General features: G+C 42.8%; 4 protein-coding genes and 1 long non-coding RNA gene across 8 annotated transcripts; 4 read left to right on the forward strand and 1 right to left on the reverse strand.

Annotated features, from left to right (window-relative positions):
* The first annotated feature begins 8,727 nt into the window (after positions 1-8,727).
* LOC118217604 lies at positions 8,728-38,968 on the forward strand. 2 transcript variants are annotated; one of them, XM_035399510.1, is made up of 11 exons: positions 8,728-9,097; positions 10,498-11,092; positions 13,988-14,063; positions 21,095-21,174; positions 22,891-24,067; positions 27,037-27,183; positions 27,661-27,812; positions 29,294-29,462; positions 31,430-31,493; positions 31,943-32,042; positions 37,899-38,968. In XM_035399510.1, exons 2-11 carry the CDS (start codon positions 10,544-10,546, stop codon positions 37,935-37,937), a joined length of 2,553 nt encoding a protein of 850 aa, XP_035255401.1. In that variant the 5' UTR covers positions 8,728-9,097; positions 10,498-10,543; the 3' UTR covers positions 37,938-38,968. The 2 variants fall into 2 exon arrangements, with proteins under 2 accessions (XP_035255401.1, XP_035255400.1); XM_035399509.1 differs by having other exon boundaries at positions 8,731-10,158.
* A 5,442-nt stretch (positions 38,969-44,410) lies between these two features.
* On the forward strand, positions 44,411-139,268 carry LOC118217673 (disintegrin and metalloproteinase domain-containing protein 12-like). 2 transcript variants are annotated; one of them, XM_035399622.1, is made up of 23 exons: positions 44,411-44,833; positions 60,744-60,865; positions 64,350-64,423; positions 91,613-91,691; positions 97,666-97,742; positions 101,116-101,302; positions 103,713-103,778; positions 104,936-105,007; positions 105,717-105,886; positions 107,430-107,514; positions 110,673-110,821; positions 119,965-120,142; positions 122,576-122,665; positions 123,104-123,299; positions 124,139-124,247; positions 124,643-124,841; positions 126,279-126,356; positions 128,406-128,514; positions 128,810-128,948; positions 129,411-129,519; positions 132,898-133,122; positions 136,193-136,365; positions 136,917-139,268. In XM_035399622.1, the coding sequence occupies exons 1-23, from the start codon at positions 44,734-44,736 to the stop codon at positions 136,975-136,977; spliced, it is 2,847 nt and encodes a 948-aa protein (XP_035255513.1). In that variant the 5' UTR covers positions 44,411-44,733; the 3' UTR covers positions 136,978-139,268. The 2 variants fall into 2 exon arrangements, with proteins under 2 accessions (XP_035255513.1, XP_035255514.1); XM_035399623.1 differs by having other exon boundaries at positions 128,813-128,948.
* Positions 139,269-147,725: 8,457 nt separating this feature from the next.
* On the reverse strand, positions 147,726-149,589 carry LOC118218291 (general transcription factor II-I repeat domain-containing protein 2-like). The gene has a single exon (XM_035400866.1). It carries the CDS (start codon positions 149,581-149,583, stop codon positions 147,769-147,771), a length of 1,815 nt encoding a protein of 604 aa, XP_035256757.1. The 5' UTR covers positions 149,584-149,589; the 3' UTR covers positions 147,726-147,768.
* A 5,873-nt stretch (positions 149,590-155,462) lies between these two features.
* On the forward strand, positions 155,463-185,816 carry abcc2 (ATP-binding cassette, sub-family C (CFTR/MRP), member 2). The gene is made up of 32 exons (XM_035401151.1): positions 155,463-155,902; positions 157,654-157,827; positions 158,346-158,492; positions 158,802-158,942; positions 159,545-159,667; positions 160,151-160,206; positions 160,552-160,777; positions 162,270-162,457; positions 163,470-163,647; positions 166,427-166,681; positions 167,405-167,470; positions 168,313-168,450; positions 169,289-169,435; positions 169,731-169,815; positions 170,086-170,152; positions 170,507-170,633; positions 171,437-171,613; positions 171,787-171,954; positions 172,352-172,535; positions 173,661-173,808; positions 173,961-174,057; positions 176,733-176,952; positions 177,902-178,056; positions 178,551-178,706; positions 179,071-179,270; positions 180,235-180,361; positions 180,647-180,748; positions 181,279-181,422; positions 182,727-182,885; positions 183,213-183,379; positions 184,296-184,490; positions 185,196-185,816. The coding sequence occupies exons 1-32, from the start codon at positions 155,861-155,863 to the stop codon at positions 185,323-185,325; spliced, it is 4,689 nt and encodes a 1,562-aa protein (XP_035257042.1). The 5' UTR covers positions 155,463-155,860; the 3' UTR covers positions 185,326-185,816.
* A 2,318-nt stretch (positions 185,817-188,134) lies between these two features.
* On the forward strand, positions 188,135-197,505 carry LOC118218475. 2 transcript variants are annotated; one of them, XR_004763419.1, is made up of 4 exons: positions 188,138-188,165; positions 190,102-190,104; positions 196,957-197,142; positions 197,371-197,505. It is a non-coding gene; the product is annotated as an uncharacterized LOC118218475 (long non-coding RNA). The 2 variants fall into 2 exon arrangements; XR_004763418.1 differs by lacking the exon at positions 190,102-190,104 and having other exon boundaries at positions 188,135-188,165.
* The last annotated feature ends 90,853 nt before the right edge of the window (positions 197,506-288,358 follow it).

A 288,358-nucleotide genomic window follows, 5' to 3' on the forward strand; every position in this document is an offset into this window, starting at 1 on the left:
AAGCCCCATGTTTCATAATCTGAGGATGTGGCAGGTCTCACGTTATCATTGGAAGTGTGTTTCCTTTATTAACATTAGTATCTGCTGAAAAAAACCGCTTATGAAAATTATAGAGCGTTTTCATTTACTGTTAGAATTATTCCACACCTCTGATACAATCATGCGGACTAGGTGGTATATTTAACATCAGACTGTGTGTACCTTGGTTTTAGTTGAATCTGACTCATACCTCATACATGAATAAGTTATGAATGTAATTGAAATGGATGACTTCTGGCATGTCAGAGCTGTTTGAAGTAAAATTTCACAGCGTGAGACTCAATGGGCCTCATTCACAAAACTTTTCTTGAAGTATTCTTACTTTTGTTCTGAAAAATATTCCTACAAAAAACCAGTATGGGATTCACAGACACAGACCTTTGTTTTTGTGCATATCCCAGGTGTATGAAATGATGAATGCTGGCTGTTTTTATGCACAATCCTGTTCATGTGATTAGCATACGGAAACAGCCATAAACCTGTAGATAAGAAAAAAATTATGTATGCTAAAATGTTTGTGGAAATGTTCTTACATAAAGTTTACAATGTAATCGTATGCATGTTTTATGAATGAGGCCCAATATATTCTGAAAAAATTAGCAAAATCCAAAAACTTACGTTTATAGTGACTCTCCACTGCTCTAATACGCTGACAATGTTTCTAAAGAATGGCCATTCTGATCTTGTGCCAGAAAAAAGTTACCACCCAGACGTTAAAAAACAGATGCAATTATCTTTGCCGCAAGGGGAACCAGCCACCAGCCAAGATAAATCACCTGCAGCAGGTCATATGCATAAATTTCCATTATGCATATAATTTTTTTTCCAGATTTTATTCTTTTATTCCTTTATTCCTCCCATATTTTTGCAGTCCACCATCAGAATGCCCTAAAATGCATAGGCATCATCCTAAACACACAAATATTAGGGATGCCACATTTTTCTCATTTTACCAGCGCAAACCTTTGATGCGGTACCTTCGTGAACATGGAAAAACGCTTTGTGTCTCGTTAGCTTCTATAAAAGTCCTGCAAATCCTGAGTAAATATGGCTGTTAGGCTTTTGACTACAGGCCTGCCATTTGATGTGGGGAGTGCTGGCATGTGAAAGGCACATGGAAGTGTTCTGTTCTGCTGTTTGGGGGACGTAGTCGGGGGACAGGGTCTCACGGGCGGCCCCTAACATTAACTAAAGCCCGGGCCTGATCGCAGAGTCAGCGGGTGAGTGACAGAGAAATGACGGACTTCCTGACTTCAGCCGCGGTTCTGGCTGCCTCCGCCACTCGCAAGTACGACCACGCTTACAGAGAAACACATTTGACCGTCTGCTTTTCTCACTGCTTTACCCTTTAGGCATTTACCAGAGACTCAGATTGCATTCTTTAAAGAAAATGCAATCCACATATACAGCTGGATATTTAATGAAGTAACTCAGGTTAACCCCTTCTGTAACACCCCCTTTTTTAACACAAGCCTGAAAATGACATACCCAAAATAAAATGTTTACTATTCTTAAACCCTTCTACTGGCACAATTCTGGACTCTTCTGAAAGGTAACCCTCAGGAGTTTGTTTTCCAAGAGTCAGAATTACTGTAGATACTACTGAAGCAAAATAACATAAAAAGCTCAAGCACAACGAAGGTTTTTTTTTCTCACCTAAAACATTTGGATACGCCTGCAAACACCTAGAAACACAATGGAGAACAGGTTTGCTGAAATTAGCTCCCTTTTCCCAACCTGTCACCATCCCCTTCCTGTCCACTGGACCCTTGCCATGATAAGGATACCAACTTAATCATTTGTGTCATCTGTGTATTTCCAAAACACAGCCAAGCCTGTTTGCCTCATACATATTAAAAAACAAATAACCATTGTCGCTAAAACATTGGCATCGTAAAATAGTTTATAGAGATAGAACCATGAGTTTTATTACTTTCAAACGGTATATATGTGTGACCAGATTTATTGAAAATTTCACCTTAAAAAACGGAATGAATGCAAATAAACGAATACAGGCCGGTGCAACTAAAGGTGTTAAGCACCTCACTCAAGGGTGCAGTGTCTGACCTGAGGACTAAATGAGCAACTGTGGAGTAGCAAGCCCTGCTCCCCAACCGCTATGCTACACTGCCACACATTATGTAGGCACTCAAAGGGCTTTCTCCCCAGAAAGTCATTGATTATGCTCTCTCAGATTTGCTGCTCTGCGTTGCTCAGTTTGAAAGGCAGAGCGGAGGTGTTGTTTACCTGCGTGAGCCGGGATCAAAACCACGTGGGCCAGCGGCGGCTACATTCTGCGGCATCCAGCTCCACAATTGCGCCACATGAAAAATTTAAGCTATGAAAATTGCCCTGGATAAGCAGCGTAGTGTTGCTCTAAAGGAGAAATTACACACGGCATTTGCAGCTAATCTGAGTTAGCCCGCGCATCACGAGTCATTTAGAAACGCTGCAGTATGTGTTTTCTGTGTGCTCGAGTGCTGAAGAGTAGAGAGACAGCTGTTCCTGTCTGCAGCAGGTGCGCCATCACCTCCCCCCCCCCCCCAGACATACAGATATAACTTGCAATGTTTTAGTATACCTTTGTTCATGGGTTCACGGACTTAGGACCCTACCAGTGTTTGCTACTTTAAGTCACAGCCACAACTGCAACCTAAATTTTAATATGCAGTAAATTGTTCTTACTTCATTAAATTTATGTCTTTTGTGGGATGATTATGAGATCATAATGTCATGGTACAACATTTCATGAATATGCATCCCAGGACTTCTAATCAGTCAGATTGAATTCTTTCATTTAACTATTTCTTGAAAGATTCCATTAAATTCTTTTAGAAATTTATATTTCTTAAATTACAGAGTGTCAAGGGAAATCAGTGGGAACCCTACCTGCTAGATTGGAGACATCTGGTCATGTGTGGAAAATGCAGAATTCTATGCGAAACCAAACGAAATGGTGTGGGGCAGTTCACAGATGTCTGCCTCTTATCAGACACTCAAAGTCAAACAGACTGTTCACTTACAGTAAATTACAGGGAGCCAGCAATTGCAATGAAGAGACAGTGATCAGTTTCACAACATCCGATTGGATCAGCACTATGTGAACCCTAGGCTCTCCATAATACAATGTAATCATGTTTTGTATTGTTGGAAAACTGATGTCATGGGGAACAAGTTGGCTGACTAAACATCTTGATATCTATGGGTCAGCGCCCAGCCAGATATTAAGTTTAACCCGGTGTGATATGCTTACAGAGGTAATGTAAGCAGGATCATTGATCTATACTGTCTTGCCATGATAGTGTCTTTATTTGAGGACTTGGTGTTTTGCCTTGACTTTGTATACTGTATATGGGGAATCATGCAGTGGTTTGGGGAGACTACTCAACACAGTGTCCTGTGCGTAAAAGCCATTTACGCACATAGCCATTTCGCCACTTACATTTTGCACCATTGTATACTGTCATTATTACTATTACACACTGAAAAATAAACTATGTTCATTTTAACCTGAAAATCCTCTTGGACTCTTACTGCTGCACACATGCCAGTTTAAAGGTCCTAGCATACACATAGAACTTAGGATATCTACACCCCATAGTCACTCACCTATACACTAGTGTCGTAGCAGGATATACAGTCGTATTTATGTAGGCTACACAAGCCAAAGACATATCCGCATCAAGCTAGATAGTGATTTGTATAAAGCTACACTACTGGCGGACAGCAGTCTCCTTCATCTAAGGATAACTGTTAGCACAGAGGAAAGGTTAAAACACTATTTTGGTGTCAGATAACTGAGATAACATAAAATGAATCTCATTCCAGTAGCACCGAGTAAGACAACACACATTCCTTCACCACTCAGATACTCCAGCTGTTCAGTTTACAGAGGGGTTTCTTATAGTTGGTGACCTTGATGCACCGTTTGATGTATCTGAGGGGCTTCTTACAATGGTAATGGGGCAAACGTCTATTGTGTTCATGAGGAGGGAAAACATGGAAGAACTTCAACGACCTTAATTGACCAAATGATTGGCTGTAACAATAAAAAAACAGCATTCACAGGTGGTCCCAGGAGGAGGATGAGAACTCCTGCTCTTGTTCATACCTCTTTGCCACTTCCCTTGCAACCCACACCTCCACAATTTGTGCCCATTTTGGGTCTGGCCAATGACTGTCATGGAATGACCTTTGTATGAACAACCGTTCAGCTTCCCATTTGGTTATTTCATACTTTTGCTAAATAGAGTAAGGAACATTAGTAATGAGTTGATCCAGGTTGACGCATGATTAAGAGGTCTCGGCTGAGGACTGGACCCACACAATCCTCTGATATATTGACTTATTTACTCATACGATTTCAGGATTCTGTACAGTCGTGCTGGAATAGTGCAGTGTTACATATGTATAGACATGCCCCACCCAGGTGACATACAGTACCTGCCACTCCAATGCAGACTTATTGATGAGGATCTAAACAGCCAGAGAGGAAGACAGGGATATCCAGATGGGAAAGGTCACATGGAACAGTCAGGCAATGGGTGACAGGTTGCTTTGTTGAGAGCCACACATCTGAGAATAGTGAACTGAGAGGGAGAAGAGTAGCACAGGATGGTTACAGTGTGTGACATTTAAAATCTCAGACAGACACACACATACACACACACATTAAACATACACATAAAGACACACCCACACACATGCAGATAGACACACACACACACACATCAAACATACACATAAACACACGCACACACTTTTACACCTGTGCAGACAGACACACACACACACACACACATTAAACATACACATAAAGACACACCCACACACATGCAGACAGACACACACACACATAAACACACAAACACACACATAAACGCACGTACACACACACATGCATGCAGACACACACATACACACACACACACACACAGAAAAAAAAAGAAAATCCATGCCAAAAAAGAGAAAAACTAAGTCAGTTACCTTGTTAACTGATCTTTGTTGGCTTGTTCTAATTTGCTGCATCACTGCCTGTAACTGCTTTGTCCTCAGACACATTTTGGAGGCCTTTCCCTACATTTCCCAGGCTGTTCTTAGTAATAAAATATATCCGGCCATAATTCATACAAAGGTCAACTGCTGCACAGCATTTTTGGAGGGTTATTCAAAATTGCTGTTGTTTATGACACACTAAGAAGCATTCGCTCGTGAAAGCAGTCAAGTGCTGTACATAAGAGTCAAGTGTGATATATCTCTGAAGACTCTTGCGAATGGGACACAAATAAATAAGAGCTGTTCATTCGCTGATGGAGGAGGAGGGGCCACACCCGATTCCACTCATCCATCGCGGCGGGATATACGACACCGCTATCCATTTCAGTAATTCCCTTTCAGTTTATGCTCTCAATGTTGAGAACATTAGTCCTGCTACAGACATCTCAACTAACAGAATAAAAAGAAAAAGGTTGTGTAAGGTTATGGCAATGTTGTGTTGTGATCCTGGTAAATGTCCTTATAATACAGTTCAACAAAATCAGGATAATCTAGACCCTTTTACAACATAGTTGGAAACCTGTTTGGGGTGTCGAGCGGGGGATAATGTAAAGATATTGCTAAGACGTTAGTCACCGCAACCTTATTGTGGAATTGTAACCTCATATTTCAGAACCAATTTATTATTCCCCTTATTTCTTTCCATGTTTTTTTAAAAAGGAAAGTTTTCTAGAAGTTTCCAAGTGCTACATTGTTAATATGAAAACACAGCGGCAGACTGACGAATCAAGGATTTGGGCAGCTTTGTGCTCCTCAAAAATAAAACGCATTTAAAAATAGAATACATTGTATTAAATATGAACAGAAAGGCGACGCTCAGCAGTATCTTTTGTTGCTACGGCCGCGGAGGAAAGGGAAGAAAAAGACGTTCACTTCTGGGAACATTACGGACTCTCAGCAGCAGTTGCTTTTAAGTGTCGGCGCGCCGCACTAAAAGCTTTTCGGTGTCCCTCCAACGGCAACTAACTGCCGCAATTTCCTTCAGAAGTGTTTACCATGCAGATGGAAGTGTTTCTGGCAGGGAAAAAAATGTGAACAAACAGACTAAGACAGAAAAATACAGTTTCAAATTAATGTATTACCGAGGCAGGTTGCATTCTGTTTGCAACTCACCCTGTTCAAGCTTTCCAAGATTCTAGAACTTATTCAGGTTTCCTCATATACAGTATATGGAAATATAGCATCAGTAAAATGTCTTTTTCTTTTTTTCTTTCTTTCTTTCTTTCTTTCCCAAGGCCCCCTCTCATCTGAGCAGTTACATTTTTACTTGTCCTCTGAGATGCAGCATTTTCAAGTTTTATTTTGATCACACAATACAAGGCAAGCTACCTGTGTAACATTTGTTTATTGTATGAAATGCTCAGAATGACAGAATCTTTTGAGAAAGAACTGATTGTGTCCTCCCAAGACTATACACAAACCATAGCCTGCTTTACATAGAATAGGGTAAACCTACTGTTATAAAACATCCATATCACCCATGTGAAAAACTGGCCACTTAAACTTAATAACTAGTTGCACCACCTTTAGCAGTAACAACTGCAACCAACTTCTTCCTATAATTTGATATCAGTCTTTCACATCGCTTTGGAGGAATTTTAGCTGCCTGTTCTTTCCGTAACTGCTTTAATTCAGACAAATTGGTAGGTTTTCGAGCATGAACTTCTCATTTCAGGTCCTGCCACAGTATCTCAATTGGGTTTAAGTCAGGAATTTGACTAAGCCACACCAAAACCTTTTTGTTTAATTTTGTTTCTTTTCAGCCATTCAGACGTGCACTTGATTTTGTGTTTTTGATAATTGTCTTGCTGCATAAATAAATTATGCTTCAACTTCAGCTCACAGACAGATGACCAGATATTTTCCTTAAGAGCGGAATTCATGGTTCCTTCAATAATGGTAAGGCATCAAGGTCCCAAGGCAGCAAAGCATCCCCACACCAGCACAACCACACAACCACCACCACCATGTTTTATAATTAGCATGTTCTTATTATGAAATGCTATATTTGCTTTACACCAGACTTAATGGGACCTGTGCCATCCAAAAAGTTCCACTGTTGACTCATCTGTCCATAGACCATTATTCCAAAAGGCATGGGGATCATTCAAATGTTTTTTTTTTTTGCTAATGTGAGATGGGCATTCATGTTTAACGGTCTCCACACAGCAACTCTCCCATGAATCCCTGAGGTTAGAGAAGCCTGCAGTTCTTTAGGTGTTCTTTTGGGAACATTTGTGACTCCCTGGGTGAGTCTACGCCCTTGAGGAATTTTGGGACACCGGCCACTCCTGGAAAGTTTACCACTGTTACAACTGTTCCTGGTTTGGAGATAATGGCTCTCATAGTGGTTTGGTAGAGTGCCAGAGCCGTGGGTTTGTGACCCATTCCGGACTGATACATTTTTTCTCATCTCTTCTGGAATTTCCTTTGATCGTGGCAGAGTGTGCTTGTAGAAACTTTGTGGTGACTACTTCACTCTGAAACAAAAGGTTCAATTATGAGTGAGGTTTAGATTAAACAGGGCTGTAATCAAGCTGAATCTAATTATCAATTAAATTAGTTTAATTGGTTGACTGAGTAACTAAGGGGACAATTACTTTTTTACAGTGGTGATTTTGGTGCTTGATTACTTTTTTCATTAAATTAATAAAATAATCATTTTAAAGATGTGCTTTTTGTTTGCCATTTGTCTAACATTACATTTTGTTTAAAGATTTTAAACAATGCAGTGTGCAAACGGGGGGCAAACACTGAACTGCACGGCACTGTATGTATTGATCAACTTATTTACAGGCTATGCCTACTACTGCTTCATTCACAGATGCTCTTACCCAGAGCGACTCACAATGCATTGCACTGATTGGTTGTTGGTCCACTCTGTTCCTGCTCTGGGACAATTTTTGACGCAATTTGTCTTATATTAGCCCATCTCCGTATTGTATATCCTCCAGTATCTCATTTTTTTTTTCTAGCCTCCAGTCTGCACAGGCCTATAGTATATGTTGCATTTTGAGCGGCTAGCCGCAGTGCTGTTTAAGTCGTTTCCCCAAACTGTTAATTCAGTTGCAAAATGTCCGCTAAAATATAGGCTACCAAGAAACAGCATCGCCTGCAGGCTGTTTTAGGCAGGCTATCAGCTATTTAGCATGTTCTGTGTGGGAATTCCAGCAGACGCTCGGTGATATGAATCAGAAAAGCCACTTATTTAAAGCACATTGCGACGCAGGCTAGCCTACTTAGCTGTCATTCTGAGCGATATTACATAATGCAGTGGCCAGTGCAAAGGGCAAACAGAAACCATAAGAGAAGGTTTAGGGTGACTAGGGTGCAACATAATAATAATAATAATAATAATAATAATAATCACAAGGATCAATTACTCATTCATTAGTAATTAATAATAACAATTTCTCACTTGTTCTGACTATTGTAGTGACCAGCCCATAACGGGTTTTATGTAATATAGCTATATCGGGCACATTCTCAGTGAGGATTACATTTGACCTTTGGAAAATATGCGGCATTGTTATGTTAAACCTAAACATGCTTTAATGCCCGTTAGCCTGTACTGTAACGCTAATGTATAAAGACTTGTTTTTCTTTTAAAAGGTAACCTAAGGGCAGGTGGACCCTGCAGCATAGCTTACTAAACAGATAATAATTAACTCATTAAACACGAATACCTGGGTGGATTTAACGGATAAAGGGTCTGAAATTTTGGAAAAGACTGCTTTCTTCACCCGGAGTGAAATTCAGCCAGTTCAGATACAATACAAAGACATTATTATAGTGCAAATTTTATTATTGAGTGTAGTTTATTCGACATACTGAAAGGACGCGGAAAAGTTTTCAGCGCGATCTTGCGACAAGGAGACTCCGTTTTCACGGTGTTTCGCGTCCAAACGAGGCTTTAACTTGTTGCGTAGTCTCTGGATATCATGTATGTCCCGTCATCTCCACCGTAATCAAGTTAGCATGCATGGGAGCTGACGTTTGCAAGGCAAGTTCTTTCTGCGGGAGTGAAACCAGTGTTTGAGGACAGAACGAGATGATCAATATTAAAACACAGCCTTTACGGGGCAAAATACTTCTATAACTGTTGGTCTGCAGGTGTATCATACAAAATTGCTACTCTGCACAGAAACGTAGCTCGGTAGTCTACCGTTACGCGATTACGCAATATTCATGTACACGATTTAATCGTTTTGCTGTTGTGCCTATTGCGCCTGTCCTCTGTAAGTATTGTTCTAACGGTTTGTCTATTATTAAGTAACTTAAAAAAATTTTTTTACAATGAATTATGGCACAAATGTAAGACCATACCTCCGTGAGGCCAAGTGTTCAGAAGTGAATTATGGTTTTCACACTTTTGGCAATTTGGCCGTTTTCTGGGTGATTGTATGCTGTTAAACAGTGTTTCATTTGACCTCATGCCTCAACTGTGTTCTGTATGGTGAGAGTTTTATGTGTCGGTGCAGATGGGACAAGCTGCAGTACATGTCTGCACTGGGATCAGAAAAGATCAGGCTCCTTCTGCGTACAGTAAATATTTGCGCGCATTCTCTGTGTATTCAGTATCACGTGTTCTATTTGGCACCGTGCATATTGGCATTGCAGGACGAGCGGGCCGACGCATTTTGTATCATTACTCATTTAATGAGTGCACAAGTCAGTTGGAACATCTGAATGTCACAAGAGTTTTGTGAACCCTGGAAAACACCCCCTGGGCTCGAGCCTGCTTTCCTTGCCTCCCCCTCCCTCGTTCCTGCCCACAGCGCCTGGGGGGGTTTGTGTCTGTTCCTGGCCGCACTGTAAACTCTTTGTTGATCCTAAGAGCCTGCCACAGTTAGCCACACTTATGCTTGACTGGAGAAGGTCCCACTTCAGGAATTCCTCTGCATTATGTCTCCTACAAGTGAGCAGCGGCTGGATTCAAAACAAAACCTTTAGGGAAACAAAACAAAACCTTTTAGGACCTTTGCAGGATTGTTTGCGGGATTGTTCTATATACCCATGTCATCCTTCTCCGCTCGCTGTTTTGTTTGGAAACGGGAAATTCAGGTAAACAATTTGTTTAATATTTTCTTGAAAAAAGACTGTGATATACTTTATATACAACTTATGGTGTATTTGAATACTTGGGTGTATCTGAATCGAGTCAGCTTTGCTGCAGTGATACACACATAGTGTTTTTGTTAAAGTTTCTTTGTAGAAAACTTCTAAATTTTACATTTTAGTTCTCTTTTGTAAGGTCTGTCTGAGTCATCGAGTGCCGCTGTTCTTCTGCCGTTTCCGACGTAGGAGCAGGGCGCTATGAAGCTGCTGCCTTTGCCAAAGTTTAGAAGCAGGCAGCCAGAGCATTTTTTTGTGTTCTTTTGCTGTTTCCCCCGGCAACCATAGGCCGCCTCCCAGATCGGCTCATTAATAACTTGTGAGGGGCCCCGTGATGGAGGCCCTGAAACCGGAGACCCAGAAACCCGAGCCGCGCGGAGGAGCCGGCTACGAGGCAGCCAGGCGGCTAGGCGCAGCGTCCGCGGCGACGGGACCGGGGCACGAGCGCCGCGCGGATCTCCTGACGTCCCGCGGATCACTGGGCTACGGCGGCGGGGACTGGACAGAGGTGGGGGGGCAGCAGAATCGGGAAAAGGCGCAAAGCGGCTTGTGGCGGGTCCCCATCCAGGACGGTGAGGTGCCGGGTGTCGAGGGGAGGACGTCGTCCGGGCCCGCCGCGCCGGACGAGGACATTATCGCTGACTCAGCACCGGCGCTCGTAGAGGCCCCCGCTCCTGACCCCCCGTCTGGGGGTGCCCCGGGGTGCGGCGAGGGTCCACTGGGGAGCTGGGGCACCGCCCGTCTCAGGTGTACCCCCGGGAGGGAACAGGCGCGACTCTGCGAACTGGGCGCCGTTAAAAACGGCTGGCTGCCCCTTCACAAGAGGGCACTGCTGTTTGGCGTCCCCCTGCATGTGCGCAGCACCGAAGACCCTCCCCACCAGGTAAGGCACCTGCTAACTGCTATAGAAAGGTTCCTTTTAACCAGGTAAGACACCTGCTAACCGCTATAGAAAGGTTCATTTTAACCAGGTAAGACACCTGCTAACTGCTATAGAAAGGTTCCTTTTAACTAGGTAAGACTCCTGCTAACTGCTATATAAAGGTTCCTTTTAACCAGGTAAGACACCTGCTAACTGCTATAGAAAGGTTCCTTTTAACCAGGTAAGACACCTGCTAACCGCTATAGAAAGGTTCATTTTAACCAGGTAAGACACCTGCTAACTGCTATAGAAAGGTCCCTTTTAACCAGGTAAGACACCTGCTAACTGCTATAGAAAGGTCCCCCTGAGCCAGGTAAGGCACCTGCTATCGGCTATCCTGTATAAATGATACTGCTTAAAAGTGGCTGTTAAAAAGCCGATGGGATCATACTGTGAGGGAATAAAGCCCTGTTAAAACGTATTTTTGGCCACACCCAGAATGTATTAATCAGCCGTGTAACTGTTGTTTAATTGGTGGGTGTGGTTATGATATTTAACAAAGTTGGAGAATTTTTAAATGCTTAATTTTTCCCCCCTGAAAAGCAAATTTCATGCTATGGCAGGGTATATAATTTGAAGAAAACAGCTCTAGGTGTACTCAAGTGCATACAGTTGTAAGACAAAGAGGTTAAGTCCATGCTGTATATATATTTTAAATGCAATGATATATTCAGCATTCTAATGCCTTGGGGCGATGGAAGTGTGTGTATGTGCATGTGTGTGCGTGTGCGTGTGCATGAGTGTGTGTGTGTGTATGAGTCCATGTCTGTATGCGTGTGTGCATGTGTGTGTGTGTGTGCGTGTGCATGAGTGTGTGTGTGTGTATGAGTCCATGTCTGTATGCGTGTGTGCATGTGTGTGTGTGTGTGTGTGTGTGTGTGTGTGTGTGTGCGTGTCTGTGTGTGTGCGTGTCTGTGTGTGTGTGTGTGTGCGTGTGTGTGTGCGTGTCTGTGTGTGTGTGTGTGTGTGTGTGTGTGCACAATTAAAAGTTGTGCTGGTCTGGCTAAATGTTCTCTGGCTGGGAGAAGCCAGTTTCCTGGAGTTTTCTCACGGCAGGACGTAATTTCAAGCACAGGGTTTAAATGTCGGAATTCCTAAGGGATTACGTTTCATGTGACTACATTTCTGCTATCCCAGTCAACACAATTAGTGCATGCTTGAGTATGCTTACGTAACTGAAGGATTTATCAACGTGGTATGTGACAGATGACAGATAGGCAAGCATTTTTAATCTTCAGCTTTCAGTGTTAATAAAACTATAACTGAAATGTTACTTTTTATGCTGTAGATTATGGTTCTGTACACTAGCACAAGGCATTCTCACTTTCTCTGAGTTTACTTGTAACTGTAATCATGACTGTGAAGGTATTGCCTGTTACATTGTCACATTATGTTGTTGATATACAGTATATACACAGAGACAGAACATTATAGAGTACTATAAGTACTCTAAGGTAGAGTGGCATTGTCCCATTTGGGAATAGAAGCTTGACCCTCCGTTGCCAGCCCTGTTCTCAGATCACTACACAGTGCGGTTGGCCAGTGTATCTCAGTCAGTAGCCGGCACAAAGAGCCCTATAAAATAAAGGCCTGATTTACTCCTGTCTGCACACTGAAGTCTCTCAGGCTGGCTGAAATCCCATAAGGAATGTCTCAGAGAGCTCCAGCTGCCGGCTACAGCCAGAACCACATCGGCACACTGTGTCTTTCTCCATGGTGGGTCACAATGGCCCCATGCCACCTGGGGGCCCAAGGGGGGTGAGATTCAGAATTGTACATCCATAATCGTACATCTAACTATATTGTTCTTAAGATTTTTTTTTTCCAGTCCAGTGCTAAGAATTATATAGAATATGCACACATGCACACACGCACACACACACACACACACACACACACAGAGACCACACACACAGTGCAGTGACCACTTTAATAGGTACACCTGCTCCTCCAAACAGGGAATCATGAATCATGTAGCTGCAAATCAATATATAAAGCATGCAGACACGTACAGTGGGCACGTGATCACCTAAACTGGATGACTGAGGATTGGAAAACCTTTTTCTTAGTTGGACAAATCTCACTTTTTGCTGCGATATGTGGATGGTAGGGTCAAAATTTGGTGTACATAGCATGATTCTGTGTATCGATCAGTTCTGCCTTGTGTCAACAGTGCAGGCTGGTGGTGGTGGTCTAATGGTGTGAGGAATGTTTTCTTGCCACGCATTAGGCCCCAAAATACCAACTGAGCATCATTTGAATGCCACAGCATTGTTGCTGACCATGTGCATCCCTTTATGGCCACAGTCTACCCTTTTTCAAATGGATACTTCCAGCAGAGTAATGCACCATGACACAAAGCACACATCATCTCAAGCTGGTTCCATGACAGTGACTTCACAGCATGAATGTGTAGCCAAAAAATTTTCTGGAACTGCATGATGCTATCAAGTCAACATGGACCATTAGTTGAATCCATGTCACAAAGAATTAATGCTGTTCTGGAGGAAAAAGGGAACTGCAACAGGGGGTTCTCCCTGCACAGTTAAATGTTCAGTGTTAAATTAACGCTTATGGAGTACATATCATCCCTATTGGACTCATATGTATTCTGTAAAGAGTTGGATTAACACTGGACAATCTACTGTGTGGTACTAGATGGGTTAGGCTTAGGGTTAGATGTATTTAATAAAGTGTACATATATACACTGTGTTTTGTTTATATTCTAATCTATACAATATATGAAACAACTGTTGCTTTTTTTTTTTTGTTGCTTAGCAACATTTATGTTCATGGAATCCTGAAGGAATTATGTTTGTTGGTTTTTCTAAGCTTTCATGTCACTTGTTCTCCAGGAAAAAATGAAGGCTTACATTGCTGCTACCACCCCCAGAGGGTACACAAAGAAGTTGACTGGAAATGGTCACATAGGTAAGTAATCATTACCCTTCAGTCTGTCTGCTCAATATGTCTAACCACAGTTTTTTAAAGCATAATAAGAATAATTTCTGCCATGTGGCAGTTTGGCCATCTTTCGTTATTTTTCTTTAATCATACCGGATATGGTAGTGAACAATCTAACATCAAAAGTGAAGTGCTTTTGAGGAAAAAACATAATCACTGATAGGACAGCCAATCAGCATCAAGGCCATACAGCTTCTTAGTGATCATCTGATGTGTTTTTTACGTAGCTTTTACAATCACATGGGAGCTGCAAGGCCTTGCTGCTGATTGGTTATCTTAACATCCAATAGAAGCATTTCATGTGGCCTCTGATTTTTGTTTGTTCACAGTGATGTGCAGTATTAGTCTCAGAGCTTCTTAAACACAGTGTTGTGCAGTTATGTTGTCTCAGTGCTTCATAAACACAGTGTTAAACACAGTGTTGTGCAGTTATGTTGTCTCAGTGCCTCTTAAACAGTGTTGTGCAGTAGTGTTGTCTCAGTGCTTCATAAACACAGTGTTAAACACAGTGTTGTGCAGTAATGTTGTCTCAGTGCTTCATAAACACAGTGTTGTGCAGTAGTGTTGTCTCAGTGCTTCATAAACACAGTGTTAAACACAGTGTTGTGCAGTAATGTTGTCTCAGTGCTTCATAAACACAGTGTTGTGCAGCAATGTTGTCTCAGTGCCTCTTAAACAGTGTTGTGCAGTAGTGTTGTCTCAGTGCTTCATAAACACAGTGTTAAACACAGTGTTGTGCAGTAATGTTGTCTCAGTGCTTCATAAACACAGTGTTGTGCAGTAGTGTTGTCTCAGTGCTTCATAAACACAGTGTTAAACACAGTGTTGTGCAGTAATGTTGTCTCAGTGCTTCATAAACACAGTGTTGTGCAGCAATGTTGTCTCAGTGCCTCTTAAACAGTGTTGTGCAGTAGTGTTGTCTCAGTGCTTCATAAACACAGTGTTAAACACAGTGTTGTGCAGTAATGTTGTCTCAGTGCTTCATAAACACAGTGTTGTGCAGTAGTGTTGTCTCAGTGCTTCATAAACACAGTGTTAAACACAGTGTTGTGCAGTTATGTTGTCTCAGTGCTTCGTAAACACAGTGTTGTGCAGTAGTGTTGTCTCAGTGCTTCATGAGCGCAGTGTTAAACATGGTGTTGTGCAGCAATGTTGTCTCAGTGCTTCATAAACACAGTGTTGTGCAGTAGTGTTGTCTCAGTGCCTCTTAAACAGTGTTGTGCAGTAATGTTGTCTCAGTGCTTCATAAACACAGTGTTGTGCAGTAGTGTTGTCTCAGTGCTTCATGAACACAGTGTTAAACACAGTGTTGTGCAGTTATGTTCTCTCAGTGCCTCTTAAACAGTGTTGTGCAGTAATGTTGTCTCAGTGCTTCATAAACACAGTGTTGTGCAGTAGTGTTGTCTCAGTGCTTCATAAACACAGTGTTAAACACAGTGTTGTGCAGTTATGTTGTCTCAGTGCTTCGTAAACACAGTGTTGTGCAGTAGTGTTGTCTCAGTGCTTCATGAGCGCAGTGTTAAACATGGTGTTGTGCAGCAATGTTGTCTCAGTGCTTCATAAACACAGTGTTGTGCAGTAGTGTTGTCTCAGTGCCTCTTAAACAGTGTTGTGCAGTAATGTTGTCTCAGTGCTTCATAAACACAGTGTTGTGCAGTAGTGTTGTCTCAGTGCTTCATGAACACAGTGTTAAACACAGTGTTGTGCAGTTATGTTGTCTTAGTGCCTCTTAAACAGTGTCGTGCAATAGTGTTGCTCAGTGCTTCATAAACACAGTGTTAAACACAGTGTTGTGCAGTTATGTTGTCTCAGTGCTTCGTAAACACAGTGTTGTGCAGTAGTGTTGCCTCAGTGCTTCATGAGCACAGTGTTAAACATGGTGTTGTGCAGCAATGTTGTCTCAGTGCTTCGTAAACACAGTGTTGTGCAGTAGTGTTGTCTCAGTGCTTCATGAACACAGTGTTGTGTAGTAATGTTGTCTCAGTGCTTCGTAAACACAGTGTTGTGCAGTAGTGTTGTCTCAGTGCTTCATGAGCACAGTGTTAAACATGGTGTTGTGCAGCAATGTTGTCTCAGTGCTTCGTAAACACAGTGTTGTGCAGTAGTGTTGTCTCAGTGCTTCATGAACACAGTGTTGTGCAGTAATGTTGTCTCAGTGCTTCATAAACACAGTGTTGTGCAGTAGTGTTGTCTCAGTGCTTCATGAACACAGTGTTAAACATGGTGTTGTGCAGTAATGTTGTCTCAGTGCCTCTTAAACAGTGTCGTGCAATAGTGTTGCTCAGTGCTTCATAAACACAGTGTTAAACACAGTGTTGTGCAGTTATGTTGTCTCAGTGCTTCGTAAACACAGTGTTGTGCAGTAGTGTTGCCTCAGTGCTTCATGAGCACAGTGTTAAACATGGTGTTGTGCAGCAATGTTGTCTCAGTGCTTCGTAAACACAGTGTTGTGCAGTAGTGTTGTCTCAGTGCTTCATGAACACAGTGTTGTGCAGTAATGTTGTCTCAGTGCTTCGTAAACACAGTGTTGTGCAGTAGTGTTGTCTCAGTGCTTCATGAGCACAGTGTTAAACATGGTGTTGTGCAGCAATGTTGTCTCAGTGCTTCGTAAACACAGTGTTGTGCAGTAGTGTTGTCTCAGTGCTTCATGAACACAGTGTTGTGCAGTAATGTTGTCTCAGTGCTTCATAAACACAGTGTTGTGCAGTAGTGTTGTCTCAGTGCTTCATGAACACAGTGTTAAACATGGTGTTGTGCAGTAATGTTGTCTCAGTGCCTCTTAAACAGTGTCGTGCAGTAGTGTTGCTCAGTGCTGTATGTGCACAGTGTCGTGCAGTAGTGTTGCTCAGTGCTGTATGTGCACAGTGTCGTGCAGAAGTGTTGCTCAGTGCTGTATGTGCACAGTGTCGTGCAGAAGTGTTGCTCAGTGCTGTATGTGCACAGTGTCGTGCAGAAGTGTTGCTCAGTGCTGTATGTGCACAGTGTCGTGCAGAAGTGTTGCTCAGTGCTGTATGTGCACATGGGCGGTTTGCACTTCTGGCCTTCATCAGCTGTGCGGCTCATCTGTTCTCTCACGGGCTCGGAAAAAAGCCCTGGGCATCACGTCCAAGTCAGGCGCCTATCCCTGGCAGAATCGCCTCATTCAAAGATCACGATGAACTGAGAACAAAAAACAACGCGAATTTCCAAACGGACCATTTTCCCCGGGGCCCGAAAAGCAGTGCGCTGCCCGAGGAAAGGGCCACGTTGTGGCACGAGTTTGGCCCCACCTTGGGACAACTCACTTGGGGATTGTACTGCTCTTCCACGATAAAGGAATGATGGAAGTACAGCTGGAATGTGTCCCCCAATTACTGCTGCTGTGGTTTTGTTTGGTGTGACCAGAATGTTCTGGAAGAGCTCTGCATAGAAAACAGAGAGGAGCTCAGTGAGTGCCTGACTTGGACATGAATGTTTTCTTGTATTATTAGCCTTCATGGCAAAAATGTGTTTTCATCAGACTGCCAAATCATTGTTTGTAGTTTCATGCCGCTAATCCCACTATTTCATCCCGCTTCTGTTTTTTATCAGAACAGAAGTAAATTAGTGTAAAAAAAGCAGATATAGAAATGTCCTGTGTTCCAAAGACACAGCATTCTGTGGGCTAGCAAGACCATTCTAATGCTTTGGTCTGCCATTAGAATAAGCCTTGTTTTACTGAGATGTACCCTGCTTACTCATTGTGCAACATGTGTGTGTATAAGCTACGATGGCTGAGCTTAGTTGTGTTAGCGTGCGTGGGTGGGTGGGTAGGTGGGCAGGGGGGTTGTTCATGCCTTGTTGAAGGCCCTGTCTCTGACTCCATGGTCTCCTACTGTCAAAGGCCCAATCAGTAATTTTGGTCGCTGATAAAATACTAATGGCTTACAACAAGCAAAAAGACAAAGATAATGTCCTATATTATAGCATAACGATAAAGATGCTCATTAAAAGCACTTAAAAAGGAAAAATAAGTCTTTAAAATAAGTGTTGGTCCGATACTAGTTCCTTGCTCATCTTTTATCTTCCACATTTGACTCATCTTCTTTGTATTTTACGTATTAGCATTTTGTAGTCCTTGCGTAGCTCATCACCATGAAAATAAACTTATCAGTCACACATGAAGCAAGATATCAAAAGGAATAGTTTTGCCAACCATGCCTAACTACCTCAGATATACTTGACATTGCCACAGTGGCATTATGCGAACTACAACAATAACAAAGGCTCAGAAGTCTAAGCAAAGTTGTTGTCCAGGTTATCAAAACATCTGTGCAAGATGTTAAAAACTACGAGTACCATTATCCATCGTGATACTTAGTTGCCATCCTTGTAACGTTTGTTGATTAGCAACCGAAATTACTGAGTGGAGCTTTAACTGCATAACATCTCATAATAGTTAGGAAACTGGGCTTGCACCTCCAAACTGTCACAAAGAATCTACAAAAGAACATTGGGCAAAAAAAAATGAAATAGCCCTGAAGCACCGAAAAGCACTCAGACAGTGGCAAAAAACAAAACTTTTCCCCGCTGGGGAAAAATCTTCGGAGGGACCCGACTATTGACAGGGCCCATCCTCCGCTGGCTGGCCTGGTGTGATAGTTAAGACAGAATTAATGGTAACAGAAATGTAGTGACGGATCTACCAGCGCAAACAATAAAACGGGTTGGGCTGGTTACAGTGAGAGGTGGATAGACTACCCAGGTTGGGCATTGCTGTTGTACCCTTGAGCAATGTACTTAACCTGAATTGCTTAAGTAAATAGATGGATGAATGGGCAGTTTGTAGAAGGAATTTACGTTGTGTTCATCACTGTGGATGAGAGCCCCTGCTAAATGTCTAATGTGTAATTTGAGCTCTGGGTGTCAATCACAGAGGGTAACCTGCCGCTCTGTGGCAAGGAAGGGTTTAAAAAAACAAAACTGCACTGCTCTCATTGGACGCTACAGCTGTTCGCCGAAATCCCCTGACAAATCAAAGCACGAGAAATGATGAATGTTTAATTTTCCAGGAGAAATCATGTCTGATTCAATCCCCCCTCCTCTTAACAAGTTAGCGTTTGGACTTAATGGGAGAATGTCTGGGGGATGAAGCTGACTTCGTTCTCATGCAGTGCATGCAGGCCATTACTGTTTAGATGTCTTTCTGGCATGTTAAGTGGTTTCATGCAATTTTCACACGACTGTAATTCTCCTCCATAGTTACCACCTAATGGAAAATGTTTATGTTAATGTTTGTTTAAATTAGGGATGGCTATTTAATTTGAAAAACTGAAAGAACCAGTGGCAATATATTTATGAAGTCCAGTATATTAATTTATTTTTTAAAAAGGCTTTTGGCCTGGGTGTCTTGTGTAGAAGTATAATATTTGATGACAGACATACAGTGAAAGTTAGTTTGTTTCTAAAAATAGGAAGTAGGAGGTGATGTTTGGGAAGCAGACATTTTATCATGAAGCTGGTTATTACTGTCTATTAATTGTCGTCTGTCTTCTCGCTGGCATGGAAAGGCGGTTGGCATAGGCCGTTGAGACGTTGTCAATCCAATTACTGTCTGCTGCCACAAGCACACTCGGCCCACGAATTGCAGTTAACAAATAATTACACAAATGTTATTAATTAGGAAGCAAATTCGCAAAAACTGTGACATGGGAGCTGTCTGTTTAAACAGTCGGCATCTGTATTTTCAAATTATTTTCCAATTACAACATTAGTGAAATATGTAACACAATGTGGTTTGTTCTTAATGCTGAATCACAGATTTAATTGATAGTTGCTCTTTTATGTTTACCTTTATTTTGTGTAGAGGGTATATGTAAAAGAGATTCTGTAATATACATCATAACATTATCTGCTTTTTTGGGGAGTACATAGGCCTATTGGGAGATGTGACCAGTACATTGTGGGATATCAGCCTCATCCATGTCAGGTTGTAGGAGAGTTACATAAGCTAATGAAGAAGAAGTAATTTTATCTGCTATTCCCCTGGTGTTTTCAGTTAGCAGCCAGTCATTCAGACAAGCGGAGGAAACTGCTGTGACATTGATTCATTTTATAATTTTGTTTGAAAAGTTAATTTTGAAGAAGTTAAATTAAACTTATTGTTCCCTGAAGGGCACAAACAAATGAAGGAAAAATCTAATATCTAAACTTCAAATTTGAAGCTAAAGCTACAGAGATGCTAATTAGCAACTGAAGCCACGGTTATCACACACAGGCCTCTCAGATTAATTTTAACCTTCATGTACTGGACATAAACCACTTATAGGTTAATACACCACAATTCGTTTATCCCAGTGGTGTTGGAGATTGTAAATAAACTGATGTGTATTGACTTTTTTTGCGGTAAATCATCAACGGTTTCTAAAGACGCAATGCCCAAAATGGATAAATAATTTACAAGGCGGAGCAGATGTGAGAACGCGGAAGATAAACACTTGGTAGCTCATTTTACAGTGACCCGCCTCTCCACAGACGGGTTGGTTTGCTCCTCAAAGCCCGACATTACAGAAATTACTGATGCAAGTAAAGTTACAGGCCTACTATTTTAGGATGTTATTTCCCATTGAAGTATAGTAATACATTCTATTCCGGCTTGTTGTATAACTGTTTAAATACTGTTAAAGTGTTGGCAACAACAGCAAAAAGTATTAGGAACTATAACAACAAACATGCACACACATACGCACACGTAAACAAACTTCTCCAGGTTTGGGTCCAAACAAAAAACAACACTTTTCCATACTGTCACAATGAATGATATGTAGTTTAAAATCTGGATCTAGGAAATGTTTTTTTATCCTCTCAAGGCTACACTTCATTCATTGCTCATTTCTTATTAATTACCAATACAAAGGGTAATTATTATTTATTTATCTTTAGAAATGAGAGTAATTAAGAGGACGAGCTATCTAGAGAATAGATGTCGTTTAAGTGATAAATGTGTCTTTCTTTAATCTATTTTGATGCTGTATTCACAGATGGAAATCGGGTAGAAAAATGTGCTCAATCCCTGGGCATCAGGCCATTGGAGAGTCCCAGCCATCCAAACACAAACCAGGTAAAATAATATCAGTAAGCATTTTGTATTAATTGATTCTGTTACTAAGCTATTTTTCCCCCCCATATCCAATCTTCTTATCTAGTACAGGCATATTAATGCATGGACTGTTAATTATTTGAATATGTGAAAATGATGTAGTCAGGTACCTTTGTGTTTTATGGAGTTATGAAACATGTACAACGTTATTAGCAGGGTCATCGTGTTAAATTTGATGCAACGTCACTGAATATCAGACTTAACATTAATTTCATGTTGCATCACTAATATGGATTTAGCTTCCGTTCTGGTCAGGACTCATTTTTGCAGTGAGAAGCTGAGAAGCAGAACACACTGCCTCGGTTTGTGTCTGGGGAACGAAGGTGTATGTCTGTCTAAGATGTTTGGCCGTCCTGCTTGGGTGACCTGGAAAGCAACGCTATCTCCAAAAAAATAAATAAATAAAATGGATTTGTCAAAAGTGCAGTTGACGTTGCTGACATCATTCAGGTCATTAGTCAGACTGTGGTCGACTGTTGTCCCTAAACAAGGCCCACATGTCCGCTGTTGTGTTTTCAGTGGAAACAATCATCCAGTGAGCCAATGGGGGACTATTGCCCCTGTCCTCCAAACGGGGGAGCGTGAGTTGTACACGGGAATTGGGGAAGGGCTAAACGTCAACTTCGCAAAACCAGTCCGTTTGAGTGTCTGCGAAAATCGGGTTTTCTACCTCTTTTCCTTTTCCCGGCTGTGCTATCTGAGGTCAGTGTGTTTTCTTTCTCACGTCTCATGAGATCTCCAGGGAGTCTAATCTAGCCCAGTCCAGCCTAGCGGTAGTAGGTATGTGGTCAGGGCAGTCTTTAAAGAATGTGCTTACTGGTCAACATTAGCTATGCTGTGACGGAACAGGGCTAAGAAAACAAGAAGGCTCTGTACTTGTATGCTTAATCTAAACGTAGTCTGCTGATTATGCTTATGGTAAGTCTGCTGTTACTTTCTACTCTACAAACAGTCAGTGTTAAATCAACCCTATCAGTGTTTGAGTCCAGTCAGAGTGTTATTTTACCCTACTGGAGTTGAATTTACTACATCATAGTTGCTTTAACTCTGAATACATAGACACATTTAGATTATATTAACAAGGAGTATAGAATTGTCAAATGTATCCTGTTGTTTCAGATTAGTCTTTCACACACAGATGTGGGGTTCACTCTTTGTAACTGATGGATTTTAACTCAGTCGACCTTTGATACTTGGATCATTTTTGTAGACATTTACAGGCATTTAGCAGATTATCCAGAGCGACTTACACAACTCTACATCGCGTCCACATATACAGCAGGATGTATACTGAAGCAATGCTGGTTAAGTACCTTGCTCAAGGGTACTGCATAACTGTCCTAGCTGGGAATCGAACCGGTGACCTTTATCTCCTGAGCCATTATATTACGCTGCCGCCCAATCACATTTTCCGTGTGTATCTCTCTTGGTTCTCTCTATCCCTGGCATCCCGTGTTGAGCCTCTGTTTTAACAGTTCACTGTGGCTTGAGTGTTGTCTAACAAGCTTAACATCACTGCAGGAACTCAGAGCCAGTGTCACGGCAGTAACAGTAAAGACCGTCCATTTTGAGACGCTCTTCTTTGAATGGGTTGTTGCGAGGCCCAGGAAATCAGCAGGACAGGCTCTCACGGCGGTTAAAGAATTAAAGGCGTCCCTCTGTCTCCCCTTCCCCCAGACACCGAGGTGCTGGAACGCGTCGGACCGGGACGGGGAGAGGAACATGTACGAGGAGAAGAGGACGCGTTGGCCCCCGCGCTCCGGTTTCGTCCAATCGAACGGCTCGCACGCGGACGGGGGTGTAGCCCACCCCCGGGGTTCCCCGCTGCACAGGACCGCGAGCGCCCCGTGCCCCGAGGACTCCGACCCCAAAAATCCGCCCAAAACGAACTCGAGCTTCTCCTCCATCACCATCACCGCCCGGAGGGTCCCTCAGCCTGCCAGCGTGCCCTGCCGGGACGGCCCGGATCCAGGCCGCCTGACCCAGGCCTGGGGCTCTGTAACCAAGGCTCGGGGTCCCCTGGCCCAGGCCTGGGGCTCTATAAGCCAGACCCAGGGTCCCCTAGCCCAGACCTGGAGCTCTGTAAGCCAGGCCCGGGTCCAGGCCGATGGCACCGTGACCCAGGCTCCTGAGGCACACCCCACCCCGGCCGGGAGCTCCACCCCCACTCCCGCCCCCACCCCACTGCGTGCTGTTGCCAGCGGTGACCACGAGCCGGTTGTGCTCCGGAAGAAGCCGGTGATCCTGAAAGTGACGGAATGCCAGCAGGCCTACCGCGAGGGGGAGGGGCCCGCTGCGACCAGGCCCCCGGAGTTCCGGCACAGCTACAGCGAGGGCGACCTTAAGCGGGACGCCACCTCCGGGTCCCGGGGCCGACCGCGGGACCCCAGTCGGGACGTCCCGGCCGGCAGAACCAGCAGCTCCGTCCTGTACCTGGATAAGTCCCTGTCCCTTTCCCTGGAGGAGCCGGAGGACAGGAGACAGGTGCACAGGTCCACCCTGTCCCTCTACCTGAGCAGGACCGCCCCCCCGGCCCCCGAGGAGGGGTCGACCGGGCCCCGGCGGGCCCCGAGCTGCTCCGGACTGTTTGGGCGCCCGGACCCCGCCCCTCCGGCTGAGCTCAGCGCCCCCGCCCTGAAGCGATGGAACCTGTGGCCTCCTGGGAAATCGGAGCCCGGAACAGCAAGCGACGGGCCCCCCGAATCGAACACCCGCACCGGGTCCTCGCCGCCGCTCGGAGATGCGCGGCAGACACGGGCGGGGACCGCGGGGAACGGCGGGAAGCCGGGGGACGAGGTCCGTCCCCGCCCGGGAGATTTCGAGATGCGGCTTCCCGTTTTCAGTCAGCCACGCGGTCAGTGATCACACTGTTCTCTCCTAAAGAACCCCTGCAGATGCAGTTAAGAGCTCCTTCCAGTGCCCTTTATACAAACCAGACAGGACAGGATGTCCCTGAGAGAGAGAGAGAGGGGGGGGGAGAGAGAGAGAGAGAGAGAGAGAGAGAGAGAGGGAGAGAGAGAGTGCGGGGGAGAGAGAGAGAGGGAGAGAGAGGGGGGGAGAGGGAGGCAGAGAGAGAGGGAGGGGGGGGAGATAGCAAGAGAGGGAGAGAGAGAGAGAGAGATGGAGGGAGCCAGCAAGAGAAGGAGAGAGAGAGGGGGGGAGGGCAAGAGAAAGAGGGGGGAGGGTGAGAGGTGGACAGAGAGAGAGAGATGGCAAGAGAAAGTCAGCGACAGAGAGAGAGAGACACTTCAACATTGCAGTGAATGAACTAAGGGAGAAAGCACACAGGGCCTTCTACGCCATAAAACTACAAATTTGTGTAGAAATTCCAATTAGAATTTGGCTTTAAATCTTTGGAGCTGTAATCGAACCAATTACTCTTTATGGCAGTGAAGTGTGGGGTCCACTCATCAGTCAAGAATTTGGTAAATGGGACAAACATCCAATTGAAGCCCTGCATGCAGAATTCTGTAAACATATCCTGAAATTACATAGAAACACAACAAACAATGCATGCAGGGCAGAATTAGGCCAATACCCATTACTTATCAAAATACAAAAAAGGTCAATCAAATTTTGGAAGCACCTAAAACAAAGTGACCCCCACTCACATCAATACAAAGCCCTGCAATACCAAGAGTTGAGCAAAGCAAACAATCCCCTCACTCAGCTGGTCCTGAGCCTTAGTTCCCCACATACACTAACACACACTAACACCTCATCTGCTCAGGATCAGAACAAAACTACAAACATAATTAGAATAAACCAAATTGAAACACAGCTGAAACAGAATTATATAACCTACTGGGAAACTACAACAAAACCGCAAAGTAAAATGAAATGTTATTTGGCCCTAAAAAGACAGTATACTGTAGCGAAATACTTGACCACAGTTACTGACAAAAAACTGAGAACCACCTTGACGAGGTACAGACTCAGCGAGCACCACTTAGCCATAGAAACTGGCAGGCACAGAAAATCATGGTTGCCAGAAGAAAAAAGATTGTGCCAACAATGCAAAGGCAACCAAATTGAAACTGAAAAACACTTCCTAATGGAATGCACAAAATTTGACCAAATTCACCAAAAATTCTACCAAAAAATAATCCAGAAATGTCCCCAATTCAATGATATACCCAATGACGATAGATTACCCTACCTATTAGGAGAAGAAAAAGGTTGCTGCATACTAGCAGTACAATTTGTGTTCTCTTGCCATACCCTGAGGGACAATGTGTGACCACCTCATGCACACATTTACACACAGCATACACACGTACAAGCAGACACATAATATTCAGTCATACACACAACACACAGATAGTCAGACACACACGCACACCTAACATCACTTACTGATATTTTTGTATATATTTTTTATATAACAAATTCACATTCTCAGATTCATTGTATATAGTTGTATGTTGTAACCACTGCTTTGGCAACACAAGTGCCTATATTTGTCATGCCAATAAAGCACTTTGAAATTGAAATTGAAATTGAGAGAGAGACAGCCAACGAGAAAGAGGGAGAAAGAGAGCAAGAGAGAGAGTCAGTGAGAGAGTGAGAGTTAGTCAGCAAGAGAGGGAGGGAGGGAGAGAGAGGGAGATAACGAGAGAGCCAGCAAGAGAGAGCGAGAAAGAGAGCAAGAGAGAGAGAGCCAGTGAGAAAGCGAGAGCGATAGAGAGGGAAAGTGATGTACCTAGCAAATATACCATGCCTTTCTCACATAGTATAAACCCTCATTTTTAATGCTTTTTCCATGATGTTTTCCTCATGCATTGGTAATGGGATAATGTTGTAATCCCCCTCTATGTACTGAAATGCACATTCCTGATATATTCTATAGTACTGCAGGGTTGAATGGCACTGAATGCACCTCTGAGATCCTGTTTCATTTTCACCTCTTTCACTTTCTCACACATCTTCTGCACGTACAGTCACCACTAAGCCAGAGTCAAAAAACCTATTTACTTTAGAGGCTGGGTGAAGTATGAAATCAGGTTGGGGTTAACTCATACATACAGCATACAGCAGCATGTTTATGGGGTGGGGGAATATCACTAAATGAACAGTATTTCTGTGCAATAGTTGCTGGAAAGCTGCAGGTTGCTTTTGGAAGATAGGAACAAATATTAGAGATTCAAATGAATTCTAACTGCCAAATTATTGGCGAAAAACTTTTTGTTTGTCACAGGCTACCTTTTCATACTGTTGGCTAGCGATTGCAGTGAACTGTGGGGTAGGGTAGGGGGCAGCGTGGCCTTGGTTTTGAAGTGAGTGTTTTCAAGTCAAGGCTTATGGCAGAAGGTTAGGGACAAAGTCGCTTCTCTTGCAGTATTACCAGGCTCACACTAGTAAACTTTCACACACGGCAATAAAGTGCATTTGACTTGAATGGGAGCTGAGATTGTATTGAATCATATGAGGTGATATCTAGCAGCACAGGTAAACAGTGGCAGGTCATTGACCAATCCGTTAGAGCAGTCTTTTCTGGACCTTGAAACCTAGTTGCTGTACGCTGTGCCTTTTTCACAATACGGATAGCCTCAGCTGTGCTGGAATTTCCCAGCAGGCTTTGCGTATTGACCTTACGCGTGCGGTTTTTGAAGGATGTTGTGACATCTCCCCGCAGTGAATACCCTCATTTGTTCTTAAGCAACACGGAATGAACCCCTCTTCTCTCGCTTGTTATCGGCAGGATTTATTTTTTTTCTCGAGTTTTTTACTTTAGTGTTTGTTTCTCTCCAAAGAGCCGGAGAATCGGGGGTGGGGGGGGGGGGGGTCTGATAAGCGCTAATCGGCTCTTTTCTTCCTCTCCAGAGCGCGTAGCGCACAAAGGCCTCAGCGTGGTCTTCGCCCGCAGCCCCGATCCGGTTACAGCCGATTTGAAGCAGCAGAGGAGAGGCACGCCGAGAAGCTCCGCCCCGCCGGCTTCAAAGGCCCCCCCTGACTCCGGCACGGCACAGGGTACGAGCGGCTCGCTGTACGAGCTCGCTTTTTATCCGTCTGACGCTTGTTATTAACAGGTTGGATCACGGGAGCTCAAAGCTGATCTTTAATATTACATGTGCCAGTACTGAGTCCTGTACTGAGCTGCCAGGTATGTTTTACAGCTTAATGGTACAGTATGTTTCTATTCTATATTATGCCTTTGCAGTGAAGAAATGATATGCAGTTCAGACTGAATGTACTTGGACACAGCTAGTTCGTATGTGTGTGTAGGTGGACGTGAGGGCAGTTTGTTAATATGGAAAAGGCAGACTGTACCTCTTGTAATAACCTGAGGAGAGATCATTCCCCTAACTTCAGGTATAACATGCTTTTACTCTGCTATCAAACTGAGAAAGACATCTTGAGCACCAGGTGGCACTCTTGCCTGTAAGGATTTACTGTATCCTGTAAACCAGTGCAGTCATCTGAGCCTCCTGGCTTCTCTTCCTGCAGGGGAGGATTCTGGGAAGAGCCTGCACATTGAGGGCGTGGTCCAGAGGGGTCCTCGGAGGGCGGTTTATGAAAATGGACCCCCCAGGCCTTCCAGCTGGACGGGATCCTTCCCAACATCACAGATCAGCACATCAAATTCCCTCACTCTCAGAGTACGTGCGGATTTACCCCCGACTAAATATATTTATATTTAGTTGAATATAATCGTAAATATAATAGAATATAATTGAATTTAATATTAATCCAGTTCTGATGACTTGTTATAGTGCACTTTCCTTCCCTATAGAGGAAAGAGATTACAGGTCATTGATTCACACAAAGAGCATGTGAATGACTGGTCTCCATTGTCGAGGTTCCCTCTGTCCTGATCAGGAACACTTCCACAGTGAGCATGGGGTTCTCCATGTTTAATGCACACTTCCACAATGAGCAGGGTTCTCCAGGTTTAATGCACACTTCCACAGTGAGCGGGGTTCTCCATGTTTAATGCACACTTCCACAATGAGCAGGGTTCTCCGTGTTTAATGCACACTTCCACAGTGAGCAGGGTTCTCCATGTTTAATGCACACTTCCACAGTGGGCAGGGTTCTTCGTGTTTAATGCACACTTCCACAGTGAGCAGGGTTCTCCATGTTTAATGCACACTTCCACAGTGAGCAGGGTTCTTCGTGTTTAATGCACACTTCCACAGTGAGCAGGGTTCTCCATGTTTAATGCACACTTCCACAGTGAGCAGGGTTCTTCTCCATGTTTAATGCACACTTCCACAGTGAGCAGGGTTCTCCATGTTTAATGCACACTTCCACAGTGAGCGGGGTTCTCCATGTTTAATGCACACTTCCACAGTTAATAGGGTTCTCCATGTTTAATGCACACTTCCACAGTGAGCAGGGTTCTCCAGGTTTAATGCACACTTCCACAGTGAGCAGGGTTCTCCAGGTTTAATGCACACTTCCACAGTTAGCAGGGTTCTCCATGTTTAATGCACACTTCCACAGTGAGCAGGGTTCTCCAGGTTTAATGCACACTTCCACAGTGAGCAGGATTCTCCATGTTTAATGCACACTTCCACAGTGAGCGGGGTTCTCCATGTTTAATGCACACTTCCACAGTTAGCAGGGTTCTCCATGTTTAATGCACACTTCCACAGTGAGCGGGGTTCTCCAGGTTTAATGCACACTTCCACAGTGAGCGGGGTTCTCCATGTTTAATGCACACTTCCACAGTTAGCAGGGTTCTCCATGTTTAATGCACACTTCCACAGTTAGCAGGGTTCTCCATGTTTAATGCACACTTCCACAGTGAGCAGGGTTCTCCATGTTTAATGCACACTTCCACAGTTAGCAGGGTTCTCCATGTTTACTGCACACTTCCACAGTGAGCAGGGTTCCCCATGTTTAATGCACACTTCCACAGTTAGCAGGGTTCTCCATGTTTAATGCACACTTCCACAGTGAGCAGGGTTCCCCATGTTTAATGCACACTTCCACAGTTAGCAGGGTTCTCCAGGTTTAATGCACACTTCCACAGTTAGCAGGGCTCTCCAGGTTTAATGCACACTTCCACAGTGAGCAGGATTCTCCATGTTTAATGCACACTTCCACAGTTAGCAGGGTTCTTTCTTTTTTGCAGGAAGCTCTGGAGCTCTACCGCCCGGACTTCATCAGTCGCTCTCAGGGACGGGTGAAGGAGCTGGAGGAACGGGCGCAGAGACGGAGGGCAGGTCAGGGCTCGGACACGGCCCTGGAGACAGGGCGGGGCCGCCGGAGGAGGAACTGCACCACTCCTCACCCCCTCAGTGGTGAGTGTCTGCGCACCTGCTGACGGCTTGGGTCACCTGTACAGTCCTCAGGGACGGTTGAACCCTCAGCTGCCTCTAAATGTGTTTGTGGAAATACTGCATATACACTGTTCATGGGGAAACCATTTCCCTTTTCCTGTAGTAAGTACCCTGTGCTCTGCAGTGTGTGAAATGGATGGTAGATTCATTCAAGGGAGAGCATGGCTTTAGCCTGGGTACAAGAAGCAGAGATTAATCTACAGTGGTTTTAGCCTGGGTAGGAGGAGCAGAGTTTAATCTGCAGTGGTTTAGCCTGGATATAATGAGCAGAGTTTAATCTGCAGTGGTGTTAGCCTGGATATAAGGAGCAGAGTTTTATCTGCAGTGGTTTTAGCCTGGGTATGAGGAGCAGATTTTAATGTGCAGTGGTTTTAGCCTGGGTACAAGGAGCAGAGTTTAATCTGCAGTGGTTTTAGCCTGGGTACGAGGAGCAGAGTTTAATATGCAGTGGTTTTAGCCTGGGTATGAGGAGCACAGTTTAATCTGCAGTGAATTTAGCCACAGATCATAAACCACATTTGGTCCAAAATTATGAAGGGAAATGGGCAAAAATCCAACATATAGCATCAGCTTCAACTGATTGTTGTTGTATTGTTGGCATATAGTGTACAACAGTCAGAGTGTAGCACAGTGGGTAAGGAACTAGATATGTAACCAAAAGGTCGTAGGTTCGATTCCCGGGTAAGGACACTGCCGTTGTACCCTTGAGCAAGGTACTTAACCTGCATTGCTTCAGTATATATCCAGCTGTATAAATGGATGCTATGTAAAAACAAGTTGTGTAAGTCGCTCTGGATAAGAGCGTCTGCTAAATGCCTGTAATGTAATGTAAAAGGCATGAGCAATTTCTCTTTTTCATATACATTTAATGATGTATTTAATTCCTTGTTTTTCTTATTCTCTGTGTAATTATTTATATTATGATTATTTATCATGGTTAAAGTTCTCTTAACACAATCCTATAGATGTTTGTTTTTTAATTTTTATTTTTTATTTTTAGAGCTTAGTGGTATGTTGTTCTTGCCATGATTCGATTTAAATGAGCTTTGTGCTCTCTTGTGGTCAAACTGCAGTACTGCAGTGGGCACAGTTGACTTGAACATGGCCTATTTTCAAGGAGAAAAAGACATGATTGCATTTAATGTTTTTATGCATGTATCTAAACTGTCTCAGTTGTTTAGTAATCATTTTAGAAGAGAAGATGTCATAATGTTATTTAATCGCGTACATTTCATACATTCTGGAAGCTGTCATTTGCGAAGAGCGCATAAATTATTGGTAAAGAACAAGCAAAGCTGTTTTATCTCACTTGCGTACTCATTGGTTTTTGTAGCAACTGAAATGAATGAAATCATTCTTTAGTCAATTTCCCAGAAGACCTGTGGCCTTACCCTTTCATCCAAACATTGAGTTATTTTCCACATGCCCGTGTTTGATATTTCACCTCAGTGGATTATACAGTAATCCATAATGTGTTTAAGTTTGCAAATTGCTAATTAAGTACCTCTACGCACGGTGGATATGTTTTCCGTCAGGAGATCGTAGCGTATTCCATTTGTTAATTTGATATTGGAGCTCGATGCAATAAAAAACATTCACGGGAGTGTAATGTAATAGCGTAATAATGCATAATCAATTGGCCAAACTTAATTTATGGCAGATGTTTGTATTAGTATTGACTCTGAGGGCTTTGCACAATAACGGTTGGGCCTTGCTTTCCAATCATGAAAGTTAACCAACTGTCTGCTGGTCTCTTTGTCTTTTTTATGAAAGTGTTGAGTGTGTACATACAGAGAGACTGAAGGTTTTAATTCTCCTACAATGGGATGATTAGGATCAGTCTGCGCTTTCTGACTCCAGGGAAACGGGGATAATAATAATAAGGTGTTGCGGCTGTGGCTCTCAGTTCTGATTGTGTGTGCTTGCAGATAACCTCTTCAGACCGAGGGAGAGGAGCATTTCCCGGAAAGACATGCAGCTCCGGTCCAAGCGGTGAGTCGGACCGCGCCCTCGAGCGCTCGGTCGCGGTCCCGGTCCTCCTGCCCTCAGAACCCGGTTCATCGGCGCGATCGAACGGTCTCAGCGGAGGGACGCTCCGACCCGTCAGTCCCCAGCACAACATTCGCCGCGCTGGCCTCGAGTTATTTTTGACCCCTTTCTTCCCCCATTTTTTCTATTTTCATTATTCCTTTGTCGTCTATCAAGACATATCCGATTAGACGCCATTTTCTTTGTTTCCATTGTTGGTTCAGTGAATGGCGCGATAAGTGCATCTTAATGAATTGATCCGGTAGCAAATAAACTCCGTCTGAGAGAGAAAATGGAGGAGACGGGCCCGTCGATGTGTTCCTCCTCCCTCCCCCCCCCCCCCCCCGACGGTTCGGCCCAGATCTCTGCACGGTGTCCGAATTCCCCCCTCTCTCTCTCCTCTCCGTCGACAGGATTTACGACAAGCTGCCTGAAGTCACGAGGAAGAAGGAGGAAGAGAAGAGGAGGGTCCTGTTTCAGACCAACCGACTGCGGGCGGAGATTTTTAAAAAGGTGAGGCCGCTCCCGCGCGCTCGGACGCGTCCGAACGTCGGCTCCCGACCACGTGTTCCGAGAGGTTCCGGGGCTTCTTTAGGTTACGGACTCGATTAACCGAGACCACTGAAGAGTACTCGGTCGTCCCTTGCGTCCCTCCGTCACCCGGTGGTCCGTCCTTCATAAAGATGGCGTCTGTGAGGTTTTGGTTCCGTGGGCTGTGGCAGTCCCCTGCTGTTGAATGTTAGAGCGCATTTGTTTATTAGCTCTCTGTGCGCCAGAGTGCACTCCAAGTGCTCTCTGCTCGTTCGGAAGTTCAGACGTTCGGAACGTTGCTGTTTGGAAATTCTGAGCACTGTGCACTGGAAGCTCTGGCTGAGCAGACGGTTTATCCGAGCGTCTGATCATTCCGATCTAAAAAATGGCTGAAGAGGTTATTGTTGTTTGTAAATTAATGAATTTCAATGAGGCTCTAACCAAAAAGCACTGAAAATCAGAGCAGGCTCTTCAAGTGAATTTACGAACAAACCCTTTGCAAACAGCCAATGGATCAAAACACTTCAACCACCAACTGTGAAATTGACAAAGCTGTTCATTTGAAACCAGCTCGGCAGAATATCTACATGAATCTATGATTTGAATAATGGTTATGGGTTGTCCTCAGTTAACTTGTATTTAGTACTTTATTGATGTTTCTCTGAACATTCGCTGGTCTGGCACTGGTGCTCACGTGACTCAGGTGGATGCATTTATGTTCTCTGTCATGGTAGTTTGCTGCAGAGAAGCACGTCTGCTAAAGGAATATAATGCAATAATTTCAGTAAATAGAACACATGTGCCATAGGTTCTGAAGGTCAGGACTGTGTTCTGCTGTGGATTCTAGAACAGGACTGTGAGGTATGATGTGGATTCTAGAACAGGACTGTGAGGTCTGGTGTGTATTCTAGAACATGACTGAGTTCCGCTGTGGATTCTAGAACATGACTGTGTGTTCTTCTGTGTATTCTAGAACATGGCTGTGAGGTATGATGTGGATTCTAGAACAGTACTGTGAGGTTTGGTGTGTATTCTATAACATGACTGTGAGTTCTGCTGTCTGTTTTAGAACATGACTGTAAGTTCTCACAATGATTCCAAGACAGGACTGTGAGTTGTGCTGTGTATTGTAGAACAGGACTGTGAGTTCTCATGTGGATTCTAGAGCAGGATGTTGAATTCCAGAATAGTCTCTAGAACATGACATAAAATTCAATCAACATAATCACCCTAAACGGTGAATTCCCAATCATAACTGAAATTCATATGATGCTATGTGTATGAAGGGGAAAAATTTTTATAAAATGCTTTCATGTGAGATTCCTTGAAGTAAAGTTAAGAAGTAAATATGTCATTATAATCTGCAGCCAGGTGAGCAGAGAGCAGGTACTGTAACTGCAACATCCCTGTCCTATAGGCTCAGTTAACTCCAGAAAGGTCATAGCTATAGTAGTTGCGTTCAAAGCGATATCAAAGTCTTACTGCAGCACAGCCAATGTTTGTGTGTGGGTGCAAATTGCCAAAGGGCATTCCTGGCTTAATTTTAATATTTTTTATTTACAGATAAAAGAACTGTTAGCAAATATTGTAAAGTTCAAGTGGAAGAAAAAAAAAACATGCTCAAATGGTGTGAATTGTCTATTTATGAGGTGTAAATTGCACTGTGCCTTTGCTAATAACTAAGACAAGTCAGGTATTGTGACATTCTGATATTGGACAGAATTCATCCCCATCTGTAGATGCTTTCACATAGAACACACATTTTGAGTTGCACAGTGCCATGCACAATGTCGATCTATTATTATTATTATTATTTGGAAAGTACATCCCATCCACTAGCTTGATCACATAAATAGGTGCCAAATGAATGTGTGTGGGAGGATACTGGTGTTCACTTTTTGGCCAGCAGAGGGTGCAGTTTTACTTCTATGTCTCTAGCTGTCATTCACAGTGGCAAACTTTATATGGTCTGGCACAAAGCAAACCTCTCTAACTTCCTGGCAGCTGTGTCATCCACCCATCTGAATAATCTCCATGCATTTGTTATCTGTACAGTTCACCGCACCTACACATTATCAGCTCTATCTACACCTTTAAAGACAAATCTTGTGTCTGGGCCCATTGTGGCTCATTCATTATGCAGTAACGTTCTTGAATAGGATCGTACAATGTGCATACATGCATTTTATTCTCAAACAGTGTCGGGTTTCACCAGCATGAACTTGAATTTACTGAAAACCGAATGTGTATGATGTTATTTACTGTTATGTAGAAAGTTCTATAAGTCACTCTGGATTTAGAGCCTCTACTACATGCCTGTGATGTAATGTAATGTAAAATAATGTCATTTTACGAACGCGCCGGTACCTTGTGGTAGAAAAACGGCGTGCCATTTGGCACTTTGACGCTGCATTGCAGACGTGGAACAGAACGCAGAAGCGGAGCGTGAAGCAACGCCAGGACTAGAACGATTAATAGCACCGGCTTCCAGCCGTGGATGCTTCTGTGGTAATGTGCAGAAGCTTTATGTGAGGCACAGAAAGCAATTAAAATATGTTTATAATTAACATCGTTAATTGTTACTAATTGAGACTCCCCTCGATGGTCATGAAATAAACAAAACCATCTATAATGCTGCTATGAATTTATCATGAAACGTGATTTTTTTCCCCCCAGATTACAGGGGTGAGAAGCTCCACAGGAATAGAAAGGGGAAAAAAAGAATACTTTTTGCCCAATGTTGCTGAACTTTTTGCAGTGTGATGTCACCTCACTACTTTTTTGAGGGGTGCGAATACAGTTTTGTTTTTAAACACCACCCCTCCTTACAAGTACATTACAATTTATCCGTTTTCAACATGTCTAAAGAGGAATATTCTTTTTTAGGATAGTCGTGCATGGATTAGTCTTTGGAAACAGTGGAGTTTGTGATTTAAGTGCAAAGGAATGGTAGTTGTGTTGGACTTGAAATAACCAGAAAATTTCCTCTTTTCCTTCCTGGGTCTTAATCAATGGTGAGCTTATCGCTTTGGATTTTGTTGAGGCAGCCGAACCAAATTTGGTGGTGCGCGGGAGTAGCCAATTTTAATTTCAGTCCATGTGCTCACGCTCCTGAATTATGAGGCACACTGAAATGCACGCACAGGTCCTTGCTTTATCCAGCATTGGTGAATCACACGTAATCAGTGTAAGAGCATTTCTGATGAATGTACATAGAAATTAGTTCATGATCATTTTGCTAATATAGGCTTTATATTCATTGTAGATTGTGTAGTTTAGATTTTGTTTACATTTTGCTGTGCACATTGCATTTCAAGACATCCATCCATCCATCCATATACCTGCTTATCCTGGGCAGGGTCACGGAGGGTGCTGGAGCCTATCCCAGCGTGCATTGGCAGGATGCAGGATTACACTCTGGAAAGAAAGGCCCGGGCCTGATTCAAACCCAGGACCTTCTTGCTGTGAGGCGACAGTGCTACCCAGTGTGCCCTCTTTCCAAGACAGATAACAAAAAAAAACACCCACACGCTTTGGTGTAAAGAAAGATGCAGCCGTTCAGAAGTGGGGACAATGAAACCCCTTGATGTCCAGGCAGTTCATTTGATACATTGCGAATGTCTGCTATCTCTAAAGGTAACCTTTTGGCGGTGTGGATCGTGATTCTCTTTTATCTTTTAGAAGTTTTCTCTCTGAGCTTCTACGCTCTGCAGAACTGTTTCTGCAGGTTTGTGTCCTAAGTGCAGCTAGGCTGGTGGGCCCTGCTCCTGTTATTTCACAGGAAACAGGAAGAGGATCGCCTGACCGGTGGGGTTAAAGGTCAGAGGATCTGAGGGGTCAGTGAGGGAAAAGGCACCCATTGCACACATCAAAAACATTGGTTTACCATCCAAATCAATAGCAGACACACAAAGGCTAGAACAATATACAACGCTGTCCTATGACAGTTTGTAATGGCACCTCGTTTCTATCCATCCATTATGGATATTAAGAACACCCCTGCATCTTATTTCTGCCCTGTTTACCGCATAAAATTTTATAAAGCTCCGTCATCATCATCATCATGAAGTATATTCCCAACAATATCAAGTATTTGTTGAAAAGATGCCATTGGCATTTTAATGGCCATGCTTTGACTTTTGCATCACCTTGACCGCGTTATATTCTCTAGCGGGTGTTTGGTCGGTGCTACACGCCGTCTTTCACAGGAAATGCCAGCGTGGCTGGGGGAAAAGGCCGATCTTCGGCGCATCACAGAATAACGGCGTCCGTTCCCGTCGGCCTGAAGGTCACGCGTTTTTGAGCGCGTCTAATGGTTTTTCTTTTTTTTTTTTTGCTGTGAAGAGAGCCGAAAGAAAGAGCGTAGAGGCTGGCGTGGAGACGCTTTGAGCTTCGATCCCTCCGCTCTGGGGAAATGACGAAACTGCTGTGTGGTGACCTCGGGGGTGACAGAGAGGTTTGCATCCAGCGTTGTTGCATTGTCCGCCCGGTTTTGCCTCCAGTTCTTGTCTAACGGGCAGTGCCTTGGACGGCCGTGGGAGAGAGAGAGAGAGGCCCTTAACTCACAAAGACTTGGCACTGTGGCAGGCCCCGTGCATGCTGTCTCCTGAGAAAGCCTTGAGAGAGAGAGAGAGAGAGTAGGGTCCTCTGCTGTCCTCGATGTCCAAGGCACTTAAGGACAAGAGAGGGAGAGAGAGAGATGTCCCGTCTCAGGGAATTTACCAATGGGAACACTGGAGCCTGTCTCGGTTGACCAGAACTTCCCCAAGTTCCTGGGGGCACCTGGATGTTCTCGAGGTGTCATGGACATCACCAGATTCTTTAAACCCACCCTACTTCGGCCACGCCCTTTGTGGTAAAATACAAGGACGGCACATCTAGCTCGGCCACCAACAGAACTGTTTGGTCTTGGTTCAGAATCTTTTTGCACTTGATGCCATTGGTGTGTGTGCCCTGGAAGGGTAAAACTCATTTAGCATTTCAGTCAGTCTTCAGTCTTTTGTGTGTTCAGTTTTTTTGCTGTTACTTTAGCCTGTTGTTCATTTTCAAACACCTTGAGAGTAGAATCTTGGCTAAGTGCTCCTCACCCTCTAATGGAGAGGAAAAAACTGGAATTTTGGAATTATCGCAGTTTCTATTGATAATAGAAACTGCAGGCTAGCCACAGGCTGTAATTCACAAACTATTATGTGTGAATAATAGCACACTATAATGGGTGTGGCTGTAGTTCATTGCCGGTGTCGATTCTAGAATGCCGTCATTGAGTCTAGAATACCACTGTTGATTCTAGAATGCCATCACTGATGGGGAGAGAAGGATGCGAGGAGGCATTCTAGATTGATGCGGCCATGCAGACCCCACTGTTTTGAAAGCTGAACCCAGCCTGGACTGTCATCTTCACCGGGCATTTCAACCCTTCTGCAGAATGGCAGTTTCCTGGCAGAGCTGTCCATACGAGACAATGAGAGCAGACCATGTGGGGAAGGGGCTGGGGGGGGTGGGGGATGGGGGGGGTGAGTGACAGCTAGCAGTAGGGCTGATTGAAAGGTTATCATTATTATTGTTCTGAGAGAGATGAAGGAAATGCTAGGTATGTACACAGCAACGGCAACATTTCAGGAAGGAACCTCTTATGAATCTTTTGCACTTGTGTGCACTGTGGATAAGCACGTCTGAAGAATGTGAATGCGCGTGTAACTGCCATAAACCCAGAACTGTTTAGCACCATGCTACTTATAAAATGGCCTTTCTGTATCCATCCTCTTATCATGTAGTGTCTCCGTAAATTTGAATCAGATTTAAAATCGTATTCATCTGTACCACTTTTTTGTCTTGCAGAAACTTCTGGATCAGATTCTTCAGAGGAACGGTGACTGAGAGATAGCAGCACGAGCTCCGCGTGGCGCGTGGAGGGGAACCGAGGAGACGGAACTCACAGCTGTGCTCTTTCAGTCGTCACGGACTCCGGGGTATTCATGCAAACGGAATACGCGATCGCAGACGAACAATTCACGGTTTCCTTTTGAGAGTTCAGCTGGTGCATCAATTATTCAACGCAGCATGGACAGCGTGATACACAGCTCTAGTGTAAAGCGTTTTTATTATCGGGCTTAAATTAATTAGGAAATATATCTCAACGTTCCTTATAGATTAATTTGATATTTATGAAAGACAATGGTGTTGGCCAAAAGGAAGGGTATTGTTGAAGAGGCTTTATACATCCGAGATATTACTTCAGTGGAACATTTGAGGTCGCTCCGTGTTTCTGTTTGAATGAGACGGCTGTAGTTCGAGGATGGTTGTGAGCACAGCAGGGCTCACATCTCGGTCTTTACCTTGGACTTCCCGCTCCGACAGAGTGTGGGTAGATTTGCCTCGCGTGCGTGTCCTCACCAGCGTGTTTGATTGTCTGCACCCTCCAGCAAGGTGCACCAGAGCCAAAACCAGGTCAATTTGGTTCCAGCCCCGTGGCGAACTGTGATGCTCTCTACAAGGATCAAACATAGTCTTGCTTGAAAGTCGGTCATCTCCAAGTTTCACGCACTTTTAAAACTAAAACAAAACTTGATACTTGATTGATGCAGTATTTCAGACCTATAGATCTTGAGAAGCTTTTTGGTTCAGTTTAAATACTTTTGGTATGAAGCACCAAGCAATATATTTTACTGGTAGTGTTTTATATGTAAAATAAATTGCTGTAGTTGCTTCTGTAGTACGTTTAAGACTACCCTGTGATTTTTATGCTCTCCACTCTTATTTATGAACATCACTGCCTATGAAATAAACAAATTCCAAACAGATTATTTTTGGTAAAGCTCTTAACAATTAAGCAGCATTTTGCATAGGCCTACTCTTGGTGTACTGTGAAATTTCACATTTCAAATTTGACATTAAATGCAAAACTGGTATTTTTTTGTTTTTTATTTTTCCTCTCAAGTCTGGAACCAGTCAACTTTAGAAACATACTTTACTAATTAATTTAATATAAAAAATGATAACCATAGAAGCCTGGTTCCATCCACTCTTATTTACCCCAAGGATTCTGGGAAGGAATTCCAGGCTAATGGAGCTCAGGAGATTGCAGCAGTCTGTGAAAGGGACCTTTGTCAGCGCTGACCTTCCTGCTCAACAGTGGGATATAAGCTCTCTGAGGTTGGGGTTTGGATACGATTCTCATTCGGAAGGAACATCACCGGTTAGCACACCTGACGCTATGACCCGGCAACAGGAAGTGTTTTTTATTCTCATTGAAACGAGAGCACAGCGCCCTTTCACGTGCTCTTTCTGAAACGAGAGGTTAAGGCTTCCAATTTTAAAGGCTTTGAGGTCGATCTTACAAAGATATATATGAATTATACATTTGTGCACACTACACATACAGTATGTGCCAAGGTGAATTATAGTGTTTATCGTCAATGAGTAATTTTTTTATGTTGACACACGCAAGTATACTCGGTCACATGTAATGAAAAAGCAATCGGCAGAACAATTACAAAAGCCGTAAAATAAATATTGAGACTTTGAAGACAAGTGCATTAAAACGGAATTGCAATAAACGTGAATGTTCCGGTTATTACCAAGCTTAGGATGGCTTATAGAGGGGAGGTGCGAGAATCATATGGGTTATTAAAAGATAAAGATCTAAGTAAATTGAAAGCATGGCAGGACCCGTTAATATAACTCAACGCTGGAGAGCTGGGGAGAGCGGAAGCGTTGTTTGAAAGAGGAATCTTTTTAAAATCTAATAAGCCCATACAGATCAAATGCCGGCGGACAGGTGGTTCTCCGCTGGCGCGCTTGTGTTTACCGTAGAAAGAGAGGAATCGAGGCTTTGATGTTCCCTTCGGACCTCGGTGGACGAGCGCTGATCTACAGAGACGGAACTTTACACAGGTGCACAACAAAAGCAGAGAGGCTTTCAAAGCAACAGTTCTGGGTGCGCCTTTTGTCTGTTTGTGTGTATGTGTGCGTATTTGCTTGAGCCCCCAGGCAGATATGTGTTTTAACCGGGGATGTATATGCATGTGTGTTTTATGAACCTGATCAGTGCATGGGTGTGTTTTTGTGGTTTGTATGAACGCCTCTGCTTCTTCGTGTGTACATTGCATTACAGGCATTTAGCAGACAGCCTTATCCAGGACGACTTACGCAGCTTTTTACATAGCACTTACATTGCATTCATTTATACAGCTGGATATATACTGAAGCAGTGCAGGTTAAGTACCTTGTTCAAGGGTACAACGGCAGTGTTCTACGTGGGAATCAAACCTGTGACCTTTAAGTTACAAGACCAGTTCCTTACCCTAGGGAGCGTGCATGTTTGTGTGTGCGTGTGCATGCGTGCGTGACTTTACTGTATGATAGCCTGTGCTTGTGTGCACGTGTGTGTGATAGTTGATCATTCGCGGCCTAATAACAGCATCCCGGCTTGCAGTCTGGCGTGTGATGTCAGAGGGCGAGACGGATGGCGGTCCCGTGGCTGAAGCCGCTCGTCCTGACGGGCTAAGCGTTCCCCGCAGCGAGAGCGCGCAGGCTGCCACATCTGCGGAACTCATCTGCAGACAAAGCCGTGTTTCTACAAGGCCCTGTTACACAAGGGATTAACACCCCCCCCACCCCCACCCCCCTCCTGCCCCCTGCATGAGGTGGGCTGACAAGCCGTCGGATTTACCAGCTCATCGAACCGCGTAGGTCTGCGGTTGCGCCTAACTTATCCACCCCATCGGGCTGGGCTTTTCCAGGCGAGCTGAGGAGTTATGGGGCCGTTCTAGGAGTTAGAGAGATTCCAGACAAGGGACAGCTGCTAAGCTGGAAGATCTACACCTGGCTCTCTCTCACTCTCTCTGTACACTTGGCTCCAAATCTTTCTACCTGCGTCTCCCTGGGTTGTGACCTCATTGATCACCTGACTCAACGCTGTAGGATCCCCAACGCTACCATTTGTAGTACTCGTGCACGATAACGCGTAAGCCCTTTGAGAGCTCTACCAGATAACGGCAGCAGCAGCAGCAGCAGCGGCAAAATGACGCACGCCCACACTGTTTTTCCTTTTCGATGAAAAGCCCTGCTGACTTCACACTCGATTTTAAGTCCATGAGCGCTTGTTTACTTTCCCTGAGAGGAACTTGCTGTATGCACTTGAAGTGCTTTGAAACCATTAGTGGCTCTTTGAAACTCAAGTTTGTTTTGAAAAACCCTTATTAGGGTACTAAGAAAAAAATATATATATATATATTCTTTCTGAGGCGCTATATTCTGGTCACTTTGGAAAAGAATATACATTTTGTAGTTCTCATGACATGTATATGTATTTGCTTCATTTTTATTTATTCATATTACATTCATTCTAGTGCATTCTAGCTCTACAGCAATGATGCATCAGATGCCCTTTAACCTCAATCTTCTGTCTCAAGATCACAGGAATGAAAGGAGAAATAAACAACAGGAAGAGAAAGTTAATTAAATAATGGGACCTAAGCATAATTTAAAAGTGGAGTTGCACACACTCATATACATCACTCAGAGGCAGTTTCAACTATTATAAATGGCATTATCACTTCTATAAAACTTGCTGCGTAACCACTAAATGTAATGGCTAAAACACACAACTTGTGATCTTCACTAGTTTATAGTGTATAATGTTCACATCTCAACCACTGGAATACGCAAATTAATTATTTTACCTGAGAATGTGTCCTTGAATCAGTGTAGTTACTGTATTATTTTGATAATCCTCCACTGTTGCAGAATGTTCTGTAAAGTAAAAATGCAGCGCTTCAGGGTCTTGTTCTAAAGAGTCACACGGGCAAGCGTATACGTGACGATTAACCTCACTGAACTGCAGTGAAGTATTGAACTTTTTGGCTTACTCACAACAAAACAGTCCTTCATACTGAATTTTTGAGTTGAAAATAAAAGTCGGAAGGGATAGTTCCAATTCTGAAGTTCCACTTTTGGTGTATGTTTTTAATTTAGTCCAGGCAGTTTTTGTGTGTGATGAAGGATATTCTAGATACTTCAAAGTTTCTGGTGACCTTCTAGATTCACAATGACTGGTTTAAGGGGCGTACATGGGCTTGTGGTTTAAAGCAAGACAATAGACTTATAGAGCGATGGTATACCCTTGGGGGCTGTGCTTGTGTATATTATCCAATTATTCTAAAAATAAGTCAAATAAATTATATTTAATCTTCTTTTTATTGGAACCATTTCCTATGGCCATGTAACCTGCACTCGAGTAAAAAATGGGCAGTTTCTCTTGCATTAACATTACTACACGGGTCTGGCAAAGAAGAGCTTGCAGTGCTTGAGGCCTAAGAAGGAACAAAAATACTGGAACAATATTAAAACAGATTTTTTATCTTTATAACTGTGAATAAATGCCTCAACAATGTATCTTCTTGTATGTACAGCCTCTGGAAACATAACGTTGCTATAAAATCTGGCTGATGTGCAATTTCTGGCTACAGACCACACACCAAATACCCAGATATCCACCACTGTAAAGCCAACAGGTTGTCAAAAACCTCCGGAAATTTCTAAGAATATCCTTTATTGCGCACAAAAACTGCATGGGCCAACTGAGAACATATGTCAAAACTTAAAATGACGAACAAAAAAATAACTCCCTTTGAAGACAATAATGTAATGAAAACCATTTGCCATTTTTTACCACCTCTCTTTTGGAGATTAACCCTAAGTATCCACATTGATGCATTTTATTTTAAACATGTGCAGGTAGTACAGGTTTTATTTTGTGTGGATATAGAGCAATCAAGTGCATGTGTTGCAGTGTTAGTGGAACTGGAATATATGAACGCCATTTTCAACTGCCTACCTATCAATCACGAGTGTCAGCAGGGAGACTGAGATGCTGCAGGCTCGACTGTCGAGGATCCCACTGCCAGGCATAACTCAACCCGCTAAGTCGACTCAGACTGAACTAATTATTCTAGCCGGGTGTTTCCGTGCTTCCACAAGTAGGAAAACACGCAGTTATGTTTCGAATGCGTTTTTTCCATGTACAGAGCAGATGTTGGTGCTGTAAAGGGATATGTCTTTGTCCCCAGATACCACGTTGCTGTGTCTTTTTCCAAAACCAGACAGTAACAGTAGAGAAAATCTCTTTCCCAGTTGACTTGCACGTCTGCCACACGCACAGCTGTTGCAGAGCTGCAGGGGCAGGGGACGTGCCAGGCAAACATGCGCCGAAAACAGCCATACCACAGTCCACCATATAGCATCCATGCTGCGCGAGGGTGCGCCAAAATGCAAAATTGTCAGTGGCTAGCACTGTCACCTCACAGCAAGAAGGTCCTTGGTTTGAATCCAGCCTGGGCCTTTCTGTGTGGAGTTCTCCTAGTGTTCTCCCCGTGTCTGCGTGGGTTTCCTCCCACAGTCCAAAGACATGCATGTCTAGAGACTCAAAATTTCCCACAGGTATGAGTGTGGGAGTGAATGGTGTGTGTGCCAGTTGAATGTACCTGACTAATCAGTAACACCGGTGAAGCCATTTGTCCCAAACATTATGGTGCCATGAAATTGGGGGACTGTGTATAAATAGGTTTCACCATGTACATGGTGAAACCAAAATGTGTAGGCGGATTGGTCTCGGCTGCGCCGGCTGGTAGAAAGAGCACACGCGCACCTGGGCTGATTAGCTAACGTAACCCAAGTGCGTGTGCTCTCTCTCTACCAGCCGGCGCAGCCGAGACCAATCGGCCACAATACCCTTTAATTAAAGCTGTGAATCTTAACCATATGCAAACTGTCTGATTTCAAGCCTAAAATTGTACAGAACAGAGTACAGAACCAAATCAAGTCAATATATACTGTATACTGTATATACATATATGTTTGTGTGTCTTTGTAACAAACATCATGGAGCTCACTGTATATCCTGTTTTCCCACTCATGAAAATTTAAAAGACCAATCCAATTTAATTCTGGTAGATTAGTAGTAACATGCTTTATCAAATCGCCTTTGAAGTAAAATGCTTTCTGCACGTATGGATATAAAACCGGATTTATCCCCAGTGAAAGGTTAAAAAAGATTGGTAGTTTAATGAACCTGCCGTGCGTATTCAAATTTAATCGAACGCTCAGGGAAGCTACTATACACAAATGTTTCTGTATGAAAGCCGTAAAGGTACCATTTCGTTTGGGGCTGTTTCAACAAAACGTTCGTTTTGAACATAAAACTATACAAACTGTATCAAACAGCGGTAACCAGCAAAGCCATTTCAAGATACACTTCGGCTCTAGGACCTTGCGGAGTTCCTTTAGCCAAGCACATGGTGGTAGTACTGGAAGACTAGACCGTTTCTTTGTAATGAGTGCCTAAACCGATGTCAGTTATGCGATTTTGACTTCTGAATTGCCATGTTTTATTAGCTCTCTATGCGCCTTCTTTCCTTCTCAGTCGAACCCTTAAATATTGTAAAAATATCAACTTCCTTGTCATTCAGCAAGTGCTCTTTGAACGGCTTTGGGTGAACTTGGTGACAGCTCCGTATATTGCCATCCAGAAGACCAAACTGGATTTTCTAGGTCTTGTTGGACTTCATCATTCTGCAGGAAGTCTCTCACATCCTGCCTATTAGCTACTTGACTGTATATTATGGTCTCTCTGCCGTGACACAACCTGATCGGCTTTTTCCCCAAGCCGCGCAACATGTCAAACCGGCGGTGGAATGACAAGTTGGCATTTTTGACCGCGATTCATATCCTCTCACTTCTAACGGCCAAGTGCTCCGGTGACAGTACATCTGAAGGTAAGCATAGCTTCTGTGGGCGCCAGCATTTTTGAATCCATATAAAAATTATTAGTTACTTTCAAAGTGAAACATTGCTTATCCTAATTGACGTTATCCTTGGAGTGAATGTCAGTATTTATTTTTTTCAAGAAGCTAATTGTGTCCTCCATACTACTTGGGTGCCTCAAGTCAGATTGAGTAAATGCAATCTCCTTTGTAAATATAAGCAATTATGGAACGTTACCGAGTCAGTTTACATTATGTAAAGGTTTTTATGCTTCCCGATGTAATGGCTGGGCGTACTGAAAAACTGTGGTTGACGGCTTTACTGAAAATAAATAGCTATTTTGCATCTCAGTAATGATCAATAAACTTGGGAGAAAAGAAGAATTTGATTTTCAAGACCGTGCTCAACATCAGTAGTAGTGGGTAGGTAATAGTTTTTTCTGAATGTCTAATAAGTAACAAACAGATGTAAACGCGAATGTTTCTCCATTTGATTCATTTTTGAAGTTGCCGGGTTTTTCCGTTTTAATGTGTGTTTTACGCACGTACAAGGGGTAATGAACGATGCTCTGGAAATACAGTTTCCGCCGCCCCTCGTTTTCACCTAATTTCTAAAGATAGTTTGAAGGAGGGAGGGGTGTTGATCTTGTGTTCTTTGTTACAGACCAGAGCACCACAGTTTACAGGACCGCGACGGTAATCATATATAGGCTGAACGGTGCCATTCGCCTTGTTTGCAGTTTTCTTAAATGTGAATAAATGCAGTGCATCTAAATGCAGTGCCGGCAGACAGTAACCTCATAATGCATTCTGTCACACTCAGTCTTATGTGATGTCAACTTTGTTGTGTTAAGAATATATTCAGTGACATGTGATGTAGCCTATGCGTGTTAAGTAGAGGTCTAAATTTACATTCTTAAATCAAATTCCAGTAAAAGCAAGTATGAAAGAGATTATACAGCTACTACTCAACGTAAATTGAAACCCTGCTGAAATTTTAACAATTTTAACATTACGATCTCCATTGCGCGCTTACATGTAGGCTATCATGGAAACCAATTATTCGCGTCAAATAAACAGGCTTTGTCAACGATCTCTTGGCAACTATTGGGAAAACTTCATATCGTGTGCCATACGGATAATACTGCGCGATGTAGATATAAACGTATTAAAGTGCTGGAGGCACATGGCTCTTCGGTTCTTTGGCCGATAGATGAGTGTGCACAGAGCTGATAATGGCCAACTGTTTAGGTTTATCCCGATGGTATATCCGTCGGATAAATTGAGAAGCTCCCCGTGGGTCCGTTCTTTCCGCTGATCACTCAGCCGCGTGCGATCCCCGTGCATCCTCTCGCGTCATTCAGCGGACTGGGGCAGAACGTCTGTGCGGAAACGGAATACAGGAACGCAATGGCATTTTGCCACTTATCTCGACAGCCAGTCAGCTCGGGACCATGAAGAGATAACGTTCTGCCTTCTCAAATTGTGGCCACACGAGGGAATATATCTGGGCCTGAATGTAATCAAGCCGCAATAATAACAGACAGAAAGAAGAACACTGACAGATTTAATTAAAATCCAGGCCTCCAACTAACAAAGCATTGAATGCCCCTTACCAGTCAGTTTTTTAGACACATTATTTATTTATTTATTTATTTCAACCCTTAAAATTGCAATTATAGCCCTAACAGCATAAGATTCACTAAGCATTGTTTCCTTAGGCTTCTGTTCTTGGAATTCTATCGCATATAAATGTCACTTATCACTAATGTTTTCCCCTCTCATTAATGGCTTCCATAACTTTGTTTGGAGTAGAAATTGCATGGAAGCCGAATTCATCACGCTTTTAAATGCCTTGCCACAGGCCGTGTTAATGATTGGTTTAGCAAGGCCACAGGAAATGTGTGGTGGCGGTGCTTGGGAGGGAGGCGGCAGGGTGGGGGGGAGGGGGAGGGAAGGGGTGTTGAAAATGAAATGTCACGTGTGTAAAATTTCATGTGTGAAGTGGACATTTTCACACATGAGAAAGAAAATAGGTCACATGAAGTCATGTGACGTTTGCATCTTGACTTTTTCACACGTGAGCTGCAATTTTCACGTGAAAACAAAACGTGGCTCGAAATAGCACCTGTTATCTGGTTTTGTCGTATGGGAGGTCTCGGAGTGCGTGTCACTGGGACAGGCGCTAAAGTGCGTCCCTCTGCGTGTCACTGGGACTAAAGTGCGTCCCTCTGTGTGTCACTGGGACTAAAGTGCGTCCCTCTGTGTGTCACTGGGACTAAAGTGCGTCCCTCTGCGTGTCACTGGGACAGGCGCTAAAGCGCGTCCCTCTGCGTGTCACTGGGACTAAAGTGCGTCCCTCTGCGTGTCACTGGGACTAAAGTGCGTCCCTCTGCGTGTCACTGGGACTAAAGTGCGTCCCTCTGCGTGTCACTGGGACTAAAGTGCGTCCCTCTGCGTGTCACTGGGACTAAAGTGCGTCCCTCTGCGTGTCACTGGGACTAAAGTGCGTCCCTCTGCGTGTCACTGGGACTAAAGTGCGTCCCTCTGCGTGTCACTGGGACTAAAGTGCGTCCCTCTGCGTGTCACTGGGACTAAAGTGCGTCCCTCTGCGTGTCACTGGGACAGGCGCTAAAGTGCGTCCCTCTGCGTGTCACTGGGACAGGCGCTAAAGTGCGTCCCTCTGTGTGTCACTGGGACTAAAGTGCGTCCCTCTGCGTGTCACTGGGACTAAAGTGCGTCTCTCTGCGTGTCACTGGGACTAAAGTGCGTCCCTCTGTGTGTCACTGGGACAGGCGCTAAAGTGCGTCCCTCTGCGTGTCACTGGGACAGGCGCTAAAGTGCGTCTCTCTGCGTGTCACTGGGACTAAAGTGCGTCCCTCTGCGTGTCACTGGGACAGGCGCTAAAGTGCGTCCCTCTGCGTGTCACTGGGACTAAAGTGCGTCCCTCTGCGTGTCACTGGGACTAAAGTGCGTCCCTCTGCGTGTCACTGGGACTAAAGTGCGTCCCTCTGCGTGTCACTGGGACTAAAGTGCGTCCCTCTGCGTGTCACTGGGACTAAAGTGCGTCCCTCTGCGTGTCACTGGGACAGGTGCTAAAGTGCGTCCCTCTGCGGTGCTTTACACTGTTCGGTTGCCTGGCGCTGATGATCCGCGCGATTCCACACAGAAGAACCGCTGTCCTCCCCCCCCGTGTGTCTGCTAACACGCCAGGCTACCTCAGTCTTCTCTGCAGTCTCCTGCCGCAGCCCCAGCCTCTGACAGCCTCCTGGTGAGGTGACAGGGCACCTGGGTTTTCGTGTGTTTCGTGTGGCACAAAACAGCACCAGCACAGATTTCTGTGGCTTCCTAGCGTGTGGACTTCTAGCACGTGGCTTTCTAGTGTGTGGAGTGTTCAGCTAGTTTACCCAAAAACGTACCTGTACTAGAAGTGAAATGGGGTTTTCCTCTCCATGTGGGCGTATAATCTCCATGTCCTGACAAATTTACCTACCTGCTCATGAAAACCTGCCTGCCCCCTCCCACCACCCCCCATTTGTAATCATACTTCCTTCTCTTGCAATCTGCAATCACAACCCCCTACCCCCTCAGGCCGCAATGGCAAACTCTACAGTGCATGCGCAGTTTGAGTTGATAGATCACCCTGAGGGTTAATTTGTCCGAACACTGGTCCAGGGTGCGTTTTGTCCCCGGGGAGTTTAGGTGTGACAGTGAGGTCCTCCCTGCGGTTGTTCCTGACATCCGACTCTTGATCATTCGGAAGCTCTTGAGAGGGCCCATTTGCTGCGGTCCATCAGCTTTTCAGACGAGGCCATTCTGCTGATGTACCCCGAGAAGCAACTTTACTCCCCCTCTCATTGTCCTAAAGGCCTGAAGGCCCGGAGAACAGGGGTGTGCCAAAGACTTTTGAAGGGAAAAGTTCCAGAAACTACCTCAAAAGATGCATGAGTTATACCCCATTTTGTTTAATTTATAATGGGCTCAGGAAAGCCATTTCCAGCTCCTCTGCGAGAAAGAGCGAAACACCTGGACGTGCTCACGCTGTGCCGAGCCGTTAAATTTGACGCGGGCTGGGTGGGGGTCTGCAGGAGATTATCCCGCCAATGCGATGCGTAAAAATAGTTGGGAGAGGCAGGAATTGAAGTCGGGTGAAAATGCACTTTGATGTCAGCGTGGTGTCTGCAGGAGCCCTACTTAATATGACCCAAAGAACTTCGACTAATAAAGAAAGGAAATTGGTAGTTCTGTGGGGCATGATTTCAACTGAAATTGCATCTCCACAAAGCCGTTCCTATTAACAACCGAGGAACTCCGCTGACACCAGGCTAAAAGGTTCGGTGTCAGCAAGATTAAAATGTGCCAGTACACGTTTAAGGCTGTATATTTTGGACAATATTATATATTGTGGAATTTTCTCAAGATGGGTAATGACCTCATATGACTTCATATGAAGAATCCTTTGCATGCAATGAATGCTTGAAGTCTGGGACCCATAGACATCACCAGGTGCTCAGTAATCTCTGTTGATGCTCTGCCAGGCATTGTTTTATCTGTTTTATTTTCAGCATATGAAATGCATGATCAGTTGGACTCAGATCAGGTGTCTGACTTGACCAGTCAATTATTTTCCAGTTTTTGGCTTTAGCTGTATGTTTGGGATTATTGGGCCTCATTCACAAAATTTTTCTTCAATTATTCTTACTTTTGTTCTTAAAAATGTTCCTAACAAAAAGTAATATGGGATTCATGACAAATGTGCAGCCCTTTGTGTTTGTGCATGAGATGATGAATGCTGACAGTTTGTGAATTTTATATGCAATCCTGTTCATGTTATTATCATAAGGAAACAGTCATGAACAAATATATATATAAGAAAAAAAAGATGAATGCCAAAATAGTTGTGGAAATGTTCTTACACACAATTTGCGATCAAATATGAATGTACGCATGTTTTGTGAATGAGGCCCATTGTCTTGCTGTAGGATGAAGTGCTGTCCAATGAGTTTGGAGGCATTTTGTTGAACTTGAGCAGATAAGATGCTTCTGTACCCTTCAGAATTCATTTTGCTGCTACTATCAACAGTTACATAATCAATGAAGACAAGTGAGCCAGTACCTGTGGCAGCCATACGTGCCCAAACCATAACACCCCCCACCCCCCCACCAACACCATGTTTCACAGATGAGGGGGGCTTTGGATCTTGGGCAGTTCCTTTTGGTCTCCACACTTCGCTCTTGCCATCACTCTGAAACAAGTGAATCTTGGTCTGTCCACGAGACCTTTTTTTCTGAACTCCTGTAGGTACTTCTGTAAAACTGTACCCTGGTCAACCTGTTTTTGTGGCTAACTAGTGAGTTATATCTTGCAGTGTAGCCTCTGTAGTTCTGTTCATATTATGCAGTCTTATGCAGACAGTAGTCACTGACACATCCGCACATTCCCCTGGAAGAGTGTTCCTGATCTGTCGGACAGGTCTTTGGGGGTTTTCTTCATTATGTGAGAAGTCTTTGGTCTTCCTGTACAGGTCTTCCTTGGCCTTTCAGGCCCTTTGCAATTACTGAGCTTGCCCAGTGCTCTCTTTTGTATTAATGTTCCAAGCAGTTAATTTTGGTCACCCTTAGGTTTGGTCTATGTCGCTGACTTCTTAAATTTTATTTCTCAGCCAATCCATGACTTTCAATCTAAAATTGTGGAGTACAGAGCCAAATCAAGAAAAAATATGTTTTTGTCCCAAACATTATGGAGCTCACTGTATGTAGCTTGAAGTTGGAATCAAGTACAACTAAAAGTCCTGAAGGCTATTTCAGGCACAGCTTGAATGATTCCATGGTAACTCATTTTGATAGTGTGATAGGTCAGATGCGCTTGATGTCGGCTACATCTAGTTAAAGTTTTTCAAGAATCCCATTGTGTGTTCCAAGTGTAACAGTAGCATCAGCCTGCTTCGTTTTTGATAACTTTGTAAAGTAATAGTAATAATAATTGCAATAATAATTCTAAAAAAAAGGAGGAGGAGAAGAAGAAGAAATTTGGTGGTGCTGCAGTGCAGTACATCTGTGAGGAAGGACGGTTGTTTCACAACATCACAGCTGCACAATAGCACTTCCAGCTGCAAAGTAAATAAATGAAATGATTTTAACGAGCGTAAATGACAAGGGCATGTGGAAAAAGACTGAGACACCGGCTTTTGCAATGCCGATTCCGAGGGACAATTAGTGGCGTTGCTGCTACGGATTCGGGTGCCAAACATGAACAGAATGGGCACTGTGTTGTAGCACATCAGCTGGGCTGGCTCTTGCCAACAGTGCGAGCGTTGGCAGATATTTTAGGGCACATTGCCCGCGTTCTGAAGCAGTGTTACCCCTGACCTCGTATGAACCCTTCTCCTGCGTTTTGAAGCACAGTGTTACCCGTGACCTCATATGAACCCTTCTCCTGTGTTCTGAAGCAGTGTTACCCGTGACCTCGTATGAATCCCCTCTTCTGTGTTCTGAAGCCCACTGTAACCCCTGACCTCATATGAACCTCTCTCCTGTGTTCTGAAGCACAGTGTAACCCCTGACCTCATATGAACCTCTCTCCTGTGTTCTGAAGCACAGTGTGACCCCTGACATCATATGAACCTCTCTCCTGCGTTCTGAAGCACAGTGTGACCCCTGACCTCATATGAACCTCTCTCCTGCGTTCTGAAGCACAGTGTGACCCCTGACCTCATATGAACCTCTCTCCTGCGTTCTGAAGCACAGTGTAACCCCTCACCTCATATGAACCTTTCTCCAGATGGCTGCCTAGTGGATCCCCCTACTGAGCACGTGCAAGCCAAAAAAGGCACGTTCCTTCTGCAGTCTCCATGAACCAAGGGAGGGAGAATCAAATGAGCACATCCGTGGAGTGTACCAAGTCATAATTACATCCTGCAAGGGTGTCTCCACTGGCTCTTTAAGTAGAGCCACAGGGCTTCTGTAGAGCGCACTCAGAGTGAAATGAAATGGCAAAAAAATCATGTCTCTGCCCCTAAATTTTGCCTTCATTCTGTCTGGAGACCGTCTGGTAATAACGACAGTCTCGCTGGAGAAAACGTCTCAGTTTTGGTCTATTCCTGCCATTTTCCCCAGCTGTGCGTTTGGACGCGGTAATTGAGATCTCAGAAGGTGTGAGGAAGCTCTGCTCGTTAATCACTCCGAGGGCTGGATCCCAACGTCTGAGTTCTGAAGCTGCCGGAGTGCTTTAGTCAGCTGTGTTAATTATTAAATTTACAATCTCGGCGCCGAACGCGGAATACGGATGTTGTGACAGGTGCGGGTGCTGCACGTGCTGAAGAAGACAAACACATACAGAATGTACAGGCAAGCCAAACATGCGAAAACGCAGATCCGTACAGGCACAAGGACACGGAAGACACACAGTCAAATGCGCAGGCCACACAAACTCAAAGGCATATGGGTGCACAGACAAGCAAAACACACAGGTACATGCACATACGCACACGCACAGGTACACCTACACAGGCTCACGTACCCTGGTTCCCAGGCTCTGCTAACGCATAATGTATCAGCTCCCAAGACAAAGTTAGATTGTGACGTTTATGAACCAGAGAAACTGTTGATTGCCTAACAATCCTTGACCCCCCCCCCCCCCCCCCCCCATGGCTGAGAACACTGCACACACACACTCACACACGCACACACTAGTGATTCCTCACTCAGCTAAGCACTCAGAGATGTGTTTGAGGACTCTGGGAGAGCGTGGCCTCTCTTACAGTCTGTGTCTCGCAGCGACGCATCACATGACCTCCCGCTCAACGCCTCAAGTCGCTGGGATACGCTTCTCCCGCTACCTTGATTAACTGTCTGTTACTGCTACTGTTACCTAGAAGCAGACCCACCACCCCTAAACCTCTGACACAACTACGTGCTTAACACACTTTTTGCTTTATGTACTTTTAGCTTTATGTACTTTTTTGCTTGATGTACTTTTAGCTTTACGGTCTTTTGTTCACCCGTGACTTCGGCTGTACTGAGTCTGGGTACACGCGGGAATAAGGACAGATTGCAGACCAACTGTCCATTTAATAAACTATATTCGTCTCAGTTACAGCATGTCACAGCCAGTACAAAGGGCCGTCACATAGGTGAGATCTGGCTTGCTGCAGGCATGCATTGTTTTAGCTTTGTGTTTGTTCTCCTGCCATCTTATGTTGCATTCACTTTGCCTTTGTGATTTCTTTGTTTTGCAGATGCATGACCATTACCCAATCTTACATTTCACACATGCATATGGACAGTTTTTCTGAAGCAACTCATGCTAAGTTCCTTGCCTAAGAGTACAACAGCAGTGTCCAACCTGGGATTGAAACTTGATTGGGATTGAGCTCTTGTTACAAGACTAGCATTCTAACCATTTCCAAATATCTCAAATCCAGCATGGAGCAACTTATTATATTAATGCCAAGCTCCACAACCAGAGGGAATTAGACAGCCTGGTTCTGGTTATTAGGTCCAGATCAGAGACTGTTCACAAACCCCATTTTATCAGCACAGAGTAACTCCTACATCCACCAGCAGAGGGGGCAGTTCCATGAAAGCTCAATATATCCTCCTCACTATTTATTTATTTATTTATTTATTTATTTATTTATTTATTTATTCATGTTTATTGCAGGTGTTTTTTGTTTTTATTTTTTGTTTTTTTCTCTGTGATTTGATAAATTGTGTGTTAAATGGTCTCTGCTGTGGGAAGAGGAATGTTTTCGACTCTGTATTTAGTTCAGCTGACTCCTTGGAGGACGTGAATGTTTTCGGTTGATGGGAAATCCTGGACTCCCGAGTTGCAGTTTAGTGTACAGTGAAGGGTGTCTGAAATGGGAAGCGTGCCATTGTGTGTCTGTAATAGCTGGATGTCTTTGCTAAGCCCTCCACTTTGGACAGGCAGGCCTCAGGCCAGCTGGCTGCAGCTGCAGGTGACGAAATCCAGCGTGTGACACGATTGAGTGACAGGACTGGGCCTGGTGTCCCCCCCTGTCCGGGGCCAGGTGGAAAGTGGCTTTCAAGCCGACTTTCCGCTAATTTCCCCGTCAAGCTGTCCCGGGACACCCCCCAAAAACTGCTCTCGTCCCCTGGGCTTTGTAGGACCCCCCTGCCAAGTGTTGGCTCAGGTTATTTCTATCTCACCACATCTCCTGTCCCAGGACGCTATCTGTTTGTTTGGCCTCGTTATCGCTAGCGGGAATGTTTGGGATGGAGGGGGGCCAAGATTAACACCCGCTTTTCGAGTTAGCCAAATTACTGCATGTCTGTGAAGCGTTATCCCCATGCAGGTGAGGGGTGGGGGGAGAAGCAATGGGGCAGGGAATGGAGATTGTGGGGGGGTATGACGGGGTGCACCCAGCTGCTCTGTGAAGTTCCAGTAATGACTGTTAGCTCAAACAGGCCTTAGACAGAGTGTGTTGGTAACAACTAACATGACAATGCTGATAGTGATTGGTAGACATTTTATTTGCTCTTGACTCTCTGTGGTAATAGCAGGTATTACTAGAGTATTCTCCAATCACTGTTAGTGTTCTTCAATTAGTTGTTCCCAACATACCCCATGTTTGGTGGAGCTTCTCTCTGTTTTCTACCAGTAAGGTGACATCATAACTTTCTTTTCCCAATTTTATTTTCCCTGCTTCCACATTGCTGGGAAGTTTGTTTCTGGGTTTGAACAGAATCTGGCAGCATTCATTTTTTTAGTAAGTGCTAAGAACACCAAGTTCTTTCCCTCCATTTACCTTCGTTTGGGTAGCTTGGCGATTTCTTTGTAACCAGAGTAAGAATCCATTAGTCCCACAGACCTATGGCACCCTCTCAGAATTGCACAACCGTGTGCTTTTCTGGAATGGAAGCTCGCGTTGAAAGTTGCGGCGATGGAAATGAGTTGTGGCAGCTCATACGTATGCTTGTGGTGGTCCAGGAGGGTTCTCCTCTGATACGTCTTCTTGTATCTCTTTAACGAGTTCTCACAAGGAGAGCGTGGGGTCGGACGTGTGAGGACAGGCGAGGTGTGAAGTCAGTAAAGGTTCAAACGCTGAGCCTTTGGCCCCGGGTTCGTTCAGTGGGGCACCAGCTGGTCAGGGTGCTGGAGGGTTCACAAAGACTCCTTGGGAAGAGCACAAATTTTACATGTAATTATTTATTTAAACAGAGACATTAGCTTGCGCTGTGAAGTGTGCAGTGTGTTTGAGAAATTCCCTTGGATGTGCATTAAAAATGCATTTACTCCACACTGTGGTTGTGCTAACAGTTAACTGCAGAGACTTAAGACAGAGAGGCAAACAAGATTGAAATGCTTTTTTTTAAAGCATATAACCATATTTTGAAAAAAACGTTTTGACTGGGAGTTATAAAATGTCACTGAAATCGTGTTCCTGCCTGAGCTTTTGTCTCCTTCGCAAAAGGACTTATAAAATGCCTCCCTTAATCCTTTCTGATGTCTGGCCCTTCAAATCTTTACTGTCACTCTTGGAGAGGTTTGCGTGCTTTAAATAGGCCTTCATTTGGACAGATTGATAAACTCATTTTAAATGCATCTTATTTTATTTCCATGGCACCACACGCTGCGCCATGTTTGTCGTATATCAGTAAGGAGGATCTGTTTGAACGCAGCGGGCTGGAGACCACATGCATCGTAAGTGTCGAGTGTCAGCCTCCAATAAACACCTTTCTTCTCCACAGGGTAAGTGTGGTCTCGAAAAATATGGCCCGTCAGTGTAGAGTAGTCTCGTTTTAGTGAGTCTCTCTAGAGGGATGTCACAAGAGACCTACAGGCTTGCGTTATGTCTTCTGGGAAAAGAATGCTTTCTTGAAACAGTCTCACCTCTGCTTATATTGGATCTTATCATTTTTCCTTGTGAGACTGGCACTGGAGAAGCCAGTAAGCCTAAAACCTTTGTTGATCATTTTAATTTTCAGTATTTTTTTTTGTTGATAATATTTATTTTCACTCTAAATATGTGTTTTATATATATATATAGATATGGTCCTTCACGTGAACTGTGTAACTGTCTCCTAAGATCTATACGTACTGAGGAAGAAACTGACATTACCATTATATACCAAGAAACATATGCCATGTACCAGTTTGTGGTTATTGACATAAATATTTATGCATGTGAACATTAGGCTTAAGCAGAAGCTATGAAGGCGGTTTATAGTTGGTTGCCCATCTATGCTGTTGTTTTTAAAGTCATATTTTTTAATGCTTAGTGCATTGTTACTGCACATGCCTATGTATATTGATGATTGATGTGAGACGTGATATGGGTGGTATGGCTGCTTAGCTTCAGCAGTTAGCCATGAGATGGGTACAGGGTGGTATGGCTGCTTAGCTTCAGCAGTTAGCCATGAGATGGGTACAGGGTGGTATGGCTGCTTAGCTTCAGCAGTTAGCCATGAGATGGGTACAGGGTGGTATGGCTGCTTAGCTTCAGCAGTTAGCCATGAGATGGGTACAGGGTGGTATGGCTGCTGAGCTTCAGCAGTTAGCCATGAGAAGGGTACAGGGTGGTATGGCTGCTTAGCTTCAGCAGTTAGCCATGAGATGGGTACAGGGTGGTATGGCTGCTTAGCTTCAGCAGTTAGCCATGAGATGGGTACAGGGTGGTATGGCTGCTTAGCTTCAGCAGTTAGCCATGAGATGGGTACAGGGTGGTATGGCTGCTTAGCTTCAGAAGTTAGCCATGAGAAGTGTACAGGGTGGTATGGCTGCTTAGCTTCAGCAGTTAGCCATGAGAAGGGTACAGGGTGGTATGGCTGCTTAGCTTCAGCAGTTAGCCATGAGATGGGTACAGGGTGGTATGGCTGCTTAGCTTCAGCAGTTAGCCATGAGATGGGTACAGGGTGGTATGGCTGCTTAGCTTCAGTAGTTAGCCATGAGAAGGGTACAGGGTGGTATGGCTGCTTAGCTTCAGCAGTTAGCCATGAGAAGTGTACAGGGTGGTATGGCTGCTTAGCTTCAGCAGTTAGCCATGAGAAGTGTACAGGGTGGTATGGCTGCCTAGCTTCAGCAGTTAGCCATGAGAAGTGTACAGAGTGGTATGGCTGCTTAGCTTCAGCAGTTAGCCATGAGAAGGGTACAGGGTGGTATGGCTGCTTAGCTTCAGCAGTTAGCCATGGGAAGTGTACAGGGTGGTATGGCTGCTTAGCTTCAGCAGTTAGCCATGAGAAGTGTACAGGGTGGTATGGCTGCCTAGCTTCAGCAGTTAGCCATGAGAAGTGTACAGAGTGGTATGGCTGCTTAGCTTCAGCAGTTAGCCATGAGAAGGGTACAGGGTGGTATGGCTGCTTAGCTTCAGCAGTTAGCCATGAGAAGTATACAGGGTGGTATGGCTGCTTAGCTTCAGCAGTTAGCCATGAGAAGTGTACAGGGTGGTATGGCTGCTTAGCTTCAGCAGTTTGATGTGAGAAGGGTACAGGGTGGTATGGCTGCTTAGCTTCAGCAGTTAGCCATGAGAAGGGTACAGGGTGGTACGGCTGCTTAGTTTTAGCAGTTAGCCATGAGAAGGGTACAGGGTGGTATGGCTGCTTAGTTTTAGCAGTTAGTCATGAGATGGGTACAGGGTGGTATGGTTGCTGGGCTCAACACCCCTCGTAAGTGCTCTGGGGGGCAGAATCACTCCTCGGGGGCATAATAATTTCTTCTCTGGCTGCAGGCGAGAGTTTAGCCTCTCCTTCCCTCTGGAGAGGCAGTAAGACTCTGAGGGCAGACTTGTAAAATACTTCATGAGTGGGCAGTTCTCGTAATTGACATGGGGCGAAGCCAAGACTGCCCAGAATGAGCATTGGGCTAATGCGTTTTAATCTTTGCTGTAGCACTGCTGGTTCCTCATTAGAATCTGGGGTTTTACATTAAATGGGAGGGGGGGGGGGGGGTGCACCTTTAGCTACAGGCGGCGAGGATGGGTCTATGGATGTCAGACCCAGCCACAAGGTCACAGTGTTGACACAGAACTCTTTTCTTTCCTCAAGAATAAGCTAGAAATAATAGTCATATGTGTTTCATTTGGAAGAATGGAAACAGCTTGTTTTTTATAAGATTAAAGAGAAAAGGAGCACGGACCCAGATCTGGATTGTTTTCAGTATTGACCCACTGATGTGAGATGCACGTCACAGCCTTGTTACAAGCCTCACGATGACGACTGAACCCTTTTCTGAGACTGGTAATGACACCCACCTCCTTTAGAGAAGCCCTTTGATACCAGACTGGCTAATCTGTCAGCAGTGTCAAAAAATAACAAAAATAACCCACAGCTTTTGGAGGTTAAATTCTGTTTGCGCTAATCACAAGTGGGGGAATTCTGTGTGGGTAGCACCAAGCGTGTTTACAGCATAAAATACACAAACTGTTTTGTCTGCTGTTGAGTAAGAGTGCCACTGTCCCAGACAATGGTGATCGCAGGACTTATGCTGGCTCACCATAACTAGGATGGTGGCACTGATTACCCACATGGCTCCGCTTAAAATCAGCACATTTTCCAACCTACTCAAAGGAACTCGTTTTCAGGTCTAGTCGAACCACAGGCTTGCTCTTAACAGGAGAAGCCTATCCCTAGTCCAATACAGGAGCAAAAGTTCAATATTAAAAATCTATATTATTTATTTATTTGCTTGTTGGTTTGTTTGTCTGTTTATAATGGCCGTAGGTAGATGTGTTTTAAAGTGTGTGTGCGTGTGTATGTGATTGTGTGTGTGTGTGTGTGTGTGTGTGCGTGTATGTGTATGTATGTGTGTGTATGTGTGTGAGATAGTGGCACATATATAATGGGTAACTGATAACGCAGAGGGCTGTTCATTGGTAGTAGCCTCAGTGCAGTGCAGACTCTAAGCCGGCTCCAGAGTCCAGCTCTCTAACAGCTTCAGATGTCCCAGACCAGCCCTGCCAGGCGGGTGGATCCCATCCTACCCTAATCCTGCCCCTCCCCCTCCGCTCACTGAGTTCTGTACAGCTATCACTGGATCCCAATCACAGCCTAATCCTCTCCCTATGCTCACTGAGCTCTGTACAGCTATCACTGGATCCCAATCACAGCCTAATCCTCTCCCTATGCTCACTGAGCTCTGTACAGCTATCACTGGATCCCCATCACAGCCTAACCCCCCCCCCCCCCACTGTGATGTGTGGAGTTGGTCTGAGTTATCCTAAGATGTGCTGTGTAGAGTTGGTCTGAGTTATCCTAGGCTGTGCTGTGTAGAGTTGGTCTGAGTTATCCTAGGCTGTGCTGTGTAGAGCTGGTCTGAGTTATCCTAGGCTGTGCTGTGTAGAGCTGGTCTGAGTTATCCTAGGCTGTGCTGTGTAGAGTTGGTCTGAGTTATCCTAGGCTGTGCTGTGTAGAGTTGGTCTGAGTTATCCTAAGCTGTGCTGTGTAGAGTTGGCATTAGCTGTGAGAAGCTGTGGAAAGTGAATGGAATAACAGTGGGATTAAGGGGATTGTGTAGGATGGAGCCCCTCCCTGCTCGTACACTAGATATGAAGAGCAGTGCATGCACAGCTGCATGTCCTTATTCAGGGTGCTGTATTCCATAGGGTGAGATGCACTGAAGTCATCCATATTCCTGAAACCATTTTAGCCTCCGGCATGACACAGAGTCACGCACTGAGAATATATGTACATATACAGACATGCTTTATTTCTCTCTGCACACACACATGTCCACATACAGACACACACAAATATGTACATATACTCATACGCACACACACACACACACACACACACACAAATGCACACGCAGACAAATACAGTTCCGCACACCCACTCACCATACATGTGTGTGCACATACACTCATACATGTGCGTGCACATGCACACACAGACACATACACTCGCGCACACTCACCACACATGCATGGACACACACACACACACACACACTTGATGCATCCTCCTCTTCAGAAAGAGTAAATAAACAGAGGTAATGACTGGTTTCCACTGTTAGATCCAAACAGCATAAATTCAGTTAGCTGATGCTAGCAGAGCTCTGATAAACAAACACTGTTTAGCGAAGGAAGAGCACTTCTGAAAAAAAGTCCTTTCTTTTTCCATCATTAGCCTTCACCAGAGAAAGGCAAAGCGAAAAATAACTTAGTGTTGACATTACTGAGATTACGTGACCTTTGAACCCCTGTGCTGAGGTGCTGAGGTGCTGAGAGCCTGTTTCTGCTGTCACAGACAGGAAGAGAAGGAGTGCCTCACAGGAAACTGTGCGTGCCAAACTAAAGCCTATTATGGCCAATTATTACAGAAGGTCTTATACACACATAGACAAACGTACCTGTGTGTATCCACACACACACTCACCTGCACAAGCACACACACACACACACAAACAAATGCATACAAGCACACACATACATACATACATACAGTTACATGCACACACTGCTTTATTGAATTGTATGTATGTAACTGATAGAATACTCAGGCTTGTCAGTAAGGTAAGGAAATGCATCCAAACCCCACCGCTCCAAATATGATGATGTGTATCCTGATACAGTTCTGTTATTGCCCACTAGAGAAGGATGTGGTATTGGTCAGTCAGTTATTGTGCAATGTACAATCCATCTTCATTTTAACCAATCAGCAGTGCAAATATTTACTGGGCCACCAATCAGAAGTGAACATTCGTTACAGAAGTGACATGCTGCGTCATACATCCAGTTCTCCAGTTTAGAAATGACATGCTTTCCGTCAAAGAGATTTTTTTTGATGATTTTTTAAAATTTCAGTTTATAAATTAGAAAAAAAAGAGAAAGTATACATTTCTATGTGGGTTAATGAATACTTCAGATGCACTTCACAGGCTCTTTAATAATTCAGTGGGCAGTCAGAGTGTCTGAGCCCGGCACTTTGGGTCTTTAATGGCTATTCCTGGTCTGTTCTGCAGGGAAACTCTGGGCCTCAGGAAGGCCACAGAGCACTGGTGCTAACCTGGAGCGCTATGAGACAACGGTACCTTTCCTACTGCACGGAGAAGAGCTCTGGCCTGTCAGCCTCCTCAAATCCATGGTAAATCTTCACTACCTCAATGCTCAAAGCTATCTCTGTGTCCTATTCACAGCACATTACATTACATTGCATTTATTTGGCTGACGCTTTTATCCAAAGCGATGTACAGTAAGTACAAGTCTGATAAGGTGTACTGCTAATTTTGTAACAGTTATTCATAGTTCACACAGTAAACATTACTCTCTGACCTGACCTATGCTGCCTAGAATTAAGTCAAACTAGGAGTCATGACAAGCTACAGCATCAAGATAATGATACAAAGGATACAAAGTACAACATAAGTGCTGGAATTGGGTACATGTAACATGAAGTGGCAAAGGAGGTACTTGTACAACACAGTCTCATCCGTACTCTACTGTTGATTGTTCAGTAAGATGCAGTTCCTCTCTTAAATTATCCCGTTAATAAGTCTAATCACCTCTGTGAGGTCACATCCTCGGGGTTGAATGGAGCTGAATACATTTTTGCTCCTTGAATTCATGTATTACATCATGGCTGTGCTTGCCACTTTGACAGACAGGCTGGAAATTAGTCGGATTACAGAAACAAGTACTTCCCCAGCCTCACGGGCACGTCCAGTCTGTCACGAGCACTTCAGATGGCGTTAGCCGTTCAGGTAGCATTAGCCCTCTCAGTCCGGTGTGAGGGAGCTGCTTCTGCTTCCAGCGCTCCCGCCATGGAGCAAACCCAGTGGGGTTTCAAACGCTAATACTGTGGCCTGAGGTCTGTGGTCATGGTGGGCTAATCCAGGCATATCACTCAGGGGTTTTAGCATTTTTTAATAAAGTATTTTTATTAGAGTTGCTCGCACAAATTGAGTACATTTTCCGCCATTGGTCAGAAAGCCTCCTTGGGCAGGGAGGTGCATTCTGGGCCGGCTGGAGTGGAACTTTTTTGCCAAAATCGAGATCCTCTGAGCAGCGCAGTGTGGAGGGTTGCCAGGTGTTGGGAAAACGGGGCTCAACTGAAACTGGATTTCCAAAACTTGTTACACGGCCCTTTCATGGGTGAGTGAATTTTTCCTGGCTCTGGAGAAAAGGGCGCGACTCACTTTGTGAGGTGCCACTGTTACAGCTGCCCCTTTGAGTGCTGAGCTCTGCTTGGGTGAGATGGGGAGAGGCAAGCCTATCGGTGAACCAGACCAGACCATGGGGCCCATCCACACACTGGAACAGAGCCTTAACAGATACCAGATCATGGGGCCCATCCACACACTGGAACAGTGCCTTAACAGATACCAGACCACGGGGCACATCCACACACTGGAACAGTGCCTTAACAGATACCAAACGATGGGGCCCATCCACACACTGGAACAGAGCCTTAACAGATACCAGACCATGGGGCCCATCCACACACTGGAACAGAGCCTTAACAGATACCAGACCATGGGGCCCATCCACACACTGAAACAGAGCCTTAACAGATACCAAACGATGGGGCCTATCCACACACTGGAACAGTGCCTTAACAGATACCAGACCATGGGGCCCATCCACACACTGGAACAGAGACTTAACAGATACCAGACCATGGGGCCCATCCACACACTGGAACAGTGCCTTAACAGATACCAGACCATGGGGCCCATCCACACACTGGAACAGTGCCTTAACAGATACCAGACCACGGGGCACATCCACACACTGGAACAGAGCCTTAACAGATACCAAACGATGGGGCCTATCCACACACTGGAGCAGAGCCTTAACAGATACCAGATCATGTGGCCCATCCACACACTGGAACAGTGCCTTAACAGATACCAGACCACGGGGCACATCCACACACTGGAACAGAGCCTTAACAGATACCAAACGATGGGGCCCATCCACACACTGGAACAGAGCCTTAACAGATACCAGACCATGGGGCCCATCCACACACTGGAACAGAGCCTTAACAGATACCAGACCATGGGGCCCATCCACACACTGGAACAGTGCCTTAACAGATACCAGACCATGGGGCCCATCCACACACTGGAACAGTGCCTTAACAGATATCAAACCATGGGGCCCATCCACACACTGGAACAGTGCCTTAACAGATACCAGACCATGGGGCCCATCCACACACTGGAGCAGCGGCTAACAGGAGGAGCAGCCCAGATGGCTCTTGACAGCAGACAGCTTTATGCCCCGAGGGCAGCTACAGCAGCAGCGCTCGTCAGAGGCTTCTCTTTCTCCAGGTGTGAGGGAGGCCTGTATTCCCCACTGGAGAGGCTGTGGGAAATGAGTGTGCCTTGAAATTAAGCGTATAAAATTTGAGGGGACACCATGTCAAGGTGAGCTGTTTAGCTCTAAGGGAAATATGAACATTTTAACTGAATTATTTTCCTGGCTTGCGAAACGATGTTCCTGACGTGTAAGGAAATCGGTCCACTGGAGGGTCAGGATGCTCTTGCGTGACCCGATGACCTCACAGGGCCCACCCAGACCGGGAGTGGGGGGGGGGGGGGGTTGGGTAAAGTGACTCAGCGCTGAGTTAAACCCAGACCAGGTCGTCGTCCGGCCCAAATTTGGGTCATAGGACCAGAGCGGACGGAGTGTCTGCCGGCGTTTCGCGCTGCCCTGTCGTCATGACGACGCAGAGGTGGCGGTAAATTCACGCTCGTCTCTCTCTGGGGGTCCCTTCTGTGACTGGCGCCTCCCTCCCAAACAAAGAGCTCTTTTTTTGGGAAACGGTGAGTGTCTGGTCCTAATATTCACTCATAAAAGATACAGCCGGCGTTCCCGAGGGTCAGCGTGTCCCCCCGACGTGTCATAAAATGTCATAAAACAGGACACCCAGCCAGTTAAACCTCCCGCGCCCCGCCCTCACCCTACCACTCCCCGTGAGTTCAACAGGGACACACAACTCTGGAGTGCCGAAAGTGTGGAGCGCGGGCAACACTGATGTCTCTTAGCGCTGAAGTGCAAAGATAATCCTCCGAATGGGGTTTCTCTCTCTAAAAACAGAAGGGCAGCCTGCATCATGAATATTAATTATGCATGACTGGATTTCAATTCTGCAATAATCTAATCTAATGATTCTGCAGAAGTGGGAATCTGCCCACAGTTTAGCAGAACTCAGCGGAACTCTGAAGTCTGTGAATTGAAGGGAGGGGGGAAGACTAGGCATTTTAGAAATCTGATGGGTAGTCAAATACTAAATACTAATAAAACTAATGAAATGAATAATGATAAAATAAGCAATCTGCCTGAACATGCTTGAATTCATCTGTCTGGGTTTACAGAGAATAACTAGGATTCGATCGATGCTTTTACTTTTCACGGTTATTGATGAGACTTTCTTCTTCATAAAAACAGTTTGACTAAATTGTGTTTGTAAAGTTTATAAGATTTTGTGTGTGTGTGTGTGTGTTTTAGAGGGAGTGTGGTGCTGATAAAAGCTTAAAATGTAATTGATGTTTTCTGAATGAAAGAGGAGGCCTTGTTTGGCACTAGTGTCAACGTTACAGTCTCGCTCTTTCTTATTTCAGAGCCACCCCGCTTCAGTGAAGTTGCTAATCTCGGCAGAAGGGGAACAGTTGGTCCTGCTTCTGGAGAAAAATGAGTAAGTGACTCACCCTCGCGCTCAGTACACAGACGCTGGCTCTCAGATGGCCCGCTTTTTGGACCACAAACCGCCTGCACGTGCGGACCCTGGGGGTGCGGCTGGGGGGGTTTGGGGGGGTTTGGGTGGGGGGGGGGGGGTGCAGCCGTGTGCGTGCCCACGCAGGGCTCGTGGGAGAGCCTCGCGATGTCCTCCCGCCCCGCAGACACATACGCTTCGCTGCCGTGGGAAAACGAGACGATGCGCGGAAGCCTCCGGAATCATGTGGAGCGGTGCTGCTGAGCTCTGCCACATTCATGTGAAATCACCAGTGGTGCACTACCTATGCTCTGGGTATTTTACTGTGCAAGAGTGTACTCATTTCAGAAGGGCTTCATTGGCTGAGGTCCAGACTTTTTGCCCCTTTATTATGGAAAGCATGCTTCCACATCCTGGAAAGCATGTCTCAACATATACATTACAGTACATTAAATTCCCTAAAGGGTCTGGCCTTTAGAGTTTCTTTATTAAGTAAAAACAGCTGATTAGGTCCCACCCAATCAGGGGAGTGAATTTCAAAGGGGCGTGTCAAAGTGGGAAATACTCCGCCTCTCGCCAGCAGTCAGAGATTAGACCCTTTGGCCATGGTGGCTATCAGTCGCAGCGCTAACCCTTTTTTTAAAGATATATCAGGTGCAATTTATGCCTCTGGCGAGCTATGTTTGATACAGCTGTGCCAGCTGAATATTACCCAGCATGCCCCTGTGAAATTTCAGTATCTGCACTGCTGTCATTTCAATCACTTACCAGAAAGTGACCTGCAGAATCTATTCTCTGACAGAGTGGGCAAACCAGAAACAAACGAAAAAAGAAAAAATGGGGTGCGGTGGTTTGCTTATAGCCGCATTGAGGCCTGAACCACACGCTGCAAGTGCACCCTCACCAGAAATGACTCTTATTTTGGTGTAATGTGCTCTGCAAGTGCACCCTCACCAGAAATGACTCTTATTTTGGTGTAATGTGCTCTGCAAGTGCGCCCTCACCAGAAATGACTCTTATTTTGGTGTAATGTGCCGCGATTGAGTTTCACAGTGCGGTTGCAGTAATATCCACATGCAGTTAATGCGGCGTTTAGCAGTGACTGAGAGGGACACCGCTTCCTTCTGGCACTTAAGTGACTCGCCTTGCGTGACGGCAAAGTGTTCACAAGGTTTCTTTATTCGGGCTGATCCCGCATGTGAAATAATGTAGAATAAAAGCGTGCCAAAGGAAACAAGCTGCCCGGGTTTGTTGACGGCCAATACGCTGTGTGCAGCGCCCCCCCCCCCCCCCCCCCCCTCGCCCCCCGCCCCGCCCCCCCTCACCCCCCGCCCCGCCCCCCCCCCCCCCCAACGCTGCGGCAGACTGCGCGGGTGGCGGGGGGGCAGCTCGGGCCGCCGCGGCTTCGCGTGAAATCAATAGCGCGAGCTATGCCAGAGATTGATTTGTGTTTCAAGCGCGCAATCTGTGAGCCATTTGCAGTCCTTCGGATAACATTTGGAAAATGATGACAGCTTTGGATCCCAGCTTTCCCCTGTCAGCCTCTCAGAGTTTTCCTGTCTGAAAATATTTCAAAAATAAAAACAACAGTGTGTGTGTGTTTGTGTGTGTGTGTGTGTGTGCGTGCATGTGCATGTGTGTGTCCATTATACTCATTTCGAGTGCTCTAAAAGACAGTGGCCATATTTCGGGACAGGTCCTTCCTTGGCAGTGTGGTCAGTCATAGACTGAGATTGTGACTCTGAGGTGGTGGGGGGTAATTGGCTGTACCCCACCCGGGGGGTAGAGTGGATTTTAGTTCACTGGGTTAGGGTCAGGGGTTTAGGGGTAGGGTTGGTTCCTGTTTCAATAGTTTATCGTTGTTGTGGATTATCGCACCCCAGGCACACTTTAGTTGAAGCTATATGCCTCTCCTCTCCTCTGATTGGCCAAAGCTCTGTTCTTTAGGCCTTTGTCCGAAATGGAGTAAAGTAAGGTAAGTGCCTCTTTTATTGGCTGATAGTGTAGGTAGAAGAAGGTGCAGCTGACAAGTCCAAATTGGGAAGCAAAGTAAATAAGTTGCTTCAAAGAAAAAAAGACAGCTCTGCACAATTGTATAGAAATACAGACGTGCACACTCAACAATGCTTATTGACCTGCACCTCTCCAGTTATCTGCTAGAGATTAGCCTGGGCCGGAGCCTGTTGGGGCAGGAGGATGACAGAGCAATGGCACTTTCAGAATGAAGCATGTTGTGAGCGGGGCTACTCAGTGCATTCTACTAAGCATTCTCCCAGTATTCATTATCCTAAATCACCAGGGCTCATCCAACTTTATTTATCCATTTACTTATTTATTTATTTATTTTATTTTTTATTTTAATTTCAATTTTTGGCATATACATTGCTTGACAAAGGTATGCAGTGGTAGTTGTTGTAGTAGTAATAGTATCAGCAGCAGGAGCAGCACCAGTTGTGGTAAGTGATATGTGAAAGGAAAATCATCAATCAAATGGCTCATTGTGTCCCTTCAATGCTTTATACAATGTATTTGTACAGTGCAAAGGTGTTAAATGAATGTTTACACCCTTGTGCTATACAAATTTAGATATCCCGACATTTATGGGATTTGACATCTGCCATTCTCTGCAGATGTTTGTGCACTAGAAGGTGGTCTCAATCCGGTTATAAATGGGCACAGTTGGAGTGGGAGTGTCCTATAGATCTATGATCCATCTCCCAGTGGGGTTCAGATTTAAGACAGGCATATTATAGACAATCGAGGATAAGCATACAGTCCTGAGTCACAGTTTTTTCCCCTTTAAATTATAATTTTCTGTTCTAATAACATAACATAACATACCATAACATAATGACAAGAACAGGCCATTTAGCCCAACAATGCTTGCCATTTTCCTAACTAAATTAGTGCTCTAATTAGCTGGGCACTCAGAAATTCTGTCTGGCTGCAGTCAGGTCAGGATTATCCTGGAGTTATCCTGGAGGGGGGCGTCTGTCTGAACGGAAGACAAATATCGGGCCATTAAAATGTCCTCCCTGCAGAAAAAAAGAAAAGGATTTAGTGACTCTATAACATTAGGACAATAAAAGGCTGTTTAGACTGAAGATAATGGAGACGGAGGTTATTTAACAGTCTGGGCAAACCAGGGCACTTTTCCTCAGAAGGGGACAGGGATTCTCTGATCCCTGCAGGCGATTGGCTGCTGCCAGTTCTGATCCCGCAGGTGATTGGCTGCTGGCTGCTTGAGTAAGGCCACACGGGCCAGCATCCTCGATGAGCCCCAGTTGTAAAAACACAAGTGAACTGGCAGAGAAGAAAATAATCATGAAATGAAATTAAGAAAATTGAAAATGTAGACGAGGAAGTCTACATCTGCTCAGCAGATGTCAGATATATATTTTTTTAATGGGTAATTGTTTTAGAGACCTGGAAGATCCAGTTTTTGGATGGTTAAGCCTATAATCTATAGACGGTTGTCATCTTTTTAACTGGCGTGCACACAATCTCTCATGCTAATTTTAGCAACAGTCAGAAATTGTACTTTCTGATTGATCTGAACTGAGCCTACAAACAAAATATTTTGATGACACTACTGCAAGGCTACATTAATTAACATTCAGCAATGATTTGCTCATGTTAGTTAACGCTGTGCTGTGCTGCTGTGTGAGCAGACAGTCTATTAGCAGAGTGGGTTTGTAGGGAATGAGGGCCATGTGACAATGCATTTGCTGCGATGTGAAGCTCAGTGTGATTGCTCCTGCTGATACCATGTAGCCCGTTAGCATTTTGTATGTAAACACCAGACCTGGGTCAGATACGTATTTGTTTTGGATTCAAATAGTTATCTGTGCTCTATCGATCTTGCCTGCTGTAATTGAGCCTGCTAATATGACCAGAAGGCGGGGTTTGCACTTTTTGAGAGTATTTCATTGGTTCCAATACAGCAGACAAGATCAGTAAAGCGTAGAGAAGTATTTGAATCCAAAACAAATACGTATTTGACTCAGGTCTGTTAAACACACATTGAGACACACAAGAGTTGATTGAAGGAAGGTGGAGATGTACACCCTCCTGCTTAGAACACTTACACACTCCCAGCTCCAGATGTTTTGGGGGGAGCAGACTCAGAGCTTCGGGGACTTTACCAGGCTTTGCTGGGCCCCTCCTCACCAGACAGGCCAGGAACGTTCTACTTTAGCACTGACAGGACTGCTCCTCTAAGCTTTTCCCATTTCACTGAACAAATACACCCACAGCACACTCCAGAGGACCTCTGTGTTTTGGACCCTGTCAGGGCTCTCCACCTATGGTGACCGAAGCCTGTCGATGAAAGATGTCCATGAGCTGAACAAGCTGAATGGAAAGATTGTTGAACTGCAAGTGGTTTAAAAAACTGAGCCACATTTCTAAGTCTGGCATTTCTAAAACTTAGTGTTGATGCTTTTACCATCTTGCATTTTTTTGCTGATACATGTCTGCGTTTCTCACAGCTTTGTTGGTTTTTCCATAATTCGTTTCTCCGGAAAAGCGGGAAGTTCTTCCCGGTCCGCACTCTGTTACCCAGCAGCAAAGGATTCAGAAGATTCAAACGAGTTTCAGCGTCATGGTTTGCAGGAGCTGTGCTTCCATAACTTTTCAGGACATACATATGAAGATAACCTCCCCCCCCCACACCTCTCTCTCTCTTCTCAGTGAGCTGCGGGAAGGGATGAGGGGATTCCCCTGGGGGGGGGGGGGGATATATTGATATCCCAGGGTAGAGGGAGGAGACCATATTTGAGTAGGACTGTGATTTTAGAGGGAGGAGCAGTTTCTCTTTAAGCTGAAAATCCTCCCCAGTCTGTTGAATGTATCGACTGTAGCAGGATTCAGGTAGAGCCACAGGATAGCACATGACCAGCCTGCCCAGGGAAAACAATGGTATCCACCTTAGCTACCTTTCATGGAGGAAGCTGTAGTTAGTAGTTATATCAGGTGCTGCACCTCACCTGATAAAAGTTCTTTATCAGTTGTGCTTAGGGATGGGCATTTGGATGGTTTTTCATTGGTTACATACATGAGGGAATCTCATGATGGGGGGGGGGGGGGGGGGGTGATGGTTGGGCATACCTCAGTTCATCTTGCACTGTTATTTAATAATTGCATCTGCTATCATTGTGTCAAGAAATGGATTCAAACGCCTGTTTTGTACCTGCCAAATTGCCCTTGTTCTATTTCCTTCTTAATGCTCACTTTTTCCACTGATCTCATTCTATGAATAATTTCAGAATATGATCAACTTTGGGAAGACAAAAGAAAAAATTAGCTGTGATGTTAGAGATGGTGTGATGTCACACACAAAGGAAGACTTTTGATAATTTAGTGTTTATTTCCTCACATCACATTTCTTTGATAAATGAGAAGTATGCAATTGTTGCTGCATTATCACATCACTGCAAAAAAGAAAGAAAGAAAAAACTACATAAAATAGAAATCATGAAGCTTTGATTATGTTTAAGAAACATTCTGACTGGAAACCATAATAGTTTAACTTGGCATCGCAATAGCATTTTTAATGCTACTTCAGTGACATATTTGCAAAGTATTTACAGTAAAGCTTTTTATAGCTCTGTCAGTCAGAAGATATATATTGTGCTGTCAGTTTTTTAAATTCCTTCAAAAAGCCAAGATGCTGTATCTAATAAAAGTCTTGTTCATTCAAGTTTTGACAAATGGTATCCTAAAACTGAGTAGGACTTGGAGGTTATTGCCTGTATCCTTGACAACAGCAACAATATGAAAAACTCTATCACTTTAGAGTCACTAAGCCTGCCGACTGTGTAACAAAGAGTCTAGAAGCAACGTGAAAATAGATGATGAAACTAAAACCGGTAAATCATTAGAATTTATTTTAACGTATTTTTAATAGTATATAGTGATCAGGCAGTCCTTCTGTTGTCACTAATTGAGCTCTAGAGTGATCGTATCCATCCTCACTTGTGCCATAACTGGACAATTTCTATTGAAATGAGACTCCATTGTCATGCTGTGTATCTATTTTCACATCACTCAGTATGTGAACCACATTAGCTGGCTGATAGAGGTTTAATATTTGGGCCTTCGTTTTGACACCCTGACTTCTATTTTGGTCTTTTATCTTCATGTGACCAACCCCTCTCTCCCATTATCTTTAGATGATGCAGAGCAGGCTGGATTTCATTCCCTGACATCAAAGGACATGCACTTCCAGACATACTCGTAGACTAATGCTTTTGCGGTCCTCATACTAAGTGGTAAATGCACACCATGACAATGCAGGCTCATTTCAGTAGAAATTGTACAGTCAAAAGGCTGATTCTTGAGTTCTGCTCCTCTCAGCTCTGTTCTCTGATCGACCATGTGATATGTTACAACTTTCAGCCAGTCATCGTGCTCCTTGGTCTCTTTCAATTATTGAGTTCTCGCTGTGCCTAACACAGGTACAGTGGAATTCTTTGATAGAGGTACTTGCTAAAACACCGGTGGGTAAATTGAACACAATTACCAGAATTTTTTTTAATGCATTTCCGGTCCTAGCATATATCATGATTTTGTAGAATATATAATTACTTTCTCAGCTTGGCTCAAAGCAATTACATCCACTGAATTATTCCTGACTGGGGATGTTGACTCAGAAAGGACTTTAAGTGATCAAAAAGTGCATTATCAAAATGGCAAACTTTTATTCTTCTAGAGTAACTAATTCTGCTTTGAGGCAAATTTAGAGGTAGCATTAGTTTGTAATGAGAGTGTGAGAGAGCAAGGGAGAGAGTGAAAGAATGACAGAGCAAGACAGAGAGAGAGTTAGGGAGAGTTAAGGAGAGAGAGTTAGAGAGAGAGAGAGCAGGCAGAGGTAGGAGTCTGAGGCAGGTGGAGGGGCGATCTGTTCGGCAATGTTTTCACTGTCAGGATAAATTATCAGCCTTGTCCAGTTGGCTTAGCCATAGAGATACAGGACTGGACAGTTAAAAAGCAGCCCTCTGCACGCATGCTGTGATGATGAGCTCCTTAGCAGACTAAACGAACAGCTCTGTCCTGCTCTCGCTGTCCCCGCTGTGCTAAACAGAGATGAGGGCCATGTCTGTCCATGCTTCCCAGCTTCACAGGAAGGCCCAGCAGGTCCTGTCCTCCTGTAAAAGATCTCTGAGACAGGAGCTCCAGGGTTGGGCTCTAGGTTTTGGTTTAGGGTCAGGCTTCAGGGTTGGGCTTTAGGGTTGGGCTTCAAGGTTGGGTTCCAGGGTTGGGCTCTAGAGTTGGGTTTCAGGATTGGGCTATAAGGCTGGGTTCTAGGGTTGGGTTCCAGGGTTGGGCCCCAAGGTTAAGCTCCAGGGTGGGGCTCCAGGGTTGGGCCCCTTGGTTGAGCTCCTGGGTTGGGCCCCTTGGTTGGGCTCTCGGGTTGGGTTCTTGGGTTAGGCTCATGGGTTGTCCAATCAGCCAGTTCAGGAAGTTAATAGGATTGCTCATAGGACATTTTGGCCGTTTTTCAATTTATGAGCTGAATTACATTTAATTTCCCCAACTGGCTGAATTGAAATTAAACTGGCCCCAACATTGAGGGGTTCCCATTCTTTATAAGTCCAATTTCTGTAAATCCCACATAATGTAGCCTAGGATATGTTTCAACATGGAAATTCAGTTATTTTATACGTCAAAACACCTGCGTGAATATTCACCCAGATTTCCGAGTGTGCATCTTGTGCATATTTTATTATACTCCCGTGATATACAAGTGCCATCCGGTTGGCATTGAAAAAATCACACTTTCTGAGTCCTGTCCCTGTCCCTTCTCTCAAGCATTACATTACATTACATTACAGGCATTTGGCAGACGCTCTTATCCAGAGCGACGGCATTCGCCGTCTACTGTAAAATAAAAGCTACCAGAGGTGAAAACCATGACTAAGATTCTAACGTAGGACAGTGGTCACTCTTGACCTCTCCGACCTCTCCGATTTCCAGCTCGTCGTCAGCACAGCGGGGTGTTTGCGGGAAGACCGGAAGGCACAGTCAGCAAAGAGCGGTTTCCTGTGAGGACCGGGTAGTTTCTCCGTAGCCATGGAGAGACCTCACACTAATTCCGGAATTTTCTCTCTCAGGGGCTGTCGCCAGTAATGGTTAGTGCAATCCTCCATTTTTGTACCATGAGACTGTGAACCAGGTGGAGGAGGAGAAATATGTATTTTATTTGTCCTGGGATTGAACCAGTTCCTTAGGCAACTAATTCCATAGTTTGCCATATGGTAAAACGGTAATCACTGGGATGTTTATGGCCATTGCTTACTATAGGCATGCCAGCTGACGCTGGCTGGTCTTCTGTGAGGAAAAACAAACCATTACAACACTGCTGTCACAGTTAGAAGTCCATTTTGCCCATTATGGAATGAATGAACTTTCATTATTTGAATGAGTTTCCTGCAGAAACTTCAATTATTTCTTAGCTTAGAGTAATGATTCGAAATATGGTCTCAGCGCTGAGTTTTCAACTTCATTCAGAGAGACTTAATAATATGGGATGACCTTGGAGTCTTCTACAGTATATCTCCAGGACACAGCAGAGAAAGAACAGAAACTCAAGTATCCCCCCCGTGTTCAGACAGAATGAATGGATGTCTCCCTCTCTTGGAGTTAAGCCGGGTGAGGGATACTGTGGTTTCTCGGGGTCCTGCGTGCTCTTGTTGGAAACATCTTGTGAAATAGACACTTTGAAATGAGGCCAAGTTGCCAGATGATTCAAGATCTCCCATTTCACTACCCGGCTATAGCTTTCTTTTAACATTATTGTCTCTTTCTCTCTCTCTCGCGTTCTCTCTCTCACACACACAAACATATGCATATATATTTCCTGTGCAACAACAATGGCAAGTTGTTCTTCTTTCATTAAAGTAAATTATTATAATAATTTGAAATGTTAAATACATGTTAAATGAATGCAAGAACATTTATTCCTCCTCCATTTATCCAAGACTATAAGAATGTCAGAAATAACCTGGAGTGCGAGAGTATGCATGTTTTTGTACGTAACTAACAATTATACTAATATCAGCCTGGGAGGAACGTAATAAAACCATCGTGCTTTTGAAGCTCTGGCAGCAGAATACATTTTCATAATTAAAATGAGTCTTACAAAGATAGTTTAATCATCGGAAGTACAGAGTGACTGTCGACCCACTAGGAGATACTATCACAAAGGGAACTGCACCAGTGCCTTGAAGCACAGGTAATCTAGCCATCGGCACATCTCCACATCCTGCAAGTAGAAAAGATATCTTTGTGGGAAAGATGTCCATACTGAATTCCCATAACTTGTACCTGTGAGCAATGTTAAGGGAGTTCTGTTACACAATTCCAGGCCTAAGGTGGACACAGGCCCATTTTGCCCAGACATAATTGTTGAGTTTCTCAGTATGTTTGGGTTTTTTGTCAATGGCGCACACTATTGCATGTTATATTGATTACCTGTGCAATAGCTAGCTTGCAAGGATGATGAGCAGTGGACTGTGGAAGCTGAATATTATCTTCTAGCAACTACGCAGTAAAATTTTCACTGTTAAATCAACTCTTACAGAGTACATATAGTCCCTTTTGGAATTATATGTATTCTGTTGGAGTTGAATTAACACTGGACATTTTCAGTGTAGAATAAGTGTTCTTTAATGTTAGTCCAGGTTTTTCCTTGATAGTTTCTTGTGGTAAAATGCAACTGAGATCACAGATTTAAAGCTGGAACATTTGGGCATTTCTGGGTACATTGAAAAAACAATCATCTTGTGAAACTGAAACATTTTCCTGTTTGGACCAATCAGGTATTTGTCAAACCTGGGCGTGGCACTGGATTCGAGTATGGAGGAGAGAGTGTTACAAAGGGAGGGTGTGTTGTTTCGAAGGATAGTTTGTCGTGCATCAGAAAGCTCATAGGCTCTGTTTTTTGTGTACACCCCCCCCCCCAAAAGCTGCCTCCACCAGCACCATCCCCAGCACCACTGAACTCTCGACTTTTCCTTCCTCTTCAAAACAAAGCAAGCGTCTGTTTTTTCAAAGGGCTGGTGATGCAGGTCAGAGGAAGAGGCCATGCGTACTGGCTCACAGGCGGTGCAGGCTGAGTGCGGGGGGGGGGGGGTGGCTGTGAAGCTGTTGTTTTGGCTTCAGGGGCAAGATGGAAGGATGAACCTATTTGGGTTGCGTGTGAGTCAGCACCCCCCTCAACCCCCCCCAAGCCGCCCCCCACCCCCAACCACCGAAGGGGAATTCTCAGTTGTCTTGCTCTACTTCCTGTTCCCACAACTCCATAGCCCCTGACCTTGGCAACCTCCCCCCTCTCCCCCTAAAACGGACAGAGGCCAAACAAGGAAGTGCGTTGTCTTTATCAGCCAGCTGTCGGAAAGAAAACACGGGGAAAAGGAAATGCACCTCACTGTGAGTCTGCTCGGTTTTGTTCCCCGCACTTTTTTTAGCACGGCCATTTAAAACACAGCTGACAGAGAGAGGCTCTGAAAAGCACTGCAGGAGTTTGCCAGGAGAAGAAAAAAAAAAATTTCTGGAATATTTCCTCAGTACGTTATTCATTGGCATTAGGCTTTTGTTCTTTTAGGTTTCAGAAGCAGGCATGCATTAACACACCAGTATTCTTATGGAAAAATAGTCTGTTTACGGATGAGTAACCACATGCAAACATCTCCTTAATGTTGCTGAAGGGGCAGACTAGCTTAAACTGTGATTAAAGCGGATACTTTCTTGAGTAGGTCGCTGAGAATGCTTGGGAGCAGAAATCACGGGGGTAGCTGCAGTGGTGGGAATGAAGAGATGGATTATTGATGATGAAAGAGGAGAGGGACTGAGAACTGCAGTTTCTTCTTCCCTTGTGGGGAGCGGAAGGGGGGATATGATGTTGTCATGGCGGAAGTGCTCTTCTTCCGCTCAGCTAGGCTTCCGAAGCACAGGGAACATGAACAACAGCTGACAAACCGTGACCTTGTGATTGGCTGACCCCTCTCTCACTTCCTGTTTTGAGTCAGGAGTTCCTGCTGTCTTTTTTGTGTGTTTTTTTTGTCTCTGTATCTCGCCCTGCTTTACGCCATCTCTGTCCCACTGATGGGAACGGAAGGCTCCTGATTGGACGGCACCACAGTGTCCCAAACGGCAGTAATATTCAGCTGCACTGAATGAGGGAACTTTATTAGTCCTTCAGTACAAGATTTAAATCCCTGTGTTCAGATTAATAATTAAAATACCATTTTATACTGCAGTTCGAATTATAGAGCCTGTTCTAGGCTGGGCTGGCTGTTCCACATCCCAAACCAGGACAAACACACTGTTTATTTTTGAAATACATCTTCAAATGTGAAAACAGTGTTTCTGCTTACAATTGGGCCCTCTGCGCCTATGGTAATTGTACTGGAGCTAAATCCTGTGCCCAGAAAAACAATGACAATGACTTTCACACCACAGGTCAAATGGAACCCCTAGTCATTTCAGATTAGGGATGTATCCAATGATCAATCCCAAGAGGCCACAGCTATACTGCCCAAACTGATGCCATGGCAAACAGCGTTAACAACCGAGCCACTCAGACAACTGTAATTTTTTTTTGACAGCGCAGAATTTCTGGTGCACAGAAGCTAGCTGCAGTACTCTTGGAATACGTGTCGAGGGCACAGCGGTAAGCAGAGAGCCGTTGTTTGTGTTTTCACACAAAAGAAAATGTGTTTTAAAAATAAACAGTGCGTTGACTTTGTCCTGATGGAGATGTGGAACAGCAAACCCAGCCTAAAACAGGGCCCATAATTTAAATTGCAGTACACAGTAAAATGTCCAGTGTTAATGGACATATGAGTCCAAAAGGGACCTATGTACTCTGTAAGAGTTGATTTAGCGCTGAATATTTTACTGTGTATGTTAAATATTAAGCTGAACTTAGGTATTTAAATCCTGTACTGGAATAATAAAGTTCCCCCAGTCAGTGCAGCTACTGTATTACTGCAGTTTGGCACAGCATGGTGCCGTCCAGTCAGGAGTCTGCTGTTCTCTGACGACAGCAGTGTCTGACGCATTCCACACCTGCTTTCTGAAGAGTGTTTCTGATCTGATCTGTTGGACGGCAGTTTTGGGTTATTTCTTCATTATGGTGATAATTCTTCGGTTATGAACTGTAGAGGTCTTCCTTGACCAGGCTCTTTGTGATTTTTGAGCTCACCGGTGCTCTTTTTCTTCTTAACGATGATTTTAGTAAGCCTAAGTATTGGCCTATGTCTCTGTCAGTTTTTTTTCCCCTCATTTTCCTGCCTCATAATGGCTTCCTTGACTTTCATTGGCTCAACTCTCATCCATGTGTTGACAAACACCAATAACAGACTCCAAAGGCAATCAAAAAGCTAGAATGAAAAAATAATTAGATGCTGAAAGCTCTCTTATACCTGCGCTAAGGAAGCAATCAAACACACCGGACGAATCCGAAACAGGCCATTTGTCCCAAACAGTATGATGCCCTGAAATTAGGGACTGTTCATAAAAAGTGCTGTAATTTCTACATGGTGAAAACTAAATGAATAACAATACCCTTACATAAAAGCTGAGCATGTCTAACCACGTGAATTGTTTGATTACAAATATAAAATAGTGGAGTACTGAGGCAAATCAAAAAAAAATATGTGTGTGGGTGTGTGGTGGGTGCGTGCATCGTGCATGCGTGGGTAATTGTTTGCGGTGCCTATATAAGAACATAATGTAAGAGTTCAGTTACAAACTTTCTCATTAGTGTTGTTCTGATAATACTTTTATAAGAACAACACTGATAATGATAATGATACTGATGATATTTTGCCTGCAAAATATGTTTTAAAATTTTGCTAAGAGGGAAAAAATTTGACTTTTAAACCACTTCTAAATGAATTCCACTATTATCCTTTTTTCACGCGATTGTTATAAATCATGGACAGAAAGGCAACAAGTTCATTCTTCCTTCTCAAATCCGGTTTCCGCTGTGCTTCACTGTAGAGCCACACAAGGTTTCCTGTCTAATGGACCAAGGAGTGATAGATTGGCCTTTGCCGTCTTATTCTGGAGTCGCGCGTGACACGCAACAAGGCCAGGTTGAAACCTAGTATATGGCTGGACCTAACACACGTGATCCGGCCGACCAATGGTGTAACTCCATCACTCACTTAGTCACTCAGTAACTCAGTCACAGACATTCGCGTTTGTAGGGCAGGCCCCGCTGTTGCGGTCCAGCCAAAAAAGAGTGCCAACTCAATACTGAAATTCAGAATAGAAAAACCACACCACGAGCCATTTATTCATGAATTTATTTATCTGTTTATTTTTACAAATTTCATAATTGTATATACACGTGTTTGATATCCTAGTTTCTGCTCGCAGCTGGCTTTCCATGTGCGTTTAGGCTGTTCAGTTTTTCATTCAAATTTTAATTGATGTTTTCCCCGAAGACACAGAGAGCAGTAGACGTCTTGTGGAACAATCAAAGAGGTTGGATTAATTGGGAAGATGCTATCACACTCATAGCATATTTATACATGTTTATTTTGTTAAAATATTAATAAAGGGGTTCATTGTTTGAAGTAAATGAAGTACCCCGAGTCACTCATTAGTTACACTATGGGGGTGGTTTTAAATCTACTTGTGGATGAATCTGGGGTCTGACCCCAGGGCCAACACACATAAATAATATAAATGTGCATTACCAGGGAGCTATGATTCTTATGTTTATGTGAAGGATAAAGTATTTGACTGACAAGTGACCCATGTAATGGATGCAGATTGACAAGTGAGCTATGTAAAGGGTATGTGGAATAATGCTAGCATAAGAATCGGCACATTCTGATAACCTCAAACCTTATAATAAGGTATAAAATAATCTCATTACCGTGTCTTCTGGAAGCTGGTAGCAGATGTAAAACAGTTAAGCTTTTTCACCGTTGAGCCGATCTCTGCCAAATTTAATATCTAAGAAGAGTGGGTCATGCTGTTCCAGTATGCCAAATTTGAGTGCATTCGGCAAGGCAAAAATATTATTTTTGATTATCTCATTAAAGGTAAAAGAGGCACTCCATCTTTGCTCACTGGTGTCCAGATGTGAGAAACCTCATTGCGCAGGTACTTCCCCTGCTCTAACTCGAGAGAGGAAAATTTATTACAGTAAAATGGAATGAAAGGAAAAGCAGGAAACTTTTTTAAAATAATATAATTTCTAAAACTGGTATTCATGGTGTGAAGCTATAAACCACACCGTTAATAACTTGACTTAATAAGTGTTAACATCTGTTCTCCCAAGGACAAAAGCAAAGTTGATTAAATGGATTCTCGAGAGTAATTATCAAATGTGATGGAAACGGCCGTTGATGAGCCTCTTGTGTCTTTTCCTTCATCTACCAAAGGGAAAAGGTCACATTAGGCCACCAGAAATAAGGCTTTTTACTGCTCTGTACTGTATCACACAACAGGTAGATAATAACTATATATCCATAGCTCTATCAAAGACACTATCAAAGACACTATCAAAGAACTTTATCAAAGACACATAGTAGCTTTGATTGGAAAAGTTCTATATACTGATCACAAAATTGTAAAGTGTAATTGGCTAACACGACTTTCAGAATCTTTTGAAAATGACATCACACATTCACTATGGCAACTGATAGGTATTCGTGGTCTGGGGGTTGCTTTATGACATCACGTTTTCTTACAGTTCGTATGTTGAGAGCAGTGAGACAGGCAGCCCTTTCAACTCAGAATTATCTGAAGGCTAGTAGCCATTATTAACTAATGGTTATCCAATAGCTCTGTGGATATGCTGCCAATATTTACCTGCAGAGTATTTACCTGCAACTAACAATTAAGATGGGGAGTTTGCAGATTAACATCTGATTGGCAGCTCACAAAACATTTGTGCTGCTGATTGGTTAAATGCAAGGGCCATTTTACTTACATATAAAGTATCTTTTAAAAAACGCATTAGGGTTTGACAACACAGGAGCAATACATTTCATGTGACGTGTAACAGAAGGAAACTATTTTTAAAATAAGCGCAAAAGCTGAAGTACGGCGGTTTTCATTTGCTAGTTGAGCGTGATGGTGCACTATCATTGTATCGTTGTCAATCGTTGTTAACAGATGGTAGAAGTGTTGCTTCCCCCTGTTCCATGATCAGACACACCTTCGCTAACAGCTTTCCATTAGGAAACACTGCATTAGCGTCTATTGTGCTTATGGTGTTGTTGGCTTGGTTCAGACATCAGGCTCTATTAGATTACCTATTAGGCTTAAAATTTGAGTGGGAATTGTCTGGCTGGTTCAGGTCAGGCCATAAGGATGCCAGGCTTAAGCAGACTAGGGCCTCATGCAGCCTGATGCGGACCTGTAACAAGTAGTACAATTTTGCTGTTCTTAGTTCTTAGAATACAAAAATCAATTTTTAAATCGCTGTTGAGTAATCATTTTTATAAGACTGGTTGTATTTTTATTTGTTTTTTTATGTGCAATATAACTGTTAAAATGATGAATTTCATTGCCCAAGGTCTTTAATGTGGGATGATGTCATGTCGCCATAATGCGGAATGGCTTCTGCTGTCATAGAAAAACATCCGTAACAGCAGGCCATGGCTCTTATGTGAGCGAGAGTGCAGCGAGAGCAGTGTGGGTTTAATTAGTCAGAACTGTGAATCAGCGGATAAAACACTCCTCGCTCAACGCCAGTCCTGACAGATGATGAAAGAAAACTCAGTAAAAAGCCTTTTATGACCAAAAATTTTAAAAACAATGTCCTTTGGTTTGTTAAACATTTTGTGGGCTTGTAAAACTCAGGGCGGTGGCAGACAATGTGTGAGAGCTGAAAGGGTAAACCCTTGGGATTGGCTTCATTTACGGGGGAAGCTGTCGGGATTGGCTCCCTTACGGGGGAAGCTGTCGGGATTGGCTCTCTTACGGGAAAGCTCTTGGGATTGGCTCCCTTGCAGGGAAAGCTGTCGGGATTGGCTCCCTTACGGGGGAAACTCTCAGGATTGGCTCCTTTACAGGGAAAGCTGTCAGGATTGGCTCCCTTACGGTGGAAACTCTCAGGATTGGCTCCTTTACAGGGAAAGCTGTCGGGATTGGCTCCCCTATGAGGGAAACTCTCAGGATTGGTCCCCTTACAAGGGAAGCTCACAGGCAGGCCGGTGGTTATCTGCCGTTTGCTCTGCTGACTCACACGCACTAAAACTCCCCTTCGCAAGGAGACGGCTTTTAAAAGCGATCCGCAGAACATGCCGCCGCCGCTCTCTCGCGCTCAGGAACTCGGCCGAGGTGAACTAATCGGCCATTTCAGCTAAACCGCCCCTAAACCCCCCCGGCCAGATACCTCCCAGCAAGAGTAGAACAATGCATTTTCTGTTTTTTTAAACAATGCATTTGGTTAAAGCTGAGGGAGCGGTGAAGCATGCCTGGCTGCAGTCAGGCCCGAGAGAGACTTCATCACCCCACATATCACAGGCAGCCTTTCTTCTGGAGGCTGGGAAACCATTAGCATGTTTTATTCATGAGCCGCAAGGCAGCGGAGGTGCCGTGTGTCAGAACAGATTTCAGACCATCCGCACGTCTCCTTTCCCTCACCCTATTAAAATAATAATCAAGTACAATAGCCATGACAATCGCGCATCAGAGACTTCCTGCAAGGTACAAGACTGGGAACAGAAAGCAGTAGACCGTCCTCCAAATGTAGCGCGGAACTGCAGCTAGACGCTGACATCTTGGCTAGATTAGCATGTCCTCAAAAGACCCCGTCTGTTGACCAGAGCATGTTTGATCTGTCTGGATTCGGATGTGTACTTCAGAAGCTGTCATCAGCTCAGAGCGTGAATTCAATTGAAATTCTGGTCTCTACCTGGAGAATAAAAGTTTGATAGAATCGTATGGAAAAATTCCCACTTAATAATAGAATTTAAATTCATTTCCAGGATTGATTGAATGGAAATAGAATTGACCCTCGACCCTTTTTTTGAAAAGTATATGGGAAGGTTTGAATTGAAAAGGAATTGATTCCAGCACTGCTCCTAAATGAAGGTAACTTCTTGTGATCGGGTCAGTGAGCTATCTCGTTTAGAGCGAGGCGGAATCTCCCGCGTCACAGCACACACCCAACGGCGGCCATTTTCTAACGGGGAGCCGAACTTGCGATGCGTTTGAGCATTTGAAATAAAACAATGTAAGGATTCCAGTAGTCTGAAACCTTGTGTGCTGGATGTGTTTTTGCAATTTTGGGAATGAGAATAGGGCGAATTCTGGCAATAGAAGGGAGAGAAGGAGACATATTGTAGAGAGAAAGGTACGAGTCTTTCAGCGATGAGTTCAGTTTGGTCACCTGCCAGGCTTAAGGTTCCTTTTCCGTCCCTCGACGAGACGGCTTTCCGATCCAAATAGTTTAAAGCCAAACAAATGCAGGGGTTCATGTTGTGTCTGGATTTTTCTTTCCCAAATGCTCCTGAGCTGTTTCCACAGACACACTAACCCAGAAAGCAGCTTTTTAAAAACACAATGTGACTGTCTGTGACCACAGGAGGCTTGGTTACAAGCGCAGTCCCGTACGAGGATGCAGTTGGGGGGGGGCGGGCACATTCTTCCAGACAGGTCACAGGGTCACCCCAGTCCCCATAAGCCTTTGGGGGCTAAATTACCAAGTCCAGGGACCCTGTTAGGCTTAGCCTTCCTTCTGATCTTACTCCAGGTGCCACTTTGTATACATCATGTTGTTCCTCATCTCAAGTCTTTTCCCTTTTTCCTTTCATCTGGTTCTGTATCCCTCTTTCCTTCATTTATTTTTTACTTTTCTCTTTTTGTGCATTTAATTTGGCACTCAGTGGCACAGCACAGCATTGATTGGTAACCATGGCAATGAGACAAGAGTCTTGTTTATGAGACTACTCGTCAAAAAAAAAAAAAAAAACACATTGTAAGAATATGTATTCTGCTCTTTTGTGGGGTGTTGTCCTTAATTCTGCCCTCTTTTATGAAGTCTTGTCCTTAGTTCCACTCTCTGGGGCGTCGTCCTCAGATCTCAGCGGGAGACCCTATATCCAGTCACAGTAATAAATGTGGACCAGCAGTGAGTTTCATTATAATAGATACTCCTTCCTTACAGAGGAGCCTTTAGTTATAATGTAGATTTAAAGCCAAGGACGTTAACTTCTGCCAAACAATGTTTGTAGCTATAACTGAATTGACATATTTTCTTTTACAGCTACTATCATTCAGAGGCTGAGCCAGTTAGAAAAGTCATCCTGAAAGCAGATATTAGGACAGTAAATATTTCGCATCGATAAACTGTTTACATTTCATGTCAAATGACTCACTTGAAACTAGTACAATATTACTCAGCTATAAAATATGAATGTTATTTTCTATGTTTGTTGAACCAATGTCCCTGTAAAAGTTTCCAGTGCGATATGACCACCCGTTTAATTCCCTCGAAACACAGGCAGACACAAGTGGCTTTCTTGCTGCTGGTTTATTTGAAGGCTTCTCTCCAAATCCACCGTGAAAACTAAACACAGTATTGACAAGAAAATAGACCATGTTAGCTTAACATAAACAATAGCATGCACAGCATGTAGAATGACGTTTTACCAAAGTAAAATACAGACAAACGAAACAAACACCTCGTTGGCTGTGTGTTACGAAAAAGGGAATAGTCTTCGAGTCTTCAGAGGTTTCCTTATAACCGTTCGCATCAAATTGAAGTCCGTTGTGACCAGCATAAAACCTTTCACCGGAGCATAAGATGTCCATGCTTGCTGCTTGGTTGCAGGAGCTGCTTAAGAGTCTGACTCACGTCGAGAGCAGCCCGACGAGACTTGAACGTAACTTTGAGCCGAGACTTCAAAATAATAGTACTAAATGAAATAATGAAATGTATAAATGACAAATGCAACTTAAATAAATTCTTAATTATGACATTGGTCTTAGAAAAAGTAAACAAATTATATAATGGCAACAGTTACAACCGGGGTGATACTTGAAGCCGTTTTAAATCAGAACGCTAACGTCACATCTGAGGGGAAAGAGATGGATACGGCTCGTATTTGGTGAGAAGATCCTTTGTGTTCCACTCATAAGAGTGTTAGTACAGTCAGGGATGGTCCATTGCTGACTCTTTTGTGTTCATGGGCACCCCCTGCACCACAGAGCTCACACTGTCATACCAAACCCTTGCCATGAGAGGAATCGGACCAGACCTCTCCTCCTGCCCATCTTCCCTCTTGAAGCGATTGAATTACCCTGGTAATTGTGGATCGTCTACCATGCTTGATGGGTATCTAGCAAAGGGTTGGTGCTGATCTGCTGTAATTGTGGCAGTTTGAGATGAACTGAGAGAGGAGACCTTACCTTGGGAGCAACCAACGTCCCGCTCAGGATCGACGGTCCCACTCAGACTCAACCGTCCCACTGGGGATCGCCCGTCCTGCTCAGGACCGATCGCTCGCGGTGCTCTGTTTTGGAGCTTGAGCCGCAGGCGTGTTTTTCGAAGCGGGGAGGGCCTGCGATTGAAAGAGAGCTGGATGCTGTCCCGTCCCATCCTCCTTCAGGCCTGCAGAAGCTTCTCTGTGAAAGACCTATCTGGACCTGAAACTAATTCCTTTACACCGTCGCCATTGCCTCATTAAAGCTTTCCCAGATGTGTTCCTTGCCTATATCACACTATTGCTATTAATTTTGTACTGTTTACTCGTTTAACGGGCACCCTTGTCCTGGGAAAATTCAGTTTCTTAAATTTTACCTGCTGTGGTCCTTTTTACGATATAAAGTTTGGGTATTTTTTGAAGCAGTGCGGGTGAGGTATCTTGCTCAAGGGTATAGCACGGCATGCCCACCTGGACCTGCATGATTAAAAGTTACGTTCCTCATTTTCCTCATTCCCTATTTTGATCCTCTAACGAGCTGCTCATTATTAATCAAAGACACATTGACTCAGCCTTCTCGAAGGACGGTATTCTGAAACCTTCATCCCACATTTAGACCGCGGTCTTAAAGCGACCATCTTAATATCTTTCTGCCATTGTAATAGGTGCAATAGACACACCTTACTTTATAGTTACCGCTAATGCTAATAATAGCATTTTACTTGTAGTTACTGCATGTGTTAATGCTAGCATCCTATATGCAGAAAACAGTTTATGAATGCTGAGAACTCATTTTGTAGGTGTGTCCTAGTCTGTGTACCCTCTGCTTTGCCTTTAAAAATAATGCAACATGATGACAGGCCAGAGAGTGGACTGTCTTTTTTCAGTGTTAACTTTTTCTTTCTTTTTTAGCTAATTTGTTTCCTGTACATGGGATTTTATGTGCTAGAAGGCTCGGTTAAAGGCAGTCCTACAGTATGTGAAGTCATTTGAAACGGACCAGTCTATGTAAATAAAAATTAAGCACCATACCTAGAGCTTTTTTCCCCCCATCCTTCTATCTTTAGCTGACAGTGATTTATATTTTACACATTATTTATATTTGGTATTTTAATAGGATGAATTGTATTTGAATGGTCTATGGCACTGGTTGAAATAAATGCATATATAATTGGGATGATGAGGGTTGTGGTTTTAGATGAAGAAGGTTCTAAATCTGTTTTGACGAGATAATCACAGTGTTTTATACAAATAAAAATATTAGCCTTGAGAAAAAATAATCTTCTTAAGACTAGAGTCTGAATCACAAAGGAACTGGGAGCCGGTGTTTTGTTGTATGCTGCTCTTTGTACAGTACCAGGGTAAATACTTTGGCAATTTCTGAGTCTCTCTTGCTCCTGCTGCAATCCTGAAGTTCCCTTGGCGGTGGGTTTTTTTTGCAATAAACCCTGGTCTTATTTTTGGATTCAAACTCTAGCATAATCAAGATTCTTTTGAAGAACAGACTAAAAATAGTTTTTGAGAGCACACAAATGGCAACTGTTGTACTTGTGCCCACTGACAATGTGTATTCGTATGAAATTTATTGTTCCATGCTATGACAGGTTACAAAGGAATAACAAGAGACGTCATTTCTTGTTCTACGAGCAACAGGGTTGTACTGAATAAGTGTCGACCTGAGTTAGGGTGCGCAGGGGAAACTGGATTCTGAGAGCAGTGAAGCTGTATCGCTAGTAAGATCTGAGCATTTTGTCTCCCGATTCTTACAGGCTGAACCCATCTCCTTTCTTAAACACAATGCTTTCGAGCTTGCCGCAATTATTCACAGATGTGCAAATATTTATGTACTGTACTGTCGCTAAGAAAGCAAGAATTTTACATCCTGAACACCTTGAAAGACTCAAATAATATCCAGAATATTGAAATACATGAAGTAATGATTCCTACAAAAATGTATTTATTTTGATTAAGGGAGTTATTAAGCAAAGACTACGCAATAAAGAGCCAATTAACAGTCAATTTCTGAGATATGCTGTATAGTAATCTGTATAGCTGTAATATACCACGCAAATACCGAAATAAATGAAACTTCGTTACTTTTGTTCCACGACTATAAAAGCACTTTCTGAGAACTTTTCAGTAAGAGGTCCAGGCTTTTTTTAACGGTGTATTTTGACACCTCCAAATAGGCGGCACTTGCAAATGCCTCAAGGATTGTCTGTTGGTTTTGACACAATAGTTGCTATATTTGTCTCAGCTGAGCCTCAGTTAATTAGTGCTTATAATTAGAAAATTATTTCCGGTGCTATTTAAGGCTTTCAGTAGTGTTCATGTGCTAATAGATTCTTTACAGTTAGCAAAACAGGGAAAGTGATTAATTGTGTTTCTGCACGTACTTATAGAGACAGCATAACAAAGCATGTGTGTAGAGATGCGAAAGAGCAAAAAAGCCTCCTGTGTTTGTTAATATTCTCAAGCTTTGGTCCTGTGCTTTATATTTTATATAGGATGCTGTACAGCGAATTACTGAACTGCACACTTCAGAATAGTGCTGGGGTGGAGGCAGGACGTCTGGCTTGTTCTACGGTCTCAGACATTTACAGCTACACCTCTAGGTTGCAAATGAGGTGTAGATTACAAGTGTAAGCCGTTGTCCGTCTGAAGTGGACTCAAGACCTGCATAGAGATTAACCCATTCTAAGCCCAACAGTGGTCTAGAATACCACAGAAAATGTTTTTCCACATCTCACAAAATGTAAAGCAGCACTTCATGAATTTATACTAAAACAAAAAAACCAAAAGAACTGTTGTTCTAGGGGGCACGTTGTGTGGCGATTCACGGAAAATGATGTTCAAACGGTGTGGGTTGACATGCTGTATATAACAAGTCAAACGCATATGCAACAAAAAGTATTTTACTGCAGGACTACAGATAATTTAAATACAGAGAGCAACAATAATGCTATTGTGTGATGGCAGCTAGCAGTTAGTCAGAATTGGTCGATACTACTTGACTGGTACTTGCTGACACTCACAAGTCATCCACTTTATGTATATCCCAGAGGTTTATTTTCAAACTTCGAAAGCGCCGACTACCTAAAATTGGTGACAGAATGTTTGTAATTTTAAGGATACAGTTAGGAAGCAGCTGGCTTTTATAGAATCTCCTTCCATACCCTCCACCTTACACGTTCAACAAAATCTGTGATGATACCGTGAGCAATTTTATTCTGCATTATTCACAATGCAAGATGCAACGTTAAAGTGTATATGAAACTGTTAGGAGAAACGTAGAATACAGTTTTGGCCCCCTAGAATGATTTTTGAAGGCACTCATTTATCCTAATTAACCTGCGGAGCGACTGAAAATGCACTAATTAGATCGTTGTCTGGATTTAATGAAACGCTAAGGGCTTGGTGGACTGTGGAATCAATGATTATTGACTCAAACCATTAGGAAAGTCATAGCACTAAAAACACTTAGGTTTTCTTCTTAGTGGTGGAAAAATGAGCAAAGAGCACTTTATTGAGGACTCTACAAGTAGCAACTGAGGCGTAGAGAATTTAATTAAGTGCAATTTAGCAAGCACAACTGTTTATGTTCTACAGTTTTATATTTTTACTGGTCATTATTCAGAACATTCGCACATTAAATTATCATTGAGGTTGGGAGAGTACTTCAAAATGGTCAATAATGACAAAAATTATGCTATTTGGGGGTCGATTTAACAGGAGTTGTGACCGAGGTTCAGTTTGTATTGAACTACTTAATGAAGCAAGTTGTCACATAGTATGATTACAATCCCAAATGCACACAAACGCACACACACACGCGCACAGGTATGTTCAATTCAAAATTTCCATTGTGCTTTCAAAATGAGCCATGAAGATTGACCCCTTATTATCTTAAAGAGGAATAAAACAGCATTTAGCTCATTTAGTAGATCAAGGCATTACTGATTAATTCTCTCTGTGTGGCTGGCCAAAGCAATCTCTGTAAAGAGTTAATGGCAGAGAAAGGTGCCATTTGTGCTGGAGTTATACATCATAATGATGCACATATCTACCCTTCCTCATTTTTGAAGAACTGCAATGGGTGGGTAATTTGAATTTGGGGGCATTGACTGAACTCACGCCAGAGAGGGATTCGGAGTAGCTGCTGTTCAAACTGTAAACAGTATCTCCACAGAAACACACTTTCAATGTACAACGATTCCAAACTACTCACCCATGCAAAGTACAATCCATAAGTCACTAATTAAACCCATCAAAATCTAGGACGTTGAAAGTATGGATATCAAAATGAGGCCAAGTTTTTACAATAAATATTGGGCCTCGTAGCTCACACAAATGAAACAAGCTGTATCACACTGATTCTCCATTCAGCTGCCATTTGTGCCAGTTATGACAAGACTACATGAAAGGCTCTTCTCTACACTTTGAAGCCTCTCAGAACTGAAATGATGTTCCCTCACCACATCTTTCTTGACAAAAATAATTTGAGCTTTGTCACAACTGATGAACAGGCTGTCGTCAAATCATTCTGCTAACTCATTGACCACATCAGGGCTCCTTTCTTCTTAAGAGACTAACAAGTGCACGTACTGTAAATTTGGCAGTTCAAGGGCTAATTTGCAGAAGATTGCCACTTCTGAGTACTTCTGTTGTACAGTTTGCTTCTTTAGATTGAGTTTTCACAGTGTGTTTTTTGAAAAATGGTTTTGGGTCAAATTAAAATGAGTTCCATTCTTCCAGTCAGGGCTGTTTTTACAGCTCCAGAAAAGAGCTTGGCTAATTTGGAACAACCTGCTTTACCAAGCTGGCTGTCTACTAACGGATGTGCTTTATCACAGCCAGTAAAATGTAACATTTTCCTATTCTTAAAAAATTCATCCACCTGTTCTCTTACAATCCGGTATGTCCTATGGAATAACACATTCAAATTTGTGTGACATAGAAATGTCAAAAAACGTACTTCCATAGTGGTGCTGTGTGTGTCAGACGTGGCAGAAATGGCAGGAAATGGCTTGAGACCATAACGCGTATCACAGTATTCTGTATAAACATGCGTATCCACTGAATTACCTGAAGAGCACCTTCGGCAATACTCTGAGTGCTTCACCAACATTGGCTGATAGGCATACAACGTTTCCGCCCGACGTGCGTCATCTGTCAGCCCTGAAGAGGGCATTACATTGGGATTTCATCATTTAGAAAACATGGATATTTATTTATTTGTTGTCAGTGTCTTGTGGAGGCGGTCGTGTGCGATTTTGCATTGAGTGGACTAAAATGGGGTCACGCCTGCATCATCAAAGACGCGTCGGGCGGAGCACTTCCTGTTCGTCAGAGCGCCCTCCGCCGTGAAGGCACTCCCGAGGGGAAGCCATTTTGAATCCCGGGCCCCGTGCCTCATTAAATCCCCGCTGAATGACAGGCACCAAATCAAACCGTTTGCTGATTAGCAGTGCGAGTGTGCTGGGAGGTGGCCCGCTGTGGGACCCCAGCCACTCAGTGCCGGGGGCAGTTCCTGAGGCTGGGGGGTGGGGTGGGGTGGGGGGGGGGGGGGCGCGGGCACTGACTGAGATGCCGGTCAGATAACATCGGCACCCTACATGTCATCGTTGATGTCCCTGATTTATACAGAGATCCCTTCAGCGTGCATTTGAATGGGTTACACGGTTCTCCCTCTTACACGGCTCTGCCTGTTACAGGGCTTCAGCGTGTGGGTGAGCGGCATTCTGGGAAGGCGCTGGAGCTCCATCCGGATGTTCTGGCCTGATGGTCTCTGTACTCTCTGCCCTCCTGTAGCCATATGTCTGAGTGAGGAGAGTGTAGGTGCTGTTGCAGTGAAGCTGCCTAACTGCAGGACAGTTACAGGAGGAGAGGGCACATGCTGTGAGATGCTGTTGTCGTTCATCTTTTCAAACCGTGTGTGCTGGACTCTCCACCCTCTCAATCCTGTTTTTTTTATTTGTTTTTATTTTGTTACTATGCAAAATGGCTGGGGGGGGGGGTAAGGTGGTTTGCAGGGGGAAGAAAGCAAACAGACTAACAAATGGGACCTGTATTCCCCCTCTCCACTCATCCCTGTACTCCCCCTCTCTAACCGCCCCATTCCTCCCCGTCTCCACATATCCCATCTCTGAGGCCCTTAAACAGATGTGTCATCAGGCCGATGCCGCTGCAGCGATTAGGGTCTCCGTGGCGACGGGGCCCTCCTCTGCCCTGCCTCATTACCTGCCTGCCGGCTGCCTCTGTCCCATGGGCCCACACAGCATCATAATGACCTCCTTACCAGTCCCGCCGCACCCCTGCTCCCGCCCCCTGTCCCACCAAGCCTCGGTTTTGAGTTGAGTTGGAGCCCCATGTCGGTTCTGAAAGCTGTGTTGAAGGTTGGCCGGACAGAGGCCCTGCTCTCTGTGTTCTGTTCTCCCCCATTCGCCCCGGGGACCTGTACTTCCCCTTACACCCGTCCGCCGCCATAGTTACAGCACCTTGTCGCCCCGCTGTGAGGTCATCGAGTTCCCGCAGCCAATCGGAGATCATTCAGCAATGCGGGAGCTTTTTTTTTTTTTTTAAAGAGATCACGGACGTAAGGGGCCATCAGTAGGGTGCTGTGGTGTTGTCAGGGACGTGCCTCACAGAAACTTTCTGATGTTTTAGGTTGGAAAGGTGACAAAGCATGATAGTATAATTTGCTGGAGATTAAATAATGAGTGCAATAGTTTTTTGATAGGGATGACAGAATCTGTTTAATTGTACAGCTTGATAAAGGTGACAGAAATGAAAGAATGGTGTGGTGCGCTATTGAGATCATAGAAATCTGTGTGGTGGCATTCTGTCCTATCGTCCTCATTGTGTAATATATCACAGAGCCTGCAGCTGCAGTGATTACATTGTCCCATTGATGGTAACTGCATGCATCCCTTACATAAATGGAATATGCTGCAATATTTTATCAACTATGAGCTTTTTTGACAATATCATTTTTTTTCCTAGCTGTGTGATATATTGCAATATAAACATGGCAATAATGTGTGGAGTACTCATACATTGTGCAATGTGGCTAAAACCCTCTGGATAAGAGCATCTGCTAAACAAACGTAAATATTGTGAACATATATTTGATTGTTTCAGTAATTCACATTTCCATAATGAGTATTACAGAGCACACTGTGATTGTGGGTTATATGGGGTTCCATGCAACTCTGTGGTCACCAGGTACGTGAGGTAGGATTAGTGGAATTTTACACTAATGAAAGAGGAGGACTGTTCAGGCTAAATATCCCAATGTAGAAAACAAAGAGTTTTCTTAGCCGGAAACAGTCTGTTTCAGCTCATTGTGTTAATTACATTACATTACAGTCATTTGGCAGAAGCTCCTATCCAGAGAGACGACCAGTAGTGCAGAGCATCAGTGTTAACTCATTTCTCTCTTCAGGTTTTTTTTTTCTTTCTTTAAAGCACTTAGGCCAAATATCACTGCTTCCTTCCTGACACCCCAGTTTGCCGGGGCTGCTCAAATGTATTGATTGATTGATTGATCGATTGATTGGTTCAGCTTATCTAGACTTCAATATTTTATATTGATATTAAAGGAAAGTTAATAAATGTTGTTAAAGTTCTCTTGAGAAAACAAACAAAAGTAATACCTGTGAAATACACCAGCATATTCATTGCAAACATGCCTCCCCCCCCACCTCAGGTTATGATTACATTTGACCATGTATTTTTATGCTATACCCCCATCTTCTCTCTTCTTCTTCAGGGGGCTGTTTGCGAATCATTACACGGAAACGCACTACCTGGAGGACGGGAGCTCTGTCACCGCTGCTCGTAATTTCACGGTAGGTTAGAGCTGCGGATGTCCCCGTCGCCGCTCCTGTCGAACGAGCGGTAGGTTAGAGTGTGGATGTCCTCGCCGCTCCTGTCGAACGAGCAGAGCCCTGTTTCCGGGGCCCTGTATGTGGGCAAAACGTTACGTTCATGTGGTGCAGTAATGATGAGGGGGAAAAAACAATGTTTTTTTATTTGGTTTTTTTTTGTCTGTTTGCAGCTCTGAATTTATACACTTCTGTGTCAGTGGGGAAAAAAAGCCTACATTTTTGCATTTTTGGGGAGATACCAAAAATACTTCATAAACAGACTAGACCGAATAGACAGGATGACTGGTTTCTCTTTGTGAGAAAGAGAACATATTTCATGTTTTATTTTAAATGGATAATATAAAAGTTTGTGTGCATAATCCATTGCATAGTTTTTGCATACAATATTTTTATTGTACATTTAAATGAATGTCTTGAGTTAGTACCCAGTACTCCTAAAAAATGCATTGTGTCCAATGTAAACATATTTGTTTACTAATGTTTAATATCATATGAAATATTTATCCATATATCGATCCATGAACATTTTTTAATAATGTAAGGAAGTCGCCTATGCAGAATGCACTTGCACTCTATCCTGTGAAAGCCAGGACTACCACTGGAACATGCCCTTCTCTCTACCACCATTAACTGGAGTAAAAACCTGCAGATACCGTGGCCTTCAAGGACTGGAGTTAAACCCGCAGACACTGTAGCCCTTCAGGACCGGGTGTTAAACCTGAAGACACTGTGGCCCTCCAGGCCTGGAGTTAAACCTGCAGACCCGGTGGCCCTCCAGGGCTGGAGTTAAGTCTGTAGACAATGTGGTCCTCAAAGACCTTAACCTGCAAACACTGCGGCTCTCCAGGTCGGAAGTTAAACCTGCGGACACTGCAGTCCTCCAGGACTAGAGTTAAACCTGCAGACACTGCAGTCCTCCAGGACTAGAGTTAAACCTGCAGACACTGCAGTCCTCCAGGACTAGAGTTAAACCTGCAGACACCGCAGTCCTCCAGGACTAGAGTTAAACCTGCAGACACTGTGGGCCCCCAGGAGTGGAATTTAACCTGAAAACATTGTTGACCTCCAGGACTTGTGTTAAACCTGTAGACACTGTGGCCCTCTAGGACTGGAGTTTAACCTGCAGACACTGTGGCCTTCCAGGGCTGGAGTTAAGCCTGCAGAAACTGTGGCCCTTCAGGCCTGGAGTTAAACCTGCAAACACTGCTGCCCTCCAGAACTGGAGTTTAACCTGCAAACATTGTGGACTTCCAGGATTGGTGTTAAACCTGTAGACACTGCGGCTCTCCAGGACTGGAGTTTAACCTGCTAACATTGTGGACCTCCAGAACTAGAGTTAAACCTGCAAACATTGTGGACCTCCAGGACTGGTATTAAACCTGCAGACGCTGCGGCCCTCCAGGACTGGACTCAAACATGGAGACACTGCGGCCTCCAGGCCTGGAGTTAAACCTACAGACACCGTAGCCCTCCCGGACTGGAGTTTAACCTGCAAACACTGTCGCCCTCCAGAACTAGAGTTAAACCTAAAAACGTTGCGGACCTCCAGGTCTGGAGTTAAACCTGCAGACACTGTGGAGTTGATTTGCCTGTCCTGGTGGACTAGAATCTCTACTGCGTGAGAAAAATAAGCAAGGAATTCTGCTTGTATGTGAACTGAAAAGAAGCCAATCTGCCTTGACAGAACCTGTCAGCAGCCCCAAGACAAGCATTAATCGCACATCTAAGCAAAAAGGGACTGGGCTTATGGAAGAGATTCATTGAATATACTGAAAGTCCACAGTACAGCACCACCACTTTTTAAACACTGTGAGAAATAGTGCCTGTACATTTTCCATGAAAGAGCTGAACATTGCTGGGTTTTCAAAGAATTTATGCAGCTGCATTTGATATAGCACTGGAGTGAGGAAAGCAGGAAAATTTTGTTTCCAGGTCTTGTTCAATATTATATATATAACACATGTGCATTGTTGGGCTTTTGTGCAAAGTCTGACCCAGCAGTGTTCTGTCACAGCCCGTCACAACGAAGCAGCCATATGAGTTCTGGAACACACTGGCCTCATTCACAAAACATGCGTATGATCAGATATGATCGTTAACTGTGCTTATGAAGGTTTCCACAAACTTCATCTTTTTTTATCTGAAATTCATGCTCAAAATGCGTGTTTACAAACATGTGGAAAGGCATTTGCAAAAGATATTTCTATTTAGAATGCTTCCTTGTTTTTATTCTAAATTCAGTTTACAATGAAGTTTTTTCCTCACATACATGTTTTTGTCTTAGTTTACAATAATAACCTTGTAGGGAATGCATGAAATTTTTTTTTTTTTTTTTTTTTTTGATGAAAGTGATGGTTGATGATTGATAATTATTTATAAAGACCTGCAAGCATGCAGCCAAACCCAGCATTTAGGAATGGCCTATCTGTTGCTTTTGGATGAGTTGGGGAGAGAGATTGTGTCTTCAGGGACCACACAGACACTTTTGCGGAGAGCGATGAATGGCTGACGTTTGCCCATGACCCTGAAAGTGGCATGCATTCTACAGGATTTCTAGTGTTTCTGTACGCGAATCAACATGGCAGGCAAACGCATTCAATTTACAGACAATTGCCATTGATCATCTGATATACCTGGGATACGTTCAAAATCAAAGGCCATGTTTCAAGAATTACACCTTAGTTTCGCATAGGAACTTCCAAGAACAAAAGTGAGATATGAAACCGATAATTTAAGAACGGTTGTAAATGAGGTCCATTAGGAACGCTTAAATGTGTACACTTCGTGATTTTAACGCTTCTCACAATGCATAAAGAGCTTGTGTTTTATGCGTCTCTTCAAGTGAAAGTGAGATTGATAAGACAGCTTAATTAATGAGAGTTGAGAACAGTGTGTTAAATCGTTGACAGGCTAGAATGGAAAATGGTTTGGAGTCATGAACGTGACTGCAGTCAAATCTTCAGAAAGCTTTGAGAAATACACATAGTTTTGGTGCTTGATGTTCAGTCTTTAAGTCATTTTTCTAATTTATAAACAGCTCACAGAAAAATTAAAGGAAAGCAATTTGGTAAAATGTGTTCTACTTGTCATCGACGGCACGTTCTGTTGCCGTTAAAACACTCACAGCGGGAGGCTAATGAGGCATCCTTCCTGAATCCTACATCTCCAGATCAAAACCTCCTTCACAAAATTCATTCTTTACAACTCTGTCACATTGTGTGTCCAAACCAGAACTGTGCAGCTAAAAGCCTTTTGGATTATGGGTCTTGGTTTGTGCCATAGGTTCTGACTGAATTTCTATCCTGATAGGATACTAAAGAATAAATGACGTTCTGGTGCAACAATACAAACGACATCAAACTAGATATAAGAATTTAAGTAAAAATGTAGTATTTTTTAAGTTTTACCAAGCCAATGTGTCTCATCTCTGCTTTTCTCAAAGCACTGTTGAGCAAAGCCTAGTTGGAAAGAAACATGAATTAAAACCAAAGCGTCTATCGGCTTTGTGGTAACAGCATAAGGTTTGACACCATTTCATTGAACATAATCTTAGAATTAGCCTTGTAATTATGCTTTGTGTACCCTGTGGGAAAAGCCCCCTAGTGGTGAAATGGAGTAATTCCAGGTCAATGTGGAGGGATCCTTCCACCAACAGCAGTGGCTCTACTCAGAGATGAAGTTCAGCCAAGCCATTGCAGAGATTAGTGGGGACTCAGTCAACAATTTGTCCTCATCTTTGACTTACAAATAAATACAAGAGCATTTGCTCTTTTCTTCCAGAACATTTTGTAGAGTTAATCTTTAGTGATCACAGAGCTTGCTTAAAGGTCAGCAAAATAAATAACACTTGCCCTGAATCTTAAACGGTAGTGATGCGCATGTTTTCCTGAGTATTGTGAAATGTTGCAACCTGTTCTGATCTTGATCAGTATATTCCACAGAATTTAAGAAAGGGAAACCACGTTAGACACCTAATCCAACTGATCCAGGGACAGTGTATTGCACACTTTTCAGCTAAACTATAAATAAAGGGCTATAAGGGTCAGATAAAAATCTATTTTCAGACTTTTTAGGAATGATTGATTGTTCTATACTCATGAGTGGAACAAGGGCACTGAATCTTAATGCTCAAGCTTTTCTGTTATACTGACCTGTGATTCAGCGACAATTTTGCACCATATAAGCCAAGTAGGATCCTACACAGTAAAATGTCCAGTGTTAATTTAACTCTAACAGTATTAATTCAATTCTTAACGGATAACATTTGGTCCCACTCCAGAAACACATTCAGAGTTGAATTAAAACTGAACCGTTTTACTGTGTGCAGAAGAGCTTTACCGTGTGCAAAGGTAGGAGAGGTCTGTCTTGCTGGTGACAGCTGGTAGCCTGTGGCTACCAGCTAGTCAACCCTGGTCCAGGAGGGCCACAGAGTGTCCTGCTTCTTATTTTTATTGTGTAATTACCAACCAGTTCAGACCCAATTAACCGGATCAGGTGAGTTAACCGTGCAATCAGTTGCTTGACCAGGGAGGAGTAGCCCTGGGCTAGAGGGTGTGTGTATAGAGCTGTTACTGAAGGAGCTCCACCCACAGATGCTGATTTGCCACGGTTGTGGAATAAGGGCATTGCCCAGACTGACTGGGTTATAGGTCTGAGCCTGTCCTCAGAGGATGTGCCTTTACAGACTGAAACACTCACATAAAATCCTAAAATAAGCTGCTGTGATGGGACTGAAGAACAGCTGTGGCCACTCTGTCCCAGTTTTTGGAGGACAGAAGCAGTAATGGAATTCTTCAGAAAGAAAGAATGTGTGCGCTACTGGTCTGCAGCGTGCCCTGCCCAGAATGCAGCCTATTTACAGACTATTCCCATTCCTTCTACTCATCTGTGAAAAACCTGAGCAGCATGCATTAGAGATGAAGGGCCAGCGCTAATGTAAATGCTAAACTTAGCATACGTTCAGCTGCAGGGTTTTCATATTTAATATGACGGCAGTCTGCAGTTTATTTATTTTATTTATTCATTTTTAATTTTCGCATTGAGGCCAGTGCAATATTAAAAGAAGATCTTATTCCTTCATTCTGGCAAGCTCTCTCTGTAGCATGACCTCTCTTACCTCTTCCGGGTCACGCGCCTTGGAAACATGGAGAGACGCATGAGCCAGTGAACTAGCGACTTGCTCCTGGAATTACAAGCCAAAGGGTTTTCCCTTGAAGATTTATGATGAGTTTTTCAGGAGTGTTCACACTGAGCACTGGATTTCTCTGACAGTTGGATTGTACTTTCAAGAGGCATTTTGCCAGCCTTAAACATGGGAGTTATGCATTCAGACCAGACTAGACCTTTGACTGGACTGAACTTTGCTTCAGAATTCCTACAGTATGCTAGTCGTGAAGAGCTAAGTATTGGGGAATGAATGGTCTATATTCACACTATGGCTGAATTAGTTGAATTAGCCTAAAGAGAAGACCTACTGGGACTTTATCTTGTTGTTGTAATAATAGGTTTGGCTCATGCAATGTGGGGGATGTGTCATCATGCAATGTAAATACCCCATGTTATAAATATAGAGCAATAGCTGTGAATTAAAACGACAGATAAGTCAAGGGTACTCAGAATAAGACCAAGATCCATTGTGCCTAGTTTATGCAAGCACTGTGCACAAACAAAGGAAGATGAAGACAAGGACGTGGATGTGTTATGATTCTGAGACCAAGGCTAACACATTACCCTTGACCCTAAACACCAAGGAAGTATTTGGAGATAAAGCCATAACCTGGTCTTGAGAGCTTACGTTTTATGGGAACAGAATATGTCACAATATGATATATATGCAATGTCTTGTTTATTTATTTGATTTAAATACAATAATGTGTGCCTGTAGTGTGTTCCATTTTCTTAGGAGTGACTCTAATGGGACTGTTGACATTTCCAGGTAAATTGCTACTACCATGGTGAAGTACAGGGTCATGAACATTCAGATGTCAGCCTCAGCACCTGCACTGGTCTCAGGTAAGTTTGACAGCGAGCTTTGGGGCTGTATTTTAGCCATAAAATATATGGCCTAAATATATAGTCTATTTTCTCTCAAGTGCAATTAGAGCATGTCCAGATCAACTTTTACAAGTTAAACAGCAGATAATTTTTTTTGGAATGTAGGACACAAGGTTCAAATGGACAGAACGTAGTTGCTTAATTAATTAATAGGTGTGTCTTGGGCATAACATGTCAATCAATCAATCAATCAATCAAACTTTATTTGTATAGCACATTTCATACAGTAAGTGCAACTCAATGTGCTTCACAGAAGATAATTGCAAAGAATAATTAAAATAATTAAAAATAATTATTTTAATTATAATTAAAAAGAGAGAAAAGGAACAAACAAATAATAATAATAATAATAATAATAATAATAATAATAATAATAATAAAAATAAATAATAAAATAAATAAAAATAAATTAAATAAATAAAAGCAATGCAAAAACCTAGGTAAAAGCAATGCCAAAAAGGTGTGTCTTAAGATTTATTTTAAATGTGATAAACCAATCAGAGTGCCACCTCACATCCCCTTCAAAACCACCTTGGTGGATCGCTAACGTAACAAGATTTTACCTAGCAAGATTGCGGAAAAAACCAACTTACTGTTGACGAAATGGAATTGCTCATGTGTGAGGTTAAAGCACAGCAGCAGAGCATATGTGGCAACAACAGGGTTCTACCAAAAGCTCTTTAAAAGCGTTTTGTTCGGTTATGGAGTAACAGGTCAAATCAGTGAGGTTTTAATTGCTGAAAGCATGGACACCTGGTCACCGTAATTTAAAAAATGTGATAAAAGTGTGTAAAAAAATAGGGAAATTTGAACATAGGCGCACATTCTTAATATTGTGTCCTTAAAATAACAATGAAACAACTATAACATGACTTAAGGTCAGGCTTTTGTTGGTCTGAACACTTTCAGTTGCTTCAAAATAGCAATACACCAACAATGCACTTGACCGCTCCTTATCTTAAGGCCAACCCCCCCCCCCCCCCCTAGATGGGTGCTAGTTTATTTGCTATTTGAACAATGTGGGCACTGGACAGGAGAATGACTTCTGTGTCCATCTGAAATCTGAAACTAGCAAAGACACTTGCGTTTGGGTTAATATAAAGCTCCTAGAGTTGCTGACCACCTTGAACCACCTCATTCTTAAGGGTCAACTGAGGCCATGACCTTCTAGGACATGTCATTCAGAGATTACTTCCACACGGTCCAATAATGGAACCCATACATTTTTCAGATCCCCCCTAAAAGGAAGGGCAGATTTTATAGTATGCGGCCATATCATTATTCCCCATTGCTTCTCAGGGCATCCCACTGCTCTGAATGAACATTTGGGAACTATAAAACTCCAGGGCCTGTTGATGTACGCTCATCTCCTGCTTAATTGCCCTCAACTACAAATACAGTATGTGATGATAAAACTTTTATATGCCTTGTACACTGCAACCATATAATTAAGTATAATGATGATCATTCAGTAAATGCTGAGGGGGTAATCTTTTCTAAATAAATACTACCGGTAAACACCAGGAACTTCTTAGTTCATGAGCCAGCAAATGTCTTTGACTTCCTTGGAGTTCTAGGGGTAATTATCAAGCTTGTTAAGAAAACTGCATGTTTTTTTTTTGTTTTTTTTCTCCACATTGTGAGACTGAAATATCTATAGCCAGCACAGACAGACAAATACAGAAAAGTGATTTGATAAATGATTAGGTATGACTTCTTCTAATAATTCAATTTCTTGTAACTTGGCTTAGTTTTGATATCAGTACTTTGAATGGTAGGCCTAGATTTTGCAAGTATGAATTAATCATTTCTAGACAGGGCTTTGTGTGTGTATGAGTAACTTGGCATTTCTGACCATTGAAAAAGTGTTTTTCTTCAGTTCTATTATACAAGCCAGACACCACAAAATGGCATTTTGGGAAAATGGGACAAAAAAATGACAGACAAACAATTTAATCGCTGTCGATGATTGTGACATTTGGGTCTGTGTGTTCACCAAAAATCTCTAAGCTGGATTTAATTTGGAGTCCAAAATGCATTCGGTGCCTGAAGAAATAATTCAAACAAGACGAAATTTGCATCCTCAGGCAACCTAATCCTACAATAAACATTTTAAATTTAACTCATTTTGGCTGATTGAATTGCAGGATGTGTTTTGTTATCACTTGGTCCAAACTAATATTTTGTTTTGACAATGGGACACTGTTTGCGGTGTGTTGCAAAATACTGCTCCTACATCCTAGTTAATGCAAAACATTTGAAGAACGTTGTGGAACATTCGAGTTAGATTCCCACTGGTTTATGAGATTACTGGAACATTCAGGAAGCAGTCTCAAAATGTACATATAATTCTAACCAAGCATCACTGAAAAACATTTGCAGCATGCTGCATGCAAACTTACTGGTAATGTCTCCTAATGGTGAACATTTATTCATGAAAAAACCATGATGGAGAATGTCTTGTTAAAGCATGAAATGTCAAATTTGTTGCACAGATGAAACAAAAATGACATCCATATTTCTAATTATTTTTTAACCGTGCACAATAGATAAAACACATGAAACACAGGGACACCAAATCATGCTCCTCGTGACTGTGCATCATAATCAACAATCAGTCACATACACCCATTTTAAGCTGTGCTTCCTGTCACAAAAGTAACAGGCATCCAGGGAAGGTCCAGTAAAGAGACATTCGGGGCAAAGATATTTGTTGGGAATGTTTGCCATGACTTTTCCAGAATGTTCTAGAAGCCAGAAATTGTTAGGTGCGCTGTTGGCAGGGGAATTGTGGAATATATTGTCATTGCTGTCACAGTGTTAGATCGTTAAACAGCACATCTGTGCCAATTATTATTATGTTTTTTGTTGCCATTTTCTTCCATTTTCTCCCCAATTTAGTCGTTATACCCATTCCCCGTGTGTATCACTGTCCTGGTCGATGCACTATCCTCTGTTGGTCTGGGGAGGGTGTAGACTACCACATGCCCTCATACATGTGGAGTCGCCAGCCGCTTTTCACCTGACAGCCAGGAGTTTCACTGGGAGAGCATAACGAGTGCGGAGGTTCACGCTATCTCCCCCAGATCCCCTCCCTGCTGAACAGGCACCAACCAGTAGGAGTCGCCAATTCAACAATCAGGACTCATAACCTCACCAGCTTCCCACCCGCGAACACTGCCAATTGTGTTCGTAGGAACGTCTGACCAAGCCGGAGGTACCACTGCCGGGGAGTGAACCCGGGTCTCTGTGGTGGTAGGCAAGTGCTTATACCTCCACACTACCCAGACGGCCCAATCTGTGCCAATTTGATGAATCCTTGATTTCGCAGGGGATTCATCACACTTGAAAATAAAACCTTGGTCCTGGAACCGGCGTTTTATCCAGACAATGGAACCCATCTGATTTACAGAGGGGAGAATCTGGGGAGTCCTCTCGGTACCTGCGGTCATGGACACAATGTATCAGTGGCCTATCCAGACAACACAGGAAGCCTCTTCAGATCATTCAGCACCAGGGTAAGATCAATCTATCGGCAAAGCTTTCTGTCAATGGGTCAATTCAGTAAAGCCAACGACAGCGTGCATTTACAAATGCATTTATTTCGTTCCTTAGCTTAAATCAAATAAAGAAATTTTGGTATGCAAAAGGATATTAGCCCAAAGCATTTAGCCCTCAATTATATATGCACCGTAAATACCGCCATTAAATGTAATTTCCAACTCATTTCTGAATGGTTTGCGTGTCCAAAATCAGTCAGTGGTGAGCAATGAAAAAATCTCTTAGTCTTTCACTTCAGTTCAGTTCAGTACAGTTTTTTTGTTTGAATTGCTGAATTGTAATTAGGGTGTACTGAGCTTAAAAGAAAAATACAGAAAAAAAAATTAAAGAATATACAATACAGACCTCAAACAAAAGAGAAAAAAACTGACATTAGACAAGGTGAAAACAGTGTACGTGCAAAACAGCAATGACCTTTATGTGCAAAAAGCAGTGTAACAGCTACTGCTACTGAGTAAAGTAGATACTTGGATACTCATTGGCAAAATGCACTTTGAGCAGGTGTGCCCAGTATTTTGCATGAAACTGTATGCAGGCACACAATTTAGTTAAGTATATATTTTGCTAACACTAAATTATAGAACATTTCTTTTTGTCCTCCAGATGAAAATGATGCCGATCCTCATGTATCTGGGTCATTTTCTCTCTTTCTGAGAGATGTGGGAAATTGATTATGACTGAGACAGTGATCCGCCTCCGCTTAATGCACTCAGACAATAACATAATGCCTCCAGCCCGCCGGTGAACCGGTAACTCCCCAGATACAAGACGGTCTTCGGGAGATTTTGAGCATTCTGTCAGGGATTTTATCCCGCTTGTTGTTTCTTTCGCTCGTTTCCTTTCCCTTTGAGCCGAAGAAATTATGATTCATTCGGTTTAGGTCGCCCGTTTCCCCGCCGCTATCTGTGAAATGTCATGTTTTGGGGGGCAGGCCGGCTCGGTTATCTGGGCATCGGGTTTAACCTGCTCTGTCAGTCTCGATTCCTGAAAATTTCCCAAAGCGGGCTTCTGCATTAAGATCGGGCCCGGATAGCGCAATTTATCCCGATGCACAAAGAGATTCAATTTGCCACCGCGCCGATAACCAGAGGCTCCGCAATCTTGAAAAGCGGTCTGATTGTGGGAAAGGGCGTTACGTGAGGAGCATCCAGCTGGTGTGTGTGTGAAGACGGTGTGATCTTTACACACACCAGTTCTGCTAAGCTAATTGGCTGCTACCACTGGACTAAATCAAACTCAATTAAATCTAATGAAATCACAATAGGGAAAAAGTGTTACTAATGCAAAAATCTTAGCCACGGTTGGTTAACTCATCCCTAAGACTATAAGGGTTCATAATATAATTTTTTTTAAATCCTGACTTTAAATGAGAAGGGCGGGCAGTATAGTGTAATGGATAGGAAGCCAGGCTAACAGGTCAAATGTTCAAATCCCTTGTGTAATGCAAGTATTAAACTATGTATTTAAAAAAGGTAATAACATCACATCACCTCTAGAACATGCCAAAGGACACTTGTTGGCAGTGCTCTGAAAGGATGGCTGGGCAGGGCCCTGGTGGACTTTAGTCGCACGGTCTCTCGAACCCAAAAACGGGCTGTCGGACCAATCAGAGCCTTCATTACACTTGAAGAGCATAGATGAGCCCTTGAGGGGAGCCAACTGGATCAAACAGTGCGCGAGGGCACAGGACCTGTATTTGGCTCGCTATGCCATGGGACCAGATCACAGTGACATGTAGCAACGATGGGCCAGAAAATCATCCACCAATCAGCATGCATTTCCTGTCTGCCTGATGCTGGAATAAAGAATGCTCGCCTTGCAAACTGAAAAACTTCCTCCCCGTGTCAGTTCATACCCGCTTATACATTAAGCTCAGGAGACACCGGGGCACATTTTTAAAAGAAGATACATTTTGCAAGAGAAGAGTTGACATTTCGGGGAAACGTGTGGATCTGTGAAGGATAGATATGACCTTTGTGTAGTGAAGCTCATTTTCACATGCAATGTCATTTTTCAGTGGAACGCAAAAATATCAATGACCTGTAGCAAAACGCGAGGGGCATCTTTTGAAAAAATTGCCGTAGTATCGTAGTGGTGTGTCCATAAATAATACGAAAAAACATTTGTGCACCGGAAGGACAGTTTATCGTAAAGTGGTTTGTTTTAGTGCTGCAGTGCTCTTTATTGGACAGAGGAGACCTCTGAAGAGCCCCCCTGAGAATATGGTGCGCTTTTATATTTAGGTTGGCCTTTTCGGAGAGTCAATAAGACAAATGAAAGTGACGTGCGCTCTCTCTCCCTCTCTCTCTCTTTCTCTCACACTCTCTCTCTCTTTCTCCCGCCCTCCCTCCCTCACGCTTTTAACAGCACAAAAGGCAGGCCCAAAAGACCACCAAGTACGTGGAGCTGATCATCGTGGCTGACAACAGGGAGGTAAGTGCACACCCAGGTCCCTTTCACTGTGTGCTCCCCCCAACCACACCCACACCCTGCGTTAGGAACATTATCTCCTGGCCAAACACCATGACCAAGCCAGGGCCCGCGGGAGGAACAGGACGTGTGTGGCCGAATGGCGGAAACGCTCTTCCGTCTAAGAGCTCGGTCAGTGAGCAACTTTAGGGGCGGAGACTAGCCTTACAGGAAGCTGGGATTCACCATCAGACCCACCGAAAGGAAGTGTCACTCAGATCTCTGGCCATCAGCTGTGGTCAGAGGTTGATAGTCTCTGGACAGCTGTGGACTGGTAAACATCATGCTTTTTGGGGAAAGAGATTCATAAGCACTACAGATTGCCATCGTAAACATGTTTCCTCTTGTTGTATGCCGGAAACAAAGCAATGAAAGCCAGTTGATTAGAGCACCATTGATTTTATTTACAAGGGAGAAAAATTATGCAGAAAACAAAAAAGAGAATAAGAGGCTAAAGGAACCAGGTTTTCAGTATGACGTCAAGAAAATGAACACAATGTGTTCACTAAATTGAAGAGAACATGGTGTTTAAAAAGAGATGAGGCTTAAGGAAACCAGTCTGTGACTATACCTCATATTTGTCCATATCAAATAAGATTTGTTTCATTGCACAAACATAAAAACACCGAACCAACCCCCATCCCTTGGCTTATTTTCCCCATGACACAGTGCCTGATGCTCTCTAATGATGTCACTGATAACATATGACTGACCAGATTAAAGTGTTTGTAGTGTTCTCACATTTAATCAGGTGAATAAATCAAGATTAGTCTGTTCCTATTGTTGGCTTTCAGCCTCTCTTTCAGTGTTGTCATTGTCATTAATCGCCTGTCAGTCAGCGTACAAATGCAATTAGCCTGCCTTTCCAGATGGCAAACAGTGTAACAACCTGTCAAGTCAACTACAGTGTCTTTGTCAGAATTGGACACATCAGTATCATCTGTCGAGTACCTAAAAGACTCTGCTACCAGTTGAGTACCTAAAAGACTCTGCTACCAGTTATTTAAACGGATGGCATTTCTGTTTGTGGATGAGGGATTTACTCAATGTCAAAGCCTTATGTTTAAAGCACTCTGGAGAGTTTCCCTTCCCCCTGATGCTGAGCTTGTGTCAATGACCAGTTTCAGAAACAAGGGAAAGATCTGGAGAAGGTGAAGCAGAGACTGGCCGAGATCGCCAACTACGTGGACAAGGTAAGAGCGAGCGTACGATGCAGCAGTCCTACGTAATGCCTTCATAAGCGCTACATAGACATTCATATCAAGTCTTATGTCAGTAAATGCCTATAGGCATGCGGTGTGCATGGTTGGGTATCGAGAACCGGTTCTGAATTGGAATTCCAAATTTCCAAGAACCATTTGTCATTTTTTAAGAAATGTGAGTTTCTAATTTCCATTATGTCCTCAAACCTAGTCGTAACACGCCGCAACACTCGGTTAACATATAACAATGAACAAAACAGCGTACATCCAACTTTTATATGCTGAGATGGACAATGATGATGACAGTATCACCCCTTCTTATCAAATCGGAACCAGGATAAGCAGAATTGGAATCAGAATCGACAAATTCCGAACGATACCCAACCCTAGTGGTGTGTCAGTTGGTATGTCATTGTGATGTCACTCGCTGCATCATTAGTGACTTCACGTGCCCTATGAATACCTGTGGTTATTGATAAACATTTATGAATGGTTATGTGGTGCATGCAAAATAGTTGCATAGTTCTTAACTCACCATACTCCCTGGCATGACCCAGTGAACACCAGCAGTCTTAGTTTGGAGTGAACTGGGCTGATGGACAGTATAGATGCAGTAGGCCTCGTGAGTGCAAGCCCATTGAATGTATGAGGAGCCCATTTGTTGGATGGAGCCTGAGACCACTCCCCCCATCTCTCCCAGTTCTACAGAGCGCTGAATATCCGTGTGGCTCTGGTGGGGCTGGAGGTGTGGAGCGACGGGGATAAGTGCTCCATCACCCAGGACCCTTTCACCACCCTGCACGAGTTCCTGGACTGGAGGAAACTCAAACTGCTGCCTCAGAGGCCCCACGACAACGCCCAGCTCATCAGGTAGGGGAAGCCAGATCTGATAAACATGCACACACATACACATACAGACACGCACGCACATTCACAAATGTAAACACACATACACACACACACACCCACACACACACCAATATACACACACACTCACACAGGCACACACCGATATACACACACTCACACAGACACACACCGATATATACACACACTCACACAGATGCACACCGATATACACACTCACACAGACATACGCACGCATACAAACACACATGCGCACATACTCACACAAACTACACAAACATACTTCAGCTGCCTTGCAGATTTCTTTGTTGTGTGCATCTGAAATGGTTAAAGAAGATACTGTATTTTTGATGAGGTTAGATTTAAGATAATTCAACTACATAAGGAAGGTGAAAGTAAGTGAAAAAATGAGAGGTTCCAAAACTGGAGTTCAAAAGATTATAGCGAGATACAGAAAGTGGGACTCCTAACAATCGTGCAAGAACTTGTAGACCGTCAAAACTATCACTATCACAAAGACTGGTATTAAAAGATTTTATCTGTGAGAGATAGTAGAAAATCAAGCTGCACACTTGCTTCATATCAGAAGAAATCCGTAAGTGTTTCTGTCAATCCTTCTACTGTGAGAAGACAACTCAGTGCTATGTGTCTGAAAGAATGTGTCAAAAAGGCACTACTGAGAAAAGGAAATAAACAAAAATTTACAGTATTACCCAAAAAATGGACACCTGAGATGTAGAGTATCAGTATTCATGATTTATAGACTGATGAGTCTAAATTTTTTATTTTTTCGAAGTAAGAGCAAGCAGCATGTATGCCGTCAAAGCAATGAAAGACTCTTGGGACAATATCTACAGCCATCAGTCAAGCCTGGAGGCAGATCAGAGCAAGTTTGGGGTTGTATAAAAACATCTGGAGTTTGGTTTTGATTGAAGGAATCATGAATGATAAAAACAAATAAATCTTAACATGTCATGCAATACCCCCTGGACAGTGTTTGATTAGTAGCACATTCATTCTACCGCAAGATTATGACCCCAAGCACACTGGTAAGAAGATGAAGCTGCTGGTGTTGCCAGAACTATGGACTGGCCACTCCAGAGTCCAACCCTCAACATCACTGAAAGTGTTTGTGATTACTTGGGCTAAGTGAAGCAGAAAATGCAACCTTCTTAGACTGAACTTTGGACTTCTTTCAAGAAACATGGAAAAATATCCCTGCAGATTTCTTTTAAATACTGAAAGAAAGTCTCCGAAAAAGAATAGAAGCTACCCATTGCTGCGATAAACAGCCCCAGACTAAGGGCTGTCCAGATATTTTTGGTCACAGTGTACTTGATGGCTGTACTGGAAAGTAAATAAATGAAAGGGTGGTCTCTAACTGTATTATATATTAACACGTGCACATGCAAATGTGCACATGCAGCCACATGCACACCCACATTCACACGCATATGCACGCTCACACAAACATACGCTCACGCAGTGTTTTTTGGGAGTCTGGGGGGCTCTCTCTAACCCCCCTGGTGACCTCCTGTCTCCACAGCGGAGTGTACTTCCAGGGCACCACCATCGGCATGGCGCCCATAATGAGCATGTGCACGGTGGAGCAATCCGGGGGCATCGTCATGGTGAGTGATGCACCTATGAGAGAACTCGACACGCGTCACATGATCGCCCTTAAAGCCACTTCCCTCAGTAAGGGGTCAGGTTACTCCAGAGATAGTACAGAGGGGTAAAACCAGTATGAATCTGAAAAAATGGGGGAAAAACAAAATGATGCCACTGCCCAAGAAGAGTAGCAATGTTTGTGCCGTCTGTAGCCTGACCCCTAATGACTCGGTTCCGATCCAAACTCAGCTGCTCCTGTTCGACATACTCAGCGCTACATGAGAACATTCAGAGCGCACTGCTCTCTCCATTCTCAGCCAGACTCCCGGCCCATTCCAAACTTTACTGGGAGAATAAAAAAAGGCTCAGGGCAGCGTGGAAGGAAGTGGCACTTATTACCATCAGGAGCTCCGCGACAGAGAGCTCATTCAAGGTTAGAAATGCCACAGCAGGGCAAGCAGTTATCCAGCAAGCTGCCCAACCATAGAAATAAATCACGGCGCCCAGAATTACACGAGACGCAGCGTTTATGTTTCTATGAGGGATGATAAACAGCCAGTGGGAGGGGGAGGCATATTAACCGAAGCCATACAGAAACAAAGCACTTTTCCTGGAGCTACTGCAGCCCAGAGTTAATCATTAGAACAAGGTCAAATTCTTGCGGCTTTAATTTTATACCCTCACTATATTATCCAGAGTGACTTTAACAGCTTACATTTTGCGTGCACCCCTTTTAATACAGCTGGATATTGTCTGAAGCAATTCAGGGTTAGCGCCTTTGCTCAAGGGAATGACTGGCAGTGCCCCGTCTGGGAATCAACCCTGCAACCTCTGGGTTGAAAGTGTAGTTCCCTAGCCGTTATACCACAGTGCTCTTTCCTTTGCCTGAGATTGCCTCTTGTCTCCATATGTCTATGGTCCTCACTCATGTTGCTAAGCTTGGCCATGTGATTAAAGTTCCTGGTTACCTGGGTTAAGGTTCATATGAACGGGTCCCAAAAAGGAACACTTCCTAATTTTGAGGTTCTGGAAGTAATTAGAGTGTAGTTAGAATTTCACGGGTGTGCATATAAATAGCTGAATTTTAATACAAATTCTCTGTTGGGGTCAAAGTTGCAAGGTCTGGGAAGACTTAGGGAAACTTTTCAATCGGTGTTGTTTTGACGTAATGTGAAACTGTATTTGAAACAATGTGAGCATTTTTGAGTTCCACGCTGTTGTAAAGACACTGGCATCTCATAATCTGTTCAGCAGGGCTGGATTCTCACAGACACAAGTACGTTGTCTGCTTTCCGAACACTGACTACTCTTTGTAGTTGCCTTCTAGTAACTAAGCGATTGTGTAACTTAAACTCCCAAACTCTGTGACATCAGAGATGACAGGAAATAGCTTGTGCTTTAATACTGGGCAAAACTACTGGGTGAAAAAAAAAATACTGGGTGTCTCAAAAAGAAATTAAAAAGAGACACGGGAGTTCTTCTGCATGAAGGTCGAACCTGCGGTGCCACGAGACTCACTCTGAGTTCTCTCCCGGTTTAAAGACCCCTGAAGCTCCCCCTCTTATTGAAAGGGGGGGGTGCTGACTAACTAAGGGCCCTCCTCTCAGTTGTCAAACGACCACAAGCAGCCACTCACCTCACCCAAACCCACCCTCCATCCGGCCTGCGTAACCTGTGTGGGACTTATGCGCAGGGTCGCAGGGGATTGGTGCGTGCGCTTCTCGCTCACCTTTACAGGAAACGGGCGCGGCTGTTCACGTTTAGCTCTCTCTCACTTCCTTTCTTTGAAGGTCAGTGGGTTTCGGCTCCTCCGAGAGCAGACCTCCATTATTAATCAGCTTTTACTGTCGCGCAGCATCTGCCTGCATGAGGCGAGACTGAGGCTGCCGCGGGCGTGAGCGTGCTGACATTTCCCATGATGCCACGGCGAGCAGGTTAAAGATGACATGTTAGGGAGATAAATGTGCGTTTTGCAGTGATGTCACAAAGTATTTGTTTACACAGGCAGTTGTGTTGCACGGAGTAGCTTTCCAGGTCGTGTATTATGTTAGTGCTGGATACGCTCCAGACCAACGGTCTCAACCTCCACTCCTGGTTGGCTGCAGGTCTAACTCCAGTGTCTTCAGGTCTTGGTGTTTTCCTTTCAATTAAATTTCAATTTAGCACTTAATTTCTGAAACACCAGCAGACACTGAATTGAGCTCTCCAAGATTTCAGTTTGTGATCCATTCTGTGGACAGTTGATAAAATTATGTCTTTTGTTCTTATGCAAAATGACTGTGTATAAACATATCAATCTTTAACATTATAAATACCATTAAATGCTGCATAATAATAATAATAATAACAATAATAATAATAATAATAATAATAGAGTTTGTTTGCTATGATAGTGGGTTGCACTTCATCATTTATCTGTAACAAATATGAATCATTTACATATGAAGCATGTACTTAGCTTCAGTGAGACTGCCATTACTGTAAACACACTAAATTATGCAAATGCGAAACAGAGCATGTGATGGCTGCCATTGATTTTTCCTCCTCTTCCTGCTCACTGTACGAGCATCAGAGAGGATTTCCTCCAAACAGCTGCTCCTACTGAGCGGTGCATCCCTTACATCCAATCACGTTCCCCGAGCCATCACTGAGAGCTCCGCCCTCAGCTGACTTCCCTGGTTAAGCTGAAGTAAAATAATAACAGGACTCTCTCTCCCCCCTCCCTCCTCTCTCTCCCCCCTTCATCCTCCCTCCCCCGTCCTCCCTCCCTCCTCTTTCTCCTCCCTCATCCCCTCCCTGCCACCTCCCACTGTCCCCCTCCCCCCTCCTCCCTCTCTCCCTCCTCCTCCCTCCTCCCTCTCTCCCTCCTCCCCCCTCCTCCCTCTCTCCCTCTTCCTCCCTCCTCTCTCTTTCTCCCGCCCTCCCTCCCTCCTCCTCCCTCTCTCCCTCCTCTCTCTCCTCCCTCATCCCCTCCCTGCCACCTCCCACTGTCCCCCTCCCCCCCCTCCCTCCTCCCCCCCTCCTCCCTCTTCCTCCCTCCTCTCTCTCCCCCTTCATCCTCCCTCCCCCCTCCTCCCTCTCTCCCTCCTCCTCCCTCTCTCCCCCTTCCCCCCTCCTCTCGCTCCCCCCTTCATCCTCCCTCCTCTCTCTCCTCCCTCTCTCCCCCCTCCCTCCTCAGGACCACTCTGACAACCCGTTGGGGGCGGCGGTGACCCTGGCCCACGAGCTGGGGCACAACTTCGGGATGAACCACGACACCCCGGAGAGGGGCTGTGGGTGCAGGATGACGGTGGACAGAGGGGGGTGCATAATGACCCCGTCCACCGGGTGAGTCCCGCGGCCGGAGCTGTCAAAATTACCCACGTACACCTCAAATGCCATTCTCTGAAATATTGCACTCTAAAGGTCAGCCTTTGAAGTTGACTGTCACTTCTGAAATTTAACGGTCAGCCATGTTATCGTTCTGGCGTTGTGCCCTTCAAGACGATAGGTTGAGGTGTGTCCCAAAGTAACGTTGGCGGGTGAGACCAGTCCTTTTTTCAGCAAGGACAATGATCACAGCAAACTGTGCCCTCTTCTAACGGTTACAGTAATGGTTCTGTTTTTCTCGGCAGGGGTATGGATTCATGAAGAGAGCAATTTTCCCCGCAAATTACCTGTCTATTGTTTTTTTAATGTAAAAAAAAATATTACCTTTTTCAGCCGAATGACTGTGGACTTCATTCTTCCCTCTCTGGTGATGGTTTTTAGTGAGCACTGCCTTTTCAGAATGTTGGTAAATGTCAGTGAACATTTGCGGCAAAAAAAAACCACATTTGAATTGTTTCTGCAGAGGCTAGCAAAAAGAAGCTAACATTTGTCTTGTTGAATGTGCGTCGGATTATAAACGACACCACAGAGATGAGGCGCTACTCCGGATTAAACCAGTGCGTTTGGGAGAAGGCCTTCTGCCAAAGGCATTATTTCAGTCACAGGCCCCTGCTACAGCGCTGCTAATGCTGGCTGGGCTAAGATGTGGGATTTACGCAGTCCAGGAAATCATTCGTAGCTGCTTCATTAGTCCTGAACAAGCCTCATAATGTAATGGCTTGCAAATGATGTCTAAATCTCCCCCGCTAACTGCACTACATTTGCGATATCCTAAAGAATCGTTAACCTTGCGCTAATTGGGCCTTGCTAAAGTTTAATTGCACATTATACTCAAACGGTTTGATCGCTATCAAATGCTTACATTTGTACACACGCAATTCCTTATTAAATTGTTGTTCCGTGTGCTTTTGCAAAAGATTGCTTTAAAGCCCTGGGATGGCACTTTTATTGGTGGGGGTGACAAGGAAGGGAATTTCATTGTTTTGCGGGTCACATGATCCCAAGGTCACCTGAGGATAAACCAGAGAACCGCGCAATGCCCCGAAAATGCCAACCAGGCAACACTCACCACCGAATAACGTCATTTAACCCCTTGTCCGAAAAGCTGTTGCTTTCATCTGGTGATGAATGCACGTGCAGGATCAATGCTCATTTAGGATGAGTTCACCAGCTGTTTTTTATTTATATATTTATTTTTTTAATGAAAATAAACGCAGTAATTTGTAAGTGTATCCAGCCGTCCCGTGCTGGTTTTTGGATCCGAGTGCAACCCCAGCCTGGTTAGCCCAGGGGGCTGGTGTGGGGCGGGGAATGGGGTTCGAGCAAGCCTTCGCAGATGGCTCGGGTTTTCAGCACCAGTCTTCTGGCAGCTTTGGGGGGGCGGCGGGCTGGTGTTTTTACTGGACCCAGCTGAGATTTTGGCTGGACCGGGTTCAGTGGTACCGCGGTGACGCTGTTCTTAATTATGCGCGTATAGAACCACGAGGGGACAAGCGGCGAGCGAACTGAAATGGGTTTTCAGGCCGTCCTGGATAACGCTCCAGTGTGTCTGTTCACATGGATACGGCGTGGATCACTGAAAACAGGAACAGGAAAGTAACATGTCCTTGTACTGGCTATAGAATCTGCACCCAATGGGAACTGTTGGCAGTTAGAATGATGTCATTATTAGCCTGTTCGATTTGTAAGCTTCTCTCTGCAGCCGGAAACAAACTTAACTGAAGTGTAACACCTTCCCCAATAAGGCGTCTGTCACGTATGCCGTTTTGTATAACTGCAAATTAATTTCATGACAAAACTAGCAAAAAATATGCGTGTATATTGAATATCTTATTTTAATCCTGTTATTTAAATACCTCACTGAATGAAAGCAGTGGGATTGTTAACCGTAGGCGGTTACGATAAGAAAAGCCGCAAAGCGTTGTTTGTTGTACAGTTCATTTCCATTTCCTGTGGAGTTAGTCCTTTCTCAGAATACATTTGGATGCCATTATATTTATTTATTTATCTATTCATTGGTTTTTGGAATTTTCAATCTGAAGAACCCCCGGAGAGAGTTTCACCAGGCTTCAGCTAACAAACGCTAGCTCTCTCCAGTAATCATCGGCGCTGCTTGTTATTAAATTAAAGTGCATTGTATGACAGCGTTATTAGGTTAGCTGAGGGAAGAGGAATTACACACAGCGTTCCTGAGATCTCTGAGCGCCCGGCTCCCCCGGGTCGGCTGTCTTCTTCAGTTTATCACGGGTGAAGAGTCACAGAGACGCGCGGAGCAGCACGGTGAAGAGCCCTCTGTCGGGCCGAGCCAGCTATTAGCACCACCCTCGCGCTCCGCCTCGCCCTTCCATAAAACGCTTTATTTTCTCCGTCTCGGGGGAGCTCGATTGGACGGTGGACTTGTGGTCCTTAGAGCTCGTCACATTTTCGCTCTTCCCCCTGCGGCTGCGGGGGCTGAGAGGTTATGAGGGGCTCTCGTCTGGCGCCCTGGCCTGGTGTCTGTCCCTTCCCCTCCCCTCTCCTCTCCTCTCCTTTCTTCTCCCCCCCTCCCCTCCCCTCCCCTCCTCTCCTTTTTTTGGTGTGTGGCTCAGATGGACAGGGCACCCTGTCCAACCTCGGGCTGGATGACCGGATTGTCATTGACGGCACCAGGAGAAATTTGTGCAGAGATGGGCCTCCAGGTGTGTGTGTGTGTGTGTATGTGGTGATGTATGCATGCGTATGTGCATGCATGCGCGCGTGTGTGTGTGTGTGTATGTGTGAGTGTGTGTGTGCCTGTTATTGTGTGTGTGTGTGCGCGTGTGCGTGTGCGTGTGTGTGTGTTTGCATGTGTGTGTGTGTGTGGAAGTGGCAGGATGGATAGCCAGTCACAGATCTGTGTAAAGACGTAGGAGCTTCCTGTGAGCTCAGCTTGTTTTGTGTGTGGTGCAGACGGTGGGAAATGAGCGAGCTGGTGCAGCTCTTACACCCGGAGCCCCGCCCACACATGCTCGTCCTTGCTGCCCTCCTGTCCCAGCTGCCCTCCTGTCCCCTCTGCCCTCCTCTCCTCACTGCCCTCCTGTCCTGCTGCCCTCCTGTCCCAGCTGCCCTCCTGTCCCAGCTGCCCTCCGGTCCCAGCTGCCCTACTGTCCAGCTGCCTTCCTGTCCCGCTGCCCTCCTGTCCCAGCTGCCCTCCTGTCCTGCTGCCCTCCTGTCCTCACTGCCCTCCTGTCCTGCTGCCCTCCTGTCCCAGCTGCCCTCCTGTCCCGCTGCCCTCCTGTCCTGCTGCCCTCCGGTCCCAGCTGCCCTACTGTCCAGCTGCCTTCCTGTCCCGCTGCCCACCTGTCCCGCTGTCCTCCTGTCCCAGCTGTCCTCCTGTCCCCGCTGTCCTCCTGTCTTGCTGCCCTCCTGTCCCGCTGCCCTCCTGTCCCGCTGTCCTCCTGTCCCGCTGCCCTCCTGTCCCGCTGTCCTCCAGTCCCGCTGCCCTCCTGTCCCGCTGTCCTCCTGTCTTGCTGCCCTCCTGTCCCAGCTGAGATCTGCAGAGCAGCCATGCTCCGCCGTGTCTTCCTGACCATAATCCTGTCTGACTTCCGCAAAAGGCCACCAGCCCACGGAGCCCCTGCCCCAGATCTTGATTCAGACTGAGGCTTGAGCCCAAAACGGGACGTCAGCCGGAGGGAGACGACTCGTGCTAATCGCATTAGCCACATCCCGACATAGGGCAAAGGCCATTCAAGTTTAGCCCGCCGTAGCATTATTAAATTACTGCGAATGTCTGCTTGATTTGGTTACATCCCAGCACACCAATCGATGGACTGACTCTCTGCGTCGTTTGTGCCCCATGCTCCTAAGCACTGGACAGCGTGTTGGGTTGTATCGTTTAATTCACTCTCGCTGCTTTTAGCCTTATTGGCTCTGGTTATCACTGTGCACTCTGGATTGCTTAGCAGTTCTGGGAGATTATACGAAACTGAAACGGTCAAGCTTGCAGAAGAGGGAAGAAAGCGATCAGTGGCGCTCGTTATCTTATTAAGCTATAATAACGGATGAGCCCTTAGTGATTTCCTGTGGGCTCAACCGTGCAGATAAACATTTTGGAAATAAGCAGAGTCACTGAAGCAGGAAGTAAATATTATGTGTTTCTATTGGCCAGAGATATGTTTGTTTCTTATCAATAATAAGACTGCTTCGCTTCATTAATTTGGGGTTATAGTTGCTGTAATTGCTTGGTATTAAACTACTGTATGTTTGTATTTTACATTAAGCCACTGTGTGGTTAGTAACAATCTTGTTTAATTTAGCAGATGCTGCTATTCAGATTTACTTAGATTGAAAGAGAACATAAGTGCGTCCACCGAACTTACATGAGCAATTCTGCCAGATCTGACTGAAAATATTTCCAGATCAGCAAGTGTGTAAACCAGTCCTGAACACAACCCAAGTGTGTAAACCAGTCTTGAACACAACCCAAGTGTGTAAACCAGTACTGAACATAACCCAAACTTGCCTGAACCGTAGTGCTTACTGTTTTCCTAACCCAAACCATCACCCAATTTCCAACTGTACTGTATCTCAAATACTGGATTTTTCTATTAAAACGGTTGTAAAACAAAATAAATATTTATCAAGTCACCAAAAGAAATATGAGGAAATTAGTTTGAAGTAATTTATTTTTTAAATTTTATTATACTGAAACAATAAGCCAGTGATACAGGCTCTATCGTGTTTTTTGTTTTAAGCAATCAGTTTTGCTGCTGGCGGCTTTGGATAATGCTGTGTGTCATAAATAAGAAATTATTAATATACGAACCCCTCAAAACCCTTATTAAATTGCTGTGGGGGAAGTGAGCATGTGGTGCGATTTAGACTAATATCATCACACAAAGAGGGCAGTATTCTCTCTAATTTCCTGTAACTGAAGTGTCGCAGAGGACAGCTGCAACAACAGTCACGGGGCGTTCAGAATCCACATTCTACGTCAAAATAAAGGCGTTTCTGTACAAAACGCACTCAAGGGCCTGGTGCGTAAACGAGAGACTGTTTTTCAGTTAGGGAGATCGTGGAAGAAATGTATTCCGTTTGAGCTAAGGAGCTCTGGTTCCTAATGAAGTGTTTGCTCATCTAAGGTAGTCTGTATGCAATTGTTCATACACGACACATGGAGAGGACAGTGAGCGTGCAGAATTGAGTTAATTGTCTTGGTTTCTGTTGGTACAGTATCTTTGATAGAACTGGCCTGGTTGAACAGTTGGAGTTCTGAGGATGGGGTGTCTTTGGACGCGTGGAGTTAAGTACAGTCTTGATCAGAATGAAAGCTGCGTTATTGTGGGGCTCCTCACTCCAGGTCCTGAAAAAAAGATTTCCCAGAAAGCCCCCAAAAAGCTTTTGAGGAAGTTATCATCCGGAATGTTCTTATTGTGCACCTCCATTATCAATGCAGACAGAAATGGGTCAGGTGTATTTGGGAAAAAAAGTACTGCAGATTCTTGAGAATTGAAATAGAAGGTTACTCAACTATTGGCTCCTCTGGTTGTTCCCAGCTTTAAAACCTATAATGGCATGCCTCTTCATGTAGTGTGTACCCCAAATTGTCATGACCTTTTCCAGGGATAGCATGTACCCCCAGGGGTGTACAGCTGTTTCAGCTCTTCAAACCAACCCCCCCCCCCCCCCCCCCAGCCCCCTCCATATTATAAAAAGTGCCCACATCACTTTATGTCTACATTACGTTGAGGGAAAGTTCAGATGTACTTTGTGGTGTAATAGTAAAGCCATGCATGTCTTTCTAAAGCATTACTTCCCCTGAAAATGAAAAGGTCAGAGGTTAAATTGGGGAGGGTGGTGTGTGTGAGCAACACAGATTACAAATGGAGCAGGTTCCTAGTTTCAATGCAGGCTGTGCAGATGTTTGTAGATTGCATAGATGTTTGCAAGCTGTATAGATGTTTGCAGGCTGTGCAGATGTTTGCAGACTGTGCCGATGTTTGTAGACCACGCTGATGCTTGCAAGCTGCACAGATGTTTGCAGACTGTGCAGATGTTTGCAAGCTGTGCAGATGTTTGTAGACTGTCCAGATGATTGTAAACTGCCGATGTTTGCAGACTGTGCAGATGTTTGCAAGCTGTGCAGATGCTCTTAGACTGTGCAGATGTTTGTAAACTGCCGATGTTTGCAGGCTGTGCAGATGTTTGTAAACTGTGCGGACGTTTTCAGGCTGCGCAGATGTTGTCTTGCTGTGACACTGCAGCTCTAGGGGTGTGACCTTTGCGTGATCTGCACTGGGTCTGTTTCCAGAACTCCCCCCGCAGTCCCGTCCCGCCCCATCCTACCCCACACCGCTAGCCGCTCCCCAAGGGTTCTGTTATATGTAATGAAACTTTTCTCAGAATGACATTTGGGTTTTTAAGGTAGGGGTGGTGGGGTGGTGACTGGGACAGCTGGAGTCCACAGCAATGGCCTCACTAGGCAAGGATTGAGTGTAAAAGAAATGGAAGCCAGGAATGAGACCATTGTGCAACGTGTTGAGTCTGACTTATTTAGTGCTTTATCTGGCATAGCCAGCGTGCTGTCAGCTTTAGGAAAGTGAGCCAAAATGGCTTCCTATTTAATGTTATAGGTGCTTGTGGGTTTAATGCTGCTGAAGGAATAAAAAGTGCGTAAGAGCAGACTTAAACAGTGCTGACTGTGGCCGGTAGCCCTGCAGGCATGGTGCACAGGTGGCTTTGTGTCACCCAGGGGATGTATGGGAGGGATCCTGCCTGTGTGTGTGATTGGGCCACTGTGCACATGCATATGATTGGGTCTCCTCTTCCCCTGCTCTGCGCATGCACAGCTTGTGGCTGCAGGGTGAAGCTGCAGGCTGGAATCACATGATTTAGAGGACCGCGAGTTGTCTTCACTCTCCCTAGCAGGGTGCATATATGACCACACCTGTACATAGTTGAAAAATTGGACATTCCAAATCCGGTGGGACCAGACATAGAAAATAATTTTTTTTTTAAAGATTTACACAATGGGAGAAAAGGCAAGTGAAAGAATAGCAGACGAGGTGATGGTGTAATTCACTTCCCTGTGGCCATTATCTCACACTCACACACACAAACGTTCTTCAGTGATCTGACAGAGAGGCTGTGCAGCAGACACTGGTGCACTCCAGAGAACCACAAAATAAGATTTTTGGAGTGCTGTGGTACCCCACTGAAGGGACGGGGGAAGCATGTCAGCTGGTTTCTGACAGGGAGCGCCTCTCAACACACATGTAAACGCACATGCACACACACACATGTAAATGTGCACACACAGACACACACACACATGCCTACACACATGCTCTCACACACACACACACACACACACACACACACACACGCTATCCATATCTCCGCCTCACCCGGCCCAGGCGTACTGCCCACAGAAGCCCAGATCCTCTCATCTCCTCAGAGGTGGAAGGCGTAGCGGTGCACGAGGAAACACTCGGGCCTCCCGCGCGCAGACTAAACAAATCCGCTCCCCGCTCCTTTCCCTGTTTGTTTATTTCACTCAACTGGACACGGCGGTGAAGCTCATTGGACGCCAACGGACCGTGAAAATCCGCCGGAGGCCGAGGAGAGATTCCCACACGCGACTGTCTCTCCCTCTCTCTCTCTCTCTCTCTCTCTCTCTCTCTCGAGTCTGTCTCTCCCTCTCTCTCTCTCTCTCTCGAGTCTGTCTCTCCCTCTCTCTCTCTCTCTCTCTCTCTCGAGTCTGTCTCTCCCTCTCTCTCTCTCTCTCTCTCTCGAGTCTGACTCTCTCTCTCCCTCTCTCTCTCTCTCTCTCTCTCTCTCGAGTCTGTCTCTCCCTCTCTCTCCCTCTCTCTCTCTCTCTCTCTCGAGTCTGACTCTCTCTCTCCCTCTCTCTCTCTCTCTCTCTCGAGTCTGTCTCTCCCTCTCTCTCTCTCTCTCTCTCTCTCGAGTCTGACTCGCCCTGCTGTTGTCTTGACTCTCGCCCGGTTGCGCCGTTTGCTAGCGGAGCGAGCGATGCGTGTGAGAGAGGCGGGTAGCTCATCTGCTCGGCTCATTGGCCGTACGGAGAGCGGGATGTCCTCACATACGCTCATCCTGGAAGACATGCTCCGGCTCACGTCTGAGAGCTAGCCACAGTGCTTGTACGGGGAACTGCAATCAGAGGCTTTAAATTGCGCACAGACCTGGCTGGTGGAGTAGATCTTTCTCACTGGCAAGCAGTCAGTTTGTTCTTTGTTCTGATAATGGAAACTTCCTGAAATACATCCTACACAACCATGCACACATGCACATAGACACACAATCTCACACACATATGCACTCACACACACACTCACATGCACTCACACACGCAGCCACTCAGAACACACAAACAAACTTGTGTACACAAACACAGACCTATCTCTCCACACATGGAACGTCATGGCAGCCAAAAGACAGCTGAATTAAATTAGCTTCAAGTTTGAAACAAAGCAAACAAATCACATTTAGGCATGCGTCCTTTTTCCTGGAAAACACTTTCCCTGCTATTGAACTAAAGAGATTTACAAAGCTTTTGCGCTGCAAATGTCTTTCAACAGTCCTCTTTTTCTTTGACAGAGATTTCATGGCAGTTTAATTGGTTGCACATTTCAACTTAATTGACTGAATCTCTCGACTCAAATTGTGATTTTTTATCATATTACTACTGGCTCTCCAGGTGTGTTTGCCTGGTACTTGTAGTTTTGCATCATTAAGTTTATTAAACAGGAACAGTGCAAATTATTATAAATGTGCTTCATTTAGTGAAAAGACTGATTTTCAGCTGTAGTCCCTGGGGACATAGTTTTCCCTCCGCAGTCTCCCAACTCCCAACCTCCCATCCCTCTCCACTTCCTTACCCCCCTTATCCCCCCCCCCCCACAAACAACCCTCCCTTCCGCCCCTATACTAATATACTGTACAACTAGGTCCCCATAATGTTTAGTGATTGCCCCATCTTGAGAAATGCAACTTGCTGTTCTTCCCTGGCCAATACAACATTCCTGACAGGAAGTTGTGATAGTCATTTGTGAGGTAAGAAAACTCCTTGCTGCTGCCCCCTGCTGTTCTAAAGCCTCACTCTCACCCTCCCCTCGTCGCAGGTACCCTTTTCCGACAGTGTTCAGCAGCTGCAGCAAGAAAGACCTGGCGGCCAGTCTGGAGAAGGGCGTGGGCATGTGCCTGTTCAACATGCCTGAAATCAAGGTGCTGTACGGCGGGCAGAAGTGCGGAAACGGCTACGTGGAGGAGGGCGAGGAGTGCGACTGCGGCGAGCTGGAGGTACAAGCCCGCGCGCGAAACGAGCGCGCTCGCACGAAAACCCGCCCACGAACGCGGCACACGCTCAGAAGAGGGCGCAAAATCCACCTAGCTCCAGTTATAGTCGATTAGCACGCTGCTCGAGTTTAGCTTTCTGCTATCCCCCACGAAAATGGTACAAACTAACATTTAATGAGGGCAGATTTGGGGAGGGGGGGGGGGGGGCGTGCAGCTTTTCTTTGACTCAATACAGATCTTCCCATGTCATAAAAAAGGCTCACATCTGGAAAGCAGGCAACACAGGGCTTGGCAAGATGTGGTGTGAAACATCTGGCGAGTTGTTATAGGGGTTTTCAGCCAAGGCTGTGGGAGTAAACAGGTTAGGCACAAGATGCATCGCAGTGACACACTAAGGGTGAAGCTACACATCCTCCAGGGAGAAGCAAATTCGTAATCACCTCCATTAATTTCAATGAGAGCCGATTCTTCGCATCTACAAGGCATCCTGGGATAGCTGGCGATGCGAGGAAAGCCGACGGAGTGACTGAAAGGAATACGGTGCGAAAACCAATCAGATTAAAGATCCGACGTGTAAAGGTCTCTGGTTTAAAATTTTATTTCCTCATTCGACATGATTCTGTTTAGGAGGACTCAATAATTATTGCTGTGTGTGGATTTTCGAAATATACGATTAACATACATTTAGCAAACACGGTTTTTAAAACAGAAAACACGCCCACAAGCAGCCGATTGTGGGACGCGAGAGCGATGCAAGGCCTTCCCGTTGGAGGATGTGTGACATGCGTCAAGCAGGCAGATGAAGGGGCGGAGCACAACATCACAAGAGATGTGATGCATTAGGCTATTCAAACGAGTGACCGCGTTCTTCAGACTTTGTGTGGAGTGTCCTTTCGCTTTTTCCTCAGCGCTGTTTACATGAAGAGCAGACAATCTGCCTTGAAGGCAACAATGGAAAATAGGCCTTGGCCTTGGAGTCCTCCTTTCAGTCACAGAAATAAATTAATAAATTATTAAATAAATGTATGCAAGCTCATAGATGACGCTTAAAAATGAGGAGGACCATTGTGTTTTGCTGCATTAGCTGGCCTTCTGTGTTATTTCAGCATTTGAGGGAAATTTGTCTGACGCCTTTATAGCAGTGGTGTCATTTACCTTCGCTGTACAATTGGAATTGTATTTTTCAAGTTACCTGGAAAAATTAAAAGATTTAAAGTTGAAATTTGATTGGTTAAATCAAATGATTAGCGATGCTTGGTGCACCTAAATAAACAGCTATACATATAATCTACACTCTGTGTACTCACAAAACATAACAAAGGAGACGGGAGGGGAAAAATATATAAAAAATCTTCTTTGCTTTTTAAACGAACTTTCTATCAAAGCAAAGGCTTTCCAACATTATTACTTAAAAAGGAGTGTACTGATGTTTGGTTAGCTAATTCATAACATGCTGGGAAGTCCCCACGCTGTGTTGAGATGGCTGTTGAGAGAAGGGGCATCTGCACTGTGATTTGGACAGATCTGTAGGGGCTGAGGAGGAGGTGGGGGGTGGGGGGATGATGGGGGGGGGGGGGCGTACAGATGCCCGGTTTTACCAGGATAAAAGAGTTGCTCTGATCGCAAAACAATAAGCTGACGTCAGCCTGCGAGATGGGAGCCAACTCGTATAAACCATCCGTGCAACCGTGGCGACGGCAAATTGGTCCCACGCTGACCAATCAGCACCTCCTGTGCTCAGAGGGCCGGGTGGTGGGGGCCTGGTTATTAATGAGGGTCCGGTCCTCGCTCTTGGCAGGGGAAAGGTCCCGTAAAGGGATCTGGAAAGGCTCAGTGCCCCCCCCCCCCTCCCCCTCTGTCAGCATTGCCTCTTTCCTCTCATTGTGATACAGGGCAGGGAATATCTCTGCTGTAGAGAGTCTTCCTATGACATCACATCCCCTCTGAGCTAGGCCACACACACGTACACATACACACACATACTGTATACACACACACACACGCACGCACACACACAAACATGCACACACACACACATGCACGCACACATGCACATTGTCGCTCACACACACACATGCACACAGTCACTCACAGACACACACGCATACATACGCATACATGAACTCACACACAGACTTACACGTACATAATCACACACACACGCACACACACACACACACACACACACACACGGACAAGCATCCTGAGTGGACCGTTACTCTAGAAACCGATCCTCGGGAATCACTAACACAAAGCCTGCTGGCCTTGTGTGCTCCAGGAGGTGGACTGCACTGACAGTGAACAGGCATTAGTCAGGAGTCATTGAGAGCAGCCGATGGGAGGTCCACCAGCCCAGCTCCCTCCCCGCTGGCGTCGCCGGCCCTAAACGCAGGTGGCTGTACCTGCAGTAATACCCATGCACTGTTCCCCTCTCAGGAGTGCACCAACCCCTGCTGCAACGCCTCCACCTGCACGCTGAAGGACGGAGCCGTTTGCGCACACGGACAGTGCTGCGCAGACTGCCAGGTAACGCACCTTCAGCGCTGCGTCGAGTCAGCTCCAACACAGTGCGTTTTACTCAAATAGACTCATATAAACTCTGCTAGCGCTGAATTAGCTTCTTTCTTTTCTTTCCCTTTTATAAAAGGGCTTAAAATGTCAGACATAAATGTTATGTATTTCAATGTAATCTGATGTAATGTATTGTAATGTAATCTGATGTAATGCTTTGTAATGCAGTTTTATGTAATGCATTGTAATGTAATCTGATGTGCTGCATTGTACTTCAGTTTTATGCAATGGGATGTAATGTAACACACTGATGTGCTGCATTGTACTTCAGTTTTATGTAATGAGATGTAATGTAACACACTGATGTGATGCTTTGTACTTCAGTTTTATGCAATGAGATGTAATGTAATGCTCGTCCGTGGCTCACCCTTGGGCCCTGTCTTTGTCCCGTAGCTGAAGCCTGCCGGGACGCCCTGCAGGGAGTCCACCAACGCCTGCGACCTTCCCGAATTCTGCACCGGCACCAACCCCCACTGCCCCGCCAACGTCTACATGCACGACGGCCACGCCTGTCACGGCGTGGACGGCTACTGCTACAACGGCATCTGCCAGACCCACGAGCAGCAGTGCATCACTCTGTGGGGCCAAGGTGAGCGCAGCGCCCTCTGATGGACTGGAGGGCATATGTCACTGTGTGAATAATGGGCGATTGCATTCCCCGTGGTGCTAAATCTGCTTAATTAAACCCAGATATATCAGACCGCAAAGCATCTGTCTCTTCAGTGTGGCTTCTGCCAACCCTTTAACATAATTCAGCACAATTTCTGCCCTATTATGATTTACACATCTTTGGCAATGTTGTGGTCTTTGTTTATATTTGTATTGGGTCAAATGGCAAAATGTGACATAAATCCAGAATAAATTAACATAAAGACACACACAGACTTTCATTTACCCCTGTGTTAAGCAGCCGTTGCCTTGGAGCCTGCAGTGAGTGTTGTATGAGTGGATAAATGTGTCAAAAAGGCGGGAAGTCTTCCAAAAATGGGGTCATTTTAGCCGAGCTTGGGATGAAGCAATTTGGCATTCCCTGCTGTTATAATCATTAATCATATAACGGGTGGATATTTTCAAAGCTGGAATCAGGCAAAGCAGGTAATCCAAGCAGGGTCTGGCGCCGATTGTGCTCTCAGCCTTGCGATTGGTCGATCCTGGATCAGCTGACACAGCAGCTTTGCTCATGTCCTGTCTCTCTCTCTCTCTCTCTCTCTCTCTCTCTCTCTCTCTCCCTCCCTTTCTCTCTCTCTCTCTCTCTTCCTCTCTCTCTCTCTCTCCCTCTCTTCCTCTCTCTCTCTCTCTCTCCCTCTCTTCCTCTCTCTCTCTCTCTTCCTCCCTTCCTCTCTCTCTCTCTCTCTCTCTCTTCCTCCCTTCCTCTCTCTCTCTCTCTCTCTTCCTCCCTTTCTCTCTCTCTCTCTCTCTCTCTCTCAGGAGCCAAGCCGGCCCCTGGGATCTGTTTTGAGAGGGTGAACTCCGCCGGGGATCCGTACGGAAACTGCGGAAAGGATTCCAGAGGGTCCTTCGCCAAATGTGCAGCACGGTAACTCTTCTGCCCACGCTAAACGGTCGGCCATCTTCTTTTGGGGAAGATGAGAGAAATAGAAGAAGAGAGAACAACAGCGTTTCTGGGGAAACAGTGAGACAGGCACTCCCAAACTAACGGGTTCATTATACAACAGGCCTTTAAAAATATGAATGATTCTGCTTTTAAAATATTCCTGGATTTTAAGAAACATTTCAGTGTTCAGATCTTACTGGTGGCCTTGGACATTGCTGTCAGTTACAGGAAAAAATCGCAGTTGTGATCTGAATAACTGCAGTTATTGTTTGAATGTGACCCTGAAGCATTGTTTGATGACATGCTACAGCCATGGCTTAATAACTGTCGAGAGGGGGTTGATCATGTGACCGGCATTGTGCTTATTTCCCTGTCAGAGACGCGCAGTGTGGAAAAATCCAGTGCCAAGGGGGTGCCAACCGACCCGTCATCGGCACCAACGCCGTATCCATAGAAACCAACATCCCTCTGCAGGAAGGGGGGCGGATCCTGTGCAGGGGGACGCACGTGTACCTGGGGGACGACATGCCGGACCCGGGCCTGGTTCTGACCGGCACCAAGTGCAGCCAGGGCATGGTGAGGCTCTCTGTCGGAACACGGACCGGACAGAGCCCGGCGTCACTTCTAGAGCCGTAGAGCTGAGGTGGCCTTCTATTCCCTTCAGAATATTCAACTCCCCTGCAATTTCATGAGCCATAATTTCAGAAAAACGCTGCTTATTAGCTAGTTCCTTTGGCAGGTCTAAATGGTCATTCGCTTTTGAATAAAGGTTTAAAAACTGAACGTTTTATGGTGCCCAAATAGCAGAGACCCCAAAAACTTAATTCTCAATAGATGTGCCTGTAGACTGACGGCTCTTTTTTTTCTCATGTGTCCGTTTTGCACAAACATCCCACCAGTTTAAAATCTGAAAAATGACAACGCTACCAGGAATGCGTATTAAACAAGAACTTTACAACATGCTGACAGCAACGTTGTTTCAAGATCTCAATTCTGTATTAAATTGACTATATAAAATTCTGTCTATAAAATCAGTGCTTGGGCAATAGAATGAATTTGCCCTGCCCCTAAAGGCTAACATCTGCACTACGTTTCTGAGTTCCGTTCAATCAAACCCAGAAGTGTCTGTTTTTCCTTTGAGAAGTGTAAAGGAGTGGTCGTGCTACATTAATATTCTCTTTTTGACTGCCAATGCATTGTGTTGCATTGTAGGCTGCAGTGTAGTGTAGTGGTTAGGCACCTGGGCTTGCTTTTTCCAGGGTTTGGTTCCCAGGTAAGACTCTCCCATTGTACCCTTGGGCAATGTACTTAACCTGAATTGTTTCAGTATATATCCAGCCGTTTAAATGGATACTATATGAAAATGGAACAGCTGTGCTAATTCACTTTGGATGAGAGTGTCAGCTAAATGCCTGTAAATTAATGTAAAGAATATGCAAAAGAGCGGTGCCTATAGGCATGAGAACAATGTCAATCAGATATAAATCAGACCTTTATTGGGGTATTAGAACTTAATTCATTCAGAGCTGGATGTCTCCTCCTTTAGATTTCTGTCTAAGACCCTCAAAATTAGTTTAAATTCCTGTCGTGAAAATAGCATTCAGCTCTTCACCTACCTGAACCTGCTATGGGATCAAAGCAATCTTATAATCCAACATATTAATGCTTCATAAAACCTTTGCATCATCATAACATTTTCAGTATTATCTTAAGCTAAAACAGGTTAAGGAATATTCTTGGTGTATGTAGAAGTCTATCCAGTCTTGATTAAGGACACTTCTATGTTTCTATTTGCTGAATCTGTAGGTTGTCACAGTCTTATTTCTTTATTTGATTTGATTTATTTTCTTTCATTTTGTTTAGCTAAAAGTCACATGCTCTAAATGATCAATGGAAAATCCTTCATTTAATACACAGGATGAATGTAAATACGATTTTTCAGTTGGTTGACTGATTGGTATGACAGTGTGTATATTTAAAATGGCGCCTGTCCTCCGTTCTGTCGTTCTGCAGATGTGTCTGAACCGGCGGTGCCAGAATGTCAGCGTGTTCGGAGTGCACGAATGTTCTGTGAAATGCAGCGGCCACGGGGTGAGTCCTCTTAGTCCAGGCGCCATACGTTCAGCTACAGGGACACTGGGGAAAGGCCTCGCTGCCTGCTCTACAAAGCTCCTGTTTTTTATTCAAATTCGAGACCAATTAGGGCTCAGAAACCAGGTGAGGTGGTGCAATCAAAAGCTTTAATTTGTTTATTAAGAATGGCTAATCTAGCCAGGAGGACAAGAGGCAGACCTGGTTGCCCCACAGGGACAGGATTCGAGAGCCCTGCTTTAATCTACATTAATCATTTTGTTTCTACTAAGACTCTTAACTTTTAGTGTGTGGATGGGCCCCATGGTCTGGTATCTGTTAAGGCTCTGTTCCAGTATGTGGATGGGTCCCATAGTCTGGTACCTGTTATGGCTCTGTTCCAGTATGTGGATGGGTCCCATGGTCTGGTACCTGTTATTGCTCTGTTCCAGTGTGTGGATGGGCCCCATGGTCTGGTATCTGTTAAGGCACTGTTCCAGTGTGTGGATGGGCCCCATGGTCTGGTACCTGTTATTGCTCTGTTCCAGTGTGTGGATGGGTCCCATGGTCTGGTATCTGAATTCTCGATAGTGGTCTGAATTCTGACTATGACAATGGGCACTACAGAGCTGGAAATACTTTGTCAGCAGCATCGCCAGGGTTGGAGAAAGATCAGTCAGCCAGGATGCACTTCTCATGGCTCACTGGCGACCCCTACTGGTCGACCGGGTTGCCGCGGTCTGCTTGCTAAAACTGTACATGATGTGTCTTCCACTGACTCATGTCAGTGCGAGCTTGGCTTACGGGCCGCCTCGAGAGCAGCTGCTGACATCACACGCTTGGGAAGAGCGTGCAAGCTCGTCTCCTCTCTCCCACATCATGGGCTGCGGAGATTGCAGCATGTCCACAGCTGTCTGCCATCAACCATTCCAAGCCGGGCAGAAAATGTGAGGAAACGCATTAAAAAAACATGCGATGAGTCATCATCCCCCTCCATTCGAGCAGCAGGCCCTCTCAGCGTTGCACTGGGATCCAAAAGCTCAATTCGGTGAAACCCACATCATCCTTCGGTGTTTGAAATGTCTCAGCGGGTGGTGTGGTGGTTAGGGGGTGCAGTTTGGTCGCTTTTGTTGTCTTATTTATTTTGTTGTTTTGTGTGGTGAATTGGAGATCGGGGTATAAAAAATAAAAACCTCTTAATTTCCCCGCAGTATGCGAATGTGATCATCGCTAACATGGCATCAGCTCTGCAGTGTGTTATGTTATTAGTTCTGCTTTAGGTTTTCTCATTAAAGAGCCGTTGTGTTCTGAGATCTTCCAGGCCTGGATGATGTCAGAAATGTGGCCTTAAGCGGTGCATCTTTGCAAGCTGGCGTGGGCGGTTCTGATTGGCTGCAACTCCACTGCTTTATGAATGACTAAGACCAGGCATTGGAGCAGGGAGTGGGGCTGGGGTGTGTTCCGGTGGGGGCCAGGGAGGAGGCCAGTCCCAGCTGTAGTTACGGCTTCACACAGTAGAACACGACCCCCCCCCCCCCCCGGTTTCAGACATGGGCGCGTTTTTTCCACCCAGAGGCACGGTGCCGAACACGGCCTTCATTACCTCATCAGGAATCCCGCGATCCCTCCAGAACGGAATATTCCGGAATTGTCTGTTCCGTGCGCCCTTTCATTTTCCGACTGTGCTCGGCGAGTGTGCGTATGTGTGTCTGCACACATGCGTGTGGATGTGTGGAGCACGTGTGACTGATGGTTGTCAACACCGGGAACCGGATAACAGGAACCAGATTCTTACACACATGTCCATCTGGATGATACATGGGTGTGTAATGGCTCTCACACATCTCACACCTGAGCGCTCCAAGTGTGAGGCGGGAATATGTTGGCTAATTTACATAAAGCAAATACGCTCCCATTCAGATTCAAATTTTCAAATATAAAAATAAAATTACTGTTTTTATTATTAGGCGTGGTCTATAAGAATGTTAAGTCACTGTGGATAAGAGTATCTGCTGAATATGTCATGTCATGTCAGTGTGAACTGAGCTGTGCTCTGCTCTCTGCTGACAGGTCTGTAACAATAAGAAGAACTGCCACTGTGAGGCGCACTGGAGCCCCCCTTTCTGTGACCGCTCGGGTTTTGGGGGGAGTGTGGACAGCGGCCCCATGAGACTGGCAGGTACTGGGCCCACCCCGGGGCCTTCATCCACCCCACCCACCCCCCCAACACCACGCCACACCACACCACAGGCTCAGACACAGGCTGCTAAACTACAGCTTTCAGTACGCATTTAAAGACAGTCATGGATGGGTGAACAGAAATTTGGAACAGTGAATCAAAACACTTGTGGAGTTCTATAGACTGACTGACTGTCTGTGTGTGTGTGTGTGTGCCTGTGTGTGTGTGTGTGTGTGTGTCTGTATGTGTGTGACTGTGTGTGTCTATACATGTGTGTGTGTGCGTGTGACATCAGCAGACAGCAGGAGTGTGGTGGTGGCGATCCTAGTGACGATGGCGGTGGTAATGACCGCTGGCCTCATCATGTGCTTCAAGAGGAAGACTCTCATTGGCCTACTTTTCACCAACAAGAAGACCACCATCGAGAAGCTAAGGTACAGTTACTTGTTTTCTTCATGAAGCCAGCATTTACTGAGTACAGAACGGTGGGAGGGGACATTACTTGCATCACTGATCTCTTGTATTTATTGTCCAGTTAAGGGTCATAAATCAGGAACTGACCCAAATAAGCCAGTTTCCATTGTACTGTATGAAATGAAATATTGTACGTTCATCAATTTTATGGACCTCAATTCTTAAGGGAAATGTTTCACATTTAGACGAGCAGTGAGTAGTAGAATAGTAAATAGTTAGGGACCTGGGTCTATAACTTAAAGATTGCAGGTTATGTCAAGCAAGGTACTTAGCCTGCACTGTTTCAGTAAATATCCCGCTGTACAAACATTGTGAATATGTGAAATGTGTGAAAATCACTGTGTTTAAATGTAATAAGGTAGGGGAAAGTGGAGTTTCTGAATGTGTGTTATTGTTAAGGACTTGTCCCTGCTTTTCTGCAGGACTGTGGGGTCCAGCAGGCAGTCCAGCCCAAATCAGCCACACCCTACTTACAGAGCCTCCCCTCTGCGCCAACCCCCAGCCAAACCCCACAGCTTCAGCATTTACAAGGTCAGCCTCTCCACGGGTCCCAGCTCCAGCCTGGGGGGGGGGGGGGGTAGCTGGCCGGAGGGGGGCGGCGGGGGGGGGTCTGACTGCCAACCCGCAGTCACCCCAACCCCCCCCCCCACCCCCCGGCTCCACACAGAGCGGGTTGCGATCGCTCTCCAATCAGAGCTCGGCTGGACGCCGTGGATACGGCCGTGCGCTTCTCCCCGCCACGGTTTCACCGCAGTCGTGATTGGCTGAAAAGCCGTGAGCTGTCGCCATGGAGAGCGGAGGCAGACAGGAGCTTCTGGTGCTATGACCCAGTTACACCACAGTTTCAGGAGTTTATGCGAAAGGGCTCTGCTAACATTCCTCTCTCCTGTGCCTTTTCCTTATGTCATCTCTCTTCTGTGGAAAACAGATGCGTGAAAAATTCTGTATAGATAAAGTTAGATAGTATAGTATAGTATTGTAGATAGTATAGTTTTAAGTCAACTTCACATATTTTCTTTTTTTTTTAAAGGATAGTAGGACTGCCTGTCCTCCTTTTGTAGTTTGTGTTTTGTTCAGAAAGCCAGAAGCAGAGAGTAACAGATAGTGAGGGGACTGTAGCCCAGAAAGTGCTGCAGTCGGGGTCAAACCCCCACCTGCACCATGAGAATCAATCGCATATGTCCTCAGAGTTGGCTATCCTATGGACCGGCCGAGACGTCTTGCCATAGCTTTAGAACTCTTAAGTCCCATATCATAGTACAGTGTTATATTACTTGTGTCAGTTTTAATGTGTATAACAAAGCCATTTCAGATGTTCTCTCTGTTGTATGGAATAAAGACGCGGCAAAGAACCTTAACTCACAATTGATAGAAATGCACAAACATTCCTAAGCTCTTGATTTGAATGAGACGACCGTTGAAAGAAGCAGCAATTAATTTTGCTCAGCTCTCTCCTCGGGGAATATTAATGAGGGGTGCGTTGTTTGTGAAGTCGGCTGGACCCTTACTGTAAATGAGAGTCAGCAGCTTTGAAACGTGAGCCCCACTGTAATGTCGTTAGACACATCCTGTGATAGGCCCAACAGCAGGGCAGAATTTAAAGGGTGCAGCTGATTGGTTCAACTGAGAAGAAAGAGTTGTTTACACTGAAGGAAATTTACAGTTTACATAAGCGTTTAGAATGATGTCAGAGGTGCCTGTCAGTTTGTGTCAGTTGTGTGCTTTAGTTTTGTTTGTTGTGTCCCTGGTTTTGTTAGCTGTGCTCCTGTTTGTCTCAGCTGTGTTCCTGTTTGTGTCAGCTGTGCTCCTGGCTAGGCAGTTATGCGCTTGATCACGTCGGTGCTAATCCAGGGAGGCCGTCTCAGGTGAACTGAGGCTCGCTCACAAGAAGCAACGTCTGCTCGGGACAGTCGGAAAGCTCCTGCTTTGATTTGGGAGTGTTTCCTTGTCCGTGGAGGACTGGAAGACTGCTTCAGGGAACAGGGATAGGAGGGGGAAGCAGGAATGAGGGGGTTGTCTGGGCTCTGACTGTAGAACGTTAGTATATAGAATATGTTTCTATTGATAATGACTCCAGACACAAAGTGCATTATGGGTAGAGTGCAGACATGCTCTGTAGATTTATATGTACAGTGCACTGAAAAAGTATTTGCCGCTTTCAGATTACACAGAGAATGGTTTCAGATCTTTAGACAAAACGTAATATTAGGGAAAGGGGAACTGAGAAAACAAAACACATTTTTGTAAATTATTATTTAATTTAATTAATGAATTTATCAAACACCCATATCAGCCATATGAAAAGGTAATTGCCCCTTTAAACTTAACAACTGGTTGCACCACCTTAGCTGCAATAGCTGCAACCAAACACCTTTCTATAATTTGGGAATCTGCCACTCCTTTGAAGACTCACCGCTGTTTCTAGGGTTCTCCATTTGGGGATAATGGCCCTCACTGTGGTTCGTGGGAGTCCCAGAGCCTTCAAAATGGTTTTGTAGCCCTTTCCAGGCTGATATATTTCAATAACTTTTTGTCAACTTCTTCTGGATTTTCCTTGGATCGTCCCATAGTGTGCATGAAGAAACCCTGTGGTGACTAATGGTCAATATGAGTGAGGTTTAGATTCAACAGTGTTGCCTGCAACACTTCTTTTTTTTTTCTTACAGCAGCTAAGGGCGTTTAGAGTCTCGAGAGAGTGCACGCCTGGGTTCTACGAAGCTGCGATTGAATCTCTCTCACTTTTTCAATAGCAGTTTGGTTCAGTTGTTCCACCGCTCATGAAATCAATCAATCAAGCAGAATTGTACACACAGCCTCTAAAAACATTGGTACTGACCTCCCCCCTCCCCTCTCTCTGGGGTCCATAACAGCAGACAGGTCTTAAAATACTAAAAATACCCCCTCACACCAATTCCCTGCTTACCCCCCTCTCCCCCCTCACCTCAAGGAAGAGACTCTGATGTACCAAAACCAGAACATCTAGGCTTATAGAAACAGCACATACCCTGAACTTGTTTGTGCCTTAAATATGTCACAGGACTTATCAATCACTTTATCATATGAACCTGGGTAAAAGATATAACTAACTTAGACTGACCTGACACTGTATTCTTTTGTACTACTCACAATGGGCCTCATTCACAAAACTTTTCTTCAATTATTCTTACTTTTGTTCTTAAAAATGTTTCTATGAAAGATCAATATGGGATTTGTGACACCTTGGGCAGACCTTGGTTTTGTGCGTATCCCAGGTGTATGATATGACAAATGCTGACTGTTTGTAAATTTTATGCACAATCCTGTTCATGTGATTAGCATAAGGAAACAGCCATGAACAAATACAGATAAGAAAAAAAGATGAATACTGAATTGTTTGTGGAAACATTCTTACACACAGTTTACGATCAAATATGATCATGCACGTTTCGTGAATGAGGCCCAATAACTGACCTATACGTACTCGAGTGTACGATAGTGTTTCTCATTTATCAAGGGTCTGATGTTCGATGTGCTTTCTTGTTTTTTGTATATGTGGTTTTTTTTGTATTCTTGTAAGCGCACTGAAACAAATGACTAACTATCATAAGGTGTATGTGGCAAAGGATCAAATTTAATTAAATTAAAATAATGTATGTATGCATGTTTGTATGTATGTACGTACGTACATAAGTACGTATGTAAATACACCATGTATTTATTGTTCATTTTTCCTTTTTTACATTCAGTGTATGATGGGAGGTTAGCACTTCCTAAATACTGCATATACATATCCAGTTTGTATTCACTAATAACAGTAATGGACAATATTATATTATATTATATTATATTATATTATATTATATTATATTATATTATATTATGTTGAGTGCTAAATAGCGTCTTATGCTTCTGTGGTATGTTTGTTTTCAGCCCGTCCACCAGGGGGCGGAGCCTCTTCTCCCTCCTCACGGTTTCCACTCCCACAGCCTGTGCAGGCTTCCCCAGTACCAGCCAATCCGCATTAGCTCACCCATCCCCCTGGCCCCGCCCCCAGCTCCACCCCCACACAGGGTCCTCCCTCCCCTCAGCCACGTCCCTCAGACAGCGGCTTCTTTTTGCAGCCTGCCTCGTCAGCGCCCCTACAGGCCAGACCAGGTAAGTGCAAAACCTTTCATGATTTCCTGTCTTGAGTGTTCTCCATGATTCAGGTGCGTCCTGCAGTACCAGTCAAGTACTCTCATTGTGCTCCTCGATGAACAATATGCAGGATGCCTGTCATTTCACCAAAATGCTGACTTAAAAAAGCACCATTTTCAGACAGGAAGTTTAAAAAATCACACGTTTCAGTATACTTCTGATTCATTAGCATCAAAGGAATTCTGCCTACTTTCACAGCCTTAATTTGGCAGTTTTGAAGGAAGCATCAGATTTATCTTTTGCCAGGTGGACTATGCCATAAATCTTTGCGATGACATTAAATATGTTAATTTTTAAATTGTTGATTTAATAGGTTAAATAAAACTATTGCAGCTGATGTCACAGAAATACTGCAGTGAGACTTGGAGTTTGTTCACAAGTGTAGTGAATCATTCATGTAATGCAGTTATGTCGAGGAATAATGAACTTTAATTGTAAAACACATTTGAATCACAGGTTGGATGCGACTCCCAGAGTTTTCAGACAAGCCGTAAAAAACCCTTAACTAGCAAAATGTGTGAATATAGGTGAATGCTACTGATCAGGAAATATGACCACTGCATTTTATTTGAACAGATATTATTTCATTTTACTGAAGTAATTAGCTAGCTCAAGGGATTCTATATTCTATGTTTTGTTTTTCTTTAGCTGTCAGACCTTAAGCCCTCTGTGGTGTAAACACTGGATTCACAATGAACTCATATAGGAGAATAATAAGAGGGAAACAAAGACATTCTTATAGGCATCTTCCTTATTTAAGGGACATGGGATCAAGGTGAATTCCACTTTCGGTCAAATCAATTCAATTCATGAAATTAATTGAAATTCAATCCATGTACTGAATAGAGCCCATAACATTTTTTTTTAATTCATGAATTTATTTATTTTATAATTACTGAATTGGCTGAAATGAGGACATGACCCTGTCAGAATATGATTTTCCTTATTTATGAAGGAGAAGTAAACTGTGGGGGGGGGGGCATTGTAACCGCTCCCAGGTGCTGTAGTACTCACACTCCGCTCTAGAGAAGAGGGTTTGGAACGTCCAGCGAGAAGCCATGTTTGCCCCCCCCCTCACCCCCTCTCTCTGCCCCGGCCTCTGTGATTGGCCCTGCATGGTCCTGATTACTGCCCAAATGGGGTTTGGAGATGAAAGGGCGCGGGCCGGTTTGGCTCGGGCCGGAGGCGCACCGTGACCCCCACGGGTGCGGACCTGCAGTCCCGCCGAATTCAGCCGCGTTAGCCGGATCAGAACCACCGCCCTGCCGGCGAGGCCGCCTTTACGAGCCGAATTAATCACACATGACAGGGGCACAGGCAGCCTGCAGGGGCCCAGGCTGGAGAAGCCTAACTCCAGGCTCTATCTAATTACTTTACATACTAATGGTAGGGAACTACTCTCATCTACTGGAAATGGGGAAGCAGAGGGATGTTGTGGTGTTTAGAAAAGCAATGGGGATAGCATCTGCGAGTAGTTTCTACAGGTGTTACTGCAAGGGAAGTAGAGTCATTGAGTGTAAACTGGCTTATGCTGTGGACACTGCAGAAGCGTAATGGAGTCATGCCACTGCATCATTTATCAAGGCACCATAAAGGACCGCCCGCTAGCTCTTTACATTCAGCCAAAGGGATCGGCGTGCGAGAGCCCGTTAGCACGTTAGCGTAGGGCAGACCCCAGCTCTTAGGGGCGATCTCACAGAACGTGGCGCACCAAATGGAGAGGGAATCACTCTTTAGCAACTTTAGCATCTCCTCAGTTTGATACTTTCTGCGCTGATTCACGTAAATCCCCCTTGTTTTTAGCTCGCTTATTTTGGAACAGGTTAGCCTCTTCTTGCACCACCCAAAAGCACCCAGAGTCCTCCACTACACACAAAACAGTTACATTACATTACATTGCAGGCATTTAGCAGACACTGTTATCTAGAGCAACTAACACAGCATTAGTTCTTCCATATGGATGACATCTTCCACTCTGAACAGGAGATCATTCTGCCCAATCAGCGAGCTGCGTGTTGTGGCAGTCGCCGGTGTGGTAAATTCTAGGCCACGCACGGCTTCGGCTGGCTGGTTTGGGCAGTTATGCCTCTGGGAAAAAAGGGTGCAGCCTGCCTGTTTTCACAGGATCACAGAACAGAGGACCGAACGAACCTGCAAGGCCTGGTTCCATTTGGTAACCGACTCTATGCGGGGGGGTGTCTGAAGTTTTGGCGCCCCTCCCCCGTGTGGTTAAAGTCTGACAGATTTTCCCCTTTCCAACCGACTGGATGGAGAACAGCTGTGGCAGAGGCATCAGCAGATGCTGGTCATTACCTCATCCTACCCTCCACCACCCTCTGGAATGGATTAGTAACACATGACGACTTTCCATCGCATGCTCTTGCTCACCAATGCTGTGAATCAGCCATCTTGGCTCAAGACAGTAAATGAGATGGACTATCATCGCCCCCTGGTGGTAGAGCAGCAGTAAAACCCCTGACTCTTAAGCACTTCTCAGCACACATCTGTACAGAATGTGTGTTAAATAACTGAGTTGATTTATTATATGATGTACTTCAACTTTAAATATGAGTAAGATTTGCAGATTACTGACAATTTTAAGAAAAAACATCTGGTGGCTGCAAATGCTTGCAAGACCACTGATCTCCTGTTGGTCTGTTCGCAGGACTGGGTGTGTCTATGTGTGATTGGCAGTGTGTAAGATCGCTGGCCTCCTGTTGGTCTGTTGGCAGGACTGGGTGTGCTTATGTATGCGGGTCAGTGTGTAAGACCGCTGGTCTCCTATTGGTATGTTGGTAGGACTGGGTGTGTTTATGTGTGCTGGTCAGTGTGTAAGATCGCTGGTCTCCTATTGGTCTGTTGGCAGGACTGGGTGTGTTTATGTGGACTGGTCAGTGTGTAAGATCGCTGGTCTCCTATTGGTCTGTTGGCAGGACTGGGTGTGTTTATGTGTGCTGGTCAGTGTGGGTGTGTTTATGTGCGCTGGTCAGTGTTTAAGACCGCTGGTCTCCTATTGGTCTGTTGGCAGGACTGGGAGAAGCCCCGCCCGCCCCAGAAGCCGCTGCCCGCAGACCCCCTGTGTCGAACGTCCCGCCCGAGCCACGGTCCCTCTGCCACGGGAGTCCGCTTTCCTGCGTCCGTCCCGATTCCCAGCCTCCCCCGGGTCTCCAGGCCCATGCCTGCTGTCCCACAGCCTGCCAGGTGAGTGTCTGGGGGGGTGGTGGGGGTGGGGATGATGGGAGATGAAGTCTAATTTCCACTTCCCGATGGAAGTCAGATTCTCTTTTTTCTCTTTTTTTATTCCATTCTGTTCTCCAACGTAAAGCACACATCTCCTTCAGCACTGACAGGTGCTTTGAAAATAGGTGCAGTGCATTCGCTGATGCTGTACACTATCTGCTCGATCAAAGCACTGTACAGCAGGAGTCTGCACATGGGATTAAATCCTGTAACCATGTGGTTCCAAGTCTGATGCTTCTATTTTTTTCTACCTCTACATTTTGCCCTTACTTTGCATGAATTCAACACATCATCAAATTACTTTGCATGAAATCCAGAGCGAAGACAATGAAATTGTTTTGTTGTGAAATGCATTTGTAGACTTCCGCTGATGTGTCTGCAGACAGCCAGACAGTTCCATTGATGTGCTGAACTTGCAGACACTTTCTTTGACCTCCTTTTGTCTCAAGAATGTGGCCTTGCACATGCAGGAACACGCGATTGCAACCCTCTTCTTCCTTTGTCCTTCTCAGACCCGCACCCAGGCAACCCCACATCCTGCCAAAGCCTCACACCTTCGCTGGCGTGAAGTAGAGGACGCGTTGGACAGGACGCCCGAAACTCCCGCACAAAGAACGCGATCCTGATTTGCACTAAGAGACTCAAACCCTCTGGACGAGCTTTGTCGTTTTTTGGGAGTTTCTCTACGAGGGGCTGAGCTGTGCTGAGCTTGGGTTGGCCGCTCAGTCCGGTGCTACGAGTCCCCGCTCAGGTACTTGTAACTTATTTGTGGTCCGTATTTATTTTGCCATGGGACGCTGTGCTTGACACTTTAGGCAGTGCAATTTGTGACTGTTTTCTTTTTTTGTGACTGAATTTTTTATGTCATTATTATTTTTGTTTTAGTTTTGAAAAGGAGGTTTTTATACGCCGTAGCCGTGGGGCGTGTTAAGTTCCCCGCTGTGTTTTCAGAGCGGTGGGGAGAGGGAGAGATTAATGATTTGTTTGTGAAAGATCTCGCCATAACTGAACAGTGAGTGGGCACTGTGAAATAAACTGGATTGTAAATGTAGGCTTTAAGGGACGCAGTGGAGATATTAGGATTTCTCTCTCTGCTAGATGAGCGCAGCTGTAGGCCTGTTGAGATACGAAGGCCGTTTCTTTTTTTATTTTGTTTTGGGTTTTTTTGCGGTAACCCTGGTGACGTGGCTCGGAACGGGAGGTTCTAACTGCTGTGAAGGATTCGTATCGGGTTCTAACCCCCAGCTTGGACTCTGGGCCTCCACAGCACGCCACACCGAGCACCGCTGAACACTGAGCACACTGAGCGGTGTGTTCAGTGATGTGTTAATGAGGAGCCTGAGGCGTGGTATCCCGTCTGGCTCTCTCCTGTACTGAACGCTGGGGGACGGGGGCTGCGGTGCTAGGCCACGAGCGTCCGGCTGTGAGGAGGCAGGGCGTCCACCGGAGGGCGCTGACGGGGTGTGGTGCTTACCCCTAATTATCCGTGACCCACAACCTGGTCCTTCAGCGGCTAGACCGTTACACAAAGAGCCTGTGTCTTTTAAGACCCGCAGGGGCGTCGAAAATAATTACCACACGCGCGAGTGCATGGTCTGTGTGCTCGAATGACGCGGACAGAAAACACTGCTCGGAAAATGGCTCCAACCTTTTCTGGCTCGGTAAAATTCCATAAAACTCCACCCCTGGCTGTAGCGCTGACCCAGCCTTTTAACCAGCAGCTTAAACGTATGCAATTATCGCCACGGCAACAAAAAGCGGCGAAAGCATCGCCCTTTGCCAACCGAAATTTGGAGCAATAGAGTGCAGGTAAACATCGGTTAAAATTCAGAATTATAAAGAGTAAATTCAGTCAGTTGTTGATAACAAATGACAGCTCCACACATTTTGTGGTTCGTTTGGGGTACCCACACCACTCCACTTACGGATGTGGAATATGCTGACGATATATTGAAGTAAAATGTATTATCATGATATTGCAACTTCAATTTATGGACAAACATACTATGTATTACTGCTTTCAGATTTTACAATGCGTCTTTAAAAAACACACATTGGTGTTGCTGTATATATATTTTTAACGGCAATATATTTCAGAGCACTCTGCTTTTTTCTACCTTGTACATTTATAGTCCACTGTATTTAGGCCCAAAGGGTCCAGACTGGTCTAACTTTTTCATTAAAATCAGTTTTTGTCACTTTGAAAAGCCATTAGGAAAACTCTGCTACTACTATTGCACCTTTCTCAGCACATAATAAACATTTCATTATTATAGGACACCTTCAAGATGTGGGGAACAAAACACATTTTTGTTCTTTTGTTTTTTAATTAATTTTTTTCTTTTTGGATCAGTGCTTCATGAATGAATAGATTTACATGGAACATGGATGGGCTGACACAGTGAGCACAGTCAGTACGAGGAGATGTCCTGAGGACATACAGATCTGTGGGTCTGCAGAGCAGTAAGAAAGCCCTGTAGTGCCCACAGCATTCAGTAATAAACAGCAATAGCACCGTAAGGAGGTGAAGTCCAGAACGTGCTGTTTTTGAGCACCTTGTACCTTCTGACAGGTGCTAGTCTTTTTAGATTAATTTCCATTCATTTCTATTAATTTCAAATGAATTTCTTACATTGCTGCATATGCAGAACTTCTGCAGGGTCATTTTTCTTCAGTTTTCTTCTAATGGAAAAAATTTAAGCTTTAATGAGGTTCATTAATCAGTATCAACTGTTGCGCCCTGTTTTAGAAATGTACTTTTTTTTTTTCTTTAGCCTGGCACAATAAGGTGCTTACTGTAGAAGAAGGTGCTTGTATTTGTATTTGTTTGTGCGATGTAAATGATTAAAGTGTATAAATGCCAATTTGCTTGTTTCCTGACTGGATGAGAAAAACGGAAGGCAAGTGAATGTCTACTAGTGTGAAGCTTAGCATGTCTTCAATGAAATATTAAAAACATATATATTTCTGTAAACTGATAAAACTGTCAAAACTGAATTGAAATTAATCATCGATTTATGGCCTGTGTCCTTTCCAACAGAACAGAAGATATGTGTGGCTGTAATGTGGAATCAATAAGACATGCTAGCTACATGTTCATAAAGAACCAGTGTATGAAACTACAACCCCCTTAATTTGAAACACTTATTGGCAGTTTACTGTATGTACTGTACATACTGGTACATGAAAGTTAGCACTATCAGTTTGGCTCAAATGCATAATATTAACTACAGCAGTGGAGCATATTGCTAATCTTTTTACCAAGTTCCTCAAAATCCAACTTACTGGCTGAATATGTTTTTTTTCTGGGGGGGGGGGTCTAGACTAGGCTCTGATTTACTGAAGTAATGTGTAAAAAGGCAGAATTCGGTAGTGCAAGCGAGAGACACTGCCATGAATGCAGGGCTCTGTAAGAACATAATGACACTGGACCCCATAAAAAGAAACATAATCACGCTGGAAATTTTCCACCAAATCAGTCCAGAGATTTTTGGGCCTTATGTAGCATCGAGCTCTTGTGGCATTACCGCTTCTCACCGAATTAGTGGAGTCCCTGAATGTGTGCTTTCTGCTAGATCAGTCTACTTTGATCACACATTTGCTTTATGCACTGAGTGCATGTGCATGCATGCCTAAGATATAGTGTTTGTTCACAAACGTTGAAAGGAGTCCTTAGATCACTGAATCCTTGTAGCATTGACCCACACTTTAATAAGTAAATGATAGAAAACCTATCAGACACTTTAAAGGCATACCATATAGGATTTTCATCTCGAAAATATTATGAAATGATCATGCCCAATCATATCTTTGATGTACTGGCGATCTCGGCCTGTGCAGACTTTCCGAATCCATGCTTTTCCGAATCCATGCTCTTCTGAATCCATGCTCTTCTGCTTGTATTTGTTCATCCGAGGTCTGTTCGGGACGTTTCTGGGTGTGACACTCTTTTCAGTGTGGGGAGGGGCGGGTGTGGCCACAGAGCCTGTGGGGTGGGATCAGGTTTCAGTGGAGCGTTTGTAGCTGGCAAGGTACTCCAATGGCAGAGGTGAAGAAGCAAAAGTACAGCGAAGCAAAATGACAAGCGGATGACAAGGATCACAGCAAGGCAAAAAAATCCTGCATAGTATGCCTTGAACTATTGACAAAAACTGTTCAGTTTTAGCTTTTCTCAATCTGTAAAATGCATTTGTTCCCTGGACAGCATCTCACATGGAGTTTAGGCCAATAAGATGAAACTGAATGCTTTGTGGAATGAGAAAAGCAACAAGACCGTTTACAAACAGTTGCACAGCACCTACAGTACATTGCTCTATGTACAGTAACAATGTGAACCGTGTAAGTTCTTGCTGATGGAAGGTTTTAGTCTAGGGCTATCCAAAGACAGACTGTCTGGTAGCATCAACCTCACATCAGGGTAACCCCCCTACCCCCCTCCCCCCCCCCCTTTTTTTAAATACCAGCCAAACTCCCTCCTCAGATAATTTTCATGTGTATACAAACAATGTTTAGCGAATGCTCACACGCAGGATCAAAACATCAAGGGTGCAAGCCCTGCTTCTTAAAATGGTTAGCGCTGCAATACAATTTACAATGACAAATTTTCTCATTTAGCAGGCAGATGCTCTCAGCCAAAGTAACTTACTGAAGTGCATTGCACATGGAAGTAAATATTGCATGGAAAAATTGAATGTTAAAATCAGTGAATTTACTGTAATTTGCCAATGATGAGGATATGGTTGCGTCAAACTCATTATGCATATAATTTTCAGCGTTATTCTTGGTTTGTTGTTTATTTTTCGTTTGCTTGTTTTGAATGCTAGCACAAGGTGCAATTCCACTTCGTTCTGCATTGACGTTAGCCTGTGGAGTAATCCTTTGACATCCTGTACAATCGTTGATTCCCTGGCCCAAGTAGGTGTCATGGTGACACTTAGGGTTCACATTCCTGAAATGTCGATATTCTCCGTTTTTCATGTTGTTAGATAGCAAGTAGATAGCAACCTTTTTTATGGAACTTGCTGTGTTATCAATAAAAATGTTTTAAAATCATGGCTGATTTTTGTACTAAATTTATGTAACTGAAAAATTTACTAGACCACGGGGAGTCCTTACTGTTTCTGTTATCAAAAAGATATACACTTATGTATTGTGACCAAATTACTTTTTTATAACATGAAAAAGTATAACATGAATACTGTGATATCCAGAACAAGTCATTTTGTTCACGTTTGCATACAGTCACTGCAAAGGCAATTCTGCTTTTAAATCTGTGTTGCATATCTGTGAACTGCGTATTTGTTGGTTAGCAATTATTTCTCATCTATCCATCTTTGATGCCAAACACACAACTCGAGCTAACGAGCCTTCCAGGCTGCAGCTTCAGGGTGTTTTCACACTTATGGCCTCTCAAGTGGACGCATAGGGATGACTCAGCATTTTTGCTCGTTTGTGCGTCCGTGAATACGCCAAACAGACTCAGCATATGATCTCAGCACGGTTCGTTTGTGGTTCTTTTCGAGGTCCGCTCAATTTGTGCATTGTCACCACAACAGTTTAATACCTTGAGACTTGCCGTACGTTGATTCTGTGCAGCTGCAATGACTTCTGAGCATGCCCGGCTAAAAAGAAATAGCAGAATGGCCGCTGGTGGCGTTCGTGGGGAATTGTGCAGTCAGAAGTAACCTGTGCTCTTCTTTCATCGGCTGCCTCACAATGCAGCACAACCAAATAATAAACACATCTGCAGGAGCTGTTTGAAGAAAATTACCCATAATCAGGGGTTGACAGAAGGGGTACACAAGCACGCATTAACAGCAAAAAGAATAAAATGCACCGCAATTTTGCTTCATTACAGTGCAAATGCCTACCCATTTTTAGGTATGCGTTCCATTAGGACATAACATTGCGGTGCACTTTAATCTTTTTGCCGTTAATGTATTTATGTCAACCGCACATATCAACCCCTCCCCATAATCCACTGTTACAAACAGGAGCTGTTGTCTGAACAAGTGGTTTGAGATTCCAACAAAGGCTTTAGTGCACCTGATAGGACTCTTTCAAGTCCACTCACAATGTGAACACAATAAATACAGAGTTAATTTGCAGCTGGTTCACTTAATGGTTCACTTTAAGAAAGCTGAGTTTGATTCATTTTACAAGAAATATATTTTTTTATTGTTTTTTGTTTTTTAAAAAACAAATTTAAGTTGTACTTTGATATACAAACAGTATTACCAGTATTTTACTGTTAGTTGTTTCCACATAAAAAACAACCCCCTTTCGTTTCTGTTCATGAAAGACGTTAAATATCACAAATGGTGGTAACCTGGCGCAGCACGAGGACAAACCTTCAACAAAATAAATAGTTATTTGAAAACTTTGTAACTTTGAAGACTGTTTTAAGAAAACTAAGAGCTAGTCATTCCAGCCTGTATGTCTGCCATTAACCAGTCCTCAATCTCTCACATGGTAGAGAAATAATGTTACTTAAGATTTAAAATGCTAAAGTATATATTCTACTTACTTATATCTTGCACTTTGTTATCGAAGTGCTATTACTTTGCCGTGTCTGTGTGATTCATTAAATTTTTGAGTAATGTGAAAACCTGCCCTGAAGCCCTGTCTTAAAAATGGTTTGATTGAGTTTGATGGATTTGGCCTGCAGCCGTTTAATTACTTACATCCTCATTTTAGAAGAACAAACAACTCCAAGCTATGAAAATGCAGTGTGTAAAGCCTTCATTTGAATTTTTACATAGGTCCACTCCAGGCCACCATGAAACACAAATGAAAAGAACAAATTGTTCTTCCTTGAAGCAAAACAAAACCTTTTTTCGGTTTCCATATAGCTGTAGCGGTGACAATGTTCATCACTTCTTATTCTTTGTTGTTGGACTTGTATTAGCAGTAGCAGCTGTTGAAATAGTAGACACATGAATAACGTTCCATTACTTTGACATCGTATTTTCACCCGGTCTCAAAGTGTTTGGCAGTAAGGGGTAACTCATGTCAAAAACATGTTTGAAATCATGTATATTGAAAAATGTGTTTCACCGAAAAACAGCAACATAGATATATCTATAGCAGGAATAGGCGACCCTGATCCTGGAGTGCCTGTGGCATTTATGGTTTTTGTTCGCTCGTTAGTGATAACACCTGTGCTAGTCAGCTTCATATTTAGTCCACTATTTTTCATTGTCACAAAATAGGATTCTACTCCCTAGCAGCAAAACATGTCATTAAGATTCAGTGTTTTCTGTGTCTGTGAGAAAGTAGATATGCAACAGGCACACATGCCCTGCCAGCTAGAGATGCAGAATGAAGCATGTACATCACAAAATGGTATCATTGACACATTATCGCACAGGATAATATTCCATATTTTTTAAAATGGGTGAACAGGATCATTCAAATCTGGTGAGTCTAAAAAGCAAAATATATTTTTTCCCATAAGGTCAGGGATGCCAGTTTTCCAACAGATTTTTTAATTTGTGATGAATCATGGTTCCTTTGGGGGAAAACAGTCAAAAGTATTGGAATTTTTTTAATTTTTTTACTGCTCTCTCAGTTGTTGTGTTGGAGTACTCGATCCATCACGTGGATGCTCTCTGGTGGCCTCATGATGCTATTGCAAGTTGACAGGTTCAAGATTTGTGCTGCATTGATTTATAGATAATCTACTTTCATTTGGTATCCATGACTATAAGTGACAGTACTGTTCTCTCAAAGAATGCATTGCAAGTGATATCAGGGTGACCGTGCTGGTTTTTTAATTTGATTGGGCAGTACTATTCTTTATAAGTACGTGGTCACAGTGTAACATCGAACAATGATGGTCGCTGATAGGCTATTTATAATCCTATTGATATATAAACTGTTGTTGATTGTCAAAGCATCATCTGCATTCCCACGATGTACCAGTTTGCAGCCATATCGACTGCAGTGCTTAAAACATGAGAACAACTGTGGAATTGTGGAAATGAAATTGGATTACAGAGTACAATGCTTTCAGACACAGGCAGTTCAGTTAAAAACTCGCTATTGCAGAGTTTATATGTCTGGTTTGGCAGGGTAATTTTTGAACATATTGATAGGAAACTGTTTAAAGCAGGTACACAAGGTAGACAGGTCAGACAACAGTTTCCTACAGTAACAGGCTTTATCACAAGCCGAACCGGGGAGACACACTACACAGCTTGCAGAGGAAGTTTGCTAATGCCATATGGCAGTATTTTTCTTAACCAGAGTTAGCTTGTTTGAGTAAATGCTTATTGTACCTATGATCCAGCATTAATTACTCCCTACAATTAACCAAGGATTCAGAAGTCTTCATGTTCTTAAGGATTCAACGAACACTAAATAAAAATATGTTGCATTTTTTTAAAATTGATAATCAGAATCCATTTTAAGAGATGCATATTCATTCTATAGACTGGACAGTTTATATTTTTAATGTTGTAATTATATCAAATACCCACTTGATGGAGCCAGGACCACAACATCACCTTTTGCTTGTTCTCACACACAAAAAAAAACAAAACAAAACAAAACACTCATGTGTATCACATTTGGTAAGAAGACAAGCCGAAACATTCAGAGAAAAATGACAGCGATTTATGCTGGTTAGCCGAGAGACAGAAATGTTCACCATATTTCAGCTTGAGTTCATATATTTATATATATATATATATATATATATATATATATATGCACAACAGAACAGAATAGCATTTATCATCCTTCATTCCAAAATTTGTTTCCACAGCCATGGCACGTGCAGATGCAGAGAAGGAAGAGAATAATTGAGTGGGAGATAAACCTTCAATAAAATAACTTAGTGGCAGCCATAAGGAATGTTAACTGCACTACAGTATGCCAATAGTCTTTAATCTATGCACTGTCAGGAACCATTCAAAACACATACACGTAGGTACAGGTAATCAGAAAAACATTTTCCCACTGTAACAGACTTTAATACAATATGCACCATGGAAATACCCGCTACACAGCATTCAGAGGCATTTTCCAAAGACTCACTAAGTTGTCTCAGGCTTGATAGTAGTTTTTAAGCATCACGCCTCATATGGTCACATCTCACAAGCATGGAGGCTCTGTCTGTGGTCACACACGCATGTTACATCAGTAATTAGACCCCTCAGCACACAACACAACAGCGCAGTATAGCACCTGGGACGGGGGCGGTATATCCCCAGGGTGGGTGCCAGAGCTTTTCATGTCCTCTCAGGAGTGCACTTGGGATTACTCTGAGCCAAATTCCATCCTTCCCACAGCTTTCCATCATTCTTCTCCCTCTTCACTATGGTAATGGAATTCTTTAAAGAATTTGTGCTGCCAACATCCCTTATAGGATTTGTTCAGTTTGTGTTTACTGTTACTTCATTGAACAAACAAGTGTACGAATTAATACACACTTATGAACATAACATTGTGACATCACATAATTTCGTAAAATGTTAAATAGGACAGTTAACACTGTACTCATGGACAGAACTAATTTCAAATTCACTGTTCATTTTTGTGTGTTTACATTACACAGAGATAGCTATCATAAAATCAAGTTCATGGAATTTTGATAGGTGCATAATTCAATATGATCTGGTGATGCTAATCCATCTGCATTTGTGTGTGTGTGTGTGTGTGTGTATGTGTGTGTGTGTGTGTATAGATGTATCGAACACACAGGTCAACGAACTATGAGTCAATAAGCAAACAGCAAATCTTGTTATATTCATTAACTTCTGGAGTTTGATTCATAAAATCAGACATCAGGCCGTACCAGAATAAAGAGTGTTAACTGGCTTTGTAATTTGGTTAATTATTGCCTGATCTAAACTCTCCACACAGTAACTCACAAACATTTCAATAATAGCCAAAGGCTAAAATGTCCAGTGTTAATTCAACTCCAACGTGAGTGCATGAGTCGAAAAGGGAGTACGAGCTGATTTAACACACAACATTTTGCTGTATAATGTCACTATAATGCTCATCAGGAGACAGTTAATTTCATTATAACCTTAAAATTAGGTGTTTTATTGTAAATTGACCTGAACCAACAATGATATATAAAAGGGAGGAAATTAGTGTTCCCCGAATCCTCCCCTGATCATTAATTAAGTATGCATGCACCAGGAGAAGAGGGTGTCCCTCCCCCTCTTCCAAGTACATCAAATGTGGGCCTGTCTTTACTTTTGAATTGGTATTCAAGTCTTGCATCTGGATCTGGCATTCTACTTTTCATACTCAGACACATTTCATGGCCTTTTTGTAATAATTCTGCTGGCTGTTGGTTTTTGAAATTTTGGTGCATCTTGAGATTTTCTTGGGAGAGACAAGCTATGGTCTGGTGTCATCTTTAATTCCCATTGTTGTGACTGCAACCTGCGTCTATGTCAGTAACATTCAATGTTTGTTAAGGTAGTCGAACCTTCGTCTGTAGATTAGACACTGAATACTTCTGACTTAATAAATCGCTTAATTTTAATTTGGTTTGGGCTTGTAAATTTAGATGAAAGTTAATCAAACAGGTTGTTCAGACTATAAATGAATCTGGTGATTTAATAATTGATGTTTTTGATAATAATCATTAACATTTCTGGATTCATAAATTGTTATTTTAAACAGATTCTAACTGACAATTATTCTAACTGACAATATATATACCAAAACACTGACACATGGACACTCCTAGGCCGAGGACTTTGTCTAGAGATAGAGGTGCCTGTGCACAATAAGTAAAAACCACAGAAGAAGACATTTATGACATCATAGCTATCAGAAAAAAGGTGAAGTTCCAACACAGTCATGAGGACAGCCCTGAGACAGTCACCACCAAAACATGAGTCATTCACCTTAACACAGAGACACCACGAATGATTCACTGACTGCACTGACAATTCAGTCTACCTGAGACTCTAGGGCAGGGGTGTCAAACTCAAATACACAGTGGGCCAAAATTTAAAACTTGAACAAAGTCGCGGGCCAACATTGAACAAATGAACCTTTTAATATGGACCCAGACAAGTTTTGCTTTAACATTGAATATGGAACAAGCAACGTTTATTACTATACAATATATAACAATAGTGCAGACATGCAAAATCGAATTTCAAATAAAAAAACACATCAATGGCATTAATTTATTAAATGAAATTTAAATAAAAATCGTATGCCTCTTTTCTATTTGCAGCCTTCTGATTTAAATATCAAAATAAACTTTTTCCACAGGCTAATAATTTAAAAAATAAAACAACAATAATAAATCAATCAACCATTCAAGCCCATGCCTTAAAAAAAAGTGCATAAAGAAAAGGTTAATTATTGCTCAGTTTGCTACACACTGATCTAATCTGATGTGCCCAAGCCAGATACCTGGCATCTCTTCTTGGATGCTAGTAGTTCATCAATGTCTGGGCTCAGGCTCTGAGCTGAGGAAATCCTCAGTATCGAGCGAAGGTGTTCATCAGTCAGACGTCTCCTGTGAGATGTTTTAGTCATCTTCATCGAGGAGAAAAGTTGCTCACATAGATAAGTGCTGCCGAACATGGAGAGCATCTGAGCAGCTTGGGTGCGCAGCTGAGGCATTGTGTCATGGATGAACTGTGGAAACTGTGCGGCGCCCACAGCATCATACTTCGACTTCAGTGTGTCATTACACTGGAGTTCAATCAGCTCCATTTGGAGGTTGGTTGGTGCGTTTTCCACATCAACTGCGAAGGGATTACTGAGCAGTTCAAACCTACATTTCTGGACATCAAAGTCGGCAAATCGCCGGCTAAACTCAGCGCCAAGTACACTGAGTTTTTCAGTAAACTGTGCGCATGGGAACACGGCGGTAGAGATCTGCGTTTTTATGGTTTGACAGCAGGGAAAATGGCCAAGGTTTCCTTGCAGCATCTGATTCTCCCACAGGCACAATTTAGTTTTAAAAGCCCTCACTGCAGCGTACATGTCTGTGATGATGCGCCCCCGCCCCTGAAGCTGCAGGTTCAGCGCATCGAGATGGCTCGAGATGTCACACAGAAAGGCCAGCTCACACAGAAACTTTTGCTCCCGGAGCTCTGATGTGTCCTTCCCTTTGCTTTCCAGAAACTGACATATTTCCTCACGCAGCTCGAAACATCTGTTCAGTACTTTTCCTCGGCTTAACCATCTCACCTCTGTGTGATACGGCACGTCTGCGTATTCCGAACCACACTCCTCCAGAAAAGACTTAAACTGGCGGTGATTCAGACCTTTGGCTCTTATAAAGTTAACTACTTGTGTTACTGTGGTCATAACATGTTCCATCTTTAGGGCTTTGCCACACAGTGATTCCTGATGTAGGATGCAGTGATAAACAGTTAGCTCACCTGCACAGTTCTCTTCCCGCATCTTCTCCCGAACCCTGCCCACCAGTCCACTCTTTTTACCGCACATCGCTGGCGCACCATCTGTCGTTAATCCCACGAGTTTATCCCACGGCAGCTTTATTTCAGTTACACATTTGGAAACCTCCTCAAAGATTTCCTTTCCTGTGGTTGTGCCATTCATTGATTTTAATCCCAATAGCTCCTCCGTAACACACAGATTTGAGTCCACTCCACGGATGAAGACTGACAGCTGAGCAGTATCAGATGCGTCGCTGCTCTCATCCACAGCAAGGGAGAATGCAACGAAATCTTTTCCCTTTTCCATCAGCTGGTCATACAGATTGGTGGCAAGATCACATGTGCGATCAGCTACTGTGTTTCTGCTCAGGCTCACGTTTGAAAATGCTTGCTTTTTCTCTGGGCACACGAGGTCACAAACTTTCATCATGCACTTTTTCACAAACTCTCCCTCATTAAAGGGCCGGGCTGATTTTGCGATCTCTGCTGCCACAATATAACTAGCCTTTACAGCAGCCTCACTTTGTGATGTGGCTTTTTTGAACATATTCTGTTGTGAAACCAAACTTCTTTTCATCTCCTCTACTTTCTGTCTCCTTTGAGTTATGTCCAGGTCCTTGTACTTGTCATGGTGTTTCGTTTCATAGTGTCGTCTAATGTTGTACTCCTTAGTTATAGCCACGTTGACTCCACAAACAAGACAAACAGGTCTGTCTTTTACATATGTAAACAGATATTCTTCCTCCCACCTGTCCAGAAAGCTCCGGTTTTCTGCCTTTCTTTTCGCCATTTTTGGGAAGGGGAAGCACGGTGAAAGTTGTAGCGTGAAGTCGCTATGACTACTGTCCGTTTTTTGTTGAACGTTTGGACGTCCTACTGCGTTTCTGCGTCCTGTCCTGATTGACGCGCCAAAACAACAGCAGAGCATTCATCAACCTGAACGAACGATTGCAGAACGAACTTGAGGCTAGCTGACTGTCTGCCGTTATGTTTTAAAATATATGATCAAATGTTTACGGAGTTTAATTTCCATCCGTGACTGTACTGTGTCATGTAATCACGTTATATGTATGACATTAATAATACAAGTATGTTCAGTTATCTTCAATTTATGTTTCTCGGCAAAACGAATATGCTTAGCTAGCATATCAGCTTGCCAGTGAGCTAGGTAAGCTATCCGTGGTTAGCTCACGCATTAGCAATAGGAACTACAGGGGAAGAACATCGACTGCACTGGTGGTCAATCAATCAGAGATGTGTAGACTACTGGTGATTTGACTAGGCTAATTTTCATATAACTGTCTGGTAGACCTGCTGTTAACCAAGCAAGTTATCGTCGTAGGTTTTCGCCACAGTCAGTTAATGAGCCATTAACTGCTACTACTCCATCGCCGTTTGTGGTGTTTACTTGCTGGGTGACGCTAGCTGACCGATCGTTCGCAAGTCACTTTTTACCGAATAAAAATTAACACTGTCAGCGGTGATTAACAAATCTACCAAGTATTTTAATAACTGATCTACAGGCGTGTAAATATGACAACGCACTTTGAAGAGCAAGTTTTCCACCTGTTGCATAAAGACAAAAATAATGTACATTGAATTTCTAATTATTATTATTTTCTTGCTAGCTTCTAGCTTTGTCACATTCGTGCAGCATAACCCAGGTAGACATTTACGGAATGTACACGACTAACAAGCCGTCAAACACGTTTGACAGATGGAATATTTGCCGGTTAGGGTTAGCTAGCTAGTCAAATGGCTTGGTAGCCGAAGTTGTGAACTGTTTTAGCATAGGCTACTGGACTACCACATATACTAGCAAATAAGCGTTAGCTGATTACGCTTTCTGCCAACTAATTATTTGGTTAAGTGGGCTAAAGGAAATAGTAAAAATGACTCGGCTACCGCAAAACTTCAGATGAGGATTATTTTATGGTCGTCTAGTGCAGCTGTAAATAGCACACGCTATAATGAAACCACTACAAAATGGGAAGCCTGCATTTTCTGACTTCGCACAGGTGGACCGTGGTCGGAGCCGCAATGTCAAGGCCAAGAGACGCCACCTCCCACCCCAGTGACCACAGATTGTAGCCCCTACTGTAGCTCAGTCCTACGCAGTAATCCGGAAGTGACGCAAGCTGTACCTCATTGGTCCAGAACAAATATTGGCACTGTATACTGGAGCCATCCGTAGTGGCGCTAGTGAGCAACCAGGAACTACAACACCAGGAAATGAGCTTCAAAAACGAAGTCTGGTTTTGGCCGCTTGGCAGCAAGGCACGCAGTAATGGCGGCGCTGCTTTACTTCCCGGTTTCGCCGGATTTGTCTATAATACTGGCGGGCCAGCTCTAGTAGTCATTTGGGATTGCCTCGCGGGCCAAATATAATTACACTGCGGGTCAAATTTGGCCCGCGGGCCAGAGTTTGACACCCATGCTCTAGGGGTTATGTCAGCCACCCAACCCTGTCTCTCAGCTATCTACTGCTAGCTGACGCAGCTCTGAGCTCCTTATCTTACGGCTGAGCAAAACAATCTTATCTAACTACTGATGTGCACACACGCACGTGATTGCTTAAACATTATCCCTTTAGTGTACACAATCTTCCATACTCCACCCTTTTGTGATTATAAGCACAATGTAAAACATGTGTCATCCACAATACAGAAATAGTAGTACCTCTGTTCCAGGTTTTTCTCTGTATTGAATTGAAGTATTGAATTTGAGCTTGTCACAGTCTTAACTCTTCTTCATCAAGGTCATCATTACCATAGACAATTTCAGTCAGGAAGGGAATTGTTTTATTATTATTTTATGTGACTGTAACAATGCAAGCAGCGCACACACAGGGGAAACTCACAATAATGCAGCCAATAATGACCAAAATAAGGAAAGAGAGGAAACCATATTGTTTAAACTTTTGCAGTTACATTTTTTTCATATAGGAAATAGGAAATTAAACGAAATGAATGATTGGCTAAGTCTAACACTATCATGAAAACTGAATGAGCACACAATTGCCTCTAACCTTATCCAATATGCTCTAGTCTCATATAACATGCTCTCAATCTAATCAGGCAAACAATGTTGTTTAGCCTTTATCTAACAGGTGTTGTGAGAGCCCTGTGGAATATGGCGTCTCTGGCATGCCAAAGGGGAAGAGTGAGGGAAGGGCCAAGTTAATCTCTCGTCGCACAAAACAACTCCCTGTAGCTCTTGGGAAGTGTGTTGCCTGGAGTGGACGTGGAAGGTCTGAGAACCCGTCCATTATCTATACCCGCTTATCCTGAGCAGAGTCACAGGGGATGCTGGAGCATATCCCAGCATGCATTGGGTGAGAGGCAGGAATACACCCTGGACAGGCCATCAATCCGTCACAGGGCACACACATCATTCACTCACACACACTCATACCTATGGACAATTAATTTAGAGTCTCCAATTAGCCTACCTGCATGTCTTTGGGCTGTGGGAGGAAAGACCCACACAGACACAGGGAGAACATTCAGAAAGGCTTCACACAGAAAGGCCTAGGCCAGATTTGAACCCAGCACCTTCTTGCTGTGAGGCAACAGTGCTAGCCACTGCACCATCACGATGCCCGCTCATGCAGCACATACTAGCCTTGAAACACAAGTTATATTACTCAGTGACCCGAGGGGTCTTTTCAACCCTGCCTTAGGTTGTCTCTTTTTCAGAGATCTTACCTGTCGTTGGAGTGAGTCACAACACACACTCAGTCGTCACCCACCTTCTGTGACCTTTCATCATTTCAGTCACAATACCATCATCATCATCATTATTGTAGAACTCTCGTGATACCCCTGGCCGGGTCTTTTCAGCACAACCACTACTGGGGTAGTCTTTTGGGCACACGGTAAAAAGGTCAAAAACACTGCTTATCAGCATCAGTATAAAACAGATCAACAGGACTCCCTGTACAACAACAGTATCAATGCCTACCAGGCATTTTCAACCACCTGAACATATCCCAAGTCCATGAAGGAGTTTGATAAATTTTTACTGTCTTTTTTTGAATATGCTATCCAAAGCTAATAATCTCATCTTCGTTATCAGGCATGTAAGTTCAGCTTTCATTACTTACCACAGAGCTTGTGCCTCCCAGAGATACCAGACCACAATCCAGAGATGCTCAGTTTAGCAAAATCACTGCTAACATCTCAGTATCTCTGGTGATACTTTGTATTGCTTTGGCTGCATCATGAGCTGTAGATTCAATTATCACAGCCAATTGTTTTATCTCTTTTATTGCTCGACTTACTCCACACACAGGAACCATAATGGAGGCCAACCTGTCAGTTTCTGAAATGTCTCTTTTATATCTATATGATGCTGGATACAGGGTGGCACAATGCTATATGGCAGGAATCACATACACAACATAACATACCCCTCCCTGTCCTATGGGCACCCATGCATATACTTTTCCTCCACAGACAAACATTGTTCTATTGTAACATAAAATGCATGGGAACACCAATCGAATGGGACTGCTACCATTCCTACCATATTCTTTATTTCTTTTAGCATTACTGCATCCATCGGCTCATATTTCTTCACGCCTCCTCTCATTTACTCATTGCCTTCGTACTGATATATTTTATGAATTTAGGTCTATATTTTATTAATTGTAAAATTATTCCCATCAAAATTCACTTACTTAATCAACCCACATTATCCTTCCCATACAAAAAAAACCCTCAGCCAATTAGGCACAGCTCCTTAAATAAGGTGTCAACAACAAAGAAAGACAAGCCCAACAGAACAACCAAGAGCTCAGAGATGGTTTAGGGTTCACCGAGTTCACAGAGTTCACAGGTGTCTATGTCAACCTATATTCTTATTCTTATCTTTTAGACTCATTAAGTCACATACACATTCTTCTGCTTCCCACTAAATCAGTTCTGGACAAAACATGGTTATCTTAGGGATGGGGAAAACAACTTCATATACTGAAACTGATACTGAACTGAGTAAACAAACACACCCAGGCATGTGATTGCTTAAAAATGATCTTTTTAGGATACACAGAAGTGAGAAATCACTTTAACCAGGAGAAGACAGAGTAGATATATTTGGAGAATTGCAGGCAGCTCCAAGTCATTTTTCACAGTCATTATTTCTATTTCTTCAGTCGCAAACAATGTATTTATGTGGTCTTGCTCTTTTGTTTTCATATATACTCAAAGTTGTGAATGCGTACTCCATAACTGCACTAGAATGAATTAGAGTGATTGTCATGGAGTGATTGTTTTTATACTTTATTAAATGTTTTGCCTTTTCTTTTTTCTTCCATCATGTGAAACATATGTAATCCAGAAAAAGTAATGGATACAAGCATTTTAAAAAGAATACCCAAGGTACCCCCACAGAAATTTTCAAGAACATCCCTTGAAGTTGCAAATTACTTGAAGTTAAATCACATGAACTGAATAAATCAACTTTATTTAAGCATGGTATTGTTCTCTTGGAGGCTTGACGTAGATGTGACAGCCGCCAATCACACCCACAGCTCTGTTGAATGTTGCACTCCCGGTCAGTTAGGTGTTTTGTCGTTCATTTGGTTTGAAGAAAGATACTGCCACTTCTAACTTCTCCTTAAGCAGCTGTGCAATTTTATTTTTTGTGATAAACTTTTTCAGCTGTGCTATTTTGTGTTCAGCTCAACAACGCACTCAACCTAATGAAAAGAAAAACAAGAACTACTTATTAGAGCAACAGATTTTACTATGCAGTCAACATGTGTTTAATTTAATGTGTCGTTTTTATTCCTGACCTAATTTTTCAAATAATTAAAACATACACATGCTGAAAGAAAGAGATAAAGTGCCACCTTTTATGTAGGCTACACAAGGACAATTTTAATTGTATCATGTCTTGTGGCAGGAGTAATATACTCCTGTTTGTATATCTTCATAAATAATCTTAATTAAATGTCATTTGAATCTGTATCGGTTTCTCTTGTTGAAAGGTAACTAGAGAAATGAATTGTTGACAGAATCGCATCTGTTCAGGAGGATATGCAAAAATGCTATAGTAATTTCCCATTGAAAAAGGGAGTAATTTTATAGGCTACAGATGCCTTGTTACATTGGATAGTTCTTAATAGCCCAGTGATTCAATTTCTGGAATAATATTTTTGATAAATTAAACTATTTCATACATAGCGTAACTCACATTGGTCCATTAAAATAATTGTCCAGCAAAAGCTAAAAACTGGAACAAGACAAAAACACCTTCCACAAGAGGAAGAGAAAGCAGTAGTCCACTAGAAAGACACAGTATTCATAGGAGTTTCTCTGGGCCCTGTGTGTTCTGACTGGCACAATGGGACCAAGTTGTGTGAAAACATTTTGGTTCTGTGCCACCGCAACTGGCCTAGTTTTGCAGCATGCTTGATTGTCCACGGTCACATCCAAAGCCCATTTACGTACGATGTTCCTCGGATGTGACCAGAAAGCCAAGGAGCTGCCCCATCGCCATACCACAGGAAGGAATGTACGGAGTTACTTAATGAGACCTCTCTCTCAGCTGCGAATATGAGAGAAAGACTCTTGCCTCAGTGGACTCTGCTCATCTGCGTACTCCTGCCCGCCCACTTTTCTCTCTTTCTCTCTCTCTCTCTGTCCGGACTTTGGACCAGTGTGCGATGAAAAAGAGGAGGAACGGGGATTCTGGGAAAGAAGCGCGTGCCCATGTTCATGACTGGAGTAGACACCGTGCATTTCTGCCAGAAAATGTTTCTCGAACCTCTGTATACTTTCCTAAATTAAAAACTTCCTGAGGGCCTCCTTGAATATAGGCCAGCTACAAGTGCTTCACAAAAGTAGAGTTAAGAATTAACCTCTCCCATTCAGACTAGTACTACTACTACAGATGCCCGTGTGGATGCCTGAACAGAGACAGTCATTTGCTTTTGATTTGAGCACTTGCCATTCTTGCTGAATCATGCTTTGCCTTTAGCCCTGAAGGCTTGTCTATACTGCTGGCTAACTTTGAAACACAACCATCTTGTCTCGTCCTGAAAGAACCAGGATTGTGCAGTTATGCCCGCTGCACTGGATCAGTTCTGTGGCTCACCATTTTGGGTAAGTTTTCTTGATGAGAGTTTATACTTGAAGAGCTTGACTTTTGTGTATATAATTTGAGGATACCAAGAACTGTTTTTTTTTTTTTTTGAAAAGTTTTCAATAATTTTCTTACATTACTAACAAAAGTGACATTTTTGCTATTTAATTTTGATTTTAATAATTTAAGGTTTAAAAAAAAAAATGTTCAGTTAAAAAATGTCAATATATAGTTGACATGAAATCCAGGCAAACTACCCTATTCATAAACCAAGGCTGAATTGTATAAACTGGGTACTTTCCCAGTTATATGGTCCACAGACAGCATTAAATGTAAAATCTTAAATCTTGGACAAGTAAACAAGTACAATTGTGGACCTCAGTTCCAAGGGTTTTGAAATATCAAGTCTAGCAGTGCTGACATGTTTCAGAGCGTTTTTGTCACTAGCTTATTTAGATGATTATATAAGTCAACCCTGTGTCGAAGCTGTGTCTTATAAATTGCAATTCTATTTTCTTATGTACCATACCTGTATATTAACTCATCCTTCTGAATTATGTTACAGTGTTCCTAAAATTTTATTTTAATTCACAAGAAAATTACACATCTGAGCTGGATCTTAGTACCCTAATGATAATATTTTGCACTGAATATCAGTTTATCAACTATTACTGTTGTTTATTAAATTGGATCACACAAGTTAATGGTAGGGTTTGACTTAAAACAGAACAGGTCTGTTAAAAACTTGTTTTAAAAACAAGTTGTATGTGTTGAGATATGTCCCCTGTCACGCCAGGTTCTGGGTGAAAGTAGAAAGTAGACTAACCACCAAGGTGCCATTAGGTCTTCAAACGATGGCAAGGACATGGTAGCACCTCCAGTGCCAGTGTGTTTATTATTTACAGCGCAAAGTAACAAAGTGCTCAGCGCAGGGATTCCCCTAAACAAGTCTACATCTCTGTACACTATGTACAATACTCTATGGCTACTCCAGTTAGCACTTAGCCGCTATATTTACTTTCCCAAAATCACTTGTACAACACTTTCCTTGGTCCAATACACTCCCCACGTACCTACCAAAACTCCTCCCCTTACACACCAAGCCCCTCCCCCAAGAAGTACACTACCAGAGTCAAAAGAGGAGGAGACAGGTGTTATCAGACCCGTAAATATGACAAACATTACCTCACACTCATACACAACAATATTTATATTATACACTACAACATGACGTTCTCCTCATACATTAGCCGATTTGGAGGATTTCTTTTTGAGTACATCAATTTATTCTTTTTAGTTTATTTTTATTTTTATTTTATACTTTTATTTATTTTTTTATTTATCCTTTGTTTTACCAGGGGAGTCCCATTGAGATTAATATCTTTCAGGCAAGTGGTAGCGAGCAATACAATAAGATAAGACAATGAAAGACAATTTTTTTAAAATACATCCATCATCTGTACCCATTTATTCCTGATCAGGGGCAGGGGGAGATGCCACTACTTGTATTTGTAGCTGTATTTGCTCAACCAACAAATTATTTTTATTCATATTTGGATTTAAAAAAAACCTGTGACTGCTCTGATAAGCAGCACTGTGCATGTGCCATACTTTGTGTCTGGTACCCCATAGCATAACAATGTTTTATTTATTCATATTTTTAAATAAATCATTTTTGAATTTCATGGGCCACAAATGTCCTAAGATTCAGCTGTTCTTCTGTTCTTACTTTTTCTGTAAATCCCTCCGGCGGTGTTTGTGCTTGTTTCAGAATGCTTCTTTCCTGGACCGTCCTGACCCGGACCTACCGGTGTGTGTGGAGCGCACGGTGTTGGTTTGGGTGCCTCTGGCTTTCCTGTGGCTCACTGCCCCCTGGCACCTCGCACCCCTCTTCAAACGGAGGGTCTCGAAACTACATGTCTCCAGGCTCTACATGAGCAAACAGGTAATTTGAAATAGGATACTGTATAGACGAGAACAACATAGAATCTCTGATATTTTAAGTTCCTATAACACTCGATCACTGGAGACACTTACCACAGAGGTAACTAGAAAGGAAAGTTTGAGGACAAACATGAAGGTGGTTTGAAAAAGCCAATGTTGAAATTATGCATGTTGGCTCTCAAGAATTGTAACTCAAACCCTGCCCAAATAGGGCTTAGATGACCTGGATTTGGCATATAACAAATGGCTATAATGTGTTCCCTTAATTCATAATCAGTTTAGCTAAAAAAATTTGACTTGGAAACATTTTCAAGCATAGAACAGGCCTACATGTTACAAAATTTGTTTCAGCTCGCTATATTTGGTCGAAACTACTTTGTTTTATGAGCGTGTCAGGCTCTCAGTACTGTAAGTTTACAAGGCTATGAGTTAGGCTAGTCTGCAGTTGGCCAGGACATTTTTACTGCATAGCTGGGCTGCAGTTACACCTATGTACATACTGTTTTTGTTCTCTTTCAGGTCCTGGCTGGCCTTCTTTTACTGACTGCCATTGCTGGACTTGCAGTCACTGTAGGAGAGGATCATGGGCCATCAAGTGACAGAAATGCAAATGGTGTAAATCCAGCAGTCCTTTACACAAACCCTGTTCTGTTCACCATTTCCTGGGTAAGGATTTAAGGCAGAGAATAATTTTCTGATACATATATATCTACCTCTGTGTGTGTGTGTGTGTGTGTGTGCGTGTGTGTGTTTACATTTACCGTATTTGATACATACCATATTCCAGAAACATTAAAGGCTGTACTAGGAAAGGCCCGAGTGGCTCAATATGGATTGTATCAAAAATATCATATTCCTCATAAGCCAGTTTTGCCCAAATGGGCTGAAGTGTTCTTTATTTGTTTTTGTTTTGTTTTTTTGTTTTTTGTATGTTGTGGGTATAATTTGTTTTGTCTACCATTCTGTTGGCTCCAGGTCCTGGTGATCCTTTGTCAGGAGGGTATGCGGAGGAAACCGGGAGCTGTAGATTCAGGGTCGCTCTTTCTCTTCTGGCTGGTGCTGGTCGTGTGCGAGGTCTTCTCCTTCCAGACCCTTCTGCGGGAAGCGCTCAGAACGGTGGGTGTGTTTGGGAGGGAGCGGATGTGCAAGAGTATCCCCGTGTTTCTTATTTACATTTTATTTTACAAGTGTTCTACATCCATCTGTGGAGAACTATCCATTTCCACATTGTAAAAGGGGGGAATGGAATATACAAGTACACAATGAAGAATGAGGGCAATATTACAAGAACAAGAACAATTGATCTGGAAAGGTGTAGACAACCTTATTCGTAATCGTACCTTATTGAACCTGTGTTTTGTAGTTGTCCAATTACCATGATATGCACTTTTGTACGTTGCTTTGGATAAAAGCATCTGCTAAATAAATGTGATGTAATGTAATGCAACCCTGGTCCTTGAGTGCCACATATGTTTCTGGACTTTGTTCAATGTGAAGTCCTCACTATAAATTGTATTAATTTGTAGGCCTATTTTTATAGTAAAGGGCCAAAACCAATCCATCCCAGTGGAGTAGAAAGCTGGTTTGAATAAACAAAGCCGTGATGGTCATCAGCCATCTTTCCCCCCAGCCCCAAGCCCCCCCCCCCCTCCCCCGTTTTTGCCCCCTTTGGAAATTTTGTCCTCTAAGTCTATTCTCCCTCTTTTGCTCTCTTTCAGGGTGAAATAGAAGACCTTCCACGCTTCTGCCTGTTCTACATGTCCTTTGGTCTGCAGGTGCTGGCCCTTGCCCTGTCAGCCTTTGCCGATATTCCCCCAGAGGCTGTGGACACCGTTAAAAAGGTGCATACACCCGACTGCTCTCACTTCCACATGAGATGGGCAGCATCGGAGTTGGGGCTGAGGATATGTGACACATCCTCTGAAATATGAAATATGTCATTGACAGATTCATATTACAGTACACAGAGACAGATTTTGGTGGCCCTAAACTGGAATGTTTGGGGATGGGGGATTGATGGGGGGGCGGTGGGGGGGGGTGTTGGATTGGTGGCGGACGCAATCTCAATCTGGGGGAAGGGTGTGGTGGAAGCAATCACAGACCAGGGAACCGATAGCTGGAGGCGCATAAATAACAATACAGTGCAATTAAAATGTCACAGAAACAAACTTTGAACTTTAATTCTGTGGGCTAAAACACTGCATAGAGTGTGCTTCTTGGCTGTAGTATTCTTCAGTGAGTATTCAGTATATATTAAAATACAGTGAATATACTTCTGGTTTAATGATATATGAACATGTTTCTCTATGGTTTATTTGATTCAGAACCCAGAGATCGGAGCATCATTTCTCAGTAGAATCACATTCAACTGGTTTAACAGGTAGGCGGGATGACTCCCAAAGTATGTAACCACATGATTTCGACATGTTTATGGTACCAGAGCTGTTAAGCAGATTATCCCTGAATGATTACCTGTAAATGCAATCCTGAGCAAGCTTTCTATACCCACAGTTCCCTTTATTTGCCCAAATAAGGTCTGGACAGGGACAGACCTGTAACACCCTACCCCACCACCAAGAGATACCCCCCCACTCCTCCAGGGAGAGAGAAACTGAGAGTGTACTCCCCATAATCTAGTGATAGCAATAAGATGCTTTGTACGACAGTACACAATCTTGGCGTTAATGCAGCCTCTCTCTCTCTCTCTTTCTCTCTCTCTCTGTAGCATGGTTGTGAATGGCTACAGGAGGCCACTGGTTCAGGAGGACCTCTGGGACCTGAAGGAGGAGGACAGCTCTGATAGCATCTGCCAGGCGTTTGAGAAGCACATGAAGCGGGAGCTGGCGAAGGCTCGGTCGCGCATGAAGAGCAGGATGAGGAAGGCCGGCCAGAGAGCTGAGGCCCATGGGAACGGGCTGGCCAAGGGGGTCAGCCGGGACGTGCTGGTCATGGTAAGGGCTAGTGCACAGCTGTTTCCCACTGCTAGACGGCCACATGACCGTGTGTCTGCCAAACAAGTGGCATCTAAGGAAAGTAAAGAATGGGTTTGGCCTGCTTCCCGTGGCTTTAAATCACACTATGCACGTGCGCATGCACAGACGCACACTTTAAAAAAAAACATTTAGACTGTGAACATAATATTGTTTATGATGTGTGAATTGTAATGAATTTGGAACAGGTTATAAGTAATTAATTTTATTTCATGAATATTTTGACAGAATTTAAACCAACACAGGGTTTTTCCTTGCTCAAAATGAGGCAGAGGTGGTACTTTAACCATGATCAGTCATATTTAGAACTTTTTGTCACATATCCCTTGCATGCTGTGACTGCTTGAAGTTTGTGACCTATAGAGATCGCCAGGTGTCTGAATATCTTCTCTGGTGATGCTCTGCCAGGCCTGTACTGCAGCCATCTTCAGCTCCTGATTGTTTCAAGGGCTAGTTGCTTCAAGTTTTCTCTTCATCAAATGAAACTCATGTTCAATTGGATTCTGATTGGGTGACTGACTTGCCAAGTTAAGAATTTTCCAGTTTTTTTATTTGAAAAAACTCCTTTGTGGCTTTAGCAGTACATTTGGGATCATTGTCTTGCAGTAGGCGCTGTCCAACTTTAACCACATGTTGAATTGTTTGATTACTAATCTAAAATTGTGGAGTGGAGAGCCAAATCAAGAAAAAGTTTATCTTTTTCCTAAACCTTATGGAGGGCTCTAGCTTATTACCTGTGTTGTTCATTTGATACCTTTACTGTTATCCTTATCAAAGGTGCCAGTTAATTCTGGACCTGACTGTAAATTGGTCTTATACACAGTCTTTGTCATGGTTGGAATATGGTATCCATTCCTGGGCTCCAAAGTACAAAAAAACATATTGAAGCTCTTGAAAGACACACAACTAAAATGGTTCCTGGTACTTATGTAAAAGTTATGAGGAAGGACTTTATGAATGAAATTTCTACAGGCTTATCAAAAGGAGACTGACAAGGGCAATTTTACTGAGGCTTTTAAATTCGTATGTATAAGTATTCACAGTGTGAACCACAAAAGATTTCTCAGGGTTGGGTGCTGTCAGTAGAATGAAGGTGGAAACATAGGTGGAAATTTAAAGGTGCAAAAATTTGGACATGTGCAAAAGTTCAAGTTTTATCAATACACAGAACAGCTTGCTAGTTCATGTAGTAAGGGCAGAGACCATTAGGGTGTTCAAGTCTAAGCTTGATGAAACGCTGGATATGGATACTGTACTTTATATTCTGTAGGTAAATTAGGAGCCTGAATGGGCTTAATGTCCTGCACCATTATTATTTTTTTTTGGCCTTGTGAATTCTGTACCTTTCTATGGGTACATTTCAAAAATCCTGTTTGATCTGTTGAAATTGTTCCTCAGAGAGTTCATGGGAAAGGTTGTCTGTGTTTACGGAGCCTTATTCTCTTATCCTCAGGAGGAAACCGGTGAAGAAGGGAAGAAGAAGAAGAAAAAAAAGAAGAAGGATGGAGAAAAAGAGGCCGAGTACCCCAAGTCCTGGTTGGTGACCACTATCGCGAAAACCTACAAATGGATTCTGATAGAGTCGGCCATGTTTAAACTCCTGCAAGACCTGCTGGCTTTCACCAGCCCCCAGTTTCTGAAGTGAGTGTTTCGGAGACGGGTCACAGAATCACAGGGAGGGGGACACACAGATGATGGCTCTGCTTGTGAAGTGAGTGTTTCAGAGAATTCATAGAAGAGATAAAGATGATGGCCCAGGGCCTGAATTGAGCCTTTCAGAGATGAGTAACAGGGATGTAGGCTCAACTCCTAAAGGGGATATTTCAGTGATAGTCACAAGGACGAGTCACAGAAATACAGGCTCAGCTCCTGGAAGTCTTGGAGCTCTATTTTCCCAGCTGGCGCATGGTGTGTGGTAAGCAGTTGCACCGGTGAAGTGGTATTTTCATCATGGATTTTGACCCATTTGGTGACTTGCCATGTACCAAAGTGGGAAGACAGACATTGTTGGGGGTGTGTCAGTGAAGATCAAGCAGCGCGCTACAATTTTGGTGCAGCGCATTGTAATTTTGCTCTGAGCGTAGTCTGTGATTTGTGCCTGCGCTACCCACCTGCTTAGATCAGGTGTATGATGCCAGTCATAGAAGATGCTCATTTTGGGGCTTTCCCAAGCATTACGCCAAATATTTGCTGTTCAAATTTGAATTTGATATACACTTTAGTTAAAATAATAGTTACATGCAAGCTACATGCATTAACTGCAGTAGCTATATATAAAATTCATGTTTGGGTCATGCTATACATTCAAAATGGAGGTGCCAAGAAAAATAGTAACTTCTGTCATTTCAGGAGTGCCATTTAAAACTATTACATGTTCTTTGGGATCAGAGATAAAATAATAACCATGGAGAAAGTCGCCTGCAACATGCTGTATGCAAGCTGCAACTAACCCTCCAAAGGCTGACACTTTTCCCCTCCAATTGGTCAGTTCAGTTCAGTTTAAGTAAGCCATGCCATTGTCGTGAATTAATGATGAACTTGTGTAGGCTGAGCAGACTTCTTTTTTCCTGGGCATTCTGACACGCTTGCTTATTTTGTGTTCATTAGCCCTAACCAGGTTTCCTCCCCAATTGTGTGATTTGGTTTGGTCCAGGTTGCTGGTCTCCTACACTCAGGACACTACCATCTTCGCCTGGAAGGGATACATGTACGCCGTGCTGCTGTTGCTGCTGACCGTGCTGCAGTCGCTGTTCCTGCAGCAGTACTTCCAGCGCTGCTTCGTGCTGGGCACGCACGTGCGCACGGCCCTCATGGCCGCCGTGTACAAGAAGGTACCTCCACCCCTCCTCTGCCACTTTCAAAATGCACCACCGAATCTCAAATATGAACCTCTGGCCACTGTATACAAGAAGGTACCTCCACCCCTTCGCTGTTACCACTTTCAAAACGTACCGTCAAATTTCAGATATGAACCTCTGGCTACTGTGTACAAGGTGCCTCTACCCCTCCGCTGCCGCCACTTTCAAAATTTACCGCCAACTCTCAGATATGAACCTCAGAGTTCAAGGGAGGCTAGTCAACTGAAACATGAATCTGGAAGTAGCATAATATACAATAGTTATTGATCACTATCTAGCTTTTTCTGCTGGTGGAAACGTGAGCATCGAATTGAAATGAGCACATTTTTCCATTGATCAAAATACTTGAAAGAGTGTGGACTGTGAAACGAAGGGACTTCCGCTCAATTGCTATAGAATAAAATGTTACCTTTTCAAAAAAGGGTCATTGCAAAGGAGATTGATTAGCTAATATAAAAAAGAACATCAATTAATATTTTCAAGAGATCCAGATTGATTATACGCTATTAACTTAAACAATAAACAGTCAATAGAGAGAGCAGTATTATGCTGCATTTTATCCAGAGAGCATACCATATCATTAACAACAATGCGGATGCAAAATAAATAATAGTGCTATAACTTACAGTTTTAGAATAAAAAGGTTTACAGTCTATTAATGATTCTAAGATTTTAGCTCGACTTGACAGCTTAGAGATTGGTCGATAGTTATTCGTGTCACAAGTGTCCCCACCCTTGTGGAATGGGATCACATGATCGGCCTTCCACACCTTTGGCATGATCCCAGGTTTATTGTTTGGTTAAAAATATGGGCTAAGGCTTGCACTATCAGGGGTGCTGCACGCTGTAAAACTGCCAAGCCAGATCCAGCAGATCAAAAAAAACATCTGTATTAATTAAACAATCAAACACATTCTTATCAGTAATCTGGCTGAAAGAGAACAGAGGATCACAGAACTCTGTAGCATTGAAGGATGAATTAACTCTATCTCCCTCCTGCAAGATAATCTGTATAAATGAGATTCTCAAAGAAGTTTTCATGCTGAAACAAAATGGCCATTGAAAAGGCTAAATTTGTTCTCATTTTGTCTTTAATAGGGCCAGAGTCTACTATAATTTCTTGCTTCAGTACAACTTCAGTGGAGTTATTTCAATGATTTAATCAGCTGCACTGCTACTACTATCAGACAAAGAATTTAAGTAATAAACAGATTTTTGCTTTCCTAATCATTACTAAGCATCTATTTCAAAGTTGCCTGAAAGATTGCCAATCAGAAGTGATGTCAGTTGTTTGGCTCAAGCTATTTTTATTTTTTGAATGTGCTCTGACAGTTGTGAGTGCCAGGTGTTGGAACTATCCTTGAACTTTATTCTTGACCCCCCTAAGCTTTTTATTTGGTGTATGTTTGTCAGCCAGACAGATAAACAGAAGAAAAGTGTTCAAGGGCCAATTTTGGGTCAGGTATGCAGGAAGCACTAGCCATGTGACATAGATACAGGTCTTGTAGGAATCCTCTTTGACTGAAATTTCTGCAGTTTCTCTTATGATGCGAGGACAATATTTTTGTGATCTTGTATCTCTGACTCAAGCTGTGGGCAGTGATCACGATGATCATAGGCAAAAACTCTGTATAATTGAGAGGTCTATTTGTAAGGGTAATGTCGATCAAGGTACATTTTTTATGTTGGGATAAGTAGTTTTCGTTATTAATTGGGACAAATTCAGATGAATGCATATGTCTTTGAACCTAAAACAGGTGACATCCAGTCCAGGTTAAAATCACCCATAATTAGGTTTTTTCACTGCAAGAGTCGACAGTAAATCAGCTAAATAGCTGAGGGGTAAAATGCAGAGGCAGAGTGTGATACACACCCACAGCTTTCAACTCAGTTTTCTTTTTATTTTATTTTTGACTCTGCCAGGGCTATACATGTTATAGCCATCCAAACTGACATCTACAAATGATTTATTTAGCCAGGTTTCAGATATAATAAAAAACATCCACAACCGTATCAAGTGTCCAAATCCTAATCAGAGCTATCTTAGAAACCATACATTCAGATGTAACAGACCAAGTCCATTGCATGTTTTAAAATCTGTCTACCAGTAAATTCCCGAACATAAGCAGAATGACTTATTTGGATAGGAACAGCGATTATATTATATATGTCAACACCATTCGGTCTGAAGCAAATTTGAGGCAAACCTCTGTGTCTGTGAGAAATTAATGGAGTTACCATATCAGTGTTCTGACTGCAGTGATGTAAAACACGTGCGAGGCCTTGTTTTTAATGCTTTTTCTACCCCTTTGTCCTCTTTTTGTAATGCCTAATTGTATTTTTATCGGCAGTCATTGCCACAGCCTCAGCTGTCAGTGTGGGAGGGCACAGATTAGAGTTTACTCTTCTCCAAAGCACATGATGTCAGCCACCACTTCCTATCAGGCCAGAGTTTACAAGTGGGCTAGAGCTGGTGGAAGTCCCTTAATGTGCAGTTTAACAGCTGGACCTGTGAGTGCCAAATCGGGCCACTAGAGGGCATCTGGTGCTGGATGACATCCTGTCATTCCAGCCAACTGAAGCCCTCCTGACTCTGAGTGGCACTCGATCCAATTGTATCCTAGGCTGCCATGTTTTAACCTCCTGTGTTTATGTGTACAGAATTATGGGGACTGTGTGTGACCTCCTGTTTTAACGTGTACAGAAATATGGGGACTGTTTGTGATGCTGTGTTTCACATCTCCCACTACAGGCCCTGGTGGTGTCAAACGATGCTCGGAAGGAGTCCACCGTGGGCGAGACGGTCAACCTCATGTCGGCCGACGCCCAGCGTTTCAACGACGTGACCAACTTCATCCACCTGGTGTGGTCGTGCCCGCTGCAGATAGCGCTGTCCATCCTGTTCCTGTGGATGGAGCTGGGCCCCGCCACCCTGGCTGGCCTCGCCGTCATGGTGCTGATGGCCCCCATCAATGGGCTGCTGGCCACCAAGTCCCGCGGCTTCCAGGTCCGCAACCTCCCTGTCTGCCAGTCACACACCTTTTTTATCACTCTACCTCACGCTCTTTAACAGCCTCCTCAGCTGATGGACTTTAAACAGCCTTAACTCTATTTCTCATTTGAGTATCAGAGGGGTTTCAGTCAGTGCATCTGATGTAATGCAGTGGTGATGGGGGGGGGGTTCCTAATCAACCTCATTCCCCAGGTCCATAGGAGTCATGTTCAGAGATTACATTTTTTGGCAACTTTAGGTCCAGCAATCACAAAATTGCACAGAGCAAAACAGGAGGCTGAGCAATACAATGATGTAGTGGCATGTTGATGGTTGCTGAGAATTTGATTGGGTTGATTTTGTGCAGTGCACTTTCACAAACAGCATCAGAGTGTTTGAGGGGAAAAAGGGTTTTGGTGAAGGTGCTAATTGGTCCGTGAGTCACAAGTAAAATGAGGATCAAGAAAGCCAGTTTCATGTGTCACTTGTCCAGCAGGCATATTTGATGGCTATGGGTTATTTGCTAACAATCCTCTCAAAAGACTAATAATATTCTCTCTTGTTTTTTTGTTTGTTTTTTTTTTTCAATTGAATACTTTAAATCTGTAAAACTGTATCTCTCTCTCTCTTTCATTTACAAGATATCACATTATTTTAGTGTGTCATTTGGCTTTAGCATTGATCACACAATTTTACATAAAAGGCCCTTTCCATCTCAACATATTTATTGACTTTCAGATGGAGAACATGAAGTACAAAGATAAACGCATGAAAATTATGAACGAGATACTGAATGGAATCAAGGTAAGCTATTTTGAAATAATCCGTTTTATATGAATACCATTTAATCAATGACAAAATTCACTGAAAAACCACCGTATTTATCGAACAAAAACAAAACGCGGAGAAAAGTTGTCTGGGAACTGGACACGCCAGAAAACGTGGAATTGCAGTAGTCCAGTCTAAATGTCTTCTCTTCAGGCTGAGATATCTGGTCTTTGCTTTGCTAAGTTTGAAGATGATTAAACTGATGCCAAGCTGACATCACTTGCAGGACCAGTCCTTCTTTTACACTCATCTGGTGCCAGAAATTATTGAAATATCACCCGGTAATTTTGTTATCTTTGTTTTCCAAATGAGGCAAACTTAAAAATATATATATTTTTTTTTTATTATTTCTTTGTACAAACAATTTCTACAGTGAAAAAAATTTGCTTTAGGGCAAGAAAACGAAAGTATTAAATAATGCTTAACTGCTTTTTTCCTTTTGGACCACATCTGATCAGTCTTTATGTAAAATTCCAACAGCAAAGTCATATTCAGTCATACCTGGCCAGGTCTCTACTGTTTGCTAGAAATATCTCATCTCAGTATCTCAATAATTAATTTTTTTTCGGGGCCTTGATTTTACAGTGTTCACAAATGGGGAATATCAATTTTAAGTCTCTCTCTCCCCCCTCTCTCTCTCTCTCTCCACCTCCCCCCCCCCTCTCTCTCTCCTCCCCCCTCCCTCCCTCCCTCTCTCTCTCTCCACTTCCCCCCCTCTCTCTCTCTCTCTCTCCTCCCCCCTCCCTCCCTCCCTCTCTCTCTCTCCACCCCCCCCCCTCTCTCTCTCCCTCTCTCCCCCCTCCCTCCCTCCGTCTCAGACTCTGAAGTTGTATGCCTGGGAGCCCCCATATGAAGCACAGGTGCAGGGGATCAGAGAAGACGAGCTGGGGGTGATGAAGAAGTTTGCGTACCTCTCCTCTGTGTCCACCTTCATATTCTCCTGCGCCCCCGCTCTGGTGAGTGTCCAGCCGCAAGCAGCTCATCCGGCCTCTTAACCAGCTGCTGCTCTGTCTGCTTTTCTTCCTTGTGTTTTACATAAAGTGATAAAACTTGGTTTTTACCTTGAAAAAAACTATAAAGGAATGACTTAAAATGATACATTTAGTGTTCTGGAATGAGCATGTCAAAGTCCAGACTCAAATTGCATGAAAAATATGGGGTGAAAAAAAAGTGCGTTGATGTTCCGACTTGGTAGCATTTCAGCCAATGGAGGAATAAGCAAAAATATAGGAAATCCAAATATGCTAAATTCATACAGACATAACTGAGAAGACTCGGTGTGAGTGAGCAATAAGGAAATTCACTCTCTTTTTTGGCAAATATGCACCTGTCCCTGACTTATGAAACTTTTTGATTATTGCCCTGACTGTGCTTAGAGGTATTTTCAATTGTGTGTTTATATATTATAATATATCCCTTACCTGATTAGTGTAGATGAACAACCATCTGCCTCTTAAGTTGAAAACTCTTTAGTTTTCCCACATGTTGATGGATGACAAAGGGATAGTACATGTGAGCCACCTCATATTTATACCCCAGAGAAGGAGGAAATGGTGGAAGGCATCGATGCCGTTTCTGGAGGCTGCAATCAATTTTAGTGTGTAAAAACAATACAATTTATATTTGTGTATCTGCACCATCCCTCCATGGGCTGGCAGACCTCCCTGAGCCACCAAAAATGTGGCTAGGACACTTGGCCCAGAGGACTACCATAAAGATTTAGGATTTTTCCACCCCTGTGAGCCACTGTTTCAGCCGTGAGCCTGACACACATTTTCGCTGCATGTTCTGCAGGTGTCTCTGGCCACTTTTGCTGTGTTTGTGTCGGTGAATTCTGAGAATGTTCTGGATGCTGAGAAGGCCTTCACTTCCATCTCTCTCTTCAACATCCTGCGCTTCCCCTTGGCCATGCTGCCCATGCTCATCGCTGGGATGGTGCAGGTAAATGCAGAGATGCTTGTGCACATACACACACACACACACACACATACACACACACACACATAGGCTCACATGCACACACAAACATGCTATCATATGATCACACACACACACATATGCTCACACACACACTCACACATGCACACACAAACATGCTATCACACGCTCACACACTCACAAACACAAACACACACACACACATGCTCACCAAACACACAAAAGCACAAGCACACAAAGACACACACATTCACACACACACTGAACAGGTCCCTCACAGACATGTATTTGATTCCAGACCAGCGTGTCTAAAAAACGTCTGGAGAAATTCCTGGGAGGAGATGACCTGGACCCCAAAACAGTGTCCCACGACTCCAGCTTCAGTAAGTCTGCAAAGAAGGCCATCAGCCATCTTATAAAGGAGCAGATCTGCAAAGAAGACCTTTAGCTAAGTTCAAAGACTATGAAACTCAATAGTATCGCTTGTTTAGTCACATAAATGTCTTCAATATATGAATAATAGAAAAAATATAATGGGAATTAGTAGATTAATATAATTTAGGATGCCAAATAATGTGTTTTTATTATGTATATTTACAGAAGCTTTTGCTTGCAGTATGTGAACTGATGGAAGTTCTTGTTTGGCCCATTAGACACAGCTGTGAGTGTGTGCAATGGCACTTTTGCTTGGGAAAGAGATGCAGATCCTGTTTTGAAAGAGTGAGTACTCTATTGTTGCCATTTATTTACTTTTTACTTTCAGTGCTTGGCAGATGCATTCACGCTCATATTTGTGTATGTACTTTTTTCACAAAATGCCTCCCCAAAAATGTATCCATTAACTGGCATTTTGTTTCAACAGGAAATTTTTAACAAAATGCAATATTTTAATTTCGTTTTCTGGTCCAGTTCACAGAGTCCTATAGTGCATGTGAGAGTGCGTGCACATATGAAAGTATACGGCCATGTTCATGTGCATGTGTGTATGCATGCATGCATATGCCTGAATATGTGCATGTGAGTGTGCATGTTCATCTCCTTTAACAGAATGCATTGTATGCTCCTGTCTCGCAGTGTGTCCCTGGACATAAAGCCAGGCCGTTTGGTGGCAGTGGTGGGTGCAGTGGGAGCTGGGAAGTCCTCCTTGATTTCAGCCATATTAGGAGAGTTGCACAGCCTCAAGGGATACATCAATATCAAGGTGACAACAATGCACATAATCAGCACCATGTTACTCAGCGAGATCCATCTTATAGTTGTATGGTCTTCATTGGTGTGTAAAATAATCCCTGGCTGTTTTGTGCACATGCTGAAATTGAAAGTCCTTTCTGTGTGATCAGATGATTTGAAGAGTACAGTGGTGTGCTCGAAATCTAGCACCTTTGGTGATTTTAAAATGGGAAAAAGTAATAGAGTGAAAATGTAGTGATAGAGAGACCCCATAGAGAGAATAGCTGCCATATGTTAGCAGTCTCAGTCAAGTTGAATGACTGGCCTCCACATGAAATTCATCCACAAGTGGCTCTGGAACCTTCCACTCATTACTGTCATGCAACATAACTTCCCCTGCCCTGTCACATTCCTATTTTTATAAGATAAATATAACTTCCTTGGATTTGTACTTCATACATTTGGCTATATATCCCAGCATCCTGCTGGCCTTTTGTACTGCTAGACCACAGTGCGCTTTGTTCAACCATTACTCCCAAGCCTTTTTCAAATTGAGCACATTCCAATTGTACCTCCCATAAATTAATCCTGCCTAATGTTTTTATTTCCCACATGCAGAACTTAACATTTGGCTATATTGAATTTCATTCTTCCCACTTCTGGATTTAATTTAAATCTTCTTGGCCTCCCAGTTTTGTATCATCTGCAAATTTGATTAATGTACTTTCTATGTTCCTGTCAAGGTGATTGATATAAGAGCAGTGGTCCCAGCACCGATCCTTGTGGGACTCCATTTCCCATAGAGCCTGATTTTAATCTGATTGTTCTGTTCAGGGCTCTGTGGCCTACGTTCCCCAGCAGGCCTGGATCCAGAATGCCACACTGAGAGACAACATCCTGTTTGGATCAGCGCTGGAGGACATCCGCTTCCAGAAGGTTCTAGATGCCTGTGCCCTGGGGCCCGACCTTGAGCTACTCCCTGGAGGGGACCAAACAGAGATTGGCGAAAAGGTAGAATATGTGTTGCCAGGGGAACGTCTGAGCCCTGCAGAGGTCAGGGAGGTCAGACCTGATGAGGATGATCACTTCAGAATGCACGTTTGAAATATGCATTCCCCACTTGGTTTGCTGCCATTGTGCCCTTGAGCAAGGTATGTCATACCTGTTCATGTGGTGTCCTGCAGGGGATAAATCTGAGTGGTGGGCAGAAGCAGAGGGTCAGCTTGGCCAGGGCGGTCTACAGCTCAGCGGACATCTTCCTGCTGGACGACCCCTTGTCAGCTGTGGACTCCCACGTGGGGAAGCACCTGTTCACCAAAGTGGTGGGCCCCAACGGGCTGCTCAAGGACAAGGTCAGCGGTACTCAAAAAAAAAAAAAATTAAATAACTTCTTAAATAACCACATTAATTGTAGCAATGGAATCTAAATGTAAACCCTTTTATCTTTACATTTTATGTCTTACAGTAGGTAGATTTTAATTGTGTATATTTATCTATGTATATTTGTAATTAGCACATTAATATAATTATATTGAAAAACAGTTATTATATGAGATTGAATCTGGGCCAAAAATGCGGAGCAGGTATCAGATACAAGAAAGCAAATGGTCAGTAACTTTAGAAGGATTTCCAACCGAAAGCTTTCCATGTGTTTTTGTTTCCTGGTGAAGCCATGCCGGTGGTTCTTGGTGCATAGCACACATGGCATGTGTAGGAACCGTGCTCTCAGCAGCCGTTGTGTCTCCACAGACCCGTATCCTGGTAACGCACGGAGTCAGCTTCCTGCCGCAGGTGGACGAGATCGTAGTTCTGGTGGACGGGCAGGTGTCGGAGTCCGGGTCCTACAGCGAACTGAAGGCCAGTGGGGGCGCTTTCTCTGAATTTCTGCGCACATATGCCACGGAGGAGAACAACCAGGCCCACACCCAGCCAGGTGGGTGTAACCATGGAGCAGCATCATGAGCTTGAAATGGCATAAGAATACTTAATTAGAACAACGGGACACTCAGCCTAACGGTCGCACTGTGAGACAGGAGCATATAGTGCACTCTTCTGACAGCGCAGCACAGGTGATTGCCGATTAGGTAAACATGTCTGAACGTGAGGCTGCTGCCGCTGTCCAAGGTCCTGAACGCCTCCTTGGCTGTGGGAGGGAACAGGAACAGCTGCTGTCCAAGGTCCTGTAGGCCTCCCTGGCTGTGGGAGGGAACAGACACAGCTTGCAGTGGCCTAAAAGGAGAAGCAGCTCCTCCTCGACTCCACAGTGATTACAATTACAGCAATGATGTGTGGTGAGGGCTGTGGTTGGGAAACACTGAATATGGAAAACAAAGCAATTATTTTGTATCTGACAGGCAAATGAACTCTGGGACATAATCTGACCTGACCATCGGTTGTTTTATATATCAATATATCGGTGTATCCCTAGAATCTGGGCTGAGAAAGCCCTCAATATTATTTTACTAATTTCTTTCTCACTCACCAGCAACCCATCCATTATTAATCAGATGTCATTTTTTTATGACTCGACCCACCTGATCCACAGATAAACAGCGGGGTCCGATGTTTCTCAGTCAACCCGCACATCCCTCCTCGCTGCTGGTTGCTGTGTAACTCCTGCCTGTGTGACATATTGCGTATAATTCTGATTGATGTTTATGAAGCCACTTGATGCATCCTGTGTCATACAGTTTTTCAACAGTATTAACACATTTACACATGAAGGCATTGAAGAGCTCTGCCTTTTGCTGCACCTTGTGGAGTATTGCAAGATCAAAGAGCACATGCGCCAGATAGCTGGGAGATCTCACTCAATATTCATATTTATTTATTTGTATTGAAAAGCAAATTTCTGTTTCCTTGCACTGGGTAGGCAGTGCCTAACTTGCCTATACTGACTGCACGTGACTACATTACACTGAATAACCACCAACCACCAGTTGGATACTCTGTGATGTGCGATTTGTGTGAGGTGGTCTGTGATTTGATATTCTGTAACGTGCATTTTGTGTGAGATCTTCTGTGCTTATGGAGCTGATGTCTGTGTGTGTGAGGTTAGGTTCAGATGTGACGTCAGCCTCAGACCTGGAGGAGGTGAATACTGTTCCGGATACCCAAGAACAACAGCCGGATTGCTCTCCCGACGACGTGGTCTCCGTGACGCTGAAGAGAGAGAACAGTCTGCGGCACAGCCAGTACAATGGCAGGTACACACACTGAACTCCGTTTCTCTGATAAGTACAATGGTATATATAAACACTATTTTCCCTGCTAAGTGCTCATTGTATTGCACATGTGCTGTGCCAAATTTATTTACTGTCTGTTTTTCAGCATCTCCTCTTATAATTCTGTTTATCAGGTTAAGAAAACACAGCTCAGTGAAGAAGCTCAAAGACTTGCCTCCAGCAAATAAGGGTCAGCAGTTGATAGAGAAGGAAGCCATGGAAACAGGACAGGTAGGACCACATTTCGCTTTACTTTTTGCCAGGATAAGAAACACCATGGTTATGGATGCCAGTTTATCTATGGCAGTGGTTCCCAACCATTTTTCTGGGGATCTACTGTCCTGTAGGTTTCACTCAATCCCTAACAAAGCACACCTCATTCAACAGCCAATTAGTAGAATCAGGGGTGCCAAATTAGGGTATAAATGTGTGGGACAAATTAATTCACAGGTGTTTCTGATTACTCAGGTGTGTTCAATTGCTTCCTTAGTGTTGGTATGACAGAGCTTTCAATGTCTAATCTTTATTCTAGGATTTTGGTTGCCCTTGGGGTCTGTTATTGGCATTTGTCAATGGGATATTCAGAGTTGTGCCAATGAAAGCCAAGGAAGCCATGAAAAACAGTCAGACAAACAGACAAAAACAGACTTCAAGCTTGCAAAGGATATGCAACAAAGTACTAAACATAAGTGCTTTCATTTACGTAACATTCATATGTCCCAAGCTTTTTGGTGCCCTGAAATGGGGGCTTATGTATACAAAGTGCTGTAATTTCTACATGGTTAAACCAAAATGTATGAAACTACCTTTTAATAAAAGCTCAGAATGCGCATTTAAACTACATGTGAATTGTTAAATTATATATCTAACATTGCGGAGTACAGAGCCAAATCAAGAAAAAAAGAGGACGAAGGCTCTATTTGTACAATGTGTGAAAAACCAATGGTATCACGGTGGACGTGTGTGCGTTAAGGAGTTGTTTACATGCACATTGAACTCATTACTATCAGATATAGGCCATTATCTGTCGAGGGAGTTTTCAAGTGTCACAATGACTTTGGTTTTTCTCTCTTGATGCTGATGACCATAATCACTGCTTCTTTACATTAACCCTCCCCACATTCAAACAGTATGTTACGCATTCAACAACAAATAACAAAACTTCGGATTGGTTACATGCTAGCAGTAAGGAGCCTTACCGCCTCTCGGCAACTTCGGGCATAACATGGTCTACCTGCTCCAAAAATACCAGCCTGTCACCCGTCAAAAACCTAAAACTGTGACAGCCAACTGGGATTGGACTGTGCATGGGTGACCAAGGAGCATAAAACTCTACTCAAGCAGAAGAAGAAAGCATTTAAGTTGGCTGGTAGGGATGGGCTTAAGTGGGTGTAAGGAAATAATGCAGAAGATTAGGATGAGTAAAGACGGAAGCTGGAGGCACCGCTCCAATGGAGTAATGTCAAGGAAGCCTGAAAGGGAATGAAACTGATCACTGGATGCAGGCAGGCCATAGTAGCACAGGCCCCTGAGGGCCCGATGGACAGAGCCGATGAGCTTAATGACTTTTTAACAGTTTAACTTTATACAGACTTTTATACAGGCTTTTCACAACAAGATGTGAAAATGCAAACTCTGTTTCCAAGGACTTAAAAGAGGGGGTGGGGTTATAACCCTGGAGTGAGGAAAATGCTTTGTTCCTGAACGTTCGTAAAACAAGGGGACTTAGAATTGATTTTAGGAGGAAGAAGGAGCTATTGGTGCCTGTCTGCATCCAGGGTACCGATTTTGAGGTGGTGCAATCTTATGATTACCTGGGTAATTCAGACCGGACCGGTAGAAAAAAGGTCAACCTAGCTTAGTTTTTAAGGAAACTGAGGGCTGTTATTGCCTGAAATACTGCCAATGCTTCATGAGCTGTGGTGTGAGCTGTTTTTAATTTTATTTTTTTTATTGCCGCTGTCTGTTGGGGGCAGACATTGCACCACTGCTGGTGTGGCACGCGACATCTGTAGGTCAGGGTGCAGAGTACATAAAAGGATATTATGCAGCACTGTTCACATTCTCTCCAGGCTTTGTCAAGGCAGACAAGTTTTTTCAGTGGTCACCTCATTACGTCCAGGTGTTCCAAGTTTAGGAAGTCTTTCCTGCCTGTGGCCATATGCTGTATATTTATCTTATTTATGTTTTTTTAGTAGTGTGTTGCAAGAATTACTTTTTAGTGCTTTTTAGCTTTAGCTTAATTGGTGTTTTTATGTTTTTTGCCTTGTCCCTATATGTTCTTGTTCTGTTCTTAATTGTTAATTGTTTTTAGTGGTGCACTGTTTTGATTTTACACTGCTGCTGACAAATCCCTGTGGGACCAATAAAGTTCTTATCTTATCTTATTTGCTACCTATTCTTTTTTGCACACTTGTTATGGTTTAACATGACTGGAGCCTGAAATGTCAATGTTCAGAAATCGCTTAAATCATCGGTAAGCTGGGACTTAAGTTGTAAGACAGGACACATGACGTGCCCAAGGAAAATATTGACCTGGCTGTCTGTCAGAATCCTGAGAGTTTGGACTTGAACCAACTGCCATAAATTAGCTCGTAAAATCATCCAGTAAGAGCCATTGGTAAGCTGCACATGAGCGAGTGTTCCAGAACCCGATAAGCCTTAACAATGGAATTCTCAGTCAAATCTGGCAGTTTTCGCTGCAGTCAGGGTCCTACTGTTATTATTGATGGATTTGTGAATTATGAGTTTTAAAGTCAGAAAAATAGAACCATATTAAAATTCAATGTACGAGCATTTATTTTAGCAATTAATATTTTAATCAATATTAATATTTAAATCAATTTTCAGAAATATAATTTTTGGTTGGCCTGCTTACTGACGGAATGAACGTCTCCCCCCCCCAGGTGAAGTTCTCGATGTACCTGCAGTACCTGCGGGCCATGGGCTGGTGGTACTGCACCATGGTTTTCGTGGTCTACTTCCTCCAGAACATTGCTTTCATCGGCCAGAACCTGTGGCTGAGCGACTGGACCAGGGACTCGGTGGTCTACTATAATCAGACTTACTCCGCCTCTGTGAGGGACATGAGGGTGGGCGTCTTCGGTGCCCTCGGAGTGTCGCAAGGTATGATGACATCACTCAGTCTCTTCTGGCATTAAGGAGACAGGACCCCTGTCTCTGCCTAGGTGAAGTAGTCATTCTAGTAGCCCCTCAAAGACCCTTGCAAGGGCTCTTAAAGGGCCATGTTTCAATAAGGGCAAGAAACTGGAGGGAGAGCAGGGAGGCGTAGGGAGAGACGGCCTTACGAATAGCAGATTGGCCCCAGTTCTACAGGCCCCCTGCTGCTGTAAGGCTATCACAGAGGGGGACAGGAGATGGTAGAGGAAGGTGGAGAGCATTCTGTGTCATATTGAATGACCATAGCAACATCTCCTGAGGGAGGAGCAGACAGGGATGAGGAGAAAGCACACTGAATCCTGCAATGAAGCAGCAGCCTTGTTATTCTCACTCAATGGACTTTCCGAAAAGACTCCTTAGTCTTAATCAAACTGAGATTTCACACAACCTAGGCGACTGCTACAGCTATTCTACCTCTAAATCAAATGTTTATACTACTCTAAATGACTAATTAACAACTGTCAGTGTAGGCTACCTCAACTGAAACAAAACTAGCTAATTGGCAACTGACCACACCTAGTCACGTCACTAATCGCTATACAAAAGCAGCTTACTGTAAGTACACGCTACAGTTAACTACTGCTACTGAAAAGCTGTTTCAAACAGCACAGATGATCATGCATAGATCATTAATACAGTGACACTTTGCCCCATTAAACAATGACAGTTGTAGCTCACCTGAAAATAATGCACTATTACTTAATTCACCAAGTTTATTACTTTATGCAGCAAGTCATATCTGCTTATTTTACGTTGTAAGTGCAAAAGTCATTAGGTTATGACATCATTACATTATCCAATGTTTTTACAGTATCTGCTGTTATAAGCCTGCTTGTTAATGGCAGAATACTCTGTTAAAGCCTGATTGCTGTATCCTGTGTGTGATGCCGAACAGGTATTCTGGTCTTCATTGGAACGCTGCTCATGGCGAACGGGGCGATCTCGGCCTCGCGGGTCCTGCACAGCCGCCTGCTCTCCAACGTCCTCCGCGCGCCCATGGTCTTCTTTGACACCACGCCCTTGGGCAGGGTGGTCAACCGCTTCGCCAAGGTGGGAGGCCCGCCCCATTTATGCCTTGTCTGTGTTCCCAAGTGGTGAAAAATGGCCGCCTTTCTGTTTAAATAGTTTCCAGAGGGTAATAAAATAAGGATAAAGCTGTTGGAATGGCTTGTTAGTAGAAAACATAGTAAAGATTTACCAATAGTACACTGTAGTACAAGAATAACAACCAATGAAACAGCCCAGATGGTCGTTGGTGAATGCCTTGTCTACTTCCTAGCTACAACCCCCAGGGAGCCAGGAAGTGATATCAGAAAGTATCCACCAACCATTGTCAATTTTTTCCCCCTCTATTGGTTGTTACCCATGTACTCTATGATTGGTGTAGCTATTCTGTTTTATACCACTGAGGTGACATCACATATTCTATTATCTCTGGTTGTCTTGTGGCTTGGTTCTGTAGGACATGTTTGTGATGTCATCAGGGTGCAAAATATGATTGTGGTGTCGAATGTGATGTCATAACATTGATGTCATATCTGCAGGACATGTTCACTGTAGATGAGTCCATCCCCATGTCCTTCCGCTCCTGGCTGATGTGCTTGCTGGGGGTGGTCGGCACCCTGTTCGTCATCTGTCTGGCTACGCCCCTTTTCATTGTGGTCCTCGTTCCCCTCGCTGTGATTTACTACTTTGTCCAGGTGAGGAAGTCCACCGGTGCCTGAGTGCTCACTGTACTTTAGACCAGGGCAAGGTTCATAATGATATCCTGTAACTTAATCTGACAGTTAGTCAACCTCAAGGTGGTTGTCTAATCTCAGTCGTTGTGTAGAGCAGTTTACAGAAGTGTGTCCCTTATCAGACCATCAAAGGGAAACAGTGTGGACAGGCAGTTGGCAGGGTTTGCTAAAAAGATGACAGCAGTTGTTAAACATTCTACTGGATCAGCATTATTTAAACCTTAAATTGGTGTCTTTGATGGTGTGGATAAGCTGTGGATAACCTGTAGTGTAATGTAACATGGGAGACTACCTTACAGACCGCTGTCTCTCTTTCTGCCCGCAGAGGTTCTACGTGGCGACCTCGCGGCAGCTCCGCAGGCTGGACTCGGTGTCGCGCTCTCCCATCTTCTCCCACTTCAGCGAGACCATCTCGGGCCTGTCGGTCATCCGAGCCTACGGGCACCAAGACCGCTTCCTCCGCCACAATGAGACCACCATCGACCACAATCTCAAGAGCGTGTACCCCTGGATCGCCTCGAACAGGTCCGGGGCGCGTCCGAACGGGGGAAGGATGTGATTGCTCCTGATTAATCAAGAAATGCTGACCATAGAGCCAAGAACTTAGTTTTGTCATAGGCATACTCATCAAGAGCTTTTGCTATCTTTAACAGCCAATCACAGGAAAGACAAATTCAACAGAAAAGCCAAACGCTAGTGGCACAGAGACTTCCCTGTTGCTCTATGCTCAAACATGCTACCAGTAGATTCATCAACTCAATCCTGTGGAATCCTGCACATGTATATTTTGTTCCACCTAAAAGAGATCAATAACGAGATGTTATTTGACCCATAGTCTTTAAAGAGGGCTGCAGAAATGGGATCAATTAATTGGTTGATTGATTGTCAAAACAGAGTCACATAGCAGTTCTAAATGCTGAAAGAGTAGAGCCCTGGTAACACAGATTTTACATCTGTCTGCCAAAGATGAGGTTATAAAACGTACAGAAGGAAATCAGGCAAACCTGCACTCTTAACTGGATCAAAAACAGAAAAGATGGAAACACACTGAAGCATGTTGTAAATGTAATATAGCTGCAGCAAATTAAGCATGCATATGACTGGGCAGAATCAAGCTTTGGAAGCCTACTTAACGTCTACATCTGACTGGAGCTTCATGTTGACCGGGGCGGGGAGACGGGGGGGATCAGCCATTACAAGGACGTAAACCACAGAGATGGTGTTCCGTTTCATGTACCAGTCACACATTAACTTGACGTTGCCATGTTAACTACAGTCAGATTTTTATAAATAGTTAACATTTCTGAACTTCTCCCCGACCCAAGGTTTTATTTTCTCTTAAGATCTTAGGATAATTTACAGCATTCCCAAATGTTTTTGATGTAGACATGAAATGTTAGTTTTCAATTTTGTTTTCCAATTGGACATCACAACTTCAAGGTGATTTCCGATGCACTACTCTCAGTTCCTCTGTGCCATCTTGCTGCAGGTGGCTCGCCATTCGGTTGGAGTTCCTGGGCAACCTGGTGGTCTTCTTTGCGGCTTTGTTTGCAGTCATCTCCCGCGAAACCCTGTACAGCGGCCTGGTCGGGATGTCCATCTCCTACGCCCTAAATGTGAGACGGCTCTTTCATAATGCACGGAACGGGAAACAGCTCAATGCAGGCATCTCCAAAGACAGTCCCTGGGCCTCGCAATTTCCCATGGTTTTCTTTAAATCAGCAGCCAACATAAGCCTTGAAAAACGAGGCATGGACTCCGTAGCCAATCAGTGACTAAAATTTAGCATTTAATTTAGAAACAAACTGAAAACCAGGAGACACTACAGCCCTCCAGGAGCTAAGATTGAGATTCCCGGCCTAATGCTCTGCTGCAATGTCTTTGCTTTGCGTGGTTGCCAGGTGACACAGACACTCAACTGGCTCGTGAGGATGACCTCTGAGCTGGAGACCAACATCGTGGCAGTGGAGAGGGTGAACGAGTACACTGAGATCGAGAACGAGGTGAGTCTGCGTTGACCCTACAAAAGACCTCCATGTTTTCAAAATGCTGATTGCTGTGTGTGATCTGTATGCTACTATAGTAAAGGCTTTTTATCTGCATTTTATTCAATGGACTTAAGTGGACTTGATCCTGAGTTTGGTTACACTGTTGTAAGTCGCTCTGGATAAGAGCGTCAGCTAAATGCCTATAATGTAATGTAATGTAATGATCTACAGTTTCCTAGCAACCACATAAGCTATTGTATGGCTTCTGACAAGCTTATGATTATGGGTCAAATGGCAGATACTCAGCTTTTATTAAAGGTTATTTTTTCACCATCTAGAAATGACAACACTTTTTATATGTATTTTACTGCACTTTTATATTGACTTTTTATATGTTGTGGTGCATGGTGACACGAGATGGAGTAGGAGTGAGTGGTGGGGGTGGAACAGCATAGTTAGTCATAAATCACAAACATGACATAAGCCATAGGATAGCTTCTTCTAACCATAGTGCCTGATGCATAATTGGTGTTTCCCCCTCGCAGGCTCCCTGGATCACAGACGTTAAGCCCCCGAAGGGGTGGCCTGACTCTGGAGCGCTATGCCTGAAGGACTACAAGGTGCGGTACCGGCCTGAACTGGACCTGGTGCTGCACGGGATCAGCTGCAACATCGAAAGCACAGAGAAGGTAACGCACGCGGCCCAGAAAGCTGTGATTGCAATCAGTCCAAGAAGGAACTCTATCTGCAAATCTCTATGGTCCTTTATGGGCAATTCATCACAATTTAAAACGATAAGAACATGCATAAAACAGAGAGAACAAACATGTCGCGGCCATATTGTCTTGAAAAGTCAACATATTTCTGATAATTATTGAGGCACACATGCACATAGCTCTCCTACCTTCCCACAGTTAGTGTAGACTTTCCCCATTAGATTAGCACGTATGCTCTGTATTTTTGTATGTTTCATTCATAAATTATATTATTAAACCTGCGTCCGTTTCGATGTTGTGTAAGAATGAAAATCTGAGCCAAATCAATCTATCCAAGAACTCCATCTTTTAGGTTATGTATTAAATTTAGATTTATTTACCTTTGACCATTACCATTGGTCATTTTAATTATTAACTGAAATTTATGGTTATTATTTTAGGTAATTGTAATTTTATGAGTGTTAGCCCATGTGAGAATACAGAGGTGTGTTCCCTATAATATGCTAATGCCTCTTGGAGGCACTGTTTATATACGGTAAACAGGTTCAATGTGTTTCACAGTAAATGGCAATAGCTTATGATAAATGGCGATAAATGTTACTACTACATACTGCTTTGCTGATTAATGTACTTGTGTCTATTCAGTGTTCATTTGCTATAGAAATCTTACAGTATTGCTTTATTGAAAATGTGCCACTGAATGTGTTTAGTTGTAATGATATAAAGTTTATTACTGGCCTCACCATTGTTTCATTATTCCAGGGAGTTATCTTTTACAGAGAGAGATGTTGTGTTTTATACTTTACAATACATAGGCTGCCTAATGCCTTTGCCATCTTTGTCATCAAGCACGGCACCTCAATAACATCAAAAAACATACTGACATACTGACATGGCAGATGTGGTTAAGATAATTTCACCAAATGTGATATTTGTATTTTTTGAATCTTAAAATATTTTAGTAGATATAGGACACCCTTCCTATGGCAAATGAGTCACTCAAATGTTTTTTGTTTTTTTTGTTTTATTAACTAATTGTGATCCTACACCCCCACTCCACCCCAGTCCCCACCCCTAAACCCCCACTCTACCCCAGTCCCCCCCACCCCCACCCCCCAGAGTCCAAGATCACAATCGCAATCTCCTGCCCCATCATGCAGTTGTCATGATTTTGTTCCCTTGTCATCTGATCACCCTTAATCCACACCTTTCAGTGACCACAGTGACAGTGACTTGGAAGTTCTCCTGCAGTGACTGTGACCGTGTCTGTGTTTCAGATTGGCATTGTTGGGAGGACAGGAGCTGGGAAGTCCAGTCTCACTAACTGCCTGTTCCGCATCATCGAGGCAGCTGACGGGTACATCTTTATCGACGGAGTGGACATCGCCACCCTGGGGCTGCACGATCTGAGGAGCCGACTGACTATCATCCCTCAGGTGAAGGAAAAAAAAAATTCTGTTCGAACACTTTTATGGTTTTGTTAAATAAATGCTTTAGAGGTTTGCTCTCCTTTTTCTCCAGCTATAGAATTGAGTGAGAAAATGAAATGTGCTTTTCTAGCTTTGACGGGATAATTTAATGTTTGAAAGCCAAGGATTAATTGTATTCTTGTTATGACATGCTTCCAATATAAAAATGACCAGTTCAAGTTAATAGGTGTTCTCACTAAAGGAGAGTGCTTTTAGGGATGAGTGTAATTCATGATAAAAATTGAATGACCGATTTTATCTGGACATTCACGTTCTCCATGTGCCTGTTTTTAGGATCCGGTCCTATTCTCAGGAACCCTGAGGATGAACCTTGACCCCTTCGAGACGTTCAGCGATGAGGATGTTTGGAGAGTGCTCGAGCTGTCTCATTTGAAGACATATGTGGGGGGGTTAAAAGAAGGACTAAACCATGAAGTCACCGAAGGGGGCGGGAACCTCAGGTATGGTCTGCACACCTCGTTCACCTTCCCGTATGTTGAGAATAACAATGAGAAAGGTTAATGAAGCCATAATTATGTTTGATGACATTTGGGAATATTGTTGGTATTCCTGTCCTGTTACTTTTTTGGAATTGGCAACAAAAATCTAATAGAATATGTCTGAATGTTTGCCTTGTTGTTGTACCTGAAATATTTTTCCTAAAAACTCTTTTGGAGGTCTGATAAGATACCACGTTATTACTACATTATTGGCATTGAATCACACATTTTAATGCAGCTGGAGATCAATGCAGGAGATGAGTCATTCTGGCAATGACGTTTATTTAGATGATCCAAGTTATATATGCATGACCCGGAGGGTGCACCGTGTTGCTGTTTCCCTGGAAGTGCAGTTACAAGTGCTTTGACCCCACTGTGGGTGCTTTGTGAATCATGTATTATTTTTCTAGTACTTGCAATAGTTGAATGGGCTCGATTGCAATGTATGTGTGACACTGACCACCTCCTACTTTTCATTCACGCTGTTTTAAAATTTAGTTTTTAAATCTATAATCTCAATTATTTCATAGGGTGCCACCATGTTTTCTCAAATGTAAACATAAATGGTCAGGCATTTGTCTTCTCGTTACCATAGAGACAACAGAACCCTTTCTGTTGTCTTTCATCAAAGTATAGAAGTGTCCCATGACAAAGTATTAACTAGGCTTTAGAGAGCAGGGTGCAATTGGACATAGAGCAGTTTGGTCTTGATTCTTATTCTATATCCAGGAAATACAGAAGGTCTCCAGTAAATCCTATGCTAGTCACCAAATTGAAACACGCCGCAATTGTCCCGATAAAACCTTTTGTGGCGTTTGACAGGGCAGTGTGTTAAATATGTAAATGTGTTTTTGTTTCTCTTTGGCTCTGTTTCTAGCGTGGGCCAGAGGCAGCTCCTGTGCCTGGCCAGGGCTCTGCTGCGTAAGTCGCGCATCCTCATTCTGGACGAGGCCACGGCCGCTGTGGACCTGGAGACGGATTGTCTGATCCAGGCCACCATACGCCAGGAGTTCTCCAGCTGCACGGTCCTCACCATCGCCCACCGCATAAACACCATACTGGACAGCTCCCGGTAAGGGCAAAAGAGCTTGTACAAATACCTTTTCTGATCGTTTGGTCAACAAGAAAAATTATGTTTTGAAAATGAATTAAAATAAAAGGTGAAACTGCTACATCATATCATATGTAATTTGCCAGTGTAGCTAAATATAAAGTTATGCACGTGAGAAAGAAAAAAATGAGTATTTTGGCAGGACTATATTTTTAGCATTTGCCTGTTTGCCCATATATTTGGCTGACACCCCCTCACCTCCTGGAGACTATCGTGCTGTCACGAAGGGGACTTTTTATAGAGCTGTATAAAAATGAATGAATGATGGATAAGTGTATGTATGGATCAGAGTTTGCCTTTGCCAGGTTTTGACTTATTAAAATGAGGAAAGTCTGGGAATTTAAAACATTGTCTGGCCAGAAATAAATGGATAAAAAATAAATATATATTGGGTACAATAGCTCTTAATATGCATTTGTACTTATATTGTCTCAAAAGCACATATGCCTGTCATTATTATGACATCAAATCACCCTCCAGCAACCTGGTAGGCTCTGAGGACAGGACGCAACAATTTAAATCTCATCAAATCCACACAATGTATGTGGGGGGTTGGGTCACACCCCTAAGAACTGAACTATATAATGTCAATATGCCTTTTTTCTTGTCAGAAGAGAATGTAGTTCTGGCACTGACTTGTATCTTTTCTTTGCTTTGCCCCTCTAGGGTGATGGTCCTGGATGCTGGGAAGATTGTGGAGTTTGATTCTCCCAGTGTCCTGATGAAGAGACAAGGTCACTTTTACGCCATGGCAAAGGATGCTGGGATTACTTCACTAGACAGCACAGCCCTATGAACACTCATTAGGGCAGCCCATGGGTGTATGGACAGAGTAATAATGTAGGAAATGTATGTTCCCCGGAACTACCTTTCCCAGGGTTCCCCTGAGTCACTGATGAAGGTGTACCATGACCATTTTGCTTGAAAATGCCTAAAATGTGTTTCCCAAATTTGATTGCTGTACTGAACAGCAAATACATTTATTTTTGCTTAATTATTGTTTAGGGTATTTCCAGTATAAAGGCTGTTTTTGTCAGTAATATGTGTTATGCTTATAAACATGATCTTTGGATACCTTTTTATAATAAATGTTTTTATAATAAATGTTTACCCAAATGAAATTAACATTATCCTTTCAATACAAATGAAATATTATTACTATTAGTAATAGTATTATTACTATACTATTACTATTGTAAAAAATATTATTACTTTCTGTATTGGTTTGCTTTCTTTGTGCAAAAACGTCAAGATGCTTAATAAAGACATTATGGGTGTTTTTATGTATGTTATTGTGTCAGAATTATGTATATTTCCCTAATATTCGATTGATTTAGACCGGGCCGACATTCTACGATTTCCTCACAGGTTGCGATGTTGGGAGTTCCAATGCCCCCTCACACTTAACGAGGTTCAGATTGCGACAATCGGTTGCATGGTAGCATTGGGATGGCAGGTATGCCTGCCAAGTTACGGCTTGGTGGGGCAGCATGCCCCATACCTACACAGCACCGAGAGTTTGGCACTTTTATAGGTTCCCTACAGAAATAACCACAATAACCACAGACTCTCAGCCCTTAAAAACATTCATTTCTGTATCTACTGAACCCATTTCAACAGACAGAATCCATAAACAACTTCACATGTCCACACAATAAAGCCCCAAACTAAGGGTATTTGGCATTTTTTCTTCTTTTTTTCTGCCTGATTACATCATCTCAAATGATCCAAGCTCACAAAGAATATGTCTCCCCATTGGAAATTTGGGTACATCAGCCAATAAAAACACTGGATACAGACACAAAATGGACGTATACTGTATACAAGTGCACACGTTTAAAATGGCAAAACTTTGCGGCCCCATCGTAGCTCACTGGGTTGCGCATTTACCTTTGGAACTTTTTGGACAAGTGAGAGAGCCTGGTTCAAATTCCGCCCCTGACTGAAGCAAACCTCGAACTCATTAAATGGTAAATGGACTGCATTTATATAGCGCTTTTATCCAAAGCGCTTTACAATTGATGCCTCTCATTCACCCATTCACACGCCAATGGTGAAAGGCTGCCATGCAAGGTACCAATCAGCTCATTGGGAGCAATTAGGGGTTAGGTGTCTTGCTCAGGGACACTTCGACATGCCCAGGGCGGGGGATCGAACCGGCAACCTTCCGACTGCCAGACAACCACTCTTACCTCCTGAGCTATGTCGCCCAGTCCATTCTAAATTGTTCACAAACAATGGCCACAAGATGCAAAGCCTATGCTTTGTGCATTTTTACCTGATTAAATTTTACACGAATATTTCCAGTTAGGTATTTCAATTGATTTTTGAAAAAAATACAGATGACAAATGCTTTCAAGTTCAATAGCACCTAGAGAATAGGGCCTAGGACCTTCAAACCACTTGTAAATTGTTCACAAACAATGGCCACAAGATGCAGAGCCTATTGCATTATTACCTCATGCAATTTTACACAAATATTTCCAATTAGGTATGTCAATTGATTATTGAAAACAATACAGATGACAAATGCTTTCAAGTTCAATACCTCCTAGAGAATAAGGCCTAGGACCTTCAAACCACTTGTGGCCATTGTTTGTGAACAATTTACAAGATGCAGAGCCTATGCGTTGTGCATTATTACCTCATGCAATTTTACACAAATATTTCCAATTAGGTATTTCAATTGATTATTGAAAAAAATACAGATGACAAATGCTTTCAAGTTCAATAGCTCCTAGAGAATAGGGCCCAGGACCTTCAAACCACTTGTAAATTGTTCACAAACAATGGCCACAGGATGTAGAGCCTAAGCTTTGTGCATTATTACCTCATGCAATTTTACACAAATATTTCCAATTAGGTATTTCAATTGATTATTGAAAGAAATATGGATGACAAATGCTTTCAAGTTCAATAGGTCCTAGATAATAGGGCCTAGGACCATCAAACCACTTGTAAATTGTTCACAAACAATGGCCACAAGATGCAGAGCCTATGCTTTTGCATTTTTACCTCATGCAATTTTACACGAATATTTCCAATTATGAATTTAAACTGATATTTGAAAAAAATACAGATGACAAATGCTTTCAAGTTCAATAGCTCCTAGAGAATAGGGCCTAGGACCATCAAACTACTTCTAAATTGTTCACAAACAATGGCCACAAGATGCAGAGCCTATGCTTTTGCATTTTTACCTCATGCAATTTTACAGGAATATTTCCAATTATGAATTTAAACTGATATTTGAAAAAAATACAGATGACAAATGCTTTCAAGTTCAATAGCTCCTAGAGAATAGGGCCTAGGACCATCAAACTACTTCTAAATTGTTCACAAACAATGGCCACAAGATGCAGAGCCTATGCTTTGTGCATTATTGCCTCATGCAATTTTACACAAATATTTCCAATTATGAATTTAAACTGATATTTGAAAGAAGTACAGCTGACAAATGCTTTCAAGTTCAATAGCTCCTAGATAATAGGGCCTAGGACCTGAGCTGCAATTGTTAAATTTCTATCCTGTGGAGGGCAGTAATACGCCTAGTTGGGTCTACACTGCCGAAAACTGACAAGAAGAAGAAGAAGAAGAAACTTGTGAATGTTCTCCACAGCTACAGCGTTTGAGAAGGTAAATTACAAATTTTGCAGCAATCCGACGTTAACAATGTAATAATGGCTTCCAACAAACTTGAACTTTACTCGGAACACAGCTCTTAGTGTTGATACCCGAATATCGCCATACATTTAACCTAGTTTGCAAGAAAAATCAATGTTTACAAGTTTACATCGATGAATGGACACGCTAGCTAGCTAGCTGTGTAGATAGCATTAGCTAGATAGCCATCAGTTAATGAGTAACTTAGAGTATGAGTTACTTAAACTATGAGTAACATCAGTTGAGTAACTTAATGAGTTAATCAATGAGTAACTTAAACTATGAGTAACATCAGTTAATGTAACTTGCCCACCTCGTAAATGTTAGCTAATGCTTTAGTTTATACTTTAGTATTTTGTCACGTATAAGTCTTCTATGGTTACTATTTACAAAGTACAGTCCAACATAAATGTATCTTGTTTCTTGCTACCTGCCCTAGTATTTAACGCTCCATTGGCTAGCATGAGAAAAAATGGATTCGTTATTTTCATGAAGTTAACTAAGATACAAAGTTGAAAGGATGTTTAAGCTTTCTATAGCCTCTGCATGTGGTGAATGCCAGTGAAAGTGTTTTAATGTAGGCCTATGTGTAATTCAAGATGGGGAAATGGATTTATGTGCAGTTCTGTGAAAAGTATTTGCCTCCTTCCTGTTTTCCTCTGTTATTGCATGTTTGTCACACTGAATGGTTTCAGATCTTTAGACAAAATGTAATATTAGACAAAGGCAAACTGAGTAAAGACGAATCACATTTTTAAAAAATTATTTCATTTATTTAATGAAAAAAGTTATCACTAATATCAGACATCAGTTCAGTTTGGCTCAAGTTTATCTGCCATATTCTGTAGGAACTGAATTGGAATTGGGGTGAGTAGAGCTTAACCCTCCTGTTCTGTTCATTTTTTAGGTACAGCAAAAATGTTCCCGGGTCAATCCCCATACAGGGGGGGTTTGCAAATACATGAAATGAACCATTTTCATTTAAAATGTTGATTACACTAATTAAGGCCAGTAGAAGAAGTTTCATACTGAAAAAATAATTTTAAGTATTTTTCCTAGATTTTCAAACTTTAAAAAGGGTCAATTTGACCCGCAACATAACAGGAGGGTTAAAAGAGAAAGGCCCTCTTATCTATTTTTTGATTTTTTTAAAACAATCTACAATACAGACAATACACAAAAGAGAAAAAAGCAGGCATTAGATAAGGTAAATTTAAAAAAATGTATTGTGGAAAAATAGGAATAATCTCTATGCGCAAAAAAGCAATGTGACAGCCACTACTACTACTGAGTAAAAGGCACTAGTGATTATTATTGAGACTACACACCATGGTGGCGCAGGCGGCTGGTGGTAGCCTTAATAGACTGGTATCGTCTGTGACTAACGTTAGGTTCACTTATTAGAGTGCCTTTTAAGGACTATTAGACTACCTCTGGTTGGTTATATTCATTTATAGCTAGCTAGCTAACGTTAGCCTCCTAACGTAACAGCTCCTAAGCCTTTCCACGGTCGCCTAGGGTCCTGTGCACTTAACTGGCATTCTAGTTTCTGTTAGTACTGTTGCTTGGCAACCCTGATACTTTTCTCAAGATAAGGTTTTTTGTACAAGGAGCCGTCGGCTGGTTTGAAAGCAGTTGAACGCGCACTGAGTTTATCTTTCACGTTTCTATTGAAGGCTTTTGGTCGGGCTGTGTTCAGCTCTGTTGCTTGGCACATGTGTATCGATCCAAAAACTAATTGAGTCTATTGTGACATCACAATACTCGGCAGGGTCTGGGGTTGCGTCCTCTGAGCAGCGCTGCAGAGAGCTCACTGTTGCTTTTGTGCTTTCTGTCTTCCGCGTGTATATTCCGCGGCAGCAGAAAGACAGAGGCATGATTATTGTTTGTGATTCCTAAGCACACAGAGAAGGTTTGGATTCTGAAACCTTAAATTTGTTGAGGGGAGTCAAACTGAGACTCAGAAAAGGCTGGCATTTGAATGAGCCTGCAGGCTGGGACTCATCCTGGACTTCAAAGAACCCAGAGCCGAGTGCTAAAATAATAAGTTACTCGGACTTCCTCGGGATGAGCAGGCCATTTGGCTCTCTGGAATGTTGCCATCTGGACACAACTAAGATAAGGGGAACTGGTCTTTTTAGCTGCGTTTCCACCGCAGGAACTTTACCCTGGAACTAGGAACCTTTTGAGGAACTCAGTGCATTTCCACCGCAGGAACTAGGGTCTAAATTTAGTTCCGGGGGCTTTATTTTACCCCCAAAAAAGTTCCTGCTCGGGGAGTAGTACTTTCGAAAAGTACCGGAACCTTTGGGGTGGGGCGCAAGCGCTGAAAATTTCTGATTGGTCGACTACTTGCAGTGTTATTTTTTTTTATTTCAACCGCCATGTTTAAAAATCTGCACCCGCAAACCGATTTATTTTCATAATAACTTCAAATCAAACTTGTATTTTATGCGGCGCAGTAGCCTAGTTTTGGTTATAGCCTGCCAACGTCTTGGAATTATAACGTGTGCTCTTCTGTTCTTTTCTTGCTTTAGTATTCGTTTTATTAAATGCTAAGCATTCGTGCTGGGACAGAATATTACCTACCAAAACATTCAAACGGATTAATTTGGTTGCTGAATATTTTCTTCCGGATTTTCTTTGTTACCCCGTTGTAATTGACTCAAAACGTTTGATACAGTTATGTGAGGTATGCGGTAGTTCTGCGTAGTTCACATTGGTGATACAGTAAAAGCAAATTGAAAATCACCTTCCGCACTTTTTTCAGGGTAAAATAACAGGTTAATTCTAGTAATCGTCCCTTTAGCTTTTTCAGACTGCCGTAATTTTACTCTGCCATTCTTCAATTCCACAAAAAGACCAGGAAGACTATGGACTAATTTATGGTGCATGGTTCGCATCTGGAGGGCACACTTCGCTGCTCGGCTAGCAGTAACTTCGAAGGAAAGCAAACGGTGGCTGTACCACTGCTAATTTAAAAATGTTCATGCAAGTCCGAGTTTTCGTTCTATTCTTGTCATTTTGCGATTAGCCTATATGGAATTGACGATGAGAAAGTAATCAAACAGCAAATTGTTTACAACGTGTGCATGTTTTCTGTTGTTGTTGCCAGTTATATTGGAAATGTGAATGCATTCTGTCGCCTCGGATGTCAAGACATGAAGGTGAATGTTCGCATAAAAACATAATGAATGTGTTTGAGAGGCTATATAAAACAGTTACAATCTGACTATTGGCCTGTTATTTCCTATTTGTTGCATAACAACGGTCCAAGTTCAACTACCAACGACAGTTTTGCTTGACAACGGTGAAATATGCCCAAACGGCTGCAGAAGAATATTTCAATTCCAGGTGATTCAATCGATAAAAATCAATAAATACAAAAGTAACCATATACAGTCATTGTTGGTAGCCCGTTGTATATAAGTGGAATAAACCCCTCCGGGCTGTCCCAGTTATTAGAAAATAATGTAGGCTACTTCGGTGGTAGTATGGGGTTACAGAAGAAATCATAGGACAGATGGACCGACGACAACATCGCTTTTTCATACGTCAGTGGGCTAATTTGCCTAATCTTCGCGGGACTTTAGACCGCGGTGGAAACGCAGACAACCATGGGCTGAAGGAACCTTTTAGTTCCTTGAAAAGTAGTTCCTGGGACTAAAAGTTCTGGGTACTTTTGGTGGAAACGTGGCTTTTGTCTATGGTTGTGGGGGTGTGTGTGTTGGGGTCATTAATGGTAAAAAGATCATCAGGCCTCTGGCAAAATGGTGGGGCAACTGCGCTTGACAGTACCACAGTGCCCTTATGTGGTCCCCTCTGTCATTACACTTTTTATTTTCTTTTCTCGATCTGGACTTTAAACCATGTAAAATGGTTCAACAAAAGGGTATTTTCATGACAAATGCACCATAATATTACATCCCCTGGACACTTTTGGTATGGGCGTATTCAGGGAAATTCAAGAAATTGAATGAAATATGTTTCATACCAAATAACATTTAATAAAACATAGTTTCAGAAAACTCAGGGAAAAACTAACACAATGGAATGTCCTCTCTGGTAATCATCTCCTTTTCCCGATTTCCCCACTTATTGTTTTAACAGCAGCCTCCAAATGGTGGGGGCCGAAATTCGAGATTTATTATTCGGCCAGGTTAATTTATGGCAATGCCGCCTCGATCAAACACGGGATTTGGCCTAAAAGGAAGGGAGACAATCCTGTCGAGGAAGATCGCAATCGACTTCCCACACTGCGCAGACTCTGTGATTTTGTGTGTAGCCAAACAGGCTGGGTAAGAACTTTTTACTCTGTATTTATGTTTTTAAACCTTATAATTGATTGTGAATTTGAAGCTAATGACCTACCTGCCTGTTAAATAAATTCTTCTTATTTTTAACTTGCGTGGTCTTCATGACTCTAATCCATTTTATCTTCTTTTCAGCCGAAATTCCGATTAAATACTCAGGGGGACAATTATGACTAGGACCTACTGATCAGGGGTCAAGTACAGCGAACGTCTTTAGTGAGGTCTTCAAGTTAGATAGGCGACCACGATCTGCCCGCTAACGGGATTGGTGGTATTGGTTCTAGTGTTTTGGCTTAAGAGGACCCATGGGCGTTATACGCCGGTTCTTGTCAAATTCGCCTTAAGGAGCCCGATAGATACACACTGTCCTGGGCTCATAACTATCGATGCACAAAGGAAGGCATGTATTATGGTGGTCAGCCTCCTACCCTCTGGGTCCTTCACCGAACTGAGATTTAACAATAGTGCTAAACCCGGGAGCATATATTGAGGAATGATGGCACAAGATAGAGTCGAGTGTAACCACTCCCAAGTTCCACGTATAGTTAAACCCAAATTTTAAATTCTAATTTCATTTGGAGTCAGATTATCACGAGAGTAAAACATAGTAACTGTTATGCTTACTTGCTTTGGTCATGAATATATTTGATGGGTTGTTCCACGCATTTGTGAATATTCTGATGCTCCCATTGGAATATTGACAGTCCGGCGACAGATCAGATATATCTCTGATGACAGCATAGCCTCGTTTGCGAACGGAGAGTAACCAGAATGCTACTGGCCCGTTTCAGGCCAGTCTTAAGCGGGATATGAAGCAGCGCCTTCATATCTAACCCGCGGCGACGGAACCAGTGCATTCTTAAGTGTAATTGTGCCCTGTTCTTACGAACAGAGGAAAAATAACCAACATCTTCGTTTTTGACTCACACCAGCCAAAGGAAAACACGCGGTGCCTTCCCCTCCGGCTACAAACCCTCATTGGTCTAGCTGTGAGGTGTTTACAGATTTATACAATATGTCATCTGTATACATGGATAGTTTGTATTCTTGATTGCTGATTTGTAAACTGGTGGTGGAATCTAATATTCTGATTTTGCAGGCATATGGTTCTACTGCTAGCTTAAGTAGTAGTGGTGACAATGGACAACCCTGTTTTGTGCCCGGATGTAGATTGAATGGATGAGAATTATGCCGTTTGTAGATATGGAGATGTGTGGATTGTTAAAAGAATATTCATTTACCCTGACTCTGTCTTTCTCTCTCTCTCTCTCACACACACGCATACACATATTTGCACACACACACACAGTCTCTTCTCTCTCTCTCACACACACACACACACACACACACACTCACACACACAGGCTCTCATCTCTCTCACGCACATGCACAGACACACAGTCTCTTCTCTGTCTCACACAATCTTTCCTTCTCTCTCTCTCTTTCTCTCTCACACACACACACACACTCAGACACAGTCTGTCCTCTCACACACACACCCACACACAGTCTCCCCTCTCTCTCACACACATGCACAGACACACAGTCTCTTCTCAAATTCAAATTCAAATTCAAAATGCTTTGTTGGCATGAAATACATTTGTACTTATTGCCAAAGCGTACACACACAAACAGGAATAGGAATACAAACAACAGTGAAATACAAACAACATTGTGGTAACGACAACAATGCAATTAACAGTGTGGTAATGGCCACAGCGAGTAGGCTATATAATAACAATAACAGTAATAATAATAATAATAATAATAATGTAGAAAAAAGAAAATGGAAAAAAAAAAAGATAAGAAAGAATTAATAATTAAAATAAATATATTTGTGGTGGCCAACCAGTGTCCCTCAGATTATGGCAAGCCGAGATGTACTTTGCTGCTAGTGGAGCTGTTGGCCTTTCTCCTAGCAGGATTTGCATTTTTGTCTCATTTGTTTGGGAAAGGAAGTCCTTTATAATTAGAGAGAATTTGTTGAAATAATGTGTCCTAATTTCTGAATATTTTTCACAATGTTCTCTCTCTCACACAATCTTTCCTTTCTCTCTCTCTCTCTCACACACACACACACACACACAGTCTCTCCTCTCTCTCTCTCTCTCTCTCTCTCACAGACACAAAGTCTCTCCTCTCTCACACTCACAGTCTCTATTGGTTTATCAAGTGGATTTTGACAGTCATTTACGGTTGATTACAATTTATTTAGCCATTCTTTAATTGCAATATGATGTGTTTTTTGACTGATTTCACAGTATAGATTTTCAAAGTATTGTTCCAAAATAGCTCCATCACTAGTGGCTAATTCTTGTTGTTTTGCTGTGCTTAAATTGTTCCACAAATCCCAGAACTGGATTCTTCAATATCGTTAAATGTTTTATGTATGTCATTTATTTGTTTCTATTTTATGGTATTTTTTATTTCTTTTAGAGCTTGACAGTACCTGTGGAGTGTATCTGAGTTGTTATGTTTATGATTTGATAATATTCTTATGTTTCTTTGAGCATTTTCTGTTAATAGTTAATTAATTCAGTTGATCTCTTTGCTTTGGTGAATTTATCTGCACTTGTTTCAGCCCATCTGTATTATTGATGAAGATTACAGCTTACAGGGCTGTGTGTATTAATTTCTGCAGTCTCCAGTTCTTTTCAGAAATATCCTGAATTTGTTATGGCCTGAAATGGGGGTTTGTTGCCTGGCAGTGAATGCGCTGGTGGAGGAGGGGTCCATGTCAGTGATGACGTAGTCAACAGCACTCGTCCCGAGAGCTGAGCAGTAAGTGAACCTTCCTAAAGAGTCCCCTCTGATCCTGCCTTTAAGGATATACAGACCTGTGGCTTGACAGAGATGCACTAACTCTCTACCGTTCTTATTTATTATATTGTCTGGGGTTATTTCTTTTTCGTAGCGGTTGGTGTGAATGTTTCCCTGTGTGTCGACACAGTCCGGTTCTGTCCCTGTTCTGGTGTTAAAACCCCCACACTGTCACACATCTCCCTGGGCGTGGAAATGGCATATTTCTGTTTGCAGAGTGTTAAAAAAACTGCTCATTATAGTATGGAGATTCATGTGTAATTCATAAGCTTACACACAGGTATGTATTATTTTCCCAATCCGCCATTTCTTTATTCAGTTATATCCATAAGTGAGATTGTTCTTTTTTAGTAACTGTCATGTGTTCTGCAAGTTCCACTTTGTACCACGCCAGTGTTCCTCCTGAGTTTCTGCCTTGTCGTACTGTTCTTAATTTTATAGAGGGCACTATAATTTCACCATAACCTGGGGCAGTGTGGATGAGGGCATCTTTTCGGCACCAAGTTTCAAGAAAAATCAAAATGTCATCGTTAGAAATGTTTTTGAGGAATTCTGGGCCTGTGCTTTTCAGCCCAAACACAGAGGACCACAGACCCTGTATGTCCCTACAGCTAATTTGGAATGAACTCATTTTCCATAAAACAACATTGACTGTATTTTCAGTGAAACAAAATGCATTGTTGATAACAAGATGCTACTCATTTATGCTGATATTGTTATTTAGTATTTGTATAGTTCAATTCAAATTGGAATTGATTCAATTGATTAAGATTGATATGTATTCATAAGCTCATATTAGTTCAGCAGCCTATCACAAAGGATGCTGAGGAGGTGTGTGATCTCACCTAGCTCAGGTGGAGGGGCAGGTAGGACAGGGGTCAGGGCGGTTGGGACAGGGGCTAGGGCGAGTGGGACAGTGGGTGGGACAGGGGCCAGGGCGAGTGGGACAGGGGCCAGGGCGGTTGGGACAGGGGCCAGGGCGAGTGGGACAGGGGCCAGGGCGGGTGGGACAGGGGCCAGGGCCGGTAGGACAGGAACCAGGGCGGTTGGGACAGGGGCCAGGGCGAGTGGGACAGGGGCCAGGGCCGGTAGGACAGGGACCTGGGCGAGTGGGACAGGGGCTGGGGCAAGTGGGACAGGGGCCAGGGGCCAGGGCTGGTAGGACAGGGGCAAGTGAGAGTGGGACAGGGGCCAGGGCTGGTAGGCCAGGGGCCTGGGCGAGTGGGACAAGGGCCAGGGCGGTTGGGACAGGGGCCAGGGCGGGTGGGACAGTGGGTGGGACAGGGGCCAGGGACGGCAAGACAGGGGCCTGGGCGAGTGGGAAAGGGGCCAGGGCGGGTGGGACAGTGGGTGGGACAGGGGCCAGGGCCGGTAGGACAGGGGCCAGTGAGAGTGGGACAGGGGCCAGGGCAAGTGGGACAGGGGCCAGGGCGAGTGGGACAAGGGCAGGGCCGGTAGGACAGGGGCCATTGTAAGGGCCCCGGGCCAGCGTAGCTGGGCTTGTGTTGGTGGGTGTGCACTCTTGGGGGGCTGCGGGGAACTGGGGGGGGGGGGGGAGCTGATGGGTTGCGTCCCAGTGCCACATCTTTTAGCGTTTTAGTGAAGACTTTTTCCACACCCTCTTTGTTTAGACGCAGCCCGTTGTAGAGGTACCAGGGGCCGATGGTGGAGCGACGGGCCAGGTGCATGCTGGGAAGCGCAGCGCAGCCTCTGGCGATCTCTGTGTTGATGTCCCAGATGACATGAAGGGGGACATCGGTCAGTGGCGGCAGTGTGGAAATGACCACCCGAGAAAGGGCAGCAGTGCAGTATAATGGGTAAGGAGTCTGGTCTTGTAACCTAAAGGTCACAGGTTTGATTCCCGGGTAGGACACTGCCGTTGTACCCTTGAGCAAGATACTTAACTTGCATTGCTGCAATATATCAGCTGTATAAATGAATGCAATGTAAATGCTATCTAAAAGTTGTGTAAATCTAGAAGTTTCTGCTAAATGCATGTGATGTAATGTAATGTAATGCTGTTCGCTGTGCTCTTGTCGCTGCAGATGGAGATGTGCCTCAGAGGGAGCCTGGCCAGAGCAAGCTCTCTAAACTCTGCAAGCTCCATCTGGAGCAGGGCCAGGGTCTCCCTTCTGTGTCGGGCATCATTTTGGGGAGAAGCGAGGGCAGCGCAGGGCCGGCTGGGTACAGTGGTGGGTACAGTGCAGGGTGTGGCTTCCTCTGGGTCTGAATCCTCAGCTTGTGTGATGAGCAGACATTTACCCTTCTGTGCTTTTACATTACATTACATTACAGGCATTTAGCAGTCTCTTATCCAAAGCGACTTACACAACTTTTTTACATTGCATCCATTTATACAGCTGGATAAATACTGGAGCAATGCAGCTTTAAGTACCTTGCAAAAGGGTACAACCTGGTTCTGCTTGGGAAGTTAACTTGTGACCTTTAGGTTACAAGACCAGCTCCTTACCCATTATACTACACTGTCACCATTATACTACATTATTCTTTGTAAAATAGCCAGGCTGGCTACACTAGCACTTTGGATGAGAGCGGACTCGTTTGTATAGATCAGTGGTCTTCAACCCTGGTCCTGGAGAGCTACAGGGTCCTGCTGGTTTTTGTTTTCACCTTAAAATCAGCACCCAGTTGAGACCCAAGACACCGGGTGAGTTGAGTTAACTGTGTAATCAACTGCTCTAATTGATTCATGAAGTGCAGAGTCACTATGAAAACCAGCAGACCCTGCAGCTCTCCAGGACCAGGGTTGGAGACCACTGGTTTAGAACATACACAATACATTGTTAAAATACCTTATTGTTGCTGAAAGTTTGTTTTTTCATTATTAACGCCATTAAATCACTTTTTTCCCACAGTACTCATCTGGGTAGTATTGTGGGCATCTAACTGAGTTGGGTTTTGTTTGTTTTTGTTTCCATGCACCACGTTTTGTGTAGATTAGTGTGTTATTACAGCCAGTCTTACATAGTTCTACCTTTCTACAGTCAAATGACTAAAACTCATTTGAGTAGTTGTATGGGGGACTGTCTGTAGAAGTGCACTAATGGAGAGCGGGGCCTGTACAATTAAATGCACAAAATCCTCCCAATGAAGTAGTATAACCCCATGATGGGTTGATGAAGGCCCACACACTACTTTTCCCCCTCCAGTCAAGCCACACACTCCCACTCTCACTGACTTTGCTCAGGTGTGGCACTCGGGGAATCAAACCATCAACCTCTACCTCCTGAGGATCGGTCTAACCTTCTACGCCACAGAGTCCTTCGCATGCATCAGTCATTTTTTCGCGCACTTAAACAGCACAACGGACAAAAGCTGCCCAAACTGAAAGTGGAAAGCAGGGATTGAACCCCAGCCCTTTCGGCTGTGAAACAAGGACCATTCCTCTGCACCACCGTAAGTTTCACATGCTCCCTTGTCCTTCCTGCAGGGAAATCAAGAATGTGAGTCCTCAAAAATGGAAGAGAGCAAATAGAAGAAACAGGGCTCAAACCTTCAACCTCAGCATTCAGACCCCATGTCAGTGCCACCACACCACCATCATCTTGGTGTTCTCTCTGGTTCCAGCAGTGCACAGAAGGTAAGACTACAGAAATATGAGTAAAGTAAAGAACCAGGAAGCTTTGTGACTGTAAGCGAACGCATTGCTTCAGTGCCAATGTCTCCTATGCGATTCTGAGTGTTCTGCAGTAGATAGAAGATGACATGACCACATAAACACACAAGAACAAAAGACAAAGGTGACAGGTGTGCCTGATGTTAAGTAGTTGGTTAAAATGATGCCTTTGAAGGTTTTCCTCCGCCGTGATTAAAAATGAGATGGTTAATATAGCCGGTCCTACACTTCAGAGAACACTGATCTCCTGTGTTTTCATAAAGTGCGGTGGATGTGTGCTGGGGACAGGGCTTGTAAATGCACATTATTTTCATTTAATTAATGAAAGGTAACTGAGTGTATGTTCTGCAATTTTATTCATCTTTGAAAGTTGCGCTGTCATTGCTCGATAAGAAATACACAATACACACAGTTTTAGTTTCAGTAGATATTTATTATTCCTAGAAGGTTCATTGTGCGCAGCATTAAAAAACTTTATACATTTGACAACCATACTAAAAATAATCTTGGAACATAACGAGAGTGCAGTTACTTTCTTAATCTGACGTGCTCTGCTGTAATACCATTTTTTGTCCAGCAGAGGCATTAACTAATCATTAACTTGTCGCTCCCTGCACTGATTCTACTGGTACACTACCCTGTAAACTACACCTTCCTGTAAACAAAGTTGGGCCCAGTTAAAACAAGCATTAAAAAAATAAAAGAAAACAAATTCAAAATCAAATCAAGATAATGGTGACACCTATTGATGGTGACACCTATGTATATTTACATATTATAATAACATGTTTAACTGGCTCAGACATGCCACACTCCCACATTGCCATTATGGATGTTTCCCTACCACCTATAAACATTGATTTAACCCACAGTGCATCAACCTTAATCTTGTCTTAAACTGTATTCATCATTCTTCCGGTATTTAGATGTACAAACAACATCAAGTTCACTGCTTCTGGTGACCTCTTTTTGCTTTATTTTTCTATAAATTTGTATGTAGCAATGTAGCTCCAGTCCATAAAATGTACAGAGAACCTAAGAAATGACCATTGTCCCCTTTATTCGATTGATTACGTTTTGACCAACCGTGACGCATTATTTGTATTTTTGAAAGCACTTATGGGATTTGTAGTCAATAAGTAGTTGTGATCGCTAAATCGGATCTGACATTGGACTTCGAAAGCCCATGTGCTGCACAACAACAGTACTCGACCGAAAGGCAAATACATGTTTTGTTGCAAACCAAAGTTAACTGTGTAATGGTTGCCAGCTAATTTGAACTTTACTTGGAAATACACTTCTCTTTGATGTCCGATGTTGTCCTTACATTGCATCAATAAATGAGTAAGCTAGCAAGCTGTGTAGATAACATTAACTAGATGGCCAACCAGCTACTTAACGTAAGCGAACTAGTTTGTTGTAAGCAGCCATGCCACTCCACTCCTGTTAATGTGGCTAATGTTTAATGCTTCTGGTCACGTCGTGAAGTATGCAAGTCTTTTGAGAGAGTTTTTTGTTTAAATAATTCTCGTTGTAAGCCACTGTCAGTTTAGCTAACTAAACATGATGGCAGGGATGTTTGCTTTCTCTGGCTGTCCCTCTAATTTATATAAATTGGATAGCAGGCATGTTTACAGTGATGCACTTCAGTTAGCAGCAATAGCTAGCTGGTTTCCTTGGCTGAATTGATTGGTCTGATATTTTTGTGACTACAGCTTACACTTAATGTACGGATTTGGCTAAATGTTGCATCTGTCGTGTCAGGCATTATTCCATCATTCTGTTCCAGACTTCATACCGTCTTATTATTACTGTGGTCAAATATAAGTACTGTACATATAGTGTATGTTGTACGTACAGTAGTGGTCACAACTGACAGCCCTGTTTCATGCCTGGATGTAGATTGAATGGTAAATGGACTGCATTTATATAGCACTTTTATCCAAAGCACTTTACAATTGATGCCTCTCATTCGCCAGAGCAGTTAGGGGTTAGGTGTCTTGCTCAAGGACAATTCGACACGCCCAGGGCGGGGTTTGAACCAGCAACCCTCCGACTGCCAGACAATCGGTCTTACCTCCTGAGCTATGTCGCCCCATATGGATGAATGGATGTGAAATTGTGCCATTTGTAGATATAGAGACTTGTGGATTGTTACATGAAATATTTATATATTTTATGAATTTTGTCTGATTGTGAGTATATATTGTTGTTATTTTCATTCAATGTCCAGGCCACATACTGCTGCAGAAAGGGTACTGTTTTGTTTGATGAATATGGTTGCACACACACACACACAGAAGATTCTCCCCTGCCACATACACACACACACAGACACATGTGCATTGCACACGCACAAACACAGACACACAGTCTCTCCTCTCTCTCACACGCACACGAACAACACAGACACACAGTCTCTTCTGTCTCTCCCACACGCACACACATATATATATGCAAACACACACACACAATCTCTCCTGTCTTTCTTTTTCTCTCTCTCTCACATACACACAGTCTCTTTCTCTCATACACACACATACACACACGCCGTCTCTCCTCTCTCTCTGTCTCTCACGCACACACACACACACACACACACACACAGTCTCTCCTGTCTCTCTCACACACATGCACACAGACACATATATATGCCCACACACACATATACACAGTCTCTCTCTCTTTCTCTCATACACACAGTCTCACCTCTCTCTCACACACAGACACTTATATATGCACACGTACACACACAGTCTCTCCTCTCACACACACAATCTCTCCTCTCTCTCTCTCTCTCTCTCTCTCTCTCACACACACGCACTGTGACGACCCGCCCCCTTTTGGGTTGTTTCTGTTCACTTCTGTTCTTCTTTGTCATTCTAGTTTGGGAGGCGGCTCATCAGAGCTGAGGGCGTACACCTGGATCTGGGCGTGGCCTCCAGCATAAAGGCTGCTGCCAGTTCCCAGTGCGGTCTCTCTCCAGTCCGCTGCATACTTAATTAGTTTGGTTATTGTTTGGGTTCACTCCTTGAAACACACACAACATATTCTACACACCCACACTCACTTACACCACTGATTCTACTGATGCTCATTTACATAACATAGTTGATGTATTTCATTTCTTGACCTTTGTTAATAAATTATTTAATTATTTAATGGTTTCATGTGTCCCCCATTCTTTGTTGCAACCTGAGAGCCAGGGGTTGTAACAAAATGGGGGCTCGTCCTTTAAACTAATTTCTAAATTTGGGTAAGCATTTCTTTGTAATTTGTTAATTTGTTGTATTGGTTTAATTGATAGCGCTGTTTGGTCACTTTCAGCCTCATATGAGTTCTATTGGAAGCGTAGGCTGGTAAGTGTATTGGCTTTTCATTTGTTTGGCTGTATAGTCATTTTGGGTTAAGTTGCGCTATTTGTTTGGGGGACACTGATTTTGTTAAGGTCTGTATGTCCTAAATTGGATTATTGTTTGTGCGCCGTGTGTGTAGTGGGGAGAGCCTGTTGCTAGGGGTATTGTGTTATATGCAAAATTGACCAAGGTAAGTAGGGGCTGCCACCTGTGTGCAATTAAGTTTCAGAATTCTTTCCCTGTTAGGAATAGCGGCGTGTCTCCTTTGGGGTACGTCGGATTAAAAACTGTAGTGTTGTGGTGAAAGTGATTAGTAGCAGTTGTCTCGGGGGCACTTCCGTGGTGTTGAGAGAGTTGCTGATTGCCAGTCGCTCCCTCACCCCATCGGGCTTTAGGTGCATAAGTACCCGTCACCGGTAGCCACATGAAGACTAGGGGAGAGTTAGTTAGCTTCATGGTTAGGCAGTTAGTGGGGGAGTTCTGATACTTTTTTTTGCGCACTTTTCCCGTTTTCTCTGTCCTTGTGTTAATTTCCATAGAGTGGTCCAGCATGGTTGAGGAGTTTATCCGTTGTCCCTCAGAGGAATCGTTAGAGCAATGCACCAAGGAACAATTGCTTAAGATTGCGGAACATTACTCGCTTGATATTGGGGATAAAAGGCTTAGTAAAGAAAACGTTAAGGCTATGTTGAAATCCAATTTATGGGACATGGGGGTCTTGTCAGGAAAGTTAGATAAGAGCCCTGGTCAGCTTCTCCAGTCATCCGTAGGTGGTAACTTCACTTTTGAACAGCAGAAAGAGTTGCTCTTGTTACAACTGGAACATAACAAATCAAAGCGTCACGCCGAGTTAGAACTGGAGAAAGCCAAACTGGAGTTACAGCATTTCAAACTGGATTTAATTAGGCAAGGTAAAATGGCAGGGGATCTAAGCGGTGCTGCTTCTCCTGGTGCTTCTCCACACCTGTTTGATGTTCGTAACTTGCGTCTTCTGCCGCAGTTCAGTGAACAAGATCCAGACACTTTCTTCTCTCTGTTTGAGCGTGTTGCGGACTCAAGGGGGTGGCCTGACGCTGATCGCACTTTGTTACTGCAGTGCGTCTTGACGGGTAAGGCACAGGAGGCATATGCTGCTCTCAGTTCAGCTGATAGTTGTAGCTATGTGAAGGTGAAGTCTGCTGTGTTAAGGGCGTATGAACTGGTACCAGAGGCTTACCGACAGCGGTTCAGGTCGTGGAGAAAGGTAGAAAAGCAGACGCATGGTGAGTTTGCTAGGGACCTGGCTACTCATTTTAATCGGTGGTGCGCTGCTTTGGAGGTGGAAACATTTGAGGACCTGGCTGATCTTATTGTGCTTGAACAGTTCAAAGATTCAGTCCCTGGCTACATAGCCACATACATAAATGAGCATAAAGTTAAGACTGCTGCAGAGGCTGCTGTCCTAGCCGAGGAGTACGTCTTAACGCACAGAAGTACTTTTGGAGATGCGCACGCTCGCGAGTTGTGTTGGCCTAGGGCAAATGGTTCACATTCCGCGAGGCAAAATGTGTCAAAATCAGAATTCAGTTCATTCAATAATGATTGTGGGTCAAGTGGGAAGTTTGATCCCAACAGAGTTTGTAATTACTGCCAAGGGAGAGGCCATTGGAAGGCAGAATGTCCTGTTCTTAAAAATAAGGCTAAGCTCTCAGGAGGTAGGGGGCAGGTGAAGCCTATGGCGTTGGCTGCCCCTATCCAAATTGGTAGTCCTTTTGCACAGTGCCCAGAGCAGTTGCAACCGCCAACATCCTTGTGCCGCTCTGATAGCCATGACTATTATTCTGACTACTCACCATTTATTACAGAGGGTTATGTCTCACTTGTGGGAAGTAATGTGAAAGTCCCAGTGAAGATCTTGCGAGACACTGGAGCTATGGATTCTTTTATTTTGGAATCAGTGCTTCCTTTTTCTCACAAGTCTGCTATAGGTGACAGCGTCTTAGTACGGGGCATGGGCTTAACCACATTGTCTGTTCCACTTCATCAGATGGTGCTCATGTCTGATCTGGTGCAGGGGGAAGTTGTGGCCAGTGTCCGCCGAGCGCTGCCAGTTGAGGGGGTTCACCTCATCTTAGGTAACGGACTGGCTGGGGGACGTGTTTGGGCTGATGGGCCACCATCTCCAGTTGTTACCCCTTCACCGATTCTCCCGGGGGAGTCAGAGGACAGTGCTCAGAGATTGCCAGAAGTTTTCACGGCCTGTGCTGTGACGCGCACTATGAGCCGTGCCACACCTGAACCAGAGCTTGAGCCTAGCGGTAAAAAAGAGGACTGTACAATGCCATTGCTACCCTTGCCAGATTTGTCTGTCTTACCTTTCCCTGTTTCTTTAGAGGACGTGGCTAGAGAACAGCAGATGGATCCCACCTTGAAAGAGCTCTTTGACAGTGCCCTCCCTGCTGGCGAGGGAATCAGCCTTGCGCGTGGTTATTTCATCCAGAATGGGCTTTTGGTGAGAAAATGGGTGCCCCATGGGGAGAGTTTTGTTGGCGACGCCATGGTGCAAATTGTAGTACCAGGGAAATTTCGTAGTTTGGTGTTGGAGCTCTCTCATGATCAGTCAGGACATTTGGGGGTGAGGAAAACATATGACCGTATTCTGAGATATTTTTTTTGGCCTCGTTTGAAGAGGGAGGTTGCCACTCATGTCAAAACATGTCACACTTAGCAGCTGACAGGGAAACCAAATCAAAGCATCAAACCTGCACCCTTGCATCCCATTCCAGGCATTGGTAAACCATTTGAAAATCTTATTGACTGCATTGGTCCCCTTCCGCATTCTAAATGTGGTAGTAGCTACTTGCTTACAGTCATGTGTCAAAGCACTCGCTATCCCGCTGCATACCCATTACGCACCATTACAACTAAGGCTGTAGTGAAGGCATTGTCACAATTCATTTCATTCTTTGGTATCCCTAGGACCATTCAAAGCGATCGGGGCAGTAATTTTTCTTCTCATATGTTTGCACAAATTTTGAAGCAACTTCGTGTTAAGCATAAGCAGTCTACAGCTTATCATGCGCAGAGTCAGGGCGCTTTGGAACGGTTCCATCAGTCGTTAAAATCGCTAATGCGTGCATACTGTGTGCAATTGGATCGAGACTGGGAAGAGGGGCTGCCTTGGTTACTCCTAGCAGCCAGGGAGGTAGTACAGGAGAGTACTGGGTTCAGTCCGAACGACCTCGTGTTTGGGCATACTGTGCGAGGGCTGCTGGCTGTCCTGCAGGATGACTGGAGGGCTGAGGACCCTCCTGCAAACCTTATCAGTTATGTCAATGGTTTTAGACACAGACTCTATGCAGCTTGGGAATTAGCTAAACAAAAATTGGCAACCTCACAGGTTAAGATGAAGCGTCTTTATGACCGCAGGGTTGAGAGACGTCACTTTTCGGAGGGGGACCAGGTCCTCGCTCTTCGGCCTATAGTGGGTTCACCTTTTGAGGCCAAATTTGTTGGCCCATACACTGTGGCCCAGCAGGTTTCAGAGGAAAATTACCTGATTGCCACTCCCCATCGCAAAAAGTCCAATCAGCTTTATCACGTCAATCGGTTAAAGCCCTATTATGCGCGCTCGTCTGCCCTGACGCCACCAGAGATTGGGGCATTCCCATACAATGCCTGTCCGGCTCTCACAGTGGGTACTACTTCTGTCACCTCCGCTCAGGTGAGGGGAGTGGGTGGAGGGGAGGGGAGTATCGAACCTGATGACTCTGTTCTGCATGGCCGGTTGAAAAACTCAGAGTCCCTGGGTAAGTTGGAAAGCTTGCTCAGTCATTTACCTGAACCGAAGCGTGTCGAGTTGGCCAAATTAATCAGGTGTTATCCTGCTTTGTTTGGAGATACGCCGTCACGCACACATTGGATCGAGCACGATATAGATGTGGGAGACGCTCAACCAATCAGGCAGCGTTTTTATCGTGTTTCATCAGAGAGACGTAAAACGTTAGACTCTGAGATAAAGTATATGTTGGATAACAATATTGCAGTTCCCTCGTCGTCCAGCTGGGCCTCACCGTGTTTGTTGGTGGATAAAGTGGATAAAACGCATAGATTTTGTACTGACCTCCGAAAGGTTAAAAATGTCACCAAACCTGACTCGTACCCTCTTCCTCGAATGGAGGACTGTATAGATCAAGTTGGCTCTGCTAAGTTTGTTAGCAAATTCGATCTGCTAAAAGGTTACTGGCAGGTGCCCTTGACGGCAAGAGCACAAGAAATATCATCCTTCATCACCCCCTCTGGTCTGTATTCATATACAGTTATGTGTTTTGGCTTGCGGAATGCGCCAGCGACCTTTCAGCACCTCATGAACCGTGTCATTTCTGGTCTCGAGGGTTGCGCGGTGTATTTGGACGATGCAGTGGTCCACAGTGACTCGTGGGACTCGCACCTCAAACGAATCCGTGCGCTATTTGACAGGTTGGCGGAGGCGCGTCTCACAGTCAATTTGGCGAAGTGTGAGTTTGCCAAAGCGACTGTGACGTACCTTGGTAAAGTAGTCGGACGAGGTCAGGTGCGACCGGTACAGGCTAAAATATGGGCAATCCAGCAGTACCCTCCTCCTACCACGAAGAAGGAGTTGATGCGTTTCCTTGGCCTTGTGGGCTACTATCGTAGTTTTTGCCGCAATTTCTCCACTGTCGTTGTCCCGCTCACAGACCTGCTTAAAGGCAAAGCTCAGTTTGTTTGGTCGCCTAGCTGTCAATCGGCCTTTGAGACTGTCAAGTCAATTCTGTGTTCAGAGCCGGTGTTAGCTGCTCCTCAGCTTCATCAGCCTTTCACACTGCAGGTGGACGCCAGCAACGTGGGTGCTGGTGCTGTCCTCCTGCAGTCAGATGTACATGGGATTGATCATCCCGTCAGCTTCTTCTCTCGCAAGTTCAACTCGTATCAGTTAAACTACTCCGTGGTTGAAAAGGAGGCACTTGCGCTTGTTTGGGCCTTGCAACATTTTGATGTTTATGTGGGTTCAAGTGTGCCCATAGTGGTTTATACAGACCACAACCCCTTGACATTTTTGAACTCTCTACAGTGCCCAAATCAACGGCTAATCCGTTGGTCACTGTTTCTGCAATGTTATTGCCTGGATATTCGCCACATCAAGGGCTCAGCAAATACCGTCGCTGACGCCCTGTCTCGGGCTCCTTGCCCCTAGTAACATGTTTTTCTTTTGTCCTCCTCTTGTTGCCCTCTCCTTCTATTTCCTTAAATTGCTTTCTAGGAAGGCCTACTGGGTTGCTGAAGGTGGAGGGAGAGTGGCCAAATTCGGAGAGAGAGAGAGACTGCTTAGAGAGTGGCTGCTTAAAGAATGAGCTCTTAAAAATATCAAACAAATACAGTGTTTAGATGTGAAACAAAATACATATAATTGATAAAAAAGCAGAATTAAAGAAAAGAAGAAGAACATAGAAGGAGGGAATATAATAAAAAAACAAAAGAAGAATAGAAAATAACTTAAATACGGACATAACAAGGGAAGGTACAAAGCTAGGAGAAAGCTAGGAGCAAAGCTAAGCCAAAGTTAAAGGAAATAAAAAGCAAAGGTAAGCCTTGGGAGAAACTGTATACATTAGTCATAAATTAGAACATTTGGATAACTATATACATATTTTCTTTAATTAAAGTAGTAATATAATATTTAATACAGTAAAAAGAAAAAATCTGATCTGATAGCATTAGCATAGCTCAATAGCTCAACCCAAGGCTAGAAGGAGTGGCAGTTAAAGCTGTTGAAAAGTATCAATTTTCTGAGCTGTCACCATGGTAACCAAGCACGCTGCTGTGGAGATTCCGTACCCTCCTAAGCTGAGAAGTGCAAAGGCTAAAAAGAAACATAAACTAACTGTTATGAGAAACAACCCCGAAACCCTATATGTGGACTTTGCTGAAAAGGCAAACAATAAGGTTAAAAACAATTTAATTTTTTTCACAAATAACACCAAGGCCTGGCACAGTGTTGTATGTAAGCACTACCCTCATATTCAGAAGGGAGGGATAGGAAAGGGGAGCAAAATAACAGTTTGTGAAGACGAACATTTGGACAGTATAGTGCTAAATGTGAACATTTACACAAATGGGACTGTTCTCATACAAAGTGCTACTGAGGCCAACCTGGATGCTTTTGAGAAACACTTCCCTGCCCTGAAAGAGAAGGCAGAGAAGGAAAAGTGTCCCCTCACGCTCCCCACAGAGCGAGAGGATTCAGATTCAGAGGAAACCACACCCACCACTGTACCTAACCTGCCCTGTGCTGCCCCCGCTTCTCCCCGATCTGACACCCAGCACATGAGGGAGACCCTGGCCTTGCTTGAGCTGGAGTTTGCAGAGTTCAGAGAGCTCACTATGGCCAGGCTCTCCGAGGCATATCTCCCTCTGCAGCAGCAGGAAGAGCAGAACCAGCAGAGCAGAGAGGTCAGCACAGCCATCGCTGCCCTGAGAGCAGAGACCGCAGAACTGAGGCAGGACAACCAGGCCCTGAGAGCCCAGCTGGCCTCTGTGAAAGAGGAGACGCAGCGCAGGGAAAGATCATTCATCATGGAGCTACAGGATCTGAGAGAGCAGCTACAGACACACACATGCACACCCTGTACTGCCCATTCAAACGCAGATACTGACAAACACTCCACTCCCCTCCAAACCACAGCCCACCCCCCAGCTGACCTGCAGGCTCATACTGATGCCCCCCCTGACTCACAACATTCACCAGCGCCAGAAAACCCCCCCAGCACACAGACCAACACCCCCTCAGACACTCCCCCCCTCTCTGACGCACAGCCCACCCCCAAGGCACAGCCCCCTTCTGCAACACAGCCCCCCACCAGCAGAACACCTGATCCACAAGTGGTCCTTCTCATGGACTCAAATGGGAAGTTTATTGACCCCAATAGGCTTTTTCCTGGTAAGCAGGTAAAGGCGACCCGCTGCAGTAACACAGCCCGCGCCCTGGAGCTGCTCAAGCGGGACACGCTGGGAAGCCCTCACTATGTCATACTGCACACCGGCACCAACGACCTGCCCCGCCTGTGCCAAAACACCGCCCACGCAGTGAGGAGGATGGCAGAGAAAGCCTCCCGAGAGTTCCCTGAATCTCGCGTGGTCATCTCCACACTGCTGCCACGGAATGATGTCCCCCCCCATGTCATCAGGGACATTAATGCGGAGATCGCCAGAGGCTGCGCTGCACTGCCCAATGTGCACCTGGCTCGCCACCCCACCATCGGCCCCTGGTACCTCTACGATGGATTGCATCTAGACAAGGAAGGTATCAAAGTCTTTGCTAAAACGCTAAAAGACGTGGCACTGGGACGCAATCCATCCAGCCCCGCCTCCACCATCAACAGGCCCCATCTCAGGCATCAGCCCCCCCACGCCATCGGTCACCATCCTCGGGCCCCACATCGGCCTGACAGCAGCGGTCATCACTCCAAAACCCCGCGCCCACCCAGCACCCCGCAGTCCCCCATAAGGCCCCCGACCCCCAGGGCTCACCCCCACCAACACCAGCCCAGCTACGCTGCAGCCCTCACAATGGCCCCTGTCCCACCTGCCCCTCCTTCTGAGCTAGGTGAGATCAAACACCTGCTCAGTGTGCTGTGCGATAGGTTGCTAAACTAATATGAATTCATATCTGTGAATATATATGTGATGTGAATATATAATCTAATATGTGAGTATACAGTATAAACCAGTTATACTGTGTACTATACAAATAGTAAGTTTAAAAAAAAAAAAAAAAATTTTTTTTTTAAAAGACAGTAGTTTATTATCAACTATGTATTTTGTTTCACTCGAAATGCTGTGAATGATTAAAATGAGTTCATTCTGTGTAAGCTGTTGGAACATACAGGGTCTGTGGTCTTCTGTGTTTGGGCTGAAAAGCACAGACCCTGAATTCCTCAAAAACATTTCTAATGCTGACATTTTAATTTTTGTTGAAACTTGGTGCCGAGAAGATACCGTCACCCACTGCCCCTCAGGTTATGGCGAAATTATAGTGCCCTCTATAAAATTAAAAACAGTGCGACATGGCAGAGACTCCGGAGGGATACTGGTGTGGTACAAAGCGGAACTGGCTAAATTCATCACAGTAACCAAAAAAGAACAATCCCACTTATGGTTAAAATTGAACAAAGAAATTGCAGATTGGGAAAAAGATATATTCCTGTGTGCAGCTTACGCTGCCCCACATGAATCCCCCTATTATAATGAGGAATTCTTCAACGCTCTGCATACAGAAATATGCCATTTCCAGGCCCAGGGAAATGTGCTACTGTGTGGCGACCTTAATGCCAGAACAGGAACAGAACCCGACTGTATCGATCCCCAAGGAAACAATCATATATTTGGAAACACCCCTTTGTACATTACACCAACCACTACAAAAAGAAATAATCCGGACAATATAATAAATAAGAATGGTAGGGAGTTAGTGCATCTCTGTCAAGCCTTAGGCCTGTACATCCTTAATGGCAGGATCAGAGGGGACTCTTTAGGAAGGTTCACATACTGCTCAGCTCTTGGGACTAGTGTTGTGGACTATGCTGTCACTGACATGGACCCTTCCTCCTTTAGTGCATTCACTGTCAGGCAACAAACCCCCCTTTCAGACCATAATCAAATAAGTGTATTTCTGAAAAGATTTGGACAATCCAGAAACTCAAACACACAGCCCTGTAAGCTGTATAAACTTAATAAATCGTACAGATGGGCTGAAACAAGCACAGATGAATTCACAAAAGCAATGAGATCCGCTGAATTAACTAACTCTATTAACACATTCATCAATACTCCTTACCAAAATAACAGAGAAGGCTTAAATCTGGCTGTTACTAATATCAATTATATTTTCCAGAAAACAGCAAATAAAGCTAAACTAAAAGTTCATAATAAAAGGAAGCTGAACAAAAATGAAAATTGGTTTGATATTGAATGCAAAAATATTCGAAAAAACCTAAGAAAATTATCAAACCAAAAACATAACCAACCATACAACTCTGATTTACGCCTCAGGTATTGTCAAACTCTTAAAGAATATAAAAACACACTAAAACAGAAAAAACAAAAATACATAAATAAAACTCTGAATGATATTGAAGAATCAGTTAATCAAAACCAGTTTTGGGATTTGTGGAACAATTTAAGCACAGCAAAGCAACACGAATTAGCCATTAGTGATGGAGCCATTTGGAAACAATATTTTGAAAATCTATACTGTGAAATCAGTCAGAAAACACACCATACTATGATTAATGAACAACTAAACAAATTGGAATCAACCATCAAGGATAATCAAAATCCATTGGATAAACCAATTTCCCACAAAGAACTGATCGAAAAGCTCCAGTCTCTAAAATCAAGAACATCATGTGGTCTTGATGGAATTAGAAATGAAATGCTAAAAAATAGCACCCCAGAAATGCATGACGCTCTGCTTAAATTGTTCAACCAAGTACTGAGTTCAGGATGTTTTCCTGACATTTGGAACCGGGGGCTTATATCCCCAATTTATAAAAGTGGAGACAAATTAGACCCCAATAATTACAGAGGCATTTGTGTAAGCAGTAATCTGGGGAAGGTATTTTGTAGTATCATCAATTCAAGAATTGTAACCTTCCTTAACGAGCACAATGTCCTGAGTAAAAGTCAAATTGGATTTCTCCCAAATCATCGTACCACCGATCATATTTACACCCTACACACCCTAATAAATAAACACGTCCACAAAACAAAAAATGGTAAAATCTTTGCATGCTTCATTGATTTCAAGAAAGCATTTGACTCAATTTGGCATGATGGATTATACTACAAAATTCTCCAAAGTGGTGTAGGGGGTAAAGTTTATGATATAATTAAATCAATGTACTCAGAAAATAAATGTGGAGTGAAAATTGGCGACCAAAGAACAGAGTTCTTCACACCAAAACAGGGAGTAAGGCAGGGCTGTAGTCTGAGTCCAACACTGTTCAATATTTACATTAATGAGTTAGCGGTGCAGTTGGAACAGTCTACAGCCCCGGGCCTCCTTCTACATGACACGGAAGTAAAATTCTTACTCTATGCAGATGACCTGGTTCTGCTGTCTCCCACTGAAGAAGGGTTACAGCAGAACCTAGCTCTGGTAGAGGATTTCTGTCAGAACTGGGCACTGACAGTAAACTTAAAAAAGACAAAAATAATGATCTTCCAGAAAAAAGCCAGATGTCAGGAAAACAGGTTCCAGTTTTTTCTAGGCAACACCGCCCTAGATCACACTTTAAATTATACGTACCTTGGTCTGACAATTACAGCATCAGGGAGCTTTAACATGGCAGTGAATGCTTTAAAAGAAAAAGCTCGAAGAGCACTCTATGCTATAAAAAGAAAACTTCAAAAAATTGTTATACCAATTAAAATCTGGTTAAAAATATTTGATAGTGTAATTCAGCCCATTGCACTGTATGGAAGTGAGGTATGGGGTCCACTCAGCCAGCAGAACTATTCCAAATGGGACAAGCATCCAATAGAGACCCTGCATGTAGAATTTTGTAGAAACATCCTACAAGTACAAAGGAAAACACCAAATAATGCATGCAGGGCAGAATTAGGCCATTATCCATTAATGATTCACATCCAAAAAAGAGCGTTAAAATTCTGGATGCACCTCAATTCAAGTCCTCAAGACACATTGCAATTTAAGGCAATGAAAGCCCAAGAGCTCAGTCATGAAAAGAGTCCCCTCAGTCAGCTGGTAATGAAGCTGACTAACCCATTAACCCAACTAACACAAATCACAGACCAGCTTCATACCAGCACCGCTTACCAACAAATCAAAGTAAACCAAGTAATGAAACAGACCAAAATCTCTTATCTGGAATATTGGGATAATGTAACCAAAACACAAAACAAACTAGATTGCTATCGGACCCTAAAAAGAGACTACAAATTGGCTGAATATCTCTTCTCTGTCAGAGATACAAAGCAGAGGCAGATCCTGACCAAGTACAGGCTCAGTGACCACGCACTTGCAATTGAAAAAGGCAGACACCGGAATACATGGTTACCAAAAGAACAACGTATATGTGGTCACTGTAAGACAGGAGAGGTGGAAACAGAGATGCACTTTCTCCTACATTGTGAAAAATATTCAGAAATTAGGACACATTATTTCAGCAAATTTTCTCTAATTATAAAAGACTTCCTTTCCCAAACAAATGAGGAAAAAATGCAAATCCTGCTAGGAGAAAGGCCAACGGCTCCACTAGCAGCAAAGTACATCTCGGCCTGCCATAATCTGAGGGACACTGGTTGACCACCACAAATATATTTATTTTAATTATTTATTAATTTCTATCTTTTTTTAATTAAAAAAAAATTTTTTTTTACATTATTATTATTATTATTATTATTGTTATTATTATTATTGTTATGATTTTATTATTGTTATTATTGTATAGCCTACTTGTTGTGGCCATTGCCACACTGTTGATTGCATTGTTGTCGTTTCCACAATGTTGTTCGTATTTCATGTTTCCTGTTCCTGTTTCTATGTGTACGCTTTGGCAATAAGTACAAGTGTATTTCATGCCAATAAAGCATTTTGAATTTGAATTTGAATTTGAGTGGCAGCCAGAGGATGGACAGCGGAATCAGGTGTTAATTTATGCGCATTTTCTATTTATATTTCATTAGGCTATATTTTCGGATTTCTGGAAGAAATTCCGTCTTATGGGAGGGGGTGTGACGACCCGCCCCCTTTTGGGTTGTTTCTGTTCACTTCTGTTCTTCTTTGTCATTCTAGTTTGGGAGGCGGCATTTCTTGACCTTTGTTAATAAATTATTTAATTATTTAATGGTTTCATGTGTCCCCCATTCTTTGTTGCAACCTGAGAGCCAGGGGTTGTAACACGCACACACACACACACACATTTATATATACACACACAGACACACAATCTTTTCTCTCTCTCTTTCACACACGCGCACACACACATATATGCACACACACACACACAAATATATATGCACCAGCCCACACACAGACACATACATGCACAGTCTCTCCTCTCTCTTTATTCCTTTCTCACACACAGTTTCTTCTTTCTCTCTCACGCACACGTACATGTACACACACACACACTCAACAGCTCACGTAGCGTGTAAATATCTGTCCTCGGTGGCCTACCTGTTTCAAGGCTGAGCTGTTGTTGCTTCTATTTCCACTTCCATTTCAACTATAACAGCACTTATAGTTCAGCAGGGCAGCTCTAGCAGGGCAGAAATTTGACAAACTGACTTGTAAGGAAAGGTGGCATGACAGTGCCATGTTAAAAGTCTCTGAGCTCTTAACTATGATCCATTCTACTGCCAATGTGCCTATGGGCCACCATCTTATATCCGTGCGGGGGAACGTGTACAATAGATACAGTCATAAGGGTGTTGTGGTTTGTACACAGTCCCGGATTCACTGTCACCAGTTCTGCTAGCTCTCCTGTGCCTGGGGAGAGGAGGGGGGCCATGCAGCTCCCCTGTCCCATTAGAAGGGGGGGGGAGTCTCTTGGTGGTGGTGGGGGCTTCTACAGGTGGCCATTTGGACAATTAGAATGTAGCGTGAAATGTGAGCTTTTGTCAGGAAGGCAGTTGGGGAGAAACATTTGGGGAGAGCTGCTTAATAGAGTCCTGGAAGCCATAGACATTTCTGTGTGAAATAATCTGCTCGTGTTCTTTATCAGAACAGATACTGACACTGAGCAAGTGTGTCTGTTTTATGTTGTGTTCAGTCATAGTCAGTAGAACTTAAATTCACCCCCCAGGGAAAATTGTGGGTAACAGAAAATATCTGCATGTATTTGTCAGCCTTTAAAAAATAGACTTTCATGTTATGGTGGGGTTCTAATACTTGCTCTGCTGTAATTCCATTTTTTGTCCAGCAGAGGGAAAATCATTCACCTGTAGCACCCTGAACTAATTCCACCAATGCAGTCTTTCCAACCATCTTTTAACAAAGATTGTTAATGCCTCTGTTTTCATTTACATAAAGTATGTTCATATGTAACATATTTTGATTATATTTTATTTTAAACATTCCCCCCCTTTTTTTCTCTCCAGCTTGTCTGCAGAAGCAGGAAGTCCCCAAATGGAGGCACTGTGTAAGCATGAGTTTGGTTTTGTTTGTTTTTGTTTCTATGCACCACATTTGGCATATATTAGTGTATTACTACTGCCAGTCTTACATACTGCTACCTATCTGCAAACAAATGAGTTCATTTGATTGCGTAGTAGTATGGGGGACTGTCAGTAGTAATGCACTAATGGAGAGTGGGGCCCAGACAAAAAATTTTTTTTTTACCTTCAGAAAATTTTGAAATTTGCAAAAAAAATATTATAACCCCCATGTTGTATTCTTGGAAATTTCAGGGGGCCAGATTGCCTAGCCCTCCACTCACACCACACACACACACCTCCCTGCCCTTGCTCAGGTGCGGTCTCGGGGAATCGAACCATCAACCTCTAGCTCCTGAGGATCGGTCCAGCCCCCTACGCCACATACTCCTTCGCATTTGTCTTTCATTTTTTTGCGCATTTAAACAGAACAATGGACAAAAGCTGCACAAACTGAAAGGAGAGAGGGGGGATTGAAGCCCAAACCTTGGCGCTGTGAAACAAGGACCATTCCTCTCTGCCACCGCATCTTTGACGTGTTTGCTGGCGAAATATAAACCCACAGCTTATCGTATGTAAGCTACTTTGTGAAGCTTTTGTTATATGTAAGAAATGCTTGTGCTGTTGTTATTTGTGTATCGAACAAGTGATTTGAAGTCCCATCCAATCAGATGATCTAATTACTGGGGTAAAGGTGTGCCTGCGGGTAATTAGTTGGTTTAAAATGATGCCTTTGAATGTTTTCCTTCACCGTGATTAAAAATGAGATGGTTAAGCTAGCCGGTACTACATTTCTGAGAACACTGATCTCCTCTGCTTTCATAAAGTGCTGTGGATGTGTGCTGGGGACAGGGCTTGTAAATGCACATTATTTTTATTTAATGAAAGATAACTCAGCGTATGTTCTGCAGTTTCATTAATCTTTGAAAGATGTGCTGTCATGGCTCAATAAATAAAACTGTTCTTATTGTGTATTTATTTCAGTAGATATTTATTATTCTGAATTGTGCGCAGCATTAAAAATCTTCATACAAAAAATATTTTTGATCATAACGAAGGAGTGCAGAACTTTTTAAACCCGACTTGCTCTGCTGTAATGCCATTTTTGTCCAGCAGAGGGAAGCAAACCCTTCACCTGTAGCTCCCTGCACCAATTCCACTGATGCACACCCCGTAAACTACAGCTTCCTGCAAACAAAGTTGGGCTCAGTTTAAACATGCATAATAAATAAATAAATAATACAAATACAAAATCAAATTAAGATTACGGTGACACCTATTGATTCGCTAACCTGGAGAAATGGGAAGTGCAATACAACGAATTCATAATCAAAGATATGTAAACAATCTACATATTATGGTTATGCATGGACATGTTATTTCCTGTGCTGCTTTGATCGGCGTTTTGCTATACAATAGTGACATAACGATTTCAACACAAGCATGTTTGGACTCCCCTGTAGAAGAAAGAAAAGTCCTAATTCTGAAACACCTTTCAATAACGTCTCTTTTCTGTATTTTTACGTATATTAACATGTTCAACGGTCTCAGGCATGCCACACTCCCACATAGCCCATCTGTGTTTTCCTACCACCTATAAACATCGATTTAACCCACAGTGCCCCAACCTTAATATATATATATATATTTTTTTTTTTTTTTAACTGTTTTGATCCTTTCTTCCGACATAAAGATATACAAACAACATCTAGTTAACTGCTTCCGGTGATCTTTCGCACGCGCAGTTTTAGAAAGGCGAAATAATACTTTTATGTCCGTCAGTAATTCTAAGGACTGAGCAACAATCTTGGCGTCTTAACCCAGTAATGTTCTCAGATTGATACTTTACCATAATGAATATAATAAAAGTGGTACACAGAAGAATTTTCCTTCGTTGCAGTATTGCCTTAATCGGGTTCAGCTCGGGTTATTAGTGCGCATTTGAAGGGAGCCGAGAGCTGTTTTTCTGCGCTTAAGTGGTGATTAATGGCAGGTGCGCAGACAACAGGCTACCCTGTTGCGAGTGCGTTTTTTGTCCACAAGAGAAGGAAAATCTATTGACTAGTACCCTGCAATAATTCCAGTGCATTCCTGCATGAGCTTTTCTGAAATACAAAAAACAAAGCAAAATACATAAACTTAGTTTCCTCAAATTGGGCGCAGCATTAAAATTGGTGTATCAATCCAGTAATGTTTTCTCAGATTCATACCTTTCCACAATTAAGATCATTAAAAAGCTGTTTACGTAAGAACTTCCCTAGTTGGAGTATTGCCTTAATCGGGTTCAACTCTGATTTTAGTGTGCATAATAGCCGAGATCTGCGTTTTTCTGCGCTTAAATGGTGATTAATGGCAGGTGAGCGGATGAGAGGCTACTCTGTTGGGAGTGCGTTTTTTTCCACAAGAGGGAGCCAAATCTATTGACTTGTACCCTGCAATAATTCAGCCAGTGCATTCCTGCATGAGCTTTTCCTAGTCGTTTAATACAGATGCTCCGACTTAAACTTACATTTTTCCCCATAGGGATTTAATTTTTTGCCGAAAAGAAAGTCTATGGTTAACGTAAGTCTAGGAGAGGTCCACGTTTTGTTCTACGAGATAAATTACAACCATTATTATCACCACCGTGGATTTCTAAGCTGTTACGTGCTTTTAATAAGTAAGTTCCTATATTGAAACGAATTACTATTTAATTAATTAAATTAATACACACAAACGTTCTGCACAATTTTGTGTTGTCATGAAAAATGGACCACTTGTATTGCTTTATTTTGTTATAAATTTATAAGATGAAGGCCTCCTGAAAATGAAATTAAACGAAATTGTACAAAAAGATTCATACGTTTAACGATGAGGTAAACATTTTGCGGAATGCGCAATGTAGCTCCAGTCCATACACTGAACAAAATACTTCTGGGCATAGCGAAGCCATTTGTTTGCTGATAGACCTAGCTGACATCGTTTTCTGGAGGAAGACTGAAGCGGATAGTGTATCATTGATTTACTGTCTCTATCTAACGAAAACATAATATTTCATCATTGCTATGTAAGTATTACTGCTCAAAATATGTCGGTTATATACGTTATTTTTTTTAATTGAGTGTCTTTAAATAGGTTAGTGGTATTATATAACGTGGATATATCTATAAGCTAACGCTGGTCACTCACCAAGACGCCCAGTTCTCCACTGGTTCTCCTCACACCACAACTGAATTTCTCTCCTCTGACCGTTGTTCCTTGTAACCCTGGTCTGTTCCTGGTCTCTTGGACGCCTAGCAGGCTCATAATTATAAAGCTGTGGTCTGTCATATGCGTTTGCATAAGCACAACTTCTTCAGTGTCAGAGATTAGCGTTGAGATCCATTCTTCTTTATTGTTCAACTTAACCGCTCTCCATTCTGTTACGTCACTTTTGGTTTGGCGTTTTTAGACGTGGAAGTAAAATTCTCTCACCAAAACGACTCCAGTAGTCACTGTAGTGTAGTGTATATATGTATAAATATAGTTTTTAAAAAATTAAAATCTAGGACTACATGATTTTTCTACACATTTTTTTACTACTACTATCATTTTCGAGTGGAATACCCGCATCAGTGAGCACCTGTTAGCTTGCGATTGCTACAGTGTTGCTTCAGTTTGCATTTAGATTTATCTATGGCAATGATAAAGCTAAATGCAGTTTCACTGAGATCTCCAACCTGCAATATGCTCATTGAACATTAATATTGGGCAAACGCCCCCGGTAATGGCCACAACGCCCCCCTCTCATCCATCGTGCCTCCACCAGCGCCCCCGTTGAGAAACCATAGTTTAAATAAAGTTCTCACATTTTAAATAGTTAAGTTTGAAAGGCACAGCCCACTATACACGATCATACAACCTAACTGGATTAAGTTTTCTTTTCTGCACATCTGATTTGTCAATACAACAAGACAACACGTTTCTACAATTATGATAGGTCAGGAGGGCGGGATTATTGTATCAAAAGACGCGTGAGCAATGAGAATCTCTCTCTTTCCTTATCGTCAGAGCAGTGTGAAGGTTGTAGTGCAGTTGTGTGCGTTTGTTTTCAATTTGTAGCGTCTAGCTACATCCATAAGTGCTTGTAATAGTGCTAGTAAAGGTGCAGGTTTTAATAGAATAACGTTATATTCATCTACGTCATTGTCAAAGTGTTGTTGTTATCAGAGCGATTCGAGTGGAATCCGCATCAGTGAGCATCTGTTAATTATTACCGGAGCTAGCTAGCTTGCTATTGCTACAGAGTGTTGCTTCAGTTTGCATTTAGTTTTATGGCACCGGGAAACCCAACAGCGCTCCTTGTGACCGGAAAAGCACGGAAGCACCTCTAGCAACAAGGGAGAATCTCTGCATCGTTCACAGTAAGCACATTTCGATCAGGCCTGCAACGGGGGTTCTTTTATTCTTTACTATTTCCGGCTAAAGACAAATCAAAGTGCTTGCAATTGTATTGAATTGCATTGAAGGTGAACGCGGTGGTAATTTCACTGCTGTTAAATTAAGCTGTTTTATATTGTAGTAGCCATTCCTGCATGGATTATATCAATATTGGAACTTAGTAGTATAACGTATTGAAGCTAATAGAACATTATTATTGAAATATACTATATTGTATACGTTTTACAGTGTTTTAAATAATATTGGACAGCTTAATAGCTAACCCTACTAACAAAATGTGGTTGTGGCGACGTACTATTAACGCCCTCTGTATGGTCTCCTAACGTCCCCGTTACGTAGGCTATCAAATTACCTAGGCTAGTATTAACGTAAAAACGTGAGACCAGCGCCCCGTCGCTGTTACGTCGCAAAACAACGTTGTGGATACGTAACAATGACCTCCTTACAACTTTACGTTTGACAATGTAATAGAATAACCTTATCCCGACGTTGTGATTACGTCGCCAGGCAGTCATCCGTCGTAACGTTTTAGATTTACGTCGCTGACACGTTGTTTAAACTTCTTTATTACGTTATTTACCTTTTCCGCAACATTGCCGGTTGGTCACTTACTTAATAAACCCTGACCATACATTTAGATTTTGTGTATTAAAAAAAGGTATATCATGGTGTTGTAATTTTGATCTCCATTCTATCCTACCAATGAAATGCCATTGCTTCTGTAATTCATATCTTCAAAATTTATTTTCAAAGATACTCCGTGCAGCAATAAAAAGTGTACACACATCAAGCCCAAATAGAATAGAAAGCCTTTATTGTCATTGTATAGACGCTTTCATCGGAGCTACGCGCGTAGCCAAGGTTGTGCGCTTGGCCCTAAGTTAACTTCCGGTCTGTGTTTGTTTATTATTGGAACCCTAAAAGTTTTTGTGTAACATGAGGTCATTATTTGTTGATGTAGATGATGTTGATTCGTATTACATTTGATGACAATGTAACGTTACTAAATTACATAGCCTAGCTATTTGCACAGCTAACGCTAGCTACCGGACCATGTCAAGAAAGGCAACATTAGTTTAGACAACGTTGTGCACAGTATCCATCTCATATCAGCTAACGTTGCGTTAGCTAGCTAGCTAATGTAATTAACACAATTTAATGTCAGCTAACAATTAGAAAAAAACGCTAGCTAATGCTACCGACTGGTACCGACCTCGCAAAACGTCTCTCGAATGCAATGCTGCCTTGTTGCAACGTTGCAATGTAGCTAACTAAAGGTCAGTTCAGATCAATGATTCGCAACGAGACTGGATGCAACTTGCAAAATTCCAAGACGTCTGATTGTAAACGTTCTAACTGCACTTGGCGATTTGACAAGGTGGGTCTTTTTGAGACCCCAGGCAACGGCTTCAGACGCTCTGCAACTAACCAGTTCACACCGCTGCAATTTTCTCTGCAACATTCTAAAACCGTTTTGTCTCGTTGCGAATCATTGATCTGAATTGGCCTTAACGTTACCGTTATTTACATTGCCATCAAGTTCATCAATATATTATAATGATCGGAATAAAGCCGTCTTTACACAGAGCATTAACCAGGGGTATAGGTGGAGCAGAGCCAGCTATGGTTTCAGTGTAAAGATGTCAAACTGGAGAAAACTAAATAAAAGAATACAGCAGTATGGATTAGCGTTATTTTATTACGTTTCCTCATATGGTCCTTCAGCCTTGTCCTTTTTTGATGAAATCTCCTTTGTTTTTGTTTTATTATTCTTGTTCTGATTGCTAATTGAACACCCAGCTCCGCTTTATTCTCGAACAGTTTGCTAGCAAAACCAGAAACACCAGCGGTAACATTTTGCAAGGCAGTTTCAAAAATATCACAACAATCATTCACGAGAGAGACTGTTTAGTGTGCACGAGATACATAATTGTAGGAGCCGCAGCGAATCCCGCAAATTCTTCTCTGCAGTGTAAAGATGTTCATACCGGGCAAAAGGTGGATAAAGAACGCCTGTGGAAATTGATCATCGCTAATTCTAACCCAGGTCTGCTACAGCATTTTAACCCAGCTCGGCAGTGTAAAGGCAGCATAAGTTAGCCTAATGTTAGACAATGAATGAGTGTGTACATAACGTTACTTTTATAACAACCATTTTTTATTCAGTAAATAGTGTTATAGTTGACGTAGCCCAGGTGCCAAATGACTGACGTCACACAGGCGACACTGGTTGGATCCGGTTGGATCTCTGGGAAGTGAGGTCCAAAAACACACCTGCAATTACTGCTTTTCGCCATTGGTACCGCCAAAGAGAACGAAACCGAAATCTTTGAGATTGTAACTTTAAAATGTAAGTCCTGTAAAAATACACATCAAACTGTATAAATAAATAAACCAACTTCATACATACATATTTAGTAATACTAATACAGCCTTATTTACGATATCAACTTTAAGACAAGCAACACGCTCGTAATTCTCGTTGTGACCCAGTAAAGCCAATGGCGCAGACGTTGCTTCACACTTTCAAACTGCTTTCCCAATGGCTATTTTGCGTCCTGCGACTTGAGTTACAACAGTGAATATGTAAGGATTCCTAGACGTGCTGATAGGGACCACCCTTTCTCATATTAACCTCAAATACGCAAGACAGGACACTTATACAGTATGCCAGCAAATTTGTTAAGTTCCATTCATTTATATAGGGTTGTGGATACATGACCCCTTAGCAACCAAAAGCTAGCACTGGACCACCTCTGACTTATTTGCCGGCGCAGAAAAAAATTGTGAAAGTGTTGAAAAAATAACCACGGGAGGATAACAAGGACGACTTAACTAGGTACAGGTTGTTACCGATATTTCACCTATTTCATATATAGTTGCAAATCAGTTTACGTTTTCCTGTCTGTCAAACGAAGGTTGTCGATTAGGTGCTCTCACTGTAGCACTGACTTTGTTTCAGGTAACAAACTCATGATAAGCGATAGCTAATAGCTAGCTGACCAGTAACAAGCCTTCAATAGTTATGAACAATTAGCTAACTAAATTTATTGTAGCTAACTAGCTAGCTAAACGTAGCTAACATTGTATAAATTATACACAGAAACGTTAGATCAATGCTAGTAGTTGATATGCTATAGCTACGTTTTGAACGAACGTTATGATACCTGTTTCCAATGACTTGACAATGTTACATTGCCTGATCATTTTTTGTTATGGTAACCTAGCAAGATGACCCAAACTATTAGAGCCACGATGTTTTTTTCCATCAATGCATGCTATACAAATAAATGCCTATATTAATTGCATTGGCTACACATGCTGCCCAGCACTAGCCCCATTGTGTGTCTCATGTAATCATCATTTTTAAGCAATGTAATAGAAAGAGTGCACTTTTTACACAAGAATGTGCATGCAACCAGAATAGTTATGGATTATGCAAGGAATGTATGATGCTCCGCAAGGTGCAATACTGTCAACAGTTATCTGTTTCTGTTGCTTGTTTTTTCTGGTAGTGTAACGTTCGCATTTGAGTTTGGCCAAGTAATGGTTCTTTTCTTCGACTGGTAACCCCAAATAATACAGGCTTGACATAGTTTTAACTAGCTAGCTAACATAATTTACATGTTATTTATTTTGCTTGTTATCAGAAATAGTCTAAAGGGACTCTGTTGTTATTGATTGTTTGCGGAAGTCTGCTGGAAGTTAAGTTAGGGCCAGAACAACGCACATGCGCAGTAATGTTTGTTTGTCGTTACCGTTGAAAGCGTCTATAGAATACCATTGAGATCGGGTTCAAGTTACATTTCTAGGTAGCCAATATGTGCTGCAGCAAGCATACTTATGGTACAGAAGATGAGACAAACATACAGAACTAGATACAAAAACAACATAAAAAAGGGTGAGTTGCACTAGTGCAATGTCCATAGCAGGTCCCCCCAAAGCATGTGCTAGTATAATATACAGTACCTCCTCATCACCATAATCACTTCCACCACCATCATAAGCATCAACTGCAGCATATTGACAGAATATCATGACTACATCCTCCCTAGTATTTTTCTGATAAAATGATGGCATTACCATAATTACAATTTCTTTGTCAACAGATTGAAGTGCACAAGAACTAAATTAAAACACCCAAAACTGCTTGTCAATAAAATAAACATCGTCTTGCATTGTTGTAGTTTTAGGACAGTAATAACCATAGACTAATGATGTCAACATTATAACAGTGTTGAGTATGTTGGTCTTTTTCAAGCAGTGAACTACATTTCAGTTAGGATCCCCCACATATTAAAGTAGGATGTCTGCAGGCATTAGCAAGTTAAATTTAAGGCTTTTTAGAAATTTTAAATGCTTCTTAGAATAACATTTTAAGACAGTTTGCCACACAAGTAAGCACAGGCAAGTTGTACTCTTAGCTACTTGACATTTTTTACAATTGTCTATTTTGTGTTTAGTGTTTATTTTGGTCCAAGAAAAGGACACATTGCGGACTTTTACCATTCAAATACAAACGCATTGTAACCACAGATAAATACGCTATGATATATTCAACTGTCATGATGTATTAGACAATTTTATGAACAAAAATAAATTTAAGACAATTTAAGACTTTAAGGGCTTGCAATCACCCTAGAAGACGTCACATTCATTTTTTCATGTAACTTAATTTTCAAAAATGCTTTCCATGTTAGCTATTTAATAAGGTTTTAAGAGCCCAATAGCGTCTTATACTATACAGTTCCAAATCACACAGCCCAAATTCACAGGCCTCCCGTGCATTGTTCTACTTGGAATCCAGTCACTCTTGTCTCAGGCATGTCTTGAGTGGGGAAGGCTGGACCTCGGGTTCTTCACTGGGGCAACAGTCATAAGGCCATGTGTAGGAGCTGAAAGGATATGAAATTGGACCAAGTAAAATTAAATGCTCAATGTATTTGTCTTTTTTTTTTTTAAGGCCACGATTACACCAGGTATAGAGTAATAGTGCTAGAGGATTTGGAGGAAAAAAGTTGTTTTTGTATTTCTAATGGAAATAATGTTTAGCTAAATGCTTTCAAAAGAGCGCAAAAATAGCTTTCAAAAGAGGCGCCAACAATGCTAGCTTGAAAAGGCTTGCTAGCTCCAGTTTGTCAAATACCAAAAACCAAATGAACACCACACCACTATTTTATATCATATTTATGATGCATATTTTAACCAGCATGTTTATCTCATTAGGACGTACACAAGGTGAATTACGGCTTTCAAAAGAGTGCCACATACGTTAGCTTTCAAAAGAGGCGCCGGCAACAATGCTAACTAAAAGGACATGAATAAAGGTGCTTTACGGAGCGCCGTTTATACGTGTCGAATTAGCTCAATTGTTAGCTAACTAAACAGGCCATCGCCGAGATCAGCTAGGTAATCTTAGCTGGTCTTACATTACATTTGCACTGGGCTATTAGTGCTAAATACTCAAACTAGCAAATATGTTATCTAACAGAACACTAAACTCAAATTAGTCCCAAACAGACGCCAAGTCTGAACATCGCCATTTCACCGGCTAACTTAAAGCTGTAGCAACATTCAGCTAGAACTGCAAACATGCATGCTGAAAGTAGGACTCCAACATTACATTGCAAATACTACTAACTGAAAAGGTCTGCAATACATTCAGTTCTTGTTAGCTTTTTATGGCGGTTGGCATCCAGTATTGTTGCATTAATACATTCAGTTAAAAATATAAAGACATAATGAAACACTTATCTGCTCTTGAACGCTGTCAAACCCAGATTTTCCTGCAGAGATTTTGGGTCCGATGCCGATCCCAATTTTGGAGAATCCTAGCCCACCGATTACCGATGTTTTGACCGATATTTTGTCAAAGTGCAACATTTTCTAATCAATTTGAAAAACTTATATTTTATTAAAGTTTCTATATTTAAGAACATTTAACTTATAAGCAAACAAATAAAAATAAACACACAGAACTTTTAGATAGAAAAAGTAAAAGATGATATTAAATATATATATTAACACCATCTTTAAGTGCGTGAAATCAAAATGACTCCACACCTTGCTTTTACTCCTTTCTTTTCCAGCCATCTATAAAAAATTAATTTAAAAAAATCAGTTTTCCAGTTTCAAACATGTATTTTTATGAATATTTTTTTTTTTCAAGCAGCGAAGCTGGTGGAACCCTATTGTAGCCTATCTGTTAGGATTATTATTAGGGGTCCAAGCAGCGAAGCTGGTGGAACCCTATTGTATTTGTTAGGATTATTATTATTATTATTTTTTTTTTTTCCGCTAAAAGTGTCTGAGGCTCAGCAACCATAAGTCCTAGAGCAACCAAATTTGGCAGGTGGGTTCCTATGGCCCCCCACTGCTCAGGCATTAAAAATCACCTATGTCGCCAGATGGTGGCGCTATAACAAAGGGTCATACTTTAAAAGGTCATAACTCCCACACCGTAAGTCAGATTAACACAAAACTTCATCGACCGATGCATGTAAATGTGCCCTACAACTTTGCCATTGGGACCACGTATGTCTGCCATATTGTTTTCCCGCCATTTGGACTTTATTATTAGGTGGGGTGCGGAAGAGCTGGATCTCCAAATCTAAGTGTTACGACATCTAAAACTTTTTTACGGCAAGTGACATCCATGGCGATGCAAGTAATCCGACATCGTAGGGTCTAGTTTTTATCAGTGAGGGGAGGGTCTGAACGTTGGGGAGGCAATGGAAGACAGTGCCAGCCAGAATGCATGCTAGGCTACCAAAAGTTTTTTTGTAAAAGCTTTTTGAGTGGATGAATAATTACTTTTCTTGAGCCTGGATCCATTTGAAGACCGTATCGGGTGAGTTCGTTTAGTCTTTGAATCTGTCATTATGCTGAGACATAGCTAAACCATTTTATTGATAGTATTTGAGTTTCTGTGCAAACGCGCAAAAACACGCTGGTATAATAAAACAATGACGGTAATACATATAGTCCGCTTCGTTCCGTTGCTACCATTACATAACAGACTATCTTGTGTCTACAGCTGCAGTTTCTCGCTGCAATTACTAATATTGAATATAAACAAAATACGCAATTTATGGTGTACTCTGCCAATGTCTAAATAAATAATACGGTACTCTGAGCGTAGGAAGCAGTTAGCATGGATGGCGAGTTGATATTTCGTTTTTTGCTACTAAAAGTTAGTAAAAGCTTTGAGAGGACGAATCATTACTTTTCTTTGGCATGGATCCATCTGAAGACAATATCGGGTGAGTTCGTTTCGTCTTTGAATCCGTCATTATGCTGAGAGTAATCATATTCTCAATTTAATCTCTAAATTGACTGTAAGCTTAGTGTTGTAACTAGGTAGCTGTTTCGTAGGTGACTTAATGCACTCGTCTTAACTATTGCTTGAATTTTTGCATAGACTGCGTTGTTGCTGTTCTTGTTGTTGCTGTTTGTTAATCAGTTTAACCTACTGGGTCCAAGTTGAACTATGCGGTTGTTCCCTGCACTTGGAACGGTATTTCTCTCTAGGGTTTTCGACACACTTATTCCTGGTTATGGTTATACACTTTGCTGTACGTCGCTCTGGGTAAGAGCGTCTGCCAAATGCCTGTAATGTAATGTAATATAATATTCCATAGCAACAAGATAAACCCGACGTTAGCCCTAAAATATGCCAATACAGCAGTGAAAACGCTGCTCACTGAATAACGAAATAAACGAGACATGAGTGGATATATTGTCTTGGACAATCCGTTTGTGAGGTATAGGCTACACGCATTTGTGACGCCTGAGCTATCTTCAAAAATAGCTGTGCGTAATACCACACCTGTTGCTTACGGCGTTGTCGCCCTTTTTAGTGCAATTTGGCTTGATTGACAATTAATTTATTCAGTAGGTGAGAGTATAAGCTTTCTAACGATGTATAACATGTCTGATTTTGCTTTTGGAATAGCGTTTTATAGGTCCGCGTAACCGAAAATTTTCTTATGCCAGTGTCTACATAAATAAAACGGTAGGCTGCTCTGCGCGTAGGTCGCGACTTGATATCTCGTCTTTTGTTTAGTTTTTTCTCAATGTCATATTTATTATTTGAAATGTGTATTTGTGTTATTATTCTATCTGTCTCTGAGGCGCTCTGAAATGTGCATTCTCTGCTAAGCTGAGCAATGGATTGGAATATGTGCCTGACGTACTGTTGCACGGTATACCGAAACTTCAGCACTTTTTCGGTACTTAAATTAAATAAAAAGAAACGGTTCGCTATTAGAATTTTCCGACGTTCGGTAGTTTTGTGTCAAATGTAAACGCCAGGGAACTGTCTCCCGCATTACTGATTGAGAGGATGAAGTGTAATTTGTCAGAATCTTCGCTAGATGGCAGTAGCAACTAAGGTTGGCAAGTGAGGTGACCTGCGCTTGTGCATTCTTCATGGTTGATACAGCGCAAGCTTAGACTCAGTTGACTTCAGTAGCAATAGGTGTTCTAATTTGTAAATATTTTATTATAGGAAGATGCTGTATTGTTATTGAAATATGCTGTTTTTAGATTTATTTAAAAGTGAAAGACCTGTTTAAAGATAATTTACTTTGCAATTGTTTCATTTTTGAAATATATTTAATATAGTTTTCTATGGTTTAGTGTTGTAACACTATAGGCCTATGCTTATTGATATGCTGAACAGGCTTCAACTTAAAGGTTGTTAATAAACCGTGAATTCGAAAATGAGGTCAACCCTTGTGGACATTACGTTTCTGATCAATTAAGGTAATTTCAGTATCGTTAGGTACCGAGTATTGAATCAGTATTGTTTCAGTATCAATTATCATGATACTAAACCTGGCATCGGTATCAAAGTCAAAATTTTGGTATCGTGACAACACTAGTGTGACAACTTTTTTAGTTGCGGCATGGAAGCGCTGCAGCTGTACACACACACCGGGCCATCTAAGTGTTACGACATGCCATCTAAGTGTTACAACATAGTAAAGACCTTCACGGGAGGCGGCCAGGACACATCCATGGCGACGCAACTAAGTCATCCGCCAGCGTCTCTTAGCACAAAATTGGCCATAAGTCATCAATATTTTACTACGTCAGACACATATTCCAATCCATTGCTTATGATATTCAGTTGATATGTTGGGTGAAGGTATATGATCATGAGGACAAAGCCATTTTAAAATCGCTCCATAGGGGCCGCGATAGTGCCAATGCTTGGACCCCTCACAACGCTGCTTGTGGCTTTAATTGTTAGTATTATTATTATTATACTTTCCACCATGGGAGTCTATGGCAGCCCATAGAACCCCTTGGTGGATGTTAATGAAATTGGGCACATTGATAAAGGACAGTCCAATGTATCCAGGTAACAAATTTGGGGCAATCCATCCATCTCTGTAGCGCCACCAACAGGCCAAGTTTCAAGGTACATTTTTGCTTATAACTTTTGAACTGTTTGTCCTAGGGTTGTGATCCTTATGTCCCCTGAATCCCTGGGTCATGATGAATTGAATATACTCATCCACTGTATTGGATTTTTAAAAAGAAAATCATATTTTGAATTTTTCGAAAAACCTACTTTTGCAAACTAGTCCTAGACTGTTGACCGTATAACCATCAAATTTGGCATGAATCAAGAGCGGGTTCTGACTAAAAGTTGTCAAAGGAATCGTGATGGGTCAACTGATATAGCCACAGTCATCAAATGAAATTTGATGGTAAAAGACTCCAATACAGAAAGTGAGTCATATCTCAGCAGTGCATTGTTGGAGTGATGCCAAACTTGGTACACTTTGTTGGTATTAGGAATACTGGGTATGCACCAAGTTTCATGAAATTTTGCCACTTGGGGGCACTATGGGGGCAAATTTTGCCACTTGGGGGCACTATACCATGGAAAAAAAACATTTAAATCCCCATTACTTTGGCACGAGCTTTCGTGCCAAAGTAATGGGGATTTAAATGTTTTTTTTAATATTTCCATTAAATTTCTTGTGCTTCATCAGAGTTAAGGATCCTAATTGGGAACTTATGAAACCTCCAAGTCAGCCATTTTGTGTTTCATCTGTCTTTGATTTTGTCAAAAACACGTTTAACCATCTCCTCCTAGAGTTATGGCACAATGAGGTTTTATGTCTCTTTGGACCATTGACTTTAAGAGTTGTTAAAGGATAGTTGCCAGGTTGAACAATATGGTCAGTGTACCCACAAATTTGCCCATGAAGGTGCCATAAAGGAAGAGTGGCCAAATCGCTGCAATGATTTTGTTCATTGGCATAAGACTCGGTACACATGCTTACCATGAGGCCTGGGTGGCACACACCAAGTTTAGTGAAATTTGGCCACTTTGGGGTGCTATACTGAAAACCAGGTTTAAACACCAATGTATCCATGTACTTAGATTTTAATGGCATTTTGTTCCAATGGACATCACAAGGCAGAGACCACACAAAGAAAAGCAGATGTTACGACCAATTTTTTGTAGATCATTACGTCATTACATGGCAGGTCCTAACTGGGAAATAAACGCATAGTTCAATGTCCAAATGGAATGGCTGCTAAGATACAATCAGTTTGTAGCACTTAAAATAGGCACATCTCCTGCACCTTTTGACCTACTGCCACAACTAATACACTAAATAGTGTTGAAGAAACACTTGGACTTACCATATTGGCCTGAATGTAAGACAGGGTTTTTTTTTTCTACTTCAGAAATTACATCTGAAAAGTGTCTTACATTCGATGACTAGACTTTTTAATGTCATTATACATTAACAACAGCAGATGTTGCCATTTAGGCTATCTGTAGAATGGTTGCTTTAACTAGGAGATTGTTCAGTTGTATTAGAAATCCCAGTAGACTAGTTTACTTTTATTTTTATTTAAAATATACATTTGAAAATATGATTTTTATTTTTATTTAAATGTGGCAATTTCATCTAAAAGATGTAGAAAATATATCACCATACCTTGTTTTATTCAGTGTGTTTTATTAAATTGATATTAAATTAAATGATTTAAAAAAAAAAAAAAAAAAAATTGATCTTCAAAAAGTCTGTTACCAAAAACAGGTGTTGAAAAATGGGGGTCCTTTTATAATCAGGGACAGTGGCGTAGGTTTCGTTTACACATTGGGGGGGACACATTAACCCCTTAGCGCACATGCCAAATCTTGCCAATCCTTGCCCATTTAGGGGTACCCTATTTAAAGCCTTATAACTCCAGATGTGAACACCACAGAGACTTGAAAAATGGCTTAAATGAAGCAAGACATTTGTACAATTTACAATACCAATGCAATTGCATCTATACAACAGGTTAAACTATACATGTGCTGGATCAAAAACTTTTTGACCAAAAGTTCATAAAATCCAAGCGTGGATATGTAGAACTACTGTAGATTCATGAAGCAAAAACTAAGCAGTGTACCCAGCGTCGCCAAATCTAAACAAAATGTCTAAATTTTGCATTGCTGTAAATTTACGCATTTCACTGCAAATCAACTATTTTGTCTCAAGAAACTCACTGTTGCATCATTTTCAAGTGAGAATTACAAGTTTTCCGTCAGTACAGTGGTCTAAAATATCTAGGGGTCCAGAAACATATCCAAAATCTCTCCAAAAATGAATAAAATGCTTTTTGTCCATTATAAAGCATATAAACGAGCCCTTTATGAAGGTTTAAGATGGAACATTGCTATCAGATTTAAAAATAATGCAAAAATATTGTCACGCAATGCGGTACAGTACCTAAATGTGTAATAATTAATTATTGTATGTATTTCAGGGTTTCCCCCAGAAAAGTTGTTAGGCCCGGTGGCAAGTATCTTTTGACAGGGCCCGGCGCGGGCCGGCGGCCAAGTGTCTTTTTTGATGGGGGCCCGGCGCGGGCCAGTGACAAGACTGATGGCAGCATTAAGGTAGGGCCCTATAGTTTCTATGATAACAAGTGTTTTATTTGAATTAATTTCCATCATTGTCCATTGAAGTACATTAACTGCTAACTCCTGACTCCTCCTAACTGGCCGGTAGGGGCTGCAAGTGATTATGGGTAAGCGTAACCAAAAATAGTCTTATCGCATTCACTTACACATTCACTCTGTGGTAGCAGTCAGACATTGCTCCTAACAAAACATTGTCAATGATTTTTCGTAATTTCTTGGGAAATATTATTATTATTATTGAGGACTTCTGAGCATAGCTAAGCCATACGTTTGCTGATAGACCTTGCTGACATCGTTTTCTGCTGTAAGACCGAAGCGGATAGAAATATATCATTGATTTACTGTCTCTGTCTCTATCTACTGAACAGAGATAAAATTTCATCATTGCTATGTAAGTATTAGCCTACTGCTCCAAATATTTTGGTTATATACGTTATTTTTAAAATTGAGTGTCTTTAAATAGGTTATTGGTATTATATAATGTGGATATTTTTACATTACATTACATTACAGGCATTTAGCAGACGCTCTTATCCAGAGCAACTTACACAACTTTTTACATAGCACTTCACATTGTATCCATTTATACAGCTGGATATATACTGAAGCAATGCAGGTTAAGTACCTTGCTCAAGGGTACAACGGCAGTGTCCTTACCCGGGAATCGAATCTGCGACCTTTCGGTTACAAGCGCAGTTCCTTACCCACTGTGCCACACTCCGTCCTCCTAATATTTCACACTAATGTAAGCATTAGAAGTGTAATAGTTTTTGTGATGCATGCAACAGTGATGACGAGAGCCTTGGAACATTGCCAAAACGTGGTGGACGGTAAAATAGTTTCATATCGTCCCATCCCCATACAAGCTGACCTAGCTAACGATATTTGATTTCTGCATTATTAACGATATTTATTATCTCCGCCATGTGAGCGCGTACTACTGGGCTGATCAGCCTAATATTGGTGTGTATGCTGGCAGCAGGCAAAGGACCTGAATTCTCGAATATATCTAGGTAACACCTCTTTCATCTGAGATGTCAAAAAGACATAGGCTAACACTTGTATTTTAAAAACAAAGTTGGAAACAAAACAAAGGCAAATAAAGCTATAAAATAAAGTAGTAGCCAGTCCACTGACCAGCAGCTTCATAATGTGTAATGGATAATTTTCATGGTGGCAGGCACATGCAGAGGTGGGCTCTGGGTTCCCGAGCCAATGTTGGTCCAAGTGGCCATTGTGCACTGTGGAGCCCACCAACCACCCCCCCCCCCCCCCCCCCCAAAGGACCAAGCACCTGCCCCCAAAAGTTATCTGCACATGCCTGCCCCCACGTTACCTATGTTGAGATTGCAGGGTTCCCACAGGGAGCCGTCCATATGTAACTTAAGTTATCCCCCTTTCTCCCCCACCCCCCAGCACAGTGGACGGATATATGACATACACGGGACATAACAATTGCACAAGTTATTTTTAAAATAATGTACATTTAAACAAATTTAAATTTAAATGAAATAAGATTTGCTTCATGAAAACTATAATAAGTTGGCACTACGTCCACACAAACATTTTCTTTTCCTGTGATATACACATGGTCAATTACCGTACCTCTTTCTGTTGTGGCCTTTTGTACACACTGAGTGTATCCATGGTGTTCTATCAATTTGGCAATGGAAGATGATGCAAAAATATCTTCATTGAAGTCCCCCATGATAATCTTTAGTCCTGGATACTTCTCCAGATCTGAGAGCACTTTCAGGAGCTGCTGTTGAAACAGGTCTGCAGTATAAGATTAGGTCTGTACAAAAGTGCAGCAGTCAAACTGATATGTGGGACAGCAAGATGTATACATTCTAAATTACAGGTCTGTGGAATGATGACATTAACATGACATGTTTCAGAATGAAATGTTCCAACTCCACCACTTCGCTGTTGTGTTAATTTAGCAAAAAGTGGTTTGCTGACATCATAGCAATTAAATCTTAGATTGTGCTAAAACAAAAAGCCTGGCAATTGTGGTGGATTTTGTATGTCGTCAAAACTTAACCATGTTTCTGTTAAACAAATACAGTCAGCACTGATCAGTTTTTTTATGCGCTTGAAGATCCAGAAAATGAGCTTTCAGACTTTGAATGTTATGAAGCACTATAGTGAATTTAGTGGTAGGCTTTCTGAAACTGTTCATCTCAAACAAATTTAGGCATAGTTTTCATAGCAGCCTTAATTTTATCATTGCAAAATATAGCTGAATCTCTGAAATCCTTAATAATTAGTCTGCTGAGACTTCTTGCTTGACTCAATGCAACATAGGCTTGTCCTATATTTTCTCAAGTACAACTACAGCTTTATCCACTGTAAGTCCTTGTACTTTGTGAACTGTGCATGCCCATGCTAGTCTAAGAGGAAATTGATGTCTAATTCCACCAGCATGTCACTACATCTTCCTGTGCTTCAATTACAGTAAAATTGAGAACATCTGACGTGCTTCTGATCTTTGATTTTTACCAATTTTTGCATCATCAAACACTACATGTATAGCAGAGGGGAAATTATCATTATTATCAGATTTACTTGATATGCCAACAACTGTACAGGATGCTCCATTAACAAGACCATCAGAGACATCAATGTTTTTCTTCAATGCTACTCAAGCTCCAACACCTAGAGAGACACATTTTGACAAACATGTTGTAAACCTTTGTATGGTGACCAACTTTCCTTCCCATTCTCCCAGTTTTGGGATTTCTGTCAATCTTCAGCATGTATAGTGATTGCCTCAGTACAGCACTCTTGAAGTCTCTCAATTATGTTTGTCAACTTTACTGTTAGTAGCAAATATGTGAATTGCTTCCACCTCTTCTCCTGTTTCACACTTTTTTAACATTTCAGTATCACTTGTACATAGTCTCATCTTTTTTACGAACCCGCAGGTGATTCACTATTTCAGCAAAGGTTGCATTTTGTTGTCTAACAATTTCAGTTTATTTTGCAATTGCAAAATGAACCTGCCATAAGTTCACTCGTTTTGCATCAGCATGTAGAGGTATTCCTTTGGCAGGTGGCAATTGATAGAAATCTCCAACTGCAAGAATGCTCACTTTTCCAAACAGTGAATAGTCACCAGTCTGTTTAATTTGTCCCAGTCTTCCATGAATGTAAGCTAAAAGGCGATGGTCAACCATATTTCATCAATCATTAATATCTGTAAATTGCTCATTTTCGCTCTTAGGGAATTGATTCTCTCTTCACTGAGAGGCTGATATGGCAATTTGGCATTCACACCGATCGAAAATGTGTTGTGAATTGTTTCAGCTCCAATGTTATAAGCTGCCACTCCGGTTGGAGCTGTCAAAAGCACGGTTATTTCATCAGGATTGCCTGACATTTGAGATAAAAGTCTGGTTGATTCATAATGTATTGCTTTAATTAAATGTGTTTTCCCTGTACCTGCTCCACCAGTAACAAATAATCTGAATGGTTCAGGGTTTTCTCCAAGAACCTTTTCCAGACACCACTTACGCAATTTATAGAATATTGCTGTTTGTTTTTCCTTTAATGACCTTTCCTTTAATGCAATGCTTCTTTTCTTGGCATTAAAACATTATTAGTTTCACTAGTGTGAACAGTCTGAGGTTTTGCTGTGAGATCTGGAATATTTTCTACAGCATCATCTTCATTTGTCACAATGTTCTCTTTCATTAATTCTACACATTCAGGGCGTTCTTTTTCTGACTCAGGACAAATTTGAGCCCAGGTGTGTTCCAATTCAGTGTTCTCTTCCAAAAGTTGTTGAGCCTTGTCTGTTTCATCACTTTCTTTTTCAAATTTTGCTTTATTGGAAATAACAATTGATTGCACTGTTTGTACATCATCAATGCCACATCTCACTGCACCACACTTATTATATGGCAGGAAAAGCTGAAGCAATGAGTGATGGTACTTTTCTGGTCTCTTGTGGGTGAAAATCTTGGATTTCTCACAACAGCAGGTTGTGTTTGTGTTCTTCGTTTTACAAAGCCACAGTTGTTGTTCAATTTACTTTTCCATTTTTGGAGAGATCTGTTTTTGTGGAGACCTCTGACCTTGACAGTAGTCTGTACTCAGAACAAAAGCTTGCAAGACATAGATTTTGAAATTCCTTTGTTTTTGGTCAACTCTTGTACCTGTCAACTGTACTAGTCATCCAAAAATTAGCTTCATCTGCAGTTTCATCATACTGAGCTTTCTTTTGCAGTACATTCAAAGGCAAACTCATCTTAACTGGATTTTGTACAATGGGGATAAACTGGACTTTATGAAAACATTCTTTCAAGTGCACATTTGTTAGTCGATACACTGCCTCTTGAGCTGAGACTTCTCTATTCTGTAGATAAATACTTCCAAGCTGTTTAAATACTACTTTTGCCTCAAGATTTCCATTCATGCCTTCCTTTTGCGCACGCTCAAGCAACAAAACCCGTTTCTTTCCCTGCTTTTGTGATGTAAGTGATGATGTACGCTACTAGAGAAGAGTAATGTATTGAATGTCCATATTGGCACGTAGTGAATCTTTATTGTATTGGTTTATCCGAATGGCGTTTAGATTTCTTTTTAAAACAATTTTTTTTTTCCTAGAACATCTGTTGTAAGCTTTTTCAAAAAGACTTTGTGATACCCCGATAGAGGCAGAAAATGCATCGGCTGAATCAAAATTCACCTCAGAATTTGATAACGCATGTTTGAGTTTCTCCAGAATTGCCGTTGCACTGGTATTCTCATCTTTGCCGTTCAACTCTTCTGAACTACCTCTACTTGTCACAAAACTACGACTGGATGGCGGTCGTGGGAAATTAAATCTACAAACAGTTTTCTTCTTCCTGCATGTCTTTGAATGTCTGGTGCTTTGCTTTTGAACACTTGACAATTTCATCAAGGTCCTCATCATTTTCTGATGGTAACTCACATGTAATGTAGGTGTCAATAAAATCAGCAACCTCTACATCACTTTGCTTATCAATCTATGGGGCATTCTCAACCGAGAAAAGACGGTGAACATGCAGAGAACCACGTTGTTGAAACTCAACACGATAAAAGTAGCCTCTTATTTTCCCAATAGGTTCAGCGGGAGACATTACATTACATTACAGGCATTTGGCAGACGCTCTTATCCAGAGCGACGTACAACAAAGTGTATAACCATAACCAGGAACAAGTATGACGAAACCCCTAGAGAGAAGTGCCGGTCCAAGTGCAGGGAACAACCGCATAGTTCAACTTGGACCCTGAAGGTTAAACTGATTAACACTAACCACGAGAACGGCAACAACGCAGTCTATGGAAAAAATACAAGTAGTCGTTAAGACAGTTAATGCACCGAAGTCACCTACGAAACAGCTGCCTAGTTACAACCCTAAGCTTACAGTCATTTACAGGGGGGTAGGGAGGGATGGGGAGAGGTGCAGCCTGAAGAGGTGAGTCTTCAGTCGTCGCTTGAAATGGGTCAGTGTCTCAGCTGTTCTGACCTCCACTGGGCGGTCATTCCACCATCGTGAGGCCAGAACAGACAGGAGACGTGTTCTGGAAGTGCAGGTGCGAAGAGGGGGAGGTGCTAGGTGTCCTGAGGTAGCAGAACGGAGGGATCTGGCTGGCATGTAGGGTTTGAATATCTTGTGGAGGTATGCTGGGGCTGATCCCTTGACTGCCTGGTATGCTAGGACCAATGTTTTAAATTTGATGCGAGCTATAACAGGCAGCCAGTGGAGGGTAGTGAGCAGGGGAGTGACGTGGGAGTGTCTGGGGAGGTTGAAGACCAGACGACCCGCAGCATTCTGAATGAGTTGCAGGGGTCTGGTGGCAGATGCCGGTAGTCCAGCCAGAAGAGAGTTGAGAGCCCTAAGTTAACTTCCGGTCTGTGTTTGTTTATTATTGGAACCCTAAAAAGTTTTTGTGTAACATGAGAGGTCATTATTTGTTGATGTAGATGATGTTGATTCGTATAACATTTGATTACAATGTAACTTTACTAAATTACATAGCTAGGCTATTTGCACAGCTAACGCTAGCTACCGGACCATGTCAAGAAAGGTAACATTAGTTTAGACAACGTTGCGCACAGTATCCATCTCTCATATCAGGTAACGTTGCGTTAGCTAGCTAGCTAATGTAATTAACACAATTTAATGTCAGCTAACAATTAGAAAAAGCACTAGCTAATGCTACCGACTGGTACCGACCTCGCAAAACGTCTCTCGAATGCAATGCTACCTTGTTGCAACGTTGCAATGTAGCTAACTAAAGGTCAGTTCAGATCAATGATTCGCAACGAGACTGGATGCAACTTGCAAAATTCCAAGACGTCTGATTGCAAACGTTCTAACTGCACTTGGCGATTTGACAAGGTGGGTCTTTTTGAGACCCCAGGCAACGGCTTCAGATGCTCTGCAACTAACCAGTTCACACCACTGCAATATTCTCTGCAACATTCTAAAACCGTTTTGTCTCGTTGCGAATCATTGATCTGAATTGGCCTTAACGTTACCGTTATTTACATTGCCATCAAGTTCATCAATATATTATAATGATCGGAATAAAGCCGTCTTTACACAGCATTAACCAGGGGTATAGGTGGAGCAGAGCCAGGTCTGATTTCAGTGTAAAGATGTCAAACTGGAGAAAACTAAATAAAAGAATACAGCAGTATGGATTAGCGTTATTATTTTATTACACTTCCTCATATGGTACTTCAGCCTTGTCCTTTTTTGATGAAATCTCCTTTGTTTTTGTTTTATTATTCTTGTTCTGATTGCTAATTTAACACCCAGCTCCGCTTTATTCTCGAACAGTTTGCTAGCAAAACCAGAAATACCAGCGGTAACATTTTGCAAGGCAGTTGTTTCAAAAATATCACTCAACAATCATTCACGAGAGAGACTGTTTAGTGTGCACGAGATACATAATTGTAGGAGCCGCAGCGAATCCCACAAATTCTTCTCTGCAGTGTAAAGATGTTCATACCGGGCAAAAGGTGGATAAAGAACGTCTGTGGAAATTGATCATCATTAATTCTACCCCAGGTCTGCTACAGCATTTTAACCCAACTCGGCAGTGTAAAGGCAGCATAAGTTAGCCTAATGTTAGACAATGAATGAGTGTGTACATAACGTTACTTTTATAACAACCATTTTTTATTCGGTAAATAGTAAGTGTTATAGTTGGCGTGGCCCAGGTGCCGACTGACTGATGTTACACAGGCGACACTGGTTGGATCCGGTTGGATCTCTGGGAAGTGAGGTCCAAAAACACACCTGCAATTACTGCTTTTCGCCATTGGTACCGGCAAAGAGAACGAAACCGAAATCTTCGAGATTGTAACATTAAGATAAATGGCACACATGTTCACACAATACACTATCACATTTATGCAAATATGTAAATAATACAATTTTGTTTGCCATTGCAGCAATATTGTTTCCTTTGCTTTCATAGCAACTTGTTTTACATTCAATAACTTGCTTTCTGAAAAGTAAACGATGACACACAGCACAAAAATATTCAGGACCAGCACTTATTTTAGTGCCAGACTGAGACAAGATTTATCAATTAAATGCCACCCACGGCACAATTGTCACAGTGCACATCTGAAAGCATTTCTCTGGTTTAGTGCTTTATTAGCAATTTGAGTGTCTTTGTTAATTGTCAAAATAGTTCATTCAACCTTGATTGAAGCTATTATATTTGGAGTACTTTGGTGAACAATTTTTTTCCTTTGGTAATCAAACTTGCACAGGCATCATTTACATAGAATTACCTCTTCAAAAATCTTACAAGTACACAGATATCACTAATAAACCAAACAATGACTAGTTATATGGCAAGGCTGTCCAAAGTCAGTCCTGGAGGGCTGGTGTGGATTTCTCCACTTAGCTACACAATAGAGCCTACTATTTGCTTAGCCTACAACACTAACAGTTGTTGAACTCACATAGCAACTCATGATTTTATACTTAAAAAAAAAAAAAACTTTTGTTGTGTGTTCACTTACCTTGTTAGTCAATTGGAACGCTACAGGCAGGTGAAATTTCAGACAGGACATATGGGACCAAAAACAAAAATCTTTTAGGACGGCTAGACATTGCTATAGTGTAGCCTATATCCCCATGGCCAAATCTCCAGCTCTCTGCCAGCTCTCTCCATACTGCCAGCTTGTAGCTGTTGCTGGAAAATGCGGCAGCATGCGCGCACACCTACGTCATTACTATAGCAACCAATGTAGATATTCCAGAAAAAGAATACACTACCTGAACACACAGATCCAATCTGATCACTTGCAAATACAGTGCAGACAGTCAGTCCTAAACATCGGATTTGAAAAACAAATTGGAATTGTCTGCAGTGTGAACATAGCCTATGTCTGATTTCCCTTTAACTTACCAATTTTCTTAATTTCTTATTCATGGTTCTCCAACAATAATGCTTGAGACAATCCTAGTAAATTACTCAACCACATAATCTCAGGGATTAAAGTTCTCCGTCGCTACGACTGATTTCCATCAGTTGAATTCCAGAGAGGTCATGTATGAGATCAGTGCAGATCCAAAGGGAAAAAAAGTGAGGGGAGGGGGGTGTTACGGGACTTAGGAATCGCGCTACCAGGTGATAGGTAGCTGATTTGTACAGGCATACAATCTACTTGGATGTCAGTAATTATATACACTCACTGGCCACTTTATTAGGTACAACTTCGCAGTACCGGGCTAGCCTACTGACGCTGCTGGAAGACTGGGCAGGGGCTAATTAAAGCCACTAACTGAATCATGCACTTCCTTTCTTGACAATATAGCAATATGTATAATAACGAAACAATCGGATGATAATATAGCCCCATGGTGTACTGAAGCAGGCTAATCAATTAATCACGTCTCTGCAGACACACATTCAACTTTAGTCTATACACAAGCTGACAATAGATTAAAACCAAAATATACATTTATAAACATGACAAAATACCCCAAAACCCCAAATTACAAGAGTCTTAATGTCCAGCAAACAATAGAAATGGTTCAAATACGAATAAAGTTAATCAAGATTGCAATCAAAGTCAAAGTTTGTGACGAAGAAGGAGCGATCTCGCCACTCCGACAAACGAGAAGAAAGCAATTTTTTTGCAACCACCCACATCTTCCGACCGAGAATAATCCACAAGGAAAGTTTATTCCAGCGGCTAAGAATCAGTTTGCAATTAGATCAGCCCGAACGTTGTGTTCACCTGCATGCGCACACTAATTTCCCCTCATCCCTGGCACTTGGCCTGTGAGGACGTTCTATTCGTGGCACTGTCATGCAAAATAAGATGAAAACACATTATTATACTGATGAAAACATAAAGTTCAAGTATCCCTATAATTCTGAAGACCTGCCTTAACTTAATTAACCCCGTACCGATTTTCAAAATTAAATACACATACATGATATATATACTTTTTATATATCACTGTTTTTCATTTAAAAATAAAAGCGTCAGTTTGACGCACTCTCGCGGTAATCGGCCGATGAACTTCGCCACAGTTCTAGTGTTAAATAGGCTATTTGTGTCCGGGACACCGTGAGCCTGGCGGCTGTATGAACCCTTGAGATGTAGAACGTAGGCTATTTTAAAGCTGAACAGACAGTTCAGCTTTAAATGACCCAAACGCAAATATTCATGTAGGCTTTCATAGATTGAAAACAGCATTGAAATCACGTAAAAGAAAACTGGCAATAGAAAAGCTGTTCAAAAGCATCATCTTCCCTTAAAACGCTATTGGAGTATTTAAATAAAGTGCACACTCCTGGGCAAAAAAAAAAAAAAAAATGGGCCAAGCCCAAAATGGTAAAATATTAAGCTTTTAATGGTCTTAACAACAAATCATTGGTCAGAAAATTAGCAAGAATTAAACAAATGCATTCCTGAGACCTCCTGTGCCTCCATTTGCTCATTTACTTTTGCTGCAGTGAACTGTTTGGGGAAAAGCTAGAAACAGGGAAATTCACTTCTACAGTAGACAAATTAGCAATGTCAAATAAGAGTCATGTTTTGTATTTGGTCGCGTATCATTTGCATGCCATGACTTCCTGATGTCTGTGACCTATCAAAATCATCAGTCTGGATAGGTCAATGACAAATAAGGTTTTCAGAATGAAAAAAATAAAAATCGGTTTTAAATTCATTTTAGTGTACGTTTAAGTCCACATGAATGTTCCTTATGTAATCACAATTGTTTCATTACATACAAAATAGCTGAAATGCATTTTTATGTTAGATGGATGTTTTTACCCCCCTAAAAAGGTCAGTTGGTGTGGCCTATTTTTAAATTAATAAATTTTTTCTGTGCTTTTCCAACCACTGGAATAAGCAAACTATCTTTTGGAGAGTTTGGAGAGGCTTAAATACATGTAACTTAAATTTTATTTAATATTTTTTTTTTTCAGTATGGTACATTTTTAGCCATTCACTAAGTAAATGCTATTTTGTACGATCGTCAACAATTATTTCCAGTAGGGAGAGAAACTTGTCACAAACCTTGCAAAAGCTATTTGTATCTCTTGTAAACAAGCTCAGTATTTAATGTTTTGATATAGCATTGCAATAGCATTGTGAATTAATGAATATAAATTAATGAATATAAAACTAAAAACATTGGTTACCCCACATGACCGTGACGGTTACCCCAACTGATATTATAGTTAAATTCAGATATTATGTCCTGATATTTATTTAGAATTGAATCATGTGTTCTGCTGGTAATATAGTAATAATATAGTAAGAACACTTAGACATTTCTGAACTTAAATACCTTAAATCTTCTGCAGTGACATACTGGCAAGCAGATTTAGAAGGCATGCATACATAACACAACCAAGTCTAATGTCTAGCGATTGTGCCATGAAGGATATTCAAGCAATCACAACAATCAGAATAAAATATTCATTTAATTACAGATTTTTATATAAAACACATAACCAATACTGCATTCAAAATTCAACCAATACTTTTTTTTTTCGGCGTTTGACAGCTGGCTTATTGTCTGACCAACAATCTTCCCCTCCATCTTCTGTGTTTGGTAACTATAAAGAAGACCAGCTGATTATTCCACAGAGATTTCCGTAAGACAAATCTACAAAAAACTAAATGGAAGTGGGCAAGGCGCCAAGTGGGAGGTTGAGCGCCAATCAGTGTGAAAAGTTAATCTGTTCTTCCTTGCCCCATGACAAACCTTTCCTGTAAGTTTGTAGTGTTACGCAAATCCACTCGGAAGTTATGCACCTTTTTGTGATGTGCCACGCCCACTGTTACGCCCCCTTTTGGCCAATCGTGGTGACAAGTTAAAGCTTTCCACTAAGTGTCATGATGTTATGTGCCTTTTTGTGATAGGCCACGCCCCCTTGCAGTACCTCCCCTTAAAAAGGTATAATGGATAGTAGCCTATATGAATTGTGACTTTTTTTCTTTTCCTTAAAATAAACCATGAACTCATTACCTTGCTCTTTTTTTTGTAGGGTACTCCTCTCTTGCTTTGGGATCACGGTTAATGCGAGCCGTATGACATGCTACCTTCTCTTTACTTGACACAGGCATCTGTGAAAATGTATAAAATTGCATTAAAATAGATTTATTTAATATATGCTTTATATAAAGTAAATACAATTTAATTGACATCATGAAAAACATCAAATATGTCTTTGATCAGCTGGTGTAACTGTCCAAGGTAGAGCCCGACCGATATATTGGTGTGGCCGATATATCGGCCATTATTTGACTTTTTTGACGACATCGGGATCGGCAGTTATGCCGCCGATGTGCCCCAATGTTTTAATAAGTATAATAAACAAAAAACAATGATTATTTATCTGTACTTGTCTGTTCGAACGTTGTAATTGCTATTTACTAGAATTATCCAGTAGAGGGAGCTCTAATACAAGTGTGAACTGCAGCAGCTGACGCGCTACTTCTCTAATAAGACGTTTGTCACTCGTGCCTCATCCAATATTCTCCACTGCAAGACTGCACAGATTCGATTACCGCAATGAAGGTATGTATATTTAGTGGAAGTGATTAATTAAATGCGTTTATACGACCACTGTGTTTATCAATCCTCATTATCAAGCAAGCGAGCTAGCTAACATATTTGGTTAACTTTAGCAAGCTAGCTGGCTAGCAAGCCTTTATGAAGTGGCAGTGAGCACATAAGCAGCGTAGGATCTACATTTCCAGAGGACATCGCTGTATAAATAAATAACCAGCCAAAATAAAATGATGATTGAATGTATCACACATTTTTTTATCTGAGATAATGATATTAGCTATTTTATGATGCTGTGTAAATAGCCAACACGTGATTGCAAGCGAGTGTGTCATCTAGTCACGCGTCATCGTAGCAAGCTAACCAGACAGTAAAAACGCATATAAAACACTTCTAACATGGATCATTTTAAGCCATGTTATCTAGCTTTGTCGTGATAACATGAGAGAAGGATTGCTGTTGGAGAAGTGAATCAACCAACAGCGCGGGTAACCTGCACGAAAGCGCATTGTAATTTTTTTCACGTATTTCATCCAGTCAATTTAATTTCATCTTACGTTACACTTGATTCACTCTTTAGCTCCGCTAGATGATGTCTTACTCTTTGAAATCATGTAGTAGAAATAAAATAAGAAAATATAATTTATTTAACTTACTGAGAATATATAATAAGAAATATTGAGGCTGTGTCAATAGCTAATGCGTTATTGCGAGCGAGTGTGTCATCTAATCACGCTTCAGAGCGCATTGTAGTTATTTTCACCGCCTAATTCTTATGGACAGGGAAGCTCGCTAGATCGTCTTACTCTTTGAGGTCATGTAGTAGGAATAAAATAAGAAAATATAATTAATGTACTGAGAATAGATACTAAGAAATACTAATAACAAATTAACAACAACAATAATATTCATAAAAATACATGTTTGAAACTGGAAAACTGATTTTTTTTTAAATTATTTTTTTATAGATGGCTGGAAAAGAGTAAAAGCAAGGTGTGGAGTTATTTTGATTTCACACACTTAAAGATGGTGTTAATATATATTTAATTTAATATCATCTTTTACTTTTGTTATCTAAAAAGTTCTTTGTTTATTTTTTTTTGTTTGCTTATAAGTTAAATGTTCTTAAATATAGAAACTTTAATAAAATATAAGTTTTTCAAATTGATTTGAAAATGTTGCACTTTTTGACAAAATATCGGTCAAAACATCGGTAATCGGTGGGCTAGGACTCTCCAAAATCGGGCATCGGTCAGTAGATACTACAAGCCTTATTTCTCCTGATTAATTTTCCTGTTGAACTCAATGGAAAAAATATTCAGGAGAAACAATGCTTGTATCTACTGCATATCTGGCAGCAGACGTCGAGGGCTAAGGGCGTGTACACACTCCGCCTTTTTCTGAGCTGCCTCCATGTTTTTTTTTACATGTAAACCTATGTGAAGTGACCGCACGGCGGAAAAAAAGTAGCCGCTCTAAAAAGGCTATGAGTTCTGTATCAAATAGGCTATTATCCTCAATATTTATTCAACTATTTGATACGTGTAGTAGCTAGCTAGCCAGCCGCCACGATCGGATACACAGCAGAACTCGGTGTTCCCTTGTTATGGTTATAAAATATTCATCGCGTGAGCCGCTGTAGGCAGCACCTTTTCTGTCCGCCAGTCTGGATTCTAATAAGTGCCTGGTGTATTTGGATGTTAAAACTAATAAATGCCACAGCCATTACTGAAAGTTTTATGGTACATGATTAGCTAGCCGTCCACTTGTTAAGTCTGGCGCCACGCGTGACGTATTGCCATTTCTGGGTCCAAACGCTCCTTCTGATCCCGAACCTGTGAACCTTTTCACGATCACTTCCTTCTTTAGAGAGGCACCATTGAGGGTTAAAAAGGGTCTAAATTCTTTCAACTCCAATAAAATCAATGCGCTACAAAATCCAGCATTCTAAAGCAGTTAAAACAGCAACATTATTCTTTTGATTTTTAATTGTTACGTCCCCTCCCCTTTTCAATGTCCAATTTCGCAATATGACAATGTTGAATCACGGTTCTAGTTACTGGCTTCATTTAGGGATGCCAACCATCCCGCAAAATACGAATCGTCCCTTATTTGGACAGTAGAATAGGCGTTCTAACTCATGGCTGCGGGACACATCCGTATCTTTGAACGATTCCTTTTGTAGTAACTGCTGTTTTGAATACAATTCAACAGTTAACTAGCTAGCTAGCCAGCCGGGGTAACAAGACCATTCTGACCTAAAAGCCAGAATTTTAATATTGGCTAGGTGACAAGTGACGGCGAACTTATCATAAAGCTAACTGGCATTCAAACTCTGTTTCAGATGGTCTTGGAGAAACGCTATGTCTACACTGCGAGACCGCAACATTTTAAAAAGCAAGACAGAACTAGGGAGATTAATTCGATTGAGTTATGGTTTCATGTAGTTTTCTTAAGTAATGTAATGACAAAAGTGACAAATGGTGCTAATTATATGGTATAAAACGAGAAGGAACTATTTTTCTTGATGGAATCGTTGTTTTCATAGAATTAATGACCAGAGGTTTTTGCTTAAGAACGGTCCAAATATAACTACCAACCACAGTTTAGCTTGACAACGGTAAAATAATGTGCCCAAACGGCCGCAGAAGAATATTTCACTTTCAGGTGATTAAGTCAATAAAAATCTATAAATATTAAAGTAACCATTTATAGTCATTGTTGGTAACCCGTTGTAAGTGGAATAAGCCCCTCCAGGCTGTCCCGTTCATTATTTTTCAATAACGCGACAGCCCATCGTGGTTTATTCCTTACTTATACAGTGGTAAGAATATATGGTAGCAGGTGTACAGTAATGATAAACTAATGTAGACATATTTTGCACTAATGTATATGCATAATGAGCACTGGTAAGGACAGGTAAGAACAGGATGTAAACAGCTAGCTAAAGCTAGCACCCACTGGCACCAAACCTTGTTTTTCTTCAGTTTAAGAATTATAACTTAATTCGTACTGCAAATGAAAATAAATGTAGGCTATAAGGCCTAGGCTACTTGCTAAAACTGCCTATTTGGGGAGAGCTGGCTATATATGATAGTATTGCTATTGAGTAGCCTATTTTGGTGGATTAATTGCATTGATACTCAAGGGAAATCAGGGGAAGATTCTGCCACTGCTTAGTGATTAAAACAGATTTTTCTAAATCACATTTATCATTTAATCTCCCTGACACAATTCGAAGAAGCTGTGTGTCCCTTTCCAACTGCTTAGTCAGATCGTTTGCATGCTTGTCAATCACTGAAAATTAATTAAAACAGTTTGAGATCAATGATTAGTTTAAAGGAAAATTGTGCGCTTCACCAATTTTCAGCTCACCAGTCACCGCTGGTTTTATTTTGTTTCAAAAGTTTAAGAAAGTTGGATAAAGGAGGAAGAAAGGGCAAAAGAGGAGGATGACCGATTATTTTCATGGGTAAAAAAATGCTCAGCATTAATGACGCTCAATAAACTTGAAATATTTTATGTACAATCTTGCATCAATAGTACATTATTTTTAAAGCATTGTTTTCCTTAATTACAATTATGTGCACAATACATTAAAGATGTAACTATTTTGAGCTGAGACATTCATTGGTTTGTACCTTTTTTCACCCACCTCCCACCGGATCTCAGGGTCCACCCACCTCCAAAATCCCAATTTAACCCCTGGATGTATTCAATAATATCTGAAATATATGACAAAAAAACCTTGAACTTACGCAGGTCACTGGTTGTTCCCTCTCACTCATTTCCATGCGTCTGAGGGCGATGGAGCCAGAGGGTCAGTGCAGCAACTGAGCCAAGCTGACTCAAGTTATGCACATGGCAACATAAATTAAACAAATCAGCGTCCTAAAATGGAATGGGACAAGGCCGATATTGCCATCTCCCCACACAATTACAAGAGGGTAGCCAGTGATCACTAGCTAAGGAACTGTCTTGTAATTTCTTTACCCGTGATCCATTTTGTGCTGCAGGTGTTGTTGTGTACTTGCAGCCCACGGTGGCTGTTAGGTGTGTTAGGTAGCTACCGTGGGTGAAATTGGTCGTGTGGACAATGGTATTAGGCTGTGAACTTGCAGACGTTTTGTCTTTATCGCAGCTTTGGTTTGAGCCATGCGATGGAGTGTGCTTGTGTTATTTTATTAAATAATCACGCTAAAAAATACATCATTTTATAGGTATAGTTTCTTGTGTGTTAATGACAATATTGGCATCGTTATCAGACAGCAGGCTAGGAAAAAACTGGAGACAGATCCAACATGGACAGTAAGGGTTACGAAATGCTTCCTATCTCAGAAAGTAAAAAAACATGAATACAAGGGCTCACATGGGTTTATGCTAGCCTTTTTAGGCAGACTAAGTAACTGAATTAGACTAGACATACGCTATATAAATTCAGCATAAATTAAATATGAATTGAAATACCTTAATTTTGAAACTATACCACCCAAAATGCACACTTTGTGCCAAACAACTTCAAACATTTTAATAACAAACAATTCAACATATACAAAATGGAAAAAACGTTTTCTAAAAGGTGTCAAACAATAGTTTTTATTTCAATTAAACATTGTGTTGCAAGTCTTTTTTCTAAACATTAAGCACAAAAGCTCAAGCAGGTAAACAGCTATCAAATATATAACAATTATAAACATCACGAAACATAAAACTGGAAACGTCAAACAGTTCAACAGCTAAAACATATATATATATAAGGGCTGTCAATCGATTAAAATAATTAATAGCAATTAATCGCATGCTTGTCCATAGTTAATCGCAAATTAAACATTTCTTATCTGTTCAAAATGTACCTTAAAGGGATATTTTTCAAGTGTTTAATACTCTTAGCAACATGGAAGTGGACAAATATGCTTGCTTTATGCAAATGTATGTTTATTTATTATTGGAAATCAATTAACAACCCAAAACAATGACAAATATTGTCCAGAAACCCTCAAAGGTGTACTGCATTGAGCATAACAAAATATGCTCAAATCATAAGATTGCGAACTCAAGCCCAACACGCAACAACAGATGGGTATATTGACCTGCTAAATTTAACATTACTTAGTAATATGAGCACTCACACAATGTAGTGTGTCGAACTTTACGCTTATAAAGGTTCACTAAAACATCCCGTTTTTTTTAAGCATTAACACAAAACGATGGACCTCAATGCAATGCAACAACAGACACATTGTAGGTACATTGGTCAGCTAAATTTTCCATTACTCAAAGATCATTCCCTGGATCCCTCGCACTTCTATAGCAAATCACACAACGTAATTGTGTCCAACCTCACATGGGGAAAATAAAGGCTCACAAAAACTGTGGGATCAAAACGGGGATGATACAAAATAAAACAACAATAAATAAAGTGAGCAGGAAAAAGTGGAAAGGGAGTATAATACAGAACTAGGACTCAAACTAGGATATTGCAGTAGGCTATACTTCCATTTCTTTGGATACAACAGTTAGGCTATACTTCTATTTCTTTGCACCGAGCCAGTTGCTTAAACAGACAAGCCTGTTTACGTTGTCGGACGACAGGGCAGCTCCCTTCTTCTGAACAATATGCCCAGACAATGAAAAACTGCGTTCACGCTGTTTTACTCGGGGGAAAACATGGACTCCCACAGAAAACGCTGCTTTATTTTATTGTTAAGGAGTATATTAAATGAGTAAATAGAGTGAAACCGCGAAACTAGTTAGGCTGCAGTAGTACTGAAATGTAAATATCGTATCACTGTCAGGTGTTTCGTTATATCATTTGCAGCATTAATTTCTGAGCAAAATAACGTTTTCTAGCTAAGTTGGCCAGCGAAGAAAGTTGCTGATGGATATCGTAACTTCTAAATTTCACATATTGCTATAATGAATGGAAAACATAAATGATACTAACACATGTCACATAATCACACACCCAAATGAAAATGCATGAAAAGCGTAAATACGCCATTTTTCTTTCTTACCACGAACTACAAATGCCGCCAGTTATCTTAATGTGATGTCACCAATCCGGAAGTCGGAAAAGTCGGAGCTCGGAAATGCTCAAATTTCCGACCTATAATTCCGAGTTCTATGACCCTTCAGTTGCTTTTTTCACAAGTCGGACCTCGTTTTTTACTAGTTCCACGTTGTCTTGAACGCAGCATAAGGGTCGGGCAAACGTTCATCATAACAGAACGTGCGTTAACATGCGTTAAAAAAATGAGTGGCGTTAAAATGAATTTGCGTTATCGCGTTAACTTTGACAGCCCTAATATATATATATATATATATATATATATATATATATATATATATATATATATATATATATATATATATATATATATATATCAATTATAAACCACAAACATCACTACATGGAAAAATGTTTTCTGAACAATGTCAAACAATAGTTTGATAGTTTGCATATAGTTTCAAATAAGCATTGTATTATAACTGTACTAAACATGAAACTGGAAACGTCAAACACTTCAACAGCTAAAACATAACTGTAAAGAATTTAAATGTGTATACTGAAATATATAACGTATAACAAACAGTAAACATACTTGAAAACTGACCCAAAAATTGCAATCACACCTACAATCCATCAACAGCGTTTCCAGGACCACCATCATCCTCTGCACAAGTGTCCTCTTTCATTTCAAAACACTACTTGATTGTCGTGATCAAGCTCTCTTCATTGACAGAAACATTAAACTCAGCAACATTAATGAAGTGCTCCTCCATATCCTCCACGTCATTCAGTAGATGGCACATTATACTCGGTGAAGTATGCAGTAATTGCTAAATTTGTGACAGTCAGACTGTCAGTCCGTCATTTGTGCTGTCGATCGTCAGTGACATGGTGCCTCTATATGTTGTGGAGTAGCAGCATGACTTCTGCAGCAGTTTGCAGGACTCACATCTGTGGACTGATGACTTGGCTTTGAACTCACCCTGGGGTGTCTGGCATTTCGGACAGCGACGTTTGCAGATCACCTGCATTCCAGTAACAGTTCCTGACTATTCGGAAAGCTTCTCGCCCTCACCGAATTCACTGCAGTCAGCCACTTAAATTCCACAAATTTCTGTAATGGTAGCCTAGTGGATGGACTCCCCGGCAGATGTATTCGTCCTTCCCTTTCTCTTGTCGATAAGTTTGAACTTGTAGGACTTCAGAGCAGCCACTTGAATAATCTGTTTACCCCACAAAGTAAGTTTCACCTGTCCTGATGAATCGCCGATTTGGAATTCTTTTAGCTTGCATTCACGGGGACAACTTTGCTCAGGGTTCCCTGGGCCGGTATTTTCGCTTCCATGACACCGACGTGTTACACGCACAAAGCCACAAAAATTAGGATTCCACAGAAAATATTAATAACTGCTGACTTCAGAATATATGCTATGACATTACAATTAAATTGAAATTACTGTAGCCTCATTCACATTTATTTAAAGGCGCATTAAAAACGGCTTTCTTAAAACGTGTTATTACTAATTGTGCACTACACCAACATGACAACACATGTTAATTAAAATTTAAAGGCATATTAAAAACATCTTTTTCAAAACGGGTAAATATGCTTTTAACAATGGGCTACATCAAGAAGACAACGCACGACTCCATTTGATTGCAGTCGTGATTACGTTGTACTGTACCATGTACTCACAGTTTGCCTAGGTCCAAGCGCTTGCACCTTGGCAATGTCCAGTTTTGAACTGCTGGGAGGGACCCTTGGCAAAAACGGCACCTTGACCACCTCGAAGCTTGTAGCTCTGTTGCATAGGATGTAAAACCCGGCAGGATCCGAGAAGCCTAGAAAACATAAGAACAATTAGTAAACATGATTTCAATTTAGGCTAAATGACCACGTGGTGTGAATTACAATGGCCTCTACCTGTTTGATGCACTGCATTAAAGTATTTTACATTGCGCTTTGAAACTGTGCTTGGCGAGACAGTGCAAAAAGCCCTCTAATGTTCCGCACTCTTCTTTTGCTATTTTGGCAGGGCTGGCCATGGTTATAGACTTCTCCTCATAAGCAATGCTCTCCGTGGGACACTGTCTTAGAAGACACACACACACACGTATGTATGTATGTATATATATATATATATATATATATATATATATATATATATATACACTTTGGATTCCATACATCTCAGTGCCCTCTTCACTGTCAGGCAAAAATGATACATTGTTGTGGCTTGACCCAGACATTAGGGTTCAGATTCCCTGGACTTTTTTTAAAAGTCTGTCAGGAAGAACAAACACCTCCACACCTGAATTGTACACAGGTTGTTGGCGTGAGCCTCCTGCATGTGCAACAATACAAGCACTTGGGGACATTCCTTGATGACAAATTAATGTTTCATGCGAACACTAATTTTAAATGCATACTTTAATTTAAAGGAAATTAAAGTGATTGATGTGGACAAGACATTGATGAAAGTGTTTTATTCTTCTTTAATTGACTGTGTAGCCACAGGTGGGCCTCGCTAAGCTTTGAACCCCCATAAGAAACACAGGTCCATCCAAGTGTCTTATTTACTAAGACGCCAATGTGGGATCAATATCAATCACCTAACAACATAGATGTCATCATTGATGTAATTTTAGTATTGCATCATCACTGACTACCATATTCTGAAATGTGACCAATAAAAGACAAGGGAAAAACTTGCAAATGTCCTTCTCTGTAAATCTGTGCTTCTTGGAAGCACTACTTAGCAAGTGGCAGGTTATTAGTCTCAGTGCTTACAGAATATGATTAGAACCTCTTGGAATGCATAACATGGTTCAAAAATGACACATACATATAAGTGTGAGTTTAAAAAAAACGGAGGCACATAATTTTAATAATTTTGTTAATACATTTTTTTTAACTTTGATTTGGACCACACATTCATTTGCTGGTGTTTGTTTGGTGTTTAATATGTTTTTTTGTCTGTGTGTGTGTGTATGCATCCTTGTTTGATCCATGTTGTGCTCTCATCTCAGCGCATACATTCTTGATAAATAACAATATCAATTTTGCTCTTATCACTGGTGTGTTGCACTGTGAGCACTAGCTGCTGACGTTGTGAACCTTCACAGCTAGTCAGATCAGGGCAATGCCTTAAATTCAATAGGGATTCTATGCAGGTCATTTTTGACCCACACTATGTAAACGTGAGGTAGTGATAAAAAAAATGAATTTATTAAAATAGTAAAAAAGGAAAAATGAAAACCATGACTTGCGCACATCAAAAACAAGTTATTTGAAGAATACCTGGAACATTAAATGATAACATTGGTTGATTACCAAGATATAGAAAAGAAACACTTAACAGGGTTATTTTTGACCCATGTTGTGGGTTAGGGTTAATTAAAGGCTGACCCAGTCACTGATTTCTGGCTATGCAGCTGTGACAGACTAAGGAATCCAGACACCACATTATAGGATGGTATGCTTCTCACACCACCAGATTTACACATTTGGGGTTCTGTCCTTACCCCTGACCTTAAATTCTGGGCAATTGTCTTTAAGAGTTGTTAAAGCATAGTTGCTAGGTTGAACAATATGGCTGCAGTGTACCCACAAATTCACCCATGAAGGCACCATAAAGTAAGAGTGGACATATCTCTGCAATGCTTTTGCCCATTGGCATAAAACACATGCTTACCATGAGGCCTGGGTGGCACACACCAAGTTTAGTGAAATTTGGCCACTTTGGGGTGCTATACTGAAAACCAGGTTTAAACACCAATGTGTCCATGTGCTTAGATTTTAATGACATTTTGTTCCAATGGACATCACAAGTCACAGACCACACAAAGAAATGCTGATATTGTGACCAATTTTTTTTTTTGTAGAGCATTACATGTCAGGTCCTAACTGGGAAATAAACACACAGTTCAATGTCCAAATGGCATGGCTGCTAAGATACAATCAGTTTGTAGCACTTAAAATAGGCACATCTCCTGCACCTTTTGACCTACTGCCACAACTAATACACTAAATAGTGTTGAAGAAACACTTAGACTTACCATATTGGCCTGAATGTAAGACAGGGTTTTTTTTTCTACTTCAGAAATTACATCTGAAAAGTGGGGTTGTCTTACATTCGATGACTAGACTTTTTAATGTCATTATACATTAACAACAGATGGCGCCATTTATCTGTAAAATGGTTGCTTTTCACAAGTAGACGGTTCAATGGTATTAGAATCCCAGTAGACTAGTTTATTTTTATTTAATTTAAATAATTTATTCATTTGAAAACGTGATTACATTTTATTTTTTTAAATGTGACAATTTCATTTAAAACGTAGAAAATATACAGTGAGCACCATAATTCATTGGACAGTGACACATTTTTTTGTTATTTTGGTTCTGTACTCTAGCACTGAGTTTGAAAAGATACAATGACAATGAGGTTGAAGTGAAGACTGTCAGCTTAAATTTGAGGGTATTTTCGTACATATCAGATGAAGCGTTTAGAAATTATAGAACCTTTTGTACATAGTCCCCCCCCATTTTCGGGCATCAAAAATATTGGACAGTTTAACATAATGTAGAATAAAGTAATCATTTTTAATATTTGGTCGCATATCCTTTGCATGCAATGACTGCATGAAGTCTGCGACGCATAGACATCACCAGACGCTGGGCATCTTCCCTGGTGATGCTCTGCCAGGCCTGTACTGCAGCCATCTTCAGTTCCTTTTTGTTTTGGGGACTTTTTGCCTTCAGTCTCCCCTGTATGTAAAATGCATGTTCAGTTGGATTCAGATCCGGTGATTGACTTGGCCAGTCAAGGATTTTCCACTTTTTGGCCGTCAAAATCCCCTTTGTTGCTCAAGCAGTATATTTCGGGTCATTGTCTTGTTGCATGATGAAGTGCCGTCCAATGAGTTTGGAGGCATTTGGTTTTATCTGAGCAGGTAAAATATTTCTGTAGACTTCAGAATTCATTGTTCTACTTCTGTCTGCAGTCACATCATCAATGAAGACAAGTGAGCCCATTCCACTGGCAGCCATACAGGCCCAAGCCATAACACCCCCTCCACCATGTTTCGCGGATGAGGTGGTATGCTTTGGATCATGGGCATTTCCTTTTTTTCTCCACACTTTCCTCTTTCCATCACTCTGGTACATGTTAATCTTTGTCTCATCTGTCTGGGCTCTTAGGTGCTTTTTAGCAAACTAATCTCGTCCTTCTGTTCTTCAGGCTTAGCAGTGGTTTGCATCTTGTAGTGTACCCTCTGTAGTCCTACTGGTGTAGTCTTCTACATATGGTAGACATTGACACATCTACACCTGCATCCAGGAGAGTGTTTTTGATCTGTTAGGCTGTTGTCAGGGGGGTTTTCTTCACCATAGAGTATTCTCTGGTCATCCACTACAGTGGTCTTCCTCGGTCTACTGGGTCTTTTGGCATAATTGAGTTCACCAGTTTTTTTTTCTTCTTAATGATGAACCAAACTGTTGACTTGGGCATGCCCAGGGTTTTTTCAATGTTCCTGATTGATTTTCATTTCTGAGCCTTATGACGGCCAGCTTAATTTGCATCGACACTGCTGTCTTCCTCATGTTGTCACACCCTAACAACAATCTCCAAAGGCAATTGCAAAGTCTAGAATCACAACTAGACATCAACTGCTCTCTTCTGCATTCACTAACGACACAAACGAATACACCTGCCTAGCAAAACACATCTGTGAAGCCAATTCAACAAATACTTGTAGTACCTTAAAATGGGGGGACCTTGTACAAAAGGTGCTGTCATTTCTAAACGGTTCATCCGATATGGATGAAAATATCCTCAAATTAAAGCTGACAGTCTGCACTTCAACCTCATTGTCATTGTCATTTCAAACTCAGTGTTAGAGTACAGAACCAAAATAACAAAAAATGTCACTGCCCAATGAATTATGGTGCTCACTGTATCAGCATACTTTATTTTAGTCAGTGTGTTTTATTAAATTCATGTCAAATGAAATTATTTTCTTTAAAAATTAAGATTTGATCTCCAAAAAGTCTTACCAAAAAAGGTGTTGAAAAATGGGGGGGTCCTTTTATAATCAGGGACATCTTATTATATTCAGCTAATGTGGTGTGTTCTCTGCCATTATTCCCACGATTTAGGATTTTTTTCAAATACCCAAAAATTGAACTCCTCCAACAGCGTTGGCACTTCTTATTGCAATGTTCCAAGAAGGCACTGCATTTTATGGCACTGTTTATGTTTAAGCTTGACATATATGTAGGCAGTACGGTGGTGCAAATGGGTAGCACTACTGCCTAACAATATGGAGGTTTCAAGTTTGGGGTGCGTCCGCTTTCAGTTTGTACCTTGTCCCTGTGTTCATGTGGGTCTCCTCTGGGTATTCTGGTTTTCTACCACAGTCCAAACACATTCAGGTAATGTCAATTGGACATGCTATATTGCCCATAGGTCTAAGTGTAAGAGTGTGTGTGTGTGTCAATGTGTCTGTTCACCCTGTGATGGGCTGGTGTCTTGTTCAGGGGTTGTTCTGATTACTTGTCTACCTGGTAGCCATGTAGTGCTTGGCCCCTTCATTGCTGCTTGCAACTATATTTATTATTATTATTATTATTATTATTATTATTATTATTATTGTTTTTCTGCCGTGGAAGTCTATGGCAGCCCCTATAACCGACTAGTCGCTTTTTACAAAACTTTGCAGAATGGTAGAGGATCATGCCAACAGGCCATGAAACTGATTTTACATTGCTTGGCCAAAGGGGGGCGCTATAGCAAGCAATTGAAATAGCAAACTTTGAACAGGCATATCTCATGCCCCGTTTGACCTAGAATCTTGAACTTTTGCACACATGCCACTGCTCATGAGGAACAAATCTGCCTCAAGGACCCATCACTTCCGGTTACTTAGATTTTCCACCATTTAGAATTTTATGCAAAACTATAAATGATCAAACTCTTCCTATGATTTTTCACCAATTTGCATAAAACTTGGTATACATATTCTATGGAGCAATGTCTACTAATTTACGGATTTTTGAGAAGTTAAAAAACAATGCCGCTATGAGCCAATGAATATTGCGGAGGGCATGGCTTTTCACATAAAGGTGTATAACTTCTGAACGGTTTGACCTAACACCACGAAACTTCGTAGGCATATCAGCACACACACGTGGAGGCTAACCCTCCATTGTTGGCCGAATCAAACAAAATGGCGGCGCTTGACAGCTCATTTCCGGTTTAGGTATAACCACTATGTCGATTTTTTCTAAACTTGTCACATTGGTATAAGGGCACTCCAGATGGACAGGTGTGGAATTTAAGGGTTCAATTTATTCCACCGTACTTTTGTAAGTAGAAAAATAAATGCAGGCACATCTTCGTTTCAAAATAGGTAGTTTAATGTAGCAAAGGAACTAGTGGGTCTGTTACCCAAGTACAGAAACAAAGAACCAACAAATGACGGAGACAGTGAATACTTATACCCTGTTCCTTCAAGGAAACAAAGGGCCAAATGGTTATCTTACACATCACAGGGAAGGGGGGGGAGGTAATCAGACATTGGGGGGGAAGAAACAAGGTGTGGGGGAGTTGGACTGAAGTAGGGGGTAGAGGATATCACACAATGGTACTGCATATCAAAGGGAGACAATTTGACTGGGCAAGGGGGTAGAGGATGTAGCACAAAGGGTGTGATTAAAAGGTCAATTTAACTGGGTTTGGTGGTAAACAATCAATTTTATCTGCAACTGGCCCACTACAATGTGAGACACCTCAGAGGGGTAAACTGTGGTTTTCCAACAACAGGGAGCAAATATAATAACAATAATAATAATAATAGCTTTATTTGTATAGCACTTTTCAATACCGGTAACAAATTGCTTCACAATAGTCAATACAAAACACAGAAACAAATAAAAATAATAAAACAACGCATTTATTGGGTGATCTTTTATTTTATGTTATTATAAAAATATGTCTTAAGAAGTGAAATAAAATGGGGAACTGACTCTGCAAGCATGATATTTTCTGGCAGATTGTTCCAAAGTCTAGGGGCTCTGACAGCCTTTGGTTTTCGGCCTTGACTTTGGAATGGCTAGCAACACCTTACCCGAGGATCTCGGTCTGCATCCTGGCTCATAGGGGGATAAAAGATCATAAATATAGGGAGGGGCCACCGTATGCCTGGCCTTAAATGTAATTAAAATAATTTAAAAATCAATCCTAAGAAACTGACAGCCAATGCGAGGACAGGGGCGATATGATCACATTTTTTGGATTGAGTTAAGAGCCGAGCTGCAGCATTTTGAACTAACTGTAGGCGGTGGATTGATTTCTGACTAAGACTGGTATTCAGGGAGTTACAATATTCGAGGCGAGAGAAAATAAAAGCGTGGACGAGTTTCTCCAGATCTGGGACAGAGATGAAGGACCTAACCTTGGCTATATTTCTCAAATGATAAAAACATGACTGAACTTCTTTTTTTACATGGGGTTCGAAACACAAGTCCTGATCAAAAATTACACCAAGATTTCTGGCTGAGGACTTAGCATAGATTGCTAGTTCTCCTATGTTTGCCAAGATTTGATTTCTGTTTGCGGGGGAACCACGTACAATGATGTCAGTTTTTGTATGGTTTAGTTGGAGAAAGTAGAGCGAGGCACTTGTGGAGGGTTGCAATATTAGGCTGGTAACCAGGTCTGATTGGAATATAGAGCTGTGTGTCATCGGTGTAGCAGTGAAACTGGACGTTATGTTTGCGGATGATGACACCAAGAGGGAGCATATAAATGGAGAATAAAAAGGGACCCAGGATTGAGCCCTGTGGAACACCATAAAATATGTCTGTGGGGGGAGAAACTGAGCCTGCCACAGTCACAGAGAAGCATCTATTTGATAGGTAGGACCTAAACTAGCTTAAGGCCACATCATTGATACCTGCCCACTTTTCCAGTCTGTCAATGAGCAAGTTATGATCGACTGTGTCGATTCACCAGCATCTTCAGCCAACAGCAGGTCATTACAGACTTTGAGCAGTGCAGTCTTAGTACTGTGGAGGGATTGAAAGCCAGATTGGAATATTTTGAATTGGTTGTTGTCACTCAAATTCGCTACTAATTGTTTAAACACAGCTTTTTCGAGGATCTTAGATAAAAATGGAAGTTTTGAGACAGGTCTGTAATTATTCAGAATAGAGGGATCTAAATTGAATTTTTTAAGGAGAGGTTTGACTAAAGCAGTTTTAAAATAGGCGGGGACAAAGCCAGAGGTCCGAGAGCTATTTACAATGGATAAAATGAAAGGACCAACAGCAGGCATAATCTCCTTCAGTAGTCTGGTAGGGACCACATCCAAGGGGCAAGTAGATGACTTCATGTGCTTAACCATATCATTGAGTGCAGATAGAGACAGATGTAAAAGAACTGAGGGATAGAACATCAGATGATCTGTGAGCTAGAAGCTCTGGGGTAGGTGGATCTGCTATCAGTCTGGGATCTGTTTTTTTCCATTTTTTCAGTAAAAAATATTTTGAATTGCTTGCAGAGGTCAGGTGATGCAAGCATGTTAATGTTAAGGGGAGCACCAGTAATCTGGTCAAGTATTTTAAATAGTACTTTTGGATTTTGCACATTCTGTGAGATTAGGGTGGAAAAGTAATTTGCTCATGCATCCTTAGCTGCGGCATTGTATTTCTTCATTAAAATCCTTCATATAGGCTACTCATAATAAACATGGAGTTTGCAGGCCTTCCATTTACATTCTCTTTTGCGTACCTCTCTCTTTAGGGAGTGGATGTGGTCGTTGAACCATGGGGGGATGTTTGAAATTGTTTTGGTTCTAATTTTGATTGGGGCAACTGAATCCAATGTTGCCAGGCAGAGGTCGTTAAAGGAGTTCACCAGCAGGTCAGTGTCAGAGAAGAGAGGCAGCTCGGAGGAGAGGGACGAAAATGCATCCGAAAATTTGCTAGCTGCTGTTGAGTTTATGATGCGAGAGCGAATGGGGGCCAATGTAACTTTAGGGGGCGGAGAGGAATACAATTTAAACACAATGCTAAGATGATCAGATACGCAGATGTTAGAAAGTTCCATACTATCTGTCTTCAGACCATGAGAAAGAACAAGATCGTGAATATAGCCCTTTTCATGTGTTGGCCTTGTGGGGTGTAAAATAAAATTAAAAGACTCTAAAAGGTTGAGATTCTCCCGCAAGTGCATCACTAGGACAGCATATATATATATATATATATGTGTGCATCTGATTGTGTCGTCGCTTCTGCCGTCCCCCGCGATTCAGATAAGCGTATCATAACTTGATTTGTTTCTGCTGTTGCTAGTTAGAGAACATAGTTGTGTGTAATTTAGGTAATCTTTTTTAAAACTTGTCTCAACTGTTGCTAGTCAGCAAGCTTAGTTGTGCGTTAGCTGAGAATATCTGTAGTTGACTTGCTGTTGTTAGTTAGTTAAAGGCGTTAGTGAAACTGTGTGGGGATTGGTGTTTAACTGCCCCGTATTGTTGAGCTAATTTCCAGTAGCTTCACCTGGTGTTTATCTGCCCTAATGAAGCTAATGCAAGCACGTAATTGTCACCCGGTATGTATAGCTCCAGCAGAGGCTGCCATAGGCAGCCTCGTCGCCAGTTTATCATGTTTTTAAACCCCATTCCCTTGTGCGCGCTGCCTCGCCCCAAATGGTCTGTTCACCGCAGGCGTAATTTAACTAACTTGATCTACCCACCCTTATCCACACCTCAAGAATTCACTGTCACAGGTGGATTATGGAACTGCCAGTCAGCCGTCCAGAAAGCTGACTTCATTACTGCCTTTGCCTCTCTTGGTTCAGTCATTAATTCACATGGTTTTTCCTATCATTGTTATGCAGATGACACACAACTCTTCTTTTCTTTCCCCCCCTCGGCCACACAGATCAATGATAAGATCTCTTCCTGCCTGGCTGACATCTCCACCTGGATGGCCAGCCACCATCTGAAGCTCAACCTCAACAAAACTGAGCTGCTCTTCTTCCCGTACAAGACCTCCTTGCTTCGTGAACTCTCAATCACGGTTGATGGCACCACAGTGACTGCCTCTCACTCTGCAAAGAGCCTGGGGGTGGTTCTGGATGACCAGCTGGACCTCAAGGAGCACATCAAGGCAACATCACGGTCCTGCAGATTCCTCCTATACAACATCAGGAGGATTCGACCATACCTGACGACGCACTCCACCCAGCTGCTCGTCCAGGCTACGGTGACCTCTCGCCTTGATTACTGCAACTCTCTCCTTGCAAACCTGCCAGCTTGTGCCATACAGCCACTACAGATGATTCAGAATGCCGCTGCCCAACTCATCTACAACCTCCCCAAATTCTCCCATGTCACTCCTCTGCTGCGATCACTTCACTGGCTACCGGTCGCTGCCAGGATCCGATTCAAAGCCCTGACCCTTGCCTACACTGCCGCCAACAGGACAGCCCCCATCTACTTGCAGGACATGACTCAATTCTATGTGCCTGCTCGACCACTCCGCTCTGCGGCAGCAGGGCGTCTTGCAACCCCTCCCACCTGCCCAAAGGGATCACAGAGCTTCTCCACCCTAGCTCCCCAGTGGTGGAATGAACTCCCCGTCCCTCTCCGAACCTTCCCCTCACTATCCATCTTCCGCCGTGGCCTGAAGACTCATCTCTTCAGACTATACCTAGAATAACCACCACCACGCTGTATATATTTAAAAAAAAATAAAAATAAAATAAATAAATAAATAAAAACCCTTTTCCTATCACTTATTACATGTTGCCCCTTCCCTGCACTTCTTGGTAAATTGTATTCGTCCTAATACTGTAGCTTATTCTTCTGCCTAGTTTGGCTTTGCAGATGTCAGACCAGGATAGTGTTCTTTGTTCTCGGCTAGAAATAGCTTTACAAAATAAGTAATTGTACCTTACTGAACCCGTGTTCAGCAGTTGTCTACGATCATGAAAATGCACTTTTTGTACGTCGCTTTGGATAAATGCGTCTGCTAAATGAATGTAATGTAATGTAATATATTAAAATCACCAATAATACAGATCCGGTCATAGTTAGAAGCAGAGAGAGCAGGTCTGCGAATTCAGAGATAAAAATGCTATTAGGTTTAGGAGGGCGGTAAATTAAAAGGAATAAAATAGATTTATGCTTGTTAACGCAAAATTTTAAGTTTTCAAAGGAGGGAAATTCCCCACAGGATACATATATATAGGCTTATAAACATAAGTGTCTTTGTAGATGACCGCGATCCCCCCACCTCGGCCAGACAGCCGAGGTTTCTGAGCATAAGAAAAAGCTGTAAGAGTTGCTTCATTCAATGCGCTGTATTCCTCTGCTTTTAACCAAGTTTCAGTGATACATCTAGTGATATTGATATTTTTTGTAGTAAAATCATTGCATAAAAAGGATTTATGAAACCGATTGGCCATAAAGTGGCACTATCATGAACTAACAAGTGTGGTTTTTGGACAGATTTGAACAAGCATATCTCCTGCCCCATTTGAGCTACTTATTCTTATGAATTTCTTTGACAAAATTATAAAAATCAGGGACAAGATTCAAAGTGCTCCTACCACCCGTCATATAGGGTCTGCCCTTCCATCCGCTCAACGCATGGATGCAGAGTCACCCTGGCAAAGAAGGCTACCTAGTTTGGCATCAATACAGCCAAGCACTTCCTTTTTGGCAATTCTGCCTTCAAATTTGTTTGTTTATAGTGGGCATATTGTTTGACCTAGCAACTATCTTTTAATAACTTTTGATCCACATCCAGGCCTAGATACTGTCTAACTTGTAGGTAATCCGCTGGAGGTTACCTGAGAAGGTGAGACGTGTTACTGTGAGCTCTGTTTTATCTATTTTACCTATTCTGTTTTACCGTTTTACTTCTTTTTTTCATTTTATCGTTTTATTCCATTTTATTTTCTTAGCCTTTTTAGTCTTTTACTCGTACATTTTACGGATTGCCATAAATTCAAGTTTGTGAGAAACGAGCGCAGAGATTGGTTTGCATGGGGTAAAACACCCTTTTTCAGCCAGAAAGAAGCAGGTCTGCTATGCCAACACTCACCTCTCCGGAATGTGCGAACTGTTCCAAGCTGAGCCAAAGGATCGCTGAGTTTGAGGGTAGAGAATCTGTCCTCCATCAAATAAGGGATGACGAACAGCTGCTTGATTCCTGGGTAGCGGCTGCTGCTCCCACGATCACCGGAGGATTAGAGACCACTACACTGGATTTTGGGCCATGCACTGCCCCATCCCAAACAGCAGAGTCCTGGCTGCATCTAGGTGCAAGGCCCAAGTCCATGGTGTGTTCCACGCCGCAAGCATCTGAACCCTGGACTGTAGCCTGTGGGTCAAAAGGCAGTCGAAAGCGCCCCTCCATTTCCACTCCACCAAGCTTCATCCAGCTGAGCAACATGTTTCTTGTCCTGGATGAGACGGCGGCTTCCACTATGGCCGTCCCGTCATCTCCACCTGCAATGCTGGCCGTGCCGGCACTGAGTCCGAGCAGTTCAGTTTTGGCTGCGGGGGTTTGGTTGTGAATCCCCGGTCGCAGATTTCACGTCGCACCTTGGTCTGTCGGTCGGTCCCGGCTCCGCCTGGCCCGGACCCCTCTCTGGCTGTGGCACCTCCCGTCACCACTGCATCTTCCCCACCTGTGGCCGGCATTTGTCGGGTGGGTCGTCACTCCACCACAGGAGGGAAGAATGGGCAGTCTCCTCGCACCCGTCTGCCTGCACAGACCCTCCAGCCTGGTTTGCCGAACTCAGCGCAGACGGAGGTAACTGAACGTCCACTGCCCTGTTCAGGCAGCCCACACACACCATCTCCTCTCCTGTTTTTATATCAGGCCCCATCCCCACTCTCGGTCGCGGAGCTGGCCGTTTTAGCAGAATCTTCAGCCTTCACACTCGGCTCCAGTCCGCCAGCAGGACTCACAACATGGGCTTTATTGACGATTTTAATTTGTTTTGGAATCGTTTCTCATTTTTTAAAAGTGACGGGATCATCCCAACAAGCGGGGTAGCTAAATGCTATCGGCGAACTTGCAACATGCGGTGCAGTCCTTCTTTACATCCCATACACACCCCCCCCCCCCCACCCCCCCCCCCCCCCCACAGGTCCCTCCTGTCATTTAAACCCCTGTCCGATCACATTCATTACCATACCCCCCGACCGATTCAGCTAGTTACCCCCAGACTCAGCAGGCATAGCCAGCGTTCATGGGGTAGCTGCCCATATTACCTGATAAGTATCAGTACTTTCATTAATAAGCCTGTTCTTTCTGCTGCTGTATCTCAAAAGATGAAAATGACACTTTTTAATGTTTGGTCACTTAGCAGTAAGACTTATCATAAATGAGCTTATAACTGAACACAAGCTGGACACTCTAATGCTCACAGAAACTTGGCTGGACAACACTGGTCCTTCTGCACTTATTGAGGCATCACCACCAAATTTTAATTTCTATCATACTGTAAGACAAGAGAGGAAAGGAGGTGGTGTAGCAACATTATATTCCAACAAAATTAATTGTAAACAAATTTCAATTGGTGACTTCTCTACTTTCGAGCACCTTGCAATAATTTTAAATTGTGATGTTCCTGTTCTCCTTCTCACTGTATCATCCTCCAAAATGTAACTACGGTTTCATGGAGGACTTTGCAGATTATTGTCCATAATATCAACTGATTTTGATTGCTATTATCTCTGGAGATTTTAACTTGCACATCGATAATCCATCTGACTCAAAAGCTAAAGATTTTAGCAACCTTTTAGATTCCTTTGATTTTACTCAACATGTCTCTGGACCTACTCATAAACAAGGCCGCACTCTGGACCTGGTCATTACCAAGGGCCTGGGTATATGGTACCGGCCTTCTGGTTGTTCCAAAAGTAAGGACTAAAAAGGCTGGGAGGCAGCTTTTAGCATCTTTGCCCCCAGCCTTTGGAACACCCTGCCAGAGGATCTGAGGAAGACCGAAACGGTAGATGGTTTTACATGGAAATTAAAAACATGCCTCTTTAGCATGGCCTTTACATAGGATGCTCTTATATGCCCCCGATTTTTAAACTTTTAAAATTTAAAATTTTGAATTTTACATTTTTTTATTTAATTTTATTTCTTTTATTTTGTTTTCTTTAGCTCTCTCAGTATAATGTTTTTGGTATCTCTATTTGTACTGTTTTCTATTTTCTCCACTGTGACACTTTTTGATTACTAATTGAGCTGCATCACTTGTATGAAATGTGCTCTATAAATAAAATTTGATTGATTGCAGAATCTTATAGGACGGGAGGCCTATCTGAACTCTTTTGCTCCAATAGATCTCATGGGGTTTAATGCCATAGTTAATTCCTCAAAATCTTCTACTTGTATTCTAGACCCTATCCCTACGAAGCTTTTCAAGGAGCTACTACCAGTGATTGGAACACCAATGTTACATATTGTCTATGCATCTTTAGCATCTGGACACATACCACAGACTCTTAAACTTGCAGTCATCAAACCCCTTCTTAAGAAGCCAAACTTGGGTGTGAATGACCTATCTCAAACCTCCTGTTCCTTTCTAAAATACTAGAAAAGGCCATTTCAAAACAACTTGGTTCATTTTTGCACTCCAATCATATATTGGAAGTTTTTCAATCTGGTTTTAGACCCCCTCACAGCACTGAAACAGCTCTGGTCAAAGTACTCAATGACCTACTTCTCACTTCCGACAATGGCTGCATCTCTGTACTTATGCTTTTAGACTTAAGTGCAGCATTTGACACAGTTGTTCACCTCATCCTTCTGGATAGACTTGAAAATCTTGTAGGCTTCCGTGGACAGGCACTCTCTTGGTTCAGATCATACCTATCAGACCGATATCAATTCGTGCATTTAAATAATGATTCCTCTTATCAATCCAGGATTAGATATGGAGTACCACAAGGATCTGTGCTTAGGCCTTTGCTCTTCGCTCTTTATATGCTCCCCCGGGACAATTATTCGCAAACATTGCATTAATTTCCACTGCTGTGCAGATGACACCCAGTTGTATCTATCAGTTAGACCTGATGAAGTTGTCCAGCTGTCAAAGATCAAAGCCTGTCTTATAGACATAAAGGAATGGGTGACCCAAAATGTTCTCGTGCTAAACTCCGACAAGACCGAGATAATGGTAGTTGGGCCTCTGAGATGCAAACTATCAGACTATATGCTTAACATTGATGTAATCTCCATTACTTCAAGTGCTGTAATCAAAGATCTTGGTGTTACCTTTGATCCAGATCTTGCATTTGATATACATATTAAAAACATCTCTAGGGTTGCTTCTTATTACTTGAGAAATATCTCAAATTCTGAAAATACTGTCCTTACATGATGCAGAAAAGCTAGTTCATGCTTTTGTTACTTCAAGATTAGATTACTGCAATGTTCTTTTGTCTGGATGTGCAAATTCCTCTCTGAAAGGACTCCAGCTAATTCAAAATGCAGCAGCTTGTATTCTTACTAGAACAAGGAGATTCGAGCACATCAGCCCAGTGTTGGCATCACTTCACTGGTTGCCAGTTAAATTCCGAATAGACTATAAAGCCGCGTTTCCACCCCAGGAACTTTCCCCAGGAACTAGGAACCTTTTGAGGAACTCAGTGCGTTTCCAAATTAAGTTCCGGGGACTTTTCAGTTTTACCCCAAAAAATGTCCCTGCTCGGGGGGTAGTACTTTCCAAAAGTACCGTAACTTTTGGGGTGGGTGCAAGCACTGAATATTTCTGATTGGTCGACTACTCGCAGTACTTTTTCAACCGCCATTTTGAAAAATCTGCAGCCGCAAACCGATTTATTTTCATAATAACTTGAATCCAAACTTGTATGTTATGCGGCGCAGTAGCCTATTTTTGGTTTTAGCCTGCCAACGTCTTGGAATTATAACATGTGCTCTTCTGTTCTTTTCTTGCTTTAGTATTCGTTTCATAAAATGTTAAGCATCCATGCTGGGACAGCATATTACCTAGGCTACCAAAACATTCAAACGGTTTAATTCAGTTGCTGAATATTTTCTTCCGGATTTTCTTTGTTAGCCTGTTATAATTGACTCAAAACGTTTGATACGGTTATGTGAGGTATGCGGTAGTTCTGCGCAATTTACATTGGTGATACAGTAAAAGCAAACTAAATCACCTTCCGCACTTTTTGTCAGGGTAAAATAACAGGTTAATTCTAGTAATCGTCCCTTTTGCTTTTACAGACTGCCATAATTTTACTCTGCGATTCTTCAATTCCACAAAAAGACCAGGAAGACTATGGACTAATTTATGGTGGTGCATGGTTCGCATCTGGAGGGCACACTTCGCTGCTTCGCTAGCAGTAACTTTGAAGGAAAGCAAACGGTGGATGTACCAATGCAATATTAATTTAAATTTTCACGCAAATTCGAGTTTTCATTCTATTTATTCTTGTCATTTTGCGAGTAGCCTATATGGAATTGACGATGAGAGATGAAGTAATCAATTCAACAGTAAATTGTTTACGATGTGTACATGTTTTCTGGTGTTGTTACCAGTTATTTTTGGAATGTGAATGCATTCTGTTGCCTCGGATGTCAAGACATGAAAGTGAATGTTCGCATAAAAACATAATGAATGTGTTTGAGAGGATATATAAAACAGTTACAATCTGACTATTAGCCTGTTATATCCTATTTTTTGCATAACAACGGTCCAAGTCGAACTCCCAACAAGAGTTTTGCTTGACAATGGTAAAATATGCCCAAACTGCTGCGGAAGAATATTTAAATTTCAGGTGATTGAGTCGATAAAAATCAATAAATGCTAAAGTAACCATATATAGTCATTGTTGGTAACCCGTTGTATAAGTGGAATAAACCCCTCCGGGCTGTCCCGGTTATTAGAAAATAATGTAGGCTACTTCGGTGGTAGTATGGGGTTACAGAAGAAATCATAGGACAGATGGACCGACAATGACGTCGCTTTTTCATGCGTCAGTGGACTAATTTGCTAATCTTTGCGGGTCTTTAGACCGAGGTGGAAACGCAGACAACAATGGGCTGAAGGAACCTTTTAGTTCCTGGGATTAAAAGTTCCGGGTACTTTGGGTGGAAACGCGACTTAAGATACTACTTCTTACCTTTAAAGCCTTACATGGGCTTGCCCCTCTTTACTTAAATGATTTATTTCTTCCTTATATTCCCTCACGAATGCTCCATTTGCTGGGTGCAGGCCTCCTTGTTATTCCTAGAATAGCTAAAAGTACCATAGGTGGTAGAGCCTTCTCCTATCTTGCTCCCCTCCTGTGGAACAAGTTGCCTGCCCATATTCGGGGCGCTGACACTGTCACCTAATTAAAGGCTAAGCTCAAGACATATCTTTTTAGTCTCTCCTATATTTGAAAGGCAGGAGTGGGTGGTGGGCATAACTAGAGAGTCTCTGGTGGACTGAGCGGTTAGTGCTGTCACTGGATCATCATTGGTAGTGCTGTGTTAAGCTGACCCGGTCATGGTCTGGTGATGACTGTCTCAAGCCTGCCCTCATGGCTGCGTTGGCCCCTGCCTCTGTTTCCCTTAGCTATGCTGCCATAGCCTTATTCTGCCGGGGTTTTCCTTATTGCACGCAGGCACCTCTGTCTCTTCTGCTCTGCTTGCTAATCTACCATTTTAACCCCCTAACAATGTGTTTTTTTTTTTTTTTTTTTTTTTTTTTTTTTTTTTAAGTCTTCCTTGGCTCTGGGCACCTGCCCGGAGCTCTATCCCAAGTTTGCTGAGCCACCCCCCCTGGCCCGGAGCTCCAGCCCTAGACCAGCTAGACCAGCTGGACACCTCCGCCTCCTGCCACTGTTGATTTTCCATAACAAATCGGTGCCTGCCCGCGGCAGATGGGTTCCCCCTCTGAGTCCGGTTCTGCTCAAGGTTTCTTCCTGCTATCAGTCAGGGAGTTTTTCCTTGCCACTATTTCCCTAGGCTTACTCTTTGGGGGCCGGTTCTCTGTAAAGCTGCTTTGTGACAAAGCTCCTTTGTTAACAGCGCTATACAAATACAAATTGATTGATTGATTGAGCTACGGTCATGAAATCTTGGACATGGATGTGCAACCCTTCAAGTGTAATGCGTTTCCCATAAGGGCCCATGAGCTCCGCCCATTAGATCTTCTGCAAAATAGACATTTCTGAAAAATGCTTCAAATGCTACTAATCCTGTATGATTTGATAACACTACGCAACCGCCCCTTCTGGTGTCATAAAACTTTGCATAATGAGTGAAGGTCACTCCAAGGTCACTGAGTGACCACATGGTAGATCAAATGTCGCAATGGCATTGTGCTTGCTGCTTGGCCCCCGTAATCGCTGCTTGCAGCTATATTTATTAGGGGTCCTACGAAGTATCAACCCTATTGTTTTCGGTATTATTATTATTATTATTATTATTACTTATTCTTTTTCTGGACTTGGTCAAATAACCTTGACCAAAAATGATATAAATTACCTGGTCGAAACTAGAGACAATGAATAACTATGCCAGAAAGAATGACCACGATTCATCTATAGATGGTGCTATAGTAACCGATTCAAAACAAATTTCAAAATGCTGGCATTTCCAGCCCGTTTGATGAAAATTTATGAAAACGGGTGTACTTGTGTCATTCCTCATGAGGAACAAATATTCCTCAAGAACCTATAAAGTCCGCCAAGATGGATTTTTCTGCAGATTGAAAATGTTGCAAAACCTATAAAAAGTTTCTTCTAATAAACCGTAAGTCCGATTGGGCAGAAATTGCCCATGTACATATATGGTGCATGTCTCTGTAGGGTGTTAACAGCTAAGAGATCCATTCCAAGATGGCGGAGAAACTGGTGTTTTCAAAAAAGCTAAATTTGGCCACAAATTTCAAGCGCTTATAACTTTTTACAACAATGGTTTAGGGACTTGAAACGGACTGGGCTTGAAGAAGGCACTACCATGCTGTATCATGTCGACACAGTTGCAGATATCTAAAAAAACAAGGAAATTACAGGCATTTGAAATTTCACCATTTTGGCGGGAAACTTATGCTAATATAATGCTTTAAAGCTCATCTTCTCATGAACACTTTACCTGATTCTGTCACCATCGCTCATGTGTACTCTTGGGTATTCTCTCCATCGAGGGTGATAAGGACAAGTTGTTTCGTTAAAAATTGCGTTGTGGCGTGACAAAATTAGCACTTTACGCTAACGCACATTAATATTTCAAAGTAATGTTTCTCATGAACCTGAAGTTGGATCGTCTCACGTATGGGTATGTGCATTGTCCAAAATCCTGAAATCTATGCCGCTTGGATTCTTTTCTCCTTCACCTAGTATTTACCCAGCTTGGACTTGTTCATAGGGCCCCGCATTGCTGCTTGCAGCTATATTTATTATTATTTTTCTCATGTATTTGGTCCAATAATTCATCCATACATCGGTAACTTTTTGTCCATTTCAGCACACAGATAGTTCAGGCCACGTGTAACCTGGCCATAAATAAATGGCACATATTGACCCATAGGGGGCGCTACAATAAGCATTCTAATTCAAAGGCTCATTGCTGCCACCACCTTTATCCTACCGAAGTGAAACTTAATACACATATGCAGCTGGACATTCAGAACAATTTTGCAGTTGGGGCCTATAATGTCCGCCTATGCCGAAATAATATTTGCCAAGACCTGCTTCAAAGAAAAGAGAAACGTTTTTAAGCAGTATGTTGTACACAAAACGAAATCAAAACATCCCAAAGCCTTTTCCTGGCGTCTGTATGGAAAAAACTCTGTCTAGGCCCAACCAGTTCTCCCGTACCCAGACCGACCCTTTCACCAACCCATCCCCCCTTACCTTCTCTGCTACCCTCCCCGGAACTGGTAAAAAAGCTGAGCTGATGTCACTATCCTACCGGGCCCAGCCGACACTGCCACCCTGTCCTCCCACAGTACCAGCTTTCCGTACCCCAGGATATCCCACACCAGCGTGGGCCCCTCTACCCTCGACCCCTACAACCCTCTCCCGTACATCACCATGTCCTTAGACAGGGCAGTCTGCACCCCTGCCCCTTGCAGTAACCCGTGCACCTGCCTCCAGTAATCCACAGAAAAAGGGCACCACCAAAAGACGTGAGGAACCGTCTCCTCTTCCCCACACCCCCTTGGGCACAAAGGATTCCTTGCACAATTTTGACGATATAAAGTCTCCCTGACTGGCATCCGCTCTAGGGCGCAGCTGCAGTGTAGATCCCGCACAGCCCTTGGGGCCCGCCCCCCACTTACTTTTACCCAATCTACCGCACGGGGAATGTTTACTGGAGCATAGACCTATAAGCAGGGGACAGCTCCTCTTCCCTCGGTACCACATGAGACACGCACTAAGTGCTTGAGTGCATTAGCCAGGTAAAAGCCGGCAAAATAAAAACACTAGTGTGGTGCCCGTTGTAGCACCATCCTACAGGCAAAACAAGTGTACAGCACCTCCAATTTCAACGGCACATCTCAATCCCCTTTTCTTACTGCTCTGTACATAAGCTCTCTGCTTACACATTCATACCTGCCACACCACAGAAATTTAAATATTGCCCTATTTATGGCAATCTTTATGCAGCCCAGGATAGGAAATACATAAGCCATGTGGAGAAGCAGTGGCAACACCACTGACTTCACCACCACAATACGCCCAGACAAGGACAACTGCCTTTGAGACCAGATCCCCAAACATGCACGCAGCACCCCCAATCTAGCCTCCCAATTTCACGATGCACTATCCCGCGGGAAAAACCGGACCCCCAGCACCTTAAGGCCCCCCTCACACCGCGCAAAACCACTAAGATCATGTGGCTCTTCTGCCCACTGCCCACAAAAAAGCACTGCCGATTTACTCAAATTGACTTTGGAACCAGTTCCTGCAGCGAAAAAATCAGCGCCTGCACACGCCTCAAAGACCCTTCAGAGGACACAAAAAGTGTCGTGTCGTCAGCATACTGCTGAATTTTTAACCGCTCACCACCAGCCCCCGGGATCATCACCCCATCAATCTGGGAGTCCCGCCGCACCAGTTCTGCGAACGGCTCGATAAAGAACACATAGAGCAGCAGCGAGAGTGGGCACCCCTGCCCCACCCCACCTGCCTGCTCTACTGCCCTCCCAATGAAGCCATTAATTCACACGCAACTGAAAACCTGCCTATAAAGCGCGCACAGCAAGCCCAAGAAAGAGGGGCCAAAACCCAGCCGCTCCAAGACCTTAAAGAGGAACCCGTGCTGCACTCGATCAAAGGCCTTCTCTTGGTCGATGCCGACCACCGCCACCGGCACCTTCCTGTCCTCTGCCCAATCAATAATGTCCCTGAACAACAACAAGTTTAAAGTGCAGGAGCGTCCAGGGACGCCACAAGTTTGGTCCTCACACACCAACGAGCTCATAACCTGCTTCAGCCGACAGGTGGCAACCTTCGCCAAGATCATGTAATCAGCCTTAAGCAGGGTTAAAGGTCGCCAATTCTTTAGCTCAGTGCGATCTCCAGATTTAAATAACAAGGCAAGGACTCCCTTCCTCATAGAGTCTGCTAGCAGGTCCCTCTCCAGAATACATCTATACACCTCTAGCAGGTCAGGCCCCAACACCTCCCAAAAGGTTATGAAAAACTCCTTTGGTAGGCCATCGTGCCCCGGCATCCTACCGTCCCACATAGATTTCAAAGCCTTTGTCACCTCCTCCAACAACAGAGGCTTCTCTAAAAACCGGACCTCCTCTTCCGCCAGCCTACTTCCGACACAATCCAGCAAGGCCGCTTCCACCCCCGGGTCACACTCGCGCTGATGAAAAAGGTCAGCATAGAAATATTCAGCCACAGCCAACATTGGCTGTGCCTCAGTTACCAAACCGCCTTCACCCACCAGCCCATGTATAAAGGAAGCATTCCTCCTTGCTTTGGCAGCCTTAAAAAAATTGGCTGAAGGCTTCTCCCCTTCCTGTAACTCCCTCCCTCGCGCTTGGAAGGCGAGAGAGCGAGCCCTCCCCTCCAAAATCGCGATGATGCGACTTTTAACTCCCTCGTATAAACCCCACTCCACTGCTACCCCCGCGTTGAGCCTTCCATGAAGGTACGAGAGACAGCTCATCCACTTCCCCACCTCCTCCCGCTCCTTCCTTCTCTCAAAAGCGCTGTGCCTGCGAAAAAAATCCCTGAAGCGAAACTTTGCGGCCTCCCACCACTCCACAACAGAGGGGTAAAAAGCCCGCAAGGTTCGCACCGATGAATAAAACTGGGCGAACTTTACCTTGACTGAGGCAGATTTTAAAAGGGAAACATTCAGGCGCCAGAAACCTGGCCCCCAGCTCCTACCGCCCACTCTAATGCTCACATGTACTCCGTCATGGTCAGACATCCACAGGGGGAAGAGAGAGCACCTCAATCCCTCATGCCCCCTGCCCACAAAAAAATAGTCTATCCGACTTGCTACACCTCGAAAATTGCGCCATGTAATCCCACTATTTCCAGGGTGCACTGTGCGATATACATCAATAAGGGAATAATCCCTCACAATGCCCGCCAGCACCTTGGCAGAATGATCGTCATCCCTACTCCCAGGTGCAGCACTCCCGCCCAACCTGTCCAAAGAGACGTTAAAATCCCCACCTAGGAAGACTGAGCGAGTAGTGGAGAGGCACCCTGGCAGCTCCGCAAAGAGCTCCAGCCGTCTCCCACTCTGTACTGGGGCATACACATTAATAACTCTAAATTTGTTCGACCCCAAGCAGCAGTCCACATAAATCAGTTGACCCGCCACCACAACCACCACCTCCTCAATAAGGAAGGAGTGCCCCTTAAACAGAACCCCCACCCCATCTGCATGGACATTCCCAACTGACCTAGCAGAGGGACCCCACCTCCACTCTTTAGAGAAAGCAACCACATCCTCCTCATTTTTTAAATAAACCTCCTTCATGATGAAAATATGCCCCTTCGTTCCATCCAAGGCCGAAAAAACTGCTGCCCTCTATTAGGGATAATTCCATAAAAATACAGTAAGGGGTGAAAAGCAATACAAAGGAAGGAAAAAAAAACAGAAAAACACCTTCATGTACTCCCTTCCTCCCCTTCCCCTTTAGTGTCGCCCTTTCCTGGAGGCATGCACATTATGTGCGCAAGGCGATCTGACTCCCAATCCAAAACACTTGAAGGAGAGCCAATCTCCATCAGAGGCTCCCCTTCAGTCTCTGCCTCTTCCTCCTCCGATGACCCCGCCAGCGCTGCAAAACGGTTCCCCAGCACTGGTAGAGGCACCACCTTTGCCCCCCTTGGACTCCCCCCATCACCTGATGACGCCTGCTTCCGGCCTGGAACGTGGGCCCAGTCCATCTCTTCACCCCCCTCCAAGAAGGGGCTATCCCCCCAAGCTGGCGTCTGCAGGTCCGCTGAGGTCAGGAGAGATTCTCCCTCTCCCAGCGAACCCGCCTCCCTACCTAGGACCTGCTCAAACTCAGGAGAAAACAGATTGGGAGAAGTGGCCTCCTTTACAACTAGAGCCTGAAACCCAGGGTTAGTAGCGGCCTTAGGCCCAAATAACTGTACATATCCCCCGCCACCCGACACACTACTGCCCGATGCATGAACCGGACCAGGTGCAGGAAAAGGAGCTGGACCAGATGCAGGAACAGGAGCCAAAACCGATGTATAAACTGAAAACGGATCCGGCACAGCAATCAGAACCGGACCAGGTGCAGGAACTGGAGCTGGATCCAGCACAGCAACCGGAACTGGACCAGGCGCTGCAACCGGAGCTAGGCCTGCCCCAGGCTGGGACTGTGGAGCCGGAGGCAGAACATCAGCTACCGCCACCAGCGCAGAAACAGGATCGAAACCAGGATTGGGATCGGGTGCCCCGCCAGATTCCCCAGCCAATCCAGCATCAGGAACCGCAGCGGGAACTGGAAAAGAAGCATGATCCTGTACCGACGCCGATCCAGCTGCGGAAGAGCCCGATCCAGTCCAGGATTTCCAGATGGCTTTGGAAAAGTTGCTACCTCAGACACTGCAGGCTCAGTAGGTAGCTAATGGAATTGCAGGCTCCTGCTCAATGGGTGCCGCGCCCTGCGCAGAGAGTGCCTTTGTCTGGCCTCCTGAAGGCCCCCCATAATCACCCAGGTCCCAAAACTCAGACTCCACCAGTGCAGCATAAGACTTCTGTCTTTCCGGGCAACTACGGAACAAATGTTCAGTACTGCTGCACAATGTACATGCCTTTGGGGCAACAGAGTCCTTAGTTTTGTGGTCCCCCGACAAACAATAGCGGGATCTGTTTGTTACACAGACTGCCTTAACATGACCAAAAGAACCACAGTTGCGGTAGTACAATGGCTGGCCTGGGTAATTTAAAAAACCCCTATCTGGCCCAATTGAAAAAATACCAGATGGAGGATAAAAGCCTCCAACACTTAATGGGTCTTGTTTAAAACCATATACCTGCGCTTGCCGTTCCAAAACCCAAAAGCTTTACACCAGGGGTGTCCAAACTTTTTTGCAGCGAGGGCCAGATTTGGTGAGGTGAAAATGTGTAGGGGCCGACCATTCAGCCTGACATTCTTTGAACCATTAACATTAAATGCAAATGAACTATTTTATGAAATTGAATATGAATATGAAATATGAATACTTTTCATTTCTTTACACAGAACACAAATAAATCTAAAGAAGTTTTTATCAAAATCACTCTGCCTTTCATATTTGAAGACCACATAAAATGAAGAAAAAGTCTGTCTGGAAAAAAAAAACTTACAAAACATTGAGGGCTATATGAATCCTTGTATCACTCGTTCTTTCCTTTTTCAATTGACCATCAAAAATCAAAAAACGAAAATATGCTATTTGATTTTGAATCGGATATCAAAAACGAAGAAGGCCGTGTTTTTCATTATTTCAATTTTAGACTCGGATCAAAAATACGAAATGGAAAAATTGGCTGCCGGACCGAATTTGATTTTAATATTTAATTTGTCGAGTTTACGAGACCCGGTTTGATTGTCAATTGAAAAACAAAAGAACAAATGATACACAAATTGAAAAGACTCAGTGCATATTCAAAACTGTGGTTTTGATCATCACAAAAAAAAATCAATTCACTGAGATTTTAGAATTTATTCACCTCAGAAGACTAAACGAATAACTTGCCTGCACTAATGTGAAGGGTGATACTGAGATCTCGTCTGCAGTAAATAGGCCAGGTCTGGCTCAAAAACAGTGGTTTTGATGCGCAAGATGTCACGCAGGTGAGAGTCACTTAGTCTCGTCCTCACGCGGTTCTTGTTAATGTTCATAACCGAGAATGTCTTCTCGCACAAGTATGTCGAGTCAAACAAGCTCAGCATTTTCTTAGCAAATGTTCGAATCTCTTGGAACCTGCCTTTATCCAGCTGGCGGTAAAAGTTGACAAGAGGGAGCTGTTGGTGCCGACTGCGACACCCGGCGTCATACTGCAGCTCAATGGGCTCCAGCTGCAGGTGGTCTGGAGCGTCATCAGGGTCCACGGAGAAAGGAGAGGAAAAAAGCGTGATCTCCTTTTCAATAGCTGCAAAATCCTGAAAGCGCTGTTGAAACTCCTCAGCCAGAGATGAGATGTCTGCTGCATACCTCCTCATTCGCGCACTGATATTGTTCTGTGGAAAACTGGTCATTATTTCCTGCAGCGATGGGAAATGTGTGGTATTGGGCTGCGTTTGTGACAGGTGCCTTTGGAAAAGTAGCAGCTTGGTCCCAAAGGCTTTGATGTGTGAATACAGTTGGCTTACCACTGCATTTTGCCCCTGAAGGCTCGTGTTCAGTTGTCGTGTTATGTCAACTAAAAATCCAAAATCAGCCAGCCAAACAGGATCAGATAGTTCTGGCATCTGTTGTCCCTTTTTTGCCAAGAATTGTCCGATGTCCTCCCTAAGAGAGTAGAAGCGCTGCAGTGCAGACCCCCGACTGAGCCATCTTACGTCGTTGTGATACACAACATCTCCGTATTCAGCCTGGATGTCGAGTAGAAACTGTTGAAACTGGCGGTGGCACAGGGCTTTGGAGCGAATATAATTAATAGCCTTTATCACCGGTTTCATAACATGATCATATTTCAGATGTTTGGCACAGAGAACTTGTTGGTGAATAATACAGTGGAGTTTTATAGCTTTGCCTCCTTCTTCGCTGACTTTGTTACAGACTAGGGTTGATAATCCACTTCGCTCGCCAGCCATGGCAGGTGCGCCATCCGTAATAATCCCAGCGACTTTATTCCACGGTAGTTTCATGTCCTCTACGGCGGAACAAACAGAAACAAATAAATCCGTTCCTCTTGTTTGGTCCTTAAGGCTCTGGAGGTCAAGTAGCTCTTCACTCACGTTCATTTCATTGTCCACTCCTCTCAAAAAAATCAGTAACTGAGCGGTGTCAGATGCATCCGTGCTTTCGTCGCAGGCTAACGAAAAAAAGTCAAACTCCACTCCTTTTGCCTCTAACTGTCTCTTAATATCAGATGAAACGTCTTCAATTCTCCGTACCACAGTGTTACGAGCCAGGCAAACATTGGCAAACTCATGCTTCTTCTCAGGACAAATTTTCTCCACCATTTTCATCACGCAGTCTTTAATAAATTCACCCTCAGTAAAAGGTTTGCAGTGCTTGGCAATCAGCGTTGCCACCTCGTAGCGCGCCTTTGTGGCATTTTCATTTGACTCACGGGCTCTTGTGAAAAAGCGCTGCTGTGCCGTTAAAACAGCTTCCAGTTGCTTAAATTTTTCGCCGCGTTTGTTCCCAGTTAGCTTGTCGTAGTTAGCATGGTTCGTCTGGTAGTGCCTCTTGATATTGAATTCCTTGAAAACAGCCACAGTCTCTTGGCAAATTAGGCAGACACAGTTGTTTCGTATTTCAGTGAAAAAATACTCCAATTTCCACTTGTCCTGGAAGCGGCGGCCCTCGCTGTCAACTTTCCTTTTTTTAGTTAGTCGCCATTTTAGAAATGGGCTGGAAAGGATCACACAACGGTCACGCGGCGAGAGTGCGGCCACAGGTCTACTGCCATCTTCTGGTGAAATATAAAATAGCTTTTTTGTACGCGTGCATTTTATACTGTGGTCAACAGTGCTGGCTGGCCGCATATTATTGATTTTATGACAGAGGCTGCGGGCCGGTGGAAATTTGAACACGGGCCACAATTGGCCCCCGGGCCGGACTTTGGACATGCCTGCTTTACACCATCCCTTATTTCAGAGCAGTATTTGGTTAAAAAACACAATGTGCGCTTCCCTAACAAAATGATTGTACATATGCAGTGTGATAGGCCTCAAAGCCTTGGAATAGAGTAAATCTACTCTAATCCCTTCCAGCAGAGATGAGTCCTTGCAATCACTGTATTGCTGATACAAATTAAAGCAAGCTGCCTCAGAGTAAAAGGTAAGATCATAAAAACCCCTGCCCGAGAAGTCTTTCAGGCAATACACGGTCTCCAGCTCCACCTTCAACAGTCCCTACAGAACATCTGTGACAAAAAAAAAAACAAATCAAAATTCTTACGCCTCGCAGAACCTTCAGCCACAAAACGGACAGAATTCTTGAGCCGCGCCCGATAGGCCGGCATACCTTCACCTGAGGGACCCATTAACTATGGTATCTCCCCTGCCAGGTAAGTATGCGTTGTGCACTTCTCGGAATCTGTCCCTGCGCCACACCATGCCTTTCACATACGTGGGTAGCTCATCATTCCAGTTGCTCAGCTCTCAAGGGCGCACAATGATGGCGAGCAATCTGTCCGATCTCATTACCTGTGCCAGAATACTGGTGCTCCTTAATATTTATACTATTACCTAAAAGTGCAACTTTAAAAAAATATTTCCCGCAATGCCACACCAGTAGCCTACATATTTTCAGAAGCATCCATACAGGAGAGAGCGAGTGGTAAACGGAATTCCTGAATGCAACATTCCCTGGTGAGAGGCCATTAATATTAGTTTCTCACTTCTTTTTCATCGAATATGCACACATGTAATTCGCAAATGAACATATGGGGAACGCAAACTGCGCGTCAGTTAAGTTAACTCATGGGCCCCGTTTCAGGAGGCAGAGTTAGCCGGATAAGTGCACCGAGGTAAACCCGGAGCCCTCCCGAATCAGGAACATGGATTGAAGTAGAGTTGTTCCTGGTTTTCACTTGGCACAGTTACACAGCTGACTGGGTAAGCCTGTTTTCTGAAATACCCCCCCCTCTCTCTCATTCTGAAAAAAATTGAATTGTGGCTGGATATCTAAGACACGTTGATGTTTAATTTTACTTTGCACAGTTACAGTATTCCAGCTTAAATCGTGTAAAATATCACTTCCCTAGTGTGAAAACGCAAATAAATAAATAAATAAATAAAAGCTTACTGTACCTGGTATCCCAGGCGATCTCCCATCCAAGTACTAACCAGGCCCGACCCTGCTTAGCTTCCGAGATCAGACGAGATTGGGCGTTTTCTTTTTTTGAATATTTTATTTTCCTTCAATTCACAAATTTACATTTCTGTTGTTTCTTCTTTACACTTTCATATAACAGCACAACATAATATTTACATTTACATTTCCTTAAAATACACATTCTATTACATTATTTACATTAACCCCAGCCCCAAACAAAATAAATTGGCTTTTTACCAATTAGCCTAAATAAGATTTCTCTCCTCTCCCCTTCATAAATCAACTTATTCCCACTAACAAAAACAAAAACGTCACACATTGCATTTACATCATTGTTTATTTTATTTAGTACCACATTTGTGTAAATTCTGTTATGTTTTATTAGGAAATCATTATTCTCACATTCAATACTATTATATTTTATATTACCATTGGACCATATGTGACGGGTGCTGGAGAAAAGGTCCGCAAATCGCAAATCTTGAAATCGCGCTAGGAGGCAAAAAAGGTTTTTTTAATTTTTTTTTTACTGTTTTCCTTTTTTTCATATTACGAAAGTTAAAGTGTTGAAGTCACTCAATAGAATAAACAACATTTTCAGGGTCACTAAATACTTATAATTTGTCAGCAAAGTCGGCTTGTTTTAGTGATTCTTTCAGCCGGGTTTTGGAGGCGTGATGCGGGTGCAGTTTAATTAGCATGTTTGATTTCGTTGGCTATTGTCACTTTGTTTCGGTCAAGCCACCGCCCATAAATAAAGCCGTGTGGTAGTAGCCTATGTTTGTTTACTGTGTGAGGTTGCTAAAATGGCGGACGCTCAATCAGTAGGTGAGAGTATAAGCTTTCTAACGATGTATAACATGTCTAATTTTTCTTTTGGAATAGCGTTTTATAGGTTAGCATAACCGAACATTTTCTTACCATGGCATTCGCTCTATATGGTAGCATTAAAAGACGTTGCACCTAACGAAATGTTGTCAACGATTTTTCGTAATTCCTTGGAAAATACCATTATTATTGAGGACTTCTGGGCATAGCTAAGCCATATGTTTGCTGATAGGCCTATTTGACATCGTTTTCTGGAGCAAAACAGAAGCGGATATAACTGTCATTGATTTACTGTCTCTGTCCATCTACTGAACATAGATAAGATTTCATCATTGCTATGTAAGTATTACTGCTCAAAATATTTCGGTTATTACGTTATTTTAGAAATTGAGTGTCTTTAAATAGGTTAGTGGTATTATGTGATGTGGATATTTCACACTGTAATGTAAGCGTTAGTTAGTCGTGTAATGGTTTTTGTGACGCATACAACAGTGATGAGGAGAGTGTTGAAACATTGCCAAAACGTGGTGGACGGCTGAAAAATGTTTTTATATCGTCCCATTCCCATACAAGAAAACATAGGAGTGTACAGAGTATAGAAATAGGCTGCATACAAGAGTTAATTATTACACATTTAGGTACTGTGCAGCATTGTGTGACTATATGTTTGCATTATGTTTAAATTATATCTATGTTTCATCTTAAACCTTCATAAGGGGCTCATATGCTTTACAATGGACAAAAAGCATTATATTCCTTTTTGGAGAGATTTTGGATTTGTTTCTGGACCCTTAGCTATTTTAGACCAGTGTTAATAATTTAGACATTGTGGGTAGATTTGGAGATGCTGGATACACTGCTTAGTTTTTGCTTCATAGATCTTTAGTAGTTCTACATATCCACCCTTAGATTTTATGAACTTGTGGTCAAGAAGTTTTTGATCCAGGACATGTATACTTTAACCCGCAATCTCCCAGTATTTCATTGCAAACTAAAAAAGGAGCAAATTCATTTTAGATTTTTTGCCTTGACCATTGCATTTGTGGCACTTTACTTTATATTCATAATTTTGTAAGAAATAATCTAAGCTAGTATTATAAATGGTACAAATGTATTGCTTCATTTAAGACATTTTTCTAGTCTGTGGTATTCACATCTGGAGTTATAAAGCTTTAAATAGGGGAGCCCCTAAATGGGCAAGGATTTACAGGTACTCTAGTGGGGGAGTGGTTTGGGTGGAGTTAACTAGCTATTGTTCCCACCCATTATCTCCCTGTGAGAAGTGTGGAAAGTTCAAGATCTTTCAAGGGGATTTTCTCTGCTACTTGATTTTAGGAGTACCAACATTCAAATAAGCATATCTTCAACTATTTTCAGATTTCGTAATCTGCAAAAAACTGAAAAACGACCTTGCCCTACTTGCGGACCAAAACACCAGCACCTGTCACATATTTTCTTTACATCCGTATTTTCAAACACTCTTCTCCACACTCTCTCTGCTGCTGGTTCTTTTATTACATCAGCAATTAACCAGCTATACATTTTCTTGACACTCATACTCCGCATGTTACATTTCTTTTAATTTTCCAGCACGTATATCTCTGGCATACATTCTTCTCTTTTTACCATGCATTCTTTTTCAATTATTCCTGTCCATTTTTTAGGTATACTTAATTTAATTTTCTCATATTTTGTTGACCTTTTCTCTTTTTTCCATGCCATCTGTTTCTCTTACCGCATCATAGATGCAGTTTTCTTTGAGGAATCCTGGGATCACCTCATACATGATGTCTTTTACTTGCTTTATTCCGTTTTCAATGAATTTTGGTTCATACAATGTTTTGTTATATTTGAATGTTTCATTTAAAAACAATGGTAGGTTTGCAAAAGATTGTAGTCCTACACACTCATACTGTATTTTTGGCAGGAACCTTCTCCACGCCTCCAGTACCTCTCTGTAAAATTCTGGTATTCCACCAGTCATTGATTGCTTAAACCCCATGAACCATCCATTATCCCCTATTCCTCCCACATCATTAATATATTTCTTCAGAAATTCTTTCCATCCACATTTCTGCGTTCCCACCATATGTTTTTGCACAGTTTTTATTCTTAATGCATTCTTTCTTGTTTCAAGGTCCACTAACTTTAAACCTCCGTCCCACTTCCTCCCTACCAGTGTTTTTTGTGCGATTTTCACCCCCTTCCCTTCCCATATAAAGTCACACACAATTCATTACCCACTCTGGCATTTCAATTAAATTCATCACATTCAAACAACAAACTGTTCACTACAGTTATCTTACCTTTTAATTTGAACTTCCTTACCTTCCATGTTGTACATATTGCTCTTATTTTATTAATCACCCCTGTCCATGTCTCGTCTCTCGCCTCCTTACTTTTTACATCTAGATGTACTCCCAGCACCTTAATGTATCTATTTTCCACCCTTAATCCTACCTCTGCTCTCTCTACTTCTCCTATATACATTATTTCAGATTTTTCTTTATTTATTTTCGCTCCTGATGCTCGCCCGTACTTTCCAATTTGTTCTAGAACACTTAACACTCCCACCATCTCTCACCGTAGTTGTGTCATCTGCGTATTGGTTTATGATACATGTCCCCCCATATGGTAATTTGATTCCTTTTATCCCATTGCCCCATTGTTTCTTAATTAGTGTGGCTAGTGGCTCTGCTAAAATTGCGTATAATAATGCCGATAGTGGACATCCCTGTCTCACCGATCTCCCCACCTCAAATTTATCTGTTAAGACCCCATTTATCTTTACACAACTCTTTGCATTTTCATATAATCTTCTCACCCATCCCACCATTTTTCCCCCAAACCCAAAATTTTCTAATACCCTATATAAAAATTTGTGTTCTACTCTGTCGAATGCCTTATTCCAATCTATCCCTACAGCTATTCCTCCTATTCTATCCCTCTTCATGTGTTCTATGACGTCTCTGACTGTCCATATTGTATCTGCTATATCCCTACCTGTTATATTGTAACTTTGTTGTCTGTACTATTCCTCTTATCACTCCTTTCACTCTATTAGTAGTTGTAGTTTGGTTAGTATCTTGTAGTCGACATTTAACAAACCGATTGGTCGAAAATTTCCTAAATCTAAATTACTTCCCTTCTTCTTGTATACTATTGCTATCACCCTTTCTACCATCCTTTCCTTCACCAACCCTGTTCTCTCCATTTCCCTAAATACCTCCACTAAAATTGGTGCTACCTCATTTTTATACTTTTTTATACCACTCTATCCCTATCCCATCACTCCTTGGACTTTTCCCACTTGTCAACCCCTCTATCGCTATTAACACCTCTTTCACGCTTATTTCTCTATCACACCACTCTCTATCTTCTACACTTAGCTTTTTCTCTACACTTTCCAACACTTCACTTATACTTCCCTCATCTATTCCTCCCTTCTTATATAATTCCTCATAGAATTCCTGCACCCTCTCCAGGATCTCCACATAATTTTTTTCCAACATAGGTTTTTCTCCATCCTTTTTATTTATTTCATGTATATATGCCCTGTTTTGCCTCCTCTTTTCTAATCCTAGAAAATATTTTGTGCATTTCTCCCTTTGTAGTGCATATCTTGCCTTACTTCTCAGAATTGCACCTCTGCATTTCTCCCCCTCATATTTTTCTAATTTCGTCTTTATATCTATATATTTCTCTATATTATACTCCTCTTCTTCTTCTGTCCTAGTTAAATCCACCTCCAATCTTTCCCTCAACTCCTTCTCTTCTTTCCTCATCTTTTCTTTCCTTTTTTCTATACCTAATACTAATAGATTTTATTTTATTTTCCATCCACTCCCATCTTTCCCCTATACTATCGTTTAAACTATCATTCTCTATATGCGCTTCTCTTCTTGTATTCTCTCCATCTAATATCTCTCTAATATGTTGCTCATAGCCCTCCTCTTCAATATATCCTGCATTTAATATCCACATCCCTCCCCTTACCTCCTCTCTCCCTATCTTAACTGTAAACCTAACCCCATCGTGATCACTAAAGCTATTTCTCTGGTGTCTTATTTTTTCTATGTATCTAATAATTTCCCCTTGTACTAACACTAAATCTGTTCTACTCTGCTTTCTGCCTTCTAGTGAATTCTCTTTTTTTCTGGATTGTCGTATCTCCATACATCTATCAACTCTTTTTCTTTTATCATTTCTATTAACATCCCTCTGGATTTTTCCCATCTAAATTCTACCCCTTTACCTACATCTAACCTACTGCATCTGATATTAAAATCACCTACTATTAAACATCTCCTAAACATCACTAAACCTTTCAATTTATCTATTATACTTCTTTTATCTATTTCTATATTTGGAACGTATATATTTATTAATCTAAATTCTATCTTTCTATATTCAAAGTCTATTATTATTATTCTCCCAGTCCTATCCTTATACACTTCTTTTATATTTTCTACACATTCTTTTTTAATCAATATCGCAACTCCCCTTGCATTTGTTTCTCCATTATTGTAATAAATCTCCCCTCCCCATTCTTTTCTCATCTCGTTCACCTTGTTCTCATCCCAGTTTGTTTCTTGGATGCATATAATATCACTTCTGTATGTATACAGCAGCGCTTTCATTTTTTCCTCATTCCTCAACCCGTTTACATTTACAGAGGTAACTGTGGTCATGAGCGCTAAACAAAGACCATTTAAACCAAACATTACATACAAAAATTACATACCAATTCGCAGTACTTTTTTTCTTTCTTCTCATGCTCTGTCTTTGTCCGCCATCTCGTCCTCTTCACCGTCCTCACTGTTGTCCTCTTCACCGTCCTCACTGTTGTCCTCAGTCTCATTTCTCCGTTTCATTTCACTGTCTGGGTCTACCTCTTTATTTTCCCCCTCTTGCACATCGTTTTCCATCTCCCGGTTTTCTGTCCTCTTTTGCTCTCCTCCTGCTTCTCTTCCTGCCTCCTTCCGTTTCTCGCACTCTCTCGCGTAGTGCTCTTTCTCTCCGCATTTAAAACATTTTAAGTCCAGACAGTCTCTGAAGATATGTCCTGGTTGAATGCATAGTCTACAAACCCGCACTTGTCGGTCGTGTATCACCCTAAAATACTCTGTGCCTCTCAGAGTCTCAAATTTTGTGGAATAAGGGAGCGAACGTACCTGCTCGTTGAAACGTACTTTTAAAAATCTTGTTCCGCCCGCAGTTTCTGTTCCTGGTCACTTTCTTCGTTTAATTGTCGATAAAGGTTTTACCCCCCCATTCTTCTAATTTTGCCAGTATTTTGCCATCCTCTAAATAGACAGGCAGGTTAATAAATGAAACCACCATCTCCTTGTTGACAATGTCTTTCACGAAAACCATCGCTCCTTTAACTCGTATTCCGTCCATTAGTTTCTGTTTCGCTTGGTCCATTCTCATTGTTACTTCATATGTCCTTGCTCCTCTCACTCGGCAGCCTGTTACCTCTCCACACTCTTTTTTGACTTCTCTTAGGATATCCATCATTGAGATTTCCTCCGTTCCTTCCACCTCCACCTCCACTGTCAACTCTGTCGTATTTCTTTCTCTCTTCTCCAATTACATTTTAGATACAACTGGCACTTTACAACATAAAAAAATGAGGACTCAAAACCCCCGTTGCAGGCCTGATTTGAAAATATCCAAAAAGCGTCAGCTTCACTCTTGCGAGCCAAAGACAAAGAATGCACTGACTCACAGTTCAGTAGAATGGCGACGCATTCGCGGATGTTCCATGCGTGGGTGAAGAGGAAGACGATCCTTGGAGTTCGTTCCAACACAAGTTTCCAGAGTAGCCAGATGAAGTCTGAGCGTTGCCGGTAGCTCAAACTGCTATCTGGTTTATCTGTTCACCATGCGTTGTCTTCTTTTCCGGGCTTAGCTGATGTTTGCTGAGTTAGCTAATGTGGCTAATTATCCGTACTAAGATACAATATCAAGATAGCTTAGTTAGCTTGCTTGTTATACTAACAGTGAAACCGACAAATGAATAATAGTAACTTCTCGCCGAAGTTTACGTTACATTAACCAGTCTCACTCTTAAAACTTACACCTTTAAGTAATATGTCATTAACCTTGTAAATTATAAGACATTACTCGCAAAAGACGTGTTACGTTTTTTAAAACTTTTCTTTGTTACAACCAGAGACTGTAAAAAAAAATATGGACAAAGCTACTGTGACGTCACCCATTGACTCTCCCTGGGTCTCTAAAACACGTTCAATAGGCCTATTTCACATTTCCGGGTATGAAAACCGGATGTAGGGGTCTCTCATTTCCGGTTATCTTAACAGCCACCAAAACAATGGCAGCGACGAAGAGCAACCCGTTTTGTTGCATTCCCCTGTGTACCAATTCGAAGAATTTATTTGCCATTTCACAGCTTTCCCACAGATGTGCTCCAAAATAAGAAAAAAACTTGCTAGGTAGCACGACTGTCATAATGTTGCAAACTAACATAAACTAACCCATTAAGATAGCTAGCTAGTTAGCTACTGCTTTGTGAATAAGATTACACTCGATATTGAACTTTTCTCCTCACATACATTTGGGTCCAAAAGTCTGAGTCCACTACCAACTCCTTTGTTTTTTATCGTTCATTGAGAACTAACGCCGTTTCAGTCATGTGGTATTTGTTACTGAAGAATGTCATAAAATCAGTTAGCTAGCTGTGTTTTATGTTATGATTAGCAAATTACGTTTTAGCCAGCTAGCTTGTTAGCAAGCACATATTTGGATATTCAATGTTGAAACTGCAGATGCACTTTTATTTTAGTTGTTAATTGTAATTACAAAATGTATTGACGGACATCGTGACAAGCCTACTTAAGATATATCAGCTGATTTAAAAATGTGTGGGTAGTTTTTATCAGTGAAGAAAACAGCTCGGTAGTGAACTGAACACCATTACACAGGCGATCTGACAAGCAATATAAATCTTTATTAGAACAAGTACAGCACAAACATGTCACAAAATAGTAACGGTAGTACAAAACTTAGTTCTTCGGTATAACAAGTAATTTTGTGGAGCCTAACACATTGTGTTACCCTGCTGACCGTCAACATTAACAGAATCGCCAGTAACAGTACAGCAAGTTTTCCACCTTTTTGAAGACAAAAATAATGTAGCCTACACTGAATTTATAATTATTATTAGGCTATTATTTTTTTCTTGTAAATCATCAAAACCAATGGAGAAAAGCCAATATACGCAAGGAGCCCCCAGGACCGATTCTGAGAACCACTGTCTTAAATGCCTAGCTTGTCGGTCTCTTAAATGCTAAAAACATGTTCCTTTCTAAATGCCAAGATGGTTAATTTCGTTAAATTCTGCGTGTGATTTCATCGTGTGTTGTATGTTATTCAGCAAATGAACCTTGAGACTCTTAATTCGCTTCGTGAAACTGAAAAAGTGTTTATCCCAAAATCGGGATTATAGTAGCTTTGTCACATGCGTGAAGCATGGCCCAGGTAGACATTTACGGAATGTACACGACTGATAAGCCGTCAAACACGTCTGACAGATTGAATGTTTGCCGGTTAAGGTTAGCTAGCTAGTCAAATGGCTTGGTAGCCGAAGTTGCGAACTGTTTCAGCATAGGCTACTGGACTACCAAATATAGCAAGCTGATTACGCTTTCTGCCAACTAATTATTTGGTTAAGTAGGCTAAAGGAAATAGTAAAAATGACTCGGCTACCAAAAAACTTAAGAGGAGGATTATGTTATGGTCGTCTAGTGCAGCTGTAAATAGCACACGCCATAATGAAATCACCACGAAATGGGATGCCTGCATTTTCTGACTTCGCACAGGTGGACCGTGGCCGGAGCCACAATGTCAAGGCCAAGAAGCGCCACCGCCCACCCCAGTGACCATAGACTGTAGCCCCTACTGTAGCTCAGTCCGCCGCAGTAATCCGGAAGTGACGCAAGCTGTACCTCATTGGTCCAGAACAAATATTGGCACTGTGCCCAAATGACGCAATAAATCATGAAATCGACCCATGGACAGTCATAAGACGAATAAAATACACGTATTATGACTATTTGTTATTGTGAGAAAAAATTATTGACTTTGTATTTTGATCGCATTTGTACCGTAGACTTACATGGAAACCG

The sequence above is a fragment of the Anguilla anguilla genome, chromosome 18 (assembly GCF_013347855.1).
Source record: "Anguilla anguilla isolate fAngAng1 chromosome 18, fAngAng1.pri, whole genome shotgun sequence".
Lineage (NCBI taxonomy): Eukaryota > Metazoa > Chordata > Actinopteri > Anguilliformes > Anguillidae > Anguilla > Anguilla anguilla.

Coding starts and splice junctions, on each gene's coding strand:
- abcc2 (XM_035401151.1), top strand. CDS start 155,861: ATGCCCGCTGCACTGGATCAGTTCTGTGGCTCACCATTTTGG. Junction 163,648..166,426: donor TGGCCGCCGTGTACAAGAAG/GTACCTCCACCC, acceptor CTCCCACTACAG/GCCCTGGTGGTGTCAAACGA. Junction 173,809..173,960: donor CACAGCCAGTACAATGGCAG/GTACACACACTG, acceptor TCTGTTTATCAG/GTTAAGAAAACACAGCTCAG.
- LOC118217673 (XM_035399622.1), top strand. CDS start 44,734: ATGTCAAACCGGCGGTGGAATGACAAGTTGGCATTTTTGACCGCGATT. Junction 105,887..107,429: donor GACAACGCCCAGCTCATCAG/GTAGGGGAAGCC, acceptor CTGTCTCCACAG/CGGAGTGTACTTCCAGGGCA. Junction 133,123..136,192: donor GCCCCTACAGGCCAGACCAG/GTAAGTGCAAAA, acceptor GTCTGTTGGCAG/GACTGGGAGAAGCCCCGCCC.
- LOC118217604 (XM_035399510.1), top strand. CDS start 10,544: ATGGAGGCCCTGAAACCGGAGACCCAGAAACCCGAGCCGCGCGGAGGA. Junction 24,068..27,036: donor CGTTTTCAGTCAGCCACGCG/GTCAGTGATCAC, acceptor CTTCCTCTCCAG/AGCGCGTAGCGCACAAAGGC. Junction 29,463..31,429: donor CACTCCTCACCCCCTCAGTG/GTGAGTGTCTGC, acceptor GTGTGCTTGCAG/ATAACCTCTTCAGACCGAGG.
- LOC118218291 (XM_035400866.1), bottom strand. CDS start 149,583: ATGGCGAAAAGAAAGGCAGAAAACCGGAGCTTTCTGGACAGGTGGGAG.